Consider the following 226,070-nt stretch of genomic DNA (forward strand, 5'->3'; position numbering starts at 1 on the left):
GTTTCTGAATCTGGTGGCATGTGCTTTCAAGCTTTTGTACATTCTGACAAGGGGAGAAGGGAGAAGACGGAATGGCGGGGTGTGAGTGATCCTTAATTATGTGGGCTGATTTGCCAAGTCAGTGTGGGAGTATTGATGGAGTCAAATAGGGGTGGGGGGTGAGGGCAATATTGGACACAGTCTGTGGCTGTGTCCACTTTGTGCAATATTGCTGGATAATCATCAGTCCAGTGGTTCTGGCCACAGCCAGGGTCGATGGTGGATGCGACAGGGAGTGTAAGAGACTGTTCGGCTTGGGTCTAACTCCAGCATTCCCACACCACCCACACCGAGCCTGCCTGCCTGCCGCTCCACACTGGGTCTAGGCGTAATACACATTATCCTCTCCCAACAGGCCTGCTACGAAAGAGTCAAGATGTGGCTTCAGGACAACCTGCTGGCTGTGGGGATCTTCACACTGAGCACAGCCCTGGTGCAGGTAAAGTTAATCCCACCCACACATGCAGCTGGGAGCCGACTGGATCCCCCAGGATCCTACCTCAATGTTCCAATGAAGGCTAGCAACAAACCTGAGAACAGTGGCTGAGATTGATCAGGGGCATCCGTTACATCTCTACATGCAGCATCTTTTGGTACAATGCACTGCACTTTTAAATCGAGATTATTATTAAATGCTCAAATCCAATGAGGTACAGGTGCACTAAAAATTGGCACAACTTCATTGTGATGACATATATGTGCAAGCCCAGGACATCTGCAATCTGCAACGCCCAGGAATATGAAGCTACAACAAGTGTCTCTGTACACTGCACTGTACTCTCTATATCCAGTCTCAACGTTCTGCACTGTGCCCTCTGTATCTAATCCCTGTAACTGATATACTGTGTCCTCTATATAGTGCTGCACTATACCCTCTACATTCAGCCTCACTCAGTACCTTGCACTGTTGTATACGTATCCGCCTGTCTACACTGCTCTGCCCCCTGCGTTGCCCCTGTACATGGACATTTACGCTGCCTCTCTCTCTCTCTCTCTGCAGGTGGTGGGGTTGACATTGGCCATGGTGATGTACTGCCGGGCGGTGAGGATGAGCGAATGCTACACCTAGCGTCGCTCCCCGGCACGCTGCTGTACGCCCGCCCACCCGCCGGATCCCTGGGTCTGCCTCATCGTCGCCAGCTCTCCCCGGTACCCCACGCCCACCCTGGATGTCCTCCGGTTCTCTCCCTTCTCTGGGCCCCGACTGTGATTCCTTGTGCAGCCTTTCAAACTCCTTTGAAGTGGTTTCCGCCGTGAAGCTTTGAGCCGGGCACACAGGCAGGGGCCGTGTCCCCTGGTGCAGCAAAGGCTTGTGAGGAGGGTGACTGGGGGGACAAGGGGCTGGGCGTTTCATGTGTCTTCCTTGGGCACTGGGAGCCGTGCATGTGAAGAGGATGTAGTATTGACAGTGGCTCCTGGCAATGACACAGAGGCAAACAGCAGGACACCCACACACACGTCGTCCCATTACAGGGCAGGCGGCAACGTTGAAGTGTTGGCTGCAGTGTGTGTGTGTGTGACTGACTGGGTCACTGCGACTGGCCTGAGTGCCAGCAGCATCTGCTTCAAGCGATGCCCCCTGGAACTAGAAGCTCAGAGCTGCTGTGAGCTGCGACATGTCGATCGCCTGCAGTGGGTTATACATCTCACTCTAATTGTAAACGCACTTAAAATGTGAGCCACGCCCTCACTGCGACCAACCTGCTGCTGCTGCTGCTGGACACTATCACAAGGCCCAGGGCAAGGCGAGGACAGCAGAGACTGAATGGTAAACAGTGTCACTCCGGGAACATTGTGGGTGGCCAACGCCATCAAATACTCGGCACCAGACACACAACATGCGGCTGGCTCCAAACTAACGGCGGGTGAAAGCTCACCACAACCTTGAAGAACAAGCTGCGCTGAGCAGACAGACTCTGGGCTTTCAGGGAACCCAGAACACAGAGTCGAGGCCGTGTGGACATTGAGAGTGTGTCTGACATTGTGTGAATCCCCGGGCAGAGGCATCAGCTGTGGGAGCTCAGTGGCCACTACCCGACGGCTGGTCATAGTGGGACAGGGGCTTTGGCCGTGTGTGGGTCAGTAACACCAGAGCAGTGGCACAGGGCCCTCAGCTCACCAGTCTGTCATTGTATGGTGGGCTGCAGAACTACTTGCTGCAGTTGCTGCCCTACACCAGGATGTCTCCGTGTTTATACCACTTGTTACATTCTGTACAACAACACATTACAGAGCAGTACTTCAGGTTAAGGCGGTGACTTTATCACAGAATACAGTCCCGGGACATTGTACTAACTAACTGAACACAGCACAGTAGAACGAGAAAGCTCACAATCTTTCTGGTTATGTTTTTTTTCCATCTGTTACAGCATGTTAGGCGAACGAAGTACCAGCGTGTTACAATACAGAGGGACACTGATGTACCAATGAAATGTGGGATGTTATACCTCCATCTGTCACCCATCCATCACCGCCTGGTCACTTGTGGATTTTATAGAAGTATTTACAACACAGTTTGTCATCACCTTGCTCAGTATTGCAGTCTTTTTTTTAATCAAAAATATTTATTCAAATATTAAAATAATATATACACTACAGTAAAAACAAAAACATAAGACACGACAAACGATGAACTATTATACAACAATCTTACACTCCTTGTCAAGGATGCATTCAACCCCTCGCTGTGCCCAGCGGTCCCGGAAATCCCCCAGGGTGTCCATGGACAGGGCGTAATCCCTCTCTAACCCCACCCGGGCACGGTGTAACCCCGGAAAAGGGGCAGGCAGCTGGCTCGGGCAGAGCCCTCTTCCGCCTGGTGCCGTGACTTGCGGATGGCCAGCTTGGCCAGGCCCAGGAGCAACCCAACCAGGACTTCCTCGGCCCGACCCTCTCCCCTACGCACAGGGTGTTCGAAGATGATGATGGTGGGTAAGAAGTGCAGCCGGAAGGCAAGGAGCAGCCCCTTTAGATAGTGGAACAGGGGGCAGTATTACAGTCTGGGACTGGTCAGTGTCTGGTCTCAGTCTGTGTTCGGTCTCGGTCTGTTACTCTGCAATGGGGTCATGGTGTTAACAGCCTGTGTCAGCACAGTGGGAAATGCAAACTATTTTCATGTCATTTTATAAAGGCTGTCTTCATGTAGACATCACTATTACACATCAATTGTAACCCTGTTTTCTAACCGGTGCAACTATAAGCAAAACCCTCCTTCCCAAATCGAGTTCAACCTTTCCCCGTCTTAAATCACCAATTGTAGAAACACGGAACTGCAGATGCTGGTTTTACAAAAAAAACCAGCTTAACGCTAAGATTCCGTCTGAGGAAGGGCCCCTATCCATGTTCTCTGGAGATGCTGCCTGGCCTGCTCAGTTACTCCAGGACTTTGTTTATTTCTGCAAATCTTAGCTTCAAACTTGAAGATGACCTGGCATCGCGTTTGCTCGCTGAATTTCATTCATTATTGACTTACTTTTGATGAAATTCAGCGAGCAAACGCGATAATTCCCGATATTTTGGACCTTTAAATCTCCACGGCAAATGTCCGCTGTTCATTTCCGCTGGATTGGCACCTTCAGCTCCCTCTTTAATTTACCTTAGTTTCTATCTTTTTTAACTGTAAATCTAGGTAGCTGTGCCTCATGGTCACCCCGACTGGCACAATAAATTGCAGATCAAAAACTGGCCGTTTTCTATGTTTTTAACGGGTGGGAAAGTGCGTGTTTTCCCATCCACTAACATGTACCGGATGTCTAGCATGTCCTCCACTTGAGATTTTCGGTGACGTGGGTGCGGATCTACGCTCCAGTGACCTTTCGTGAAATCACCCTATACGTGTAAATTGTCCATAGTGGGTGTAGTAGGGTAGCGTTAATGTGTGGGGATTGCTAGTCGGCGCGGACTCGATGGGCTGAAGGGCCTGTTTCAGCGCTGTATCTCTAAACTAAAGTAAGGAACATGGGGTCATCTAGCGATACAGCACAGAAACAGGCTCTTGGCCCAGTGTCGGTGCAAATGAATCCCATTTTATTCTCCACACACTCCCTCAGATTATCCCACTTATCCACGCACCAGGGACAATTTATAATGGCCATTTAACCCACGTTTTAAAGCAGTTTGAGATGTGGGACCATGTGAGACTGGCCCTCCAACCGCATGTGGGATGAGCAACCAGTCGAAACTCAAGAGGGCACAGGGACAACCTGCAAACTCCACACAGACAGCACCGGACGTCAGGATCAAACCCAGCTCTCTGGCTCGGTGAGGCAAAATATTAAATATGATGAATACTCACACCAGCTCTAGGCTCCGTGAACAGCCCTGCCCCGTTCCTGTCTGCAGTAATTCCCTGGAATTGCTTCCACCTTACTTTGCAGCTCTCCAAACTGTGACGTTGTGAGGTGATCCAGACCCTCGGTGGTAGGAGGCGTCCGAGTCAGAGAGTGAGACCTCGGGAAGTTGGAGAGCTCACCCATAGAGTTCACTGTTGGCACCACTCACTGGCCATCAATGGTTAAAGTCCACATCCCTGTTACATCTATCCCAGGGACATGACCTCCCATTCCAGGCATCGTTTCAACTGACACCCTCTGTGTATCCACACTGATCTCCTCTCCAACACGTGGAAGTGAATCTAACATTCTCTCCACCCTTTGACTCATGATTTCACCAGAATTATTGCTGACTCTTATAATTGTTATCTGGTCTGGAGGGTTTGAGTTATAGAGGCTGGATCAGCTGCAACTGTCGTCCCTGGAATGAAGCAGGCAACCTTACCTGGTAAAGGTTTTATAGAATAATGAGAGACAGAGAGGTGAATGGTCACAGTCTCTCTCCCAGGGTAGTTTTAACCCTAGAGGGCATAAGTTTAAGATGAGGGGGGAGAGATGTGAAAGATTATCTGAGGGATACAGTAAGTGGTGGTTATGTGGAATGAGCTGCCAGACAAAGTGAAAGTGGCAAACACAATTACAATGTTTAAAAGACACTGGGACAAGTATGTGGATCGAGAAGGCTTAGAGAGATATGGGCCAAATGCAGGCAAATTAAATTAGCTCAGGTAGTCATTTTGGTCACCATGGAGAAGATGGGGTGCCTGTTTTTGTGTACTTTATCCCAACAGAAGCATTTGCTGCATCAGATCCCTGTCGAATGCTCCTTCACCCTGGTTCTCTCCAGGGCTCTGAGCCTGGCCTGGTGCCTCCTCACCACAGACAGTGTCTCCCAGCAGGACCAGGCCAAAAATCTCAGGGGGGGATGCGGACCCCCACTTGACGACCACAGGGGGGCTCCTGACCTCAGCTGAGTGACTTGTCGGACCGTGGCAGTGGTGGTGGGAGGCAGGGCCGGTGCTCCAGGACCAGTCCCCACCAGCAATGGCTGGAGCATGCGATGGTTAAACCCTCCCAAACAAAGGCTTCCCATATCGTTTATCAGGTAAACCACAAACTCACCAGGCTGCTGGGATCGTGGAAGGACAGACGTCACGGCCTTGCGTCCAACAGTCAGAGGTCGATGTGGTCCAAGGATGCGGCCATCTCACTGTACTGTTGCCCACTGTCCCAGTACTGGGAGAGCAATGTGTTGGGGTGGAGGAGAGAAGATATCTACTGACTGTCACAGTCTGCCCTCTCCTCATTCTCATCCACTTCACCTCCCAGTACTTTTCCACCGGTCCCTCCTTCTCCTCGCCTGCCACTCCCCTCTCATCAGCCCAACTCTCCTCACCTGTTGCACTCAGTTGCCTCTGATCACCTATTAACCCGGTATATAGACTCTCCTCACCGTTCACACAGTGCCAGATTGTTCTCAGCATTCATGCAAGACTCTCCAGCGATTTCCCGACTGCCTACACGGATTCGAACCTGCCTGCCCCTGACCATTCCGTCCTGTCGTCTTCCCGGATATCACCTCAGCCTTCTGTCCCCGACCACGGCCTTCGTCCCGTACCTCCTGGTTTCTGTCTGCCTCTCTCCTGGGCTGTTTGGTGTATCCCTGCAACGGCTCCTCGACTTCCTGCCTGGCTTCGACTCTCCTTTCGTCTGTCCCTCGCTGGTTTGTTTGCATCGTGTGTTGGATCTCCTGGTTACCGGACCTTCCGCTACCCCGACTACGTCTCCTGCCTGCCCCTCTTCGGAACCCTCGCTCAATCCTGAGCCTCTGTGTGAGTACGGTGTACCCATTCCTGTGTTTCTACTCTGTGTTACAGTATCGTAATAAAGTTCTTTACCAATTATACCTGCCTGATTCTGTGCTGCTATTGGGTCCAAGCTATACCCGTTACAGTACAATCTGGCCACAATGGACTCAGCGCACACAACGTCTCCGTCAAACCGCTTCGAGAGGATTGAGCACACGCTCCTGCAGCACGAAGCTATGCTCACTGCCTCCAACTCCGAGGTTCGACAGGCTGTGTCAAACCAAGAGCAAGCATTGGTTGCACTAGCCACCCAGGTCCAACAGCTGACGACCACCCTCGCCCAGGCTACACCCCATGCTTCGCCTCCGGCTCCGACAGCACCAGCTCCCGGTCCGCCAGGACCATCACCTGAGCCCCGGGTGGGAACCCCGGAGCGCTACGCTGGAGACCCGGAGGGCTGCAACCCATTCATCACGAACTGTTCCATTCTCTTTGCCCTACAGCCCTACACCTTCGCCCAGGAAGCGGCGAGAGTGGCGTTTACCATTAATCACCTGACTGGCAGAGCTCGGCTGTGGGGAACGGCTGAATGGGAGCGACGCACGCCGGCTTGCTCCTCTTTCCAGGCCTTCGCCGCGGAGCTTCGCAAGGTGTTCGGTGAGGTTTCGATGGGTCCGGACGCTGCGGGAGGTCTGCTGGGGTTGAGCCAGGGGAACCAGAGCGTCGCTGACTTCGCCATCGACTTTCGCACCAGGGCCCGTCAGAGTGATTGGAACGCCCCGGCCCAGTGTGACGCTTTCTTGCTGGGCTTGAATGACGATATCAAGGATGAGTTGGTGTCCCACGACCTTCCTTCTTCTCTGGATGGGCTTATCGAGCTAACGACCCGTCTGGACCGACGCATCCTGGCGAGACGTCGGGAGAGGCGACAGGGACAGGCGGTCCGCCAGCTATCCACCCAAGCTCGTTTTCCTCCGGAGACTGGACTACCCTCGTCGGGGCAACCGTCGAGGCAACCCGAACCCATGCAGGTGGGTCGCACCAGTCTCACCCCCGAGGAACGGGAACGTCGGCGTCGGGGGAACCTCTGTCTCTACTGTGGCCTGGCGGGTCATTACATCTCCAAGTGTCCAGTAAAAGGCCAGACTCGCCAGTAGCGGAGGAATTACTGGTGAGTCGAACCTCTGAACTTTCCTCTGCCCGACGCCCTCTTTGTCATGCCCGTCTGCTGTTGTCTGATGGTTCTCACACCCTCGCCACCTTCATAGACTCTGGTTGTGACATTAATCTTATGGACATGGAACTAGCCCGTCAGCTAGGCATCAGTTGTGTTCCCCTGCCTAAACCTGTTCCCGCCAACGCCCTCGACGGCCATCTCCTGGGGACTGTTTCTCACCAGACGGTCCCAGTGCGCATGCTCCTGTCTGGTAATCACCATGAGACCATCCAGTTCCACATCCTGCAGTCTCCCCGTCTTCCCCTCATCCTGGGTTACCCCTGGCTTCGGCGACACAACCCCAACATCGACTGGAGGACGGGGGTCATCTTGGGTTGGAGCCCTTCCTGCCACCAAGTGTGCCTGAAGCAAGCCTCAGCTCCTCAACCGGCCACCTGCTCCAGTTCTGCTCCAGATCTGACGGGGGTCCCAGCCGAGTACCATGACTTTGGGGAGGTTTTTAGCAAGTCTAGGGCCACCTCCCTTCCTCCTCATCGGCCCTATGACTGCGCCATAGACCTCCTGCCTGGTTCCGCTCCTCCTAGGGGTCGCCTTTACTCCCTGTCCGCCCCTGAGAGAGGCGCCATGGAGAAATACATAAACGACTCCTTGGCTGCTGGTCTCATCCGTCCCTCCTCGTCTCCTGCTGGGGCTGGGTTCTTCTTCGTGGAGAAGAAGGACAAATCTCTGCGTCCCTGCATAGATTACCGGGGGCTCAACGGCATCACGGTGAAGAATCGCTACCCTCTCCCACTCATCTCCTCTGCTTTCGAGCTCCTGGAGGGGGCCACCATCTTTTCGAAGTTGGATCTACGCAACGCCTACCACTTGGTCCGCATCAAAGAGGGAGATGAGTGGAAGACCGCCTTCAACACTCCCACGGGACATTATGAATACCTGGTGATGCCCTTTGGCCTCACCAACGCCCCGGCCGTCTTCCAGGCTTTGGTCAATGACGTTCTCAGAGACATGTTGAACAAGTACGTGTTCGTCTATCTTGATGACATCCTCATCTTTTCACGGACCAAGGAGGAACACGTACACCACGTCCAGGCAGTTCTACATCGGCTCCTGGAGAACTCGCTCTTCGTTAAAGCTGAGAAGTGCGAGTTTCACTCCCCGTCAGTCTCCTTCCTAGGATACATCGTTGGCCAAGGGAACATCAAGATGGACCCCGCCAAGGTCTCTGCTGTCACCACCTGGCCTGTTCCTGACTCCCGCAAGCAGCTCCAAAGGTTCCTGGGGTTCGCCAATTTTTACCGACGGTTCATCCGTGGCTACAGTACTGTGGCCGCACCCCTCACGGCACTCACCTCCTCCAAGGTTCCGTTCCGGTGGTCTGCCGCGGCCGACGAAGCTTTTCAGACACTCAAGACACGGTTTACATCGGCCCCCATCCTCCAAGTTCCGGACTCAGAGAGACAGTTCGTGGTGGAGGTGGACGCCTCCGACGTGGGGGTGGGAGCTGTTCTGTCCCAGCGGGCTGCCGGGGACCAGAAGCTCCATCCATGCGCCTTCTTCTCCCGACGCCTGACCCCTGCTGAGAGGAATTATGACATTGGCAACCGAGAACTGTTGGCGGTTAAGTTGGCGTTGGAGGAATGGCGTCACTGGTTGGAGGGAACCGAGCAGCCTTTCTTGGTTTGGACTGACCACAAGAACCTTGAATACCTCCAGTCAGCCAAGAGGCTCAACTCTCGTCAGGCCCGCTGGTCTCTCTTCCTCACCCGCTTCAACTTCTCCCTCTCCTACCGACCTGGGTCCCGCAACGTGAAGCCCGATGCCCTCTCTCGGCAGTTCTTGGCGAAGGAGGAGCCTGCCTCTGGCCCCAAGACCATCCTCCCGTCCTCGCACAGGGTTGCCTCCCTCACCTGGGAAGTGGAGGAGAAGGTCAAGGCGGCCTTGGAGAACCAGCCGGGACCCAGCGCATGCCCTCCTGATCGCCTGTTTGTGGTTTCTGCCCTGCGGTCCGACGTCCTTCAGTGGGCCCACAGCTCTCGACTCACCTGTCATCCCGGCATTCAGCGGACCAAGGAGATGGTGCTACGGAGGTTCTGGTGGGCATCGCTGGAGGAGGACACTCGGGAGTTTGTCAACGCCTGTCCCGTTTGCAACCAGCACAAGGTCTCACACCAAGCTCCTGCGGGTCATCTGCTTCCACTGCCTGTCCCCCATCGACCATGGTCCCACATCTCCCTGGACTTCGTTACCGGCCTGCCCCCATCCAGTGGTCACACCACCATCCTGACCGTGGTCGATAGATTTAGCAAGATGGCTCACTTCGTGCCCCTGCCCAAGCTTCCGTCAGCCAAGGAAACTGCCGAGCTCATGTTACTCCACGTCTTCAGGCTCCATGGTCTCCCCGTCGATGTGGTCTCCGACCGGGGACCCCAGTTTGCCTCTGTGTTCTGGAGGGAGTTCTGCACGCTTGTGGGGGCCACCGTGAGTCTGACGTCCGGATTTCATCCCCAGTCCAACGGCCAAACTGAAAGGAAGAATCAGGAGATGGAGACGGCGCTGCGGTGTATGGTGTCCAAGCATCCCTCCTCCTGGTCCCAGCAGTTGTTGTGGGTGGAGTACGCCCACAACACCCTGACAAGCTCGGCCACTGGGCTCTCCCCTTTCCAGTGTGCCTACGGGTTCCAGCCTCCACTGTTCCCGGCGCTGGAGAAAGAGGTTTCCTGCCCGTCCGTCCAGGCCTTCATTCGTCGCTGCCGCAGGACGTGGACCCAAGCCAGGGCGGCTCTTCTCCGCTCCGTGGACCGTTACGCCACGGCTGCCAACCGTCACCGCACCCAGGCCCCCACCTACCTCGCGGGCCAGAAGGTGTGGCTGTCGACCCGGGACCTTCCCTTGAGGGTGGAGTCCAAGAAGTTGGCACCCAAGTTCATCGGTCCCTTTGAGATCCAGAAGGTCATCAACCCAGCGGCTGTGAGGCTCAAGTTGCCTCGTTCCATGCGGGTCCATCCTACGTTCCACGTGTCCAGAGTAAAGCCAGTCCGGGAGAGCTCCCTGGTCCCCGCAGTCCCTCCTCCTCCACCTCCTCGTCTCATCGACGGAGGCCCCGCATTTACGGTGCACCGCCTCCTGCGCTCCCGCCGTCGCGGGAGGGGTCTCCAATACCTGGTCGATTGGGAGGGTTACGGTCCAGAGGAGAGGTCCTGGGTTCCTGCTCGACACATCCTGGACGCCTCCCTCATCAGGGAGTTTCACCGGCGTCATCCCGACCAGCCGTCCAAGTCCGCCACTCCTAGAGGGGTCGCCGCCCCTGAGACTCTGTCCCCTCTTCCGTCTGAGGCGCCCAGTGACGACGAGACGGAGCTTTCCTCTGATGCCATGGAGGAGGATGCGGACATGGATGTCTCGGACGAATATTAGCCCTCCTCCGGTCCCCCTCCTCCCACCCAACTCTGCGTGGGATTGGGTTTATTTTCTTTGTTGTTTTTTTTTGTTTTTCGTCAGGAGCCGCCCCTTGAGGGGGGGGGGGTTCTGTCACAGTCTGCCCTCTCCTCATTCTCATCCACTTCACCTCCCGGTACTTTTCCACCGGTCCCTCCTTCTCCTCACCTGCCTGCCTGCCACTCCCCTCTCATCAGCCCAACTCTCCTCACCTGTTGCACTCAGTTGCCTCTGATCACCTATTAACCCGGTATATAGACTCTCCTCACCGTTCACACAGTGCCAGATTGTTCTCAGCATTCATGCAAGACTCTCCAGCGATTTCCCGACTGCCTACACGGATTCGAACCTGCCTGCCCCTGACCATTCCGTCCTGTCGTCTTCCCGGATATCACCTCAGCCTTCTGTCCCCGACCACGGCCTTCGTCCCGTACCTCCTGGTTTCTGTCTGCCTCTCTCCTGGGCTGTTTGGTGAATCCCTGCAACGGCTCCTCGACTTCCTGCCTGGCTTCGACTCTCCTTTTGTCTGTCCCACGCTGGTTTGTTTGCATCGTGTGTTGGATCTCCTGGTTACCGGACCTTCCGCTACCCAGACTACGTCTCCTGCCTGCCCTTCTTCGGAACCCTCGCTCAATCCTGAGCATCTGCGTGAGTACGGTGTACCCATTCATGTGTTTCTACTCTGTGTTACAGTATCGTAATAAAGTTCATTACCAATTATACCTGCCTGATTCTGTGCTGCTATTGGGTCCAAGCTATACCCGTTACACTGACCTGCTTTGGAATTCATTCCTGATCATTTACCTTGAAGCAGGTACCTTGAATGCTCTCTGTCCCTTCAGTATTCGAACTACCTCACCCAATGAATGGGCCATTCATATACATGCCAGGACCTCATCCAGCCCCACTGCGGCAGTAATGTATTTGTCACCCTTCCTCATTCTCACCTGACTGGTGTGCAGAATGTCCCAGTCTATGCCGTGAGTAAAGATCTGGTGAATCAATGCTGTTTCACACTGCACACATGGGTGATAGACACAAAATACTGGAGTAACTCAGCGGGACAGGCAGCATCCCTGGAGAGAAGGAATGGGGGTCTTTTCGGGTCGAGGCCCGTCACCCATTCCGAGAAACGTCACCCATTTCTTATATCCAGAGATGCCGCTGAGTTACTTCAGCATTTTGTGTCTATCTTTGGTGTTGACCAGCATCTGCAGTTCCTTCCTACACACCGCGTACATAGGAACTATTTACCCATACACACTTCCCATTGGGATGAGCCCAGCATTTTTTTAGTGTAGTAATGGAATTCTGCCACTGTGCAATCAAGGGCCAAGAGTGATTAACTGTTTAATGCACTGGGGCCAGAATAATGACATTTTTACTCGCTGCAGCTTTACAGGCACAGGAATACAACAATGCATTAAATAAATATACAATAATCAACAATGCAATAAATGATCAGTTATACTAGGTACCCAGACCCATAATAGTGCAAGCTGAAGCACAGAGTGCAACAGGTCCAGTGGTTTGCTGCTGAGGTAGGGATTCCGTTAGGGTTGTACAGGGTGGTCCAAGGTTGGAACGGGGTTCTAAGCTGTGGACAGCATCCAAGGCTGGTCTCGGTGATAACTCCTCCCTTGTTCAATAGTAGGCTGGGGTGTGAGCATATACAGGGCTCGGGTCACAAGCTGTCCACTGTGACTGCTACAAGACTTCCCCTGGACAGATGTGAGCTGGGTGAGAAGCACGTGGCTACTGCTTTTGCTGTCACCCAGTCTTAAACCTTCCCTCCCCTTACAACCCGTTACCCTGTTCACTGCCCCTGGTTATCACTTGCCCAAGAACCAGCTGTTCCAGCAACGGCAGCCTCCAAGCCACGTTGGCTGATGTCCCTCACATACTACAATCACTGCAATCACTCCCTGGGGTTTCCACCCTGCAGACACAATGTTCCTGCTGATACCTGCGTGTGTCTGCTGGTTGGGGAGGCAACCACAGTTGGGTTTTTTTACGGCGTGCCATTGCAAAGGTTTCTCATTTGGGGCTGATGAGACTGGCAGGACCCACCAGCACGATGTGCGATAGTACGCTCTCCCCAGCTGGCGCGAATGAGGGGTGGGCATGTGTGAGGGTACATGGTCTTTCTGGGGAAAGTGACATGAGCTAAGCCTGAAGCAAGGGGTGGATGTCTGGAGAACAATGGGAGCACACGATCATACAGCATGGAAATCAGCCCTTTCAGCCAAACTCACCCATGCTAACCAAATTGCCTAGTCCAGCTAGTTCCCTCTTGCCAGTAACTGCCTGATAAACCTCCAAACCTTTCCTATTCATGTACTATCCACGGGTCTTTTAAATGTTGTATTTTCACCTGCCTCAAGCTGCTGGTGGAAATGGTAGTTTCACTTTCTGTTAAAAAGTTGCCCCTATGGTTCCTATTAAATCTCACCTCTCTCACTTTGAACGTGCCCCCTAGTTTTAGATCCCCAACACTGGGGAAAAGTGCAGCTATTCGCCTTATCTCTGCCCCTACTGATTATATTTACCTCCATAAGGTCACCCATCAGCCTCCCATGCACCGGAAAAAAAGACCCAGCCTATCCAGCCTCTCCTTACAACTCAAACCCTCCAGATCTAGTAACATCCTGGTGAATCTTTTTTGGCACCCTCTCCAGTTCAATGACACCCTTCCGAAAGCAGGGCACCCAGAATTGTACAGTTTTCCAAATGCGGCCTTCCCAAAGACTTGTACAGATGTAACGTAATATCCCAACTACCTTACTCAATACACTGATGGATGAAGGCAAGTGTGCCAAATGTCTTTGTCACCTACATGGAACAATGTACCTGCCCCCTCGGACTCTCTGTCCTACAACACGGCCAGGGCCCTACCATCTATTGTGTATGTCCCACACTGGTTTGTCCCACCGAACTCCATCAGCCATTCCTCAGCCCCTTGGTCGAATTGGTTCCCTCATAATTGTGAACAACTTTCTTCACAGTTCGCCATAGCATCAAAACATACAAACCATGGCATCTACAGTGACAGCCAGATCATTAAATAACAAACAGCAGTGGACCCAGCATCAATCCTTATGGTACACCACTTGTCACACATGGCCAGCATGAAAAACAACCCACTACACCCACCCTGTCTCCTACTTTCAAGCTAAGTTAGTGGCTACCCCAACCAACATTGATATACAGTATGGAAGATGAAGGGTAAGTTTCATATTTAGGCAGGGCATTGATCAAACATAGAGGATTTGATTGAGGAAGCTCAATGTGTCGGGATGGCAGGTTGAAGCAACCCCAAACCCCCATAGAGCAGTGGTTCTTAACCTTTTTGGCACCAATACGTGCATATGCGAACAAAATACTGTATGTGGTATGTACCTTTGTTAGGTTCCTAAACATGGGCTCAACAAATTGATAATTGTGTCCCCTTCATGACCCCCGGCAAAGCCCCAAACCACCCCCATAGGGGGTCACGACCCCCAGGTTAAGAACCACTGCCATAGAGAATAAGAGTGACTGCCCTCAATGTCAATGACTGGATGTGGCTTCAAGGGGCCCTGGTGAAACTGAAATCCATGGGCATTAAGGAGAAAACGCTCCAAGTCGATTGTGGTCGAATGTGTTCGTCAAAGTCCAAACATCCTAGTGCCAGAATATCATTACAGGAGTTCCTCAGGGCTGTGCGTGACCTAGAGCAAACTGTGTTCAGCTGTTTCAGCAAGGTCAGAGATGCCAAGTTCACTGATGATTGCACAATGTTCAATTCTCGACTCCTCAGCAAATGAAGCAGCCCATGCCTGCATGCAGGAGCGAGACAACATCCTGTGCTCCCTGTCACACATGAGCCGTGCTTCCTGAGCTGTCTTTAACAGATACAAGGCCCTGGTTCCTCTGTTCCTTTTCAACACGTTGGGACCGTGGTTTGTGTACTCACTCACACACCGGGGCTCCGATTCCCACACTCCTTAACTTACCTGGTTCTGTTTCTCTTGTTCTCTTGAAACTCACCGGGCTCACTAGAAAATGTATTATTCCACAGTGTAACATCTAACACAAAAATAAATTAGCGGTGAAGAGTGTTTATCTGATTGGAAAGATGTAGCTAGTGGTCCAACGCTGGGATTAGTGCTGGGCCTTTTGTCGTTTGTAATATATATATAAATTACTTAGATGAGAATGTAGGGAACATCATTAGTAAGTCTGTAGATGGCTGTGCAGACAGAGTACAGCCCAAGTAACCTGTCATTGTAAACTAGTGGTACTAAGACAAAAAAAAAAAAAAATCTCCAGAAAACTTTTCCACGCAAAGAGTGGTGGGTGTACAGAACGAGCTGGTGGAGGAGGTAGTTGAGGCAGCGACTATCCCAACGTTTAAGAAGCATGTAGACAGGTACATGTATAGGACAGGTTTAGAAGGATATGGGCCAAATGCAGGCAGGTGGGCCCAGTGTAGATGGGACATGTTGGCTGGTGTGGACAAGTTGGGCTGAAGGGCCTGCTTCCAGGCTGTAAGACCCTGTGACTAAAACCTCCCGTTTCATTCAAAAAGGAAACCAAGAATACTCTCAAAAATTTTATTTCAAACCAAGTTTTGTGAACCAGACATTTAGCTCTGAGGGCTTCAAATATTGACTTCAGCTTGTGATTGTGCACTGGATCAGGCTCTGAGACCCATCATGGCCACATTCTGGGCTGCCCAGACACAGGCTGCAAAGGCAAGTCTTTGTGCGAATGATAATTTCACAGTAGATCATAGAAATAGTCCAGGCCCTGGCCCAGTTCCCAGATAGAGATCCCAGTGCCCAACTCTTTAGCCAGTTCTAACCGTAAGTGTATGGACTGCAAGGAAAAAGACAACAAAATCGGTGAGTAGTCCCGTACAGGCTAACAAACACAGCCCTGTCAAATGCTTAGAGTGGAAGACCTTTGAATTATTTGTATGACGCCATTCTTGGCCACTTACAGCACTGAGGTTACCAAGTTTAATTGAGAGGGGAATGTTTCAATCATTTACACTCTGGCTGTGAGTGGATAGGTCTCTGTAAACAGCTGCATGTAAAGGGTAAACACAAAGTGCTAGCGGGCGGCACTGTGGCGCAGCAGTAGAATTGCTGCCTTACAGCGAATGGAGCGCTGGAGACCCGGGTTCGATCCCAACTTCGTCTGCTGTCTGTACAGAGTTTGTACATTCTCCCCGTGACCTGCATGGGTTTTCTCCAAGATCTTCGGTTTCCTCCCACATTCCAAAGACGTACAGGTTTGTAGGTTAATTGGCTTGGTAAATACAAAAATTGTCCCTAGTGGGTATAGGATAGTGTTAATGTGCGGGAATCGCTGGTCATATTTCGCTTGGGTCGCTTACACCCCAGCTTGATGTACCCAGGGGATCGTGACACAACTGCCAGGGAGGTTCCATACCAGCCAGCAATGCTGGGAGTGCATGCCCCTCCACAGGACTCTCTGTGGACCTCTTTACACACACAGCCAGGTACAGTAAAACTCAGAGGGTATGAAGAAGGATCCCAGCCCAAAATATCCCCTATTCATGCCCTCAAGATATTGCCTGACCCGCTGAGTTATTCCAGCACTTTGCATTCTACAGTAAAACTCATCGTTTCAGGAGGTATTGCAGAAACGCTCAGACAATGGACTCGCTCACCTTTAATGTTGGGTAAAACACAACATGTTTCCCACCCTGGAACCTGCAGAGAGAAGAGGCATCATACAGTGAGTGGTGTGATTCATAATCGTATCTCTCATCATCATGGACATTTCCCACCAACGCTGTAATAACGTGCCTTCCCCATGAGCAACCCAAACCACCTCCCTTTAACAGCCTGAAGAAGGGTCTTGACCTGAAACGTCACCCATTCCTTCTATCCAGAGATGCTGCCTGTTTCGCTGAGTTACTCCAGTATTTTGTGTCTATCCGGTGTAAACCAGCATCTGCAGTTCCTTCCTACACATCTCCCTTTAACGCCTCTACTTGGTTCATGTGGCTCACCCTAAAAAAGACCAAACACCATTATACTTGGGTCATCCTTGGCAACATCTCTTCATCTGATTCACCTCCCTCTGTAGCAGCTTCATTAGCACCACTATCCCATGATAAGTGAGCCATTTAACGTTATGGCACTGAAGGAGACCATTCGACCCATTGAAGCAATGCTAGCCATAAACAGACCTTTGGGTTTTTCCTACTTCCTAGTTCACAGTCTGAAGCCGGGTAGATTATAATTTTCGAGAGCTCGTGTTGAGGATTTCAAGGAGTGAGTACCAATGGTCCAACATTCACTGCATGAAAAATGACTCCGTCCAAGGACCCCGACAGTCTTTTCAGGTGAGGCAGATGTTCACTTGCACCTCCTCCAACCTCATCCAATGTATCCGCTGTTCCAGATGTGGACTGCTATATATCGGCGAGACCAAGCGTAGGCTCGGCGATTGTTTCTCTGATCACCACCGCTCAGTCCGCATAAACCTACCTGATCTCCCGGTTGCTAAACACTTGAACTCCCCCGCCCATTCCCACACTGACCTTTCTGGTCTGGGCCTCTTCCACTCTCAGAGTGAGGCCCAGTTCAAATTGGAGAAACAGCACCTCAGATTTGCTTGTGTCGCTTACACCCCAGCGGTATGAATATTGACCTCTCTAACTTCAAGTAACCCTTGCATACCCTCTCTCTCTCTCTCCATCCATCCCTCTTCCTAGTTCTCCGACCAGTCTGACTGTCCCCTTCATCCCCTGAGATCTCGTTCTCACACCTTACACTTCCTTATCTCTGTATCTCCCTCTCCCATGGCTCCCAGTCTGAAGAAGGGTCTCAACCCGAAACATCACCCATTCCTTCTATCCAGAGATGCAGCCTGTTCCGCTATGGGGCTGTTCGACTGTACGAACTAATTCAAGAGCTCTCTCGAATTAAAAAAAAACTCGTGGTAAGCACGTAGAATGTACGTAGCGGGTACGTCGGAGCTCGGGACGTCTCTTAGTTGCTCGTAACGCTAACGGCAGGTACTCGGGAAACGCGGTAAGCTCGGGAAGACTCGTGAAGATTTTTCAACATGTTGAAAAATGTCCACGCGGGCCCCGAGTACCCACGAGCGGCCATTACCGTAATTCTCCGAGTTCGAATCAGGGGAAACTCGGGAGAACTCTTGAATTAGCTCGTCAGTGGGACAGCCCCATTACTCCACCATTTTGTGTCTACCTTCGCATGGAAAATAAATGTCTTTTCTCCCTTTTAACTGAATTCTTACAATTCAATAGGGTATGAAAGGAATTCCATGTGACATAGCATAAGCCGCAACACTATATTCATCATTCTGTTTATTTTCTCTTTTCCACTACCTGATGTGCTCACATACGGTATGATCTGCCTGGTTAGCACGCGGAACAAAGTATCTCACTGTATCTCGGTACACGAGATCATTATAAACCAATACACAATTAGATGTGCAATTGAGATTAAAGGTCATTCAACAAAAGGAGCTGCAGCGGCATGGGTTGAACAGTGGTTAAATAATGAGAATCGTACAGCCTGAGGGACAGCTTGCTTTTTAGTCTGAAGGAGTGTATGCAGCAGAGCTCGTACACCGCTGATTTTCTGTCACATTGATGGCTTGGATTTGAGAGTATAACGGCACAATTTCCAAATTTGTCGATGATACAAAACTTGGCGACACCGTTGACTGTGTGGAGAATAGACAATGACCAAGGAAATGGGAATGTCGTGCTGGGAAAAGTCAGTGTTATATTTAGATAGGAAGATTGTATGAGAAAAGGCCATATAACCCAGTGGGTGTAACTTAAAACAAGAAGAGGAGGGTCTGGGAGCATATGTGCTTGATTCATTCAAAGTATATGGGCAGGGTTGAGAGTCATACAGGACCCTGGCTTTATAATAGTCAGCGATGATGAGAGCAAGGAACCACTGGCAAATCTTTATCATACACTGGTTTCTGACACGACTGGAGTAGTGTGTCCAATACTGGGTGGTACACTTCACACTAGATGTAAAGGTTTTGTAGACAATCGGAAGGAGTTTACAAAAATGATTCCTTGGGTAATGGATCTGGCTTAAGTGCTCAGACTGGGGAAGCTTCTTCAAACAGAAGTACATTGCAAGAGGATCTGATAGACACAATTAAATCATCAAGGGTCGAGACAGAGTGGATGGAGAAACAATTTACATTGGCGGAGAGGCCAGTAATAAAAGAATATAAAATGAACATGAAGACATTTTTGTTTAAGAAGGAACTGCAGACGCTGGAAAATCGAAGGCAGACGAAAATGCTGGAGAAACTCAGCGGGTGAGGCAGCATCTATGGAGCGAAGGAAATAGGCAAAGTTTCGACCCGAAACGTTGCCTATTTCCTTGGCTCCATAGATGCTGCCTCACCCGCTGAGTTTCTGAAGACATTTTTTGCATGCACTGTGTTTAGGGTCTGGACACACGGCCTGGGGAATAGCGGAGGCAGATTCAATTCTGCTGAATAAATGCCTGAAATTCCTGCTGTAGGCATTCTATGGCTCTGTAACAAACCCCTCAGTAATCCATCACGTAAATAGGTTTCCCTCTCTATTCTCTCCAGGGCCATCATCATTTTGAAGTTATGGAATCTTTTTTCTTCCACCCTCCTTGTGTTTTACTTTATAATTAAGAATTTATACTTGTGGCAACATCCTTGTATCTCTCTCTGGTGTCAACCATTGTCAGTGGGAGACCAGAACGACACACAGTAATTTAGTTGTGGCCGTTAGTGTTTTAAATGGCCTTCCCTCGCAAACATTCTGTACTGCAGCCACTAAAGGCAAGTAGCCCCACAACCTTCCTATCCACTTATCTTACTACCATCAGGAATCAACAGAGATTCATTCCAACATCTCCCTGGGTTCTATAAATGGTATCTCACTATTTATTGTGTATTTCCTCTTCAGAGATGAACCTCATTTTCCATTTGTGCATCCACCTAGCCAGCCTATTGATATCCTCTTGTAACCTGGTACATTCTTCCTCTTGGGTAACCACACAGCCCATTTCAGCTCCACTGGGAAATCAAATGTGCCTCACTGAAGTTGGCGTGTTTTCTTAATGTTTTCATTAAAAGCTAAGGACCAAGTAGAGAGCCCTACAGAACCTCCATGAAGGTGCCTCCTGTCACTAAAACCCACAATGGTCACTACTATGTCAGTTCCCCGCGGCCCTCAATTCATCGATCCTTCAAGAATGTATCCACCTCCTTCTTAGTACTCCCAATGATCCAGTCCGCACAACACTTCAGGCTAGGGGATTCCAGATATTCCCCACCCTCTGGTGCGAGAGACACTCCCTATATCCATATCTCATTGTTTAAACAACGTAATTGTGAGCAGCCTTCCTGTCCTCTGCCCACAAGCATGTTGTCAAAGCACTGGAAATGGATTGTCAGAATCTGGGCAATTTCCTCCCTCAGTTTGTTTTATCTGGTGATATGAGACTCTTTAAAACATCACATTCATCTTATTCCTCTTTTGTGAAGAAAAACAAAATGTATTCATTTAGGACTATGTAGATACTTTTCATCTCCTATTATTTTAATCTCCAATAGAACCATTTTCATTAATACCTCTATACTTTTTTCCTCCTGGACTTACATCTATCCTCTGCACTTACATCTTTTTGAGATGTGATTCATCCCCTATTAACGACAATACATCTTTCACTTTTTATACCCAGCTCATTGCCAGGATGTTAGTTAAATCTCGCGCTGCATTGAATGCTGTACTTCAGCAGTCCAGTGGACCAATGCCGTGGAAAAGATTTGTGGCAGCCATTTGAGGGTAGGGAAACACACAGAGCAGAATGCAGCAGGGGAGCGATGGGAAGTGTACAGGACTTGGCTCTTTAGAATGAGCATATTTTTACATGAAATCTCACCTTTTATATTCAAAGTAGTGCTCACCCATCTGGTCAATCCAAAGCAGTTTTGTCTGATGCTCTTTCAGAATCTCTATGTATCTGTAAAAATAAATTGGTCAGCTAATAGAAAGGCTGGTAGTGTGAAGATGTTACTTGAGAGGTAATGACCAAGATATACAGTCCTCAATATGCAGCACTGCTCTTCTCCAGCCCAGAGTGGCCAGTACTGTAATGGGAGTCGCAGCATGAAAGCCCACCGTCAGACACCCATTTACACTAATCCTACACTTTGTCCCATTTTGTCCTTCCCACATTCCCATCAACTCCCACCAGATTCTACCATTCTCACACACACACACTGGGAGCAACTCACTGCGGTTAATTAACCCAACAACCCAACAATGTGGGAGGAAACTGGAGCACCATGCGGTCAAGGAGGATTGTGCGAACTCCACACGGATAGGGCCAGAGTTCAGGATCGAACCAGGGTCTCTGGAGCTGTGAGGCAGCAGCTCTACCAGCTGTAACAATCTGATGCTCAAAATATTACAGTTCACTTTAATTCGTAACTCTAAGAAGACTAAATGTCCATGCCTCACTCTGTGCTATGTGTGACGGCCTGGGTCATTGTTATAGAATCAGCATGGAAGGAAGCCATGCATATTGTCTGCATTGGCCCATATAAAAAGTCCTCAATTCTGGCATGGCATCATATTCATACCAAAAGTGGTTGAAATGAGCATTTGATGAATGACTAAACTGATTGAAATCAGAGCAGACCACCCTTCCCCGTCACAAATCAACACACAACCAGGTTCAAATTTACAAATCTCTCCTTACCACGCTGTGGTCCTGCCTAGAGCTGACCAGTAACAGCTTATTTTCTTCACTTGTTAGGTACGGGATCAAGTTGGTACAGCATCTATCAGCAGCACTAAGAACTATGACAAGGTGGCTCGAGCTACCATATCTAAAAGACAAGTCACAAGGTGGCAGCTCCCTACAAGAGTAGCTTGCGGGCTTAGAGCTAGTGTCCTCTGTGGAGAATGGGGTGTGTCCAGCACTTGAACTTTCCCTTTTATCAATACAAGTAGAATGCCGTACTTATCACACACACATGCACGCACGCACACAATTGACACGACCTTTAAAGAGTCAGAACCTTTTTCCCCCATGATGGAAAAATTAAATATTACAGGGCAAATTTTGAGGTGAGAAGGGTAAAGTTTGAAGGATGTGTAAGAAAGAACTGCAGATGCTGGTTTAAATCAAAGGTAGACACAAGATGCTGGAGCAACTAGCAGGACAGGCAGCATCTCTGTAGAGAAGGAATGGGTGACATTTCGGGTCAAGAACCTTCTGTGCGGGCAAGTATTTTTTTACAGATGTTGGCGACTGCCAGGGTGGTGGTTGAGGCAGATAATGAGTGTGGTGGCATTTAAGAGACGCTTGGATCAACATATGCACATGCAGAAAATGGGGGATTAGGAATTAAGTGCAGGCATATAAGGGTTGGTCTTGGCATCATATTCAGCAGAGACATTGTGGGTCAAAGCGACAACACAGCAAGTTCTTCGTAACTGTGCGGATTCTTACACTCTGTCACACACATCACCCCATCACTCTGACTGACACAATGGACCATTTGAATTGTGCAGGTACAATAGCACGTTATTATGCACAGCTATACATGGAGACGCTGAATATAACACAAAAAGCACACATCTGCTCCTGCAGAACTTGAATTTATTCCATCTTAATCACTAGATGCATTGAAGTGGTACCTGTACTAATGATGGGAAACGGAGAGGGAATGTCTTCACCAGGTTTAGTTGAAGGCAAGTATTGCGATAATATTCTCTTCAACAAAATAGCACATCTTGCACAATAACATGCTCCATGAATAATGCACGCAATATTGCAACACAGGATCTGTAAACATCACATCTCTAACATACTAAACAGGAAAAAATATCCACTGTAAATTGAAGAAAAAGACATTTCCTGCTTAATAAGTATTCTGTGAGTACAGTGACCACAGAGTGGTGAGTAAGGGCTTCTGTGAGACAAGGGCAAAGGTACAGCTTCATATCAGAATCAGTGTAGGATTAAAAATAACTTGATCCAGGGAGCTCAGCTGATCGTGGGTCAGACAGAATCGGATGTAATTTGATTGCAGTTTTCTCCATTTTAAAGGGATTCATCATAATCTACTGCATCCAATTAACTATAACTGGTCTCTTGAAACGAGATTGTGGATGAGATAAAATCATTACTAACATTAATAAATATCCAGTTGATAATTTCATTTTCGCTAATCAGTTCATTGGCTATATTTAAGAGGGAGTTAGATGTGGCCCTTGTGGCTAAGGGGATCAGGGGGTATGGAGAGAAGGCAGGTACGGGATACTGAGTTGGATGATCAGCCATGATCATATTGAATGGCGGTGCAGGCTCGAAGGGCCGAATGGCCTCCTCCTGCACCTAATTTCTATGTTTCTAATGAGTAATTAAAGCAAGATAGATGTGGGAGGACAAGGATGTGTGTAACAGTGTGTGGAAGTTGATGATACAAATCGCTCAGGATTGTGGATGTCAAGATTTGCAGAGTTCATGAACCAGAGCCCGAGACTCTGACACTGCGATGCATCGGGAAGGAACGTTTCCTGGACATTTTCTTCCTGACAAAGTCACATCTCTTAGATTAAGGACAATAGACCTGGTCAGTCAAGAGAGAAAGGAGTGGGTGTGTAGGCAGGAACTGCAGATGCTGGTTTACGCTGAAGATAGACACAAGATGCTGGAGTAACTCAGCGGGACCGGCAGCATCTCTGGATAGAAGGAATGGGTGATGTTTCTGGTCAAGACTCTCTTCTTCAAACTGAGAGTCAAGGGAGAGGAAGACACAAAGATATGGAAGGGTAAGGTGTGAAAACAAGACATCAAAGTGGATTCAGGTCAAGGAAAATTAATTAATATGTAAATACAAGGAAGAGGTATATAAATTGGATAATATTAGATGAAGCAGCAAACCAGAGGACTGGGAGAAATTTAGAACTCAACAGAGGAGGACAAAGGGGTTAATTAACAAGGGGAAAAGAGCATGAAGGAAAGTTTGCGGGGAATATAAAAACTGACTGTGAAAACTTCTTTAGATATGTAAAAGGGAAAAGATTAGTGAGGACAAATGTAGGTTCCTTACAGTCAGAGACAGGTGAATTTATAATGGGAAACTAGGAAATGGCAGAACAGTTGGACGAGTATTTTGGTTCTGTCTTCGCTAAGAAAAACACAAACAATCTCCCAGAAATACTAGGGGACTGAGGATCTAGTAGGAGGGAGGAACTGAAGGGAATCCACATTAGTCAGGAAATGGTGTTGGGACTGAAGGCAGATAAATCCCCAGGGCCTGATGGTCTGCATCCCACAGTGTTCAAGGAGGTGGCCCTAAAAATCGTGGATGCATTGGTGATCATTTTTCAATGTTCTCTCGACTCGGGATCAGTTCCTGTGGACTGGAGGGTAGCCAATGTAACCCCACTTTTTAAGAAAGGAGGGAGAGAGGAAATGGGAAATTGTAGACCAGTTAGCCTTACATTGGTAGTGGGAAAGATACTTTGTTAAAGATGTTATAGCAGTGCATTTGGAAAACAGTGACAGGATCGGTCAAAGTCAGCATGGATTTATGAAGGGGAAATCATGCTTGACTAATCTTCTGGAATTTTTTGAGGATGTAACAAGTAGAATGGACAAGAGAGAGCCAGTGGATGTGGTGTATCTGGACTTTCAAAAAGACTTTGACAAGGTCCCACACAAGTGCGCAAAATTAGAGCACATGGTATTGGGGGTCGGGTATTGATATGGATAGAGAACTGGTTGGCAGACAGGAAGCAAAGAGTTGGAATTAACGGGTCCTTTCCAGAATGGTAGGCAGTGATTAGTGGGGTGCCGCAAGGCTCGGTGCTGGGACCCCTGTTATTTACAATATATATTAACGATTTAGACGAGGGAATTAAATGTAACCTCCAAGTTTGCGGATGACACAAAGCTGGGTGGCTGTGTGAGCTGCAATAAGTTAGTTATGAGGCTGCAGGGTGACTTGGATAGGCTGGGTGAGTGGGAAGATGCATGCCAGATGCAGTATAATGTGGATAAATGTGAGGTTATCCACTTTGGTGGCAAGAACAGGAAGGCAGATTATTATCTGAATGGTGTCAGATTATGAAAAGGGGAGGTGTAACGAGACGTTGGTGTCCTTGCACATCAGTCACTGAAAGTAAGCATGCGGGTACAGCAGGCAGTGAAGAAAGCCGATGGCATGTTGGCCTTCATTGCGAGAGGATTTGAGTATAGGAGCAAGGAGGTCCTACTGCAGTTGTACAGGGCCCTGGTGAGACCACACCTGGAGTATTATGTGCAATTTTGGTCTCCTAATTTGAAGGACTTTATTGCTATTGAGGGAGTGCAGTGTAGGTTCACCAGGTTAATTACCGGGATGGCAGGACTGACATGTGATGAAATAATGGGTCGACTGGGCTTGTAGTCACTGGAATTTAGAAGAAGAGGATCTTATAGAAACATATAAAATTTTTAAGCGATTGGACAGTCTAGATGCAGGAAAAACGTTCCCAAGATTGGGAGCATTCAGAACAAAGTGTCACAGTTTAAGAATAAGGGGTAGGCCATTTAGGGCTGAGATGAGGAAAAACGTCTTCACGCAGAGTTGTGAATCTGTGGAATTCTCTGTCACGGAAGACAATGGAGGCCAATTCACTGGATGTTTTCAAGAGAGAGTTAGATTTAGCTCTTAGGGCTAAAGGAATCAAGGGATAGGGGGAAAAAGCAGGAACGTGGTACTGATTTTAGATGATCAGCCATGATCATATTGAATGGCTCGAAGGACCGAATGGGTTACTCCTGCACCTGTTTTTTTTTCTAGATCATAGTTAGCTAGGGGAAGGTGACAAGAAAGCATACAATGATAATAATTTAATCAGGAAGACAGTCAGACTGGTCATAGAACTAGGATGGGGGAGGGATGTGGAGAGAGGCAAACAAAGGGTTACTTGAAGTTTGGGGTCAACATTCATACCGCTGGGTTGTAAGTTGCCCAAGCAAAATATGAGGAACGGCACACTGTTTGTCTGAGAGTGTGGATCAGAAGAAGGCACTGGAAGAGCACAATCTTTTGCACAAGGTTCTTGCAGAGAGGACAAGGAGGATGAGTACACTGACTACTAAACTGGGGGAATGAACATGACGGGAGTGGTGACAAATTGTTCTTTTCTCCAACCACATGTGTGAGTCCCCAAGGCTGCGTTTTCTGCCAAGTGTTCAGGTTAAGGACATTACTTCAGGGTTGGGTAGGACCACAGTGGGAGATGAAGGATCCAACTTCATAGTCCATGTGTGAATTAATGACAAAGACAGGACAAGGAAGGAAGTTCTGTTGACAGAATATAAGTAGCTAGGATCCAAATTAATCCGCAGAATCACAAAAGATAATAATTTTTCTGGATTACCATTTCAGCCAGGTGACGTTAATTAGACCAGAGTTAAATGTGTGGATCAAAGATTGATGTGGGAGAAATTAGTCTCATTTCCTGGGGAATTGGAGGAAGGAGGCGACTATTCTACTGAAGTAGCTTCACTTTAATCGGGATAGAAACAGTGCCCCAGCAAATCCAGGCATCTGCAGATGAGGCTTGAAATCACATATCTGAGAGAAGAGTTCAGATGAGGGGAAAAATAGAACATTGAAGAGCTAGAAAATGGTGGTAATACCAGATAGTAAAAGAGGTAATGATAGCCAGGGTCTGTCATGAAGAGACAGAGCAAACAAACATAAGAGGGTACTTCCAATTAGACAACGCAGAGGAAAATAGTCAAAAAAGTGAAGAGTGGAAATGCTGGAATGTTGTGTAAAACACAAAGTGCTGGAGCAACCCAGCCAGCAAGTCATGCAGCATCTCTGGAGGATACGGATAGGCAAAGATTTGGATTTGGGCCTTTCAGTCTGACTGGAATAGGGGGAGAAAGCTGGAAAATAAGTGGGGACAGGGCAATGCCTGATGGGGTGATAGGTGGATAAGGGTGAGGGGGAGGTGGTTTGATTGGCAGATGGGTGGACAAAGGCTAGATGAAAAGAAAACAAATGGGTGATAAAAGTGAGGCAAGGCGACAAAAGGGTGTCAGATAAGGGTGGAGTGAAATGTAAAGCTAGAGGGAGGGATGGAGACGGAAGGGGTAAAATGAAAACTTTTTGCGGAATGCAATCAGCAGTCAGAATAAGATGCACAACTTGATGGCACAAATAGAAATACATGGGTTTGATCGAATAGTCATTACTGAGACATGGGTCTCAAGATCAAGGTCGGGAATTGAATATTTCAGAATATTGAACTTTTAAAAGTGATGGGCAAAATAGAAAAGTGCAGCAAGCCTAAGAAAGTAGTATTAATTCACTTACAGTGTTATGAAAAAGAGCAGTAAGCTGAGGGTCGGGTAAATGTCAGTACTCAGCAAAGGGGAATCAAAGTATTGATAACAAAAGGGACAGTGGAACAATTAAAAAATACAGTCAACGTTTCCAAAGGAAGGAAATAAATCAACAAAATTTAATGCCGATCCCCCTAAAGACTGAAACAGGGGAAATTATACTGAGGAAAAAGGAAACAATGGGGAAATGGAACAAATATTCCCCAAAGAAGGATTCACGGAAAAAGTGTGAAGAAGAATCTCGACCCGAAATGTCAACCATTCCTTCTATTCAGAGCTGTTCCGTCAGCATCCATAAAGACTCCTCACACCCTTGTAATGGACTGTTCGAACTACTTCCCTCTGGCAGACGTTACAAGGTCTTCTACGCCCAAACCACCAGACTCAGGAACAGCTTCATTCCCAGAGCTATAGCGGCTCTGAACCGGCCCTGCTGAGTGCCCCCCATGGACTGTCTCCCTCGGATGGTCACGTCACACAGACACATCTGCACTTTAGTCTGTTTGAACTGTTTTGACTATTTTACTGTTGTAATGTTCTTCTTACAAACCATGTTCTCGGGGTATCTAAACCTAAATTGTATTAGTTATTTAAGTTATGACATCGGATGGAAGCTGCATACCGAATCTCGTTGTGCATATTTGCAATGACAATAAAATATATTATTATTATTATTATTATGTTGCCTGTCCTGCTGAGTTAGTCCAGCATTTTGTGTCTATCTTCAGTGTAAACCAGCATCTGCAGTTCCTTCCTGCACGGATAAACCTCCTGGAAATAGTGGGGTACAACAGATTTGAGGGAAATCAGAAATTTTAAACATGGCATTGGAAAGATTAATGGATTTAAAAGCTAATAAATCCCTAGGAGCTGGTCACCTGCATCCCAAACCTTAAAAGGGATGATGATTGAAGCTGGATGTGCTTGTATCATCTTCCAAAATCCAGATGGTTCCCACAGATTGGAGCAAGAGGGACAAAGAAGATGGAATACTGAAAACTAGCCTGACATCAGAGAAAGGAACATGTTAAAACTCATTGTCAAGGAATTGGCATGATGGCTCTTAGAACATAGGGCAAAGTCAACATGGATTTATGAGCCAAGAGTGTTTTATGGTCATTTGTCCTGAAAGGGAACAATGAAATTCTTACTTGCACAACAGACATGTAAACATAGTATTTTATAAAACACAAAACAAACAACAGAAAAGTTCACACATATATATGTATATAAAGTGTTTAAAATCAAGTTGGACAAACTTATTAGAATCTTCTGAGGTTGCAACTGACAGATTAGACCAGTGAATATTGTGTATTAGATTTTCAGAGGGCTTTCAATTGAATGTCACATTGGGAGCTCAGGAAGATGGAAGGGAAGGCAACCTAAACCAGCTCATGTAGTACAGCTAAACCATTCCTTCACAGGCTGAGAAAGAGAAAGAAAAGAGAGAGAGAGAAAAGAGTGAGAGAGGGAGAGAGAAAAGGAGAGAGCGGGGAGAGGGAATAGAGAAGGGAGATAGAGGAGAGATAGATCTCTGTCTCAGGACTCTGCGGAGGTATATGTATGCAGAGAACCCCCCCAGATGGCACGCTCTGGCCACGTATTTTTTCCGTCGGGGTCGTTGCCTAAGGGGGGGCCTTGCGGCACCCGGTGGCGGGCATCTGTCGACCCGCCCTAAGGGGCTTGCCTGCTTTCTACCGGGATGTGCTAAGAGTGAGGAATCTGGTTGTTTTCAGCCAGCGTGTTGCTCCACGAGGGGAGGGGAATGTTGCGGCTGCGGGAGTGGCCGGTCCTCACTCTGTCATGGTGGGTGTCGAGGAGAGGATATCTGCTCATCGGGCCTCGGCTCCGAGATATTTCTCGAGCACCGGCTCCACACAACCTGAGCCGCCTTTCTGAGATGACCAGCGTGCCATTTCGTGATGCGACGAGACGCTCACTGTACAGAATGCTCCTGCACATTCTGCACCTCCTTGCCTTCGTTTCCCGTCCCGACACACCATGGCGGACGGTGTTACCACCTGAAGGCGGGGGAGGTCCTCAGTGGGGGTCCCTCTACAAGAAAGTTGTCCCCCTTTACATTGGGGACCTGGGGTGGAGAGTGTTGCACAGAGCGGTGGCATGTAATAAACTCTTGAGTCGGTTCACGGGTTCAGATTCAGATTCAGATTCAATTTTAATTGTCATTGTCAGTGTACAGTACAGAGACAACGAAATGCATTTAGCATCTCCCTTGAAGAGCGACATAGCAAACGATTTGAATTAAAAAAAAAAATAATAATAATAATAATAATAAGTGTCCGGGGGGGGGGTGGTGATTGGCAGTCACCGAGGTACGTTGTTGAGTAGAGTGACAGCCGCCGGAAAGAAGCTGTTCCTTGACCTGCTGGTTCGGCAACGGAGAGACCTGTAGCGCCTCCCGGATGGTAGGAGGGTAAACAGTCCATGGTTGGGGTGAGAGCAGTCCTTGGCGATGCTGAGCGCCCTCCGCAGACAGCGCTTGCTCAGAGCGTTCGTCCGCCGCCTGTATTTTCTGCGGTGAGGAAGAGACCGTGTTCCACGCTTATATGGAGTGTGAGAGGCTACTGCCCCAGTACCAATATCTGAAGGGGTTGTTCCTCAAGTTTTGGTTGCATTTTAGTCCTACGATTCTAGTGTTTGGACACAAGGCAGGGTGTGGGGAAAGCCGAGTGGGGAGGGGGCTGGCCAAGACGGCCATTCGCAGGTCCAGGCAGGTTAGATGGTCAGGTTAGAGTCGGCTGCCTGCCCCTCTTTTGGGCCTATGTCCGTGCACGTGTGTCCATGGAGAGGGAACATGCGGTGTCCACGGGGACTCTGGAGGCCTTCCGTGGGCGCTGGTCACCGCGTGGGGTCGAGAGTATTGTAAACAATGAATGCACTGTTGTATTATAATGATTACTTGATATAGTGTAATGTTTGATTATGATTTGATGTGTTGTATCATATGTTTGTGTCGAATAAAGTTTTTGAAAAGAGAAAAAAAAAGAGGGGAGATAGAGGGGAGTGAGAGAAGTGAGAGAGATGAGAGGAGGGAGGAGAGAGAAGGGGTGGAGAGAGGAGAGAGGATTGAATAAAACAAGGGCATTGCATCATGAAGATTGAGATTTTTAATTGAATGACATTTCAATTATTCTTTGGCAGATGCAATTTTCCTCACTTTTGGAATGCTCAATACCCATTAGGATTGAAAGTGGTGATTAGGAGACTGGTTCTGTCAGATAATGGGCTTGTTGTGACTCAGTTATCAGCAGCTGATGAATGCTCCCTTAATTTATCAATGAGACAGTGACATGCCCATACCATTCATAACTAGATTCTCAGTCAAAAATATGAATTGTTATATGAAAATGAGTCAAAACCTTTACTTACAACCGCATATAGAAAGCAGGGATTTTCAGCCTAATAATGAATGCAAATGTTTTGCATTAGTCAGACTCACAGTGCAGACTACTGCACGAGACACATGGGATGGAGTTACTACCGCACACTGTACACTGGGCGATAATTATTGCAGAGTGGCGTATAAAAGGCAGGGGAAATGAAAAGGCACTGAAAACCACTCAGTTCAATCGAAGTCATTGAAAAAATCAATGTGCAACAGACAACCCAGCATTAAATGAGCACCAGATAAATCAAAGGCACACCAAGTTTAAGTTTAACCTTCTCACCAACAGCTGGGGGCACAATAATAGTGAGAGAGCAGTTCTACAGTAGTCAAGCAATGGTGGCGCAGCGGTAGAGTTGCTGCCTTACAGTGCCAGAGACCCGGGTTCGATCCTGACTACGGGTGCAGTCTACACAAAGTTTGTACGTACTCCCTGTGACTGCGTGGGTTTTCTTCGGATGCTCTGGTTTCCTCTCACATTCCAAGATCGTACAGGTTTGTAGCTGAACTGGCTTCGATAAAAATTGTAAATTGTCCCTAGTGTGTAGGATAGTGCTAGTGTACAGGGATCGCTGTTCGGCAAGGACTTTATGAGCCAAAGGGCCTGTTTCCGTGCTACATCTCTAAACAAAATCAGGGGCGGAAATCGTTTTTAAAACATGGGGGCGGGTCACAATGAGACCTGACATCTAGGACAGGGGTCGGCAACCTACAGTCCACGGGCCGGATCCGGTCAGTCCCGGGTCAAGCGAGCCGACCTGGGCGCTACAACCAGTCCCGGAGCAGGTGAACCGACCTGGGAACTGCAGCTAGTACCAGGCTGCTGGGTTCTAGGAGCTGGCAGGCCTCCAACTGGAATCGACCTTGAGGTCTCCGGTCGCAGAGCCTGTGGACTTACCATCACGGAGCTGGCTGACTTCGGAGGCTGTGGTGGCATTGTGGCTGCGGTGGCGGCTACAGTCTGGAATGTCAATGGATGACTACTGTAAACTAGAAGCTGCTGTTTCGTGCAGCGATTAGACAGCTACAGAGGTCAGCATCCAGCGGAACTTTTGTCTGATCAAACCCTCCCAATAATATCACCCAGATACACATCACTCCAGTAGACACAAAATGCTGAAGTAACTCAGCGGGACAGATTGCATCTCTGGAGAGAAGCCAGCTGGTGACGTATCAGGTGGAGACTCTTCCTGTAGGGTGAGTTATTCCAGCATTTTGTGTCTACCTTCGATTTAAACCAGCCTTTGTAGTTCTTTCCTACACATTTCAGTCCGGCCCGCTTTGGTCTTTAGACTACAGCCTTTTAGACTTTAGAGAAGCAGCGCGGCAACAGGCCCTTCGGCCCACCGAGTCTGCGCTGACCAGCGATCACCCACTACAGTAGCCAAAAAAGTGGGGAGGCTGCAGCTCCCCCCGCCCCCCCCGATTCCGCGGCCCATGGTGACGGGTGGTTCATCAGCCTAATAATGGATGACGGGAAGAAGCTGCTCTTGATCCTGGAGGTAAGGATTCTCAGGATACTGCATCCCTCGCCTCCACAGGTGCTGTTCCACCCACCGAGTTCTTCTAGCAGTTTGGTTTTGTTGTTCCTGATTTCAGCATCTCGTGTCTCTGTCCCGGAATCCAACACTGGCACCTGATGCTCTGGTTCACATCGCCTCACATTCACATCTACTTCCTCTCCTGATGGTAGCAGTGAGAAGAGAGTGCTTTCACGATCTACCGACCGGATCTCCGCTATCCTCCCACATTCCAAAGATGTGCAGGTTTGCAGGTTAATTGGCTTCTGTAAATAGCCTCTAGTGTGTAGGATGCATAAATTAGCGTAACATAGAACTAGTGTACAGGTGATTGGTGGTCGTTGTGCTTGGTGGGTCAAAGGGTCGGTTTCCACACTGTATCTCTAAACTAAACAAAAACTCACACTCACATCTACTTCCTGTCCAGTAAGGCAGATATCTCCGTGCGGTTTCACAGTACCTTCAAGTATACATGTAGCCTGATGCCTGCTGAATACTAGCGAGCACGGCCATGAATAAGAGGAGCCCCTGTCAAAACTACATGGTCCCCATCACTCTGGAACTACTACAGCTGCTAATACATAGGAAGGAACTGCAGATGGAAGGGTCTCAGCCCGAAATGTCACCCATTCCTTCTCTCCAGAGATGCTGCCTGTCCCGCTGAGTTACTCCAGCATTTTGTGTCTATCTCCAGCTGCTAAAACACTCCACTCTCCTGTTTACTCAAAAAGACAAACTTTGTTTCTCCCAAGAAATTCTCACCAGATGATGCCGGGAGTGGGAGGAGTTTCACTCCCTGAGGAATTGACCTGACTTAAGGTTAAAGATCCAAAACCGGCTTTGGAGAAAGACAGGAGTGAGGCCCACCCCCAATCAAAGCCAGGGCCACGTATCAGCCTCTGCAGCAAATTACTGGGCCGACTCAAGCAGAACTGCTGATGATGCCTGGGTATCAAAGTTAAAGCTGCATTAAGTAAACTCAAAGAGAAGTAGTCAACAAAATGAGCATCAGGCCTCAGAATGATTTCAAAGTCCACGGAGCATGAAATGAATTATTTTAAATTGGCGATCGGGAACACCAGCTTGCTCAACTGCATCTGTGCCTCACTCTGAGGGTCGATGAATGAATGCAGGTAGGATTGTCTCCACCTCCTGTGGTCTGAAGGCTGGGTGCTGAATGCAAGTTTAATCCCTCGACACAGCCAAGTCTCTCTTCCTGCAACATCACACCACCCACTATATGTGAATTTTGTCAGTTTCCCTGGCTGTCACACAGTCATGGATACAGAATGATTGTCTTCAGTGGACACTGGTAAAGCTAAAGTCATGGTGTTTGACATCCACCACTCCGACCATTGACACCGTCCTCCTTTTCTGCTGAGCTTGACTACTTGCTACAGTAATCGAGTCAACCCTGAGTCAGAGTGACTTTTGCAGACCACAATCTTATCTCACACCGGGTGTCCTTGTTCTCATTGATCCAGTGACGCCCAGTGCCAATACCTCACGCTGAAAATAGTTTCCAGTTAAGTTAACATCCACCTATTTCTCTGATATCTTCTTAAGCCCCACAATAATCCCTCTCCTACGCAACTCTCCAATTCTCCCCCTCCATTCTCTACCACACCATCAGTTGAGGCTGCAACATTCTGGGATCATTGTGTGCACATTACTCTATACATTTGGACAGGTACATGGATAGGACAGGTTTGGAGGGATATGGACCAAGTGGGACTAGGTCAGCTGGGACATTGTTGTCCGGTGTGGGCGAGTTGGGCCCGCTTCCACACTGTGACTCGCTATTACATCTCACCCCTTCAGTCAATGCTTTGGCTCCATGCTCACTTTCATTTCATCCCTGTGAATAAACGCCACTGCTGCAAACTGCACTCCTCCTGAACCTACCGCCCCAGCCGCTCCCAGACTTATTTGTGGTGTTTTGTGAAAATAGTCTATTATCCCTCCCTAGTCTTACACACACACACGCCAGCTTGGTTCCTACTGCTCTGTGAAGTTTAGCAAGTTTAATATGCGACTAAAGAAACACTACACAAATTTAATAATAAGTGGAAAAACAGATCGGCCTACATGATGACTGGGCAATGATCCAGGCTTTGTGAAAGGACAAGATTAAATTAATCTGCAAGTCTTCCTCTGCTAACATCTGGGCACTAGTTCCCACAAAGCTGTGTCAGCTGGCCATCAGAATGATGAGATGAAAGCCAAAACCAGATAATCATGGGCACAGCCCTCCCCTCCATCAAAAGCATCTACATGAGGCACTGCCATCAACATGTGGCATCTTTCATCAAGGATCCCCACCATTCCTGCTACCATCAGGCAGGAGGCTACAGAAGCCTGAAGTCCCACACCAGCAGTTACAGGAACAGCTGCTTTCCTTCAGTTATCAAGTACTTGAATGAATTTGCCGAGCCCTAATCCTACCTCAGCAATAGAACATTGCAGACCTCCGCTTGTGCTACCATGCACTTATTTTCTAATTGTATTTTGTGCTAGTGCCTTTTTTTTTTACAGTCTTATTTTGCTGTCTTGCAAAATGTATGTGGAAATGATTAAGAAGGAACTGCAGATGCTGGAAAATCGAAGGTAGACAAAAGTGCTGGAGAAACTCAGCGTGTGCAGCAGCATCTATGGAGCTAAGGAAATAGGCAACGTTTCGGGCCGAAACCCTGAGGGTTTCGGCCCGAAACGTTGCCTATTACCTTCGCTGCATAGATGCTGCTGCACCCGCTGAGTTTCTCCAGTAATTTTGTCTACCTAGGTGCAAATGATGTTTGCTTTACGTTTCTGTCTGTTGTCTGCCTATGTGCCTGTGATGCTGCTGCGAGCAAGTTTTTCAATGTACCTGTACCTCGATATACTTGTGCATATGGCAATAAACTCGACTTGACTTGACTTGACTTGACTACGACCATTAGACTGAGCACCAAAATTGTCCTATTACGTTCCTGGCTGTTAGAGGCCCAATGGCCAGACTGAATCAGTAGATGTGGGCCATGGTGTGACACACTGGACAGCTTTAGACTGGAGCAGGCACCACGATTGAACCTGGGTTACTTGAAATCTTATGATTTAAGCCTGATCAGCAAACAAACCAGTGCTCCCTGCTGCCAGACGTCACAAGGAGAAAGCTTTTGGGGAAGGAAGTCTGTGATATAGAACTAGTTGGAACACTTCAATGCTCGTCGGCTATAATGAATAAGTGGCACCATCGGTAAAGGAAGCCCAAAATACATTAACCCAAAAGCACCGTGGACACTGTCTGCAAGAGTGGTCAAATGCAGCGAAAAGAGCTGCAGAAGGGGTATTGGATAAGGAGCTGAGATGAAGTTAGTTGGAGAGCTGTGGGAAAGAGCAGGTTAATGGAGGTAAATGGCTTGTTCCACAGACAGAACATGGACTCAAGCAGCCAGATGGCCATCTCCTATGCTGCAGCAATTATATTGTTCTACAAAAGGTTGGAAATTTCAGGTGACAAAGGAATAAAGATCAAGAGGCACGCTCAGCTCAGATCTCGCATTTTTACTGCTAGATGAACGTGACAGACTCAATGGGATTAACAGTAATGGTCTATGGGAAGGTAAACCGCTTTCATCATGTTTTCCATTGTAAAATGTGGCAGTGCCACTGTGTTATGAGAAGAAGGCATCAGCACGTTGAAACAACTGCACCTGCATGTTAAATGTCAAAAAAAAGCGCCTGACACAGCAGATCAGAGAAAGTGCTGTAGCCCTTCCATATGATGGACAAAAAGGCAACTAACAGACCCACAAGGATTCATGAAATTGGTGGGACCCAGTACATTGATCCAAAATTACACCTAAAATGTTTGTGGATGGATTCAGCCACGAGTGGTGATACTATTGGGCTTTTGCCCAAAGATCTGAATATCAGGAGTGTTCACTAATTTGGTTCACTCTATATACATGTTATATTATTCTTGGTGCACTCAACAAAAAAAAGGTGATGAAATTTCACCCTAACTCGGTGGAGTGCCAAAGCTGTTGTGTACAGTAATATCCGTGGCCTCTAGCCAGCACTGCAGCACATTACCTGGGTATAATGCAGCCCATCAAATAAAGACCCTACTCCAATAGCCTCCAACCCATGACCAGTGGTAATGCATAGGGCAGTCCAGTGCATCTGTTCACAATACATAGTTTAGCTTCACCAATGCTAGACCATGGTATGGACTCGGGTTCAAAGAGCAAAAAGCAGTTCAGAGTGTTTGCTTTTAACATAAATGCAGCATTTTCCCCAAAGATAAAACCTTGGTGCCCCTTCAACTGTGTTCAGTGATGGTCACAAGTGTTGTTCCTGTGTGTTTGTTCTGGAGTAAAAGCCAACGCGCATTAGTGTGGTCATGATGGGGCCTCAGTTGGTCAGAAGGTCCTGGCTCCAAACCTGTTCCACAGACCCAGGAACATAGCTAAGATTAGCACTTTAGCGCAGCACCAATTGTTTTCTACAAAGCCAGAGATGCTTTCTTTCAAATGAAACACTAAACCACAACTCCAATTATGTCTCTCAGGATGGGTTTTAAGGCCACACGGCACTATTTAGAAAGACACCCAAAAATAATCTAGGCATTTATTTCTTTGCTCGTTTGGGGAGCTTATATTAGCCAAACAGCTGTCATGTTATTTGCACAGTAACACTGACTATATTTTTAAAATGCTTGACGGAATCTGTGCATGGCAGCATCTTTTAATGCAGGAGGTTTTTTTTTGTCCTTGGCCCAGAAAACTTCAGCAGTACAGGACTGTAAACAGTACGCCAAGGCTTAATGGATCTCCCGGTTGCCAGCCATTTTAATGCCCCTTCCTAGACCTTTCTATTTTGGGCCTTCTCCATTGCCAGAGTGAGGCCACACACAAACTGGAAGAACAACACATCATATTCTGATTGGGTAGTTTACAATGTTGAATTCTCACATTTTATCCTTGTCTCTTTGCCTCGCACTTTTAGACTTTTCATCTCTGACCATTGTCCAACCACCTGCCCATGATAACCCCCTCTCATCTCCATCCACTTATCACACGCCAAACTCTATCCCGCCCCTACACCTCTATCAGCTTTCACCTTCCTACGATATTCAGTCTGAAGTAGGGTCCTGACCCAGATTGTAGACAAAAGTGCTGGATGCAGCAGCATCTATGGAGCGAAGGAAATAGGCAACGTTTCGGGCCGAAACCCTTCTTCAGACGTTGCCTACTTCCTTCGCTCCATAGATGCTGCTGCACCCACTGAGTTTCTCCAGCACTTTTGTCTACCTTCAATTTTCAAGCATCTGCAGTTCCTTCTTAAATTCCTGACCCAGGTAGTCAACAATCTATGTTCTCGGGAGATGCTACCCGACCCGTTGAGTTGATCCTGCATATTGTGTCTTTTTTTGTAAACCAGCATCCTCGTGTCAACAATTCAAGGCATATATGATGCATGGTGACCCATGGTGACCTGGTAGTTTAGATTCAGAAATGGCTTATTCACAGAAGACAGAGGGTAGTGGTGAAAGGGTGATACTCTGGTTGGATGTCTGTGACTAGGGATCTGTGTTGGGACCGCTATTGTTTTCAAAATATATAAACAATTTGAACATACATGTAGAGGGGTTGGTTAATAAGTTTGCAGACAACACCAGAATAGGTAAAGTTGCAGACATTGAAGAAGGCTGTCAAAGAATACATCAGATTACTGATCAGTGGCAGACAGGCGGAGAAATGGCAGATGGAATTTAATGGTGAGGTTGCACTTTGGAACGTCAAATGTAAGGGGGAAGTATAAAGTTAATGGCAGGGCCATTAACAGCATTGATGTACAGAGGGTTTTGGGCTCCAAGTCCATAGCTCCTTGAAAATAGCTCCACAGATAGATGTAGTGGTAAAGAAGGCATATAGTACGTTTGCCTTCATCGGTAAATGCATTGAGTATAGGAGTATAGAAAACATGATGCAGCTTTACAAAACTTTGGTTTTGCTTCATTTAGAGTATTGTGTGCAGTTCTGAACATCACATTACAGAAAATGGGGAGGCTTTGGAGAGGGTGCAGAGGAGATTACCAGGATGCTGCCAAATCAGAAAGTATTAACTATAAGGAGAGATTTTTACAAACTTAAGATTGTTTTCTCTGGGGCGTTGGGGGTTGAAGGGAAACTTGATAGGTTTATAACACTATAGGGTACGCAGTCAGAACCTCTTTCATGGAATTATAAAATACTAGAGGCTATAGCTTTTAGGTAAGAGGGAGGAGAGTTTAAAGGAGAGGTGTGGGGCAAGTTTTGTTTATACACAGAGAATGGTGGTGCCTGGAATAAGCTGCCAAAGGAGATGGTGAAAGCAGGTATAATAGTAGATTTTAAGAGACATTAGGCACATGGATATGCAGGGAATGAAAAGATACGGATCAAATGCAGGCAGAAGGCATTAGTTTTATTTGGCATCGCATTCGGCACAGACATCATGGGCTCGAGGGTCTGTTCCTGTGTTGTACTTCATTGAATGATCATCCCAGCCACTGACATATGACCAGTGTCAATAAACCTTCCATTGTACAGTAGCAACACCAGCATGCCAACACCAGGATGATAGCAATAGGGAAGCTGAGATGCAGTTGCCCTCATTGCAGACCACGTAAAATGAGCAACCCATCTTCTCTGGATGTGTATACCCACACATCATAAGAAATTTGGCACTATCCATTTCAAATGAATATGTGTGACGAAGCTGAATGTCCACTACTCCAATCCTACGCCACACTGCTGTACCCAGCCACTCACTTGACTAGCGCAAAAAAAGTAGCCCCAGACTTGAAATATATGTTGGCGTTCCTTCATTATGATGAATTTGAGACCTTACAATCTAATAACACTGTGAAGGGGCCTTCAGCACAGAGCACCCATGCAATAGAATCAAAGATGCTGGAGAACGGCAACAGCATCTTCAGCCCATCAAGTCCATGTAGACCATCTAATGTAATACATGTCTATACAGACCCCATTTACCAGCAAGTCAAGTGCTCATTTAGACACTAGTTACAGTAAGTGTTGTGGGAGTCTCTGCTTCCACCACCACCTCCATTCCAAATTCCAACCATCCTCTGGATCTTCCACAGATCCACTCCCCGTAATTCATAGTGTGTCCCCTACTCTTAATAGACCCCATGCCTTCCAGTGTTAGACAATTAGTCTATGGAGAAAAAAACCCTACCTACCCCCCCTACCCCCTGATTTTGTATTCTCTATCAGAGTCCCCCCTGAACCCACCCCCCCCCCCCCCCCCCCGCCCCTCTGCCTAAAGGAAAACAAACTCATCCCATCCCCTCTGTAACTAGAACATCCCATCCCAGACAACATCCTTGTAAATCTTCACTGCGCCCTCTCTAGATCAATCACATTCTTCACAGAGTTTGGTGACCAGAGCTACTCATCGTACTCCAACATTTTATAAAGTTGCACCATAACCTCACTGCTTTTATATTATTTGCCTTTGTTCTTGAAGGCATGTATGCTTTCATTACCACCTTATCTGCTGTACTGTTGCCACCAGGGATCTTTGGATTTGTTCACTAAGATCCCTCAGTTCGTTATTACTACCCAAGGCCCCACCATTCATAGTGTGTCCTCTACTCGTTATAGAAATAGACAATAGACAATAGACCTCCCCAAGGGCATCACATCACACTTAAGTTCTGCCATTGTTCGAATTAGTGCTTCATAAGGTTATTTTCCTGGAGACCTTTCGCTAGGTAATCAATGTGGTCTAGCCAGCAATACCCGTATCGGCCAGCAGTTTATTTTTATAAAGCACCAGGAACTGCTTCTCCTGGTTAAGGGTGCTATACACAAGCACAGTGTTGGTGAGCTGTGAATGATATCTAAATGAAGGCAGGACTCTCACTGCAGGAAGAACATTGACAATCACTTTCTGTGCAAAACAAGCCAAGAAACCAATTAAATTAAAGTGCGGAGGGAAGTGAGCAACATACAACAGATGTTCAGGGATGTTTTCAAGGGCTCAAGTAATCTCTTTAGTTCCACCATTACACAGGGAAAGCTTCCCATTACTTGTTTGCTCTGTTAAATGTATAATTTCCGGTCCAAAGAAAATAATTTATTTTCCCTTTCTTTTCACTGTGAGCAGAGAACATGTCCAGCCTGACCTACCAGGCATGTTTTCCTGCTCCCCATTTCACAACTCCTACGTTCTGGCTCTCTTAAGGGCCTGTCCCACGAGCATGCGACTGCATGCGGCAAGCGCGACCAAACCAGAAGCGGGGGCCACGCGGAGGTCGAGTGAGTGACATGATGTTCGAGCGAAGTCCACGTGAAGTTCGCGGGTGACGTACGCCATCGAGGCGGCTGCGGGCCGGCAGGTCGTTAACGCGCGGAATTTTCGAAAGCGGTCAGCTTTTCGGAGCCCCGCGCGATGTTGAGTTCTGCGAGTTTGGTAACCAGTTTGGAGGGGATGATTGTGTTAAATGCCGAGCTGTAATCAATGAATAACAGCCTGACATATGAGTTTTTGTTGTCCAAGTGGTCCAGTGCGGAGTGGAGGGCTATCAAGATGGCGCCTGCCTGCGGCAACTTTTGCGGAGCTCCGGAAAAGAAAAGGCTCAACTACAACTTCCAACAACTTACCTGGGTCAGAAAAACGGCAGAAATCGGTGCCGTTTCGGACAAGCTGCTGGAGCACCTCAAGGCTCTCGCAATTTTGCGATCTCCCGCAGCTGCGGGAACCCCGGACTTTAAATTTTCCCACGCTGGCTGTGGAACTCCCGAACGACTGTGGATCACAGGTACTGTACCTTGAAACCCCGAGATGACCCCCAGAGCCGACGGGCTGGATCTTCCAGGAACAATGGAGCTGGAGCTGCCGACTTTGAGGGAATCCCCGTTCCAGCGCAGGTCCGTAGAAACAGCAGGTACAGCAAGTACATTGGTCACTCTCGGCCTCCCCACTCTCACATGTGCCTGGATAAAAGATTTCCTCACCAACCGGCCTCAGACTGTGAGACTCGACCCCCACCTCTCCTCCACTCGCAGGTTGAGTACCGGCTCCCACAGAGCTGTGTGCTAAGCCCCCTCTTATACTGTCTCTACACCTACGACTGTAGTCCGGCCCACAACAACAACCGCATCGTCAAATTTGCTGACGACACTACTGTAGTTGGACTTATTTCAAGGGGAGACGAGGCAGCCTACAGAGAGGAAGTCCTGAAGTTGACAACCTGGTGCTCAGAAAACAATCTGGCTCTGAACACCAGGAAAACAAAAGAGCTCATTGTCGACTTCAGGAGGCACAGCACCGACTTAGTCCCCCTACATATCAACGGCGAGTGTGTGGAGAGGGTCAACACCTTCCGGTTTCTCTGCGTCCTTATCTCTGCTGATATCTCCTGGACAGACAACACGACAGCGGTCATCAAGAAGGCTCAGCAGCGGCTGCACTTCCTGAGGGTCCTCAGGAAGCACAACCTGGACTCTAACCTGCTGCTGACCTTCTACTGCTCGTCCATCGAGAGCCTGCTGACATACTGCATTACAGCATGGTATGGCAGCTGCACCATGGCAGACAGGGAGAGGCTTCAGAGGGTAACTAGGACAGCACAGAAGATCATTGGTTGCCCTCTCCCCTCCCTGATGGATATTTACACCTCCCGCTGCCTTAGCAGGGCAAAGAATATCATCAAGGACAGCTCCCATCCTGTGTTTGGACTGTTCGACCTGCTGCCCTCTGGAAGGCGCTATAGGTGCATCAAATCTAGGACAAATAGACTCAGGAATAGTTGTTTTCCGAAAGTCATAACTACTCTTAATTCACACATGCACTGACTTCACAGCCCAACACCCGGACTTCCATCTATTCTATCCACGTACTGAAATTTGGAACTGTAATGTGTATTGTAACTGTAATTTTTAATATTTTTAATTTTTTTAAAAAAAATATTTAATATAATCTTTAAACATTTGCCTAAGAATACTATCTATTCATCCTTCACCATTTTGCCTTTATAGATATGTATATAGCACCGCAGAATTGTGCACCTATCCCCCCTCCCCCTTTTGTTTTGTTTTCTGTTTCTTGTTTTTTGTACTAAATTATATGTATGCACTGAGTACGAGCTGCTTTTAATCTCATTGTACATGTATAGTGACAATAAATGGCATATCTATCTATATCTACAGTACCTGGAAACAAAGGGGAAGCCTCCATTGTGTCGGGAAAATGGCCGTCGGGCAGGACTTCAGGTCAGAATGAAGCGCAGGGGCCTTTGGCCCCCTCTCCCTACTATCCTACTGGCTAATGTACAGTTCCTTGAAATCAAAGTGGAAGACTTAAGGGCAAGACTGCTTTATCAAAGGGAGCTGAGGGAATGCTCTGTGTTCTGTTTCACAGAGACATGGCTCACCCCCAGCTCCCCAGACTCAGCGGTCCAGCCTGAAGGGTTCTCCATTCACCGCATGGACCTTACCCTGGCATCTGGGAAATGTATATCTCACTACATCGCCGTCTATATCTCTCGTTTCCCTTTCCCTTGACTCTCAGTCTGAAAGAGGGTCACCTATTCCTTTTCTCCAGAGATGCGGTCTGACCCACTGAGTTACTCCAGCTTTTCGTATCTATCTTTGGTTTAAACCAGCATCTGCAGTTCCTTCCTACACATTACCTCTTCCATTCCGTCTATTCTCTCCGCAAGTGCTGCTTGACCTGCTGTGTTCCCCCAGCACCTTATTATCAGTGAAAGATTCCAGCATCTGCACTTGCTTGTGTCTCTATAAAACATTCCACTCCCCCCCCCCAATCCACCCAGTGGTAAGACAAATAGACTTGTGACTTTCCCAATGGTTTAATACAGACCGTCTCTGCTGAGCTGTTAATATATTCCATACTACCAATGGCAAATAAGATATACTGCTCCTGTGCTATAATTTCTTAACACTGCAGAGGACACATACCATTCTGACACTTCTGAAATCCAATATTGCACAATTGACAATTGAAGATGCACTTAGGAAATCAATAATGGACGTCACACGAGGAGAGATCTCTGGAGAGGAAAGGCCTGATTTATTTATGGGTTCATTTCTGCTCATCAAGGAGAGTGCAGACGGTAACTCTTTATTGTCAATAGTCTGCACTCCCCTAAGTGAGAAGAAGAGCAAAGCCTCTTTACGATATCCCGGCAAACTCCCCCAGATCAGAGACATTGCACATTATCTGTAAATATAAAGATCCCTCTCGGTTCGTTTAGCAATCACTTCCAGGCCAGTTACTAAATAAAGCTCCAATAAAAACAGAAAATACTGAAAACACCCAGTGGGTCAGACTGCATCCGAGGAAAGAGCGGCAGAGGAAATATTTCAGGACCAAAAACCTTTATCAGAACTGGAGAAGAGAAAGAATACATTTCCAGCTGTTTTGATTTACACTAAATTAATCTGGAAAACTTTATAAATAACCTGTATTGATAAATGAGCTGAAAAATTGTGTAGAGTCCTCCATGTTTTCAACCTCCAAGTTCTTCATGGATATATTTCCCTTGTTGACATAAACCATCTCATTTCTTTTGGAGGGAACCATTTTGATCAGTATCGTTGAATCTAGTCAAAGCCTCATCATATAGGATCATCACAGTATTAGAAATGGGAAGGAAAATAGTTAAAGAAAGAGAAATGCGGCACAGTGGTAGAGATGCTGCCTTACAGCGCCAGAGACACAAGTTCAATTCTGACTACAGGTAATGTCTGTATGGAGTTTGTACATTCTCCCTGTGACTGCATGGGATTCCTCCACTTTCCTCCCACATTCTAAAGGTGTGCAGTTTAGTTGGCATCTGTAAACTCTCCCTAGTGTGCAGGATAGAACTAGTGTATGGGTGACTGCTGGTCGGTGTGGACTCGGTGGGCCGAAGGGCCTGTCTCCATGCTGTATCACTAAACTAAAAAGAATGAGAAAAGGAAAATGGCTTGCAGAGGGTATAAAAAATAATGAACAGTCCTGCAAAATTAGCAGCAGTATACGCATAAACCTTACTCCATCAACCTGGCACAACAACAATGCATCCGAGTGAAATGAAAGGCTGCAGAGCACACCTCTTACACTTGGTGTAAGGATCTGCAATGTGTCCCCGAATGCCCTCTGAAATACTCTGTTGGAGGAACACAACGCCTCGTCAGCATATAACTGACTACAAGTCACTATTCTCACCGCACCCAGAAACACTATTGGGTGTGGAGAGAAGAGTGCGCAGGTTTTTTAACAAGAGGACATTTTTACTTTAGGCAAAGACTTGCCCTTTGACATGAAGGTTCAGCCAGAAGCTCAAGTGCATTGGGCACAGGGTCCAGTGGATAAGCATTAGTACCAGGCTCTTTCCAATACCAAGCCTCAATGCCTTCCCTATATTACTGGAACTATAACACCCCAACTAATCCTAGTATGTGTTTGACTGTAAATGACACAAACAGTGGTTTAGGATGCAAGGGTTGTGAGGAATGTTAGGCCTGTACCACCTGTGGTTTGAGACCAGCAGAATTCATGCAGCAGGAAGTAAATGAGCCCACTTTGGATTCTGAGCGCAGCTCACCAAAGCTTCTTCTTGTGTATGCTGTGCACAGCCTAAAGTTGTAGGACAACTTGTTCTATTTGATCTTACTTGATTGTGCATGCCAGGTTGATTGCATTCGTCGAAACAAAAGCGATCAAACTGATGTCGCTCGATAGGACGTCTTCTCAAGGAGAGGAGGTCAAGGAAGATCAGCTCGTGATTTAGACTATATTTATTCCTGGTCCTTAGAGAGATTGGCAAATAGGGGATTGGATTTCCCTAGGCACAAATGGAAAAGAGTAAAAGCGCAAGGCTTGCCCTCTTTCACACCATTAGTACCGATCAATAAGATTGTGCTCCAAACTGGATCCGTCGACAGAAATACTGTGTAATCTGCTCATCAGAAGCAACTTTGGCCCAGATGCACAAACTACCATGTCTGAACATATACATCAAAGTAAAGTATGCTGAAACGACTATGAATGGAAATGCAAGACACTTATGACATACATTAGCCTGGCCAATAATCAATAGTCTACAGATAGTAAAGGCATTCTGTGCAGCCAATCTACAGTGGATCATATTACTGCCACACTTTAATTAACACTGAACTAGTCGCCGTGATACCTAGTCTCCTGGGTACATGAATTTCATCACAAGAGATGGGCAGGGAAGAGGACTGCAGTTTCATTCAGAGCTCAATGAGATTTCAGGCCAGCAGTGGTGATAATTGAGTTGGAGGCACACAATAGGCAGTGGAATGGAAAGAAAGGGGGAGCAGTGAGTTTGTAGGTGAAGTGGGGGAGGTGTGAAGAACCCCAAAACACGGCACGGTGGCACAGCTGCAGAGTTGCTGCCTAACCATAACAACATCAGAGACACGGGATCGATCCTGACTACGGGTGCTGTCTGTACGGAGTTTGTACGTTCTCCCCGTGACCGCATGGGTTTTCTCCGAGATCTTCGGTTTCCTCCCACACTCCAAAGACGTACAAGCCTGTAGGTTAATTGGCTTGGTTTAAGTGTCAATTGGCCCTAGTGTGGGTGGGAAAATGTTAATGTGCGGGGATCAGTGGTCAGTGAGGACTCAGTGGGTTTCAGCGCTGTATCTCTAAACTAAACTAAATACAAGGTCTTTAAAACTGAGGCATGGATGAGAACGAGTAGGGTACCAGGTAGAACCACTGCCTCAAATTCAGAGACCCTGGGTCAATACTGTCCTTCCCGTGCTGTCTGTGCACAATTTATACATGTCATCCCTGACCACGTGGATCTCCCACAGGTCCTCTGGTTTTCTCCCACATCCTGTACAGTGGCAACAGTAAATTATTCCTAATGTAGGTGGGAGGCAGGAGAATTAGAGATAGGAGCGTGGGGTGGAATTCAATGCTTGTGAGAGTGAGTAGATTGCCAGGATATAAGTGGGGGAAAGGGATATATGTGATTGTGTTGAACACTCTATCAGACTTCCACAAGTTTACGGTGGAGAGCATATTGAGTTCTGTCACAACCGGGTTTGGTAACTCGAATGTCCAAGAATGACGGAGGCTGTAGAAAGTAGTAGACATTGACCAGTCCATCATGGGTATTGACGCCAACACTGAAGGAATCCACAGCGAGCGTTGCCTCAAGAGTATTGTGTGAAGTTCTATCTGCCCCATTAAAGAAAGGATGTGGAAGTGTGCAGAAGAGGTTTACTTGAACGTTGCCTGCATCTGAGAGAATTAGCTACAAGAAGACAATTGCCTTTTCACCAGCATTAGAGGTTGAGGGGAGAGAATTTCATTCTTTTTTTTCGGTACATACGATATTGAAATAATCTTGACCTGACAGAAGTTGAAAGAAATTGTGAGGTGCATGAAGAAGATAGCCGGGACGTTTATCGAAGAGTGAAAATGTCAAAGACTAGAGGGCATAATTTTGACGTCAAAGTGGAAATTTTAGAGGAAATATGCGGGGCAGGTTTTTTTTTTAATTATACAAAGTGGAGGGAGCCTGAAGCGGTGGTGGAAGTAGATGTGATAGTGGCAATAGACAATAGGTGCAGGAGTAGGCTCTTCGAGCCAGCACCGGCATTCAATGTGATAGTGGCATTTAAGAAGCTTTTAGATAAGCTCATGGAGATGCAGGGAATGGAGGGAGATGGAACAAGTGCAGGCAGAGGAGATTAATAGCCCTGTCCCACGGTACGAGTTCATTCCAAGAGCTCTCCCGCGTTTGCCCTGATTCGAACTAGGAGATTTACGGTAATGGACACTCGTCGGTACTCGGGGCTCTCGTGGACATTTTTCAACGTGTTGAAAAATGTTCACGAGTCTTCCCGTGCTTATCTGCCGTTGGCGAGTCTTCCCGAGAACCTGACGTTAACGTTACGAGCCGCTAAGAGACGTCCCCGAGCTCCGACGTATCCGCTACGTTCATTCTCCGTGCTTATCACGAGTTTGATTTTTTTTTAAACTCGGGAGAGTTCTTGAATGCACTCGCACCGTAGAACAGGGCTATAACTTGACATCATGTTTGGCACAAACATTGTGGGCCAAAAGGCCTGTTGCTGTACTGTACTCTTTATGGATTTTGCACAACGGTTGCACCACGTACTTCTGCTTTCTGATAATTTGGTTGTATTATTGGTGCTATATTAATATGCCTGTGAAGCTGCAGCAAGAAAGAATTGTATAGTTCCATTCTTAGTACGCATGATCATTAAACAGACTCTTGAGAGCCAGTATAGACTCGATGGGTTGAATGTCCTCCTATGTCATCAGAAAATCTGAGAAGAAGCCATGCAGGTTAAATATTAATTGGGACACGCATGGAGTGGCAGTGGGCATACAGGTGGCAAGTTAATCACGACAGTGCAGTATACATCGATCTACAAATGAAGAGCACTCCCTGTGGGACTGACAGGTGCGTGGGTGTACATGAGCGGATGTGTGTGTGTGCGCGTGGGTGGGCCTGTGAATCCCTGCTTTTGAAAACTGCGCGCTAACAGTTGGAAAGGTGCAGCAATTCCCCTGATGCTGCGACTAATGAAGCTGAATCGCAGTAACAATCTGCAAACCCATTCGTTATACGTGCATGGAATTCCTCCTGACACGCTCTGCCTCATTACCTCGCCAACAGAGAATCTCATTACAAGCCAACATCACATTTACATGATTAGTGTGGAATTACAAATCAGTTTGAATACACATCCTCTTTACTGCAGTTAATTAAACATTTAAATGTGAGGCTGTTATGACATTTTAATTCTGAGAATAAAACGCAGTGATGAATAAATAGATGGTGATACTTTCACCAGATGGTTTCACAGGCTACAAGGTAGCAACGAGTGGATATTTTTCACTCACTGATGGCCTCACAGCCAGGCCAAGAGCAATTATCAGGAGTAATGGACCACTGACAGCATCAGGAGCACACAGCCAAAACAATTTTACAGAAGGTGGATGAAGATGTGCCCAAGAACCAGCCACTGCTTGAACACGGTCATTTCTGCACTTCACAGTCATTTCTGCTTTTTGATATTTGTCAGTCTTTCTCCACCTTCTCACACCAACCATTTACACCTTCCCACACCACTCAATTACTCCTCAGATGAACAACCCCAAGATCCCTTCCCCACCTAGGGTCACAATCCCCCCCCCCGCATTCTTCCCAGGACCGCAAACCCCTTCTGCTCTTTTACTCCCACCTGCCCAATACCTTCCTGTGGCAATAATCCCCTCCCCAGCTTCCTGTCCCCGACCCTCGAGAATTACGGATCCTTCTCCTTACAGCAGATCCTCCCGCTGGGCTGTGTGTCCTCAGTAAGCTGGATGTTGCTCCTCTGATAGAATTTGGGAAGATGTCAAAACCCACTAGAGAACCCACTAACTATCTGCCCACCTAAAAATCACCATGTTTCTACCTTCTATCCTTTAACCAATATTCTCCCCATTCTAACACAGTGGAGTGGAAAATCTCCAGTCCAGTTTCTGTAACATGTGATTTAAAAATACAAGCAATAGCATCATGTGCTGGAAGTAACTCAGCAGGTGAGGTGGCAGCCTCCTGAGATGCTGCCTGACCTGATGAGCTACTCCAGCACTTTGGGTATTAACCAGTATATGCAGTTCCTAGTTTCTACATGCAATGAATGATATTAACTGGTCCACTCTGCAATAATAATAAAATTCCACTCCAAAAAGTTCCCCTTGTACCACCATTTTGCCTAATACGTGATGTTCCATGTGTCGTTAGCAAGGAGAGACTAAGATTTTACTAACAACTTTTCTTCAAAACACAAAATAGTGGAGTGACTCAGCGGGTCAGGCAATATCTGTGGAGGAAATGGACAAACAACATTTTGGATTGGGACATCTTCAGATTGATTGTATTATGAGGGAGAAAGCTGGAAAAGAGAGGTGTGGATGGGACAAAACATAACAAGTATTAGGTGGTTACAGGCAAGGTAGGTTTTGATTCACAGGGGGGTGGAGTAAGTGACAAAGGCTAAAGGTGAAAAGGAAACAAAGGGTGCTGGATGAGGAGAGAAGAAGTGGAGTGAAATCTAAAGCCAGAGGGAGGAATAAGAATGAAAGAGAGTGAAGATAAAGGGAAATGTGCCATTTGAATGGGAGGCAAGTGTACAACAGGGGAGGGAACAGGGTGTGGCTGGGAGAAATGGGTCCCCTTTTACCTGTATCTCCTCTGGATCGACATTTCACCACTTTATTCCTCATCTACCACCCTTGGTTTCCCTTCATCCCTTGTCTTTTTCAGTGCCAATCAACCCCCCACCTCACCAGTTTTCACCTATCATTTGCCAGGTTTTGCCCCATCCCCACCTCTCTCCCCCCTGCTCCTATCAGTCTGAAGGGCCTAACCCGATACGTCATCGGTCCACTTCTTCTGCGGAGGCTGCCTGACCCGCTGGGTTCCTCCAGTACTTTGTGCTTTGATCAAGATTCGAACATCTACTGCTCCCTGTGTCTCTGGTCTTTTAATTCCCTAATTTTACTCTCCTTGAATAACAATGTAACATTTCAGAGTACATTTTTATTATAAACACTCTCTCCACAGCACGTGCCCAGGGGATAGGTCTGGTTTAAGTCTCTTTTACTCTTTAATACTTTATTTTCAGCAAGTTGCCATCAGACCTTAGATCCCACACCATCAGTGCCACATTGAGAGGGTCTCAGTAAATACAAGAAGCAAATACTCATGTAGTGCTCTACATATTCCATTATCCTCTATTTCTCCTAGGAGTCGCATTGCTTTTTATTAATCTCCATTTTAAATAGTTGTTAAAGCTCTTACAATCATTCAAAAAAATATTTCTTGCTAATCTGCCTTCAAAATCTACTTTCACCCTCTCTTCCATTTTTTGACCATTGGATGATGCTTCCGAAAACACTCTCAATCCTCGGACATACTATTCTTGGCTATATTTTAAGCCTCTTATTTTAATCTTCTTTCAATGATTACAGCAACTGTAGAACATTCATTCAGCAGGATAAGAAATACTTATAACTGTAGAAATGGTAACGCAAGGATTAAATTATGGACCCTGCCATCCAGATGCCCGACTAAATATCCAGTGACTCATCCGAATCCGCCCACGGCAGAGTGGAAATTAAATTCAGTTAATTAAATTGTATATCTGTTTTGCTTTTAATTTAAAAGCACACATCGGTATAAACCACAAAAATCACCTCTGTAACACAAAGTGCATGGGCCTGTACAATAGAAAGTATAGATTGGAAAAATGTGTAGAGTAGCTGGATGTGTAATATATGCACAATACTCAACTCCACTCACTACTCCTTATAAAACATAGCAGTCGATGCCTACATGCTGCAAGACCTAGTCGATATTCAGGCATAGACTGATAGGAGATTGGCAACAAAACTGTGGTTTACCTTAAAATAAAATATCTTGCCCACTCTCGTCCTTAAACACAATTTCCTATCATTGTTTGCACTTGACTATATTTGATGAGAAACACATTACATTAGACAATGGACATTATGTACCACCGTTGGTGTGGATTAGAGAAGCAGTTTGTGTGACCGTCTGAAGTTTATTCACAACACCAAGGATGATCTATTATGGCTACAATATTTGGCGGGGCATTGTTTGTCCGATATAAAAATAGAAGATGCTACAAACACTCAGCAGACCAGGGTACATCTTGCGAAGGAAAACAGAGCCAACGTTTCAGGCCAAAGGCCCTTTGTTAGAACTGGAAAATGGGTTTGGCGGGCACCTGAGCAAAGACAAAGAGGGGAAGAGACACTACTGAGTGTGAACAAAGCAAAAGAGATAGATAGAAATCCCATCACAGAGCAGCAAGCCTCTTCATGTTGGGCATTCCAGGAAGGGAAGTGGCAGTGAATGAGAAAAAAAACACATGAAATTCAAAGAATAACTACAGATGCTGCGAATGTAAAATAAAAACAGAAAAAATGTTGAAAATATTCAGGAGAAGCTGCATCTGTGGGAAGGAAATTATCAATGTTTTGGGCTTAAAAACCTTCAGCTGAAATCATTTGGGGTGTTTGGGTATGGCGTTTACTTGGTGCCAAAATCACCTCTGTAACACAAGGTGCATGGGCCTGTATAATAGAAAGTATATATTGGAAAAATATGGAGAATAGCAGGATGCTTAATATGCACAATGCTCGACTCCACTCACAACTCCTTATAAAACCTACATGCTGCAAGACCTAGTCGATATTCTGGCATGGACTGATAGGAGATAGGCAACAATCACACCGCACAAGTCATGAGCCATGATCATCTCAAACCAGAGATGGACCAACCCACCTATCCTCAACAGCATTGCCATCGCTATTGTCTGGTCAACATCTTGGGGCAGCTATGGAGCAGTCACCTGAATAGTATCTCTGGCAGCAGGTCAGAAGCTGGCCATCCAGTGGTGTTCCCATGTCCTGATGATGGAGGTTGACCTGCAGGCTGAGCTCAGGGTCAGAAAGAATTGCAGTGGGTTTTGTAGATGCTGGATGCTAGGCTTTGCAGCTATGGCACACTTGTGGTAGAGGGGCAGAACATTTAGCTTCTTGACATTTTACTTTGTATACCAAGGCATCATTGATATGGAAAAGGGTTTGAAAACCTAAACTAGTTAAAGATTATACTTAACAATTAAAGCTAACAGCTGCCGATTAAATAGAGTGGTTAGCACCTGCATTAGCCTTCAGACGGTACGCTGCATTCAAACCTTTATATTTAATTCTCCTGACCTATCCAAACTCATTCAGTGTTCAGTAAGTCTGCCCCATCAACACTTCCAGCAAGTAATGGTGGAAGTGTTGGGGATGCTGGGGAATTACATGTCCTGGTTTGAAAGAAAATGAATCCTAAATCCAAGACTGATGTAATTATAAAGAAGGCACATCAGCACCTCCACATCCTGAGAAGATTACGGAGAGTTGGTATGTCAAGGAGGACTCTCCCGAACTTCTACAGGTACAAAGTAGCGAGCATGCTGGCCGGCTGCATCGTGGCTTGGTTCAGCAACTTGAGCGTCCAGGAGCGGAAAAGACTGCAGAAAGTTGTGACCACTGCACAGTCCATCATCGGCTCTGACCTCCCCACCATCGAAGGAATCTATCACAGTCGCTGCTTCAAAAAGGCTGCCAACATCATCAAATCTACACCATCCTGGTCACACACTCATTTCACCGTTGCCATCGGGAAGAAGGTACAGGAGCCTGAAATCTGTAACATCCAGGTTCAGGAACAGCTTCTTCCCCACAGCCATCAGGCTATTAAACACGATATCAAATAAGCTCTGAACAATAACAGTTTATTATTATTATTGCACTATATCTGTTTATTTATTGTGTATTTATGGTGTATGGTCTATAGATACACTGAACTTTTATCTCCTGTTCTGTATTATGTTTACAAATTCTGTTGTGCTGCAGCAAGTAAGAATGTCATTGTCCTATCTTGGACACATGACAATAAAACTCTCTTGACACTCTTGACCCTTGACAGTATATCTTACCTCTGTCCTAATATTGGCTCTGCAGTTCCACCAAATGTACCGTAATCCATCCCATAGAAGTTCAGCCCCAGCAGAATCTTATGCCTCCAGTTTGCATCAGGGTCCAATGCCTGAACACAGGCTTGTATCCAAGGGATGGGAGAATTGGGGCCGGGTCTGGAAAACACAGGTCAGCTCTCAACATCACAACATATCAAACTCGAACAAAGCCAGGATCACATCAGCAGACATTCATACAGACTGTGCTCGGATCGAAGTAAAGGAGGGAAAACAACACCTGAAGCTTTTATGTACAATGCAAATGAATTAAAAGTTTTAGAGATTCACAGGTAATTTGCACGAATCTCATAACTTTGCAATGTTCGACCTGGGACTTTCTGACTGCTGTCAGACATTTAGCATGCAGCAAGTGATGCCTTCCATAATGCAAAACTGAGCTGAAGTGTTGGCAGCTGAAGATCACTGGTGTGATTTAAAGAAGATAATTGACGATAAGCGGAGAACCAGGCTACTCTATTCATTGAGTGACCAAACGTAATGCATGAAAACCTGGGATGTTTGGTCCTACCATGTAGGCGAGGTGGTGGTGGCTGAGGATGGTGCAGAGAAGCATCTATCATTTAAAGCTAACAGAATGTGGACACAGGCCGGTCATCCTAGCCTAATGGACACGTGGAGAAGTCCTTTGGAAACAGTTGTGGAGAGGAGTGAAGAATTGTGGCCAACTTTACTCTTACTAAAAATAACATGTCAGTATTCAATATTTATTTAGTATGGGTACAAAATGAATAAGGGGCAGCTGTGTAGAATGCCATGTAGAGCCATAATATGGAAACAGGCCCTTCAGCCCAACTTTCCCACACTGTCTAAGCTGTAGAATTAGTCGAGGCCAACTTTTATTTTACTAAGCATATTTTCAAATGTAGCAAGAATTGAAGATATCTATAGCATGGCCTTGCAAAAGTCAAATCCTTCTGCGCTGGAACCTGGAATTCAGTGCCTAGTCTTGAACTAGCTTCCCAATTCCATTGCAAGTGCCTCTAGAGAAACCGGCAACACCCCTTGTTCCATCACACAAGCCCAATGTCTGGTCCTTGCTTTGCTCACGTTTGATTGCGTTTTTCTTCCCAGCAGGCAGCTGATTCCTGCACCAGCAGCCTGCTGGGATCTGCTGGCCGTTGCAATTCCCTGGAATTGCCATTGTCTCATCCAGCCCATGCTCCGAAGTGGGCACTAAAGGAAAAGCAGTGGTGATGGACGGTGAGAGGATTCACGTGTTCTACAAATCTCCCAACATGAACTGTTCGCATCAAGAAGTGGCAGTAAAAAAAAACAACTGTTTCCTCAATCAATGTTGTTACAGGCAGATAGCGTGAAGTCTCCAAAGCCCATGTGAACACATAGACTCTGCCAGGGCCCCTAGGTTTAGAACCATCAGCTGATCACTTCCCTTCATCCTCCTCCTTCACAGAGAGCACGGAAAGTACAGGAGTTTGAAAGGGGATGCCACCAGACTTCTTCCCCTCTGTTACCAGGCTTACGAACGGTCCTCAGAATGAGGTACGAGGCACAACTTGATAGAATGGGGAACGACAATCAAAGGATTTACAGTGCGAGGATGACAGCATGCTATTAAAAGGTGCATGGATTAATTACCGCAATTGTTCATTCATGCTTGGTACTAAAGGAACACAGAAAATGTGGCTCGACAATGGATTTCAGAAGAAATTAGGGACAATATTAGATCCAAGATAGAGAAATATAAAATGGCCAATAAAAGCAGCATTCCCAGTAGCAGGAACAGTCTAGAACAGCAATGGGGGACAGGAGGATAGATTAGCAAGGGGAAAATGAGTATGAGAGCAAACATGCAGGGAACATGAAAACTGCATGCAAAAGCTTCTACAGATATGCAAAATAATGAGAAGCACAGATAAGGTAGACAGTCAGAACATTTTTTCCCCAGTTGGAAACGTCAGACTTCAAGTGCATAGCTTCAAGGTGAGGGGGGCAAATATTAAAAGGAGATGTGTAGGTCAAGTTTTTCCTCTTTTTTCCCCCACATGGGCCTGGAACACACTGCCAAGGCTGGCGGTGGTGGAGGCCGACACAATAGTGGCATTTAAAAGGCTTTTAGATAGGTACATGCAGGTAATGGAGGGATGTGGATCACATTCAGATAGAAGAGATTAGTTTAACCTGACACCATGTTCGGCACAGACTTTTTTGGCCGAAAGCCTAATCCTGTGCTGTACTGTTTTATATTCTACATATGCAAAGAGAAAGCGATAGGATGCCTTCCAGAGAAAACAGGGATTTTTATAATAGGGAGCACAGAAATTGCAATTAAATAATACTTTGTTTACGAAGGGTGGTACACGAAATATGCCAGATATATTTGGGGATAAAGGGCTGAGTTTAAACTGCAAATTCTAACTCCCACTATTTAGTTTAAAGTCTACAGTTAATCTACAGTCTTGACTATTCAAATCACTCGGACAATGGTCCACCCATATGAACTGAATTACATCCTGATAGAATAGCTCTCTCCTTCCCCACCACTGATATTGGTGTCCTAAGAAGTGAAATCCATTGAACCGCGTCCAATATTTCCATGATATGAGGAGCTGCAAATTATCAACCTGCATGCCTAGGACAATCATCCGTCAATATAACACTTCTGACCGCAGTGTGATGGTCTTTGATACGTGATTAGGCCGAAATATGGCACAACCGAAGAGCAGGAGACCTTCACGTGCATTTCCCAGTTGCCAGCCATTGACGGTGAGGATTTTCAGCTAGTGCCACATTGCAAGTGCATGTTGAGAGGTGACGGTCTTTGCAGTTCATGAGGAGCCTCAGTTTCCACGGGGAGTCCACAATGCCATGTGAGTGCAATCTACTAATTCCTGAAGTTGCTGGGAACTCACAATCTTGTCAAACCCACAGGCCAGGTTTCTATATCACGTGCATGGAGGTGTCTCGGGATTCCAGTAAGAAGGATGTGGACCATTAGCTTGTGAACTTCAAAGATTTTGTGCTACAAAGCAAGGGAAAGAAAGCACGCATCACAGAATGGATTTTTCAGGCTAACATCCTTACTCGAAATGGCCTTAGGTGGGATATCTGTACCGGAATAGGAGTAAAATATAATAAAACCACAATATGATAGTCTCAGAAACCATCCATAGTCTTCATCTTAATGAAAGATGCTAAGGTTCAGAACCGAAATGATGTATGATTGTATAATGTGCAACTTGACAGATGGAGAATGACACAGTATTTACAGTGCATAGGTAACAGCAAGCATTTAAGACGTGTATGGATGTATTTCAACAATTGTTCATTAACGTTTGTCACAAAGATGAAAGCAGCAAAAGATGGCTCAACCATGGATTTCAAAAGGTATTAGGAACACAACTAGAAGCAAGGAGATACATATGTTGTTCCAGTCTGTATAGGCTGTGGATGGGAGCAGTGCTGGGGGAAGGTAGATAGGTCAAGTACAGTGCAGGGCCAGCCATGGAGGCCAAGAGGGCTGTACATTCAGCTTTCACACGTCGGCCAGACTGTCACAATTACAGACGGTGGAACTGCCAAACCCAAGGGCACACAGCCTTGTGACAAATCTTACCGAACTGCATTCGAGTAGTCATATGTCATGAGACTGAATCCATCCACGACTTGAACCAACTCGTCAAAGTCCTCTTTCTCAAACATTCCAGCCTGGTTGGTCCTAAAAAGAGGAATGGAAAAGGTCAGTGGTAAATAGTAATGGTGATGCATCTAGCTCGATAGACTGGACAGCACCCAACAAAAGCTTATACACACGTGGCAATAAACTAAACTGAACTGAAACTAAACTGGAAGGTGGCAAACGGCAGTGTTTAGCATTCCCACCATCGCTGACCAAGGGCTTCATTGACACATAACCAATCCCACTCACCCATTCCCTCTGTAACCTCACATTGTCTCACACCCCACGACTACTTTTCCTCTGAATTTCCTGAGGGACAGCCATGATTTGAATGAAGTATTTGGCTTTGTATTTGACATAATCCCATCTCTCCGTGGCATGTCTACCCCTTCTCATTCACCCAGAGTGCTCTGAGGGTAGTACTTTCCCACAAGACTGAATAGAACTGAAGTAATCCAGGCACAACCAACCCCGCAGCCTTGCCTCTTTGTCTGCTCCGTACTGGAGTTCCTGCACTCAGCAAAGTCTCCTTCTTTCAAATCAATGGTTTCCTCTATCAATTCCTATTCCCCTCTCCCATTTACTTCAGCTCACATCTCCATCCTTCACAATGCCTTACATTCATTTGTCTTGCCTTCTCATTTACTGATGCCACCGCTTGTCCAGTCCCATGCTTTGTTGTCAGTAAAAAAAGTGGATGGAGCAGAAATGATTAGGACCAAATAAAACAAGTGGGAGCAACATAGCGTGTGCTCCGATTTCAGCCAAATGGAATCTTGATGAACCAGAAGGAACTGGTACAAATGGGAATGTATTGGCAGGAACGGTGGCGATGGAAGAAGATAAAAGGAACTTTCAAAAGGCAAATGAGAAAAAAACTTGAAAGGAAAATAAAATAGAGGATTTAACTGCATAGCTGTCAGAGAACTACTGGCAGAACACGCCATTCAGCGATAGCATTCCACAGCATGTGCAGAGTTAAAGGTTAGAACACGAAGAAAGCTGCAGATACTGGCTGCGTACTGACCAATAGCTCACAACCAACGTCACACACGTGCCAGCGCACACACATGCACACCTGTCACGGCAGCATGGCAATTTGTAGATGATACACACAGCTGATGGAAGGAGGGCAAGTTTAGGATGGTGGATGGGATGTCAAGTAAGCACTTCATATTGTGCCTGGATAGGATTAGCACCAACAACCGGAGGGGAGCTTATCAGAGTCCTCCCACGTGTGCCAATGCAGCCAATGCAAAGTCAATGGGGGTTAGGAAAGGAGTCACCCAGTACTGGATGTACAGCCTCCATCAGACTCTTGTAGCTGGTCCAGTTATGTTTCAGCTCATGGTGATCCCAGGATGTTGATGGAAGGGAACTCAGCAATGGCAATGCCATTAAATGTCAAGGGCTTATGGCTGGTGTCTGCCATTTACTTGTGTGGCACCGATAATACTGGCCACTTACCAGTCCATTCCTGAATGTTATCTCTGTTTGTGGCGTTAAGGGCTGCCTTAGACGGAGCCATGTCACCGTACAGCTCCTTCAATGGATTAAGCAGCTGAGTGATATACATGGGGACTACTAATTAACACATAACAAGGAATAAGATTTAATGTTGGTCTGAAATGAAAGGGCCTTTTCTCTTAAGGGAGTAGTTGGGCTAGTTTGTCCTTCAACATGAGACCTTTTCTGAGAGTGCTCTTTAATAAACCACTCCAAAATCACAAACAGAGACATCTCCCTGCATCGTACGTCCAAATGCCTTATTCTCAGGCCTCAACCATATTCCTGAACAGATATCCATGGTGCAAACAGGTGTTCATAGCGCACTCCCATCTTACCCCGGAGTAATTGCTGGCGGGATCACCATCACAGCTTTCAGGTTGGCTTTGTGCAGGGCTTCTGCCAAGTGTTGGATCATGTGAATGAGTTCCCTGCAAAACAAACACATCCCATCAGAGGCTGCCCCTGTAGCCGTGACAGCCCCCAAGCTGTGGCATGGAGTTTAGAAATCTCAGCACAGCAGCCAAATCCTCAGGTTTTTTTTTTTTTACAATCACAGAATTAACAAAACAATCTTGCAACTCAACACCAAGTGAAGCTATTTCTGAAATGCACACATGTTTAGCTCCTTTTAAAAATCAATATCTACACTGACAATATTTCTCCATCATCAACCTGCCTTCTGCAACCAAGGAAGGGGAGCAGGAGTAGCTTTTCTTCACACACGCACAGTTCATGATTAGATTGGATTAGATTATTGTCAGAGTCAGAATCAGAGAGCAACATAATTCCTTGTTCACATGAAGCACATAAAGTAAATAGTGTAACAATATAATAACAATAAATACAATGACAAATTCCAAACAGCATAATCAGGTGATCAATGCAAAGATTATAGTGCAATCTGAAGTAGTGCAAAAACTATGTGCAAATGAGGAGGTGAGTAAAATCTATTGCAGCACCTCCGGGTAGAGGCCGTGAAAGAGGCGATTAGTTCAGGTGTCTGATAGCTATGGGGAAGAAGCTGTTCTTAAGTCCGGATGTCAAAGCTTCTGTAGAAGGTAGAAACGAGAAAAGGAAATGGCCAAGGCGGCAGGCATCCTTGACAATGTTCCAGCTTTCCTGATGCAACACACTATGAAGATGGAGTGGGTGGAAGGAAGTGACGAGAACGTGTTGGACTAGGCGGTGTTCGCCACCCTCTGCAGGGTCAAGGGGTTAAGAGCAGAGCAGTTGCCACACCAGGTTGAGATGTATCCCTTTGGAATATTTTCATAGCGCATCAGTAGAACTTTAAGAGAATCCATGTGGACAAGCCAAATGTTCTTGGATGCCCAAAGTAAATAGGTCAACAGAGGTTCATCTGCATCTCCTCCAACCTCATCTATTGCACCTGCTGCTCTAGATGTCAGCTGATCTACATCAGTGAGACCAAGCGGAAGCTGGGTGATCGTTTCGCCGAACACCTCCGCTCGGTCCGCAATAACCTACCTGACCTCCCGATGGCTCAGCACTTCAACTCCCCCTCCCATTCCCCATCTGACCTCTCTGTCCTGGGTCTCCTCCATGGCCAGAGCGAGCAACACCGGAAATTGGAGGAACAGCACCTCATATTCCGTTTGGGGAGTCTGCATCTTGCGGGCATGAACATTGAATTCTCCCAATTTTGTTAGCCTTTGCTGGCTCCTCCCATCCCTCAGCCCTCAGGCTCCTCCTCCTCCTTTTTCCTTTCTTCTCCCCGCCACCCCCCATCAGTCTGAAGAAGGGTTTCGGCCCAAAACGTTGCCTATTTCCTTCGCTCTATAGATGCTGCTGCACCCTCTGAGTTTCTCCAGCATTTTTGTGTACCTTTGATTTTCCAGCATCTGCAGTTCCTTTTTAAATAAATAGGTTGATGTACTTTCTTGATCATCACGTCAGTGTAAAGGGACTAGGTTAGGTTGCTGGTGATATCGATGCTTTGGAACTTGAAGCTGCGACCATCTCTACTGAAAGTCTGTTGATGCGGAGTGTCCTGTGCACCACCTCCCACCCTGTCACTTATGTTGGTCAAAAAACAGTGCCTTTGCTTTGCTGACATTAATGGCAAGGTTATCTTGATTGATTGAATGATACAGCATGGAAACAGGCCCTTTGGCCCATGCCAACCATAGACCAGCTATTCGCACTAGTTCTATATTATCGACTTTCACATCCACTCCTTACGGACTAGGGGCAAAAGAGGCCTATTAACCAAATGGCAGCGCCTATTTACAAGTTGCCACTGTGGTGCATTATAGATCCAGCAATACCAGCCCTTAATAAGAATCAGCTTGTAAACACACAGGAGGCAAATTGATAAAATACAGCACTTTGTACATAGGCTTTTGTAATTGTTACAAAATTGAATGAAAGACCACACACCGCTACTGGCAATACAAATCAAAGTGACAATGTTGATTTGACAGTCTGAAGTTTCTCCAGTAACTCTTGGTAAGTTCCTGCAGAGAAATGTTCTCATGGCATTCATGCAAGTCACTTATAAAACAATAGAAATTCCATATAAATCTGGTTCAGATCTGAAGTAATCCAAAATCACCTGGAACATTTTAGATGGTAAATGTCACAAGTTGGTAAGAGAGCAGTCCAGTAATAATTGTCCGTATTCCTGGGTCGGGTGGCAGGAATACACTTGTAAGAGTCAGATTTTCAATTATCATAAATAGAAATAGGATTTAATCTGTAACATTTAGTCTTAAACTGCTGCTCCGTCAAAGTGAATGTATTATCTGCCAATTGTTGAGCACAGCCCTGTCAATATCACCCAGGTAGTTTAAGAAATGGCAGTCCATTTTGAACCAGTTATTTAAATTAATCCAAAAAGGTGACAATTTTCATTTCTCCCTCAGTTTCACCTTGAGTTGCAACATATCCTGTAAACTGACATCTGGTGAAGTCAATTTACATTCTCCTCACACTCGGATATGTTAAATATTACAGGATATGATTAGCTTAGCGCACGGCAACATATCTTAGCTGTTGAAGTAGTAAATTGCAAAGATACCAATGGAATTTTGAGCCTTTGACACTTTAAATGGAAAGTGTTAAAGTCCAGGTACACCCCAGAGGGGTCCTCCACACTACCTGCCCCTCCTTCCATCTTCCTAACATTTGCAAACTTGGCTACAAAGCCATCAATTCCATCAACCAAATAATTAATACATAATGTTAAAATATATTGTGATAAGTAGTGGACCCAACACTGACTGCTGCAGAATAGCACTAGTCACTGGCAGCCAACCAGAAAAGGCCTCTCTTGCAACACCTTATCAAAGGCCTTTTGAAAATTCAGGTAAATATCTACTGACTAGTGCTATCTAGTATATCTACTGAAGATTGAGGGGGGATCTTATAGAAACTTACAAAATTCTTAAGTGGTTGGACAGGCTAGATGCAGGAAGATTATTCCCGATGTTGGGGAAGTCCAGAACTAGGGGTCACAGTTTAAGGATAAGAGGGAAGTCGTTTAGGACCGAGATGAGAAAATCATTTTTTACACAGAGAGTGTTGAATCTGTGGAACTCTCTGCCACAGAAGGTATTTGAGGCCAGTTCATTCGCTATGTTTAAGAGGGAGTTAGATGTGGCCCTTGTGGCTAAAGGGATCAGGGGGTATGGAGAGAAGGCAGGGATGGGATACTGAGTTGGATGATCAGCCATGATCATGATCAGCCGATGGGCCATCCTGCATTTTCTATGTGGCGGACTTCAGGCTCGAAGGGCAACAGATTTGTCAGACAAGATACTCCCCTTCACAAAACCATTTGACTTTGGCTATGTTTCTATGACTCTATTTTGGCGGACTGCGGGGGTGATGCGCCGTCTGATATCCTACTTCCTCCCTTTTTTATTTTTATTTTTAGTTGTCCAACAATTGATTTGTCAGACAAGATCTAATCCCCTTCACAAAACCATGCGGTTTTCTTCCGACTTTTCGGTATACTTTATCAGGAGCAGCGCTCTAAGTATTCGAAAACCCGGTGCAGATGCCACCCAATAATGGACTCTAAAATGAGCTGCGGCTGCAGAGCGTCCAACCGACTGAAATGAGGCCAGTGTCAAACCAGCGCGGCCTGAGAACTTTGGACATTGCAGTCTTCAGGGAGGAAGCGGCCCTCAGTTTGAAGAATGTTCACCTGACATGATCCAACTTCGCGGCAGAGGGCCTGAGAACTGCCCCTTCATGGGCCTGGAACATGAACCCCGACCTCGGGTGGACTATGAGTAACATTTTTTTGCAACCCTCACAGGGGACGTTTCACTCCTGACTCTAGTGCCTCTTGATGGAGTTATGATCACTTACATCTCTGTAAAGCCAATCTGGTTTTGTTGAAAAGTGCTATATAAAGATTATTATTATTATTATTATTAATAATGGACTCTAAAATCTTACCAACCACTGAAATGAGGCTAACCAAAACCTATAGTTCCCCCTCTTTTACCTCATCTTTCCTTCATGAACAGCAGAGTAACATTTGCAACAAGGGACCACTCCTGACTCTAGTGCCTCTTGAATGATCACTACATCCCTTCAATCTCGAAAGCGACCATTTTCAGAATCTTGTGGTGCAGTCCCTCTGGTCCAGATGACATCCACAATCAGACCTTTCAGCTTCATCAGCACCTTATCCTCAGTAATAGCCACTCCACTAACACCTGCCACCGAACTCGTTTGAATTTCCGGCAAGTTGCTGGTGTCTTCCACTGTGAAGACTGACGCAAACATGTATTCCATTCATGTGCCATTGGGGGGAAGTTAAGAGATTTAAGAGAGAGTTAGATAGAGCTCTAAGGGCTAGTGGAATCAAGGGATATGGGGAGAAGGCAGGCACGGGTTATTGATTGAGGACGATCAGCCATGATCACAATGAATGGCGGTGCTGGCTCGAAGGGCCGAATGGCCTCCTCCTGCACCTATCTTCTATGTTTGCATCAGTTTTCATTTTCTCCCTCTCAAACTGCAGGTTGAATTTTATCACATTATGGTCACTACCTCATTGAGGTTCAAACGAAATTTGGTTTCTGCAGTCATATAAACAAGTAAAAGAATCAAGACACAACACAATTTACACAAACATCCATCACAGCGAATCTCCTCCTCACTGTGATGGAAGGCAAAGTCTTATCTCTCCCCTGCACTCCTCATTCTCCTCCCGATGTCAGAGTCAAAGCCCCCAGGGGGCGATGGTAAATAAGTCCCGCGGCCATTAAAGCCATGCCGGGCGATGCAAGGCCACGCTCCGGGTCTTGATGTTAGAGACCCCGGCGGGCGCTAGCAAGTCCCGCGGCCATTTAAAGCCGCGCCAGGCGATGTAAGGCCCCGCTCCAGGTCATCCTCAACCTCGCAACTCGGGCGGGAGAAGTTGCCGTTGCGGAAGCCCAGAAAAGTGGTCTCCCACCAGGGACCTGCGGGCTCCCGGTGTTACCGTCCACCAGACCTGCGGCTGGAGCCTCCGAATCTCCGGGGTCGGGCCGCTGCAGCGCGCCACCACAGCTTCTCCTGCTCCGGACTCGGCCAGTAGTCGGCCGATGGTAAGTAGTCCGCAGGCTCCGTGACTGGAGCCCCAGGTTGTTCCGGTTGGAGGCCGCTCCACGGTGCTAAGCCCAACAACAACGGAGATCCGACAGAGAAAAGGTCGGGTCATCCATACAGGGAAAAGATTTTAAAAGTTCCTCTCCCCCCCACACATACCCAGTTAAAAAAAAACCCACTATGAACTACACTCAAACGAGACCAAAATTAAAAAATGACAGACAGACTGCAGAGGCCGCTGCGACGTGAGGCTCGATCAGAAGCTGTTCTAAGAAGCCATCTTGCACGCACTCTTGGGATCCCGTATCTTCCAGATTTTCCCAGACTTCTTGCATATTAAAATTCCCCATGACCACTGTAACATTGCCTTTCTTACATGCCGATTCGATCTCCTGAGGTAATTTGTACTCTACATCCTGGCTGTTGTTCGGAGGCCTGTACAACTCCCATCAAGGTCTTGTTACCCTTGCAGTCTCGTTACTCTACCCACAAGGAATCTACACTTTCTGATCCCAAAGATCCCCTGCTAAAGATTGAATTTCATTCCTTACCAGCAGAGCCACCCACCCTCTGTGGGCACCTGCCTGACCTTTCAATAGGATATGTATCCTTGGATGTTCAGCTCACAGTTCTGATCCTATTTCAGCCACGTCCTTCCCATCCCATCCTCGAGTCCCCCATTTTCCTATTAGTCCACCTTTCCCCTCTCCGACCATCCATATCCGTCCCTCAAGCTTTACATTTCACTCCCCATCTTTTCTTACCTGACACCTTTTTGCCTCCTTTCGCCTCCAGCCTTTGTTATGAATTCCATCGATCTGCCATTACCCTCTTCTACCAGTATCCACCTATCACTTGCCAGGCTTTACCCCTTCCCTGCCTTTTTTTTTTCCAGCTTTCACCCCATCAGTCTGAAGAAGGGTCCCAACCCAAAACGTTGTCTGTCCATTCACCCCTTAGATGCTGCCTGACCCGCTGAGTTCCTCCCACACTTAGTTTTGTGTTTATGGTTTTTTTTAAATCTCCCCCCTCAACCGAGCCTCTAAATCTACCTTATACACGAGGCGCCTAGCTTTTGATTCCTACCCACAGAAACATTCTCTCCACAATTCTAACCCATTCATAATTCTGAAGACCCTTAAGGCTCAACTTTCCAAAGGAAAAAGAAAATGTTAATCTGTGCAATCTTGTACAATTGCAACAAGTTGTCATTGTTGGTGCCAGGTTTTGAATCTTCTTACATTCTTTTGGTGTTTCCATTAGTGTCCAATTCTGGTCCCATCATTTTTGAAATGCTACAATGCAAGAATGCAGATGAAATGAATTGGCATATTTCTAGGCAAGGGATTTCAGATACTACGTCAGCAGTGAGGAGAACAAAGAACAAAGGAGTTTTTTCCTTGAGGGAGGTTTTGATAAAGGTGACCAAGATCACGATTGGTTTAGATCACACAAACAGAGGACATTTTTTTCCAATAGCAAATGTTCAAGGACTTACAGACAAAGACTTAAAGGCTTGGGCAAAAGATACAAGGTTCTATTGCAAGGGATGTGCTATGAGGAGGAATTGAATTTTAAATGCAGAGCAGTTATGATACTTACTACTTTTAGAAGTGGTTGAAGCAGTGTCAATCATGGCTTTCAAAGAGGTAATTGGATAGGTAATTGAGACAAATTTGCAATCAAAATGTTGTCTGGCTTCTAAGTAACTAGATACTGATTAGGTTTTATATTTTTATTTTTATTCATTTTAGTCATTTTTATATCTGCAGGTTTATTGATTTTTTTCTTTACAGTTTAGTTTATTGTCACATGTACCAAGGTAGTAAAAAGCTTTCATTGCATGCTATCCAGTCAGCGAAAAGCCAACACATAATTACAATCGAGGTATTTACAGTGTGTTGATACATAAGGGAATAACGTTTAGTACAAGGTAAAGCCAGCAAAGTCCAATCAAGGATAGTCCAAGGGTCACCAATGAGGTGGGTAGTAGGTCAGGACTGCTGTCTGGTTGTGGTTGGGTGGTTCAGTTGCCTGATAATAGCTGGGAAGAAACTGTTCCTGAACCTGGAGGTGTGCGTTTTCACACTTCTATAACTTTTGCCTGATGGGAGAGGGGAGAAGAGGGAGTGGCCAGGGTGCGACCCGTCCTTGATTATGCTGCTGGCCTTGCCGAGGCTGCATGTGGTGTAATTGGAGTCAATGAAAGGGAAGGTTGGTTTGTGTGATGGTCTGGGCTACGTCTACAATTCACAATTTTTATACCAAGAATCCTATACTCCTTCCTCTACCTCATTCATAGTCTTATTTTTTTTCCCCCAATTGCAAGGTTTGATTCTAACCATAGCACAATCTCTGTTAAAGTTTATTTGCCGCTTCAGCCCTCAATTAGGGGTTTTCTAATACGTCTACAAAATAATTTAATTTTAAATACACCCATGGTTTGCATATTTTAAATACTGAAAAAAATTAATTTCTGAAATTATGATCGACATGTTATTCTTGTAAATGCTGCTTTCTAATCTCCATCTAACAACATCATCCTAAACCTAGTTGCCATCAAAGATACTGTGCCATGTTCTCCTATTCTGGTGAGGCTTCTTAAAGCATATGCAGAACGACACTGACCTTGTTTTACGAGCTGAATAATGTCACTCAATCACACTCAATGGCCTCCATTTACATTATAGCTATGGAAGGCTGCATGGGCTACTGATAATGCTCATCAATCAATGCTTGGATAAAAATTTCCAGAGTACAAAATGTTATATTGCACAACATACTTCATAACTTGTGAGGCGTTTTCTCACTGAAAGCCGACTGAAGAGATCCTTAGCTTTTTTAACACATTTAGTAATTAAGTTCTTCATTGGGGATATGAAAGGTCGGCGATTTAAATGCCAATTGGAAACATGCACATTTCTGGGGGAAAGTGAACCCCTATTTAAAACCCAAGGATGTGCATCAAAAATCAACTGAATGAGTTTAGATTATTTGATAACAAATTGATCAATTAAAACAATCATCCTATTCCACGGTGATTTAATTGATTTGGCTGCTTTATTTTCAGTATATACGGGAGTTGGTGATCACATTTCGCTGGGATATGGAAGAAACCCCCCAAGACAGACTAAATCACTGGATACAGCACAATTTATGTCCATGAAAGCAGCTGACCTATCTTGACGGATTTTCTGCTTTCAAAGTACAAGAAAGGCTGTGCAGTTTAACAATGTTCAAGATGTACTAGCAACTCAAAGAACAGTGCCGACAGGGAAAGAAAGAATATCAAAAGTTGCTGGTAAATGAAACAACAAGACCTTGAGCAGATTCAAGGACACATAGCACACCTGATTATCCTCAACTATACGATTTATTATAATAGCTCAAGTCATAAATGCAGAGCACGTACTGTACATGTCTACCACTCTTAATAATTACAGCAATCTTGAATGTTGCGCCAGCAGATATATGGAGGAAGATCTTCATGGATAGATGAGGTGCCACGTACAATACATCATACTGTAATATTCACACACTACTGCCCAGAAATTGGATCAGGTAGCATTGCAATTTTACACGTTTTGTGACAGGATTTCAGGTTGTAACTATAAATCGTGAGAAAGTGGTGACTGCAAGAATCAAAACTTCTCAAATTTTCTACTCAAGGCAGATCAACTGGGCCGAGTTATTTGGCACTTACTATGTGGCGAATTACATTACCTGTCATGTGGCACGCATCTGGAATATTAAACGATAAAACTGGATCACTTTTACCCAAAGATACACACAAAATGCTGAAGAAACTCATCATCTCTGGAAAGAAGGGGCGACGTTTTGGGTCGAGGCCCTTCTTCAGACTGAGAGTCAGGGGAGAGAGAGATACAGAGATATGGAAGGGTATGGTGTGAAAAAGAGAGAACAAAGGGGACGAAGGTCAAGGACAATAAAAAATAGATCATTATTAGCTTGGGGAAGATGACAATGAGGCATACAAAGGTGAAATTTAACCAGGAGGACAGTCAGATTGGTCAGAGAACTAGGATGGGGACGGATGGAGAGAGAGGGAAAGAAAGAGTCACTGCTGCTGTGCTAGTTAAAGGGACAGTCAGCCCCTCAACTCTCAACTCCTGCAGTCAGCTGCAAGGAACTCTGGAAGTTGGATGAACCCTCGGCAGGCTCCTGCAAGCTGGCAGGGCACCTATAACTGAGGGGCAACACTCTCTTCATTGGGGATGTTGTGCAATATAACATTTTTGTACCTTATGGTAACACCCTCAGTCAGCAGTCAGTTCAGAGCTAGAGGGGGAACAAGGGCTCATGTTTGCAGACACCTTTGCTTCTTCAAATAAAAACCAAACGAGGCACTCAGGCTCCAACTCTTACAAAAGCAAAGTACCCAGAGTTTGTGTTTTCATGGAGAGCAGGCTAAGCTCCATCATTGCACTGCGTCTCATGCAAGCCAAGGTAAAGTCAAAGTGCTGCGTCCTTCCAGCTGATGGCTTCCAGCCTACACCATATCACACTGGCCACAGTGTCAGCAAACCTCACCGATGTTTGCTTCTCGAGGAATTTGATCATTCCAGGAGCGCAGGTGCCTGCCGACAGCAACATGTACCCCTGATCCAAGTATCATCTTAATCTGCAACGGTATTCCTGTTTCTTCCTGGCTGCAGAGCTGACATACAAATTAATAAAACGCTCTCCCCAACTTTATCCACCTCGACAAACGTGCAAGTCTCGGGTTTTCATTGTCATGAAGATCAATTCATCCGTGCAGAAAGAAGACCCTTCCTTCTCCGACACAACCAGGGATTCGCATTTCTCGTCTTTCTCACATCACCCCCATCGGTCCGAGAGCACAGTTTTAATACCAACCTCCTACCCTCAGTCCAGATGAAGGAGGTCTTGTCCTGATACATCAACTATCCATTTTCCTCCACACATGATGCCTGACTGCCGAGTTCCTCCAGTTGTTTTTTCCTTTGCTCCAGATTCCAGCACCTGAAATTATTTTTTATACATTGCTATCCTTTCTTGCTTCTACCATTAATAATATTTTCCCTCTTCAGGTGAACCTCCTTCAAAATCCAACACCAGCAACTCTCAAAACCCTCTTGGATCCACATTTTGGACCTTCCTGCTTTCCTCTTGCACCCTGCTCACCTTCACACATCTCTACGTACAAACTCCTCTCACCAGATTAAGCCATGGCTGCAAATTGAATTTATTTTACAAGGGGCTAGCTACTTGCAAGCACAGTGATGTACGGTTGTAGTTACATCCTCTAGGAAGGCCGTATTTACATTAGAGAGGGTGCAGAGGTGATTCACCAAGACGGAGTGTTTCAGTTATGAGGAGAGACTGAAGCGGCTGAAGCAAAGGAATCTAAAGGAAGGACCTGATGGAGACGCACAAAAGTGTGAGCAGCACACGCTTTTCCCCCACAGAGGGCAAAGGGCATAGTTGGACTGGGCAAGGGGTTTAGATGGGATCTGTTTGTTTTCCTTTACGCAGAAGGTGGAATGTATTGCCCGAGGACAATGTGGGTGGTGGGGGGAGCGGGGTTGGCGTGCAGGAGTTAAAACCAACACTCTCACAACATTTAGGGGCTATAATGACCATGGCATGGAAAGTTACTAGCCAGGTGCCGGACAAATGGATCAGCATAGTTGATGGTCAGCGTGGACATGGTGGTGGACTGGTATGCCCTGCAAATGTGGAAAACTATGAAGTGCCCCTTCTGGCAGACAAAACAGAAAAGCAGTGCCATTTTTTAAATTGTCAGATTAGTTCACGATGATGTTCAAAACAACTTGGGTACCTCGTACACATGTCATGGTGCAGGCAGCTGGGAAGGCAAATGATATTCTGCCTTTTATTACATACGAACTTGAGCAGAGAGGGCTTGCTGCAGTTATATAAGGCACCTAATGAGACTGCACATGTAGTTACAGCTTTGGTCTTTTTACCCAGAAGACAAAACAAGGATAAACGTGCCACAGAGGGAGGGTAGAGAACACAGTTGGTTTGGTATTAGTGAAGGGATTGAGTAGACTGGAGGTGAAGTCTCCAGAGTTCAGGCAGATGAGAGGGGTTCCCTTTGAAAATATTACTTTTTTAAAGCAGAGCATGGCAGCTAGGTGACATCTACAGTCATGGAACACAAATCATCACTTGGAATAAGGCAATTGACCTTTTTAGGACAGAGGGGAGAAATGTCATCACACTGGGGCCAGAGAATGTCTGGAAATCCCCCTGGAGGGCTGGTGAAGCTCAGTCAGTTATATGTAGAGATCCATGGATCTCTGGATGTGAAGATTGTGGGATATGGGGATGGTGCAGGATAACGGTGCAGTGGAGAATCAGCAATGATTTTGATAAACAGCAGAACCTGCCAGATACTCCTGCTCCCAAATTTTATGCTCTTACAACAGTTACAAAAACACATCACTGACAGCATTGCTTGGGGATGGCCAGAGGCTAAACAGGGTGCTTCAAACACAAATCTACCCCCCCCCCCCCCCCCCCCCCCCCCCCCCCCCCCCCCACCACCTTAATCAGTTTGGTTGCTTGCTCAGCTATAGTGCACTTTGGGACTTCATTTCCTGCACTGCACTAATGAAAGCTCTATTCCAGTGGATGAGATGCTTCATACAATACGGCTTCAGATAATAAACTATACATCAACGCTGTCACAATGCACACGACACACAAAAAAAAACAGCTGCTTGCAAGATAGCAGAGCAAGTCTTAATGCTTGCAATGTAGCAGCCAGACAATTAAAAAACACAAAGTCAGAAAAAGAATGATTGGAAAATAATTCAGTCAGATAGTACAGCATAGGACAGCAGTAGTAATTCACCAGGAATTATTGTGCTAAGGGAGCACCAAAAGGGGTCATAACAGCATCATAAATCTAGAAGGGTCTGAAGAAGGGTCTCGATCAGAAACATCGCCTATTTCTTCGCTGCATATATGCTGCCTCAGCTGCTGAGTTTCTCCAGCATTTTTGTCTACCTTTGATTTTTCTAGCATCTGCAGTTCTTTCTTAAACATAAGTGGAAAGGTGCATTATAAACAGCACGGCCCTATGATGGAAACCCAGTGCGAATCGTGCCACAAATTACCCCAGCCAGAGCTGTCGCAGCATCATCATGAAGATATCTCTGCTAGGGAGAGCAGCATGGGCAAACGGTCAGACCCCAAGCCATGCTTCACTCACCCCGTCAGCCACAAGCCCAACATCATGGCGATGAGCAGCCTCACCTCCTGCCTCCAGCCACCCAACTGGCCGTCTCTCCACACCGAGTGATGGGTTGAAGCAACGCTGCAGGAGGGAGCTCAGCTGGAGGGCAGAGGTTTGTGCCAAGTTCCCAAAACAGCAGCACACAACCCCAGGGAGGAGATCTTATTTTCAGACGGAGGTAAGTACTTGTGTGCACTCAGATCAGAGTACTACAACGGATCAGTGCTCAGCAAGGTAGCACCAAGCAGGGCATCAATATACACCAAACTATTTGCAAAAACGGTCATTTTGGAACTTACATATAGTTAATTAAATCAATCGCAAATAAAAATCAGTGAAGACAAGTCCGAAACAATTGGAATAGCAAAGCTGACTACTGATGTCCTTCAGGAAAGTAACTGGATAAATGGACACTGGACGACCATCTCTCTGCTTCCATCTCAGGAGAAAGTCACATCGACTCCTGCAATACCCCTTCTGTATTGCACCCATTGTCAAGATGGCATCCTAACCTTTCACCTTTCCTTCCAACACATCACCCTCCACCATTTCCACCAGCTCTGACCAAATCCCACTGTCAGTCACATCTTCCCCTCCTGTCCTTTTCTGCAGGGACGCCTCCATTCCCTAGTTCATCCCTGGCAATCTTTCCTGTTCCCTCTCAGTCCTGATGCAGGGTCTGGTCCCAAAACGTCGGCCTAATACTTTAAGACCTCCACAGATGCCGCTTGACCCATTGAGTTCTCCCATCTTCCGGTTTTAGTTTTACATTCCAGGGTCTTCAACCGTAGCAAACCTGGCTGATACATAGCTCTAAAACATCAAGCAAAATGGTCTAGGAATATCCATTGTGTCAAAAATGTGATAAAAAAGCAAATGAGGTCAGGTGAAAGCCAGACGTAGCAATGTAAGCTTTTGTCTTTGATATAGTCATGAACAAAACAAATGGAAAATGGAGTAGAATTGGGGAAATATGAAGTAATTCACTTTGGGTGGAAGATAGATCAGCAGGTCAGTTAAATACGAGAGGTATCCAGGTGCTTCAATAAAACAAACTGGTAGTTAGTATGAAGGTACAGCAAGCCAATGGAAGCAAATTGATTGTTTACCTTTATGGCAAGTGGAGTGGAATACAACAATGGGCAAGTTCTCCAACAATCGGTGGGATTAATGAGACTGCACCTTTACTGCATCCATTCTTGGCCTCCTTCCTTAAGGCACAATGTAATCAGGGAAGATTTCATTGTTGATTCCTGGGTTGTGGATGTGGTCGCGTGAGGAAAGATCGAGCCGAAATCCACTGCCATTTAAAACAATGAACCTTTCTGAATCTTACTGAAACACAGATTTCTGAGGGGGCTTGACAAGAGTGGATGCGGAGAGGAAGCTCCCCCTTGTGGGTGGGAATAATAAAGCTAGAGGACATAAATCTAAAACAAGGTGGACACAAAATGTTGGAGTAACTCAGCGGGACTGGCGGCATCTCTGGAGAGAAGGAATGGGTGACATTTCAGGTCGAGAATTTTCTTCAGACTGATGTTAGGGGAATGGACAGTCACTCCCCTGACATCAGTCTGAAGACGGGTCTCGACCCGAAACGTCACCCATTCCTTCTCTCCAGATATGCTCCCTGTCCCGCTGAGTTACTCCAACATTTTGTGTCTACCTTCGATTTAAACCAGCATCTGTAGTTCTTTCCTACACATCATGTAGATTAAGGTGGACTGTGTGGAGGTGTTCAGTGAAATGATCGCCGAGCCTGCGCTTGGTCTCACCGTTGTACAGAGTTCATACCTGGAACAGGGGATACAGTAGATGAGGTTGGAGGAGGTGCAAGTGAGCCTCTGTCTCACCTAAAAAGACTGTCGGGGTCTTTGGATGGAGTTGATGGGGGAGGTAAAGGGGCAGGTGTTGCATCTCCTGTGGTTGCAGAGGAAAATACATGGAAAAGGGGTGGTTTGGGTGGGAAGGAACCAGTTGACCAGGGAGTTGCGGAGGAAATGGTCTCTGCGGAAAGCAGAAAGGGGTGGAGATGGGAAGCTGTGGCCAGTAGTGGGATTCTGTTGGAGGAGGTGAAAATGGTGTGGGATTATATGCTGTATGCGACAGCTGATGGGGTGGAAGGTGAGGACAAGGGGGACTCTGTCCTTGTTACGAATGGGGAGAGGGGGAGCAAGAGCAGAGCCTCAACTATAATGGAAGAGGGGAACCTCCATTTCCTAAAGAATGAGGACATCTCCGATGATCTAGAACGGAAAACCTCATCCTGGGTGCAGATGCGGCGTGGACGGAGGAATTGGGAGTAGGTGATAGAGTCTTTACAGGAAGCAGGGTGGGAAGAATTCTAGATTGCTGTGGGAGTCAGTAGGTTCGTAGTAGATGTCAGTCAATAGACTGTCTCCTGTGACGGAGACGGTGAGATCGAGAAATGGTGGGGAGATGTCGGAGATGGTGCAAGTGAATTTGAGTGCAGGTTGGAAATTAGTCATGAACTTGATGAAGTCAGTGAGTTCTGCATGGGTGCAGGAGGTGGCACCGATGCAGTTGTCAATGTAGGGGAAGTAGAGTTCGGGTATAGGGCCAGTGTACGCCTGGAACAGTGATTGTTCGACGTACCCTACAAAGAGGCAGGCATAGCTGGAGCCCATGTGAGTGCCCATAGCTCTGCCTTGGATGTGGAGGAAGTGGGAGGAGTCGAAGGAATCAAAGGTCCTAAGTTCAGTGTATTGTCATGTGTACAATTAAGGTGCAGTGAAACACGAATTACTCATCTAACATGGAAGTGAAGAAGAATTAATTCATTCAATGTCTCTAGAATTTACTATCTCAAAGAGATGGGAGGCAGTCATTGAACACAGAGATTGATCCTTGGAAGGTAGACAAAATTGCTAGAGAAACTCAGCAGGTGCGGTAGCGAAGGAAATGGGCAACGTTTCGAGACCAAACCCTTCTTCAAAACTGAGTACCCACTGAGTTTCTCCTGCAATTTTGTCTACCTTCGATTTAACAGCATCTGCAGTTCCTTCTTGAACGAATGATCCTTGGAACACAGTTCACGGTTTCAGGAGTGGCCACTGAACTGACTCTTCCCATTTCCCATGTTCTTATAATATTAGACAAGGTGAGCCTCAGATCGGATAACCCCTTGCCTCTCTTCACTCAGTACTTCTACCTCACGTTAAATTTGATTTCACTTACTTCCTCTTCTGACCACCAAGCTGGCTCCACACCTCCAAGACAAAGCCATCAAACCCGTCACCCTGGGGACAGAGATCAAACAGCAGTTCAGAATGGGAAATCATTGGGGCCGGGTAAACTTGGTAATGGCTCCCAATGTAACTGGAGCCTACATCCTAACGTGAGGGACAAGCACTGTGGAGGCAGAGTTAAATAATTTGGCAGTGGTTGGCCCAGGATGGAATATTGTAGTGGGGAAAAAAAAAACGGAGGAAAGAAGTTCGAGTAAAAATTAAATTCATCCAAATAGAGGATGCTCAGAGGAAAACCAAATATAAAAGTATTTTAGTTCAGTTTAGTGTACATGAATATAAGCACATTGAAGTGTGGTAAATAAGGCTGGTAGACTAAATATGATTTTAATATAGACAATAATAGAGAACCGGTTTAAAAGGAGAGTAGTGGGAACAATATTCCAAACTATAAAGGTAATTAGGAAAGACAGCAAGGAATAAAGAAAGACGGGTAGCAGATCGGATTAAATGCACCATTATACACACAGGAGAGGAATAATGTTGTGAAGAAGCCAAGTGAAGTCTACTTGGTTATGATTGAGGAACAACAAAGGAGTAAATACTTTGTATTAGATGCAAGTCTAAACTTGAAGGCAAAGTCTTGAACCTGGTATCAGGAAAAAGATTGAGGACATTTACAATCAATCACACTAAGGTGCAGTAACAATAGGGAATATTTTAATATATACAGGGATAGTATTAATGCAAGGCAAGCCAGAGGAGGAACTCCTGAATGTGACCTTGATTCGTGCAACTATTTGTCAAATTTCATTCCAGGGATTAAGTGTGCCAAATGAGTCCTGTTTCTGTCAGGTTACATTTGGGGAATATTAATCATAAGAACAACAGGAAACAACAAAGTTTAAAAAAAATAACCATAAAATGCAACAGTAGGAGAGCTGTTAATGACTGGGAAAGGAGTCTTGTCCAAGTGGCCAAGAATGAATAACTGGAAGGAAACTGCAGAAGAGGAGATGATACCCGTGCAAAGAGAAATTATAATAAGGGCCCGTAGCCAGAGTTTCCAAGATGATGAAAGGTTGAAATAAGACAAAAAGGAACCCATAACATTTGCTTTGTTCACAACACCGTAGTGTGCAAAAGTGGAACATAGGAAATTGTGAAAATCTAAAACAGGAGCAGCAAGCAGCAAAAATAGGAACCCCAAAATATTTTCTGAAATCAAGTATTAGAAAGCATTAGACATATTATGGACCATAATGGAGATCACTTTGCAGATGCAGAGGGCATGGCTGAGGGAATAAATGAATGAAGGTTTTGCATCCACCCTCAGTATATACCCTGATGCTGCTAGTGGTCGGAATAACAGCACCGGTTAGAATTAAAGTAGGAGGGATCAGGAAAGGTTGGCAGTCCTGAAAGCAAAAGTAAATTCTTCCATCAGGATAGGACACCTTTCAAGTCAGGTGGAAATTGCAGAGTCTGGCCATGATATACCAATGCTTCTTGAACATGGGTAGCATACCAGATGAAGAATTAAAGAAAAGCGAAGAGAGATAAACACAGAACTATGTCATGGGAAGAAATATTTAGCAACCACAATAAAGAACACAATTAATTGACATTTGGACAATTATGAGTAGCAAAGAAAGTCAGAGTGGGTTTGTTGAGGAAAATTGTGTTTGACCAAGTTCATGCGAGCACTTTATTGAAGGATTATGGCAGTGGTACTGTATGTACATATATGGATCTAAGGTTTTAATAAACTTAACAAAGTCTCATCCCTTGTTAGCAAAATTAAAGTTGCGAGTTGACAGGAACAGCAAATAAAGTTGCAAAAACGTGCTAAAATCTGGGATCAATAAGGAATCCTCTCCTTCTGACAGTTGTTAATGAACATACAGGATGCAACTTCATCATGGGTGAATGATACCTGTGGTAACCTGGAAATATTATTAAAATGCAACAGACAGACATGCATCAGATGGTCATAGGCCTCCAAACAATATATACACAATAAACAAAGTGATAAATAGGGAAGGAATGCAAACTAAATGGAACAATTTTCACAGAGAGTGCAGAAACAGTGCAGCGACCAGGCTGACCCTTAAAACTCCGACCCAGTGCTGCCACCAGGACAACAGGCCTTTATAGCCAAGTTAAGAGTGCATTTTTAACAACTTTGGACTTGAATCATTCAAAATGGTGCCAGAACACGACGCCACTTGTGTATTGTCTCAGTGCAATCTACCCTCTACACTCTGTTGGTAAGTATGATTGTGCTATGCATGGCAAGATTTTTACTGAATTGTATGCAAAAAATTAAAATTCACTGTACCTAGATGCATGGGACACTAAAGGACCATTGAAACAGACAATCTAGGAGAGGGGCATAACTGAGAATATTGTTATAAATCACAAGGGTGTATGGTTTTCTAAATGGGGCAAGCAAGTAAAAAGTTATCCCAAATCTTTGTTAAACGCTGCTTGGGTCTCCGCTGGAATACCGTGTCCAATTTGTAGGACAGATTACAAGATTCTAGAGAGGGTGGCTAGATTAACAAGAAGCAGAGATGGGATAAAGTAGGAATTTGGGGTGGTTTGGCAATGAGCAGGGAAAGTCAAGAGGAGAAGGTTTGATGGAGATAGGTAAAACGCGAAGGAACACAGGGATAAAAAAAAAAGGCAATTGTTTCTTCCAAAAACAAATCATTCAACTTTCCCAGTCAGAATTGCTCCCTACCAACACACAGAAAGTAGTTCTACATGTGTCTCACTTTTATTAAAAGTCTTTCATCTGTCACGCCACCCATGCCCAAGGAGAATTGGAAAATTGTAGGCAGAACCCTCAGTTTCCACCGGGCTTCAGAGGCACCCCTTTGGATAGAAGGGCATTTATTCTGCTTTCAGTACTGCCAACTGTTGCTCGTCTCTCTCCCCGTCTATTCCAAAGTTACGACTGCCTTACAAAGTGGTGGGTGGCACTTTAATACACTTTTCAAAGGCAAATGGAAACAATCTGAAAGGAAAAGATTTGAAGGCGTGGAGAAAAGACTGAAAGTAAGCATGACTTTTGAAGAAGATACAATGTGCTGGAGTACAGTGGATCAGGCTGCATCTCTGGAGAGCGTAGATAGGTGGCGTTTCAGATAGCTTCAGGACCTGTTGGGATACGTTACCTATCCGTGTTCTTTAAGAGATTCTGCCTGACCTTACTCCAGCATTTTCTGTCTTTTTTTTAATAAACCAGCATATGCAATTCCTCGTTTCTACAAAACATTTATAAGCTGGACGCCCTCAAACAACAATAACACATAAAATTATACATAAACTCATGGTCTTCTCAAACCCACTCAAATTAATGCTGATGAAGGGTCCTCTGACAACCTGAAATGTTATCTGTTTCCCTTCCCACAGATGCTGCCTGACCTGTTGAGTGTTTCCAGTACTTCCTGTTATATTTCAAACCACTGTGAGCTGCAGTTTTTTAGATTCTCATTACATAAATCTAAAGATTACCCAAGACATTAGTCTTTTTCCTCCTTCCATATCCGGATTTCTCCTTGACTCGCCCCTCATTTGGGTGTTCCCTTTTATGTTTTCCCATTAAATTCTGCACCTCGGGACTCTTTTAAGTCTTTCCCACTCACCTTAAACCTATTCTTTCTGTTCTGGATTCCTCTACCCAGGGGAAAACATTGACCATTCACCTTATCTACCCTCTCTTGACCGTATAAACCTCCAAAGTCACCCCTCAGCCTCCTGTACGCCAGTGAAAACAGTCCCAGCCTATCCAGTCTTTCCTTATAACTCAACCCCTCGAGTTCCGGTAACATCCTGGTGAATTTGTACTGCACCTTTTCCAGTGTAATGACATCCTTCCTTTAGCTGAGCAACCAGAACCAACATGGGCTGTAGTTTATTGGTCTTTCGCTTGGCCGTGTTTAAGTGAGTAATCAATTATCAGGCATCATCAGCCACTTCAAGATGTCTCGGCTTTGCAGGCATTCATCATGCGGCTAATGAGGGCAGGGGATTATTGGCTTTCCTCAGATAACTAGTAAGGGAGGGAAGATCCTGCTGGGTTTCCCCCTTGGTAGCCAACAAACCGAAACATAGAAAATAGGTGCAGGAGGAGGCCATTCGGCCCTTCGAGCCAGCACCGCCATTCATAGTGATCATGGCTGATCATCCCCTATCAATAACCCGTGCCTGCCTTCTTCCCATATCCCTTGATTCCCCTAGCCCCTAGAGCTCTATCTAACTCTCTCTTAAATCCATCCAGTGACTTGGCCTCCACTGCCTTCTGTGGCAGGGAATTCCATAAATTCACAACTCTCTGGGTGAAAAAGTTTTTTCTCACCTCAGTCTTAAATGACCTCCCTGTGGTGCGTGGGTCTCAAAAGGAAGCACAAAGTCCAGTGTTTTGAGAGGCACCTTTACTTATGTTCCTCCCGGTTGTAGGGAGGTCCAGACGAGAGAAAGATGGCACCCAAACAAACCCCTGCCCAAAGATCGTAGAGGGACAAGATAGACCACTCCTTCGAAATTCAATGGGCTGACGTGTAGTACGCAACGGAACGTCACGGCCGCCATTTGTTACAGCGACACTCGACTTCCGGTATTCCGGTATGAGGTCCACCCGCTGTGATTCAAAGCAAAGATTATAGAGCTCCGCTATAATCTTTGATCCAAAGCAAAGATCCTCAAGTATCTTGTAGCGGGAACAGACCCCTCCTTTGTGTAGTTTCCCTTGCATTGTATTGCTTTAACACACACTGCACAAAATTAAATTTAACGTATATATATTTAATATATTTATATGAATGTGTGTCTGTGTGTGAGAGGCAAGTTAGAGATAATAGTTTATTCTCATGTCTCAGATCCTACTTTGATTTAATAAACACAATTAATTTATTTGTCTTGTAAGATGATATATATGTAAAGGCAATTATATATATAATTATATAGTAATAATATATATATGCATATATATATTTACACACACACTATATATACCATACATATATACACACACATATATACACACATATATATATACACATATATATATATATATATATATATATACACACACATATAAACATACATATATACACACATATACATATACATGCATATATATACACATACATATATATTTATACATATGATTACACATGTAGAGGAACCAACGAGAGAGCAGGCTATTTTAGACTGGGTATTGAATAATGAGGTAGGTTTAGTTAGCAATCTTGTTGTACTGCCCCCTTGGGCAAGAGTGACCATAATATGGTTGAGTTCTTCATTAGGCAGGCAGTGACTAGTGGGGTACCGCAAGGCTCAGTGCTGGGACCCCACCTATTTACAATATATATTAATGATCTGGATGAGGGAATTGAAGGCAATATCTCCAAGTTTGCGGATGACACTAAGCTGGGGGACAGTGTTAGCTGTGAGGAGGATGCTAGGAGACTGCAAGGTGACTTGGATAGGCTGGGTGAGTGGGCAAATGTTTGGCAGATGCAGTATAATGTGGATAAATGTGAGGTTATCCATTTTGGTGGCAAAAACAGGAAAGCAGACTATTATCTAAATGGCGGCCGACTAGGAAAAGGGGAGATGCAGCGAGACCTGGGTGTCATGGTACACCAGTCATTGAAAGTAGGCATGCAGGTGCAGCAGGCAGTGAAGAAAGCGAATGGTATGTTAGCTTTCATAGCGAAAGGATTTGAGTATAGGAGCAGGGAGTTTCTACTGCAGTTGTACAGGGTCTTGGTGAGACCACACCTGGAGTATTGCGTACAGTTTTGGTCTCCAAATCTGAGGAAGGACATTATTGCCATAGAGGGAGTGCAGAGAAGGTTCACCAGACTGATTCCTGGGATGTCAGGACTGTCTTATGAAGAAAGACTGGATACACTTGGTTTATACTCTCTAGAATTTAGGAGATTGAGAGGGGATCTTATAGAAACTTACAAAATTCTTAAGGGGTTGGACAGACTAGATGCAGGAAGATTGCTCCCGATGTTGGGGAAGTCCAGGACAAGGGGTCACAGCTTAAGGATAAGGGGGAAATCCTTTAAAACCGAGATGAGAAGAACCTTTTTCACACAGAGAGTGGTGAATCTCTGGAACTCTCTGCTGCAGAGGGTAGTCTAGGCCAGTTCATTGGCTATATTTAAGAGGGAGTTAGATGTGGCCCTTGTGGCTAAGGGGATCAGAGGGTATGGAGAGAAGGCAGGTACGGGATACTGAGTGCCATGATCATATTGAATGGCGGTGCAGGCTCGAAGGGCCGAATGGCCTACTCCTGCACCTAATTTCTATGTTTCTATTATTTTCCAACGATCAATAGATTTACGATCAGTTCCTGTGGATTGGAGGATAGCTAATGCTATCCCACTTTTCAAGAAAGGAGCGAGAGAGAAAATGGGGAATTACAGACCAGTTAGCCTGACTTTGGTGGTGTGAAAGATGCTGGAGTCAATTATTAAAGATGTAATAATGGGGCATTTGGATAGCAGTAAAAGCATTAGTCCAAGTCAACATGGATTTATGATTTTACAATGCATTTAAGCCTCTCCCATTTTTATGAGATGAATTCCTGGAATATGCAGGAAGTTTATTGTAACCTAGTGCTACTTGCCTGAACAATAGATGATATATCACTTAAATGCAATTGTTTTCAGTTGTGTGGAGAGACCTGTATATTGAAAATGTGTTTTGCCTCTAATATGTCAATTTACCTTAAATGTAGAAGAGCTTATTAAAATCTTCTTACAAAGACAATTAAGTATTTTCTATCTATCCTCTTTTGGACCCAAGGCATAGCAGAGCTGCCAACTCTCACGAAGAGGTAAGGGAGGAAGAGATGGAAGGGTGGGAGAGAGGGAAGGGAAGGAGATCGCGAAGAGAGGGGGAGAGAGAGAGAGAGAGAGAGAAGAGGGGAGCGAGAGATCGAGGAGGAGGGAGAGAGAGATCGAAAGAGAGGGAGAAGGGGGGGAGAGGAGAAGGGGAGAGGGGAGAAGGGAGAAGGGGAAAGGGGGGACAAGGGGAGGGGGAGAGAGGAAAGGGGGGGGAGAGGGGAAGAGGGGAAAGGGGGGGGCCAGGGAGAGGGGGGGAGGGAGAAAGGGACAGGGACAGGGACAAGGGGGAGAGGGAGAAGGGGGAGAGGGAGAGTGGAACGATAGCACATTATAACGCGCAGCCGTCCCATTCCGACCAAAGATTATAGAGCAGAGCTCCACTAGTATCTTTGATTGCGGCCGCCGCCACCGAACCCCCCGACCCACCATTGCACCCAAAGATGATAGAGCAGAGTTATATAATATTTGATTGCACCCTTCTTCACGGCGGGCTTGTGATGTCTTGTATGTATGTGAGTGTTGTTTGCTATGTCCCTATGTTCGAGGAATATAATGGGTAACAGCCGCCCATTATCGGACTCGAAAAATCTCCTGGTCACTGGACCTGATGTGTCCGCGGGCCATATTGTGCAGACTAATCCCTTACAAAACAAAACCAAAAACGTACAGAAGTGTTAAAATTGTCTTTATTATTGTGGTGAGTAAAGAACTATTAAAAATAAGTCTAAGAACTTTCTAATGTACCGACTAATGTTTCCCAATGGCCGTTGATGGGAGAACAGAAAATACCATTTTCACGACAGAATATCGACTGAAAATAATAAAAATATTTTCTCACCTTTCTTTTTTATTGGGGAACCTAAAGAATGACAGGTTGGGTCGTTTAGATTTACGATTAGAATACTTGATAGCGGAGCAGTGAGATGAAGATTTAGCTGAGGACGCCATTACAGCCCAATAAATGCTTAACAATATGGCGTCGACGGTCACACACGTCATACTACGCGTTTTTCGAGGAGTGGTCTATCTTGTCCCTCTACGATCTTTGCCCCTGCCTTTAAACCCTCTGGTTGAGGACCGCCTCCGGACTGAACCACTCCCGGGCCAAGGGGTTCAACAGTATGATGGTGCGACCCTTGGGAGCCACCACATCCCCATTATTCTAAGACTATGGCCCCTGGTTCTGGACTCACCCAACATTGGGAACATTTTTCCTGCATCTACCTTGTCCAGTCCTTTTATAATTTTATATGTTTCTATAAGATCTCCCCTCATCCTTCTAAACTCCAGTGAATACAAGCCTAGTCTTTTCAATCCTTCCTCATATGACAGTCCCGCCATCCCAGGGATCAATCTCGTGTGATGTGAAGTATCATGACTGACCTCTGCCGTCTGCACCAATGCATCCGCTAAATCCTCTATCTCATCTTCGCTGCTGAAAACCTTTTCATAGTCATGGTAGGTCCAGCCATCAAACAGCACTCGTGGAACTGAGGGAAAATGGTTAAAAAAAAATCAATGCAAAGTTAGTACTGTAGTAAAACAGTACACAGGAGTGGTCCAGGGGATGAGGTGGGAGAGCATGGGAGACTCAAGAAGCATTCCTTTCATCACAGATCAAATCCATTCAATCATTGGCACAAATCCTCTCTCTTGGCTCACACTGATTTTAAGGAATTGGGCACAAGGGATATTTGTACAAGATCGCTCCGGTTCAGCTTATCCGTTCTCTTAATAGTGGGTCAGATTCCCACACTCATCTTGGTGAAGTGGGCTGAAAAAGAGAACAAACTACACTTTGCAGAGAGAAAGCATCGAATGAGCAGATAGGACTGCACAAGGACTTTAACAAATGGAGAGATTCATTTTTAGGAGTAGCCATTTGAAGCATTTACACAAAGCTTGAATCTTCCCATGCTCCAACATTAAACAGCAGATTACATTAGTCCTGGTCAACTTGGTGAGAAGTGATGTGGGAAACTGGAAGGATGAGAGAGGGTGCACATGATACTTTGCAACAGAAATACATTAGTCCAAATCCTAACCAAAAGAGGTTCCTAGGAACAACACATCAGATAAGCACATGTTAGATCTGCTGAGACAACAGGGACATAACACCCATTAAGGCAACAAATTCAGGGACTACACATTCAACAGCTCATATGACCCCAATAACAACTAGATGGTCTACATTAATCCAAGTAGGACATTACATCAACCAAAGAAGACAAAGAGGGAAGAGACAGAGACTTTAAGATTTTGCCTTCCACCACAGTGAGGAGGTGTTTGGTGAACTCACTGTGGTGGATGTTAAATTTGTGTGTTTTTGTCATTTTTTATTATATGTATGACTGCAGGGAAAACAAAATTTTGTTCAGACCGAAAGGTCTGAATGACAATAAACAAATCTAATCTAATCTAATGATATCAGACCATTTTGAGTCGTGGTCTAGACATTTCATTTTCACTTGTTAAAACAGTATTGTGTGAAAGTTGCATAAAATGACTGATGTACAGCAGAGAGGCTCACAGAGCCGCTCTGTCAGGTGTACTCTAGCGATGTACTGCAACTTCTCACAGCTGTGGACAGTTAGCTCAGCATGTGTGATCTCTGCAGCAACTACAAAGCAGGGTCCACCGCACTCCTCACTGCTTCAAGACCATATTTGTGATGCGACAATGAATGAGTGGTGCAAGAAAGCTGGAGCTCACAATGTTGATCCTGGAAATAAAATAGTTTCAGGATAAAAGAAGTTAGTTACGTTTTTAGATTTTTGATTTTCATTGAAAATCTCTCAGCTTAGGGCACTGCACTGTTGATGCGATCATTTGGAAGAGTTTAATACTCCAAGAAAGTCACCGAGGCAAACAAAACTCCTGGCACAAAATCAAGGAGCCGAATTTCAAGCCAAGTTTCAAGATTCAAGAGAGTTTATTGTCCTGTGTCCCAGATAGGACAATGAAATTCTTGCTTTACTTCTCAGCTACTCAGACACCAAGAAATACGAATAACATTGTTCTATTTCAATGTTAGCAATTATTTTTGCATTTATACTATTAGATTTCTAGGCCAAGGAATCACCACCTTCTCAAAATTCCCTCCCACAGGACCTCTAACCAAACTCTTGCAGCAGCATGGCTTCTAATGCAAGAGGCCATGCTGCCTTGACTGCTCCACGAGGCACAGTCATCTGCAAAAGGCTGTGTTTGAGGGTGATCTGGAAGGTAGCTAATTACTTAACGGAATGCCCCTGGTGTCAGCGGTGAGACTCGGGCTGCAGCAGGAGATACATCACATGGTGTACCCTAATGCCAATATGTTACATGTACTGAGGCATTGGTTAGACCACATTTAGAGTGTCATGTACAGTTCTTGTTGTATTGCTAGAGGAACGATGTGATTAAACAGAAAAGGATGCTGAAATAATACACAAGGATGTTGCCCGGCTGGAGGGTTTGAGTTATAAGGAGATACTGGATGGGCTGGGACATCTTTTCCTGGAGGGAAGGAGGCTGAGGGGTGATGAGTACATGGAACAAGCTGCCCTAGGAAGTGGTTGAGGTGTGCACAGTTATAATGGTTAAAAGATGGATAGGAAAGGATTAGAGAGATATGGTAAAGTCCTGGCAAACGGGACAAGCTTAGATTGACATCTTTGTCAACATGGACAAGTTGGGCCGAAGGGTCTGTTTCTGTGCTGTGTGAGTCTATAACTACAATGGGAAGGAAAGTACATTCTGGTAATTGCTGGAGCCAGCCAGATCTCTACCAGTTATCAACAAACTGGCCAGCCATCAACACACCTCAGGCCAACAGTATAAGGAGGAGGAAGGAAGTCTGAGGAAAGGTCACGCATTTCTCTCCGAAGATGCTGCCTATCCCGCTGAGTTACTCCAGCATTTTGTGCCCATCAACAATATAAGGAGCTGAGCATTACACCCTGTATTACCAACTGAGTAGAACAACAATGGAGACTGGAAGTGATCACAGTGTCACTTCAAGTGCAGCAACATCAAAACTGACAAATAATTACCACTCACCAATCTTGACTGTTTTGCACTGCTCCCTCACCTTCTTCATCCACCCTATTAATGGATAACAAAAGCAGAGTTAGTTCTGTGTTTAAGACGGAACTGCAGATGCTGGAAAATCGAAGGTACACAAAAATGCTGGAGAAACTCAGCGGGCGCAGCAGCATCTATGGAGTGAAGGAAATAGGCAAGGTTTCGGGCCGAAACCAAAGGGTTTCGGCCCGAAACGTTGCCTATTTCCTCCGCTCCATAGATGCTGCTGCACCCGCTGAGTTTCTCCAGCATTTTTGTGTACCTTCAGAGTTAGTTCTGTGCAGGATACAACCAAATGGTCTCTTGCAAACAAAACTCTTCCGACAGGGAGAAAATTAATAAACATATTCAGCAGAGGAATGATTTATTTCATTTCAGTTTGAATTTTGAAGAAAAATAATGGATGAGTCGACATGCAAAGAGGAGGGGGATGTACCAACAAATGGGGCAAACAGTGGTGTGGTTGCTTTGGTGGAATCACTCACTCCCCAGGGAGGAGGTTCTGCTCTGGATTGAAGTACTTCCATTTGCAGGTTTGGTTATATGGTTTGGATGAAGGAGACGTGTCATGAAATAGGAAGGCGAAGCATTCATCAAGAAATGATAATGCAAGGAACCACACACATTATTTAAAACTGGTTCATGTTTATAACATCAGGGAGAATCCCGATGTATCTTTTTCTGTCATATCATTTCTAGTGACGCCGCAGAAAATGCATAGGATCCCAAAACCTGGCCACCAGGGTTAATTGTAGCTTTACACTTCTCTTCCACAGCTAGTCCACATACAGTAAAAGTTTGAAGAAGGGTCACATCCTGAGATGTCACCCATTCCTTCTCTCCAGAGATGCTGCCTGTCCCGCTGAGTGACTCCAGCTTTTTGTGTCTACCTTCGATTTAAACCACCATCTGCAGTTCTTTCCTACACACACACACATACAGTAAAACTCTGACAGACCACTATCCTACTATTTGGATATCCCAATGGCTTGGCATCTGGCTCACAGGCATTACGTGCTACACGCCTCTCCACATACTGGCCTCCGATTCCCTTCCTCCCCGTTTAAATGCACACGCTTCTATTCATGGTACTCCCTTGAATTTCACCTGGCTCCGTATCCCACACTTCCTGGGAAATTAGTGGGTTCACAGAAAAAATTATGATTTGATTGTGCAACATCTTAAAATAAAATGCATATACAAAGGGTGAAGGTGTATTACTACAATAACATTTGGTGGTGTGGAAAGTTTGTTCATCCGGCATCAAAGTCCTGAGCGTGTCGGATGAGCAGAGTGTCGCTGTAGCGATGACACAAACACTGACACTTGTGCTTTGACTGGTGAAAAGTTAATGCTCAGAAATCCAGTAAAGACAAAAATCGTCCATTTTTATGCTTACATTTTGTTTCCAATCATCTTATTCACAATGCCCATGTGGAAGAGGTATTTCACACTAGCAGTAAACTGTGCTAATCCTAAAGGAATTTTAAAACTGTAATGCTGCACTCCCATCTAGTGGCTTAAATGCAACACAACTAAAGGCAAACTATCATTGCCGCATACCGAGGCAGCATTGGTTTTGTGCGCTATCAAATCACATACACACAAAACAGACAGTGCAAAAGGAGAAAGGAAATGAAGTGCACAGAGTCTGAAGTGTCCCAATCCGAAACATCGCCTACCATTCCATTCCCAGACACTGCCAGACCCTCGGAAAACTCCAGCACTTTGCGTTTCACTCAAGATTCCAGCATCACAGTTTCTTGTGCCTGCAGAATATAGCATCACAGCTGCAGCGATAGCGTAGATTAAAAAAAATGCAACGTTCCAAACCAGGATGAATAGTGGGCATGACTCGGATTTTACACAGTAACCCGATGAACTGCTGGCAGACACAAGGATGATGATGTTTCCCTTCCACGTTCAGTCTCTGCACCGGCCAAATTCTCGTCCCAGCCCTTCTCAATTCACAAGGCGCCTAGTGTGGACTACTATACCGTGCCCATCCAATTCTAATTGTGACACTTACTTACCTTGTTCCAAATGTGGAATGCATTCATGTGGAGACTTCAGTTCTGTCCTGGTACCATTCCTCCCTGCTCTGACCCGCAGGGAGCTTTTACTTTTGTACACAGTGCCCTGTCAAAACTCATGGTTATCACTGCCCATTTTGCTAGATTACACTCTTTGTTTTGCCCCTCTTTCATAATTTCCCAAATATCCTTTCAACAGATCCTACCGACCCCTACCCCACCTGTTTAGTTTACTTTATTTATTACAAATTTCATCAGTCTTCCTGGAGACACAGTTCGAGGTATGGGAAGTGACCCACTTTTCCCCCTGAATGTCATGATGGGCCTTTATATACGAGAGCGGAGTTGTACATCAGAGATAAGTAGGTAAATAGTCTTTGCTTTCCAGACTCAATCTGTCATATACATTAGTGAGTGCGCTGACAATGACGTTATGGGTCTCCTCATGTGCACACATGCCAAATTCTTTGGATTAAATTGGAATAACACTGATTTTTGAGTTGCGGTGGCACATTGAAATGTTTCCCCATTTAGCGTTACATTTATTCTCATCACTGTTGCCAATTATGTGGACTTCAAGACACTCCAAACACTGTGGATGCTCTGTGGCTTGCATTTGTTGCTGCAAGCAGTTGTTTTTGAAGACTATAGACAATAGATGCAGGAGTAGGCCATTCGGCCCTTCGAGCCAGCACCACTATCAATGCGAGCATGGCTGATCATCCCCAATTAGTACTCCATTCCTGCTATCTTTAAGAGCCCTTTCTAGCCCTCTCTTGAAAGTATCCAGAGAACTGGCCTCCACCACCCTCTGGGGCAGAGAATTCCACACTCACAACTCTCTGTGAGATGATTTTGTGGGAGCAATGTTGAATTTCTTGTAGCAATGTTTCTATAGCTGCCCTAGTTTTGGGACCAGGTTGATAGAGGCAACAATGGATAAAGTGGTTGTCAGTGCAACTGTCACCAGTACCTGTCATGGTGTGGGTCATGTGGACATACTGCAGTCTCCCATTCAGGTGATGATCTAATCCAAGAGGCCAGTGCAGGAATTGCTACAAGGCCTCTCTGACAAAACAGGATATTGGTTATGCTTCCAATTCCGGTTGGGGTCAGCTCTCCTCACTCCCTTCTTGCCTATCGAACGTCTCCAATGCACTATATATTTACTAACTCTGGCACTGAAGTCAAGGTCAAGGAAGAAACCTTCATTGGCCACATGTATAACTTCTAGGCTTAGGGTGTACAGGCCAATCAGTACTGTGCCAGTGTAGGCGATCCAGATAACAAGACATTAACTCAGCTGACCGGGGAAATCACAAGACAAGGCAGCTCATTCTTGATGGCACCTCAAAGATTACTCTGCTCCGCTGGTTTAGCTCTGCTGAAGGTGGAGTATGACTCAATGCCTTGTTCTTTCAGCTGGCCACCTTCTATCCCACTCAAGACAGCAACGTCAATGCCATCTCAGTCCTAAATAGCCAAGTATGACTGTGCCTTCAGTCCTAGACTAGTCAGCAAAGGGGATACATCCCCTCTGAATCAAGCCTGTGAAGGTACTTGTGAATATTGTACATTTTGGCGACATCATCTCTCATTCTTCTGACCTCTAACAAATACAGTTCCAATCGAATCTACAATTCAAGTGCTTCCAATCCACAGTTCAAATCCTCTCGTAAATGCTAACACTGTCTGCCCTCTCAAATCGCTTGCTGTACCTGCACTGTTGACCTTCAATGTGCAAGCTCATCCAGACCTCTCGACCATCAGTCCGACAGGAAAGCAGACTATTGTTCCGATTGGGAAAGGGGGAGCTGGCCAGACCTGGGTCATGGTCCCAGTCATTGAAGGTAGGCATGCAGGTGGAGCAGGCAGTACAGAAAAGCGAATGGTATGTTAGCTTTCATTGCAAAAGGATTTGAGGATAGGAGCAGGCAGGTTCTACTCGAGTTGTACAGGGTCTTGGTGACCACACCTGGAGTATTGCGTACAGTTTTGGTCTCCAAATCTGAGGAAGGACATTATTGCCATAGAGGGAGTGCAGAGACAGTCCACCAGACTGATTCCTGGGATGTCAGGACTGTCTTATGAAGAAAGACTGGATAGACTTGGTTTATACTCTCTAGAATTTAGGAGATTGAGAGGGGATCTTATGGAAACTTACAAAATTCTTAAGGGGTTGGACAGGCTAGATGCAGGAAGATTGCTCCCGATGTTGGGGAAGTCCAGGACAAGGGGTCACAGCTTAAAGATAAAGGGGAAATCCTTTAAAACCTAGATGAGAAGAACTTTTTTCACACAGAGAGTGGTGAATCTCTGGAACTCTCTGCCACAGAGGGTAGTTGAGGCCAGTTCATTGGCTATATTTAAGAGGGAGTTAGATGTGGCCCTTGTGGCTAAGGGGATCGGGGGTATGGCGAGAAGGCAGGTCCGGGATACTGCGTTGGATGCTCAGCCATGATCATATTGAATGGCGGTGCCGGCTCAAAGGGCCGAATGGCCTACTCCTGCACCTAATCTATGATGTTTCCATCAACACCACTCAATCTCTCAACATTTAGCAAATACTCCACTCTTCTGCTTTGTGTGCCAAAGTGGACGATGGTCAATGTTTTCAAACTTTCCACCGCTCACATAACTTGCTCACATCCTCGTGAAACCTCTTTACCTCCTGCTCGGTGCCTATGAATCTCACCTAGTTCTGTCTTGTCAGCAAATGCAAAACGATGCCCTTGACGAGGACTGTGGGAAGCAGAATCCCTGGCTCCAACCCCTGTTCGCACCCCAGCTGCTAAGCCACATTTTATCTGATAAGCAATTTTCAACCCATGTCCATATACAGTCCACCACTGATTTTCTGACAACTCGTGGGCCAGCACCTCATTTAATGGGGACAAAATTATGAGAGCAACCTTGAAATCCCCCCAGAAGCCCCCTCCCCCCGGAGTTGTAGCTTAAGCCGGGTGAGGTGGCCAATCTCAACCTCATCAGGACTTATGTGCTGATCCGTGGTTGGACTTTACTACCTGCAGCCAGGGCTCTGGAACTATGGGCCAGCCAGAGCCGGCAGAACCACTCTCATAGCCGACCCCTGGGGTTGACTTTGCAGGTAGATATCTCGGCTCCTCAGGTACCTAGGTGGACCGTTCCGATACTGTCGGTGTCCTCTTGGAGGCCATGACCTCCATTGGTCCGGCAAATGGGATAATGCAGAAAGGCTCTAGAACCAAGTATGCTGGAAAATCAGTGGCGGATCTGTATCACCCCAATCACCTGCTTGACCAAGTACATGCATGGAACCTTAAACGGATACCTTCTAAACAAATACAAAATTCCCCTTATCCTATTAGTCACATCCTCAAAGACCATCAGTACATTCGGCCAACATGATTTTCCTTTCAAAAGCACGCTGGTTCTTCTCAGTTGTGAAGAAGTCACGTTTCTAAGCTATGGTAGTGACCAACATTCAGGATGGGGCTATCCATGGGGATAGTGACATTCTAGGTCCCAAGGAGCATGCTGGTGAGCAGCAGGTGTCTGTGCATAGTTGTTGTCAACACAAGAGAGCTGTATTACAGCAGCCATGGGCAACACAGCAAGGTCTCGGTACACTGACAAGGGGCCTAGGCTCTGGTGGTCCTTTACTCCCTTGCCACAAAAACAGTGTGGGAAGCCAGAGTGTGGTCAGAGTAGGGGCAGAATGCCATATTGAAGTTCCAGGCACTTGGTGGAAAGATGATTAACGAGACTGAAAGTTCAGATCTCAGCATAAACCTCCAGCCCCCATTGTTGAAATCAAATGGGATATTCAGACAAAAACACCCTCATGGCACTGAAGTTTAGCAATGGCCACTTCTCACAGGTCCAAATACGTGAAATGAACTTGAATTGAAGAAAAGGTGCAGTACCTTGCATTTCACACACAGGTTCATATAGCAGCCACGATAATTGAATTACACTTGTAAAGTCTGAAATAAAAGGACTGGTCTAAAGTCCAGTGAAAGATATCAGAAACATTGTACATTCTGGAGCAGAGACATCACCTTGTTTTATGTCGTGGTGGCCTTTCACATGGTACAGCCGAGCTCCCTTCCTCTGTATCTGAAGCCAAACTGGAGAAAGTAAGGTGAATTTTGCACCAAAAATCTTTGTAATTTCATAACCATGGCCATTCCACTGTAAACGCAAGAAGAAAAGAAAATTAGGGGAAGGCCAGGGAACGACCAAGAACGACCACGGCCAAACTGCAAGTCAGCAACCCACTTCTCTCCCACCTTATTCAAACACTGTCCAACATTTACTACAATCTATACTATTACTAAAACTCTCATCTTAACCACTTCCAGTTTGTGTTTTTTTTTAATTTGTGCAAAACAGTAACCTATATCGCTAGGATTTTTCGCCATCACCCCACCTCTCCGTCACCCCCCCTCCCCTCCCCCACACCCTCCCTTCTCTCCCCCACACCCTCCCTCCTCTCCCCCACATCCAGCTCCCCGGCATGCGATATTGCACATGCTTCCCAACCAGCATCTTACAGAGCTGCATCATGACTTCCTGACTCTTATATGCCTTCTTTACCACTCTATCTACTTGTGTTGCCACTTTCAGGCAGCTATGGCCTTTAACCCCAAGATCTCCCTGCACATCAATACTGTTAAGAGTCACACCATCAATCATATATCTTACTATTGTCAGTGTGGGAATGGGAGGAGGAGTTAAAGAATTTAGCAATTGGGAGATCAGGTAGGTTTAGGCTAACTGAGCGGAGGTGTTCAGCGAACAATCGCCGAGCCTGCGCTTGGTCTGGCCGATATATAGGAGTCCACACCTGGACCAGCGGATACAGTAGATGAGGTTGAAGGAGGTGCAATTGAACCTGTGCCTCACCTGAAAAGACTGTCGCTATCCCTCGACTCCGTCCAAGGAACCTAACAGTCTTCCCGCTGAGTTACTACAGTGTTTTGTGTCTATCTTCCACTGTATACTTTGACAGCCTTCCACACTGTCCACAACTCCAGCAATCTTGGTGTCGTTTGCAAATTTTCTAATTAACCCGGCTGCATATATATCCAAGTCATTTATATACATTACAAACAACAGAGGTTGCAGCACAAATTCACACAGAACTCCTGGTCACAGACCGCCAGCCAAAATAATGTCCTTCCACCACAATCCTTTCTTCTTAAAAGCAGGGCAGATCTGAATCCATATGACCAAGTGAATTCAGTGTATTTTGTTCTTCTGGATCAGTATATCGTAGGGGTTTTATCAAATGCCTTCTTAAAATCCATGTAGACAACATCCACTGCCCTACCCTCATCAATCATCTTTGTTACCTTCTCGAAAAACTCAATCAGGTCAGTAAGACATGATCTGCTGTGCACAAATTCATGGTGGATGTCCCTAATCCGCCCATCCCACTACAAACAGGGGTAAATCTTATCCTCAAAAATCCCTTGCTATAGCTTCCCTGCCTTTGACGCGAGGCTCACTGGCCTATAATACCCTGGATTCAACTTCCATTCTTAAAGGAACAATAGCACACACTCCAGTCCCTTGGAATCCCACCCAGAGCTAAAGTTGCAAGATTTTTAACCTGAGAGATCCCATCAGGTCCTGGGGACTAGGCCACCAAGAAACCCAACTTCACCACCTTCTTGATCTCAAATTCTGCTTATGTACTTGTATTGATCTCACTGCCCTCCATGTCCTACTCCTTTGTGAATACCTCCTCTGACTCCAAGCACAAATTCTTCCTTTATCTTTGTGCAATCCTACCTGGTACTCTCATTTTCTATGCATGCATAAAAAGCCTTGGGATTTTCTATAATCCTACTTGCCCCAGCTACTGAAAAAGAAAAGGTGACGTTTCGTGTCAGGACCCTTCTTCAGACTCTAGTCTCAACCCGAAATGTCACCTATTCCTTTTCGCCAGAGATGCTGTCTGACCCACTGAGTTACTCCAGCTTTTTGTGTCTATCTTTGGTTTAAACCAGCATCTGTAGTTCCTTCCCACTAATTGTCCACAACTTTTTCCAACTTACCATACATTCCTCAAGGCCCCATCTAACTTCATTGTCTTAACCTTATATACTACCTTTCTTCAAGTTTACTACCTCATTCGTCTTGCAAGGCTGCCTTAACTTACCATCCTTATCGCTCTCCTTACTGGAACATGTCTGTCCTGAATTTTAATCAACTGGCTTTTAAACAACACAATGACTTCTCATATTCCAAGTCACTGAAGGTGTGACTTTGTGCTATCACGTGCTTGATGTGGCAGTACAAACGTATAAGACCCAATGCCTCACAAACCACTTGATTACAATTAGCACTCTGGGAAGATGCCCAATTCAAGCAATTGTCACCAGTAGAGAAATCGAGGTGCTGAAAAGGATTAAAGTGCAGACTGAGCAAGCTTCAGTTCTTTTGCTTGTGTGAGACAACCCGATGGTTCATAATGTGTAGGAAGGAACTGCAGATGCTTGTTTAATCCAAAGACAGACACAAAAAGCTGGAGTAACTCAACGGATGAGACAGCATCTCTGGCCGAAAAAGTGTCTCGACCTGAAACGTCAATCATTCCTTTTCTCCAGAGCTGCTGTCTGATCCGCTGAGTTACTCCAGCTTTTTGTGTCTATCTGATGGTTCATAACAAAATGTTTAACTTGTCATTGGACTTTGATTCAGGTGCAGAACATGTTCACTTTCATGCACAGCTGCCAAGTACCCTGCTTGTGTAAGCTCTGCGACCATTTTGCTGAACACCTCCTCTCAGTCCGTCTTAACCTACTTGATCTCCCAGTGGCTCAACAGTTCAACTGCCCCTCCCATTCCCAATCTGACCTTTCTGTCCTGGGCCTCCTCCATGGTCAGTGAGGCCCAGCGCAAATTGGAGGAACAGCACCTCATGTATCGCTTGGGTAGTTTACACCCCAGTGGTATGAACATTGACTTTCGAACTTCAGATAGCCCTTGCTTTCCCTCTCTATCCCCTCCCCCTTCTCCCACTAGTCTTACTGTCTCCGACTACATTCTATCTTTGTCCCGCCCCTTCCCCTGACATCAGTCTGAAGAAGGGTCTCGACCCGATATGTCACCCATTCCTTCTCTCCGGAGATGCTGCTTGACTCGCTGAGTTACTCCAGCATTTTGAGTCCACCTTCTGTGTAAGCAACTATATACAGTGAGAGGTGAAGATTGAGGCTTCCACTGGGCAATAAGAGCACCACTGCAGCAATTCAATATAAACTCTTCCCATCTCAGGTACTTACGGGTGTGATGTATCCCAGAACTTCATTCTTGAAATGACGCTCGCTCACTTTTGTAGCACAGTAGATCTTCTGCTCCCTCACAATATCCTTGGCCTTTGGATCAGTGACAATGAGGCCACGTTCTTGAACTAAATGTTTTGAAGATCTTGCCTAACAAAAACAAATGCTAAGGTTTACAACAGGTTCCGTATATCCACGTTCCACACGCCCATGTACATTTGCTGTGATGGAGTCTAGTGATTTCACGCTGTAAATGAAACAAATATCAAGCAAACACCTGCTTGTGTCTGTTGAGAGAGTATCATGGCACCGGGCAAACTCAAATTAGGTCTTTAAAAGCTGTCTATAGACCCCAACTGAACAAACAGTCTCTCATTTTAATGTCTCGTACATAATATGACATCTTTACTTCTGCAATCTTAAAACCAATTCTGGAAATCTGGAAAACAGAAAATGCTGTTAATATCCATCATGTCAGGCAGCACCCGAAGATGGTACCCGGACGGGACACCGAAGGATGAGAAGCCAAAGCCAGAAAGTCGAAGCCAAGATGCCGAATGGACATCACGTCGAAAAGCCGAGATGCCGAACGGACACGACGCCAAGAGGTCACAAAGCCGAACGGACACGAAGTCAAAAATTTATGACATCGAATGGACATGAACCCAAAATGATAACTATGTATGAAACACTTTTAAAAAATCTATATTTTCTGCAAGAATTGTGGTACTCTGTTATATTTTAAAATAGTTAAATTGTTGTATCTTGTATGTCTCCGGGGACGGGATTGGTCCGTCACCTTGTCAGTCATTGACAAAAGTCAGCGATTGGTCCAGACCCCCGCATCCATCACATCACTGCCTCTGTGGCAATCACAGCAGCTTGGAGTCACTGCATCCATTTCAAAAACGCAAGCTCAATCTCCCCCCCCCCCCTCCCGTCTCCCCCCGGCCAGTGATATGATGGCCACAGGGGCCTGGACCAATCGCTGACCTTTGTTGATGACTGACAGGGTGTTGGACCAATCCCGTCACCGGAGACGTCATGTCCATTCGGCGTCTTGTCCGTTTGGCGTCATGTCCGTGCGGCTTCGTATCCTTTCGCCGTTGTGTCCATTCAGTATCTTGGTTTTCGGCGTGATGCATCTTGACTTCGGCTTCTCGTCCTTCGACGTCCGGCCCGCACACGCCCGAAGATAGAGAAATAGGGTTAACATTTCAAATTTGGTTTTCTCATGGGCAAAGTTAGAGATACTGATTTTCCCAGTTCTGATGAAAGGTTTCAATCTGAAACATTACTTTTTTTCTCTCTTCCCAGATGTTGCCTGGCCTGCTGAGCACTCACATCATCTTTTTTTGTTTTAATTTCTCCTCTACTTCAGTAGTGGAGCTAGGGCTAGATCTTCCGTGGAACTTAAAACCATAATCCCTTCCTCAATGCATATCTATATTACTAAATGTCTGATCTTGCCCACTTCCTGTTGTTCTGTATATTGATTTTAGAAACAAACGCTGCCACTTACGGCTGTGATTTAGGCCATCTTACTCAGAGTCCCCCTCCGCTGCGCAGGACAAGAGGATTTTTCCCATCGATGAAAAATAAAAGTTATTATTGTTTAATAAATGTTGAGATTCTCTCTCCTGAAAGCCATGCCTCATCAGGAGGGACTATAAAACCCGGAAGTGGTGAGTGCCTCAGTCAGTCTCTGCAAGATGGGGGAAGCGAGAGGGTCATGACTCTCAGTTTGAGCTGTGAATAACACTGAACACATGTCAACTAAACTGCGAGTGATTTTACTGACCTGTCAGTGCCCTTAATGTGGTTTGATAATATAGTTTGGAAATGCTAAAGCTGTGTTGCCTTTGGTTTGGAAATGCTAAAGCTGTGTTGCCTTTGGTTTGGAAATGCTAACGCTGTGTTGCCCAATTAAAGTTGCCTTGCCTAATTAAAGTTGCCTTGCCTCCTATATAATTCAAAGTCTAATCTTGACCACTTCCTGTATGCGCTTTATATTGATTTTAGAAAAAACGCTACCACGTACGGCTGTGATTTTTGGCTATCTTACTCAGAGTCCCCCTCCGCTCATCAGCTGCCGAGGATTTTTCCCATCGAACAAAAATAAAAAAGTTATTAGTGTTTAAAAAACGTTGAGATTCTCTCTCCTGTCAATCATGTCATGAAGGCCACGCCCCCTGGTGGGAGGGGGGGGGGGACTATAAAACCCAGAAGTGTGGGCGTGGCTCAGTCTCTGCAAGATGGAGGAGGGAGAGGTCACGACTCGCTGCCTTTAGTAGCCTTGCACCCTGCTTGAAATGGTATGAAACTGCACTTGAATTTGGTGGGCCCTGCACCCTGCTTGAAATGGAATTTCAAGGAATAGCCGCGAGTCAACTGCCAGCCCACCAGACGTGAGTGAGTGAGCTGCCAGCACAACAGGCTTGAGTGACTGAGCCGCCAGCCCAAGAATCCATTCGGCCCACAATGTCCATACTAGCCCTCTGGAAACCAGTCCCTTCAGCCCACAAGACCATAACTAGCGCTCCAAAAAGCCCCCCCCCCCCCACCCCACTGGCCACCAATATTGGAATTGGTGGAGAGGTGGAATATTGCGTTGGGGACCAGCCCTCCTGTGTGATGCTGGGAGCCAACGGGTCCCACTCAGTCTAGTATATATATATTGGCACATTGAAGTGAGAGCCAAGAAGGCAACACCTTCCTAGTCTACTTCCTCAGGGACTGAGAAATTCAACATCACCCTTATAGACCTCTACCGATGCACTGTAGTAAGCATACTGTCAGGTTGCATCACAACTTGGTTTGGGAACAGCTCTGCCCAAGACCACAAGAAATCATAGAGTTGTGGGTGTAACCCAGTCCATCACACAGACCAGACTCCCCACCAATGACGCCATCTACACTTTTCGCTGCCTTGGAAAAGCAGCCAACATGATCAAATACTTGTCGCACCCTGGTCATTCATCCTTCTCCCTCCACCTGCCAGGCAGATATTAGAGAAGTTTGAGAGCACACACCACCAAACTCAGGGACAACTTCTTCCCCTCCATTATCAAGCTTCTGAACGATCTTCCACAGCTAGGGTTCTGTCTATTCATCTCAATCCAATTACCAGCATTGGTCTTCGTCAATGGAATTGGTGTGCTGCAATGCTGAGAAAGAGATTCTGCAGTCTGTATCTTCCCTTTGCTCTGCCAACTGTACTTAGGTTGTGCTTGATTGTATTTATCCTTCACATTATCTGATTTGATAGCATGCAAAACAAATCTATTCACTGTATCTCGGTACACATGATAATAATAAATCTTTCTGTGTTGTGACAGCGAAAGGGACTGCACCTACACAGAGTGTCGAAGACTGAACTGCCAGAATAAACCTGAGACCACCAGCGCCTCTCTCTCTCTCTGGGCATGAGTGAACTGCGGGAAGAAGCCTGATATCACCACACTTTCTCGTTCAAAGGACTGAGCTGCCAGGACAAGCCTAAGATTGCCAGAGCCACCACACATGTGCCCAGAAGGCGAGGGACGGCACCCCCATGCGGTCCTGGACTTCCTTACCACTGTAAATAAAATATGTCACACGTGTTCACCCTACTCCAAGTATAGGTGTAGTCACTGCCGAATCTGGCATCATCATGGTGATGCAAAAACGGGAAAGCAGACTATTATTTAAATGGTGGCCGATTAGGAAAAGGGGAGATGCAGCGAGACCTGGGTGTCATGGTACACCAGTCATTGAAAGTAGGCATGCAGGTGCAGCAGGCAGTGAAGAAAGCGAATAGTATGTTGGCTTTCATAGCAAGAGGATTTGAGTATAGGAGCAGGAGGTTCTAAAGTTGTACAGGGTCTTGGTGAGACCACACCTGGAGTATCTCGAGCAAAAGTTTTGGTCTCCAAATCTGAGGAAGGACATTATATCCATAGAAGGAGTGCAGAGAAGGTTCACCAGACTGATTCCTGGGATGTCAGGACTGTCTTATGAAGAAAGACTGGATAGACTTGGTTTATACTCTCTAGAATTTAGGAGATTGAGAGGGGATCTTATAGAAACTTACAAAATTCTTAAGGGGTTGGACAGGCTAGACGCAGGAAAGTTGTTCCCGATGTTGGGGAAGTCCAGGACAAGGGGTCACGGCTTAAGGATAAGGGGGAAATCCTTTAAAACCGAGATGAGAAGAACTTTTTCACACAGAGAATGGTGAATCTCTGGAACTCTCTGCCACAGAGGGTAGTTGAGGCCAGTTCATTGGCTATATTTAAGAGGGAGTTAGATGTGGCCCTTGTGGCCAAGGGGATCAGAGGGTATGGAGAGAAGGCAGGTACGGGATACTGAGTTGGATGATCAGCCATGATCATATTGAATGGCGGTGCAGGCTCGAGGGGCCGAATGGCCTACTCCTGCACCTAATTTCTATGTTTTTATCCCCACAGCATCTAATGTCACAAACCAAACCACAAGTTGAATATACACAAGAACCTTCCCTAGTAGTATTTACACACATTGTACAATGCCACACACGGAAGTATTAGGGCAAATTGCCAGAAGGTTGGTCAAACATTGGTTTTCAAAGGTGGATAAAGGTAAGGATGTTTACAGGAGACACCTCTCGAGCAAAAGACCCAAGAAGCCAAAGGCAAGGTTATCAATGGGAATGGAGTTGTTCATGAGACCAATCTCCAAAACTCAAATTGTACTCAATTTTCTACTTCCTCTGAGTTGGCAAAGTGTTCACTCAATGCCAACAACTGTCATCCAACGATCCAGTATCGTTGAGTAGCCACTCATTCTATCTACCCCAGATCCATAACAAAGTCTGCAGTGATCCTGGTAATTCTTCAAGAATATTGGGTTCTTCCTCTCTAATAAATCCCAGCTCCTGTAACTTTACCCCAGATCCTCTCCTTGAATCCAGCTCCTATAAATCTGCCCCCAGTCCCTGCACCTTGATCCCAGACCACGCTCCCTTGACCACAGCTCCTATCGCTTTGCCCCAGACGCCCTCGTTGACCCCACTGCCAATATATCTGCCCCCAGACCCTGCACTTTGCCCTCACCCCACCTCCTTGCCCAGATCTGTGCCCTGGGGTCGACGCCGCTCCAGGCCCTGCCCTGCCCTCCAGCCCCCATCTGTGCCCCAGGCTACCGACCCGCCGCTCTCACCTCCCCCCCGGTACTGCGACCCCCCGCTTTCTTCACGTCTGTCTTGGAGAGGGTGGCCTCGGTCAGCAGGAAGGGCAGCGCCGCCAGCCAGCAGCACCACCTCATTCTGTCGCTGCTCGCCGGCCCGGCGCTAGGACCCGCCGGCTCCAGCAGCTCATTAAAGGGGAGGGCGCGCAGGGAGCGGGTTGGCAGCTCATTAAAGGGGAGGGCGCGCAGGGAGCGGGTTGGCCGCCGCCGCTCAGTGGGCGGGAGATGTTGTGAGTGGCTGGCGGAGCTGTCGATCAACAGGCGGAGGCGGTGCCGAGCAAAGATCTTATAGCGGAGCAAGCTAGGCTAATCCAAAACTCCTCTAGGATCTTTGGGCTACTCCTGCTAAATGCAATGGGCTGACGTGTAGTACGCTATGGAGGGGATCCTGGGCATTTTTCCACGGCCATTTTAGTAACCTGAGCCTACCTGACCCGACCCGACCTGACCCGACTCGCAGTGTAATCAATGTTGCGGGGCAACAGTTTGTGTGGGTTAGATTCATAAATCTGTCAGTTCAATCTTCTTGTCAAGAATAAAATTTGACTCTGGTACTTGTCTTTTTTAATGTTTTTTTAAATCATTTCTTTTTAAATGGCTCACAAGCAGTGCTTGAGTTGATTTTGTAGTAACCGGAACCGACCCGACTCGCAGGGTAATTGACATTGCGAGGGAACTTTTTGTGTGTGATATAGGGTTAGATTCATAATTCTGTTAGTTCATAATTCTGTTAATTCTTGTTAAAGAATAAAATGTTTATAAACACACATACATGAAAATTATATAAATGTATATAATCATATAACACACACAATTATATTTCTTCTGATCCAATAATGAACTTTATTTCAGACTAGACAAGGGACATTAAATAAGAAACATTGTAAATAAGAAACATTGTAAACCTCCCCGCAACTTCACACACACTAGGCCTTATCCCCCCCCGGCACTTCGCTATAAGATCTTTGGTGCCGAGGACCCTGTGCGAGCACGTGACGTAGCCAGGGCTGCTGGCGGGACATTTAAAGGCAGCAGAAGATGCGCAGGCCAAGGAAGCGCTGTGGGCAGAGCTTTGAGTGGATGAGAAGCTTCATTGCAGTAGACCTGAGTACCTTCAAACCCCCAGTCAGATGGCAGAAACTGTTCTAGGAACTCTGCTGTTGTTGCTGAAGGTCCAGTCACTCTAAACTCTTCCCATCCAGAAGGAATGAGTGATTATGGTGCACATGTGTAGATGGACGCAAAGAGACTAGTGAGGTGCCCCAAGGCTCGGTGCTGGGACCCCAGTCATTTACAATATATATTAACGATTTAGACAAGGAGGGAATTAAATGTAACATCTCCAAGTTTGCGGATGCCACAATGCTGGATGGCAGTGTGAGCTGCGTTAAGGATGTTATGAGGTTGCAGGGTGACGGATAGGATGGCAGATGCAGTATAATGTGGATAAATGTGAGGTTATCTACTTTGGTGGCAAGAACAGGAAGGCAGATTATTATTTGAATGGCGTCAGATTAGGAAAAGGGTAGTGCAACGAGACCTGGGTGTGCTTGTACACCAGTCACTGAAAATAAGCATGCAGACAGTGAAGAAAGCTAATGGCATGTTGACCTTCATTGTGAGTGGATTGGAGTTTAGGAGCAAGGAGGTTGTACTGCATTTGTACAGGGCCCTGGTGGGACCACACATGAGGCAGAGGTTCAATTGCTCCTCCTCCAACCTCATCTACTGTATCCTAGTGCAATTTTGGTCTAATTTGATGAAAGACATTCTTGCTATTGAGGAATGCAGTGTAGGTTCACCAGGTTAATTCCTGGGATGGCGGGACTGACATATGATGAAAGAATAGGTCAACTAGGCTTGTATTCACTGGTATTAGAATGGAGATGAGGAAACACGGAGAGTTGTGAGCTTGTGGAATTCTCTGCCTCCAAGGGCGGTTTAGGCTGGTTCTCTGGATACTTTTAAGAGAGAGCTAGATAGGGCTCTTAAAGATAGTGGAGTCAGGGGATATGGCGAGAAGGCAGGAACGGGGTACTGATTGGGGATGATCAGCCATGATCACATTGAATGGCGGTGCTAACTCGAAGAGCCGAATGGCCTATTCCTGCACCTATTGTCTATTGTATTTAGAAGGATGAGAGCGGATAGAAACATAGAAAATAGGTGCAGGAGGAGGCCATTCGGCCTTTTTGAGCCAGCCATTCATTGTGATCATGGCTGATCATCCCCAATCAATAACCCGTGCCTGCTTTATCCCCATATCCCTTGACTCCACTAGCCCCTAGAGCTTTATCGAACTCTCTCTTAAATCCATCCAGTACTTGGCCTCCACTGCCCTCTTTGGCAGGGAATTCCTCAAATTCACAACTCTGGATGAAAAAGTTTTTTCCTCACCTCAGTCTTAAATGGCTTTTCCTTTATTCAAAGACTGTGGCCTCTGGTTTTGGACTCGCCTAACATTGAGAACATTTTTCCTGCATCTAGCTTGTAGAAACAAACTTCTTAAAGGATTGGACAGGCTAGATGCAGGAAAAATGTTCCCGATGTTGGGGAGTCCAGAACCAGGGGTCACAGGTTAAGAATAAGGGGTAGGCCATTTTGGACTGAGATGAGGAAAAACGTTTTCACCCAGAGAGTTGTGAATCTGTGGCAATCTCTGCCACAGAAGGCAGTGGAGGCCAATTCACTGAATGTTTTCAAGAGAGAGTTAGATTTAGCTCTTAGGACCAAGGGAATCAAGGGATAGGGTGAAAACGCCGGAAAGGGGTACTGATTTTAGATGATTAGCCATGATCACATTGAATGGCGGTGCTGGCTCTAAGGGCCGAATGGCCTACTCCCTGCACCTATTTTTCTATGTTTTCCAAGAAGCTGGAATAACTCAGTGGGTCAGGCAGCATCCGTAAAGAAAAAGAATGGGTGATGTTTCGGGTTGATACCATTCTTCAAACTAAGAATCGGGAGTCCTTAGAGGAATAGATCAGGTAGAATCCCAGAATAGGGTAATCGAGAACCGGAGCACATGGGTTTAAGGTGAGGGAAGGAAGACTTAATGGAAACCTGAGGGTTAACTTTTTCATGCAAAGGGTGGTGGGTGGATGGAACAAGCTGCAGAGGAAGTAATTGAGGTAGGTACTATCAATCAATATCAATATCAGTTTTATTCGTCACTTGCACATAAAGTGCAAGTGAAATGAATTTGCCAGCAGCAGTAAATGAAAAAGAACACACAATTAAAATTTAACACAGCATTCATCACTGTGGTGGAAGGCACAAAATTTGGCCAGTCCTCCTCCATTTTCCCCCATGGTCGGGACCTCAACCCTCCGCAGCCGCCGCTGCAGACGTCCAGATGTTCAGACAAGGCAAAGTCCAGGTAAATCCTGAAATGGTGCTTCCCCACCGGAGACCGCGGCTTCAGATTGGTGTAGGCCGCTAGCCGGTAGTCGAAGATTTAAAGTTCCCGCCGCACTGCAGTCAGAAGCACCGCAGACCGCAGGGCCGGCGGTCAGAGCTCCCCTCCAGGGGTCCCCAGCGAGGGACCCCGCTCCAGGTGGTAAGTCCCCGCTGTGTCCGCAGTAGAAGTAGGCCGGTGGTGGAGCTTCTTCTCCCGGGTCCCCAACGATTGCAATGTTTAAGAAGCATTTAGAGAAATGCATGGATATGACGGGTTTAGAGGTACATGGGCCAAATGCAGGCAGGTGGGACTAGTGTAGATGAGACATGTTGGCCGGTGTGGTCAAGTTGCGGCAAAGGGCCTGTTTTCACGCTGTAAGACTATGACTATGATAGAGAAATTATAGATATGAAAAGGTACAGAACAAATTGGAGCCCGCACTGATGACCCAGGAAAGGTGAAACACACAATGGTTAATTGTTGACTGAAATAATTGCCAATGAAGGTATACGAACAGTGAAACAAGCAGGATGTCTAGGGTGGGAGAGGGACAGAGAGAGAGGGAATGGAATGGTTACTTGAAATGATAGAAATCAAGTTCATAGTGCTGGGTTGTAAGCTGTCCAAGCGAAATATGAGGTGCTGTTCCTCCAATTTGCGTGTGGCTTCACTCTGATGATGGAGGAGGCCCAGGACAGAAGGGTCAGTGTGGGAATGGGAATGAAAATGTTTGGCAACCGGGAGCTTGCACAGGCACAGGCGGTCAGAGGGTAGGTGTTCAGCGAAAAGATTGCTCAGTCTACACTTGGTCTAGGGGGCGCTGCACTGGCAGCAGCCTCTACCTACAGCCTGTATGTCATTTCTATCTTTTTTATTATTTTTAGTTAGTCTAAAGTCTGTTTTAGGGGGAAACTTTTACTTTTCTATGTGGGGGAGGGGGGCAGGGTAAGGGGGAAACCGTCTCCCAGTCTCTTCCTGGCGGGGACGCGACTATTTCTCCGAGTCGCGTCCTCGCCCCCCACCTCACGGCCTACCAGCTGGATCGGAGCGGCCTTTCCTGCCGGGGACCGGGATCCGGACCAGGGCTGCTACAGTGGCGGCGCAGCGCTGGAGTCAACGCGGAGCGGGCGATGCCTACCTGGGTCGCCGTTTGGACCTCCGGAGCGTTGGGCCGTTGCTCCAACATCGTGGAGCTCTGGTGCGGAGAGCTTCCAACGCGGGCGGCGCTGAACAACACCGAGGAGTCCTGGGGCGCATTGCAGAGGGCCTACAGCAGCAGTCTCCACCCGGCGCGACCTGCGGACTTTGGAAGCCGCCGAGGGGGCCTACTCTGGTGTCCACGCCGCTGAGGACGTCCCGCAGCCCCGACGTCGGACTGGTATCATCCCGGCGAGCGGTCCTGGACATCGGGCCGCCCGTAGCTGCAACTGCGGAGGGCTTGGGGAGACCCTGACCACGGGGAACAGTGGAGGAAGAAGACTGACTTTGGTGCCTTCCCACACAGTGGGAAACTTTGGTTCTGCTGTGTGGGGATGTTTTGTGTTGAATTCTATAGTGTGTTGAGTCCTGTTTATTTTTATTGTATGGCTGTATGGGAATTCATTTCACTGTGCCATCTGGCACACGTGACAATTAAATTTATCTTGTATCTTGTATCACAGTGGATATAGTAGATGAGGTTGAAGGAGGAGCAGGTGGACCTCTGCCTCACCTGAAAGGAGAGTCAGGGTCCCTGGTTCAGGTGTGCTATTGGAGGGAACTGAGGATTTATGGTGTATGCCGGACATCCCAGGGTGTGTTGTAACTGAAACAAACCTGGATATGTAGCAGCCCAATGCAGGGCTGTCACCGGCAAGAACTGCAAGCAGGAAGTCCATCGCACAAAGGAAATCAAGTGCTGTAACCTGTGCACAGAAGCAGGTCACCTCTACAGGGCCTGCCATAAATGATGTGATAAGATGGACAGTTGCCAACAATAGCCCCAGAAATGTCAACACAGCCCTTGCCAGCAACCTCTCCTTGTCAGATGATGAATTGAATGTGAAAAGCTGACAAAATCGAAGCTGGCACTGGGAGTAATACAGAGGCCAGCGTTCCCAGCTCCAGAAGGCAGGAGCAGTGTAGTGCCCAGTGCTCCCCAGCTGTGGGAGATGGAGGAGAGATAATCAGGGAGAGGTCTACCCCCTAGTGACAGCACCAGCATTGCCAGAAGAGGCCTCACATTGAGGGAGACAACACCCAGGACCTGAGCCTGGAAACAGTGCAACAGTGCACGAGGGCTCAGGACCATGTGCTGTGTTTGGTTGGTGAGCCATGAACGCAGAGACAACAATGGAAATAAAACTGGCATCACTAAATGTCCAGTGCAATAAAAGCACAGTGTAATATATTAGGACTTAGCAGTACCATGCCAAGATCAAAGCAGATATGACTTTTATACTACAGTGTGGGCTGTTGTATCAGCAGATGGGGCTCGTCAGCCTGAAGGCAATCCATCCAGGAGAGGGAAACCTCTGATTTAAAACCTCCACTGCCTTGTGGCCATATCCAGTCATGGAAAAGGCTCCAGGAGTAAACCTCAAGAAAATCCGGAGTCGGAGCCCCTAAGGCAGTTCGTCGTTGTCTACAACCTCACTCTGGCAGCTCCTGCGACGGCACAGGTGTCAAACTGTAACGGCCCTGCTGTTCCTTTTGATCGATCAGCGACGTGGAGGGGGAAGATGTGCTGCATGGGCAACAGCCAGTCTTCCATATGACATCGCCCAGGCTTGAATACGACCACGATGCATCACCCATGCTCAGTCATGACCGAGGGGGGCCTACTACTGTATCTGCAATGATCGGTGGTAGTTGCATGTAATGTCTGTATGGTCAGGGGGCTAAGACTTTTGTGCTTCCAGCTTGAGGATCCAGCTGCAGAGAGGTAACTTCACAACTCTGAGATGGGAGGCATCTCCTCATGGTGGATGTAACGTGGCGGATCTCCACTCCGGCTGATCAATGTGTACACTTTTCCCATGTGGAGCGAGTGGCTGGCCATCTTCCAGCAGCTCCCACCGCTTCTGCCGACTTCCCGGCTGGTCATTCTGGCCAGTGACATCAACTGCATCATCAATACGCTTGGATGATTCGGCCATGTCGACAGCAGACTGGACAGCACCTCCAGACTCCTGATGGAGACACTCAAAGATGCAAAGCCTTCAGCAACCGTGCAGGTGTAACAGAGCTCAAATTCACCAGGTCAAGACCAGGTGGCTCAGGATAGACCTCTTAATGTCAAAAGGTCATCACAATCAAACACTCCAACGTAATTCCGGTGTTTTACTTTGACCACTGCCTCTTTGGGCTTCCTGCCACTTGCACTAGGACCAGAAGGCAGGCAAAGGGATATAGTACTTAAACGATAAATTGCTGACCGCGGTCAATATCAAAGAGGGATTATGGAAGTTGGACAACCATGGAGCCACTCTTTGATTCCCTGACATACTAGTGGGAAGCAACCAAGAACATTATGAGGTTCTTCATCCTCAAAGGTTTTCAGAGAAAACTAAATAAAATTGTGCCAACTTTACACAGACCTGCAGCACCACCTCCTTCTGAAGTCAAAGGGGGTGGATGTGAGGTAGGAACTCGATGAAATGTGCTCACGCTTCTAACAACAGGTCAACAGGGAGAGCTCTGTGATCCTCAGCGTTAAGGAAAAAGATGACTCCGTTACATTCTTGTGGACGGACATATTGAAGATCTGCAGATCCTTCCATGCTGGTGTGTATGATGAAACATGAACATGTTCCTTCTGTATGTATTTATCTCCATTGCCAGTTTACAAAGTGATCAAGAATTTACTGTTAATGTTTTTTTTGAATTCTCATTACAGGAACATTTGTAAATCATCTTAAACTAGGGAAGTGTCTTTAAAACCTTGTCCAGGTGTAGAGTAGGGGACTGAGCGCACATCCCTGAGGAGATCTTGTGCTCAGGCTCAGGCAGAGCATATCTTATAACCAATTCTAACCAACTGAGGTCTGCCGGTCAGGAAGTCCAGAAGTCAGTTGCAGATGGAGGCCCCGGGTCCAGCAGTTTAGAAATGAGCTTATTTGATATAATGTAGTTGTAGATTTAGCTATAGTCATTGAATAGCATCTGGACATAGGAGCTGAATATAGCGTAAGTGAATGGAGTTAGTTATCAGGAAATGCCATGTGATGACATGGATCAGCCAACATCAGACTGTATACAAACTCCTTTTATTCAAAAGGATTAACTGGGACCTAGGATCGACTCAAATTAAGCCTTTGATCAATTCAGTCAACATCAGGGCTGCCAACTCTCACGCTTTGAGCGTGACACTCACGCATTTCAGCCAATTCTCACGCTGAAGACATAATTCTCACGCTGTCTTCAGTCCCTGCGCTGCAAAGATCCTGATCTTTGCTGCACAGTTTGTCTCTTTGCGCCACATGACAGCGATCTGCACGGATTGGGGAAGCGCGTCGGTCCCGGGCTGCGGGTGCCAGCGCTTTTGTGCGCCGTCTGCAAGCGCTGCGCTTCCGGCTGCCGCGGCAACCTCGCTCCCTCCCTCCGTTCTGCCCTTCCAATCACACGGCAGCGCCAACGCCGCCAATCCACGCTGCACCGTGCCCGCTAGACTCCCCATTGGGCGGCTGGGGAAAGAGAGGGAGGGGAGAAAGAGAGAGAAAGAAAAAAAGGGAGAGATGGAGGCAAAGAGAGACAGGGGGAGGGAATGTAGAAAGGGATTGAAGGAGGGGAAGGAGAAAGGGGAGAAAGAGGAAGCGTGAGGAAAAAGACGGAAGGGAGGAAAGGGGGAGGGAGGAGGAAGGACAGGGAGGAAAGAGGGAGGGAGGGGGAGGATGGAGGGGGGGAAGGAAAGGTGTGTGTGTGTGTGTCTGTTTCTCTTTGTGTCTCCTTATGTGTTTGTGTGTGTGTCTCCTTGTGTGTGTATCCCTGTGTGTGTGTGTGTGTCTCTGTGTGTCTCCCTGTGTGTGTGTGTGTCTCCCCATGTGTGTGTGTGTCTCCCTGTGTATGGGTGTGTCCCTATATGTGTGTGTCCCTGTGTCTCACTGTGTGTGTGTGTGTGTGTGAGTGTGGGTATCCCTGTGTGTGTGTGTGTGTCTGTCTCCCTGTGTGTGTGCCTGTCTCCCCATGTGTGCGCCTGTCTGTCTCCGTGTGTGTGTGTGTGTCTGTCTCCCTGCATGTGTGTGTCTGTCTCCCTGTGTGTGTGTGTGTGTGTCTGTCTCCCTGTGTGTGTGTGTGTGTCTTCCTTTGTGTATGTGTCTCCCTGTGCGTCTGTTGTCACATCCTGGCCTTAGACGGGGCTGCCAACTCTCACGCTTTCTTCAGTCCCTGCACAGTTTGTCTTTTTGCGCCACATCACAACGATCTGTGCAGTCTGGGGAAGCGCGTCAGTTGGCGGCTGTGAGTGACGTCGCATCTCTTCTCTTCTCCTTTTCTGATTCCAATATTTGCTTCTATCCATACTGTGAAAGTGCAGGGATCCATAACCAACCTTAAGCCTGCTGGAGGAAGATTATTGATCTGAGAATTGAGGTTGGAATATGACAAAGAACAAAGAACAAAACGCTTAATCCAAGTCTTTAATATAGAAGATTTTTTTTTGTACCTGCACCTCACCACATCTGTCCATGTGACAATAAAGTTGCATTGACTTGGAAAATAATTAACTCTAGTGTGCCAGGCATAAGGAAAACCTCAGATGGGAACCATTGAGAGGCAGATATAGAGGGACAAAGGGACTGGAATTCGTACTCCACTTACAAAGCCGTTCCAACTGAGTCACTATGGTCGGTTGTCTGATTACTTAAGAGAAGGTTAAGAGTTAAAACGGTTAACATTGTCCTGGGCCAGAATGGGAGACAGGACCCTGAATCTAGCAGCTGTGGGACTGGCACCCATTTTACCTGCACCAGTCCTACTTGTCTTTGTTCTGCTTCCTGCAGAGTCACGATCTGCAAAGAGGCAGAGTATGGTGACACTGTCTCAGCTTACCAGGCTGACACTCCTGCCAGCCAATAATCACCCCGGGATCATGAGAGGGATTGTCACTTTCTGACTGAGAAGAATTTTTGCAAATGATCTTTTGCCAGCCACACTGTAGATTTGAAATACGATGCGGAGTATGCTTCAATGACGTGTGTTATAAGCCAAGTGTTCAGACTAAGCATGTTTTATGCATTTACAACCAGCCAACCCACACCATTCCTCACCTTCAACATGGCAAGGATCCCATTAGGGAGTGTGTTTTGCACTGACAGTTCACTGATTACATAATAATTGCAGTCTCCAGACTGCCTCCTCAACTCCATCCAGCCAGGGAATCTCAAAGGGAAAATAGTCCCTGCAATGCTTTCTCCCTCCTTCCCCTCCCCTTCCCAGCTCTCCCACGACCTACTGTCTCACCCTCTTCCTTTCTTCTTCATCCCCCACCTCCACATCAGTCTGAAGAAGGGTCTCAACCCGAAACGTCACCTACTCCTTCGCTCCATAGATGCTGCCTCACCCGCTGAGTTTCCCCAGCATTTTTGTCTACCTGCAAACTGACAATCACTCACAACTGAAAACATGGGAATCACCTTACCTCATACCATTGAATTGACTTGTCCAACAGGGAGCCAACCCCAGGACTGACGGCTTCTTTCCTAGATTTGGGAAGCTCACCCAATGCACAACTGCCAGACACTTAAGTGTCTTTTCAAATGACTTATTTGACAATTTGCTTTTGGGCATTGAGCATAACTCCAAATAATAATGCGGCTCCACATAATAGTAAGAAAAGTACAGTGTGACCACAAATAAGGGTGAGAGGTTATGACTGAGGGTGACCTGTTTACCACAGGATGACCCCAATAGCAGTGTGAAACCATGAATACTTCACAATCCTGATGTGATCTTGAATTGCGTAAAATCCCAAATTCAGTGCTCCTGAATGATATAACCCCACCCCGAATAATAGTGATCTCAAATTGTGTGACCACAATGCGACTTGATAATAATGAACCTATGAATACAGTATATCTCAAAATAAAATCGATATTAGTGAAACCATGTATATGATGTGCCTCATGAGTCTAGTTGGGGAGAAAACCCTCAAGTCCAAATGTAGGGAACAGAGACCCAACGAGGATGTGCAGGTCTTAGAACAACTCGTACTTAGAACAACGCAGCACTCGTGAGTAAGGCAAGGCAGCGCCTTTACCACCTCAGGCAATTGAGGATATTCAGAGTGTCTCCGAGGATCCTCCAGTGCTTCTACTCAGCGACTGTGGAAAGCATCTTATCCGAAAATATTACAATCTGGTTTGGGAATTGCTCTGCCCAGGACAAGAAGGCTCTGCAGAGAGTAGTGTGTTTGGCCGAACGCACTATGGGAACTTCACTCGCCCCTCTGCAGGAACTATACATCAGGAGGTGCACCCCAGAGCCAATAAAATCAAGTGAGACCCATTCCACCCCTGCAACGGACTGTTCCAGCTGCTACGGTCAGGCAAACGCCTCCGTTGCCATGTTGTGAGAATGGAGAGGTTGAGAAGAAGCTTCTTCCCAGAGGCCAGTAGGACTGTAAACTCCTAACTCACCAGGGACTAACTTTACTGTACCACTACTGCTTTTTTTTTTAAATTGCTGTTTTTTTCCCTTTTTCCTTCCGCCCACAATATTTAATTTGAAAAAGAATATGTGATTCTGTTACATTCTGTTTGTAGTTTGTTTGGTTGTTTGTTTGTTTTTTTTGCACAAAGTCCGCCAGCATTGCCACTTTTCATTTCAATGCACATCTCATATGTGTATGTGACGAATAAACTTGACTTGAACGTACAGGGTTGGAGAGTGGATTGTTTTTTGAATGTGGGTAGGAATCAGTTAGATACTATAAATTGGAAGGATTGAATCGAGTCAATGAGTTGGTGTCAAGTTCTGGGGGCAGAACATTGAGGGGCAGTCCGGGAACACGAGCCAAATACTGTGTGGAACTTCTATAGGTGTACAGTGGAGAGCATTACAGCCTGGTTCACTAATTGGAACATTCATGGCTCCAATTACCTCCTATCCCTCCACAACCCCGCTCTCCCCTCTTTCCATCCCTCCCTTCCCATCATTTGTTTCACCAACCCCGCTCCTTTCATCCCATCCTCCCACCCTATCCACCCTCTCTAACCCATCCCTTTCACTCCCTATCTCCCATCTTTATCAGCCTCCTCATTCCTTTCTTCCAACACTGCCCAACATTCCTATCACCCCTCCTTCCACATATCAGATTCACATTCAATCTTTATTGTCATTGTGCCGTGTACAGTACAGAGACAACGAAATGCAGTTAGCATCTCACCCAGAAGAGCGAACATAGAATAATGAACAGCAGAATATACAGAGGCTTGCAAAAGTTTTCATACCCTTTGAACCTTTCCACATTTTGTCACGTTACAACCACAAACGAAAATGTATTTTATTGGGATTTTATGTGATAGACCAACACAAAATGGTGCATAATTGTGAAGTGGAAGGAAAATGATACATGGTTTTCAAATGTTTTTACAAATAAAAAACTGAAAAGTGTGGCGTGCAAAAGTATTCAGCCCCCGAGTCAATACTCTGTAGAACCACCTTTCGCTGCAATTACAGCTGCAAGTCTTTTGAGGTATGTCTCTACCAGCTTTGCACATCTAGAGACTGAAATTTTTGCCCATTCTTCTATGCAAAATAGCTCAAGCTCAGTCAGATTGGATGGAGAGCGTCTGTGAACAGCAATTTTCAAGTCTTGCCAGAGATTCTCAATTGGATTTAGGTCTGGACTTTGACTGGGCCATTCTAACACATGAATATGCTTTGATCTAAACCATTCCATTGTAGCTCTGGCTGTATGTTTAGGGCCGTTGTCCTGCTGGAAGGCGAACCTCCGCCCCAGTCTAACGTCTTTTGCAGACTCTAACAGGTTTTCTTCCAAGATTGCCCTGTATTTGGCTCCATCCATCTTCCCATCAACTCTAACCAGCTTCCCTGTCCCTGCTGATGAAAAGCATCCCCACAGCATGATGCTGCCACCACCATGTTTCACAGTGGGGATGGTGTGTTCAGGGTGATGTGCAGTGTTAGTTTTCCGCCACACATAGCATTTTGCATTTATCTCATCTGACCAGAGCACCTTCCTCCACATGTTTGCTGTGACCCCCACATGGCTTGTGGCAAACTGCAAACGGGACTTCTTATGGCTTTTTTTCATCAATGGCTTTCTGCTTGCCACTCTTCCATAAAGGCCCGATTTGTGGAGTGCACGACTAATAGTTGTCCTGTGGACAGATTCTCCCACCTGAGCTGTGGATCTCTGCAGCTCCTCCAGAGTTACCATGGGCCTCTTGGCTACTTCTCTGATCAATGCTCTCCTTGCCCGGCCTGTCAATTTAGGTGGATGGCCATGTCTTGGTAGGTTTGCAGTTGTGCCATACTCTTTCCATTTTCGGATGATGGATTGAACAGTGCTCCGTGAGATGTTCAAAGCTTGGGATATTTTTTTATAACCTAACCCTGTTTTAAACTTCTCCACAACTTTATCCCTGACCTGTCTGATGTGTTCCTTGGGCTTCATGATGCTGTTTGTTCACTAATGTTCTCTAACAAACCTCTGAGGCCTTCACAGAACAGCTGTATTTATACTGAGATTAGATTACAAACAAGTGGACTCTATTTACTAATTAGGTGACTTCTGAAGGCAATTGGTTGCACTGGATTTTATTTAGGGGTATCAAAGGGGGCTGAATAATTTTGCACGCCACACTTTTCAGTTTTTTTATTTGTAAAAAAAATTGAAAACCATGTATCATTTTCCTTTCACTTCACCATTATGCGCCACTTTGTGTTGGTCTATCACATAAAATCCAATAAAATACATTTACGTTTGTGGTTGTAATGTGACAAAATGTGGAAAAGTTCAAGGGGTATGAATACTTTTGCAAGCCACTGTATATATGTACATACATTAGTGCAATTTTTCTGGGGGAGTGTCCGGGGGTGGGGGTGACTGGCAATCACCAAGGTGTAGAGCAAAGATCTTATAGCGAAGCTATACGATCTTTGGTGTAGACAGCCGCAGGGAAGTAGCTGTTCCTGAACCTGATCCGGTAGGCGGCGCGACTCTGGTCAGCAGCAGCCTCTGCAGCCTGTCCGCGTTTTTATTATTTTTTGTCTATGTTTATATGTAGTTTTTGTTATTTTATGTTGGGGTGTGTGTGTGGGGGTGGAGTGGGAGGGAGGGGGAAACTTTTAAATCTCTCCCTGCACTGGAGACCCGACCTTTTCTTCGGTCTCAGTTGTCGTTGGGGCTTTTCAGGGCTCCTGCAACGGCGACTTCTCCCGCCCGAGTTGTGGGGTCGAAGAGCTCCTGGATCACTGCATCACTACATCACTGCCCCGCGCGGCTTGGAATGGCCGCGGGACTCTGCGAGCGCACGCCGGGGTCTCTAACACCAAGACCCGGTGTGCGACCTCGCACCACCCGGCGTGGCTTTAATGGCCGCGGGACAATCGCCATCGCCAGCCGGGGGCTTTGACTTTGACTCTGACATGGGTGGGGGGGGGGGGGGGGGGGGGGGTGAGAGTGCAGTGGAGAGATAAGTTTTTTTTGGCCTTCCATCACAGCTATGTGATGGATGTTTATGTAAAATGTAAATTATGTTGTGTCTGGGGTCTATTTGTGTGTAATGTATGGCTGCAGAAACGGCATTTCATTTGGACCTCCAGGGGTCCAAATGACAATTAAATAGACTTTTGACTATTGACTATTGACGGTCCGGTAACGGAGAGACGTGTAGCGCTTCCCGGATGGGAGGAGGGTAAACAGTCTACGGCTGGGGTCTACCTCATCCTCCCTCCTGCATCCCATTCCCCTCACCCGCTAGACCCCTCTCCCCACGTTCTTCGCTCCTCATCCTCTCACTATCTCACCACCTCCCTCTCAGAGGGTCGCCCTCAACCCCTGCTGTTTTCCCCAAGCCCCGCAGCTGACGAACAGAATAACTTCCGTCAACATTGCCCACCCCGCCCCGGAACCGCGGGTAACTGGAACACTCAACATGGCGACCCCACAAACAGCAGATGCTGGGATCTTGAGTAAAAATCAAAGCGTTGGAAGAAATCAGCTGGTCAGGCAAAGGTCCCGTCACGACACGTTGACTCTATAGAAGGCTTTCGAGCCGAAACATCCTTCATCCACACCCTGCAGGGACGTTGCTGAGCCTGAAGACGAGCCCAGACCTGAAACATCACTCGACATGTGAACTTTCCCCTCACTGGACACACAACATGGCGGCGTTTCCCCTTCCTCTGGAACACTCAATATGGCGAACATTTTCTCCTCTGGGACACTCAACATGGCGATGTTGTCCCAGGGCGATATTTCCTCCCCTTTTTGACTCGGGGTGTGATATCTCCACACTAACTTGGACAGCACGCGTGGCGATGTTTCCTCATTAACTGGATATTCAATTTGTGTTGCTGTGTCGAACATAGCGAGAGTTGAGTGTCCGGTAATGGCCATGTTGCCAGTCCGTCAGTGGAGACACGCCGCCATGATGAGTGTCCCCGGGAGCAGTTCCGCCCTGAACTGCCGGCAGATTGGTACAACCGGAAGGTCCGCCATTTTGATCGGATCTCTTACTTGGGAGCGGAGCGAGGAATCGGGTACGGCGCCAAGACTGGAATGGGGGCGACACATGGAGGGGGGTGGAGAGAAGGGACAGGCGGGAGGCTTATAGAGGCGAGGGCGGAGGTGATGGAGGCACGGTGCGAACACGGCAGAAGGCTGCCAGGGAAGGGAAGGGGGGTAATAGGATAGGATAGGGGGGAGGGGGGTATAGTGGGGGAGATTGCGGGTGAGGGCAGGATGGGGGGGGGGGTAAAGTGAGGCAGAAGGTGGTGCTCAGGGGTGGGGTTGGGTTGGGGGGGGGGGGGGGGGGGGGGGGGTGCGATACTGGGGTAGGGGTGGTGGGCCCAGGTGAGTCAGTCAAAGACAGGATGAGGTGGGATTATGGTGGTGCTGGGGGGCACGGTAGAGTCTAGGTGTGTGGGCATGATAGTGGGTGCTGGGCAGAGGGTGAAGGCTGTGGTATTGGATTAAGGATGAGATGGAGTGGGCTGACAGGGAATGGTCATTGGATAATGATACGAGGTTGGAGCGAAGGATGGGGTGACGGTATGGAGTGGGTGAAAAAGAATGTGAGGAAGGGTGATTTGGATGCATGGGGGGGAGGGGTGGGATTAGTGAGGAGGATGGGGAAGGGAGTAATTGGATGGGGAGAGAGTGTAAATCGGGATTGAAGGAAAGAGGGTGGGGTAATAGGAAAGTTCATGGTACAGTAAAGCAATTGATATTGGGGAGGGAAAAATATACTGGGTTATGGGAGGGCATTGGAAAAAGGTATGGGTAATAGAGGGCATGGAGTAGGAGAGAGTGGGCAGAAATGCTGTTATTTGGAGCAAAAAAAACAAATTGCTGGAGAAATTCAGTGGTGTTGGTTGATATTTTGGGTTGAACCTGTATCTGCCCATTGCCTTCTGGGAAATGACAGGTGATGGGCTTGTGAATTGATGTTGGAGAATTCTGATTGGGAACGTGCAGGGATGTATCGGTTTGGCAGGTGTGGTGTTAGGAAGTGGAGTTAGAGTTTAGGATGTTGGAAAATCAGTGATGCAATGGATACAGTATGTTGGATAGAGGGAGTTGGAGAGCCAGCAGGCTGTGGGAAGTGGTGGGGAATAGGGGAAATGAACCTGGGGCTGAGAGAGCAGCTAGACCAGATATAGGAGGGTGAGGTTGCGGTTGTGATAAGCAGAGTGAAGGATAGATGGGGATAGGTGATGTGGGCAGGAAATGGCAGAGGAAGGAGAACCAACTTGATGGAGGGAAGGAATGGGGACATCTGAAGGAGATGTCAGGTGGAATACACTGTGGAAAGCTGTGAGATCACTCACTTTGGTGGATTAAAACAATTTTAAAAATGGAATACTTTTGAAGCAGTGAGAGATTGAAAGGCATTAGTTTCCTTGGACACAAATCCTTGAAAGGTAACATGCAGATATAGCAAAAAATGAGCAGGGCAAACAATCGTACAAGAGTAGAATTATCTTACTGGAATCTATAGGGTAGGCTGGTAAGACTGCACCTGGATGTTACAGGTTTATAGAGCTGAGATTACAGATCATCATATAAATTGGTAGAGCAGGCTCAAGGGGCCAAATGGTGACTATTTATGTTGTCAAGAGATGTACATGAGGGAAGTGGATGAGAGAACTGAGGGAGGTTGGGCAACGGGATAATTGAAGAAGGAAGGGAAAGGGGAGGGCATGAGAAATAGATGATGGAGTTGAGTAAGAGATATAGGTGGTAGATGGGGAGGGTAGAAAACACTGAAGGTAGGGAAGTACTGAAGGTGGTAGACTCTTAATGCTGGAGTTTTACTTAATGTGATTTTAGTACAGATAAATAGCATGCAGCCTCTTAACCTCATTTGGACCATTTTGATTTTGGCTGAACTTGATCATGTGTTTTCTTTAAGATTCTGAAGGTAGGGAGTGAGTGGTGGAAGACAACACAAGTGTGACTCAAGGAGGCTTGAAGGTAAGGCCTGAAGGTCTGACATTATCTTTTTCTGTCTGGTATCTGGTTATCGTTTGACAGTCCCTTGCAGCTTTCTGGATTTATTGGATGTTTGCGAGTTTGGTTTTTCTCAGAACACTATTTTTTTAGACGTTTCAACTGCAGCTTTTTAATAACAGCAGAAGTGAACTTGTGCTGTTGCTTCCTGCAACCGTGGTGATAAGGAACGGTAACCGTGTATGAAGTGATATGGTCACTAAAACAGTCTGTGAAGCCAAACAATGTTTTGTGTCTGAGGAGGCGGGGTTCAGATTACTGGAATCGGTGGCGAAAGGACTGGACATGTGATTGGTTATGTTCTTTCATGCTATCCTCTGGTTTATCATCTTGGAAAATGTATGAGGTTGGCATTGGTACAGTTACTGTCAGAAAGTTTTTTTAAAGGAATTCCATGTTGGATTATTGTTGCTTTATTACTGTGGAAGTTCCTGAAGTATCACTTCCACTCTTTTCAGACTATGTTAAGAATGAAGTAACATACATTTAAATACTATTATGGTAGTTCATGAAATTATTGGAGGAAAAACTCCTGATGAATACCAATAATGGTAAAGCTATTGAATTAGCATACAAAAAAGAACTGCATCATAAGTATTTGGTTAGGTAAATCAGTCATACTGTGTAAGCAATATGTGGCTCCAGACCATGAACATACGGCTGACTCTCAAAGATCCACTGATTTCAACCAGCCATTCCGCAGAGTCAGAGTGTGGAGATAGTGGATGCACTGGTTGTCAATTAGCAGGATTTAGAGAATTTTTAGTCCCAAGGATGAAATGGTAGCAAATGTAAGGGAGGGGAAATATAGAGAGTTACCAACCAGTTAGCCCTGCAAATTATTTCCTTCCAGACCCACTTATCCAGTTTCCTTTGAGCACTACAATTAAATCTGCCTCCACTCTTCCCCTGCGTAGTACATTCCGGACCTTAGCCCCTCGCTGCATAAAAATATTCTTCATATTCTGTTGCCAATCAACTTTATTCTTTGTCTTCCACTTCTTGAGTCATGTGCTTATGAGAACACGTTTTCTCTGCCTGGACCCTTCATGGGTTTATCAGAACCCCTTGTAAACTCCTTCCAAGGAGAACGGTCAGTGCATACGTTCCTGAGGCCTGGAATCAAATTAGTAAATTACATTACACAAATGAGTGAATCTCCTTTGCACCCAACCTAAATATTTTTCCTGAAGTAGGCATGTGGAAGTAGCATGTGGAACTCCTGTTGTGGCATAAATTGGTACAATGGAACCAGAGAAACAGTTTGATGGAAGCAAGGTGGAAGGTCACAAAGTGCTGTAATAACTCGGCAGGTCAGGCAGCATCGTTGGAGAACATGGATAGCTGACGTTTTGGGTGTTCAGACTTTCAGGCCTGAAACGTCATCTCTCCATGTTCTCCAGAGATGCTGTCTGACCTGCTGCGTTACTACAACACTTTGTGTCCTTTAGTGTATAAACTAGCATCTGCAGTTCTTTCTGCAGGGTGGAAGGTGCTGTCCAGATAACTATGGGAGTGTGTGGGATTGTAATAGATACAGGATACACTCACATTATGGGGGAGGTTGCATTTTTAGTAAACAATCTGTATTGCAATTTTCTGTAACACAAAGCTGTGTAATCTGCACATGCATTGAGAAAAAAATGTTTATTTAAAAAAAAAAATCTGCATATATTCTGTAATGGCAAATTTTATTCCATATCTCAACTTTTTGGATGATTATTTGTGCATTCTGTAAGGGCGAGTTTCTGTTACCCGACCAGTCATAACAAAGGGGTTGTCTGTATTGATTGTTAACTTATTGCCTGAAATGAAGATTGCAGGGACTTGTCAGCTGAGCAATGGGAAAAGTGGGGGTATGGTTGAAGTTGGCTGCACTCTGAATTCTGTCTGAGGCCAGAAAACAGTCATCAAAATAGCGCGGAAAGAAGCAAGGAGAGGACCATCTGATTGGGTTGTACACATATAAAGTAGACGTATAGCTTGGGTCCAAACCGATTCCCATGGCTGCACCTTGGATCGGTGCAGTTGGGAAGGTTTTCCAATGTGAGACCGTGTTCAGCTGGGCCACAACAGGTGGAGCTAGAGCAGGGCCCTGGTTAGGCCTCTGCACAATGAGAACGTGAAGGGCATCCTGGGGTGGGATGGAGGTCGGTGACAATTGGATGCCCTGGGTAAAAATGAGCTAGTGGGGACTAGGATATGGAACATTGTCGAGATGAAAGTGTGTCAGAAGTATGGCAGACTTTAGTGGGACAAGAAGCCGGAAGAGGCATTCAACCCTGTTGTGCCTGCTGAGCTGTTAAATAAGAACATGACAATTGTTTCATTGTAGCTTCACAAACCTGATATCTTAAGCTCCTTAACCATGCAAGATTAGAAACTATACAAAGGGAAAACCAAAGAGTCGCTGTAGGAAGAAGTTTTTGGCACAAGAACGGGCCTAAACATTGGGTTCAATGCCTTAGTAAGGACCTGGGTCCACTACAATTCGATTACCACTGCAATAGATCAACAGGGTATGTGATCTCGCTGGCTCTCCACTCTGCACTGACCAGTTGACAATAAGAACATGTACATTGTTCATTGAAGACAACTCAGTGTTCACCACTGTAACCTCCTCCAAACTTCTCATGAACCTCGGAGAACTGGATCCCTGCTCATCACTATGTAATTGGATCCTCGACTTCCTCATTGGCAGATCACAATCAGTCTGAATTGGGAACAACAGCTCCTTGGTTACATCAGGAGCATGTCAAGGCTGTGTGCTCAGTCATCTGCTCCACTCTTCACATACCCATTACTGTAGCCAGTCACAGCTCTGGCACCAACTTTGAATTAGCCAATGATACCACATTGGATGAATGACAGGTAACAATGAATCGGAGAACAGGGGAGATTGCAAATTTGATTGAATGGTCCCAGAACGACAATATTGTTCTCAATGTTAGCAAAGCCAAGGAGCTGATTGTTGACTTCAGGAGAGGAAAGCTAGGGAACCATGAACCTATCTTCATCGACGGGATGGTGATGGAGGGAGTCGACAGCTTCAAGTTCCTAGGTAGATCTGACCTGGGTCCAGAATCTCAGTGCAATCACAAAGAAAGCCCATCAATGCCTCTACTTCCTGAGAAGATTGAAGAGATTTGGGATGTTAGCTAATATTCAATTGAACTTCTACAGGTGTACGGTTCGGCAACTCAATTGCCCAGGAACGAAGAAAACCACAGAGTGGTAGACACTGTCTAGTCCCAAGTTCTGACCTCCCCACCATTGAAAGGATCAATGGGAAGCGCTGTCTCAAAACAACAGCCAATATCATCAAAAACTCACACCACCCTGGGCATGCTCTCATTCCATTACTACCATCAGAGCAAGGTACAGGACCCCGAAAACCGTGACCACTAAGTTCAAGATCTTTTCCCAGCAACTATCAGGCTCTTGAACTCTACACATCACTAACCTCAGCAGCTATGAGCTTTTATGGACTGTGTCTTTGGTTGCAGGACAGACGTCATTTCTACACTATCATGGTTACCTAGTATTGTTTATTAATTTATAGCATTTTTGATTATTAAAAATGTATGTGTTATTGCGTTTGTGGACCTGCTAAGCTGCCGCAAGTAAAAATGTCATTGTTCCATTGTTGGCACATATGATAATTAAACACTCTTGATTCCAAAGCTGGGATATGGGAGCAGGGAATCTTTCCGTACTGAGATAGGGAAGCACAGCAACCGTGTGTGCATGTGCGCAGCAGGTGACCTTGCTGTACGAGTTGAACAGAACAGTGTTGAGCAATCCAAGAGCAAAATCTCAGGCTTCCATTGTGATTAGGGATGGAATCATACAATTGACACCCTGCCAGCAATCCATTCCATCCACAGTGTCCCTCATAAAGAGCAGTTCAACCCAATGCCTCTCACTCCTGAGGCCACAGTTTGGAGCTCCTGCATGTCACAGCTGTTCACGTGCCCTTCCGGCCACCTCTCCTTCCAGGCAGTGAGTTCCAGATCTCTGTATCTGACAATTCAGCATGTAATATTTCTACACGGGGCTATTAGAAAATTGAATATTTTCACTCTGATCATTGGACTGGGAAATATATCTTTGCTGGGATAAAGGAGAAGTATGGGGAAGGAGGGGGGGTGGGAGACAGTTTTAATTTATGTAAATGTGAATCCATGGGTGGGTTTGGGGAGGGAGGGAGTGTAAAAAGTATGAGTATGTGAATGTTTGAAGTTCTTTTAAATAGAGAGACACAGTAATCTCGTATGTGACACATGCAATGACAATAAAGCATTCTGATTCTGATTCTGTTGTTTCAGATCGTAACATCAGGGCACAAAACCATATTGCACTTGGATACTATAGCCTAGAGTGTGAGAGGGCAAGGTGGCAGCAGCTAGTGCGTCGCTTTGGAATTGATAGAGGTTACAGTGTCCGTGCAATGTGCTGGGCCAGAGGATGAGATTAAAACATTGTAAACTCTGCTTTACTGTCCGCGTGTATTTTGGAGTCTGTTTCCTCCTTTTAGTTCATTTTCACCGATAGCACTGTCATTTGCGAACTCATAAACTGTAACATTGAGGTAAAGTAAAAAAAGTCGATGAAGACACAATTTGTATTCCTGAAGTACTCCCCAGGTAACAGTTTGCCAACCTGATGATAACATGTTTCCTGTGTTTGTAACAATCATCTTTCCATTTTAATGTTGCCCTTATCCCCATGGAGTCCTCCCTGTACTTAACAATCTTCTGTGGGATCTTCTCAATGGCTTCTGAAAAGTCAGGTTTTCTATAGGTATTGAACTTGTCAAACCTTATTGTCCTGTTATTGAATATGATGCCTTTGCCTCACCATATAATTTTCAAAGTGCCCTGTTATCAAATTCTTAATCATGCTAGCGATATTTTGAGGAGTTTGTAAGTATCCCATCTTGTCTATATTGTGGTGTTATTTTCTAGCTTCAAATCTGCTGGGGACTTCAGCATATCAACATTGATACACCCAGGGCTTCTGCAACCACCTCTTTTAGTGCTTGTCGATCTGGTCTAGAAAATGCGTCTGTTCCTTTCTCTGATATTAATTTGTTGGAGGTGAGATGCAGCATTGCAGCAAGAAAGTCTAAGAAAAGTATTTTGGATAATGCCACAGCCTTGAATTTGCTTTGGTCTCCACTGAAGTTGGTTGTGTTATAGACTTGTTTCTTCATATCATAGATTATATGCCATTGCAGAGCAAACGTACAATGAAGATGGGTTTCTTTGAGCAGCTAAATTTAAAGAGGGTGTTCCACAGCTCCTTGGTTGAGGATATTAAATAGTTTTAGTGAGGTAAAAGCCCAAGTATAGTGCTGCTGCTGACCCCCCCCCCCCCCTCCCCCCTTCACTTAGAGTTGTTGAATAGTGAAACACAGGAACATTGTCTCGAGAGATGGAATTCATGCAATGAGTTGGGGAGCAGGTCTTCAGTCAATGGGAAAAGGTGGTTGAGGAACATTCTCACAATAACTTTCCCTGTGGCGGGCAGCAGAGCAACCCTGTCCTTAGTTACCAAACGTAAGCTGGACCTGTGACAGTATAGAAGGTTAAAGCCAAGAAATGTAAATTATACAGAGGATTCCAGATTGTTGGCAATATTGGCAAAATTATTTTGCATTTGGCAGTTTTTAATTCTGTGATTTCAGAGCCAGTGGTTCTTGTAACTCTCTCCTTCCCTCCTTGGATGTTTGTTCATCCAAATATTAATCCAGCCATTCCAAATATTTTTCTGATATTACTTGAGATGAATCTTTCAATGATTGTCATTGTGAATCTCCACTCCATGTATGTGGTATACAAATGAAATCTGCTGTTGTCGAGCTTGCCCTGTGCTCTCTTGGTTTTGATATGAAGTTTTGAGTTTTGCTGACATGGTCAACTATTTGTTGGACATGTGAATGTATGAGTGTAGCTCAGGGTCTGTCTGGTGCTGTAAGGCAGCAACTCTAATGTTACTCCACTGTGCTGCCCATAGTTACCTTCTCACTGATAGACTGTAGAGGATCGTGGCTGGTCCTTTACAGTGGCCCCACTTTCCTGCACTAGTCCCACATCCTCCAGTTCCCAAAAAACCAGAAAATCTTACTAATCTGCCTTGAGTGTACTCCACCTCCGAGCCTTCCCAGCACTCTTGGGCACTCTGGAAATGTCACCTTATCTTAGTTTACCCTTCATTCTGATGCTGTGATCCAGGGGAATCCACCTCAGTATTTATCCTGTTAACCACTGGAAGCATGGTGTATGTTTCACGAGATCACCTCTAATTTTTTTTTAAACTCTGAGTACATCAGCTTAACCTACATCACAGGATCGATCCACTATCTCTTGTGTAATATCAGTTTTTGTAGGTGAAAATATCCCTGTGATTGCTGCATGAGTAGATCTAACATGTTGTCTTCACTGGTTTAAAGGCTCATCATTAAGAGGCAGGGCCCTTTTGTCAGGGATGGCTAAAAATACCCTTGCCTGTTCGGTTCAAGGGCCATGTGACCTATTCTGAGGGCCAAATATAGAAAGGCGAGTGGTAGATTCTGAACCACGCTGTCATGAGCTGGGGTTTGACTCGGTGTTCAATGAGCGCTGAATCAAATGTTTGTACTTTGCGGTAGTGCTGGATCCTCTGTGTCTGGGTGCTCTTTAATGGTCAGGATTTATACGTGGAGTTCAGCAGGTCTGAGTCTGAAGTGCTGTGCTGCCAACTAATAGCAGGCTGAACAAGCAAGCTCCATCAGGGGCCAAGGATTAGCTGTTGAGCAATTCCTGTGCAGTACAACAATGCCCAGTGGAGATTATTGATGAACCGTGATATGGGGTGGATGTGACCAAAATGCGTTATCGTGATGATTGTTAGCTTGCAGGGTGATATCAAATCCACTTGGTGAGTTAGTTCTGTGACACCAGTATTTCTGCATTGTTTGGGCCTCGGAGTATGAAATACACTGTGAAACAGACAAAAAATAAAGTTGTCTCTTTCACTTCTGGGTCATTGAATGTTTTGAATTTGTCTGCCAGCAGGGGAGGGGGGTTGTTCGGGAGCCGTCACATGTTACTGCACAGTCTGAAATGCGGACTAAAGGAGAAATATTGATCGTCTATAACAAAAGCAGGAAATGCAGCAAATGCTCAGTGGCTTGGCCCTAATCTGTGGAGTGAAGCAGTGTCTAATATTTCCTGCAAGAAATAAAACAGATTTTACATGCAAGTAGAAGGAGATGTGTGTCAGAGGGGAGAACAAAAAGGAAAATATTTATTGGGATGTGTCGGAAGGAACTGCAAATGCTGGTTTAAACCAGAGATAAACACAAAATGCTGGAGCAACTCAGTGGGACAAGCAGCATCTATGGGAAGAAGGAATGGATGACGTTTCGGTCGAGACCCTTCTTCAGAATAGTCAGGGGAAGGGAAACAAGAGATATAGAGAGTGATGTAGAGAGATATAGAACAATGAATGAAAGATATGCAATAAAGTAACGATGATGAAGGAAATGGGCCATTGTTAGCTGTTTGCTGGTGAGAACGGGAACCTAGTGTGACGGGTGATGGAGCGATGGGGAGAGAGAGAGGGAATGCTGGGGTTACTTGAAGTTAGAGAAATCAAGATTCATACCACTGTGATGTAAGCTGTCCAAACGAAGTATGAGATGCTGTTCCTCCAATTTGTCATTAGCCTCTTTGACAACGGAGGCATAGGACAGAAAGGTCACTGTGGGAATGGGAAGGGAAATTAAAGTGTTTGGAAGATCAGTTAGGTCCAGGCGGACTGAGCGAAGGTGTTCAGCGAAACGATCGCCCAGTCTACGCTTGAACTCGTCTGTATAAGAGTCCACATCTTGAACACCGGATACAGTAGATGAAGTTGGAGGGGGTGCAAGTGAGCCTCTGCCTCACCAGGAAGGACTGTCGGGGTCTCTGGGCAGAGTTGTGGGAGGATGTATAGGGCCAGGTGTTGCATCTCCTGCACTTGCAGGGGAAGGTACCTGGGGAGTGGGTGGTTTGGGTGGGAAGGGATGAGTTAACTAGGGAGTTGCGGAAGGAATGGTCTCTGTGGAAAGGGGTGGAGATGGGAAGATGTGACTCGTGGTGGGATTCCGTTGGAGGTGGTAAACGTAGACTGGGCAATCATTTCACTGAACATCTTTGCTCAGTCTGCCTGGACCCACTTGATCTTCTGGTTGCCAAACATTTTAATTCCCCTTCCCATTCCCACACTGACCTTTCTGTCCTAGGCCTCCTCCATTGTCAGAGTGAGACTAATGGCAAATTGGAAGAACAGCATCTCATATTTTGCTTGGGCAGCCTACAAGCCAGAGGATAGACACAATATGTTGGACTAACTCAGCGAGACAGGCAACATCTCTGGAGAGAAAGATTGGGTGACGATTTGGGTTGAGATCTTTTTTTAGATTGTGAATATTGATTTTTCCAACTTCAAGTAACCCCTGCACTCCCACTCTCTTCATCCCTCCCCCACCACAAGTCGTACTAGGTTCCCGTTCTCACCTAGCAAACGGATAACAATGCCCAGTTTCCTTTATCATCGTTACTTTTTTGCATATCTTTTGTTCATGTGTTCTGCATCTCTCTACATCATTGTCTATACTTCCTGTTTCACTTTCTCTTGACTAGTCTGAAGAAGGGTCTTGACCCGAAACATCACCCATTCCTTCTCCAGAGATGCTGCCTGACTTACTCGAGCATTTAGTGCCTATCTTTATTAGGATTGCAGACAAGAGATATGAAATGACCAGAGTGATGAAAGTGAACAGTGCAGACCTCACTGACAAGTGACCTATGGCTTCCAAACACTTGTTGGTTCCATTTGCCATTCCCTTCTCATTCTGGCCTCCCTATCCTCAACATTATATATCATATATTTTCAAGAGAGAGTTCGATTTAGCTCTTAGGGCTAAAGGAATCAAGGGATATGGGGGGGAAAGTAGGAACGAGGTACTGATTTTAGCTGATCAGCCACGACCGTGTTGAATGGCAGTGCTGGCTCGAAGGGCCGAATGGCCGACTCCTGCACCTATTTTTCCATGTTTCTATCATGGAACAGGTTCTTGTTAACTACCTGTTTACATTAATCCTGCACTAATGCTGTTTTATTCAGACCTTTTCATCAACTCTTCCTAGCCTTTACTACTTGCGTGCATCTATAACAGTTTTAGCGGCAAATTAACCAACCAGCCCTCACCAGGAGGTAACCCACATGATCACGGGGAGAATATGCAAACTCCTCACCAACAGCAGGGTGGGTCAGGATTGAACCCGTGACACTGGAGCTATGAGACAACAGTTCTATTAGCCTGAGTGCGGTGCCGCCCGCAATGATCGCATTTCAGATGAGTCTACTGAGCATCTCACTGACGGACAAGCAGGATACATCACCATGTTATTAACTGTTTCTATTTGTTCATGGGATGTGGAGTTGCAGGTTTGGTCAGCAGGTGTTGTCCATCCATCCCGTCCCCTGATTTATGTGTCTTGCGAGATCATTAAACATGACAGTTTAAAATCAACAAATTGTGGGTCTGAGGTCACGGAAAGACCAGACAGGATAGGGAATGACAGATTTCCTGTCCTGGCGGACTTTGATAACCGGCCCGGGTTTACATCAATGTAGTTATTTCTTGTTGACCTTAGTGAAAGGAGAATTTCATTACAGATTTATTTTGAGATGGTGCACAACACAAGGCCTGCAGGTCACATCCAGCCCATGGTTGGATAGTTTACACCAGGCGTCGGCAACCTACGGCCCCCGGGCCGAATGCGGCCCGTAACCCAAAATCATCCGGCCCGCAGGCGGATTTTTTTTTTCCCCCCATAATTATCCAGCCGGCCGAGCGCCCCGAGCAGCGGCCGAGCTCTGGCTGTACCGCATCCTGCGCAAAGCCGCCAGCACGGCAGCGTACCTGCTGTAAACAAGTTTAAGAAAGAACTGCAGATGCTGGAAAAATCAAAGGTAGACAAAAATGCTTGAGAAACTCAGCGGGTGAGACATGCAAGGATTGCATGAGGCTGCCTCACCCGCTGAGTTTCTCCAGCATTTTTGTCTACCTTCTGTGAACACGTGATTTGATGCCTGCCATCCGGGGCGGGATCCATGTGTACACGTGATATATGTGGCCCGCTATCCGTTCACAAACATGCGTCCCGGCCCCTATGCCGAACAAGATGCCCCCTGGTTTACACAAAAGATTGCAGATGCTGGAATCTTGAGTCGAAAAAGTAAACTACCTTAGGAACTCAGCAGATCAGGCAGCATCTATGGGAAGGAAACATATATTCCTACAGGCAACATTTTGGGTTGGGATCCTTCCTCACACCTGCACATGCTGGGATCTTGAGAATAAAATCAAATTAGTGAGGGGGAACCTAGCAGGTCAAGTCGCATCTGTGGAGAGAAATAAACAGGCACCATTTTGGGTGGGACCCTAGCAGGTAGAAAGATGAAGGGAAGAGGTGGAGAATGAGCTGGCAAATGATGGATGGAGACAAAGAGACTGCAGATGCTGGAATCTTGCTCAAAAAACAAAAGGCTGGAGGAAGTCAGTGGGTCAGGCAGCATGAATGGAGGGAATGGACAAACAATGTTTTTTTAAGTCCAGACCCTCCTTCAGTCTGAACCTGCAATAAACACACTCTGAAGGATCTTGACCCAAAACATTGTTTCCCTCTCTTGATGCTGCCTGACCTGCTGAATTCCTTGGGTTGTTCTTTGCACGTGATGGGTGGATCCAAGGCAGGAGGGGTTGATTGGCAGAAGCATTAAGGGCCTGTCACCCCACGACATGTCGTCTGTATGGTCTTGAGCAGTCGCCCAGAGTCGTATCTTTTTAGGTCGCCGCCGCATTTTCAACAGGCTGATAATTTTCGACGACCTGCTGCGACTAAGACGGGTGCCGGCAGGTCGCTGAAAAAATTGTGCAAGTGGGACAGGCCCTTTAGGTGGGGTAGAGAAGGGTGGTGATAGTGACCAAGGCTGGAGATAAATGGAGAAGATAAATGGGTGCAAAGGGTGGAATCTGATATGCCAGAAAGCTGAGGAATGAAATGTGGAAATGGAGAGAGAGGTAGTAGAAAGACGGGAATAAGAACATGGTTCTTTGCACGTGAGGTGGGGGGGGGGTTGGGCAGAAGGGGCCTGGGGTATGGGGGGGAGGGGGCGCCCAGAGTCGTATCTTTTTAGGTGGCCGCATTAGGGATAATTTTCGACGGGGGGGATGATGTGGAAAAAATGGCAAGTGGGAGGGCCCTTTAGGTGGGGTAGGAATAGTGACCAAGGCTGGACGGGAAGATAAATGGGGGGTGGATGGAAAGGAGGGTGTGTTGGGGTGGGGTGGGACGGGAATAAGAACATGTAGGTGGGGGGGGACATCATGTGGATTAGGGAGGGGTGGATGATGTGGTGGAGGAGGGTGATAGGAATCGGCTGACGGGCTCGGGGGAATGGAAATGAGGGTGTGTTGGGGTGGGGTGGGGACGACGGACGCGATAGATGAGAAGTAGATGTGTTTATCCAAATTGCAGAATTAAGTGTTTATGCTATTGAATTGTAGGCTACCAAAGTGGAATGAGTGGTCCTGCTATCCCAGTTTGCATGTGGCCTCACCCTGGCCCTGGAGGAGGCTGAGGACAGACAGTGCCCTCCAGCTCTTTGTTTTTTTTGTGATTGATTTAATTTGTTGATTTTAGATACTGTGTAGAATAAGGAGAAATGGATTGAAATTGTTTGACACACGAGTTTTGAAAAAATCTGAAAAATGAAATAAATGTGTTGATTTGTTCCAGGCTCCCAATAAATTTTTGATGTTACCTGTTCTCAGGACGTTCTAAAGGGTCTGTTGTATTTATCAGAGAAAGCGAATCGGGCTGAGCAGTTTTATCAGTCGGCCCCTGGGCTTTACATAAAGGGTGTGTTCTCAGCAAAGTCAAATAGGAATGTTGCCACCAGAGAGTTGCAAGTATTTGCACATCAGTTGGAACAGACTACTTAATTCTATTAGTAAGAAAATGCTCAGGGCCTTTTTTTTCGCAGTGACTGTTTCTGTCATATTTACTACCGCAGTATCATTACATTTCCTCCCAAGCATGGCCTGCTTCCTATATCCTCTCTCTCAACTCTCCCAGTGAGCTACCCATCTGTCACTAACACATGCTTGCTCATATCCCTGAACCACCCTCGCTCTCTTCCTCACCCCGTCAAACCCACTCCACTCAGCACCCACCGTAATCCAAGCCCCGCTCTCATCCCCATTGCGACACCCCCCCCCACTCCTTCCGCACTAGCACTCCCCCGTTGCGACCCCCCCCCCCGCTCAATCTCATCCTCACCCATGACCTCTGACTAAATGCCACTACCTCCCCCTTCAGACATCCCCTCCCCCCCCACACACATAATCTTTTTTATGGTACCTGGAGTTTCCATGACTTGAGGAGGACCCAGAGAATCTTTTGCAGTACAGAATGATTTGTAGTTGAGGAATTGCAGCTGTTGTTTTCATTTTAGCCAGGTCCCAAAACATTGCTCTGTTTACGCAAGGATCTGTGTTTTTCGTGTTAATGAGTGAGAGTTAAATATTATCTGGTAGTTTTGTGTTAACTCTCTACCTCATTAAAACGTTGCTGTAGGACTCTTTGTACGAGGGGCAAGGCACTATCTTCAGGGTGAGTATCTCTCTCCTTCAGCTCTGCACTGGTCTGGTGGCTGAGATATTTGTACTCTAATCTCTGGTGTGGAACTTGAACCCACAACCTGGAACCGCCACTGAGAGCTACCAGCTGAACCGTGGTTTAGTCATCCTCGTGGGGAATTAAGTCCGTGTCCAGTTCAAGGCTAATATACCCTGAAGCCGAAAAAAGATTCCGTACGCCTTGGCTGCCGAGCTCCTCCAGCAGTTTGTGTTTTTTTTGCTCGGGATTTGTATGGCATCTGACCAGCACTTTATTTTATTTAGCCACAGAACTTGCTTTCTGCCTCAGATTGTGTGACTATGGCACTCCCCCTTCCCCTGCCCCTGTTTGTGGCCAGCCTCAGCTTGTTCGCTCCCTTACCTTTGTGCCTTGCCTGTCTGCACCCCCCTCCCCCTCCCCTCCCATTCCATACCTTGCCTGTCCCCACCCCCAACCTCATGGAAATCAACAGAGCACTGCTGATGTCAGACTGACTGACATTAATGGTGGATTAGAGCAACCAGCGGGCTTTCATTCCCAATCATCAAGCGACTGTATCATGATCAATCTGACAGTGGATCTGTCTAACGTTGCATTTTGCTACTGCTTCGGTTGTACATTTTACAAAGACCCTGCTGATTCAGCACTTTCCATTGTGTGTCAGGGTGAGATAGTATTTGCCAGTTTGCCTCCCATTTAATCCAGCTGCTGTCCCAATCTGACTCACTCTGTTCGTTCAGTCTAAACTGTTCCCAGCGTGACTCCCAGATTCTACAAGTCTCCGTTTTACCCCCATCCCCCTGTTCTCCGACACCTGTTGAAGGCAGCAGCTGCTGTTTGGGGGGGTTGAGGTTGCGAGTGTAACACGACTTGAGTGTGAACTGTTTCTGTCGATCCCCCGCAGCACCTGTCCCCATCAGTCTGCAGAGATTTTTTTTTTTGTAACCCTTCTTTTAAAAAAAAAAAACTTTTTTTGTTTTTATTTTGAGAAGTTGTGGAGCCTTGTAAAGAGAGGCCTTTCTGTGCCCTCAGCCTCACCCAGGAGAATGTCTTCCTTCAAGTTGGACTTCCTGCCGGAGATGATGGTGGATCACTGCACCCTGAGCTCTAACCCTGTGTGAGTAGGGACCACACTGTGCGTGTGGTGGGCAAACTGTGCTGCAGACCTCTCAGCCACATGCTTTGCGAGCTTTCAACCTGTCTTTCTGCCTATCTCTTCACTCGTTGCTCGCCATCTAATGCGCGTGCTTGGAAAGGGTAGCTGCGTTTCAGAGCAAGTGTTGAAGATTAAGTACAAAGGAGTCTGTGCAATTTTAATTTGAGTTTAACTGGTGTGCACATTGCCAGTGCTGATCCATGTGACTGGAATACCCTGCTATGTCTGCTAAAATTGTTGAGAACTGCATCTAATCTCTGCTCTTATCCGTTTGGAAAATATTAGATGGTTTAGTATCGAGACTTTTACTTTGCATCTAACCCGTCCAATATAAGAGTGCGTGAGGGAAAATGACAGTTGTCTTGTGTTGCTGCAAACCTGTCGATGAGGGAATATTAAAGTATGCATGCTTTCTTTTCTAGAATATATAACATGATTTGCCTTGCAACCTCAGACCTGAAAGTTGCAATTCTCCTTCAGCATTCAACCCTTTTGGGTGGAGTGTTTCAAATTTCCACTACTTTGTGTTGTAATATGCTTGATCACTTCACCGTTGTTCTAATCTTCTAGCTCCTGGTTTCCTGATTTCCCTAGCCGTATAGTTTATTTGTACCTATCCTGTCGAATTACTCCGTCATTTTAAACCTGCATTTTACAGTTCGTGCAATGATTCTTCCAATTGACATTCTCCCTCGCCATCTCTTTCTCCTCACCCTGGCTTACTCGTTTCTGACCTACCAACTGCTTTTTAATTCTGTAGATTAAAATTGCAGTTATACAGAGTTTAGTTTCACAGTAATGTTTAAAGGGAAGAATACAAATGTGATAACATGTTGAGTTTAGCAAGGTAGACTGAGATGTGGGACTGATTGCTGGCATGGTTCTGATGGGCTGAAATAGTTACTTTTCAATTACAGTCATTTTTAGAAATAACAGGCAGCAGCTAAATGCAGCAAGTTGTCAAGACCAAATCTTGGTGGCACATGTTGCCTGGGAACTCCCATCTAATCTTCCAGGGGATTTCTTCTATCCAATTGAGTGGTAGATGGAGCCTCGGTTAAATGTGTAACTAAATGATGGGACAATTAATAGAGCAGCATTCTCCTGCTGCTGCTGCCTTCCCAGTGGTGAAGGAACCAGTTGAGGAGTGATCAGATGCAAGGGCAAAGGGACATAGTGTTTGGAGTGGGCACCAAGCCCAGTTTCTGTGAGGAACTGAAGTAAATAGGATTAGACCCTGGGATTGCCTGGGATTAACTGCTGCTACGATTTTATGGGTAAGGCTTGAGCAAAATTCCAAGAATGAAGAATTTAGTGGATTTTGTCAATGAAGTGAAAATGGCCTGCTTGTTAGACTGCAAGCATTCAGTGCCTGGTGTTCCATTTTTAATTGTGTGTACATGTTTTTTGGTGCATTCAAAGGGGGGCGGGGGGGACACCTGGCCAAGATGTTGCAGATAAAAACTGGATTTGAAGCTGTCCATTTATTTGAAAGCATTGCCCAGAGTGTTGGGACATGCAGTCTGGGATATGTGCTTGCTGTTATGTGGGAGAGAAGAGAATGAGGACAGAATTCAAGAGAACTGATTTATTCTGATATAGGTGCATGGGACTTCAGGAAGGAACCCAGGTCTTAAAACCTGGATCAACTTGACACAAGTAGAGGTGGGGAGCAGGGCAAGAATGGTATTTGAACGATAATCTTGAAGGGGTGAATATGGAGGATCATTTTGAATTGAGCCCTGTTATGAACGTATAAGCAGGCATTCCATAAATTAGTCCCTGTATAGGGAGGAAGGCTTAAAATTGGACTGAAAATAAGGAGAAATGATTTGTAGGAAAGTGCGGAGAATACATATATGCGAGGGCAGTTTGAGATTGAGTAGAAGATGGTGCTGAGGCCCATGAAGAGCATTAAGGTGGATGTCCCAAGGGCCTGATGGGATCTGTCCCAGGTTATTGAGGGAGGCAAGATAGGAGTTTGCTGGGGTCTTGACAAGGATCTTTGCTGTTTCTCTAGCCACAGGCGAGGTCACGAAGGACTGGAGAGTGTCCAATGTTGTCCCATTGTTTAAGAAGGGAAGTAGAAACAATCCAGGGAACGATAGACCTGTGAGCCTCACGTCAGTGGTAGGGAAACTATCACAGATAATTCTTTGAGGTAGGATTTACTCCCCTTTGGAGTATTTAAACTTTGTCTTTTACTAACTTGTTTAGGTCTTCTGAGGAGGTGATGAATGAGATTGATTAAGGCATGAAGGTGGATGTGGTATACATGGAATTTCGTAAGGCTTTAGTAAGGCAAGGGCTATCAAAAGTTAGAGAAGTCTATGTTCATACTGCTGGGGTGTAAACTACCCAAGCAAAATATGAAGGATATAGATCAGCTACAGAAATGGGTGGAGAAATGGCAAGTGTGAGGTGTTGCACTTTGGAAGGGTGAATGTAAGGGGAGTGTATACAGTTAATGGCAAGACCCTTAACAGCATTGATGTGTAGAGGGATCTTGGGGTCCAAGTTCATAGTTCACTGAAGGCGGCAGCACAGTAAATAGGGTGGTGAAGAAGGTGTATGTTATGCTTTCCTTCATTGCTTGGGGCATTGAGTATAAGAGTCAGGCTGTCGTGATGCAGCATCTATAAGACTTTGGTTGGACGTCATTTGGAATATTGTATGCAGTTCTGGTCGCAATGCCCCCATTACAGGAGGGATGAGGAGGCTTTGGAGAGGGTGAAGAGGAGGCTTACCAGAATGCTACCTAGATTAGAGGGTTTCAGCTATAAGAATTGGTTGGATAAACTTGGATTGTTTTCGCTTAATGTGGGAGGTTGTGGAGAGACTTGCTAGAAGTATATAAAATTATGAGAGGCATAAATAGTGTAGACAGTCCAAATCATCTCCCCCAGGGTGGAAATGTCCAACACCATAGGGTGCACCTATAAGGTGAGAGGGGGGAAGTTTATTGGAGGTGTGCAGGGCACATTTTTTTACATATTGAGTAGAAGAGTCATGATGCAGCCCTACAAAACTTTGGTTAAGCTGCATTTGGAGCATGGAACGCATTGTCGGGTGTGGAGGTGGAGGCAGCAGATATGATAGTGGTATTTAAGAGGCTTTTAGATAGGCACGTGGAACTGCAAGGAATAAAGGGCTATGGATCGTGTACAAGCAGATGACATCAGTTCGGCACTGTGGCATCATGTTCGGCGCAAATATTGTGGGCCAAAGGGCCTGTTCCTGTGATATTATGTTCTAAGGTGGAGGTCACATTTTAACAATGAGTTTGAGCAGAAATCCAGGAAAATGGAAGTGCAAAAATTATTAATGGGAACCTGACAGTGGATTGTGTTTTTGCAACGTGTGAACTGCAGGAAATTAGAATCGTGGATAATGAATGCTTTTGCTTTCTAGAAGAATACCATTCTCTCTGAAGAAGGTTCTTGACCCAAAACGTCACTTGTCCATGTTCTCCAGAGATGCTGCTTGACCTGCTGAGTAACTACAGCATTTTGTGTTCTTTTATGTATTAACCAGTACCTTCCAGTTCTTTGTTCACCATTCCCTCTAATGGGTGGTTGTTGTAGGATAGCATATAAACAGTGAGAAGCAAGAACATTGTTATAGTCTGATCATCCCAAAGTATCTGGGAGATGGAAAACAAATGGACTGGAATTTCTGCCATTGAACACGTATTTTTTCCCTGGTGTTGCTGGAAATCAAATTAGAATTATTGATAACAGCAAGTGGCATTCCAGATTAGCATCTGGATATGTAGCACATTCAACATGAGAGAGAGAGTGGCTTACAGCTTCTAAAGGAAAAAGCGCCATTGAGTTAGAGAGGATGGTAGTTTTGAAAAGAATGGAAGCATTGTATAATGAGAGTAGAGCGATTTTGGAAGCAAAGTCCACAATCTTCCCAACTACAATACAAAGTTATGGTAATAAAACAGGAGTTTGTCTTTTGCTTGCATTGAGGTATCTCCTGAGCAGATTGGATTTGACATCAGAAGACTTGCAACGAGTCTCTTGCCCAGAGTAGGGGAATCGAGGACCAGAGGACATGGGTTTAAGGTGAAGGGGAAAAGATTTAATAGGAATCCGAGCGGTAACTATTTCACACAAATGGTGGTGGGTGAATGTAACAATCTCCCAGAGTCTGACCCCCCCCCCCCCCCCCCCCCCCCACCCTTCATCAGTCTAAAGAGGGGTTTCGGCCAGAAACGTTCCCTATTTCCTTCGCTCCATAGATGCTGCTGCACCCGCTGAGTTTCTCCAGCATTTTTGTCTACCTTCGATTTTCCAGCATCTGCAGTTCCTTCTTAAACAATCTGCCAGAGGAGGTAGTTGAGGTTGGGACTATCCCATTGTTTAAGAAACAGATAGACAGGTACATGGATAGGACAGGTTTGGAGGCATATGGACCAAGTGCAGGCAAATGGGACATTGTTGGCCAGTGTGGGCAAGTTGGGCCGAAGGGCATTCCTACACTGTATGACTCTATGACTCCAGTTGGAAGTCATCTGGCCAGTGGCTCATAGAAATGATTTTAAAAGGTGGGTGTGAAAGATTTGGAGTTTGGAAGAACGAGGAGAGGTTTGAATGTCAGGCCAGAAGAGTGCCAGTGGAGAATTGGTCGGAAGGAGACATATTTGAGTTGTAGGGTGAGGTGGGGCACAGGTTGATTTGATCGGGGACTCTTAGTGGCCTTGACAAATAGGCGGGGACCATTCAGGTTGAGTGTGAGATTGAGGAAAGCAGCAGAACAACGTGCAGAAGTAGCGCAAGTTGATGTCCCCTAAAATGGGGACATGCAGGGTTGTGAAGTGAATGGCCAAAAATTTAGTACGAATATCCGAAGACAATAACCAGCGGTTGATAGCTTAAGATTGAAGTGTCTGCATGGTAAACTTTCATTGAATATAGAGATAGTGGTGCAAGAGGGCATTACACAGTAAGGATCTGCGGCCTTGGGGCAAGATATGACTGAGTCGCAAGCGTTCCAGGTATGTAGTAGAATGTTGTGCCATGTTCCACTGTTAAAAGATTTTTCGTGGATTTCAAGCAGACTTGAGTCCATTTTGTCAGTGGAAGGTTTGGGACGGGTTACTGATCACTGTGGCTGCTTTTAGTGGCGCTTGATGCCCAGCGCACCCACACCCTGTTTTCCAGATGTAGTTACCTCCAGGAGGTATCCTGTCAGCTGGAGATACGTGTCTGTGCAGAATAGGTCTGTGGCCCTGCCTGTAAAATGCCCTGCAGCTCAATGCTATTGAAGGGCTTTGAACTGCTATGAAAGTCCAATATTGTAAAGTACAGGTACTATCAATAATTAGAGATTATATTAAAGTAAAAATATCACAAGTTTACCGATGCTTCATGTTTCTTTTGGATCACAACTCCATTCAAAACGTGGGGCTGATGTTTCTATGCTCGTCAGCTCCTCTCTCCAGAACATCAGCCTGTACCACTGGGCTCAGAGGTCTGACCACCCGCACAGCTCGGACCTGTGCACCTGTTGGGCAGCCAAGGCGGGCTGAGTTGTGAATGTCTGGCATTGTAAAGCAGGAATCTGCTCTGCTCCTCTCCATAATCCTATCCATGGTATTGAACCATAACCACGGCAGCTTTGCCTCTGGGAGATGGAGGAGAAGTTGCTGAGTGATAGGTAGGATCCAATCAAAGATCTGGGGCATATTCTGTGGATTATCCTAGGAATGAGTGCACTGGGTGGAATGAACCAGGGATTTCCACTAATGGATTGTGATACTCATGGATAGAAATGTAGTGAGTGAGTGACTTATCCCAGGATTGATGTGGATGAATGAATCTAGTATCAGTGAATTTGTGCAGAGCAATGTACGGCAGTTCTCAAGGATGCCCATATGGACAGGCAGCACTTTGAATATATTGCTCCTGAAGCATGGGTCCCTGGTTGCTGGGATAGAAACAACACAAGTAGCCTGCGTTTTTATGGGCTGGGTCATCTAAACCCCAGTGCCTGTGAAGGAGACTGAGAGTCTCACTTCACTGGCACTGTGACGATCCTGACTTGCTGGTGTAGCAAGGCTCCAACCTCTCCTGACCCTCACATGAACAAACAACTTTCTCTTCCAGCAACCCAGGCTTGGCCAAAACCTTTCAAGGCATCTAGACTGCTGACTGGTAGGAGATCTCTTGCTGAAAGAGACTCTGGTCCAGGTAGCCTCCTGATCAAGTGTGGGCAGTTGTGGGGGTTAAAGCATTAAATTGTGCTACTTCTGTCGAAATTAAGTAGTTCTGGGCTGTTTTTTAATTGTTATAAACTATAAGGTAAGGTGAATAATCCTTTAACAAGGAAGGTTGTGTCTTTGGGCTCTGTCACTGGCCTTTGTCTTATTCGCCTCTGAAATATTGTAGGGGGATATATTGAGTATATATCCAATACTACAATACCATATGCAAGTCAGACATTATGATATGACTAGACAGTAATGCTTAAGATAATATTTTCTTCACTATTCCCCACTGCTCTCTAATCTATTCATTACAGTGCCCTCCACAGTGTTTGGGACAAAGACCCATCATTTATTTATTTGCCTCTGTACTCCACAATTTGAGATTTGTAATAGAAAAAAATCGCATGTGGTTAAAGTACACATTGTCAGATTTTAATAAAGGCCATATTAATGCATTTTGGTTTCACCATGTAGAAATTACAGCAGTGTTTATACATAGTCCCCCCCCCCCCCCCCCCCCCCCCCCCCCCCCCCCCCCCCCCCCCCCCATTTCAGGACACCATAATGTTTGGGACGCAGCAATGTCATGTAAATGAAAGTAGTCGTGTTTAGTATTTTGTTGCATATCCTTTGCATGCAATGACTGCTTGAAGTCTGTAATTCATGGACATCACCAGTTGCTGGGTGTCTTCTCTGGTGATGCTCTGCCAGGCCTGTGTAGCAGCCGTCTTTAGCTTATGCTTGTTTTGGGGGCTAGTCCCCTCCAGTTTTCTCTTCAGCATATAAAAGGCATGCTCAATTGGGTTTAGATCGGGTGATTGACTTGGCCACTCAAGAATTGACCATTTTTTAGCCTTGAAAAACTCCTTTGTTGCTTTAGCAGTATGTTTGGGATCATTGTCTTGCTGTAGAATGAACCACCGGCCAATGGGTTTTGAGGCATTTGTTTGAACTTGAGCATGTGGTGTCTATACACTGATGAGCCTAGGATGTGTCTATACACTTCAGAATTCATTATGCTACTACCATCAGCAGCTGTATCATCAATGAAGATAAATGAGCCAGTACCTTCAGCAGTCATACATGCCCAGGACATAACACCCCCACCACCGTGTTTCACAGATTAGGTGGTATGCTTTGAATCTTGGGCAGTTCCTTCTCCCCTCCATACTTTGCTCTTGCCATCACTCTGATATAAGTTAATCTTCGTTTCATCTGTCCACAAGACTTTTTTCCAGAACTGTGGTTGCTCTTTTAAGTACTCCTTGGCAAACTGTAACCTGGCCATCCTATTTTAGCAGCTAACCAGTGGTTTGTATCTTGCAGTGTAGCCTCTGTATTTCTGTTCATGAGGTTTTCTGTGGACAGGGGTCTTTGACAAATCCACACCTGACTCCTGAAGAGTGTTTCTGATCTGTGGGACAGGTCTTTATTAGAGGGTCTTCTGTCATCAGCTGTGGAGGTCTTCGTTGGCCTGCCAGCCCCTTTGCAATTGATAAGCTCCCCAGTGCTCTCTTTGGTGGGGTGGTGGGGGCTCTGCGAGATGGCTGCCCTGCCAGCAGCATGTTCGTCATTTATACTTTTTTTAAAAAACTATGTCCAAATGTTTGTTTTAGTGTCTCTCGGTGTGTCTTGTGTGGGGGGGAGGGGTGTAAGGGGGAAACTGTTTTTGGTCGCCCTCCTCCACGGACTTTTTCCACGTCACCTCCCTCGCAGCCTAACACCACGGATTGGTGCAGCATTTTCCCCGAGTCGGGCCCAGAGCTTCAGCAGTGGGTGCAGCGTGGACTTTTTCCGATCGCTGGCCTGCGGACTGTTCAGCCTGAAGCCGTGGTCTGCGGAACTTCTATCCACAGGCTCGGCGTCCGGAGCCTGGGATCCCTCGTTGGGGTTCCCCAGAGGAGAAGAGCTCCAATCCGCGGCCTTCAACATCTTGAAGCCGCGGTCGGCGGAGCTTCAGATTCAGATTCAGATTCAATTTTAATTGTCATTGTCAGTGTACAGTACAGAGACAACGAAATGCATTTAGCATCTCCCTTGAAGAGCGACATAGCAAACGATTTGAATAAAAAATAAATAATAAGTGTCCGGGGGGGGGTGATTGGCAGTCACCGAGGTACGTTGTTTAGTAGAGTGACAGCCGCCGGAAAGAAGCTGTTCCTCGACCTGCTGGTTCGGCAACGGAGAGACCTGTAGCGCCTCCCGGATGGTAGGAGGGTAAACAGTCCATGGTTGGGGTGAGAGCAGTCCTTGGCGATGCTGAGCGCCCTCCGCAGACAGCCGCGGGCACAGTGTGGACTTACCATCCGGAGCGGGCACAGTGTGGACTTACCATCCGCCGGGGATCCCTGGATCCCTGGAGAAGAGCTCCGCTGCCGGCCTGCGGCCTACATCATCTTGAATCCGCGGTCTCCGGTAGGGAAGCACCGATTCCTGACTTACCTTCCAGAAGGGATGGCCTGTACATCTGGCCGCCCGCAGCAGCAACGGCAGAGGTTTATGGCCACGACCATGGGGGAACAATGGAGGAGGACTGACTGTACTTTGTGCCTTCCACCACAGTGAAGAATGCTGTGGTGGATGTTTGTGTTAAACTTTATTTTGTACTGTGTGTTCTTTTTGATTGTACCGCTGCTGGCAAGTTCATTTCACAGCACTTTATTGTGTATGTGATGAATAAATCTGATTGATTTATTGATTGCAGCATCATTAAGAAGAAATCAATCAGTTGATTTTGGCAAATCTATGGTTTGACTGATGCCTCTAACAGTTTTATTCTTGTTTCTCAGTCTCATAATGGCTTCTTTGACTTTCATTGGCACAACTTTGGTCCTCATGTTGATAAACAGCAATAAAAGTTTCCAAAGCTGATGGAAAGACTGGAGGAAAGACGGTGCTGAGATTTCTCTTGTACCTGCATGAAGGAGGCATTTAAACACAGCTGAACAATTACAAAGGCTTGTGATGCCATGTGCCCCAAACATTACGGTGCCCTGAAATGGGGGGACTATGTATAAACACAACTATAATTTCTACATGGTGAAACAAAAAATTATTAAAAATACCCTTTATTAAATCTGACAATGTGTACTATAACCACATGTAATTTTTTTTCTCTTACAATTCTCCAACTGTGGAATACAGAAGCAAATAAATAAATGATGGATCTTTGTCCCAAACATTATGGAGGGCACTGTATGTCTTGGCTGAGACTTTCTGTTGAATTCATACTGCTGCAAATTAAAGGGATTGTCAGACAACGTACCAAGTCAAGTGCTTAGAATAACAGATTTTGCCTAAACAGCTTCCATTGGTGCCTTTGCACCTTCCAGTATCACACCACTTCATCATTAGTCTTGCTGTGCGTCATGGGAGCATCTTTAATCCTACTGCGTATTATGGGAGTTTGGCAATTGAGAATCACAAGCATTATCACAGGCAAAATGTCTATGCAGTTAGTGAAGTACTTAATTTTGCTGGGTTTTAATTTCATGTCAATGGTCAAAATGTACATATATGAATGTAAGTGTATTGTAGTACCTGGTTAAGATTAAAGTGTTGGTGCAAGAGTCCATCCTGAGCCCAATGCATTATAAATCATTCTGTACATCGCCAGCCAAGCATCCTTGAGATTGTGGCCACAGGAGATGGCAGATGTTAGAATCTGGAGCAACAAACAATCTGCTGGAGGGACACTGGTTGAGGAAGCCCTCCCAGACGGAACAGTGAGAGAATTCCTTCGTCCTTATCTTTCATCTCGCTAGCCCCCACATCCAGAACTTCATCCTTTGAAATTTCCGCCAGTTGTGACGTGCTCCCACCGCCAGCCACATCACCCTCACCCCAGCACTTTCCGCTTCCCGCAATGCCATTTTCCGTGACTCTCTCCTCCTCGCCCATCCCTTCCCCTCCCAGGCACTTTCCCCTACAATTGTACAAGGTATCATTCCTGTCTCTACACCACCTCCCTCACCATCATCCAGGCACCTAAACAGCCCTTCCAGTGGAGGCAGATTCACCTGCACCACATTCAACCTCATCTATTACTTTTGATGCTCATAGATGTGGCCTCTTCTATATCGGTGATACAAAACTGAGACTAGACAATCGTGTTTGCTGAACACCAGCGCTCAGCCTGGAGATCCTAGTTGTCAGTTTAATTCCTCTATCCATTCGTATTCCTCGGTCTACCCCACCGACGGGGTGTAGCAAAAGGCAAACTAGAATAGCACCTCGTGTTCTCCCTGGGTAGTTGACAACTTGGCGGTATGAGTATTGAATTCTTCAATTTCAGGTAACCCGCTTGCCCTCTGTCCCTATCTCCTTCTGGTCTGTCCAGGTCCTTTCACGTACACACTTCTTTTGATCCCCACCATCCTATGCCTAGGTTATTTCCTCTTTCTCACCTATCCCATCTGTTTATCATCCACACACTCTTCCCACTGGTTCCCCCCCATGTTCGCATCTGCCAACCTACCTCCATTTGCTGCTTCATCTATCAAATTCCATCATTACACTCCTTTGTTGCCTCCACCCATCACCTCCATCCTAACTCTAGCCTCGTCCTTTCCTCCCCTACCTGACTTCACCCTGACAATCGACCTCTTCTCACCCGAATCCACCAATTAGGTCCAACACTCTCCCTCCTCGCCTCTCTCTACTGGCTACTCTTTCAGTCCAGATGAAGGGTCCCAACCCGAAACGTCAACTGTCTATTTCCCTTCACAGATGCTGCTTGACCCGCTGAGTTTCTTCAGAAGATTGTTTGTTGATCCTTGAGAATGTGTTAGAATATTGCACAATAATTAGTGGTTGGAAGAACACCAAACAAATAAGGTGAAATGGGAATTTAAGATTTGTTCAATTTTAACACATTGCACAAATTGTAATTTCACTGTTAACTCTGATAGTACATGTTATCACTTGTCAGTTGTTTTGGCTTTTTCCATATTATTTTGGTCTACATTTGAAGACCCCAGTGAAAACACTTATCTTGAATATTTTTTTGAAACAGTGGTATATTTGTTCTCCCACATACCTACATTGGGGACTGGTGTCAGGCCTGGCTGGTAGTTAAAATACAAAAGGGCTGAGGGGTAGGAGGGCATTCATGTGAACAACACCTGTAAGTACCTGAGCGGGCAGGTTATCAGTGATTGAGTGCTGGGGGATTTCTCTCGTTACCCTGCTTAATCCATTCAACTCAGCAGGTTTGCCCATCGTTACTGAGCAGGCAGGTGAATGTTGCTTCAGATAATCTGGTCAATTAATGTAGCATCAAAAGATGATAAAACGCTGTCCTTGTTTGCCCTGGCCCCATCTCTGGTATTCTTTCCCCTATCTGCTCCGCCGCACTTTCCTGCCTTTACTCCCCTACCTTCTAGCATGCTTGCAGCCACCAGTCTCTGCCCCCTGCACCAGTCTCTTTCCCCCCCCCCAGCCTGCTTGCACACCCAATATGACCATTGAACCAATATATGCTACTGTTTCTCCTTTGTGCAGATCAAAGAAAATGAACGGGTCCCTGGATCACCCCGACCAGCCCGACATTGACTCCATCAAGATGTTTGTGGGTCAGATTCCAAGGTCCTGGTCAGAAAAGGAGCTGAAGGAACTTTTTGAACAGTATGGTGTTGTGTATGAAATCAATGTACTCCGCGACAGAAGTCAAAACCCCCCTCAGAGTAAAGGTGAGTTGACTGGATTCTCTCCACTTCACTTCCATGTTAACTCCACCAAACCTTCTGTGGCCCAATACAGTTCAGGCCTAGTCTGCGGGTTGCAGGGAAATTCAGTCTTTAGCTCAAGTTGTAGAACTGGTTATAGTACAAGCTCCCTTGAAGCAGTGCCATGCCACAGGGCCCCTTGATTTCTGGAAGCCATGGGGATTTGTGCGTTGCAGGCAGATTCTGACCTCTAGCCTTTCTCTGGCACTGGATGGATTGAAAAGAGGCAGTGGGCAGCATGGTTCGAGAGCACAGAGACAGACCTCATGGACCACTCTGTCCATGCCCACCAGTGCCCATCTCTACTCATCCCATTTACAAGCCTTGGCCATTTGTGTGCTCATTTGGAAAAAAATAAGTATGGGAATCTCTACTTAAACCACCCTCCCAGGAGGATTTCTAGATTCCAACCATTTCCTGGGTGATAAAAGCTCCTCCCTAGTTTCCCTCTCGACCTCTTCCCCCTTCCCTAAACCAATCCCTCCATTTGGAGATCACATCTATATTAAGGGTTAATTTTCTTACCAGCTGTGCCCCTCATAATTCTGCATACCTCTTGCAAGGAGAGGTGATAGGGATTGATTGATGGATTGACATTTTATTGTCACATGTACTTGGTAAAATGCTTTGTTTTGCATACAATACACAAGTATGCAAAGAGTTGCCACGCATAGGGCGTTCACTTCTGGCGCCGGGCCCGTCCTTGTTTGCGGCAGCCATTGGCCGAGTCTGGTTTTGATCCTCTCTGCACTCACGGCCAGGTCCGCTCTAGCTCGGCTGCGCAGCGCACACCAGGAGCTCCATTCTGCCGGAGATGGGCGGACATTTCCTGTGTTACATGATGACAGGATGTGCAAGGAAGCAGCTGAGGTGATTGTTACCTGCAGTTGTATATGTGGTGCACAAGGGCTGGTACAGGCTAAGTGCCATCTCAAGTTAAAGTGGAGCAAGGCTGAGTGTTAATAGAAGCGTGCTGCTTTGCTGTGGGTTGAATTGTATGTCAGTACCTGAGGGGGATAGGAAAGTGGAGCAACTCGGAATAGATGAATTCCTTGGCCAAAGTAGATGTGGAGGCATGGGATTTGCTGGCATTTGCCATTCTTTCCATCCTGAGGCAATTCTTGCTGTTTAATTTATGCTTTTCTTTCTAGGTTGTTGCTTTGTAACGTTTTATACCCGTAAAGCAGCGCTAGAAGCACAAAATGCCCTTCACAATATGAAGATCTTGCCTGGGGTGAGTACATCGATATTGACTGTCACATTTCAAACGGTCAGGACTAAAAGTATGCCTGCGGGAGGGGTGCAGGTTTTAAAATAAAATAGAACTGGCCTGTAGTTAAGTGTTGTCCCAGTGACTTTAGCACTGCTGTTGCTGACGTCACTGTGAAGCATGAAGGATCTGCATTGACATGCGGTTGGAAGCCATTGGGAGAGGCCCAGGGATCAGATCTGCCTGTTGCAGCAGCATGAGTAGCTTGTGCCTTGTGTTCCAGCAACCTTCTTTGTCAGTTATTCACACTGCCAGCTGAGGTTTATGCAATGAATTTCTGGACGGTTTTTGTCAAGGTCCTACTTGGCAGAAAAAGTGAAACCCCAAGGGGGGGGGGGGGGGGGGGGGGGTAGCGCATTGAATCCACAGCTGGCTCATTTACAAGGAAGTATGGGTGATGGTGATAGAGTTGTTTTTGTGTCTGGAAGGCTGTTATCAGTGAGGCTTCATGGATCTCAGTGCTCAGTCCCTTGCATTTTACAATTAACAATTTAGACAAGTGCAGATGATGAAAAATGTAGCCATGTGTTGCAGCGTTGAGGTGGAAAGCTTCAAAATGCAAAAAATATTTAGACTGTCGAGCGGCACTGAAATTTAATCTAGAGAATTGGGAGGTTATGAAGCAGCTTTAAAGTTAAAGCCAGTGAATAAACAGTCAGCTTGGGGAAATTTAGTGGCTCAGACAACATCTCAGGAGGGAAATGGACAGAGGATATTTTCGGGTCAAGAATGCATCCGGGTCCCCTTCATTAGGATTGAAAGAGTAGAGAGGTCAGTATAAAGAGGTAGGGGAGAAAGTGGGGAAATGAGTTAGCAAGGAATAGGTGGATCCAGGGGAGGTGTGGTTGAATGGCAAGTGGGGTCAGGTTGGGAGGTGGTACCTGTGGGCAACAAAGAGCCGTAGATTATTTAATTTGATGGGAATGGAAGTTGAAGGAACTAAGGGAGGGTCGATGGGAACAGAGTGGATCATGGTCAGATGAGTGGGTGGGGGGGGGGGGGGGGGGAAAGGAGCAGGGTGAAGGGGCTTGAAAGGAGGGGGGGGGGGGGTGAAAGGAGCAGGTGGAGGGGTGGGGGGGGGGGGGGAGTTAAAGGAGCAGGGTGAAAGGGGTTTTGGGGGGAGGGGGGTGGGGAGTGAAAGGAGCACATGTGTGGGAGGACCCGAGTAGATCGGAAGGAGAGGAAAGGATTTGAGAGTGAGCAGGTTACCTGTAATTGGAGAATGAGGTGCCATCAATTTTCTAGACTACCCAGGAGAATGAGGTGTAGTTGATGTGGTTTGTGTTTGATTTGCTCTGCAGTAGAGGAGGCTGAGGACTGACAGATTGCTATGGGAACACTAGAGAAGAGAGAATTTGTAATGTGGAATAAGGAATGGCAAAGAATTTAAAGATTTTTTTTTGTCTGCCTTCACAAAAGAAGGTGGAGCAAACCTTGCTAGAGAACCCAGAGTCTGGTGAAAAGATTAACAGAAGGAAATTAGTGGGAAGGAACTGCAAATGCTGGTTTACACCGAAGATAGACCCAAAATGCTGGGATAACTCAGCGGGACAGGCAGCATCTCTGGGAAGAAGGAATGGGTGACGAATGGTCTCGTCCCGAAACGTCACCCATTCCTTATCTCCGGAGATGCTGCCTGTCCCGCTGAGTTACTCCAGCATTTTGGGTCTTATCTTTGAAGGAATGTAGCATTAGTTGAACAAAGTTGGTGATTCTTCAAGCCATTGCATGTAAAGAACAACCCCACAATCCACTTCCAAGAGTTCTGAGGCACCAACTGGCAGTGGCAGTTCACTGGCAGGGAAAATGATACAATCTATACAAGGATGTAAAAACAAAACATCTGGAAAAGAAGAATAGCATTGAACAGAGTCATCAAGACTCATAAGAGGAAAATAACAATCAATATTTTAATTCTTATTTCCATGTGCCATGGATGGAAACATTCAGCCTTCACCGATGCTGGATCTCAAGAGAATCCTAATCCATTAAACATGATACACTTTTGTACACAAAACAGGAAAGCAGGAAAACATTTAGTAAAGGTGACAGATTGCAAAAGTTGATGTTGAAAGAGACCTCTGTGTGCTGGCACACGTCACTGAAGGCTCGTGTAGGTGCACAAGCAACTAGGAAGGCCCGTGGTATATTGACCCTTATCATGAGAAAGAGTACATAATAAAGATGTCTTACTGAAATTATACATGGCTTTGAAGAAATGACACCTGGAGTACGATGTACAGCTTGGATGACTTCAAGAATGTACTTCCTATAGAGAGAGTGCAGAGAAGTTCCATCACATAGTCCTGAGATAGTGGATTTGCTAATTATGAAGAGATCAAATAGATTGGGACTGTGCTCTCCAGAGAAGAATTTGAGATCTTGTTGATATTTACAAGATTTCCCCTCCTTGGCCAGCTGTCTACTACTGTTTTTTTATTGTCTTCTACCATTCTATTCTTAGATAATGTGCCCATTGGATAAGATCAGTTTATGTGCATTGGTTATGTTGAGCTCCCTTGTATGTTATTCATCACACTAGTCTAATTGACCAGCCCTGGAATACACTGAATGCTCAAGCCCTCCCCTTGCCATTGCGTTTCCAGCATGCAAGTTAACATGGTTCTGAGCTGGGAGATTCACGGCAGACGTTTCTAAGTCAAGTGCGACTTCTAAGGGCAGATCTACTACCTGGAAACCCACCACATATTGACTTACAACCTGCCATATCTACCCTCGTGGATACTGAAAGATAATTAGGCTTAGGCTTTACTTACACACAAGCTCTAAGTGCTGAAATAAGGAACAGCATTTAAAATAGAATTCAAGCATACACAATTACAACTATTAAAGACAGAGGAGATCCTCTTGCTTCCTTTGCACTGATATTGTTCTCTCATCAAGTTCACAACTTCCTTTTCCATTGACGTGGTATTCAGTTCACTTTATTACCTCTGGTTCCTCTTCGCTCTAGAAATAGAATTGAGAAGGTCAGTAGTAGATGGTGAAAAGTGCAAATGTTGCAGATGAAATACAAAGCAAAAGAGTGAAACAATACATTTTGATTGATTTGACCACAGTAACATAATCCATGAATGATGCAATTCTCAGAGATACCTCTGGGCAGTAACTGAACAAATCTCAAATGTGAGCAGTGCTTCAGGTGGTGTATCAAGGCTGTTTTGGTCTAGACTGCTTGATAAGGCTAGGGAGTTGATGCGGGGAGGAAAGCGGTGGAATTGTGCAGGGAGAGGCCAGGCATGAGGTAACGGCATAAATAATAGTATGAGACTAGACCAAGTGGGACCCCCTGTCACAGGGAGGCCTGGTCCCCCAATGCAACCCGTTCCCCCAACGCAATATTCCACCACTCACCCATAGCCCCCAACTGCGCAGGTGCGGCTGAGGGATTCCCGTTGTGACGCCATAGATTCCCTCGCCATCACGCAACCCTTCCCCAACTGCACCCCGCCATCACTCTTCCTACCCCTATCCTCCTCCATTCCCCTGCATCCCCAGCACTCCCACCCCCTCCTCTTCACCCTCCCTCTTCTTTCCCCTGTCCTCCTCCTCCCCCACTCCCTCCCTCACCTCTCCCTTCCTCTCCTGTCCCCTACACTGAGTCACTTCCCCTTTCCTCCATAACCCCTCTCTCCTTCCTCCATAACTCACACCCCCTCCTCTTCACCCTCCCTCTTCTTTCCCCTGTCCTCCTCCATCCCCCACTCCCTCCCTCACCTCTCCCTTCCTCTCCTGTCCCCTACACTGAGTCATTCCCCCTTTCCTCCATAATCCCTCTCTCTCCTTCCTCCATAACCCACACCCCCTCCTCTCCCTCAGTCCCCCCAGCCTCCCTCCTCACCTCCCCAGGCAACATTTAGTTGGAATTAGTGGCGAGTAGCAGAGATATTTTGTACATGAACAATTGAACGTGAAGGCAATAAAGAAGAACCCCCATCACCCTGGTCGTGTATTCACTTTGGAACCCTGCTTCCCTTTAACCTTCTTCTCCCGATTTGTCTTTACCTTGTTGTGCGAGTGCCCTGGAAAGACCATCTGGGTTTCATGGTCGTGCAGTGACATTATTAAATGAAATAGAATCTAGTCAAATTATCATTCTGGAAGGTTGTTTAAGAAGGAACTGCAGATGCTGGAAAATCGAAGGTAGACAAAAATGCCGGCGAACCTCAGCGGGTGAGGTTGCATCTATGGAGCGAAGGAAATAGGCAACGTTTCAGGTCGAGACCTTTCATCAGACTGAAAGGTTGGTTGGGTGTACCTGCTGGCCCTGACAGCACTAACCCTTCAAGTGATCAGGAAATGTTGCTAAACTGCGAGGATCCAGCAAATCTGAAAGGAAAGCAAGAAATTCTGTAAATATTCAGCTTTGTTGAGTGAAATATAGTCAAAGAGATACAGAGTGATACAGGCCCTTCGTCCATAGTCCCCACTGATCATCAATCACCAGATACACTCGTCATTCTTTAATCTATTTTATTCTCTCCACATTCCCACGACTCTCCCTAGATTCTACCACTCACCTATACACCAGGGGCAATTTACAGAGCCCAATAAATTACCAACTAGCCCCATGTCTTTGGGATGTGGGAAGAAACTGGAGCTCCAGGAGAACAAGTGGTTACTAGAGAATGTGTAAACTCCACACAAACAGCACCCAGGTCACAACTGACCCTAGGTCTCTTGAACTGTAAGCAGTGGCTTCTCTGTCAGCCAACCAAATGGTTGTACCTAACAGGTCAGTGTGTGTATCTGGGATGGCCAGTGGGTGTGCTGTACTCGAGCGGCAGTGAGCAATCAGCCAAGCAATGTGTGCCAACTCAGTACTGATCTCTTGCCTCCTCCTCCTCCTCAGATGCACCATCCTATACAGATGAAACCAGCAGACAGTGAGAAGAATAACGGTGAGTCAGCCCGTGCACATCCGTTGCATCACAGGTGCGCGCCACGCATTCCCAGTCTCGCGTCTAAGAGTGGATCTAGACGCCAGTCCGTGCTTGTGGTGCATTTGGTGCTTGTTCTCTCTGCTCTTTGCCAAAGTTCCTGTAATAATCATAATGTTTGATTGCAGCCGTAGAAGATAGGAAGCTCTTTGTGGGCATGATTTCCAAGAAATGCAACGAGAACGATGTGCGTGTCATGTTCTCCCCTTTCGGACAGATAGAAGAATGTAGAATATTACGGGGCCCAGATGGTCTGAGTCGAGGTGAGTAAGGGTCAATGTCATGTGGGGGCGGTGTCTCTGTGTGGGATCACACCCACTGGCACGCACCGTATTGCTGACTCGGGGCAATGCTATACTCCCATCCAACCTCATTCCCTCAGCTCACCTCGGCTCCTGCTTCACTGCATCCCAAAGTCTTCTCCATACTTCCCTGCCCCCCCCCCCCCCCATCGCCTCCATGCCTCCCCTGTTCACCCTGCTTTTCTCTCCCACACCTGGCCCCAGCCTCCACCCTTCCTCCCTCTCTCCCCTTCACCTGACCCTCTGCCCTGGTCACCCACCATCTCTCTGGAGCATTTCACCTACGCCTGGCCTCCCTCCCTCCCTCCCCCTGGTTTGTCCCTAACAATCCATCCACTCCTTCACCTGCCCCTAGCCATTCATCTCGTTCCATCCTCGATCTCACCCTGACCCCGGCCTCTTTAGGATGTCCCCACTCCCTTATTTGCTGCCCTCACTACCCCTCTTCACTGTGCCCTTCCCCTCCAACTGCCTTGCTGCTCCCTGCTCCAATTGTTTATCTTCTTTTTACTGGCGTTCTCTTTGGGAAATAATTGGAGATTGTGCAAGACGGGGGGTAAATGCAGACGTTGATGTCGGATTAGAAATAGTGATCCCAGAACCAATGATAAAAGGCACCAATGTACGACAAGATCCCATGAGAAACACACAGGCTATTTAAAGAGAGGATTTTAATTTAATTTTCTTTTTGTTTTGTGTTCAAGATTCTCTTCAGTGAAGAATCACAGCAAATTCTTGCTCATATGGAGTCATAGTTATAGTGTCATACAGCATGGAAACAGGGTCAACTTGCCCACTTTGGCTCAAATCGCTCACACCGACCAACATGCCCCATCTGACAGCTTTTGACCCATTTCTCTCTGAACCTACCCTATCCATGTATCTGTCTAAATGTTTCTTAAACGTTGCGATAGTACCTGCCTCAACTACCGCCTCCAACAGAGTTGTTCCATACATCCATCACACTTGATGTAAAAAAAGTTAACCCACATGTCCACCCATCCCCTCCACCCCACCTTGAGCCTCTGGTTCTCAATTCCCGTACTCTGGGTAAAAGAGTATGTGTCTGCCCAATGTAGTCCTCTGATGATCTTATGCACCTCTATAAGATCACCCCTCATCCTCCTGTGCTCCCTAGCCTGTTCAACCTCTCCCTATAGCTGAGTCCTGGTAAATCTTCTCTGCACCCTTTCCTTGAGGCTTGCTGCAACCTGTATCTGGTGCTGCGATTTCCATTGTTGGTTGTTTCCCCGCTGTTCGCGGTGCTCGACTGTGAAAGAGCAGCCTGCCTCATTTGTTATATTGCTGTGCAAATTACAATCACTTAGCTTTGAAATGTTTTGGGACATCCAATGGTCAATGGTAGCGACTACGGTAGAAGAAACTCTGTCCCAGGGGATTAGTAAGGTAGTGTAGATACCTGGACCTGTGGCGTCTCCTCTCTGGGTCAACCCTGGGACTTGACGTTAAGTCGGCTCCTTGTACTCCCCTGGCGGACTGCTTCCTCTGTTTGTGTTCTGAAAGCACCATTCTGTTGTCAAGGTCCCTGAAGATCTGTTGTCTCTTCACAGGTTGTGCATTTATAACATTTACAACAAGATCAATGGCTCAGAATGCAATCAAAACAATGCACCAGTCACAGACGATGGAGGTGAGCGCTGTGCTGCGTGCTGGGAGGCCAGTCGGCTGCCTCTTGTGTGCTGATCCAGCTTCACTCTCAGTATTGCCATGCCAACCTTGTGCTCTTTCTCCTTGAGGTCCATGTACTTTTCAACGGCTTTGCAAATGTCCTGTCATTTCTTTGCGTCCGCCCTTGAATCTCGCTGCCTTAAACTTGCTTAAAACAGTTAATGCAGCTAGCACTTCCACCTCGCAAAATGTTGCACTTCACCATTCTGTGCATTAAATTCCACCATTTTTGTGTGTAACCTTTCACTGTTTAATCTACACATTGCTGAAATTTACATAAGCTGCATCACTGAGAAATATTGTATCCCCATCTTTCCCCGAACTATAGGTCACCCCCAGGACTGATCGTGCACGTCTGCCGTGAGCTGGGTCCCACTGCCGCCCCTCCCATAAACGCACTGCTCCCACCCAGCCTCCTGCAGTGCACTCCCTACCCTCGCTCTTCAGTCTGTGTGGTCCGCTGTGTGTCTCACCCCTTGCTCCTTCTCTCTGGCAGGGCTGCTCTTCTCCGATCGTCGTGAAATTCGCTGACACGCAGAAAGACAAAGAGCAGAAGCGAATCGCTCAGCAACTCCAGCAACAGATGCAGCAGCTCAGTGCAGCCACCATGTGGGGCAGCTTAGCTGGGCTCAATACGCTTGGACCCCAGTACCTGGCAGTGAGTATCGTTAGGCCCAGGCTTGGCCTGGAAAAAACTGTGTTGATGACACTCTATGTTTATCGTGTTGATAATAAAGTGTGGTCATTAGTATTGATTCTAAGTTGGTTGAGATATAGAAAAATATCCTGGATCTTGGTGTGTGTTGTTCTCTCACTCATCCCCCCCCCCCCCCCCCCCCCCCCCGCTCTCTTTCATAGCCATAGGGTCACAGACTCTACAGTGTGGAAACAGGCCCTTCAGCCCATCTCGCCCACAACGGCCAAAAATGTCCCAGCTACACTAGTCCCACTTGCCTGCGGTTGGTCCATATCCCTCTAAACCTGTCCTATCCATGTACCTGTCTAACTGTTTCTTAAACAATGGGATAGTCCCAGCCTCAACTACCTCTGGCAGCTTTTTCAATACACCCACCACCCTTTGTGTGAGAATGTTACCCCTCGGATTCCTATTAAATTATTTCGACTTCATCTTGAACCTTTGTCCTCTGGTCCTCGATTCCCTTACTCTGGGCAAGAGACTGTGCATCTTCCCGATCTATTCCTCTCATAATTTTGTATACTTCTATAAGATCACCCCTCATCCTCCTCCGCTCCATGGAATAAAAACCCAGCCTACTCAACCTCTCCCTATAGCTCACACCCTCTAGTCCTGGCAACATCCTCTTTCTCCCCCCCAACCCCCTCGCTCTCTTTCATCCCCCTCGCTCTCTTTCTCGCCCCTCGCTCACTTTTTCCCATGTCTCCCTCATGTCTCTCTCACTCGCTGATGCTTGCTTCCCCCTTGCCTATTTCCTTCACTGCTGTTTTCTCTTTCCTCACCGCCCTTGTTTACACACATTCAGCACACTTCGCCTGTTTGCACAGTCCTCCTTCCCTGCCTCTTCCCCATGCGCCCCATTCTCTGTACTATTGTTATTCTGCTGCTTCCTCCATCGGCCCAACCGCACCCTGTGTCATCTCCCTTCTGCCATCTTTCTGCACCTCATCCCTCCACCCCATCCAATTCACCCATTTCCTCTATTTCTTCTTCCCCATTTTGCTCTGTTACTTTCTGTGCTGTCGTTTGCCAGGGTCCCAATCTGCCTTGTATGGCCCTTTCAGTATGTACGTAGTTTCCAGGCTTGTACCACCTCTCTTGTGTTATGTCAGCTCAATAAGAATATTTGTTTAAAGTATGGCCTTTGCATTAGACAATGCATGCACAATTGTTATGGGTTTTGTCATTTGTGTCCAATATAAAGATTAAGATTGAGGCACAAAAAACTGGAGATGTTGAAATCTTCAGCAGAAAAGTGCTGGAGGAACTCAGCGGGTCAGGCAGCATCTGTGGAGGAAATGGACAGATGGTGTTTTGGGGTGGGACCCTTCTTCAGACTCAGTCTGAAGTAGGGTCTAACCTAAAATGTCATCTGCCCTCCCTCAGATGCTGCCTGACCTGTTGTGTTTCTCTAAGATGAAGTTGGAGTCATGAACTTGACCGATGGTGTGTTAGTTACGTGTGCCACCTTTAACATCTCTTTGCCAGAGGCCATGATGTTTCTATGTTTGTCGCAGTACTTGCTGCCTTTGCAGCTAATTCATGAATTGCCTTGGAGATCAGACTGCAAACTCAGCAATGAAGTGTTTGCGTCAGTGGATGAACGGAAGTCTGTGGCTGTCCTGTGACTGTCCTGTCCCTGCCTGTCCTCTCACTCTCACACACCTCCCTTGCAATGTTTCTCAGACTCTACTCCAGGCACAGCTGACACATTCTGTTTTTGTTTTGGTGTAATGTCTAGCTTTATTTACAGCTCCTACAGCAGACTGCCTCTTCCGGGAACCTCAACACACTGAGTAATCTGCACCCGATGGCCGGTGAGTATCCTTTATCTATGCTCATGCTCCCACTGTAGGGAACACCCAAGGGCAATGTCAACACCCTGGGTCTTGGGCCATCACATGCAAACCATCAGGCACCACCAGTCAAAAACCGTCACACACTCCCCACCAATGGTTCAATGGTTATTTTATTGTCACGGGACAGTGAAATACATAGTTTGCATGTAGATCAGCGCAATTACGGTCAAACACAAAGACAACACCCGATTAAGTGACCTATGCATGGAAATAGCCCACTGAGTCCATATGCAATAGTCGCCAGATTTTGGCGCCATTTTACACAATCCAAGCTGCAGCTGGACATAACTGTCCATTGCAGCCAGGCAAGAGCGGAACTGGTTATCAAAACATGGAGGGGGCGGGGGACACAATTTTTTGGCGGCTACACGCGCATGCGCGCACTCATATACACGCGCGCGGCTTCAGAGGCTCAATCGAGTGCTAAATGCAACTCATCTCTGCCTGTCTCACCGGGTTAACCAACAGCCCTGTCTGGACTGACGGGACACCAGTGCTGCTTCTCCACGCTGGAAATATTTCCCGCAAGCCCACCCAGGGTTGTACTTTCACTTGGCGGGACAGGCAGAGTTGGGTTTAGCGCTGTTTCTCTGCACTGGCTGTGGGCCTGGGGGTACAGCTCGCGTCTGACTCCCGACCAAAGATTATAATCTTTGCTCCCGACCTCTCTGGCCACCCGTGGGGGGGGCACTCGGGAAAGCGCCGGAGAGCCGGCCGGGATCGATCCACCTCTCAAAACATTGGGGGGGTCGTCCCCCGCCCCCCCCGGGTTTTCAGCCCCTGCAGCCAGGCAAAGGCCATGAGACACTCCCCATCAGCTGAAGCCCAATGGGCACTCCCATTAAACTCCCTACAACCCTGTATCCTGTCTTGTGGTGAAAACTTGTTGGAAGTCACTGAGTACGTATGCTTGGGAGAACCTGCAGTCCATCATGGATCGAGCGGGTGCTTCACACAGGTCATGCTCTACGTATTATGGATTGGCAATGTCTCCCTTCCCCCACCCCCAGGTCTCAATGCTATGCAGTTACAGAACCTCGCTGCTCTGGCCGCAGCCGCAAGCGCAGCACAGAGCTCTACGGCGGGGGGCAACACGTTGAACACGGGCAGCAGCCCTCTGAGTGCACTAACCAGTTCAGGTAAGGGCACTAATACATCAACACCCATGGACCCGTACACTCTGGAGTTTAGAAGCATGAGAGGGCATCTCATTGAAACATGTAAGATTGTTAAGGGCTTGGGCACGCTGGAGGCAGGAAACATGTTCCCGATGTTGGGGGAGTCCAGAACCAGGGGCCACAGTTTTAGAATAAGGAGTAAGCCATTTAGAACGGAGACGAGGAAACGGGCCTCAGGTGGAGGCAGGTTCTCTGGATGCTTTGGTGGGCGGCGCGACTCACGTCGCAGCGGCCTCTGCAGTCCGTCTGTCTTTATTATTTTTTTGTCTCGTTTGAATGTAGTTTTTATTTTTTGTGACTGGGTATGTGTGTGGGGGGCGGTGGGGGGGTGGGGAAACTTTTAAAATCTATCCCCTGCACGGAGAACCCGACCTTTTCTCAGTCGGGTCTCCGTTGTCATTGGGGCCTAACACCATGGAGCGGCCTCCAGCAGGAACGACCTGGGGCTCCAGTCGCGGAGCTGCGGACCTATTCACCATCATGGAGCTGGCCGAGTTCGGAGCGGGTGGAGCTGTGGTGGCGCTCGGCTGCGACCTGACCCCGGAGATTCGGAGGCTTACCGCAGGTCTGGTGGACAGTGACACCGGGTGCCTGCGGGTCCCTGCTGGGAGACCGCTTTTCGAGGCTTCCGCAACGGCGACTTCACCCGTCCGAGTTGCGGGGTTGAAGAGTACCTGGAGCGGATGCTTGTATCATCGCCCGGCGCGGCTTGGAATGGCTGTGGGACTTTGCTAGCGCCCACCGGGGGCTCCAACAACAAGACCCGGAGCACGGCCTTGCATCACCCGGCGCGGCGTTAATGGCCGCGGGACAATTGCCATCGCCCGCCGGGGGCTTTGACTCTGACATCAGGAGGGGAATGGGGAGTGCAGGGGAGAGATGAGTCTTTGCCTTTCATCACAGCGAGGAGATGCGCTGTGATGGATGTTTGTGTAAATTGTGTTGTGTCTTGGTTCTTTTTCTTGTGTGTATGACTGCAGAAACCAAATTTTGTTTGAACCTCAATGAGGTTCAAATGACAAATAAATTGAATTGAATTTAAAGAGAGAGCTAGATAGGGCTCTTAAAAATAGTGGAGTCCGGGGATATGGGGAGAAGGCAGGAACGGGGTCCTGATTGTGGATGATCAGCCATGATCACATCGAATGGCAGTGCTGGCTCGAAGGGCCAAATGGCCTACTCCTGCACCTATTGTCTATTGACTTTAGTCCCTTTGCATTAACTGGTTCATTCCTGCATTAACCACAGTTTGCAGAGTGACTAAAGTTTGCAGAGGGAGCTTGCTATGGACCACATGATGCTCTGCCCTTCATGCGGATTTGATAATAATATCACAGGGAGATACTGCCTCCTGAGCACCAGTAGAATAATCATAAACTGTACTTATAGTTGTCACTCCAACGTGGCACAAGGAAGAAAACTTATTTTGGCTCCCCTGTTCCTCAGCATAAATACTGCGGTCACAGGGACAACAGCAAAGACAAGTCAGTCGGTTCAGGACTTGTGCATTCACACGAGTGGCCGGAGAGAGCAGAACAGATCACAGCACCATGGCAGTTTCAGTCATGATAAGCTTCCATCCATCCCACCTCACTGCTTAACAGTTATATTCTGAATATATGGTCAATTCTAGGGAAAATGGCAGAAAGTTCAAATTAAATATGTGGCTGGAATGCACTGAATAGTTGTAATTGATATGAAATGTATGCAGTGAACACGAGGACTTCTAGCTTTCTCCCTGCAGTAGGCAGATTGGATAATGTGCCAAAACAGGCAGTAAAACTCTCATTGCCGTGATGGAACGAGACATGGTAAAGGTGCACCAAGTACGTGTAAATCTGATACCACAATCGCATCCTCAATTGGGCCGTGGGCCGAACAAGCTCAATTCCATACGGAGCGAGTCCTCCTGCAGTCTGGAGAGCCTTTGTAAGCTGAGAACTTCCCCTCCTGTCTGCTGCGGGCAACCTTTGTCTGGATGACAAAAGGAAACATTATTTTCAAAAGTACTGAGCTGGAAGGATCATTATGGGGTGGAGCAGTGGCGTGCATGTGTGAGGGAGACTAAATGAATTAGTAGTGACTACCATGGTGGAGGTGGTTGTATATTTGTACAGCCATGTTGAAGGCAACGTTGAACATATTCCATTTCAGCCTCAGTTCTTTTTACAGGCTGTGTTTGTCCACATATTTAGTGGGGCAAACCGGTGCAGTGTATTCATGGCCTTCTGGAGTACATCAGTTTCCTATTTAAATCTCCTCAACCCATACTAAAATCAAACTCCTTCCCTTCTCCCCACTGAAAATTTGCACTGAAAATTAAACTGTTCAGTCCAGTCCAAAATCAAAGACTGGGCAGATATTGATTCTATTTCCCAATCCAGTTTCTTTCCCTGACCACATCCATTTAAAATATACGCTAGTGCTGACTATCTTTGAGTGTTGCCATGGAAATTGATGCTTTTCAGATATTTGTGGATCCTTCTGTTAATACATTCGGTTTGATGAATGCCTCCTTCCTTTGATTGCAGGTTCATCGAGCAGTAACAGCACAAACTCTTCAATAAACCCAATGGCAACCCTGGGTGCACTACAGACGTTGGCAGGGGCAACGGGAGGCCTCAACGTCAACTCTTTAGCAGGTGAAGGAAATTATGTAAAATGAAAAGTAGCCCTCCCTGAAATGCTTGCGTGTTGCTGTGCAAGGAAGTGCCAGTACCGACATGTGGATAGTGCCTTGTGGTGTCTCTCAGCGTTCCACATGTGGTACAACCTGTCATGTTTCCTCACAAGGAGTGAAGGAGCAAGTAATGGGTGAATGAGGGTCAACTCCCCCTTCCCCACCCCCACACCTCTGATAGTCAAACCCAGAGATTGGGTGGACTGGCAACGTTAGACCCCTGATCAGCCATGATCACATTGAATGGCATTGCTGGCTCGGAGGGCCGAATGGCCTACTCCTGCACCTATTGTCTATTGACTGTTTTGCTCCATTTTGTAACCGCTTCTGTGTGCCAATTGCTCGCGGTTCGTAGCAATTCTAACAACACGTGTTTCCCCAGGAATGGCGGCTTTGAACGGAGGATTGGGCACGGGCGGTCTGTCGAATGGCACGGGGAGTACAATGGATGCACTGACCCAGGCGTACTCGGGGATTCAGCAGTACGCAGCCGCAGCCCTCCCTTCTCTTTATAACCAGAGTCTCCTCACTCAGCAGAGCTTAAATGCAGCAGGAAGCCAGAAAGAAGGCAAGTATGTGCAAGGCAGCGGCACGTGGCTCTCAATCTACCTGGCAAGCGGAGAGACGGGAGGTGGTTTGGAGGAAGAATACGTCAGTCGAAGGGGAGGGCTGTCCTTGTTTTGCTTTATGGGAATACTGTTGACCTCAATAAATAATGGCGAGTAGATCATTTTGGGAAACTTCAGTTTTAAAAGATTCTCCAATTTTAGGTATTTACCAACCCCCATCTCACTTCTTTTCATCTTCTCTGGCCTGGTTCTTCGATGCCATCTAGTGCTGGTGAATACAATTACAAATTGTGTTCACAGGGGCACACAGGTTGCTCTTTAACCAATTTCCACACACTCAAGCTGACTTTCCTGTTGGCACAGGGAGCCCGAGGAGTTTACAGCTGATGCATTTACTCTCCAGTGGTACGCTGTTTGTTTTGGGAAGTACTTTAAAGAAAGGGCCCTTTAAAGCACATCCTACCACTATGTACAAAGTATTTTGAAACCCCCTCTCTCATCTCGATGACACCGTCAACTCCTTCACAGAAACAAAATATTTTCCTGGTCACTTCTTTCACACAGAAGGTCATGGTGTTTACGGACCAAGCTGCCAGAGGAAGCAGCAGATGCAAGTTCAATTATCACATTGGGTGGGACAGGATATGAAAGGTTTGGAGTGATATGGGCCAAATTGAAACGGATGGGACTAACTGGGGAAGACATCTTGGTCAACATGTGTAAGTTGTGTCGAAGGGGCGTGTTTTCCTTTCTGTTTAACTCTATGACACTATTCTGGAGCATATTGTCCACTCTGTTTGCCTTATTGAAAAATCTAGACCCAGCATTACCCAGCTCCAAGTTTGCTCGGCACAGCACTTCACCATCATCATAACATGCCAAATTCACAGTGACCTTTCCACAAGGTTCCCTTGTACTCAGCTGAACTGAAAGAGTAGAGGAAAAATGGTCAGTAGAAAAAGATGAGGGGTGGGGCAAGGCAAGAGCTGGCAAGCGATAGATGGATTCAGGTGAGGAGGGGTTGATAGTCAGGTGGGAGAAGAACGGATGCAAATGGCGACAGAGGTTGGAGATGATACCATTTGTACCATTTTTGTTTATTTTACCCTGGATAACTTTAACACTGTTATACGCGCTACCCTTCATTTCACACTTTATCACTATTACATTGCAATACTGCACCATCACTTTGTTTTTCCTTGTTAACTTTCTACATTTCCCCCTACCCCCACTCCATCTTCCACATTTTGTTTAAAGTTTCTCTCCTCAGCCTAGTTTATCAATTCATCAGGACATTGTTCCCTGCTCGCTTCAGCAAAGTCTGTAAAGTGTGATTTGCCTGCATAACAAAGATGATCACACATGACAATAGTAAACCAAACCTCAATTGGCTTTTGTCATTACACTTATGCCCTCCGTGAATTTATTTCCATAGCTTTGTCTGCTGAGGAAGGACTGGCACCTATAGGTGCTCACGTTACTGCTGTCTCAGGACAACAGGGTGACCCACGTCTCTGTACTCTTGTTCTGTACGCTGCAGTGTGTTCAGCTTTAGTTAATAGTTGTTTTCTCTTGATTTTTTTTAGGACCAGAGGGAGGCAATCTGTTTATTTACCACCTGCCTCAGGAGTTCGGAGATCAGGATCTGCTCCAGATGTTTATGCCTTTTGGGAATGTCATTTCTGCCAAGGTTTTCATTGACAAACAGACGAACTTGAGCAAATGTTTTGGTGGGTATGTTACTGGAATGTGCATCATCCTGTGCGTGAAGCTTCCGTACTGAGCATAGTGGCATGGAGGCAGTTGTTGTAGTTGGCTGTCATCATGCATTTGGCCTTCTGTGCATCAATTCTTTGCTCCGTCCTCCTTTCCCTTCTCACCTCGTAATTATTAATCTCTCCCCCAATGGTCCCTACTCCACAAAAAAAAACCCATTCATTCAATAGACAATAGGTGCAGGAGTAGGCCATGCGGCCCTTCCAGCCCGCACCGCCATTCAATGTGATCATGGCTGATCATCCCCAATCAGTACCCCGTTCCTGCCTTCTCCCCATATTCCCTGACTCCGCTATTTTTAAGAGCCCTATCTAGCTCTCTCTTGAAAGCATCCAGAGAACCTGCCTCCACCGCCCTCTGAGGCAGAGAATTCCTCAGACTCACCACTCTGTGAGAAAAAGTGTTTCATCGTCTCCGTTCTAAATGGCTTACTCCTTATTCTTAAACTGTGGCCCCTGGTTCTGGACTCCCCCAACATCGGGAACATGTTTCCTGCCTCTAGCGTGTCCAAACTCTTAACAATTCAGTCCCTTTCTAGAGCTATGGCAATAGGGTGTTGATGGTGGTCCCACAATGTTATGGTCCTGGAGTTAGACCCTCAGCAAGCACATCTTTGAAGATGTATTGCCAATCAGGGCTTGAGTGGGAATGTGGGTGGTAGGGTTCTTGTGTGCCTATTGCCTTCCCCATCTGAGGGCTGGAGGTTGCAGCTGTGGAAGGCACGGACAAAGAGGTTTTCGCACATTCTATCTTTGCTTCTTGGAGATGATACACATGTTATGGTGACAGTGGAGGGGGGAGGTTGTTAGACGCCAGTTAAACAGTTTGCATTGTCCTGGATGATGTCAAGCTTCTTGAGTGTTGTTTGAGTTGCATTCATCTGTGCGGAGAGCACATTCCTTTACATTAACATACCTGATAAAGTGTGGAAAGGCTTGGGGAGTTGTGAGATGAGTCATTTGCTGAGGAATACCAACCGTGTGACCACAATATTTAAGTTGTTGATTTACAGTTGTGTCTAGATTATTTAGTGGTGAGAGATTCAACGAGAATGCCATTGAATGTCAGGGAAATATGGCTAAAATCTTGCCGGTTGGAGGTGACCACGTACTTGGCAATAGTTGTCCATGCCTGGAGATAGACACAAAAAGCTGGAGTAACAGCGGGTCAGACAGCATCTCTGGAGAAAAGGAATAGGTGACATTTCGGGTCGAGGCCCATCTTCAGACTGAATCCATGCCTGAATCTTATCTAAGTCTTGGTGCAGTTAGCTCCAATACAGGCATTGCAAAAGGAGGTTTTCATTCTGAAGTCATTGGTGAGCAGCCCCACTTCTGTGGTAGAAGGGAGGCCGTTCATGAAGGCGCTCACGATAGCTGGTCACAAGGCCCCCTTAACTGGGAATCTTTTGGAAATGATAGACCTCCCAAACTCTTGGCTCCAATAAAAGGGCATCAAACTGAAATATTAGTCCTCACACACTGAATTACCCACCAATGCTCCAGCAGTGACTGTTTTGATATCTATTTCCAGCACATGCAGGCTTTTTTCTGATTCTTATTGACCACCTTTATGGGTTGATCTGTTGTTTTCACACATTACCCATCCACATATCTCGAGACTCCCTCTCCCCTGACTCTCAGTCTGAAGAAGCATCTCGACCCCAAACGTCACCCATTCCTTTTCGCCAGAGATGCTGCCTGTCCTGCTGAATTACTCCAGCGTTTTGTGTCTGTCTTCGGTTTAAACCAGCATCTGCAGTTCCTTCCGACACCTTTATGGGTTTTCTTGATCACTGAAATGCGGTTTATTGGTCCGTATTTGGAGCAGGACCGTGATGAGGCTGAGAGCCAAGGGATGTTCCAAACTGAGTGTCAGTGAACAGGTTATTCCCACTTGATATCGTCCATCAATGTTTTGATGGTGTGGGGTAGACTGTGCACAGATGATCATCAGGATGAGATGAACACTGCACTTTAGGGAAAGCCCATGCTCTGCCTGCACAATACCAGTGGTGTAGCAAAACTGAAATAGCAGCATCAGAGTTGACAAATAGTTCTGGAGTAAAGGCTTCAGCAATGTTGGTGAGTCCCAGAGACTTTACTATGTCCAACGTGCTTGGGCAATTCTTGATTTCAAGCAGCTGGAGAGGATTAGACCCATCCACTTTGTACCTGGCTGAAGATGGTTGTAAGCATTTTGGCATTGCGTCTTCCACACATGCAGGATGAGGCCATTGACATAGCTGGGTTACATGCTTAGAGCATCACTTCAGTAGTTTCATTCCCCGCCACCTTCCCACAATGGGATATTGCTGTTCTGTCGAGCTTAGCTTTCAGACAATTGAATCTCTTAGCTCCAGCTATAATGTGTTGCATGTGCTGTTGAGTATGTGTGCATCGTAGCATGCTATTGCATTTTAAGATACATCTGATATAATTTCTTATATGATGATTGAAACGGGAATGGTAATCTGTCTCAATAGTAATAAAGTGAGCTATGAGGTTGCAATATGTGGTGAGAAACAATTTTTTCTGCCGGTGAGGTGTTGTAAGTGCATCCCAAATCCCGCTTATAAACTGACAGATCTGCTGTGACTTTGTGTCGTGCCATGTAGCCATTATGTGATGGGCATGCCAATTAATATACCAAAGCAGGTAGATTTGTACAAATGAGATTAACTTGGTTTCTCCCAAAACATGGTTCTTGCTCCACCTTTCACTGGCCCATTCTTCAGGAAACATCCAGCTTACTCAGTACTAGTGCCACAAGTCAATTTAATTGATGGGCATTGAAATCTCACTCTCAATTTGCATTCTGTAACCTTTCCATCCCCAACATTTGAAGGCAATCTTCTGGTCTGTGTCCAGTCAAGCCACACTCTTTTTAAAAACAACTTGGAAGGGTATCTCGATCCTGCCAATAGCTGCTCACTGAAAGTGAAGGGACGAGTTGTAAAAGGCATTTTCCTATAGATCTTTATAGAAGCATTTACTCTTACAAAACTGCCTTGTAGCTTTTGGATTTTCTCAGTAATTAAACCATTTTGAGAAGATCCGCCTTGGATAATTGTAAATAAAAACACAAAATACGGAGGGAAAACTCTCATCCAGTCAGGCAGCATCTGTGGAAAGAGAAATGGTCAGTGTTTAAAATCTGAGACCCTTCATCATAATGGGGAAAGGGAGAAAATAACTTTTCAGCCACAATGAAAATGGGGGGAATATCTCTGATAGGGTGAGGCCAAATGAGTTAATGTATCAATTAGAGCTGCTGGAGGGCCAGTGCCAAGGCATTGTCTTGTTTGAGGGGGAAGTGCTACTGATAATGGTATGTTGGCATTCATAGCAAAATGATTTGAGTATAGGAGCAGGGAGATTCTACTGCAGTTGTACAGGGTCTTGGTGAGACCACACCTGGAGTATTGCGTGTTTTGGTCTCCAAATCTGAGGAAAGACATTCTTGCCATAGAGGGAGTACAGAGAAGTTTCACCAGACTGATTCCTGGGATGTCAGGACTTTCATATGAAGAAAGACTGGATAAACTCAGCTTGTACTCGCTAAAATTTAGAAGATTGAGGGGGGATCTTATAGAAACTTACAAAATTCTTAAGGGGTTGGACAGGCTAGATGCAGGAAGATTGTTCTCGATGTTGGGGAAGTCCAGGTCAAGGGGTCACAGTTTAAGGATAAAGGGGAAATCCTTTAGGACCGAGATGAGAAAATCATTTTTCACACAGAGAGTGGTGAATCTCTGGAATTCTCTGCCACAGAAGGAAGTTGAGGCCAGTTCATTGGCTATATTTAAGAGGGAGTTAGATGTGGCCCTTGTGGCTAAATGGATCTATGGAGAGAGGGCACGTACAGGATATTGAGTTGGATGATCAGCCATGATCATATTGAATGGCGGTGCAGGCTCGAAGGGCCGAATGGCCTACTCCTGCACCTATTTTCTATGTTTCTATGATAACTAAAACAATAATGTGATTCTCAATGAAGATGTAGAAATCACGCAAGTGGTCAAATCATTAATTTTGCCGCAATGTTAGTCATTGATGGAGAAGATAGCAAATTAGATACCCCAAGCAAACTAATATTGAGTTATGGAAGAAGACTCGCCAAGATTAACATTAATGAATGACTGTGATGATGAAAATAGTAACATGAAAAGTTCCTCGATCAAATAGATTTTATTGCAGAGAATTAAGAAAATAAATGTTTAACATTGTAACTGCCCTTGTCTTGATTTTGGGATGATTCTATTACATTGGAAAATTGCACATACCTTTCTTCTATTAATAAAGTTAAATAATGAAACTAAAGAATTATAGACTACTTAGCTTAACATCTATTCGGAGATTCTAATGATACCCTTCCAAATCGGAGAGCACAAGACTTGGAGGAGAACTTACATGTTCTCACGTGCCTGCTGCCCAGGCGCGTGGTAGAGGTTGCAGGTTAGAGGGGTATTTTAGATGAGTAACTGTTTAAATATTGTTTTGCAACTGATCTTGCTCAACCCTTGCCTCTCATAAATCGAGGTACATCCCCTGGTATTTGAATGTTATGCAGCTACTGTTTGGAACTCTCCACTTGACTCTTCTGCTCTGTTTATGGTTGCAGGTTTTGTAAGCTATGACAATCCAGTTTCCTCGCAGGCTGCTATTCAAGCAATGAATGGCTTTCAGATTGGCATGAAACGCCTGAAGGTCCAACTTAAGCGATCAAAGAATGACAGCAAGCCATACTGAGCTTTGATCAAAATGAACTTGAGTTTAAACATGTTCACTGGTAAGTGGTGCAGCTGTGAAAACCATTGGGAGAGAAAGTATCATCGGACTCCTTGAGTAACCCCAGCCTGACTGGGCAATTCACTGCACTCTGTTTGTGTGTGTGTGTGTGTGTGTGTGTATGTGTGTGTGTGCACTTTGTGTGTGTGTGTGTGTGTGTGTGTGTGTGTGTGACTTTAATAGTACAATTTTCTGTTATGAATTTTAAGTTATATTCAGAGATGTGCTGACTCTCAGTACAAACGGAGACGAAAAGCATCTTACTTTGCTGAAATTTTAGTTGCCATATCATTTAAACTTTGGAGCTTGCTGTGTGCTGACGGTCACCCGTGTTACTGGAGAGAATAACCACAGTTTTTGTGGTATATGCCAAACAATTTTACTGCAAACGCCCTTTTGAGGATTGAGGGATGTTCTACCAAAGTGCCTCTTGTCACATCTTTTTGAATAAAAGTAACTACACCTTTGGAGATGAGAAAGGAGTACGCCAAAAGGAACGGACTATCGGTGACAGGGTTGGTTACAGACACAGTCTGTCCATTACTGATCCTCCTCTTCCTTCATATCCTCCTTTGCTTCCCAGTACCCCATCCCTGTGCTCCCCTGTTCTCCTTTCTCTGTCCCCCCCCCCCCCCCCCCCCCCATTGTCCCCCTCTGCCGCCCCATTCACTTCCCCTGCTCCCCCCCCCCCCCCCCCCCCCCCCCTCTCTGGCCTCCCTTCCATTGGCTTTTGTGCCCCCCGGCCCCTGTGTGCCCCCACTTCAGCCACAACCTCTGCACCCTACTCCCCAATCTGTCCCGCTTGCACCCCAATCATCCGACTTCTTTCCATCGGCTTCACCTTTCCTTAGCAGCCATCCTCCCCTGGGCCCCAGCAATCAGTCTTGCCGCATCTCACAGGAATGTATCCTTCCTAACCCGCAGTGTTCCTCACGCACCCCCAGCCTTTTCCCGGCCAAGCTGCCTTCCAAACACTAATTTTTGCCTCCACATTTGCACCAACTCCCTCCCTTTCTCTGTACTGGCCTCTCTCGTGCACACGTGCCTCCTTTCACTGATAACCCCCTCCCTGTGTGAGACACTCCGTCACTCCTCAAAAGGTGCGGCACGGCCATTACGTTCGCACTTCCTCTCTCTGACTCCAAAGAAAACTGGTGCTTGCACATATCGTGACTGACTTGACTGATCCAATATCTGATGTTCGGAGGATAACATCCACCGGCTCCCAGGATTTTGTTCTCTCCAGCGTTTTTCTTGACAATTGATGGCTTCACAACAAAATGTTTTTTGTTTTTACACGTTCAACTTGAAAACAAAATCTTCCAGGGGAATAATGTGAATTTGTTTTAAAAATGCACAAACAAGATTGGGGTGAATGTATAATTACAGTTCTACCTTTTCTATTTTTATAGAGGTTTTTTACGGCTCCCGAGCGTTGGAGATTATTTATTATCTGAAGTATTTTATTGGAGAATCAGTATTTTGTAGGTGACTGGTTTACATGGTTGTTATATGCAATGTTTGAGGTGGTGGTACTGGCACAATGTCCTTCTGGTGCTCTTTAATCAAATACTTGAAAGCTATTGATTTTTAAATTATTGTGGAAGTGGAAGGCCTGACTTTTAAATTTAAAACCTGGGGAGAGATGATCAAATCCTGTTGTCACATTGACATGTGCCCTCCCTGTGTACAGTCGGACTCTGACGTGAGGAGATGCAGGATGTGAGAGGGGCCACAGCAATATCGTGGAACCCTTGGGGTGTCGGGAGAGGAGGCTGGCTCCAGGAGGACATTTCTTACCTCCTCCCCTGCAGAACCTCTCCCCCCCTCCCGCCCAATCGTACTGCACTCTAGGTGCCCGTGAACAGCTCCTCTCCCCACTCAGTTTTAGATGAGACAAATTGCAGCAGTGGGCTCCATTTGTGACCAAAGACTTCCCTCATCCCCTGATACGAATCCCAGCTCACAACGGAACAATTTGAGGGGAATGGCTGCTATTAGACAACCCCCTTAATCCAGTTTAGACCCAAGCCGATTCTCTTCAATGCTGAAGGAGTCCTGCACCAGGATGTATTGAGCCAGCAATACGAGGGAGGGCTGAGCTATCTTGGTGGGTTGCGCAATGTTCATGGAGCACTGCTGTATCAGGGTGGAGTGGAGGAACACTAAGTCATCCCTGCTGACTTGGATGGAGCCGTGCATCTCATAGGGGCAGTACCCATGGAACGGAGAGAGAGAGAGAGAGAGGAGAGGGGCTGTACAGAATGAGCACATCAATGTCAGAAAAGCAGTACTAAGGGAGAGCCGCACCCCAGGAGGGAGAGCACTGAGAGAGTTTTGCATTGTGGGAGGGACAGTACAGAGGAAACACGTCACTATGGGAGGACAGGATGTGGTGAGCACTGCTCCTCGGGAGCTATTGTGTTTCAAATAGGATTTCAAATTGAGGCCCAGTTTGGTCTCTCAGAAAAATTCCAAGACACTATTCTGAAGAGGATTAGAGGGATTTTTCCCAGTGCCATGGGCAATATTTTCCCTCAACTAAAGTCGTTAAAACTAATGATTTGGTCATCGTCATTTGCCATATGTGGGAGCTTGTTATACTCAAGTTGGCTACCACGTTTCCATTATTACAACAGAGTCTGCACTTTAAACAGTATTGTAGAAGTTCAGAGAGATCAGAGGTGATGGAAGATGCTATAGAAATGCTAATCTTTCCCCAAGATGAGTCTTATCTGATGATTTATCTGTCAGACATTTAAGTTATTGAAGTGGTTAGTGGTGTTCTAGTTGAGTGGCTGCTCAGCTTTTTGTGTGAACCAGGTCGGTCTTAATTCTGCAATTGTGGCGTGGCAATTTTTTACCAAGTAAAACATGATCTAACCTATAAATCTCGGTGGATATCCCTCCTGTATATCTGTGCCCATATTGCCCAGTTGTGTCTCCCTTTTAAAGGATTTTTTGTCTTGCAGCCAGTTGGCGATAAGGTAGATGCAAGTTGCAGATGAAAAGACCCAGGATGAGGGCCCCTGTTCCTCCCTCTTCTCCCTTCCCACTCCCTGGCCCCTACGGGTGGCTAAGGATTGTCTGGTGTCTCTCTTGTACCTGTGTGAATTACATCTGTTGCAGTGTTTAGCATGTGCTGTTCCCTGTCCCATTGTTCAAATTATGCATTGATCTCATGCACTGTATCATTGTTTCGTTTTTTAGTTTTTGTTTCAATTTATTTCTTCCTTTTTTTTATAGCTTTGTGTAACTTGGTCCTTCTCCCTTTCTGGTTTTGTTTTCTCCTAGATATCTTCGTGCCCGTTTGTTCATCGTCTGCCTAGCATGTTGCTGTGACGTCAAAGTTCATCGTCCCTCGTTGTCTCTGAGCTTCTCTGATGCTTGACCTCTACTGACTTTGACCTTGTTTTGACATTAAATTTGATGTATTTCAGAAATCTTTTGTTTCTCCTCTCTTTGCCAACCCCCTCCTTGCTCTGCCCAAACCCTACACCCCTGCCCTCCACCCCTCAACACACACACCCTTCAGAGCTGCTGGGGCAGACCACTTTAAGCAAGCTTACACAAGCTGCGTTTAACATTTTGAGAGTCTATTTTTCTAGAATTTCTTAACTAAATTGCAGCATTTTGACACTTTCTACTCCTTTTCACAAAGCAGCTTTTCTGGCACTAGCAGAGGGCTTTGTATCTCGATCATCCAATCAGCAAACAAACAGAAAATTACCTGTGTGTGCTCCTGTTTCATTTTTTTTCTTTAAAAGTGTGTCGTGTGTTAGGGAAGTATGAAGTGTTTATCACATTTCATTCTTAAAGATGATGAGGCTGGAATGCTTTCTACTCCAGAAGAAGGAAGGGTGACAGCTTCTCCCTTTTTGTTGCAACCCTCACCCAATCCTGCTTTTTCCACCTCCCCTTCCTTCCCAGCCACACCGTGCCATTCCCCACTCCCTTATCTTTCTAGTCTGCCCCTGTCTCACCCCTTACATCCATCCCTCCCATCCTCTTTACCCCCCACCCCTTCATCTTCTACCCACTATTCTCTTCCCAGTCACTCCATTCTCCCACCCATCCCTTTTCCACTGCCCCCTCCATATCTGTACCCTCCTTCCCCGCCCCCTCCTACCTTCTCCCTTTCCTCCATGTCCTGTCCCCCTCCCTCTCCCTCAGTATACTGGAGTGTCATCAGTAAAGAAGTACTTGAATAGCTTTTACAAAGTGTCGCCCACTTCCCTTGGGGTTTACTTTTTGGCACTTTGGTTTTCTAACATTAGCAGTAAGTGTCTGAAGCAAAGGTTTGAAGAAATGAAAAGGAAGTCTTTAGTTTAATGTTGTCAAGTTTGGTCCTATTATACCTTGCATGTATTGTATCTATGCTCAACCCTCAGCAAGATGTGATGTGACTTGTTAAATTGATTTAGTGCCAAGTGTTATTTGCATGTTACAGCCTTTTACACTTTGTACAGCTTTTCTGTCTTCCTGACCTCGAATTTGCTGTTTGATAAAGGAAAAAAATACAATTGAGTTGGAGGTTTAAATAAAGTATATTTTTGAACTGTCTCGTGGCAAATATCGTGCGCAAACCAGGTGACATCCTGTTGAACTCCACCTCCACCTGCTTTGACCCTGGTGTTGATATGGCTCCCAGCAGCCCTGCTGGGACGTGTGCAGTGTTTTTGTTTACAGATTGTTTGGTTTTGAGGGTTCTGGGGAGTTAGGACTTTCCACAAAGTGTTTAATGTAATCCAAGTGTCATTTTTGGAAGTGGTTTTGAGGGACATTTTCTGCAAGGGCTGAGTTGATCATTGGACACATGACAACTGGGGGGTTTCCACTATGGCTACCGTTAATTTTTACTAAATTATATGAGGCAGTGAAATTGTTAACCCCTGCTTCTGCCTCCCAACTCGATCCTCATGCGCAGCCTCCACCTCCGTGAAACACAATACAGCACATATCCCCAATCCCAATCCTCAGGGCCACTCACTCCTCTCCCCCACAACCCAGATTTGCCTCTATTGTTTCCCCTACACCTTCAATCCCAGTCCAAACCCAATCCAGCCCTGCACCTCATCCTACAGTCCTATCTATTGAATCTTCACCCTGTACATCACCCCCTTACCCAATTCTCAAATACAATCTAATTCCCATCCCCCCCCCCCCTCCCCCCAGTCCAAACCCCTCAAATTGTATCCTCTCCCTACATCCACCCTTCTCCTGTCTGGGTTTGGCAGAAGATTTAGTTTTCTGCTGACATTAGTCATTTTGCTTCATCCTTTGACCTACTCTGTGTAGTAGAATTGCACACTGCAGCAGTGCAGCCTTTGTAACACACGCTTGCTCCCACACTCACAAAAAGGCTCTCAACCATGCCCACACCAACAGCACGAGCAGCGACTGAAGCTGGTTATCAGTGCTCGCCCATCTGAGAATCCCGTACACAGTGAGAATGGCTAAGCCTAGCAAATTATGAAATCAACATTTTTGGCAACTTCTTTCCTCACCCCCACCACTTCCTTTCTTGAGTTACAAGCTGATTTATTGTTCAGAGTGGAGTGCGCAGATCAACCAGTCTGCCATTTCTTACTAGTTGAGAGATTGGGATTGGCCGGATCTAGATGGCTTGGTGGGCAATCTATTGGGATACTGCCCGTGAACCAGTTTCCGAAAGCACCTCAGCTTTGCACCTCCGTTCCAGCCGAGCCCTACCCCAGACAAACCCAGACAGCATGCACCTCATCCCAAGGTCGTCTATGACTGCCACTGACTGAGGATGCAGTTGGGAGGACACTCTGGGTGATGTACCCTGGCAGGGGTTGACGTGTTGATGCTGCCTCGCCCTCAAGCACAGTGTGATTGTGTTCCTTCTGTAGCGCGATTGCCAACCCTCCAGCTTCTTCACGAGCACTCGGTGGTCCTTAGCACACCACCCGTGCCAGAATCCTGTGGAAAATGCTTAACGAATATTTAATTGCCATCTTGTTATCTTTTTGATAATGTAAACATTGAAAACAGATATTTGAGTGACTGTTTTTCCAAACCCTTGCTGCTTTGTAAGTTAACAAACATCTAAGAATCCTGTGGGCTTTTTTTGGTACAAACTGATTGTATTTAACTCTGTAGGTTTTGTACAACTTTGCCTTTTATACGAGGATTATAAAATGATTAACAAATGTGAATGATATTGATTTCTAAAAGTTTGCCACAATGACCAAACCTCTCTACTAAAGTAAAATGCAATTTTGCTCTCATTACAAAGAAAAAGCTTTTTTTTTCCAAAAGTGTCATTATCTTGTGTGAATTTTTTTTCTGTGTGATGTAACCTTGAGACAAATTATGAGTTAATTATAAAACATGGAAGAGAACCACTTGTAAGTTGTTTTGGAGCAAACTGTGTAGAGGTATGGCAAAGTGTTGCGAGTTTGAATAAAGCTGGTATTTGCTTCAGATTTTTCTTACTATTTTTGTCTTGACTAGGTACTAAACTGTTTTAACTGCACACACAGATTTGCAGACATTTTATATGAAACTGTGGTACCTTGTTTAGCATTTACTATTAAACAGTTTGAGATGAATCTGTCACTTGCCTCCTTTCTTGCCTGCGGGAGATGCCAGTAAACATGCATCAGTCAGTGTGTGTTTTCATTCAATCCCAGGGGTGGGGATTGCTCGTATAGTATTTATCAACTCAAGAGTCATCAATGAACTCTTGAGGAGGCACTGCCGCAAAGAAGTTTGAAAGAGAGCTCAAAGATTTAAACACAGTAATGATGCACGATCAGAGTTACACTGAAAGATATGAAGGCTTTGGAGGGTACAAAGGAGGATTACCAGAATGCTTTCTGGATTAGAGGGTTTCAGCTACAGGGAGAGGTGGGATAGACTTGGATTGTTTTCGCTGGATGGTCTGAGGCTGACGGAAGACTTGACAGCAGTATATAAAATTATGAGGCATAGGGTAGACAGTCAGAACCTTTTTCCCAGGATGGAAATATCCACGGGCATAGTTGTAAGGTGAGGAGGGGAAAGTTTAATAGAGATGAGACCAAGTGCAGTGCTCCCCCAACGGTGTGGTTCCCTCAACGCAAGATTCCACCACTCGCCCGTTTCCCCCAACTGAAGCCATTCCCGAATGTACGATTTCAGCATTTCCCTGTGTCCCTCAGCGGTGGACTTTAAAGAAAAATTCTAATTGCACCTCCCTCGCCTGCTGCAGCAGTTCCAATTGCAATACCAATTGGCGCTCCCCCTCCTGTTGAAATATCCCATTGAGGTTAAATTCAGTGTTCCTGTCTTGCAACTTTGTATCGATGTGTGTTGGAAGCTGGGGGGAAGGATTTTAACAGTAAAAATCTAGTTAAAGTTGGCATTTTTAAAGCTTTACTCGCGAATAACTTTGGAAATGCGACGGGAAGATGTTTATTGCCACCATGGAGAAAATGTGAGCAGGATGTGTGAAAATGGGAAGGCTGTGGCCTAGTGTCTGGAAGTAGATAGAAATTAACCAGTGACACAGAGAACCATCGTGGGCACAAACATGAAACTTTTAGATAGATAGATGTGCAAGGAACGTTTTTTACACCGTGGTAGGGTCTTGGAATACATTGCCAGTGGTGGTGGTGGAGGCAGATACGAAAGTGGCATTTAAGAGGCTTTTAGATAGGCACATGGAAGTGCAAGGAATTGAGGGATATAGATCATGTACAATAATTATCTTTTATTACATGTACCTAGGTACAGTAAAATTCTTTGTTTTTGCATACAATACAGTAAAATCATACAGCAGACTTCACCTAGTTAGTACACAAAGAGTTGCCACATTTCTGGCACAGATAAAGTTTCAAAAGTTCATAGTACAGTCTATCTCCTCACAGCAGCGATCCAGGCCTGGCTGTTGGGTCCCTTTTCTTCTCGGCGATCCCTCGCCAGGTCCCTCTTTTCTCTTAGTGGCGATTCACCGCCAGGTACTTTTCTCTTAGGGCCCCCTACTGGGTCCCTCTTTGCTCTTGGCGGCCTCCTACTGAGCCCCTCTTTGCTCTCAGCGCCACCCCTCCTCCCCAGGTTGCCTCTCCCTAGGTTGCTCTTGTCGACTCCCCACTCTGCCAGGTGTTGCTGCGTTGGACTGTGCGTAGTTTGTCATTATCTGTGGAGGTTCCACCTAATCCCAGCGTTGCAAAGGGTCTGCCAATGATGCCTCACCATGTGCCAGTCAGATGGACATTGTTGTACCATCTGTTCTTTGTGGAAAGGTTATTCCAAACCAACACCTTTGACCACAAGTCCATTGGGCAGTGGTCAGCACGGAACATCCTGGAGAATCAGGACTTGATAAACTGTGGGGTAGTTCCTTCACCAGATTATATGACAAAAGGTCTCATTACTGGAACTAACCAACAGGCACCAAAACTTTACCTGGTAGGATCCAGTAAAAATCTTACTATACGTAGGCACTATCCTAGTTGAGTATAAGAATAGGAGATTACACTGGGGCAGTACACAAGAGTCGTTATGTTTCTGGCAAACTCATGTCCAAAGTTGCTAAAAATGTAGTCTTGACTTGGCCATAAAGGCCAGTTGTCTTTAACTGTGGCATCGCTGAGTCACAGTTGCAAGGGTCAACCTAGCCAGGCAATGTTATGGTGACCTCCACAGCTGCTCCATTCTGTGTGCTGCTCCAGGTCCCGTCCGAACTGCGCACTGGGAACGATGCCTGATCTAATCGAGCCCCAGACTGCTGCGAGGCCTTCTGCAACCCACTCCACGGATACATCGACCCACCAACACAATCGCCCCTCACCTCTCGCGACCACCACTCCACTTTCGTGCCCTGCGGCTCCCGAACGCAAGCTCCGAACACCAGTGATGAAGTGTCAGAATCTTACTCACACTGCACTTGAGCCAGCCGCTGTGGGGAGAAGATAGTTGCCCCCCTTACAGAGCGTATATGTGCGAAGAGGGTGTGGAGAAGGATGCAAGGTTTCTTGTCACGGTTCTTTCCAAGCAGTTGGGTAACAGAGGACTGATTTGCCAGGGACATCCTTGGAGATGGACATCAAATGCAGTTGGAAAACTGCCAACTCGGTGAAAGCCACTCCTTGGTCTGTCTGAAACTTGTTGGTCTCCCAGCACAGCGAGATGTCCTTCGGGTACTGTTGCCAACTGGCCCATTCCAGAGTGGATCATCCTATCATCTATCAGCCTAGGGAGCTTCATGGTTAGCAAGGATGTTTTGTATAAAGACAGGTGCGAATACTGAGTCTATCAACATTGAACGTACAGCCACAAATGTATGAACAGTTTTTGCACGATTTTTGTTTTGTATATCTTTTATTACCAATAAAGTTTATTTTTGGAGGGAAAAAAATATGCTGCGAGGCCTCGGGTCTATTTTTGGGGGGAATTAGTTGTTTGAGCTGCTCTGGGGCTGGATTTGCCGGCTGCTGTGGGGTTGCAGATTGTGTTTTATGGGATGGTGTGGGTATATTTGCCTGGGTGAACGCCAGTTGCTGCGGGCATGAACCAGGTGAGGAGAGGTCATCTCCATGTCCCTTCTTTCCCCAGCCACCGAGTCACAACAACTGGCTCAAGCAGAGCTGGGCATCTTTGGAGCTGGGAGCCGTCAGGTACTGCTGTTGCAATCTTGAGCAAATCACGAAGGCGTGGAGAATACAGAGTGTCAGGTAGCATCCGTGGAGGGAATAGACAGGCGATTTTTCAGGACGCGACCCTTCAGAGCCGCAAGTCGGCGAGGCCGGTCGGCAGCCGCTTGTCTTCCTTTCACAGCCGTTCATGTCAACCGATGATATCCAACTTGCGAAACAAAAATTAAGTTACCAAGAGTTGTCAGGAGCGGAGCACGTTTGTAACTCTGCGACAGCGTGGACAGGGATAAAAGCCTCTTAAACGGCACCGTCTTGTCTGTCTTCACCACCACCTCCCTCTGCTGCAGCTCTGACCTCCACCTCCCGCGGCTACTGCAGACTGACAGCCGTGGCTGCAGCCCTCAGCTCGCCGACGGACACCGACAGCTGCGGCCGCCCCCCAGCCTCCGCCCCCCGGGGTTAACGAGTTCCAGCCGCGCCGACCCTGCTGTTCAGACGCCGGCTGCCGCTGCAACGAGCCGTGCTTCGCTCCACAGCAGAGTGTAGCCTCTCCGCGGCCCGGTCCCCACTCCCCTCCCTCCACGGCCCGGTCCCTCCACGGCCCGGTCCCCACCCACCCATTCCCACCGAACCCTCTCCACCGCGAGGTATCTCCCCACCGCGGCCCCTCTGTCTCCACATCGCCACCGCCCAACCCACTTATTCCAACCGACCCCGAGACTCCTCAACCCCCCCTCGGCCCATTCCCTCACCGCGGCCCGGTCCCCCCGGCCTGACGATGGGCCAGGACCAGACCAAGCAACAGATCGAGAAGGGCCTTCGCCTCTACCGCTCCAACGAGACGACCAAGGCGCTGCTGACATGGAACCAGGTGCTGCTGAAGAGCAGGGAGGCTCCAGGCCGGTTCCGGGCGCTGGGCTGCCTGATCACAGCGCACTCGGAGATGGGCCAGTACCAGGACATGATGCGACTGGCCCTGGGACAGACCGAAGTGGCGCGGCAGATGGGCGACCCCGACGCCCTGACCGAGTCCTACCTCAACCTGGCCCGCAGCAACGAGAAGCTGTGCCAGTTCGCCAAGACCATCGCCTACTGCAAGACGTGCCTGGGCACCCAGGGCGGCTCGGTGGGGCTGCGGCTCAACGGGCAGGTATGCCTCAGCATGGGCAACGCCTACCTGGGCCTCAGCGCCTTCCAGAAGGCCCTGGAGTGCTTCGAGAAGGCGCTGCGCTACGCCCACAGCAACGACGACAAGATGCTCGAGTGCCGAGTGTGCTGCAGCCTGGGCGGCTTCTACATACAGCTGAAGGACTACGAGAAGGCGCTCTTCTTCCCCTGCAAGGCGGCCGAGCTGGTCACCGACTACGGCAAGGGCTGGAGCCTCAAGTACAAGGCCATGAGCCAGTATCACATGGCGACGGCCTACCGCAAACTCTGCCGCTTGAACGATGCCATGGACTGTTGCGAGGTCAGTGGACGGCCCTGGACGGGGATAGTGGAGGGAGAGAGGGGGCCGGGGTGGTGCGGGGAAAGTGGAGGGGGATGGAGGGTAGAGAGTGGAGGGGGGAAAGTTGAGGTGAGAGATGGGGGATGGATGGAGGGGGGAAAGTTGAGGGGTGGGATGGAGGGAGAGAGGGGCCAGGATGGGGGTACAGCAGGTGTTTGGTCGGGCGGTGTCCCCATGGCGGGCGGATCATTAACCTAGCGAAAGGCCTGTAGATAACATTGTCTACATGGACCAGGGGGCTATTGACAAAATTTCACTTGGGACACTGGTTCAAAAGCTTAAAGCCCAGAGAATCTGAGGCAAGTTGGCAAATTGGATCCAGAACACTCCAAAGACGTACAGGTTTGTAAATTGTAACAATTGGTAAATGTAAAATTTGTCCCTAGTGGGTGTAGGATAGTGTTAATATGCGGGGATCGCTGGTCGCTGCAGACCCGGTGGGCCGAAGGGCCTGTTTCCGCGCTGTATCTCTAAACTAAACCGGTTTGGTAATAAGAAGCAGAATTTGAAGGGTAGGTTTTGCGATTGGAAGCCTGTGACCAGTGATGTACCACCGAGAGCATCAATAGGAACATTGATGTTTGTTATATTCATTAACAAATCAGGCTGTGAATGTAGGAGGAAAGATGAGTAATTTTGAAGATGATACACTAATTGGTTGTGTTGGCGGTGGTGAGGAGGAGAGACTTGGGTTGACAGGATGATGATGATCAGTTGATAAGATGGCCAGAGCAATGGCAGATGAAATGTAATCCTGATACTCTGACTGGTGGGATCTAAAGTATTGAGGAAGATAGGGAGCTTGGTGTACAAGTGAGAAAGTTCTGAGAATTCTGAGTGCAAGTAGATGGGGTGGTGAAGAAAACATAGAGAATACTTCCCTTCAAAGGAGCATGGGGGATTTGGTACAACTTTAAAACTGTAGAAACAAAGAACTGCAGATGCTGGTTTACACAGAAGGACACAAAGTGCTCTATTAATTGAATGAGTCAGCAATATCTATGCAGAATATGGATAGGTGACGTTTTGGGTCGGGGCACTTCTGCCTGATTGTAGGGGGGAGGCAAAGCTTGGAGAGAGAGGCGGGACAAAGCATGGTAGATAATAGGTGGGCACAGGCGGGCGGGGGTTGAGAGACAGATAGTTTGAACAAAGACCAGAGATTACAGAAGGTGTGAGACAGACGAATTGAAGACTTACAAATTGAGAAGCCAGAGGAAGGAATGTAGGAGGCAGAGTGGGGGAGGGAAGAAATAGGTGTGTCCAGGGGAGAGGGAGACATCGGGGATCTGGGGGAGGGGAGAAGGGGAGGGGGCTGTTAGAGGTTACCTAAAATTGGAGAATTCAATGTTCAAACCTTTTGCTACCCAAGCAGAATATGAGGTGCTGTTTCTCCAGTTTGCGTGTGACTTCACTCTGGCAATGATGAAGACCTGGGACAGAAATGTCACTACGGGAATGGGAAGCGGAGTTAAAATAGTTAGCAACCCGGGAGATCCAGTAGGTCTTGACGGAGTATGCTGTACCCCCATCCTGGCCCCATATAAGTGTTCCAGGGAATGGTCGCTGAGTCTATGTTTGGTCTTGTCAATATATGGGAGGCCACATTGGGAACACCGGCTGCAGTAGATGAGGTTAGAGGAGGTGCATGTGAATCTCTGTCTCAGCTGGAAGGACTGCTGGTGACCCTGGATGGAGGCAGACAGGTGGACAGAGGGGGTGGGGTAGCTCTGTTGGTGAGGAATGAAATTCAGTCCCTTGCAAGGGGTGACATAGAAACAGGAGATGTGGAGTCAGTATGGATAGAAAAAAGTAATTGTAAGGGTAAAAAGACCCTAATGGGACATCTACAGCCCCCCAAACAGTGGCCTGGATATGGGGTGCAAGTTGAATCAGGAGTTAAAATTGGCATGTAGTAAAGGTAATGCTACGGTTGTTATGGGAGATTTCAACATGCAGGTAGACTGGGAAAATCAGATTGGTACTGGGCCCCAAGAAAGGGAGTTTGTGGAGTGCTTCCATGATGGATTCTTAGAGCAGCATGTATTGGAGCCTACCACGGAGAAGGTAATTCTGGATTTAGTGTTATGTAATGAACCGGATTTGATAAAGGAACTTGAGGTTAAGGAGCCATTAGGAGGTAGTGACCATAATATGGTCAAGTTTAATCTAGTAGTTTAATCTAATATGGTCAAGTTTAATGAGGGAGAAGGGTAAATCGTAGGTGTTGGTGATACAGTTGAATAAACAGACTATGGAGCCATGAGGGAGGAGCTGGCCAATGTTGACTGGAAAGATACCCTAGCAGGGATGACAGTGGAACAACAATGGCAGGTATTTCTGGGAATAATACAGAAGGTGCAGGATCAGTTCATTCAAATGAAGAAGAAAGATTCCAAGGGGAGTAAGGGGCGACCGTGACTGGCCAGGGACGTCAGGGACATTATAAAAATAAAAGAGAAGAAGTACACCGTAGCAAAGTTAAGCGGGAAGCAAGAGTATTGGGTAATGTTTAAAGAGCAACAGAAGATAACTAAAAAGGCAATACGGGGAGAAAAAATGAGATACGAAGGTAAGCTAGCCAAGAATATAAAGGAGGATAGTAAAAGCTTCTGTACGTATGTGAAGAGGAAAAAAATAGTTAAGACCAAAGTTGGACCCTTGGAAGACCGAAAAAGGTGAATTTATTATGGGGAACAAGGAAATGGTAGATGAGTTGAACATGTACTTTGGATCCGTCTTCACTGAGGAGGACACAAACAATCTTCCTGCTATACTAGTGACCAGAGGATCTGGGGTGACGGAGGAACTGAAGGAAATCCACATTAGGCAGGAAATGGTGCTGGGTAGACTGATGGGACTGAATGCTGATAAATCCCTAGGGCCTAATGGTCTGCATCCCAGGGTACTTAAGGAAGTGGCTCTAGAAATCGCAGATGCATTGGTGATAATTTTCCAATGTTCTATAGTTTCAGGATCAGTTCCTGTGCTTTGGAGGGTAGCTAATGTTATCCCACTTTTTAAGAAAGGCGGGAGAAAATGGAATTATAGACCAGTTAGCCTGACATTGGTGGTGGGGAAGATGCTGGAGTCAACTATAAAAGATGAAATAGCGGCACATTTGGAAAGCAGTAACAGGATCGGTCCGAGTCAGCATGGATTTACGAAGGGGAAATCGTGTTTGACTAATCTTCTGGAATTTTTTGAGGATGTAACTAGGAAAATCGGCAAGGGAGAGCCAGTGGATGTAGTGTACCTGGACTTTCAGAAAGCATTTGATACATAGAAGATTAGTGGGCAAAATTAGGACACATAGTATTTGGGGTAGATTGCTGGCATGGATAGAAAATTGGTTGGCAGACAGGAAACAAAGAGCAGGGATTAATGGGTCCCTTTCAGAATGGCAGGCAGTGACTAGTGGGGTACCGCAAGGCTCGGTGCTGGGACCACAGCTATTTACAACATACAATGATTTAGATGAAGGGATTCAAAGGAGCATTAGCAAATTTGCAGATGACACAAAGCTGGGTGGCAGTGTGAACTGTGAGGAGGATTCTATGAGAATGCAGGGTGATTTGGACAGGTTGGGTGAGTGTGCAGATGCATGGCAGATGCAGTTTAATGTGGATAGATGTGAGGTTATCCACTTTGGTAGCAAAAACAGGAAGGCAGATTACTATCTAAATGGCGTCAAGTTGGGAAAAGAGGAAGTACAACGGGATCTGGGGGTCCTTGTTCATCAGTCAATGAAAGTAAGCATGCAGGTACAGCAGGCAGTGAAGAAAGTGAATGGCATGTTGGCCTTATAACAAGAGGATTTGAGTATAGGAGCAAAGAGGTCCTTCTGCAGTTGTATAGGGGCCTAGTGAGACCATACCTGGAGTATTGTGTGCAGTTTTGGTCCCCTAATTTGAAGAAGGACATTCTTGCTATTGAGGGAGTGCAGCGTAGTTTTACAAGGTTAATTACCGGGATAGCGGGACTGTCATATGCTGAGAGAATGGAGGAGCTGGGCTTGTATACTCTGGAGATTAGAAGGATGAGAGGAGATCTTATTGAAACATGTAGGATTATTAAGAGTTTGGACATGCTAGAGGCAGGAAACATGTTCCCGATGTTGGGGGAGTCCAGAACCAGGGGCTACAGTTTAAGAATAAGTGGTAGGCCATTTAGAAAGGAGACGAGGAAACACCTTTTTTCACAGAGAGTCGTGAGTCTGTGGAATTCTCTGTCTCAGAGGGCGGTGGAGGCCGGTTCTCTGGATACTTTCAAGAGAGAGCTCGATGGGTCTCTTAAAGATAGCGGAGTCAGGGGATATGGGAAGGCAGGAACGGTGTACTGATTGGGGATGACCAGCCATGACCACATTGAATGGTGGTGCTGGCTCGAATGGCCTACTCCTTCACCTATTGTCTATTGCCCATTGTGGCAAGGGAGGAGATATTGGGCCAGGTGTTGCATCTCCTGTGGTGGCAAGGGAAAAAAGTACCTGGGGAGGGGATGGTGTGGGTGAGGAACAAGGGTTTATTAGGGATAGTCAGCACAGCTTTGTACGTGGAAGATCTAGTGGAAAAGCTGATTGAGTTTTTTGAAAATATGAGCAAAAGGTTTAATAAGGGCAGTGCTGTAGATGTATATTTGGATTTCAGTGAGACAATTGATAAGGTTCCACATGGTAGGCTGCTTTAGAAGGTTAGATCCCACTGGATCCAAGGAGAGATTGCTGACTGGATAGAAAATTGGCTTTATGAAAGGAGGCAGAGGGTGATGGTGGATGGTTGCTTTTCGGACTGGAGGCCTGTGACTAATGGTGTGTCTCAGGATTTGGTGCTGGGCTCATTGCTGTTTGGGTCAGGGATATTTCTCTTCCTCAGGAGTCGATGAAGATCGCCCTGCAGCACCGAGACCGCCCCCTGCAGGCCCTCTGCCTGATGTGCTTTGCGGACATCCATCGTCAGAGCTCCAAAGTCGAGGTAAGGACGCACCTGTCCCCTCCCTGCTCCCCTGGGGTGCTGGTCAACCCGGGGCTCTGAATGAACCATTGGTGTCCCACCATCAAGTTTACACCTCACAGATCTGAGAGTTCTGGACGGCATGAACCCGAGGCACTGCATTGGGTGAGGCTCACAGACTGGTGAACAGGGTGTGTCATTTAGTTAGTTACAGGTCTGTAACAGAACTAACAGCAAACCTTCCTCTGCCCATATTGCAGTGTAGCATCAAACTGACCACAAACACTCGATGGTGTAACTCACACCAGGCTTCTCCTGTTAGCATTGTAGCCTATACTTAATTGTATCTTTTCCTGCCTGTAACTGGCAGCCCACTACGTTCTCCCATGTGGGATTCCTCTGTGTGCTTGGTTTCCCACCACATTCCAATGACGGGCAGTTTTGTAGTTAGCTGGCTTCTGTAAGTTGTCCCAAGTGCATAGAATATAACTTGTGTACTGGTGATTATTGGTTGACACGGACATGGTGGGCCGAAGGGCCTGTTTCCATGCTGTATATCTAAACTAAACTAAAATCTTAGCGCCCCCTCTTCCACACCCTTTCGTTGACGCTCATTCCCCTTCAAACCAGGACAGGACCATCCCAGAAAATGGTAGAGTCTTGGGGAGTGTTGTAGAGCAGATGGGTCTCGGAGTGCAGGTACGTAATTCCGGGAAAATGCAGTTCCAGGCATATAGGGTGGTCAAGAAGGCCTTCAGTACATTGGCCATTAGTCAGGGTATTGAGTAAAGAAACAAAGAACTGCAGATGCTGATTTATATCAAAGATAGACACAAAGTGCTAAAGTAACTCAAGGGGTCAGGCAGCATCTCTGGAGAAAATGGATAGACATTAGATGCAGGAGTTGGCCATTCGGCCCTTCGAGCCAGCACTGCCATTCACTGTGATCATGGCTGATCATCCACATTCAGTAACCCGTTCCTGCTTTCTCGCCGTATCCCCTGACTTCGAATAGACAATAGATATGTGACATTTTGGGTTGGGACCTACTTTAGACAGTCTGCCTATTGAGCATGGAAGCTGGCACGCTACGGGGACTGTCATTACAGAGTTTGTACGGTTTCCCCTTGACCTGCGTGGGTTTTTCCTGGGATCTCTAGTTTCCTCCCACATTTCAAAGACGCACAGGTTTGTAGGTTAATTGGCTTGGTAAAATTGTAAATTGCCCATAGAGTGTACAGAACAGTGTAAATGTGCGAGGATCACTGGTTATTGTGTACTCGGTATGCTGAACAGCCTGTTTCCGCCCGTATCTCGAAACTGAAACTAGTAGAGTTATAAAATCACACAGATTTTTCTCGCCCGGACATTATAAACCCCTGCCAGTGTCACGCATGTGCAGTGTCCAGTGGGTCTTTAGCGAGGTGTGGACACCGGTCAGTGTGACTGAGCCTCGTGGTGTTGGTGACCCCTGCCTTCTTTTGCAGAGAGCAATTCCGCGATACGACTCTTCACTGAACATCATGACGGATATCGGCAACCGTCTGGGTCAGGCCCAGGTGTTGCTGGGCATTGCCAAATGTTGGCTGCTAGAGAAGGAGGCAGACAAGGTAGGAGAGAGTAAAGGAGCAGTACACCCTAGTTTCCCTCGTTGAGGGTGAGGGAGGAGTAGCTGGGGCAGTGTGCAGAGCAACTGCAGTTATAATGATATGTCCGTCACCAACCGAGGCACCTGGAAGGCAGGTCATAGACACAGCTGGCTGAGGGTGAGGGGGGGGGTGAAAGTGTGAGAGAGAGAGAGGGGGGGAGGGTGGGTGGGGTGGTAAGGTGTGGGGAGGGTGGGTGAGGGAGTGGGGAATTGGAAGGGGGTGGGGGCAGGAGAGGGAGAGGCTGGAGAAGGGGTGGGGCATGGGCAACAGTTGGTGGGGTTATAGTCACCCAGGTGGTGGATGTGCTGAGAGTGGGTGCAGCGAGTCAGTGTTTCGATGGGTCCAGAGAGGAGGGTATGTGTTTTACCCCAACCTGTTGCCATCAGAGAGAGTGTGTGTGTGTGTGTGTGTGTGTGTGTGTGTGTGTGTGTGTGTGTGTGTGTGTGTGTGTGTGTGTGTGTGTGTGTGTGTGTGTGTGTGTGTGTGTGTGTGTGTGTGTGTGTGTGTGTGTGTGTGTGTGTGTGTGTGTGTGTGTGTGTGTGTGTGTGTGTGTGTGTGTGTGTGTGTGTGTTTCAAATGGCCTTGCGGTGCCAAACGCATTGTGTGGAGGTCTTGGTGTGCACGTAAAACTGGCTGCCTCGCCTCCCTTCCCGGCGCTCTGTTTCCCCCACAACTGTTTCGCCCGGTTTCCCTCACCACCATCACTCGCCGACGCTCTGCTTTACCCCCACCCTCTGCCGCTAGTGCTCTCTCTCCCTCCCCTGCCCGCCACCCTCCATTTTGTAACTCAACCCATAATGCCTCAGTAGACGTTCCCACCAGTGTGACCTCTCCGAGTACTGCCGTGACATTCTCCCCGATTAGTAAAGCAACTCCTCCTACTCTTTAACCCCTCTCTATAATCTCGTGTGAAACGTCCAAACCCAGGCACGTTGAGCTGCCAGTTCCTCGTGTAATCAAGTTTCTGTAATGATCACATTACAATTCTAAGCACTGATCCAGGCTCTAAGTTCATCATCTTTACCCACTGTACTCTGAGTATTGAAGTAAACGCTTCAACCCTTCATTCTCCTCATATTCACAAGCCTTTCCCTGCATGTCTTTCCTTTGATACTTACATAGAAACATAGAAATTAGGTGCAGGAGTAGGCCATTCGGCCCTTCGAGCCTGCACCGCCATTCAATATGATCATGGCTGATCATCCAACTCAGTATCCCGTACCTGCCTTCTCTCCATACCCCCTGATCCCCTTAGCCACAAGGGCCACATCTAACTCCCTCTTAAATATAGCCAATGAACTGGCCTCAACTACCTTCTGTGGCAGAGAGTTCCAGAGATTCACCACTCTCTGTGTGAAAAACGTTCTTCTCATCTCGGTTTTAAAGGATTCCCCCCTTATCCTTAAGATTTCCCCCTTATCCTTACTTACCATGTCTTCCACTTTCTCATCAGCCATTCCATTTGCTAACCTGCAGCTCTGGTTCCCACTCCCGTCATTCTAGTTTAAACCCTCACGAGTATCACAAGCAAACCTCCCTGCAAGTTTGTTGGTTCCCCCACCAGTTCAGGTGCAACACGTCTCTTTGCAGGTCACCTCTGCCCCAGAAATGATCCCAATGGTCCAAAAATCTGGTTCCCTGTCCCATGCAGCAACTCCTGAGCCACGCATTCATCTGCCCCATCCTGCTATTGCTCCCCTCACAAGCATGTGGCACCGGCAATAATCCAGAGATTACTGCCCTCAAGGTCCTGCATTTTAACTTTTTGTGTAACTACCTATATTCACTCTGCAGGTCCTCATTCTTTTATCTACCCATGTCATTTATACTACATGTCACAGTTCACACACTGCATCTCTCCAGGGTTTACTCCACACAACACCAATGTCTTTGACTTACACTCACTCCTGAAGCTAAACTACACGTCATATCTGAAATAGCACTGCTTCTCACTCGCGGCCCTCTGCATCTCACCCGGGGACTTATCCTGCCATCCCCACCCCCATCTCCCAGGGTCCAGTCTGCTTTCCTCATTTGACACTGCCTGGCATGTCACAATCACTCCTGGGTTGACATTGTCTGCCATTCACAAATGTGTTCTTTTTGTTTTGTAGAGTTTACAGGCCGTGCGTAAAGCAGAGGAAGTGGCAGAAGAAGTGGGAAATAAGGTAACAGTTGATTTTGAATCAGCCACTGTGTTGGAAGGCCAACAAGTTTTGGGCTGATCAAAAAGCATCTTTCACTAGGTTAATGTTCTGCCAGTAGCACTTGATGTCCGTGTCTGAATGCGTTTCTGGGAACAGCCTGTAAAGCAGAGAGTCCTCTGGTACGCAGCTGTTAGGGATGAGCCGTGACAATGTCCCATGCATCATCCTCCAGACCCTCTTTGCAAATTCACACCCGGCGAAGAGGTGGACAACCGTCTCCTCTCCTTAGCGACCGTCCTGAGGGAAGCTTGCATCGTAGTAAGATTCCAGCAGTACAGGAAGGCTCTGACTGGAAGGGCCCTTCTCACTGCCAGCCAAGCAAGGTCTTGTTGCTTGTTGGTGAGTTCTGGCGATGACGTATTTTGCCAAGCAGTCTGCTCGGGGAAGCGTGCTGCCGAATCCATTGAGTGCCTGCAGTATGTTCCGTGCTGACCACTGCCCCATGCATTTTTGGTCAAAGGTGTTGGTTTGGAAGAGCTTTTCCACCAAGAACAGGTGGTGCAGCAATGTGCAGCTGGCTGACACATTGCGCAGCATTGGTGCCAGGCCTACTAGGGACTGTGACGCACCACTAGGGGTGCCGCATAATGGCAGCCTCTGCCGACAGTCTGTCTGTTTTTTCCATCTTTTTTATTTTTAGTGTGTTTAGAAAGTATGTGTTGGAGTATTTCTTAGTATTTTTATGTGGGGGAGGTTGGTAGGGTAAAGGTGAAACTGTTTCCCAGTCACTTTCTGGCGAAGAAGCGACTATTCTCCGAGTGGTTTGCTCCCAGCCGCGGGCGGCACTGACTTCAACATCACGGTGTCCTGGGATCCCTTTGCCAAGGGCCGCCAGTGTGGAATCTCCACCCAGCCCAGCCTGTGGACTTCGGGAGTCACGGTCTCTGGAAGGAGGTGGCCGATTTGGAGGTCCAAGCCGCTGAGGGTGTTCTTCCGTTCCGACGTTGGAGTTCCATCATCCCGTCGAGAGGGCCTGAGCATCAGGCCGCCCGTAGCAGCAAATGCGGAGGGCTCGGGAAGCCCCGACCACGGGTGAACAACAGCGGGGAGGATGGCTGAACTTTGGTGCCTTCCCTCACAGTGGGGAACTTTGATTCCGCTGTGTGGGGATGTTTGTGTTAAAGTCTATCATGTGTTGTGTTCTTTATTATTCGCATGGCTGTACGGTGACCCCAAATTTCACTGTACCAATTGGTGCATGTGACAATAAATGGCTCTTGAATCTCGAATCCTTTGCAATAACAGGGATTGTAGAACCTCAACAGGCAATAACCCTGGTTCTACGCACAGCTTAATGCAGCCACACACGAAGGTGGCCATCAGTGTGAGGGCAATGTTGAGCATGTTTTTGCCTTCATCATCTGCTGACGTGCATCATGACCAGTCAGATCTGCTCCATCTTTGATCCTCGGGTGAACTGGAAGATCACTGGATGATCGTCGAAGCAGGGGACAGCGCATATCTGTGCCAAGTATAGCACCCCAAGAGCTAACCACACCTGATGACCAAATTGTTCCCAGTTATTGAGAGTGAGCACTGCTTCCACAGTCCCCATTTGTGCTTGACCTTGGCTATCCACTCCAGCCAATTTTTGTGGTGCTCCTCAGCTGCTCCGAACCAGATCGCCAGCACCTTCAGGTAGTCAGACCTGATGGTGAAGGGAAGGAAGATCGGTTGGGCCAGTTGTCGAACAGCAGGGCCTCGCTCTTCCTGCAATTGACTGGCTCCCATTGCCAACTCAAAATAGGTCCCATATGCTCAATTTGCGGACCGACCATGGATCGGAGTAAAAGACAATAACATGTCCATGTGCAGGGAGGTTTTGATCTAAGTGCCCCTACTGCCTGGCAATGTCAATCGAACTCTCCTAAGCACTGACTTATCGTCATCTGTAATTCGCCCAACAACAGTGGTGTCGTTGGTGAATTTTAAGATGGAGTTGGAACTGATCCAGGGCCAGATAGGCTGCATCCCAGAGTACTTAAGGAAGTAGCTCCAGAAATAGTGGATGCATTAGTAATAATCTTTCAAAACTCTTTAGATTCTGGAGTAGTTCCTGAAGATTGGCGGGTAGCAAACGTAACCCCACTTTTTAAGAAGGGAGGGAGAGAGAAAATGGGGAATTACAGACCAGTTAGTCTAACATCGGTAGTGGGGAAACTGCTAGAGTCAGTTATTAAAGATGGGATAGCAGCACATTTGGAAAGTGGTGAAATCATTGGACAAAGTCAGCATGGATTTACGAAAGGTAAATCATGTCTGACGAATCTTATAGAATTTTTCGAGGATGTAACTAGTAGCGTGGATAGGGGAGAACCAGTGGATGTGGTGTATCTGGACTTCCAGAAGGCTTTCGACAAGGTCCCACATAAGAAATTAGTATACAAACTTAAAGCACAAGGCATTGGGGGTTCAGTAGTGATGTGGATAGAGAACTGGCTGGCAAACAGGAAGCAAAGAGTAGGAGTAAACGGGTCCTTTTCACAATGGCAGGCAGTGACTAGTGGGGTACCCCAAGGCTCAGTACTGGGACCCCAGCTATTTACAATATATATTAATGATCTGGATGAGGGAATTGAAGGCAATATCTCCAAGTTTGCGGATGACACTAAGCTGGGGGGCAGTGTTAGCTGTGAGGAGGATGCTAGGAGACTGCAGGGTGACTTGGATAGGCTGGGTGAGTGGGCAAATGTTTGGCAGATGCAGTATAATGTGGATAAATGTGAGGTTATCCATTTTGGTGGCAAAAACAGGAAAGCAGACTATTATCTAAATGGTGGCCGATTGGGAAGGGGGGAGATGCAGCGAGACCTGGGTGTCATGGTACACCAGTCATTGAAGGTAGGCATGCAGGTGCAGCAGGCAGTAAAGAAAGCGAATGGTATGTTAGCTTTCATTGCAAAAGGATTTGAGTATAGGAGCAGAGAGGTTCTACTGCAGTTGTACAGGGTCTTGGTGAGACCACACCTGGAGTATTGCGTACAGTTTTGGTCTCCAAATCTGAGGAAGGACATTATTGCCATAGAGGGAGTGCAGAGACGTGGTTCACCAGACTGATTCCTGGGATGTCAGGACTGTCTTATGAAGAAAGACTGGATAGACTTGGTTTATACTCTCTAGAATTTAGAAGATTGAGAGGGGATCTTATAGAAACTTACAAAATTCTTAAGGGGTTGGACAGGCTAGATGCAGGAAGATTGTTCCCGATGATGTAGGGAAGTCCAGGACAAGGGGTCACAGCTTAAGGATAAAGGGGAAATCCTTTAAAACTGAGATGAGAAGAACTTTTTTCACGCAGAGAGTGGTGAATCTTTGGAACTCTCTGCCACAGAGGGTAGTTGAGGCCAGTTCATTGGCTATATTTAAGAGGGAGTTAGATGTGGCCCTTGTGGCTAAGGGATCAGGGGGTATGGAGAGAAGGCAGGTACGGGATACTGAGTTGGATGATCAGCCATGATCATATTGAATGGCGGTGCAGGCTCGAAGGGCCGAATGGCCTACTCCTGCACCTAATTTCTATGTTTCTATGATCCAACTACACAGCCATGAGTATAGAGTGAGTAGAGCAGGAAACAGTGCGCAGCCTTGAGGTGCTCCTGCGCTGATGGTTATTGAGGAGGAAGTATTGCTGTCAATTTGTATAGATTGTGGTCTGTTGATGAGGAAGTCAAGGATCCAGTTGCAGAGGGATGCCCAGGGACACAGTTGTGAGAGCTTGGAGGGGATGATTGTGTTGAATGCCGAGCTGTAGTCTCTGAGACGCAGAGTTGCTGCCTTACAGCAAAATGCAGCGCCGGAGACCCGGGTTCAATCCAGACTACAGGCGCTGTCTGTACGGAGTTTGTACGTTGTCCCCGTGACCTGCGTGGGTTTTCTCCGAGATCTTCGGTTTCCTCCCACATTCCAAAGTTGTACAGGTTTGTGGGTTAATTTGCTTGATAACTGTAAAAATTGTCCAACTTCCTGTCCAATAGTTCCTGGTGGACACGTTGGAAGGTACAAGGGAGCACTGTGGCCCAGGCTGAGAGATCACTGTGGCCCAGGCTGAGAGATCACTGTGACCCAGGGTGACGGGAGTGTGAAAGGTCCACTTGATCCACTTTTAGTGATGCAGTGGGACCTTGTAGAAACATAGAAAATAGGTGCAGGAGTAGGCCATTCGGCCCTTTGAGCCTGCGCCACCATTCAATATGATCATGGCTGATCATCCAACTCAGTATCCTGTACCTGCCTTCTCTCCATACCCCCTGATCCCTTTAGCCACAAGGGCCACATCTAACTGCCTCTTAAATATAGCCAATTAACTGGCCTTAACTACCTTCTGTGGCAGAGAATTCCACAGATTCACCACTCTCTATGTAAATGGTGGGGTTGTGTCACGTCAGGCCTCTCGACGCAGGCCACATGAGAGCCCTGTGTGCAACAGTGGCTTGCTCCCCAGACTGTGACCTAGGATATGGCCAACTGCGTCTGAGACGACGGCATGTCTGTGCGTCCCTGTCCACGTGAACCTTGTTGTGACACAGAGTTCACTTGTGGTTTGACTGATTGTATTGAACCAGGGAAACGGGCCTGGACCTGGGATGTGAGTGAGACCGGGCAATGTGACCAAGGCTGGGTGTTCCACATGATGACATAGGTTGTGGGACGGAGGTTTGTGTGAAAGGAAGGCCAAATTGTGTAAGGGGAGGTGGGTCCAGTGGCTTCACCACCTGTCTTTTTGACTTTGTCTCACACTTTATATCTTTGTTTGCAAGTTTGTCTTTACGTCTGTCTCTCTGTCTGCAATATGTGAATTGATACCTGTGTGTGCTTTCAATTCCCTAATTGTGTGGGTGTGTGTGTGTAAATATGCTTTTGCGTAGCTATTTTTTGGCGTGTGTGTGTACTGCGTGTATGTTTTAGTGTGTGTGTGTCTCCATATGTGAATCCATGGGTAGCTGCATGCATTTGTACGTGTCTGTGTGTATCTCTAGGTGCTGTGAGTGCCTGCGTGAGCATCTTTATGTCCAGCTGCATATCTGTCTGCACGCGTAGTGCTGCTGATGTCCACGTTCTGTGTCCCCTCCAGCTGCTCCTGCTAAAGGCACACTGCTTGTGCGAGGCCATTTATCGAGCCAAGGGTTCCCTTCAACTTCTCCGAGACCATGTTGTCAAGTTCCACGAGTGTATGGAGGATATGGAGTTGTATTGTGGGTTGTGCGGCGAGTCGATCGGCGACAAGAACTCCCAGCTCCAGGCGCTGCCGTGTTCCCACCTCTTTCATCTAAAGTGAGTAAATGTTGTCCAGTTAAACACTGGAACCAGGAGACTGTTGCTGCTACAAGTCTTGTTCCACCACTAACTTCATCCTCGGCCCCGTAACTAAAACTGAAATAGACTTTTTGCAATCATGATGTCACTCATGGCTTCCGGGCTGACCGACTCTCGTCCGGCCTCCGGGGCTTTATTCTCCTCGCCCCCAGAAAGGGCGTTACCTTCATGGTGACTGACAGGCGAGAAGACCAATCTGCTGATCTCACGATTTTTTAAACCTTCATAACTTTTCTATTATTTCACCGATCGGAACAAAAACTTGGCGGCTTGGAGCAGAGGAGAACGGTGAGTAAAGTGGCGAAAAAATCCTAGCGATATAGGGTAGCGCTTTTGTGCAAATTTCATTACAACGCAGCGGAAGTGGTCAAGATGAGAGTTTTTGTAATAGTATAGATAGATATAAAGCTAGCGCAGGTACAGAATGGAGAGAACTGTGAGTCCACCAGCCATGAGCGAGTGAACTGTGAGTTCACCAGCCGTGAGTGACTGAACTGTGAGTCCAAGAAACCATTCGGCCCACAATGTCCATACTAGCTCTCTGGAAACTAGTCCCTTCGGCCCACAATACCCATACTAGCGCTCCAGAAAGCCCCCCCCCCCACTGGTCACCAATATTGGAATTGGTGGAGAGGTGGAATATTACATTGGGGGACCAGCCCTCCCGTGTGAGAATGGTCCCACTTAGTCTAGTCCATTCTAAATATCTTGGCTCCTCATTGGTCACGTTGGGGAGGTTGAGGAAACTTAACTGAGACCTTCTGCCAGTCATTAATGGATCATACACAACAAACCACTTCTAATCATCCACCCTCTTGTTCCAGATGTTTGCAATCCAATGGAACCAGGGGTTGCCCAAACTGCAGGCGGTCATCTGTGAAGCCAGGTTACGTGTGACAAGAGAGTCCCACTCGCGCCAGAACACGTGAAGACGAACCTTTGTTTTGGCATCAGCCACGAGTCGTGGTTTCAGAGTGTAGAAGGCAGCAAAACGTCCGGGGAAGATATCTCCTGATCTTATCTCACCGGAGTCAGAAGTTACCTCACCCCCGGTGAGACCTCGGCCACAGACGGCATTAGGGTTGGACCAGACGTTGGAAATCAAAAAAATGGCCTTAGTTTGTGGGTCTTTTGGAGAATGATGAAAACTCCTTGGGGCATCTGGTGCCAGGCGGTGGTGCGTGTGAGACTGATGCCTTGGTGTGGTTTATTGGGTCACTGTCTGAGCATCTCCCTGGTTTCTGCTCTCTCTGCTGCTGGAGATGCCAGTACTGCAATCTGAAGGACGTGTGTTTTTTTTAATTATTGTCAAGTGTACCGACGTACAGTGAAAAGTTGTAATTTGCATGCTATACAAACAGATCAGATAAATGATACATACATGCAAATCAATTCACACACGAGTACAATAGACCAAAGGGAAGGTACAGAATGCAAAATATGTCTCCTTTTTAGATTAACATTTCATAGCATTCAGCATGAACAGGGAGCACCCCTTGTCTGATATTTGTTGAAACATTTCCTTTCTTGTGCCCAAAATGAAATGCTGGAGGAACTGGAGCAGTATCAGAGAAAAGGCACTGAGGCAGGTCCCGACTGTCGTTTCCCCCCCACGCGGTTCCTCTAGAAGGTTGTTTTAGGCTCCAGATTCCAGCATCTGCAGTGTCTGGAGTCACCTCCTCAGTGAGGGTGGGTTGTGTGTGAAGGGGGCAAGGGACATGGGATTTTGGATGGGATGGAGAGGCAGAGTGCCTGCAATCTCCACTTTATCCCCAACTGCACCCCAGCCACAACCTCGCCATGTCCTGTCCCTGTGAATCCTGGCACTGTCTTCATCAGCAACCATGTCTTAGTCCAACATCTCATCCTGAAGGCTGCCCCAACAGACCTGACACCAGCTCATCCTCCCAACCCCACCCCACCCTGGCAACGTTTCATCCATTGTACGTCGACCATCAACAGCATTCCACACCTGACCGCATCATTCTTCCGCCCCAAACTTTGACGTGGACCTCCCTTAAAGGCTGTGACCCCACTTCATCCCTGACCTCTGCTGTTCCCCGACAGTCCCAGCCCTGACCGCCAGAGTTGCAGCCACAATTGGCTGATTCAAACCTTCCTTGCTCCCTCCCCCATAGCCCAACCACAGACGAAACCCACCCTCACGGCCCAACTCCAGAACCAAGCCCCCCCCCCCCCCCCCCATCACTCATGGCCCAATCCCAAAATAACATTCTTCACTCGCAGCCCAATCCCAACCGTAAACTAACCATACTTCCTCTCTCAAACAGATCTACTGATCCTTCACGTCATCCTGAGCTCCCATTGCATTGCAATTCAACTGATTACACTGCCTGTGATTCCACTGATGCTGGATAATGTTACTGTATGCACTCCACCTGATCACACTGTTACCTGTTTATGCTTCCCCCCTGATTAGACTAGCTGCTGATTACACAAACCCCCTGATTATCATGAGGCTTGTTTAAACTGCCCCTGATTGTACGAACCCTCACTTGACTGCACTCTCACTTGATTCCATTGCTGCCTGATTACACTCCATCTGCTTACATTGCTGCCTCATTACATTGACAGCTTATGTTATTGTTGTTTGATTACATTATGGTTTGATTACACTATGGTTTGATTATACTGTTGCTTGAGTACATTCTGGCCTGATTAAATTGACAGCTGATGATGCTGTTGTTTGATTGCACGGTGGTCTGATTACACATTCTGATTACATTACTGAAGATGGACACAAAATGCTCGAGTAACTCAGCAGGACAGGCAGCATCTCTGGATACAAGGAATGGGTGACGTTTAAAGTAGGTGGGGTCCAAGTGAGAGGTTGAAGATGGATGCAAGATCTCCAGCCAGTTGGTGTTATTCATCTTTACTTTTTTAGAAATGCAGCGAGGAAACAGGCCCTTCAGCCCACCGAGTCCACGCCAACCAACGATCCCCACACCCTAACACTATCTGACACACTTGGGACAATTAACAATTTTACCAATGTCAATTAACGTCCAAATCTGTACATCTTTGGAGTGTGGGAGGAAAAAGGAAGACCTAGAAAAAACCCACGCGGTCACAGGGAGAACGTACAAACTGTACAGACAGCACCCGTAGTCAGGATCAAACCCGGGTCTCCGGCGCTGTAAGACAGCAACTCTATTCTGCGCCGCCCTTGAAGTGACCGAGTAATAATGCAGCATTACATTACTCTGGGTCAATGCATTATTCAGATCGGGCATTTGAGCCCACACTATTATTCAGGGTCCAAACTGTGTTATTGAGAGTAACGTGGAATTACTCCCGAGTGTCACAGCACATAAACAGGCCCTTAGGCTCACCTCGTTGTCCAAGACTGAGCGCCCACACGCGGGCAAGCCCGGCCTCTGAATGTCACAGGCCACGTAACAGTAGTTAAGGGAGAAGGAATAGGCAATGTTTCGTGTTGAGACCCTTCATCAGACTAGAGAGTCAGGGAAGAAGGGAGTGCAGATATATGGAAGGCTGGGGGGGGGGGGAGCAAGCAGCAAGAGAGGATGTTGCAGAACTCTCATTGGAGAGAGGAGGAGGACATCTTTGTAGTTGGCACACATTGAGATTTCACAGTGAAGCAGACTAAATGTGTAGGAAGGAACTGCTTTACACTGAAGATAGACACAAGATGCTGGTGTAACTCAGCGGGACAGGCAGCATCTCTGGAGACAAGGATTCCTTCTCATTCCCATCCCTTCCCTACACAGATCTGCCTGTCCCGCTGAGTGACGTCAGCACTTTGTGTCACGTGACAGGGAGATCGTTATAACACGTGATCGCATTGCAGTCTGCGCTTCACGCACTTCCGGCCAGTGGGGGGCGGGGCGGGGGGGGCGGGGCTCCGTGAGCCGGAAGCACTACAGACAGGGCGGCCATGGCGTTGCAGCGGCTGCTGCTCCGGTACCGGGACTTCGTGCTGGGCAGCCCGGCGGGGGCGGCGCAGCTGGAGGGCGGCGTCCGCACCGCCTCCTACCTCATCGCCGGTGGGTCCCGGAGCTCCAGGCCCCCCCGTCCCCTCAGCCCTGCATCCCCCGGGTCTCTGCCCCGTTACCCGGGCTGCCGGTGTCACCTGCTGCCTGTGTGTGTGTGTGTCTGTCCCGCTGAGTTAGCCCAGTATTCTGTGTGGCCACAAATAGTGATACCCCATTCTTGCCTCGCACCATGCGATGGATTCACTGACGAGGGGATGGATGCGGAGCATTACATCGTAGAAACAAGGAACTGCCGATGCTGGGTTACAAAATAAAGACACAAAGTGCTGGAGTAACTCAGCGGGTCAGGGGAGCATCTCTGGAGGACATGGATAGGTGACGTTTCTTGTCGGGGGACTGGACAAGGTCACTGACCCAAAATGTCACCTCCCCATGTTCTCCGCAGATGCCCCCCTGACCCGCTGAGTTACTCCAGCAATTTGTGTCCTTTTTGGAACATGAGGTATTTGGGTTCCTGCTGTATCGTTGCTGACTCCCCGTGTCATTAATGGCATGGTGAGTGTGAGCCTCGGAAAAAGCCTAGCCTGTCTTGACCTCCATTGTATCCCGTGTACTAACACCCCTGATGTTTTCAGGTATCCCCTCAGGAATTCAAACTGCCCTGTTATCATTCACCAAGTACTAAGTTCCCAGTTCGGCATTTGGGTTCTCCTGATGGGAGGCAGTGAGACTTCGCTTAGTTTAATAATTGGCTGAGTTTACATGACAGTGTTTTCTTTTTGCAGGCCGATTTGCTGATTCGCATGAACTCTCCGAGCTGGGTAGGTGTGAAAGTCGAGAAGTGGCAGTGTTGGAGGTCTGTGGGAGAGCTAACTCCAGTAATTGTTACATGCTCTGCTGTGGGGGTGGCGTTTAGCTGTCATTTTGAACAATTTGGCTCCTGCAATAATGCTGCACATTTCTGCACTTTGCCTCTGGAGTGAGGCAGGCCAGTGGGGTTGCACCCCTCAAGGCTGGGATCAGTATCAATGGTTTTTTTCTGGGGGAAAGCATTGGCTGGAGAAATGGGAAGCTGAACATTGAGGCAGATGCATGCAGAACACAATCAGAAGGTTACATAGTTCGGAGGGCATACAAGGCTGGTAAAGGGAATCTGACTATCCTCAATGGAACATAGCAAGATGGGAAGACACTTGTGATCAGGGTAGGTGAATGAGTTGAAAGCATTGCTAAAGTTGTATGACGATATTACTGAAATGTTTTAAGAGGGGCAGGAAAAACAATTTACAGACTTTAGAGATACTGCACGGAAATAGGCCCTTTGGCCCAACAGGTCCACGCCAACCAGCGATCACCTCGTACATTAGCACTGTCCTACACACTAGGGACAAGTTACAATGTTACCAAAGCCAATTAACCTACAAACCTGTACGTCTGGATTGTGGGAGGAAACCGGAGCTCCCGGAGAAAACCCAAGCAGTCACAGGGAGAATGTACAAACTCCGTACTGCCAGCACCCTTGGTCAGGATCGCACCCGGGTCTCTGGCTCTGTAAGGCAGTAATTCTACCGCCTCACCTCTGTTGCCTCGTTTTATAGTGAGAGGAAGGGGAGCATTCTTGGAGCTTAGAAGACTGAGGGGGTAACTTGTTGAAATGTAAGATCCTTAGTGGCATTGACAGGGTAGATGTTCAGGTGGGAGAATATTGAATTACAGAACGTAGTTTAAAAATGGATGTTGGAAAAATGTAATCAATTGCTGTCATTCAATACACCTGAGGGTTGTGAGGAAAGATCAAAGGAATTGAAGGTTAAGAGGCACTGACAGGAAACGCAGGCCAGTTTAAATCAGCCATGATCGCATGGAATGGTGGGATATGTTTGAGGGGCCGAGTGGCCTAGCCTTGTCTTAAGAGAGTGAAGTGGCAGTATTGGTTAAAGCAGTGAGGTTTCCATTACCTTAGTATTAACAGGGAAAGTGTCAGAGGTATAAACACAACAGCATTCTTCAATACCTTTCTGTGCATTTATTTATGTATAACAAGCTAAAAAGAGAAGCACTTCTGGCTGGAGGTCAGGGGGGTGCTGGTGAAGCAGGGAAGTTGGAAACAGCAAGGGTGGGAATGGGTTTTTGTGGCAGTGTTCACATACATTTGTTAAATTCAGCACAGTTATGGAAAAGATAAGGGAGCAAACTTTCCAACAGAGATTGCGGGAGATATTCAGCACGTCAAGCAGCATCTATGAGAGGTGAAGTTTGAGGCACTTCATCAGGACCGGGAAAGCGATTTAAGGTGGCATGCAGGATGGCTAAGGTGAAGGCTGATGGAGTGAGACCAGGTGAGAGAGTTAAATGGGTAGTTAGAGGGTGACCATTGTGTGTTGCTATAGCAGGTCTGTGGGACATGCCCAGCAGGTCAGTAACAGAAAACAACTTGATCGCATGACAGGCAGAAATGCCAATCAAGCCAGTTGCCTGATGTTGGAGAAACCAATACTGTTTTGAAGTGTGCAAGGTGCACATGTGGGGGATGAACCTCATAACAGTGCAGGAGGCCACAAACGTATGGGTCAGCAGCAACGAGTTTTATCCTGCCTGTTAGTTGCAATCTCTAGAAGATTCTTCAATCATGATTTTCCTTTCATAAGTGCAGGTTGTCTCCACCAAGTGACATTGCACCACTTCATCAAGACGAGCCAGCATGTTCCTTACTACTGATGTTGGACCAACTTGTCTATGGTGTTGAAGTTACACTTGCTACCTGCCAATCTGCAGGGCCCGTCCTTAGAATCTTGGCCAGCGTCAACCCATCGCTACCTGCACACATTATGGTGCGAGTGCGGCCCCCAATTATCAGTGCTCTGCCCTGTTAATTTCTCCAGACCTGTTTAATGCTAATTTCTTTCTGCTCATCCACTCTTGCCCTGTTTCACACAACTTCAGTCCTGGCCTTTGGAATCTAAAGTAAGAGGTAGGGGCCTGGGGTGTGTTGTAGATCAGAGGGACTGAGGAATATGTATGTAGTTCCCCAAGAGTGATGTCACTGGCGGACTGGGTGGTGGAAGACTTTTGCTACGATGGCTTTTATCAGAAAGGGCACTGAGGATAAAAGTTGGGATATTATCTTACAAGATGTTGGCAAGGTCACACTCAGAGTATTGTGTTCAGTTTCGGTCACCCTGCTATAGGAAGAATGGCGTTAAACCAGAAAGATTACCAAGAAGATTTAAGGATGTTGCCAGGATTCGAGGGACTGAGTTATAGGGAGCGGTTAGGCAGGGTAGGACTTTAGTCCTTGAAGTGGAGGAGACTGAGGGTGATCTTATAGAGGTACAGGGTATATGGAATCATGAGCCATAGGTAGGGTGAATGCAGAATCTTTTTCCCATGGCTGGGGAATTAAAAGCAAAAGAGCATGGGTTTAAAGATTTAATAGGGCAGCTTTTTTCACCCAGAGGGTGATGCGTATGGAAAGAGCTACTGGAGGAAGTGGCTGATGGAGGTACAATAACATTTATAAAACATTTGGATGGGTACATGGACAGGAATAGTTTAGAGCAATATGGGTCAAAGATTGACAAATAGGATTAGCTTAGATGGGGCATCTTGGACAGCATGGACAAGTTGGGTGGAAATGCCTGTTTCTATGCTGTGTGACTGACTCCATGTAAGAGCCAGTCTCTAACCATTCTGGCCTTATGAAGGAGGGATGGTCATTGAAGAAGCAGTAGAGGTGATTGAGCTGGAGGTGTTGTGTAGCCTTGATCTGTCAGTATTTCTAATATTACTTTCAACATCCCCATCAGAAGCATGATGTAGAAGTGAGTAATAGACACGAGGGGTGGTGAGCACTGTAACAAGTTTGCTTCAGTACCTGCCCATCTGTAATGGAAGTATCGGGTGAACAGCCCTTGATTTTATGCAGCCTGACGGGGGGTGGGACAGGGCCCCTGAAGCTTGCCGTGAACACGCTCTCCCTGGCGGCAAGAGACGGGCCATGGATCTGTGGCTACTTGATTGTGACTTCCTGCCGTCAGTGTGGCAGTGGGTGTGAGTGGTTATTATTGCTGTGTTTGCTGGAGGGGCTGAGGGAGCTGAGTGTCTCCATCGGTAGCCGCTATTGAAACTGAGTTTGTTTGTTCGACAGTGTATTCTGTCTCGAATCTGCTTGTGCTGTTGAACGATGGGATATTGAGGAAGGGGATCCCTCAGTCGCTGCTAATGGTGAGTAGTTCACAGTCGCACTGTAAGAAAGGGCAGGACACAGCCGGTTGATTTAATCTGGGTCTCCACTAAAACGTATGTTGCCTCTATAATCTCATGGTTTGTAATGCCTCTTCTTAAAGAGTAAACTTGAATTCTTCCAAATCCAGCTTGTGCCTTGCTCGTGCTACAAAATGGCAGATGCACTGGTGTGATGGCAGCAGCAGGTTTAAGATCTGGGCCACGGCAACATTTATCGCCCACCTCTGCCTGTGCCTGAGCCCCAGTTGCAGATGCCGCGTGCTCCTGGTGTGGTGCTAGTTGGGGAGACCAGCAACGATGAAAGTCCAATGACTTCCGTCCAAGTCAAGGTGACGAGGGGAAACGGCTGGAGGTGGCCTGCCCTGCACCCAGCCACCCCTGTGCTGTTCAGAGAAGCTGTAATAGATGTGAGGGTTACAGCCCCGGGTCCTGGAGCTGCCAACAGGGTCAGTGCTGAGTTATATGCATTTGCCAGTTTGCATTCGCTGGTATTGATGGCCCTGGCTGTGGTGCAATCAACATTCACTAACACTAGTGGTGCGGGTGTGTTGACTGAAGCTGGGACCTTGTCCCTGCTGTCCGCCTCTCCACTGCCACTCTGGTCCCATGTAGGTGTGGCGGATCACTGACCCATGTTCCAGGCAGTGTTTACTGAGCCAAGGTTGGTGTTTAGGCTAGGTGGGTGGGGATTCCGATGCTCCAGTGCCTGCCCTGGAGTGGGAGAGCGTGGTGGTGTGGGAGGACCATTCCCAGGTCCGAGCACCGGCTGGGCTCTGGTGAGGGGCGAGTGTGCTGCTCGGGCTGGCAAGGACAGTACATGGGGCAGGCGTGTGGGCACATGTGCCGCTGCGTGTGGCCTGTCTGGCAACTACTGCAGGCAGAGATGCCAACTTTGGGGCAGGCATGTGGGCACATGTGCTGCTGGGGCGTGTGGGCGAGTGTGCCACTACTGTGGGCACAGGTGCTGGTTTTGGGGCGTGCGGGCTGCCGTGGCTGCTCTCCATGCCCAGTGTTGAGCCTGTCGTGACCCGGAGTGCCTGCCTTCCTCCCCCTGCAGCCTGTGCCCCAGCAGCGGTTGATGACATGGCTGACAGTGCTGGAGCACGTGGAGGTTTTCATGGAGATGTGCTCGGCCAAGCTGAGGGGCGAGGGCTGCCGCTGGCTCGTGATCGTCCTCATCCAGCTCTGCAAGTGAGTGACCTAGGGGACCATCCCCCCCCCCCCCCCCCCCCTACTCCAAACTACAGCCCCTGCCCCCACCCACCACACTACCGTCCCTCCCTCCTCCGTGCCTCACCCATTGCATTGACCTCGGGTATCGACCGTCGCACTGCCCCTCCACCCGCAAGTTCGCTAACAGGTTGGAGCCGGCTCTATGTTGCTGCCAACTAATTGTACCCTCGCCCATTTCCCCTCCTGGTTACAGAGCGGTGCTGAGGGTTATGCTGCTGCTCTGGTACAAGGCTGGGATCCAGACATCGCCGCCCATCGCACCGCTCAACAGGGAGAAACACGTGTGCAGCGAGGCCCGTGATGGTGAGGAGCTTGTTATTGCGGGCAAGGACCGGGGGGGGGGGGGGGGGGGAAACCAGCCAGGCCGAGGGGGAGGGAAGGGGGACGGGATCTGGTATGGGGAGGGGGGGGGAGGTCAGCATCTATCACCCTGCCATCCTACCCCTCCCATTTGTTTGCTCTTCCGTTTTCCCCTGTCTCTTTGACCACAGCCTACTCTGCACAACCTTAATCCCTCTGCCCTCGCTCTACTTTGTAGCTACGGCATCTCCCGGTTGCTAAACACTGTAACTCCCCCTCCCATTCCCACACTCACCTTTCTGTCCTGGGCCTCGTTCATTGTCAGAGTGAGACCCAGCGCAAATTAGAGGAACAGCACCTCATATTTCCCTAGTCCTCACCTTCCACCCCATCAGCCGTCGCATACAGCACATACTCCTCCAACCTTTTCGCCACCTCCAATGGGATCCCAACACGAGCCACATCTTCCCATCTCCATCTATTCCACAGAGACCGTACCCTCTGCAACTCCCTGGTCAACTCGTCCCAAACCACCCCTCCACGGATACTTTCCCCTGCAACCGCAGAAGATGTAACACCTGTCCCTATACCTCCCCTCCTTGACTCCGTCCAAGGACCCCGACAGTCTTTCCAGGTGAAGCAGAGGTTCACCCGCACCTCCTCCAACCTCATTTACTGTATCCGCTGTTCCAGATGTGGACTCCTGTATATCGGCAAAACCAAGCGCAGGCTCGGCGATCATTTCGCTGAACACCTCCGCCCAGTCCGCCCAAACTTACCTGCTCTCCCGGTTGCTCAACACTTTGACTCCCCCTCCCATTCCCAATCTGACCATTCTGTCCTGGGCCTCCTCCATTGCCAGAGTGAGGCCCAGCGCAAATTGGAGGAACAGCACCTCATATTTAACTCGGGTAGTTTACACCTCAGCGGTATGAACATTGACTTCTCTAAGTTCAAGTAGCCCTTGCTTTACCTTTCTCTCCATCCCCTCCCCCTTCCCAGTTCTCTGACCAGTCTTACTGTCTCCGACACTCCCCTGACAGCAGTCTGATGAAGGGTCTCGACCCGAAACGTCACCCATTCCTTCTCTCTAGAGATGCTGCTGGTCCCGCTGAGTTACTCCAGCATTTTGTGTTTATCTTCGATTTAAACCAGCATCTGCAGTTCTTTCCTTCACTTACAACCTAAAGGTATAAATATTGACTTCTCTAACTTCAAGTAACTCTTGCTTTACCTCTTTTCGTCCCTCCTCCACCCTAGTTCTCTGACATTTCACTGCCCCCTGATTAGTTTTATACGGTCATGTGATTGGAGCAGAATTAGGCCATTCGACCCATCATGTCTACTCTGCCATTTAATCTCTCCCTCCTAACCCCATTCTCTTGCCTTCTCCCCCTTACCACTGACACCCAAACTAATCAAGAATATATTTATCTCTGCCTTAAATATATCCACTAACGACCTCCACAGCCTTCTGTGGCAAAGAATTCCACAGATTCACCACCCTCTGATTAAATAAATTCCTCCTCATCTTCTTCCTCAAAAACGTCTATTAATTAAGAGGCTATGACCTCTAGTCCCAGACTCTCCCACTAGTGGAAACATCCTTTCCGCATTCACTCTATCCAAGCCTTTCACTATTCTGTTCGTTTCAATGAGGTCCCCCCTCATTCTTCTAAACTCCAGCGAGTCCAGGCCCAGTGCCGTCCAATGCTCATCATGCTAACCTACTCATCCTGGGATTTGACTGTTTGTATGCCTCGTTGTTACTTTCCCCTCATCCATCAATGAACTGTTGTACATTTCCTTGATCATCGTCTACTGTGATCTGTTCTTTTCATACCTTACATGTTCTTTGTGCCCCTCCATATCTCATTTCCCTTGCCCCAGACTCTCAGTCTGGACTCGACCTGAAACATCACCCATTCCTTCCCTCCAGAGATGCTGCCTGTCCCGCTGAGTGACTAACAGTTTGTGCCAGTCTTTGTTGTAACTGTTGCCGTCCGCTCTGGTTACAGGACATCCCAGTGGTGAATCTGAAGACTCCCAGTGTTGCTGTGCTACCTTCGTTGGCCATCGATCACGGAGGGTGGTGCGGACCCTTGAACGCAGTGAGTGCCCGATCCTTGCTCCTGCCCGCCATGCTTTAGGAGCGCGACTCCACCCGACCGACCGCTGTGTGTGACGGGCTGTGAAGGCAGCCGTGACTCGGTGGGCGAGTTTGTGTTCCAATCCCACTCCAGACACAGATGTGGAATTGTGCTGAGCACTCCTGACAAGGGCTGACAAGGGACAGTCGGGCTTTACTCTGAGCCCCCTCTGTACCCCAAGGGAACATTAGACATCCTGAGGTACTCTTACAAACAGAGCTGTGTGCCTTCATAACCCTACCAACACTTCTCCTTCAAGCAGCATCAGAGGTTAGCTGCTCGTTATCGCATTGCCGTTTGACCATACCCGCTGGTGTATTTCCTCCATTTTATGCCTCTACTGTTCAAGTGTTTTGGCACGGCAACTTTCCTTTTGATGTGATGTCGTGGTCTCTTGCACAGATCAAATGTGTTGCTTTGCTGATGCAGCATTCCCGCAGTTGTCACTGAATCGTGGTGGTTTGTGGAACAGAGGAGATAAGTTTAGTCTAGAGATACGGTGTGTAAAAAGGCCCTTTGGCCCACGCCAACCATACACTAGTTCTATGTTATCCTGCTTTCCCATCCCACGTACTAGGGCAATTTACCACAAGCTAAAAGCTTTTCACTGTACCTCTGTACCTGTGACAACAAACTAAACTGAAACTGAATTAACCTACAAATCGGAACATCTTTGGGATGCGGGAGGAAACTGGAGCACCCGGAGAAAACACAGGGAGAGCAAACTGCACAGACAGCACCTGTAGTCAGGGTCAGGCCCTGGTCTCTGGCGTTGATAGGCAGCAGCTCCACCACTGGTGCTGCCCCTAAATATGGGGGGGTTTTACCTAACTGGACAAGGTCAGATAACAGGCGGAGGTTTCTGTGGACAGTTGTTAACCCCCATCCCATGTTGGCCATCACGTGGTGTTTGGACAAATTCCACATGCAATCCTCTCGCAGGGGAAGTGAGTTTATTCCACCTGAAGCCACTCACACCCTCTGCCCACTCCAAAATCTCATTTACACACGCACGCACACACACACACGCACGCACTGTCTCAAATCCTTTAGGGAAAATCACATTGATTATAGCTGATCTTATTTTTCACTGTTTTCATTTTCTCTATATATAGTTTATATCCAAAAATCACTGGAAGCTAATCGTGAATAATACTCAACAACTAAGCCACATGGAGATATAATTCCAAAAATGTACCACCTCTGCTTCAGTTTTGACTCTGGCTCTAGTCATTCCAGTCAAGGGAACCATCATCCCTGCATCTGCTTTGTCGGGTCTTGTTTCAATATGAGCTCCGTTCATTCTTGTAAAGAGCGCAGGCCCTTTCTGAGTAACCTCTCACCGAGCAACTGCCTGCCATCCCAGGAAGCAGCTTGGTGAACTTCTCCCTCTGCCACTTGTATTTTCTCCCTTGGATAGTGAGATCATACCTGTGGACAATATTCCAAGTGTGGTCTTACCAGGGTCCTATATACTCTCAGCGAGACCTCTTTATACTTGTGTTCATGTCCCGGTTGTTTTGATTTCTAATTGTCAGCTGTCTCTGCGTGTTCGCTTTGATTTGTGTACAAGGGCACCTGTCATTCTCTCACCACTAACAAAATCCATTATTTTCCGATTTTCTATCAAAGTGGATGACTTCACGCTGATTTTCCACCAGTTATGTGCTTGTCCCTTCACTGAAACTGTCAACATCCCTCTTGAGCTGCTGTGTCACAACTCACACTATTGTTTTGTTTCATCAAAACATTGGATATATGAAACAGTTGCCTCCTTGTTATAGATTGTGAATAACTGGGCCCTGCCATCCATCTCTTCGGCAGACCATACTAGCTCCCAACCCAGGAATAGTCCATTCATTCCCACTCTGTCAGATAACCTATCCTCGGGCCAGTATATAACCCTGAGGATAACTATTGGTATAATCCCATCCACTCCCTGGTAAAGTCTAGGCTGAAGCTTTTTTTTAGAATATAACCTCTGGCCTTCTTGCAATACCCCTTGTAGCTCCAACATTGCATTTCCGTCGTTGGGGAGTTCCGGAAGAGGAGAAGCACCGACATTCGCATGGAGACCGGCATCTCCCGACAGTCCTCGGAAGGCAGGAGATGATGGCTGAGGCTCTGTACATAGCCCGACCTCTGGTGCACTGTATCCTACAGCATGGCGTGGCCTTGTGTGGGGCGGTGGGGACTTTTAGCCCTGTTGGTCTGAACATCGCAGGTCACTGAGGAGCCTGAGCCTGCAGATGTGGAACAGGAGGGGGGGTTTGGGTAATAGACCCGGACACGAGTTCCAGGCGCAGGCTGTTCGGCCCCTCCACCTGTACTCTGAAGCAGTGGAGACCAATCAGCGCTTTGCAGGATGGAACACAGTTGCCAATCCCTGTAGCTGTCTCCCCTGAATCTCCATGGATTGTGTTTGTTTGTTAAATCCCTTAACTGTCTCTGTCAGTGGTGACGATGTGTATTTGTGGACGGGGATCGTGGAAGCCGTGGCTAGTGTCTGGAATCCTCGATGTAACAAGGTGAGTGTGGCAGATTATTCTCAACGCAAGGTATTGGTACACGGCCCGGTTACAGGGACTGGGGCTACACTGACAGGGGTGGGGGTGGTACAGCTGTCCATGGACCAGAGTGATACTGATTCCAGCACACTGTCCAGTTAAAGGAGCAGCGTTATATACAGGAGTGCACTGACCGGTTACAGAGGCTACAGTTATACTGACACCAGTGTGCTGTCTGATTGCAGGGATCATAGTTATACTGAACGCTTACAGGGACTGGGTGTGCTACTGCTAATTGGCAGAGTGTGTAGCTAGACTGATGAATGCCCTGCTGTGATCGGCCTGGGAAGTCATGCTGTGCCTGGTGTGACGACCTGTGGTATCACTGCTGCTCGCCCACATTCCTCCCTGCTTTCCCCACAGCTTGAGTTTGCTGAAAGAAGCCAAGGCGATGGCGACTGGAGAGCGGGCTGAGCTTCGCCGCAGGACCTTCATGCTGCTGTACTACCTGCTGCGGTCGCCTTTCTACGACCGCTATTCTGAGTGAGTCGGCTCGCAGCGGGGTTTTGATTTCTTGCTCGGGTTGCCCTGGTGTGGGGGTGAAGGGGGGGGGGGGGGGGGTGGAGAGGGGGGTGGGGGGGGGGGGGGGGGGGGGGGGGGGGAAAGGGGGGGGGGGGGGGGGGGGTGAAGGAGGGGGTGGAGGTGGGGGGGGGTGGGGGGGGGGGAAGGAGGGGGGTGGGGGGTGGGAGGGGGTGGGGGGTGGGGGTGAAGGAGGGGGGGGGGTGGGGGGGGGGTGGGGGTGGGGGGAGGGGGGGGGGGGGGGTGGGGGGGGGGGGGGGGGGGGGGGGGGGGGGTTGGTTTGGTTTTTTTTCATTGTCTTGTGAAACGGGGGACAGGGGAAAGGAGAGGGGGAGGGGGGGAGGAAAAGGGATTTGGGGGGGAGTCCGGGGGGGGGGGGGGGTGGGGGGGAAGGAAGGGGGGGGGGGGTGGGGTGAAGGTGGGGGGGTGGGGGGTGGGGGTGAAGGAAGGAGGGGGTGGGGGTGAAGGAGGGGGTGAAGGAGGGGGGGGGGGTGAAGGAGGGGGTGGGGGTGGGGGGTGAAGGAGGGGGGTGTGAAGGAGGGGGTGGGGGTGAAGGAGGGGGTGGGGGGGGGGGGTGAAGGAGGGGGTGGGGGGGGGGGTGAAGGAGGGGGTGGGGGGGGGGGGTGAAGGGGGGGGGGGTGGGGGTGGGGGTGGGGGGGGGTGAAGGGGGGGGTGGGGGTGGGGGGGGAAGGAGGGGGGGGTGGGGGTGGGGGGGGGGGGGGGTGAGGTGGAGGGTGAGGGTGAGCGGTAGGGGTAGGGTGAGGGGCGGGGTTGGGGGTAGGGGGGGGGTGGGGGGGGGGTGGGGGGGGGTTGGGTGGGGGGGGTGGGGTGAAGGAGGGGGGGGGGGTGAAGGAGGGGGGGGAGAGGGGGTGGGGGTGTGAAGGGGGGGGGGGGTGGGGGTGAAGGGGGGGGTGGGGGGGGGGTGAAGGGGGGGGGGGGTGAAGGAGGGGGGTGGGGGTGGAGGACGGGGGGGGGGTGAAGGAGGGGGTGGGGGTGGGGGGTGAAGGAGGGGGGGGGGGGGGGGGGGTGAAGGAGGGGGGGGGGGGGGGGGGTGGGTGGGGGATGGGGGGTGGGGTGAAGGAGGGGGGTGGGGTGAAGGAGGGGGGGGGGGGTGGAGGAGGACGGGGTGGGGGGGGAAGGAGGGGGTGGGGGGGGGGGGAAGGGAAGGGGGGGTGTGGGGGTGGGGGTGAAGGAGGGGTGGGGGGTGAAGGGGGGGGGGTGAAGGAGGGGGTGGGGGTGAAGGCGGGTGTGGGGGGGGGGGGGGAGTGGGGGGTGAAGGGGGGGGGTGGGGGTGGGGCGGGGTGGGGGTGAAGGGGGGGGGGGGGGTGAAGGGGGGGGGGTGTGAAGGAGGGGGTGGGAGGGGTGGGGGGGTGAAGGGGGGGGGGGGGGTGAAGGCGGGGGTGGGGGTGAAGGAGGGGGGGGGGGGGTGAAGGAGGGGGTGAAGGAGGGGGTGGGGGTGAAAGGGGGGTGGGGGTGAAGGGGTGGGGGTTGGGGGGTGAAGGGGGGGGTGAAGGAGGGGGTGGGGGTGAAGGGGGGGTGAAGGGAGGGGGTGAAGGGGTGGGTGGGGGTGAAGGGGGGGTGAAGGAGGGGGTGGGGGTGAAGGGGGGGGTGGGGGTGAAGGGGTGGGGGGTGGGGGGGGGGGGGGGGGGGGTGGGGGTGAAGGGGGTGGGGTGAAGGGGGGGGTGTGGAATGTACTGGGGTTGTTTGGCCATGGGCCTCTAGTCCTGGTTGGCCCATATCCATGGCGGGTGAGTGTTGGTGGGACATTGGGTTTCCAATGCCTCTGATCCTGGGCACTGGGTGGGCAGGAGGATTTCCTGTGTGGTCTGTACTGACAGTCTCAGCATTCTGGCCCCGGGGCTGTCGATGGGCACCGTTCAATTTCCTGCCCCCCTGTCCCCAGCCCTGTGTGAAGATCTCCAGGATGGAGTCTCATCTGCTGCTCTCCTCCTCTCTCCCCAGGGCCGTGATCCTGTTTCTGCTCCGGCTGCTTGCTGACCACATCCCTGGAATAGGACTGGTGGCTCGTAAGTATGGTCAGCGCAGTGTCCCTCTGTTGGTGTAACCCCTCCTTCAGTTTAACAGAGATGGGAGGGAGGCATGGAGAGAGGGAGCACATACCATTTGTGGGGTTAAGTAGTTATGGGGTTAGTGCTGTCTGGTACAGAAACCGGTCTACTTTGTTGTGCCATTTGCTTGGCACGGTCAAGTCCCACTCACCTGGCCCGTAATAATAATAATAATAATAATAATACATTTTATTTATGGGCGCCTTTCAAGAGTCTCAAGGACACCTTACAAAAATTTAGCAGGTAGAGGAAAAACATGTAAGGGGAATGAAATAAATAGTAGAGACATGACTAGTACACAAAATAAAGACAGAATTCAATACAAAACACAATATGAGGCAATTAATGCACAGATGAAAAGGGAGGGGGACGTGGGGCTAAGGATAGGCAGAGGTGAAGAGATGGGTCTTGAGGCGGGACTGGAAGATGGTGAGGGACACGGAATTGCGGATCAGTTGGGGGAGGGAGTTCCAGAGCCTGGGAGCTGCCCTGGAGAAGGCTCTGTCCCCAAAACTGTGGAGGTTGGACTTGTGGATGGAGAGGAGACCGGCTGATGTGGATCTGAGGGACCATGAGGGTTGGTAGGGGGAGAGGAGGTCAGTGAGATATGGGGGGGGCAGATGGTGGAGGGCTTTGTAGGTGAGGATCAGGATTTTGTTGTTCATCCGGTGGGAAGCCAGTGAAGTTGTTTGAGGACTGAGTGATGTGATGCCAGGATTTGGTGTGGGTGATGAGTCGGGCGGCTGCGTTCTGGACCAGTTGGAGTCGGTTGATGTAGGTGGAGCTGATGCCAAGGAGAAGTGAGTTGCAGTAGTCCAGTCGAAAGGAGATGAACGCATGGATGAGTCTTTAAGCAGCGGGCGGTGTGAGAGAGGGTCTGAGTTTGGCGATGTTGCGGAGATGAAAGAAGGAGGTTTTAATGACATGGCGGATGTGAGGCTCAAGGGAGAGGGTGGAATCAAAGATCACGCCAAGGTTGCGGGCCTGGGGAGATGGGGAGACAGTGGTGCCGTCGATGGTGAGAGTGGGGTTATTGATTTTGCTGAGAGTGGCTTTGGAGCCTGTGAGGAGGAATTCTGTCTTATTGCTGTTGAGTTTGAGGAAGTTATGTTGCATCCAGGTTTTTATAGCTGACAAACAGGAGTTGATATGGGAGAGGGGAGGGGTTGTGGGGGGATTTGGTGCCGAGGTAGATCTGGGTGTCATCGGCGTAACATTGGAAGTCCAGGTTGAAGTGGCGGAGTATCTGACCAAGGGGGAGGATGTAGATGATGAAGAGGAGGGGGCCGAGTACGGAGCCTTGGGGAACGCCTTGAGTGACTGTGGCTGTAGCAGAGGTGTGGTTGTGGAGAGAGATGATGTGGGATCTGTTGGAAAGGTAGGAACGGAGCCAGCTGAGTGCAGAGCCTTCAATGCCAAGGTCTTTGAGTCTGGTGAGCAGGATGTTATGGTTCACTGTATCGAAGGCTGCGCTCAGGTCGAGGAGGATGAGGATGTTGAGGGAACCAGTGTCAGCAGAGGTGAGGAGGTCATTGAGGACTTTGAGGAGAGCAGTTTCTGTGCTATGGAGGGGGCGAAAGCCAGATTGGAAGGGTTCAAGTAGGTTATACGCAAGGAGGTGGGTATGAAGTTGTGACGCAACGATACGCTCCAGGGTTTTTGAAAGAAAGGGGAGGTTTGAGATTGGGCGGTAGTTAATGAGAGAGGAGGGATCAAGACCAGGTTTCTTTAAGATTGGTGTGACAGCAGCAGTTTTGAAAGCGGAGGGGACAATTCCTTGGGACAATGAGGAGTTGAAGAGATTAGTGAGGTAGGGGCAGAGAACGGGGAGGCAGGACTTCAGCAGGGGAGTGGGGAGAGGGTCGAGGGAGCAGGTAGTGGGTTTGGAAGAGCTGATGAGTTTGGAGATTTCAATAGGGGTGACCAGGTCAAACTGGGAGAGGAAGCAGTGTGGAGGAGGGGTAAGGAGGTCAGTGGAGATGTTGAAAGGAGGGGCCTTGGTAGGTGGTGGAGTAGATGCTGGGGAGTCGGGTACAGGGGATAAAGATTGATAGATGGTGCTGATTTTATCAGCGAGAAAGTGGAGGAATGAGTTGCAGAGATCCGGAGTAGAGGTAGGGAGAGTGTTGGCTCGAGGCTTGAGGAGGTTGCCCACTGTGGAGAAGAGGGTTCTGTGGTTTAGGCAGGGTTCAGTGAATATGGAGGAGAGGTAGGCAGATTTTGCAGCAATGAGGGCATCTTTGTAATCAGTGAGGTGGAGTTTGTAAGCTTCAAGGTGGACTGTGAGAGATGATTTATTTGTGAGTCGTTCAAGTCGGTGACCAGGCTGTTTCAGTTTGCGAAGTGCAGGTGTGTACCAGGGTGAAGATGTGTTGAAAGTTACGGTTCTTGTTTTGAGGGGGGCCATAGTGTTAAGGGAGGTAGACAAGGTGGAGTTGAGATGGTTTGTGAGATCATCAGGTGAGATGGGGGCTGAGTCCAGGGGGAGAGTGGTGGAGAGGAGGTCAGAGAGATGGTGGGGATCAATGGATTTTAGATTACGGAAGGTGATTTCTCGGAGGAAGCGGGGGCGAGGTGTCGGAGAAGGGATGGTGAACCGTATAAGCTTATGATCAGAGAGGGGGAAGAGGCATGGATGGAGGTCGAGTACCGGTTGATTTGTGGAGCAGACCAGGTCAAGGATGTGACCTATGTCATGGGTGGGAAAGGTGACGTGCTGAGTGAGAGAGAAGTTGTCAAGTAAAAAGGCGAACTCAGATGCGAGCTTGCAGGTGGGGGAGTCCATGTGAATATTTAAGTCACCAAGTAGCAGCAGACGTGGGGAGAGGGATGAGGCAAGTGTGAGGAGTTCAGTGAAGTCAGATAGGAAGGAGGGGTTTGGTTTAGGTGGCCGGTAAATGAGGAGACTGTCATGGAGGAAAGGGCTTTGAAGGCAAGGAATTCAAATGATGCTACTGGGGGGAAGGTGAGTTCAGTGATCCGAAAATTCTGGTTGAAAATAACAGCGAGGCCACCTCCATGGCGGGAGGGGCGGGGTTTGGAAATGTAATTAAATCCAGGTGGGGATGTTTGATTGAGGGAGAAGAAGACATTGGGTTGTTGCCAGGTCTCAGTGAGCAGAAGGAAGTCCAGAGTGTTGTCAAGGATTAGTTCATGGAGGGCAAGGGCTTTGTTGTTGAGCGACCTGGTGTTGAGGAGGGCAAAGTTGGCATTATGAGAGGGTGGAGGGATGGGGGCAGGCTGGAGAGATCTGAGGTTGTCCCGGTTGACAGTGCGTGCGGTCAGCTGGGATGGGGGGTGACGCGGGTGAGGGGGGGCAGAGCGTGGTAGTGAGCAGATGGATGGAATGGAATGTCCGTGGTTGAAGCAAACAAGCCTGCGCCGAGAGCCTCTGTGGATGAAACGGGGTCGACGCAGAAGTCCAAGCTGTTTAACGACCTGGTTGCAGGATGGGATGTGGTTGTTGAAGAAACCAGTCATCTGCAGAGTTGAGTATTTGAGCATGATGGTGAGGGTGCAGAGAGGTGTCCAGCGGTGCAGGTGCAGGTGGAGAGAGTATCCAGCGGTGAGGGAGCAGAGAGGTTGTCCAGCAGAGCGGGTGCAGCGAGGTGTCGAGCATTGAGGGAGCAGTGAGGGAGCAAAGAGGTTGTCCAGCGATGAGGGTGCAGAGAGGATCCAGCCCCCTCACTGGTGCAGGGAGGTGTCCAGCATCAATGGGGCACCGGCACAGGAGGTTTCCAGCATCCAGCACCGTACTCCTACAAACCTTTCCTATTCATGTACCTTTCCTTAACTGTTGTTATTGTACCGGCCTCAACCACTGCCATTGGGCAGCTAATTCCATATACCCACCCTCTCTGTGTAAATCTTGCCCCTCTCATTCTTTTAAAATATTTCCCCTGACCTCTTAAACCTATGCTCTCTGGCTGGGCACAGTTGCCAGTGTACTGAGGTCTGCTCTAAGCCACCCTCGCTTTTTGTTTCCAGGTCCACTGATGGATTATTTACCAGCCTGGCAGAAGGTTTACTTTTACAATTGGGGCTAGGCTGGAAGTTAAACGATACTGTACTCTTCATGAACATCTTGTGCTTGGAAAGCATCCTGCCAAGCCTGCCTTCAGAAGCTCCTGGTTAATGGTGTGTTGTCCCGTAGCCGTGGGACACGAGCTCGCCCTGTCCGTCAGTCGCTGGTGCCCCCTGTGGCTGCGGCTGTGTCCGACTACTCACAACCTGACCACGACTGTGTTGGAGACCAGGCCGATGGAACCGGAAGCTCACAGGCGAACAGTCACCGCGTCTTCGTGATGGAGGGTGCGCTAGCCGACTGTGACTGTCCACTGGAACCTCGCTGGCAACAACAGTGACTCCAGGACCAGCCCAGGTTCCAGCAATAACCACCAGGGAGGTCCAGCGGCTGCTCACAACAGTCAGATACCCTCATTGTGCCAGTGCCCAGCTGACAGTTGCAGAATGACAGAATGGTCACCACTTAGCAGGAGACCATTTGGCCTATTGTGTCTGTACTGGCCCCACGTAAGCAGTCGGGGCAGTCGCTCTCCCGCCCGGCTGCCTTGTCGCAGTCCCTGCCCCAACCACACGGTGGAAGACCCATAGTATTCCTCCATTCACTTTGGTTCATTTTACCAGGGACTCAACCAGTATTCTTCTAATCTTCACCATGATTTGCAAAACGAGCTTCGAACCATTTTCTCAACAGCGAGACGGAGCCTGGCTTGCAGTCTGTATAGAGTGGACCAGTACAGTGACTGTGCAACCCACAGTCACACTGGCTAAGCAGCCGCACAAAATGATTGAAGATAAGTTATCTACTGTATCCAAGACCAGCTCTCTCTCTACCTCTCTCCTCTGAGTTGCACATTAAACCCCAAGGTTGTTCAACAGGGTTGTGGTCGTCTACATTAATATTTCCTTCGGTAGCTCAAGGTCAATTTGTTTGTTAATCTCCTATGAGTTGCTTTGGATCAGTAACTTTAAAAAGCACCCTATAAAAAGCTACTGCATTATTTTTAATCTGTCACAAGCTTGGACCCTGACGACATATGCATATAACGGGGATCGCCATAATTGATTAGTCAGCACATGACCCCGCCTTCCGATTTGACTTGGTCAAGTCCCCTTGTTTGTCCCGTCACCAGAGCGGGGGTGGGGTGGGGGGGGGGGACGACCCTGTGGGGTGGGAACATCGCCCGGGGTTGAGGTTACTGTGTTGACTTGCTTGGATGATTCAACACACAGCCCCACTTGGGAATGATATCTGCCACCCTCACAACTTAATCAGATGTATACGTATGGTCAGCTCACAGGCCGGCACTAGCGATCTGACTACTGTAACTAAAGCAACGGGGTTCACAATGTAACCGCGACTGTCTAAAGGGACCAACTCACAATCAGTGGACCAGCACAGAGTCTGGCCGGCTACGCTGGGAATAACTCACTGGCTGGCCATCGCTGACTAAGTAGAAGCATGGAACATCACAAGGAGCCGGAGCAAGGGTGGGCTAACTGGGTCGTCACTCCAACTCCACCATTAATCAAGATCTCGGCTGATCTTCTCCCTCAGTGCCATTCTCTTGCATTATCCCTCCATGCCCTCACTGTCCAAGCATCCATTGATTTCCGCTTTGAACAAACTAGGTGCCTGATCCTCTGGGGCAGAGAATTCCAAAGGGCCAGTGCCCACTGAGTGATCACCTCCTCCGTTCCTCAATAGACAATAGGTGCAGGAGTAGGCACTTCGGCCCTTTAATGTGATCGCCATATTTGATTAGTCCGCCATTTAATGTGATCATGGCTGATCATCCCCAATCAGTACCCCGTTTCTGCCTTCTCCCCATATCCCCTGTCTCCGCTATTTTTAAGAGCCCTATCTAGCTCTCTCTTGAAAGCATCCAGAGAACCTGCCTCCACTGCCCTCTGAGGCAGAGAATTCCACACCTTGAATGCCCCACACCTTGCCCGGTGTCTGACCCTTGCTTTGGGATTCCTCAGCTCTGCCAAAAACCTTCCCTGCAGCTGTCTGCGGAGCCCTGCAATCTAAAATTCCAATGAGATCACTTATTCTTCTGGATTTGAGAATACGGCCCCATCCCCTCGATCCCTTGCGCTGCAAACCTGCTGTCCCTCAAGCCTGTCTTGTGAATCTTCACTGCACTCCTGCCATGGCCATTGGTAAATAGATCAAAGCTGCAGGCACCACTTCAGGTGTAGTCTCAGTAAGATCCTGTACAATGGTAGTAAGAACTATTTACTTCTGGACTCATGCCACAAACCATTTGTTCCCTAACTGCTTGCTGCATGCCGGCTTTCAGTCACACCTTGTATGTCAACCAATCTCTCACTGTTTGAAAAAATGCTCTACATTTCTGCTCTGTCGGCTGAAGTGAATGACCTTGGATTTTTCCAGATTAAGCCCTGTTATTCTTACCCCTCCACGCCCATGTCCCCTTGAAACCTCTGTCCACCCTGCTGCCTTCTCACAACCCCACTAGTGTAGTTTCCTCAGCACTCTTGGCAATGTGACCTTTGATCCTGAAGATAGACACAAAATGCTGGAGTAACTCAGCGGGACAGGCAGTGTGTCTGGAGAGAAGGAATGGGTGACGTTTAGGGGCGAGACTCTCCTGACTTTTGATCCTATCAGCCAAATCTCTGGATTGTGACCAGCTGGCCCCAAGCACCGATCCATGAAGTTGTCCACCAGCTGTAACCCGCCATCACGTGCAAGACCCATTAATTCACCCATTGTGCTCTCTGCGTGTTCACCAATCCTCAACCTAATGCATCGACCTCAATGCACCCCATGTTGACCAGCCTGTGTGAGAGCTTGTGGAAAGCTCTTTAAGAATCCAAATGCTCCAAATTGCATCATCAGGCCGTCTTCTTGCCACATGGGTCCCAGTGCTTGTCCGTGTCTCCGAGATAGGGCTGCAGGTATTGGCCTGGTGTGCAAATCTATTCGCCCCTCCCCCCAACTCCTCAGGCCCTCTCCGCACTCCTCAGTGGGTGAGTTGGCACGTGTGTGTGTGTGTGAGTGAATGAGTTCTCACCCATGGTGTACGCATTTTGCCCTCATAAATCTGCTCAAACCATGCATTGCCTGCACCATTCTTCACACTTTACTGTTTGCCTCCACCATCTCTCGAAGGAGGCTGTTGTCAGGCATACACCACAAAAGCAGGTCCTTCAACCCAACTCATCCACACTGAACAAGGAGCCAATCTGAACTATTTCCATTTACCTGCGTTTGATCCATAGCCCCCTGGATCAATCCTGTCCATCTCCCTGTGTTTTAAGCATTGTAATTGTGCCCATATGTGCAGGTTCTTTTGGCAGCTCAATCAATGTTGCCTTTAGCTCTCCTCTCACCTTAAACCCATGTGCTTTAATTTTTGACTCCCCTAGCATGGGGAAGAAAGCTGTGACCATCCATGACCTGTGTATCTCATGGTCCTCACCGCCACTGGGGTTGTAATAGTGAGAAACCTGGATAACGTATGTCAATCATCAATATAGACTGTGAGCAGCTTGGACCAGCATTGATCCCTTGGACATAATGCCAAGAGGTGACAACTAACTCAGTGTATTCAGGAACCTTCCATGCGTGGGTGTGTGCACGCTCCAACACACACACACACACACCACCCCCCACCCCCAAAACGTTGCCTGTTCCTTCTCTTCATAGATGCTGCTTCAGAGTTTCTCCAGCATTTTTGTCAAACTTTTGTAAGGCGTGTGATAAGATCCCTCATCTAGAAGATTAAGATGTATGGGATTCACAATGACTTGGTCGTATGGGTTCAGGACTGGCTTATTCATGGAAGGCAGGGTTGTGGTTGAAGGTAGATATTCTGGCTGGAGGTCTGTGACCAGTGGAGTTCCATGTGAATCTGTGCTGGGACCTCTACTGTTTGTGATATATATAAATGACCTCCAAGTAAATGTAATAAAAGGGAACTGCAATGGCCGGTTCATACAAAGATAGACACAAAATGCTGATGTAACACAGCGGGTCAGGCAGCATCTCTGGAGAACATGGATAAGTGACATCTCGGGTCAGGGCCCTTCTTCAGACTGATTGGTGGTGGGTGGGGGGGGGGGGGGACTGGAAGCGACAAAAAATAACAGGACAAATTGGTGACCGCAACAGATGACCTCAGGCAAGGAGGTTCCCTGATAAGCCGATTGCCGGCCAGAAATGGTGTGAGCCCAAGAGGATTACATCGTTGCTGTGGAACTGGTTCATGAACCGTTAGTGGGAAAAGGGGGAAGAGAAGAGGTAGGGGAGGGGTTCCCCTCCCCCCCCCCCCTCCCCACTACAATCAGTCTGAGGAAGGGTCGTAACCTGAAATGTCACCTATCCATTTTCTCCAGAGATGATGCCTGACCAATGGAGTTACTCCAGCCTTTGTATCTATTATAGAAGTAAATGTAGATGAGCTGGTGAGTAAGTTTGCTGCCAACACTAAACTAGGAGGTTGCAGTGAGGAAGGCTGCAGTGAGGAAGGTTGCAGTGGGGAAGGCTGTCACAAGACACAGCGGATTATACATCATCTGCAGAAACGTGCAGAGAAATGGAAGATGGAGTTTCACCTGGGCAAGTGTGAGGTGTTGCACTTTGGAAGGTTGAATGTAAGGAGAGATTATACAGTATGGTAAGACCATTAACACCATTGATATATAGAGGGATATTGGAGTCATAGCTCACTAAAGGTGGCAGCACAAGCAGCACACAGGGTGGTAATGAAGGCGAATGGTACACTTGCCTTCATTGCTCGGGGCATTGAGTATAAGAGTCAGGAAGCCATGATGCAGATCTATAGGACTTTAGTTAGGCTGTATCTGGTCTTGCGTTTGAGGCAGCAGAGGTTCAATGTGCTGTTGTCGAGGGCTGTGAGGTCTACCCCTCCACCAGGAATGCAATGCTGCGCTGTTTGCTGGTCCGGTCTGCTCCACACACGCAGGCTGCTGATGGACGCAGCCCCCATGCATGTTGGGGTTGAACCGGTCGACCCCTGTCTGGAGCCGGTTCAGGGCGACCCATTCTTTGCGGGTCAGGTCCGTGCCGGGTGGGGCTGTGGTGTTCAGTGCAACAGTGAATTGAGGAGGTCGCGAAGTCTGTTCCCAGCTGGTTCTCCAAGCTCCTCGTGTGTTGAAACCGGAGTCACAGAGGGTGGCTGCGTGACGGGGGAAGGGGCGACCAGATGACAGGCGTTGAGGTCCCGAGACCACTGGCTCTGGTGTATTGAGTGCAGTTCCAGTCACCTCATTATATGAAAGATATGGAAGCTTTGGAGGGGGCACAGAGGAGCTTTACCGGGATGTTGCCTGGATTAGGTTTGAGCTCTAGGAGAGTTTCAATAGACTTGATTTTTTTCTGGAATGTTGGAGGTTGAGGGGAGGTGTGATAGAAGTATATAAAATTATGAGTGATGGATGGATGGACGGGCGGGCAGGCGGGCGAAATGTCCAACACTAGAGGGCATAGCTTGACTGTGAGAGAGAGAAAGTTTAATGGAGATGTACGAGGCAGGTTTTTTATACAGAGAATGGTGCGGGCCTTGAGCACATTGCTGGGGGTGATGGTGGATGCAGATACGTTAGTGCTGTTTAAGGGGCTTTTAGATATGCACGTGGAAGTGCAGGGAATATGAAGCATGAAGCATGTACGTGCAGATGAGAGCAGTTTAACGAGGCATGTTCGGCACTAACACTGGGGGCCAAGGGGCTTTTTCCTATGTTCAATGACAGGAAGCGTCTGAACATAGTTTGTTCCTGGGTTGTTGCAATTCTTGTCCTGAAGGCAGGCCTGCAGCCAATGTTGAAGGTGCAGACACTGCTTCCTCCACCGCTTCCCACAGGCTCTAGCTAGTTGAGGCATCTTGGCATTTGATATTAAGCCTGAATAGTTAACCTATAAAGTGTTTATTAGATCATATTACAGTGAAACCAGATAAATCAGCATGCTGCAGACAGTGGCGTTGGACAGGAAGATGTCACGTTATGTGAGCTTTATTATACTTGTAATCTAATGTAAATTCCTTTCCAGAAAACACATCTGCCCTAGATACTTTAAAGCTTTTACATAAGTCCCTGAAACTTGTACAAAGCACAATAGATATTGAAGATCTGCTGTAATCTTTTCCCAAGCTCCACCAAGCCGCCACGTTTCATTTGTTTCCTTTATTGTCACGTGTGCCGAGGTGCAGCGGAAAGTTTTTGCTGCGTGCTAACCAGTCAGCAGACAGACAATACATGATTACAATCGGTACCAATCACAATTTACAGATACATGATAAAGGAATAAGGTTTAGTGCAAGATAAAGCCAGCAAAGTGTGAAACGTTGCTGCAGGAGGACAGATTAAAGTGTGTGATTGCATATCCACTTCTGTGACAAGCATGCAAATAATCACTTGCGTTGTTCAAATTCGTGCCCAGGCAGTCGCAACCAGTCCACTCACACAGAGGGAATGTTGCTGTCCAAGCACCAGGCTTATATATCAGGGGTTCATACAGTGCCCTCCATAATGTTTGGGACAAAGACCCATCATTTATTTATTTGCCTCTGTACTCCACAATTTGAGATTTGTAATAGAAAACATTACATGCGGTTAAAGTGCACATTGTCAGATTTTATTAAAGGGTATTTTTAAACATTTTGGTTTCACCATGTAGAAATTACAGCAGTGTTTATACATAGCCCCACCCCCATTTCAGGGCACTATAATGTTTGGGACACAGCAATGTCATGTAAATGAAAGTAGTCATGTTTAGTATTTTGTTGCATATCCTTTGCATGCAATGACTGCTTGAAGTCTGCGATTCATGGACATCACCAGTTGCTGGGTGTCTTCTCTGGTGATGCTCTGCCAGGCCTGTGTAGCAGCCGTCTTTAGCTTTTGTTTGTTTTGGGGGCTAGTCCCCTTCAGTTTTCTCTTCAACATATAAAAGGCATGCTCAATTGGGTTCAGATCGGGTGATTGACTTGGCCACTCAAGAATTGACCATTTTTAGCTGTGAAAAACTCCTTTGTTGCTTTAGCACAATGCTCTTCAACCTTCAGCGCCCACTTTTGTAACTTTCGTGAGGGTAAAATCTCTGTACCGCCCACTAATATTTAAATTGACAAAAAAGTTACATACCCAGCATAAAACTATAAAATTAATCTTTCATTTAATGGGATCCTTGAGCCTGATGCTGAGAAACTAAATGTTAGATGTCTGGTTCGATTTTTGTAATAAACGAAGGTCTCATCTTTCAGTGATTTTCAGACAGTTTCTCTGTTTGGTGACGATGCTCACTTTCTCCAGCACTTTGTGTCTTTTTTTGTAAACCAGAATCTGCAGTTCCTTGTATCTCCTTTTTACCAAAATGCCTCCTAGATCAGAGGGCATTGGCCACAAGGAGAGATTGGAGCAACTTGGATTGTATTCTCTGGATCGCGGGAGGTTGAGGGGATTCTTGATAGAAGTATATAAAGTTATGAAAGGCACAATTCTAGGTAGACAGTCAGAATCTTTCTCCTGGGGTAGAAACGTCAAAGAGTAGAGGGCATAGCTTTAAGATAAGAGGGGCAAATTTTCAAAGCCCTGTCCCACGGTACGAGTTCATTCCAAGAGTTCTCCCGAGTTTAAAAAAAATCAAACTCGTGGTAAGCACGGAGAATGAACGTAGCAGGTACGTCGGAGCTCGGGGACGTCTCTTAGCGCTAACGGCAGGAACTCGGGAAGACTCGCTAACGGCAGGTAAACACGGGAAGACTCGCGAAGACTTTTCAACATGATGTAAAATGTCCACGAGAGCCCCGAGTACCGACGAGTGGCCATTACCGTAAATCTCCGAGTTCGAATCAGGGCAAACTCGGGAGAACTCTTGGAATGAACTCGCACCATAGGACAGGGGTTTAAAGGAGATGTGCGGGACAAGTTTTTGCCAGAGTGGAGGGTATACAGGAACTCGCTGCCAGGGGTGCAGGCAGATATATACGATCGTGGTATTAAAGAGTCTTTTAGATGTGTGCACAGTTATGCTGAGAATGGAGGGATATGGATCATGTGCAGAAAGATGAGCTGAGTTTATTTTGGCATCATGTTCACATGATGGACAAGAGGATGGTAGTTCCTGTGCTGTATGTTCTGTTCTATGACGGCTTCAAGCAGTGTGGTATTTAAAATATGGATGACCTTATAATGTTCTCTTGGTGCCTGACAGGGTAGACGTTGTCACTGGAGGGATCTTCGCACCCAGCGGAATAGTTGTTACCAGATCATGCAGGTGGGGTGATGACTGCTTAACATGGAGATGTGTGTACATTTCTTTCTGTGAGAGACACTATTTCCCGGGCCCTGAAGATGGAGGAGGGGAAATCATTAGATATATTTTAGAGATGGATTTTATAGATCGAGGAATTGTGGGGGACACCGAACAGGCACAGGGGGAGGGGCTGAGGCCAGTATAGATCAGCCATGAATGGCAGGACAGTCTCAAGGGGTTTGCCCCTATTTGCTTGTGTTCTCGGGATGTTGTGTTCGGAAGAGTGTCACGTTCCCTCTGCCACAGCAAGCACACAGGTGAAGTATTGAAGCAGCTGAGAAGTGGATTGGAGCATCTCCTGGGTGTGATTGAATACACAGAGTACTCGCTAGTGCTTTGCTCTTCACCTGCAGAGGGAACAGGAAAGACAGGCCACACCTACAACCTTGGGTAGCCAAAAATGCTGGAGGAACTCAGCGGGTGCAGCAGCATCCATGGAGCGAAGGAAATAGGCAACGTTTCGTCCCGAAACGTTGCCTATTTCCTTCGCTCCATAGATGCTGCTGCACCCAAAGATCCTACAGCGAGCAAGATAGATCACTCGACGAAAAAGACGTAGTACGGTCATGGGCAGATTCGTGGGTAATTTTCGGCCCCATTTCCGTAACCGGCTTCCGTCTCCGCACCACAGATCCCGTAGGATACTAGAGCGGAGACGGAAGCCGGTTACGGAAACATCCTCGTAAAAATCAAAGCTATTTGGTAAAAATCTTCTCCTCATTTTCAGGATTTAAATTTATTAACACAAACTGATCCCCCGTAACGTTGATTACACTGCGAGTCGGGTCGGGTCGGGTCCGGTTACGGAAAAAAAAGGCCCACGTTCCGTTCCGTTGCGTACTACACGTCAGCCCATTGCATTTAGCAGGAGTGGTCTATCTTGCTCCGCTATAGGATCTTTGGCTGCACCCGCTGAGTTTCTCCAGCACTTTTGTCTACCTTCGATTTTCCAACATCTGCAGTTCCTTCTTAAACACTTACAACCTTGGTCTGTGTTGCTTTTGTTGGATCCTGCTGATAGTTTTACTAATTTATTCCAGAAACTTTTGCTTTGGTCCAGAAAGAAGCCAGAGAATTGCAAACTATTCCCTTGCTGGTGATTTATTTTGCACATCTCATCCCTGCAGTCGAAGCACAAAAGTCAATTCCATGAGGCGTCCCAAGAAGGTATTGGGCCTCCAGGATCACATATTACCCACTACACGTGGACCCCACACTTCCCCCCTTCAGAGAGGATTCTATCCTTGTGCACTCCCTCAATTTTGCTATTTTTGCTAGGTTTACAAGGTTAATTCCCGGGATGACGGGACTGTCATATGCTGAGAGAATGGAGCAGCTGGGCTTGTACACTCTGGAGTTTAGAAGGACGAGAGGATATCTCATTGAAACATATAAGATTGTTAAGGGTTTGGACACGCTAGAGGCAGGAAACATGTTCCCGATGTTGGGGGAGTCCAGAACCAGGGGCCACAGTTTAAGAATAAGGAGTAAGCCATTTAGAACGTAGACGAGGAAACACTTTTTCTCACAGAGTGGTGAGTTTGTGGAATTCTCCCCCTCAGAGGGCGGTGGAGGCCGGTTCTCTGGATGTTTTCAAGAAAGAGCTAGATAGGGCTCTTAAAAATAGCAGAGTCAGGGGATATGGGGAGAAGAATGGAACGGGGTACTGATTGGGGATGATCAGGCATGATCACATTGAATGGCGGTGCTGGCTCGAAGGGCCGAATGGCCTACTCCTGCACCTATTGTCTATTGTCATCATCTTACCAGATGTTCATTATCGATGGCACCATTCTGTTGCTGTCATTAATATACTCCCAACTTTAATAAACTCCCTCCTGTCTTCATCAATCACCTGTCTCCCTGCTGTCTCATGTTTAGCTATACATTAACAGCAAAAAATCTGTCTCTGTGCAAGTGCTTTCACCCTGAGATGGGGCAAAGGTCCATTTCATTCCAAAGATTGGTGGCTTGCATATTGACGCTTGCTGTTGTCTGTGTGGAGTTCTGCAGTGCTATCCTGTGAATGTGTGGCCTTCCCCAGGGACGGTGCTCGTTACCTCCCACATCCACTCCCACCTAGTTACCAATCTGAGTTAGTACCATATCCGTATGTATGGCCCATATCCTTCTAAACCTTTCCTATCCGTGCACCACAATGTTTCAATCACACTTTATTGGCACATGTATCTAGGTGCAATCATTTATTTCTTTACACACAGTTCAGTAAAGATCTCACTACACATAAAGCACAATCGTACTCGTACAAGAGGGTAAGAATGGATTACACTGAGTCACTGCACAGTTGTCATCATATTTCCTGCACCACCCTGTGCCCTTCAAGTTCAGAGCTGTTAAAAATGTTAAGTCTTAACTTGGCCATAAAGGCCCATTGCTCTAGCGGCACAGTGTAGGATTTGCAGGGCTCGGCCTGGCCAGAGAAGGTTGTCCATCATGTCCTCCATCGCTGCTCCTGATCCACGGTGCTCCGCCCACCGCCAGCTGCAGGCCTTCAAGCGCCCACTCCACCGACACCTCAATCCAGACACATTGATCCGCAAACACGCTAGCCCTCGCCTCACACTCCACCCCCCAGGCTGCCTCCCATTGCCAACCTCACAACACCCAGAGCACTTCCCAGGGTGCAGGAAGTGAGCTCTCAGCACCAGTCCTCTCCTCTGTCTGACACCATCTTGTCAAAGAGTCTTTCAAACTTGTAGTTGTACCTGCGCCCATCACTTCCTCCACTTCCTACTCCATATAACCAACAGCCTCTGAAAATACTTGTCCTTCAGGTCCCCTTTCAATGTTTTCCCTCTCACCTTCAACTTACACCCTCCAGTTTTAGATTCTCCTACACTGGGGAACAAACTGTGACCATTGTGATTTAATATACCTCGACAAGGTCACCCTCAGTCTCCTATATTTCTACAATAAATGCCCCAGCCTATCCTGTCTCTGCCCATCTCAAACCCAGTCCTGGCAACCTCCGGCTAAATCTATAATGCACTATTTCCAGTTGAATAGCATCCTTGCTAAAGCAGGGCTAACAGAACTGCACACAGTGTAGTGTCACCAACAGCTGTAACATATGTCCCTGTATTCTCCTATGTGTAATAACCTGACCAATGAAGGGAAGTGTGCCAGATACCCTCTTCATCACTGCCTCTCTGTTGTAAGTTATTGGGGCAAATCCTCCAAAATTATAGAAGAACTCGGGGATGATGACCATGGACATTTTTAAAACAGACTTGCTGGCTGCAAAGGAAACCCCCCCCAATCCACAAAGGAAGAACCAGTTTCAGACCTGTCTGTGGGCCTGGGCGTTACACAACTGTGGGAATGGTGTGAACAGGAAAGGCTGGGACGGAGATAACCAGATTATTGGAAAGACAAAGGGAGGAACCGAGCCTCAGCAGACGGCGGTAAACAGCCCAGCAGCAACACAATCACCATCGTGGATGACCCATCCATCAGGACAATGGGAGCCCATCCAGGTGATGGGATAACTAACCAGGCTGATCATGACATCAGCAAAACCCTTATCATCGGAAGCCTATTGTTAATGCCAGATCGAAACTGGGAATCATCGAAAGACCCTTTTGTCCAGGAGACCACCTGGGGGGTTTCAAGGGAGAAACTCGGGTATAAAAAGCAGGAGTCAAGCCAGAACTCGCTCTCTTTTCTGCTCTGCTGGACGGCTCCGGACCCTGCATCAATCTAGCTGTAAGTATCCCAGTGACCAGGTGAAATTGCCAAAATAGGATAGAGGTTGAGAGAAGAAGGGGAAAGGGGGTGTACTTGTAAGTAAAATTGTGTAAAGTGAGTTTTACGAAGTATGTATGAAGTGTATGAAGCCAGGCCGGCGAGCAAGAACATTGCAGACACAATGTAATGCGGAGAAACGTGAAACTATTTGCTCTGTTGCAAAAAGCAGAATTGTGTTTAAACTGTCAGAGGTTGGCTAATGTTGATGTTGATGTTCAAAGGTTGAAGTCCTTGTTCATAAATCGCTGAAGGCCAACATGCAGGTGAAACAACTAGTTAGGATGGTATGTTGTTCTTTACTACCAGATGATTGAAGATATCTTTCCAGTGTTACTTGGGGCTTGTTGAAACCACACCTGGAGCACTGTGTATAATTTTGCTCTTCTTACCCAACATATCAGAAACCTAAGATCTTCTAGCATCAGGTAGTTATGGAGAGAGATATAGGGGAGTACCAGCAAACATAGATTGCAAGGGACATTGCACTTACCACATGGAGAGATATTTAATATAATCTACTCATGAAGATCTCATTGAAACTTGCAAGATTCACCAATGGCTCAATACAGGGCAGATGATCCCTAGGGCTGAGAACCAGGAGGCACAGATTATAATTAACCATTATAGACTGAGATGAGAAAACGACTCTTCACTTGGTGAATCTTTGGAATTTTTAACCTTGGAGGGTTGTGGAAGTTCAGTCAATGAGACACAGGGTCGTACAGTGTGGAAATGCCCACATCGACCAACATGTCCCATCTACACTACTTCCATCTGCCTGCATTTGGCCCATATCCCTCTAAACACATCCTATCCGTATACTTGTCCAAATTAGTTCACTTCAAACAGAATAATTAATTTCTACATAGGGAATTGAAAAATATGGGAATAACTCAACAAAATGGCTCTGTGGTAGAAGGCCAATTGTGATCGTGATGAAGGGGGCGGACAGTTTCAGATGGCCAACTCCTGCTCTTAATTCTACTCCTCCATTAGAAACACAAGGCATTTCCATTAGAAAAAACAATGCAAACAATTTACTGCCCTTATTTCATACGATGTTTGATTCAGCTGTTTCACACAGGTCTACAGGTCATGGGATTCTGAGGAATGGTCTTCACTGAAGCAAGAACAATACTTGAAGAGACCACAACAGCATCACAGATGAATAGTTTTGGTCCAGAGAGCTACTCTGACAGCAGCGTATGAGACCCCATTGGAAACCAATGGTCATTTTATTTTCTCGGTTTTAAAGAGTTTCTAGGGTTAAATTAAAAAACAAAACCAAACACTGCATAGATTTATAACAAAAACCTGAATGTAGACCAGTGATAACATTATTATTAAGAATAAATAGCCACCTTCTTGCAAACTACAGTTAAGGCTGACATGATAGGTCCAGTGCAACCAGTGATTGTTGATGACAGCCATTCATGGCAGTCGTACCTGCCACCCAAGTGACTTTGGTTCAGAGTTGATGATCCAATCAGAGATTCAGACTCTGATAAACGAGGGAGGAGAGGAGGTACAAGGAGGCATTACTCCAGGAGGAGGTTGGGCCCCTTAGATGGAGGATGTCAGTCAAGAGGGGCAGGAGGGCAGGGCTACGAGTGTGGAAGGTTTGGGAATGCAGGAGGTGCCACATTACCCTCAGGCCTTGCATGTCCAACATGTACAGGGCTCTTACTGCCTTCGCAGCCGCGAGCAGGGACTAGAGAGTGGATACACAAATTAAACACAGCACTGTGTTACAGGCCAGAGGACTGATGTGGTGGTCATTGGTGCCAGTACAGTTAGGAGGTTTTAGTTTTTAGCTTCAGGGATACAGCGTGGAAACAGGCCCTTCGGCCCATCGAGTCTGCGCCGACCTGCGATCCCCGCACATTGACACTATCCTACACACACCAGGGAAAATGTACAATTCTACCAAGCCAATGAACCTACAAATCTGTACGTCTTTGGAATGTGGGAGGAAACCGAAGATCTTGGAGAAAACCCACGCAGGTCACGGGGAGAACGTATAAACTCAGTACAGACAGCGCCCGTAGTCGGGATCGAACCTGGATTTCCGGAGCTGCAAGCGTTGTAAGGCAGTAACTTTACCGCTGCACCACCGTGCCACCCACACAGTAGACAACATTTTCTGCAGCCAATATGACTGCAACTGTGATGCCTGCCCAGACCAGGCCATAGGTAGTCAGGGATGGAGCATTGAAAGTGTGAGGGGACTCTATATCATTGGAACAGGATCCAATGCTCCCTTCCCACTAACCAGCTCCACAGTTCCCAGGTTTCCTTTCAACTTACCTGGAACAGCAGCAAATTAACCAAACTGTGTAACATCGAAAAAGTTGATTTAAAGGAGTGTTGAGAGGTTAATAGTAATAAGATAGGTGTGCCTCAGGGTTCGGTGCTGGATCTGTTACTGTTTGTCATCTACACAAATGATTTGGATGACAACATACAGGGCAAGATTAACAAGTTTGCTGATGATACAAAAGTTAGAGGTTTTGCAGATAGTGAAGATGGTTGTGAAAGATTGCAGCAGGAACTGGATCGATTGGCCAGATGGGCGGAGGAATGGTTGATGGAATTTAATACAGAGAACTGCGAGATGTTGCATTTTGGGATGTTAAACAAGGGCAGGGCCTACACAGTGAATGGTAGCCTCTGGGTAGTGTTGTAGAGCGGAGGGATCTAGGAGTACAGGTGAATGGTTCCTTGAAGGTCAAGTCGCAGTTAGGTAAGGTGGCCAAAGAGGCTTTTGGCACTTTGGCCTTCTATTGAGTATAGAAGTTGGGAGGTCATGTTGCAGTTGTATAAGACAATGGTGGGACAGCATCTAGAAAATTGTGTTCAGTTCTGGGCACCATGTTATAGGAAACATATTGTCAAGCTTGAAAGGGTTCAGAAAAGATTGACGAGGATGTTGCCAGGACTAGAGGGAGTGAGCTATAGGGGGATGTTCAGTAGACTGGGTCTCTATTCCATGGAGCGCAGGAGGATGAGGGAGATCTTATAGAGGTGAATAAAATCATGAGAGGAATAGATTGGGTAGATGCACAGAGTCTCTTGCCCAGAGTAGGGGAATCGAGGACCAAGGGTTCGGAAACGTTGGCAGTCTGGCATCTCCGTAGGCCCAAGCTCGTGGATTAACCAAGGTTTACATGAGGCTGTGAACAAGCTGCTTTTATTATTGGTGCTGGACAGGAACCTGGAGCACAGGGCTATGATCTCATTGATGCAGAGCTAAACCAGTCATGTAGGTCATGAAGGGTTGTGAACAATTAGGATCCAAATCACTAATCTCTGGATTACTAGTCAAGGTAAATACAAATTGGAACCAGGACCAAGGAGATGATTATAGAATTAAGAGTGTGGCACAAACTTTGGCCTTGGGGCGATGGTTTGTTAATGGGACACTGGTACCAGGACTGAGGAAGCAGGGAGCCAAACCGGCAGATGGGTTTCACTTCCATTACACTGCGACCATTATCCTCCGCAAACTTGGGCTGTGGGAAAGACTTTGAATTAAGTGGTCGACGGGTGGGAAGTGAAGGCTTCAGATGAAGAGAAATGTAACAAGTGAAAGGCAAAGTGATTGT

General features: G+C 47.2%; 5 protein-coding genes across 11 annotated transcripts in view; 4 read left to right on the plus strand and 1 right to left on the minus strand.

Annotated features, from left to right (window-relative positions):
- tspan4a (tetraspanin 4a) overlaps positions 1-2,465 on the plus strand; it is a 55,872-nt gene extending 53,407 nt beyond the window's left edge. For both annotated transcript variants that reach the window (XM_055649805.1, XM_055649804.1), the window contains 2 exons: positions 395-478; positions 1,040-2,465. In XM_055649805.1, the coding sequence (XP_055505780.1) occupies positions 395-478; positions 1,040-1,108 (153 nt within the window). In that variant the 3' untranslated portion in view covers positions 1,109-2,465. The remainder of the gene's footprint in view (positions 1-394; positions 479-1,039) is intronic.
- A 12,909-nt stretch (positions 2,466-15,374) lies between these two features.
- Positions 15,375-105,943, minus strand: chid1 (chitinase domain containing 1). The gene is made up of 14 exons (XM_055649981.1): positions 105,815-105,943; positions 104,622-104,710; positions 99,380-99,653; positions 94,202-94,351; positions 90,968-91,100; positions 84,868-84,912; positions 82,210-82,316; positions 73,944-74,005; positions 58,264-58,356; positions 56,357-56,458; positions 52,723-52,878; positions 20,735-20,815; positions 16,474-16,516; positions 15,375-15,653 (listed from the first exon to the last, which is right to left on the minus strand). The coding sequence occupies exons 1-14, from the start codon at positions 105,941-105,943 to the stop codon at positions 15,555-15,557; spliced, it is 1,563 nt and encodes a 520-aa protein (XP_055505956.1). The 3' UTR covers positions 15,375-15,554.
- Positions 105,944-114,395: 8,452 nt separating this feature from the next.
- On the plus strand, positions 114,396-170,648 carry celf1 (cugbp, Elav-like family member 1). 5 transcript variants are annotated; one of them, XM_055649808.1, is made up of 15 exons: positions 114,396-114,512; positions 116,387-116,448; positions 142,076-142,263; positions 143,451-143,533; positions 148,443-148,491; positions 148,659-148,793; positions 150,404-150,483; positions 151,018-151,179; positions 152,960-153,035; positions 154,088-154,216; positions 156,787-156,897; positions 157,318-157,503; positions 159,091-159,234; positions 163,904-164,071; positions 167,365-170,648. In XM_055649808.1, the coding sequence occupies exons 3-14, from the start codon at positions 142,086-142,088 to the stop codon at positions 164,029-164,031; spliced, it is 1,461 nt and encodes a 486-aa protein (XP_055505783.1). In that variant the 5' UTR covers positions 114,396-114,512; positions 116,387-116,448; positions 142,076-142,085; the 3' UTR covers positions 164,032-164,071; positions 167,365-170,648. The 5 variants fall into 5 exon arrangements, with proteins under 5 accessions (XP_055505783.1, XP_055505785.1, XP_055505781.1 ...); XM_055649806.1 differs by lacking the exons at positions 114,396-114,512; positions 116,387-116,448 and adding an exon at positions 130,193-130,317; XM_055649807.1 differs by lacking the exons at positions 114,396-114,512; positions 116,387-116,448 and adding an exon at positions 130,198-130,317 and having other exon boundaries at positions 152,972-153,035.
- Positions 170,649-174,258: 3,610 nt separating this feature from the next.
- On the plus strand, positions 174,259-191,503 carry rapsn (receptor-associated protein of the synapse, 43kD). The gene is made up of 6 exons (XM_055649812.1): positions 174,259-175,143; positions 180,057-180,155; positions 181,622-181,744; positions 183,898-183,951; positions 189,062-189,261; positions 190,128-191,503. The coding sequence occupies exons 1-6, from the start codon at positions 174,454-174,456 to the stop codon at positions 190,198-190,200; spliced, it is 1,239 nt and encodes a 412-aa protein (XP_055505787.1). The 5' UTR covers positions 174,259-174,453; the 3' UTR covers positions 190,201-191,503.
- A 1,680-nt stretch (positions 191,504-193,183) lies between these two features.
- On the plus strand, positions 193,184-211,265 carry pex16 (peroxisomal biogenesis factor 16). 2 transcript variants are annotated; one of them, XM_055649813.1, is made up of 11 exons: positions 193,184-193,334; positions 194,069-194,104; positions 197,431-197,507; positions 198,586-198,719; positions 198,955-199,064; positions 201,080-201,172; positions 203,220-203,363; positions 203,667-203,739; positions 204,142-204,261; positions 206,260-206,324; positions 210,354-211,265. In XM_055649813.1, exons 1-11 carry the CDS (start codon positions 193,226-193,228, stop codon positions 210,410-210,412), a joined length of 1,020 nt encoding a protein of 339 aa, XP_055505788.1. In that variant the 5' UTR covers positions 193,184-193,225; the 3' UTR covers positions 210,413-211,265. The 2 variants fall into 2 exon arrangements, with proteins under 2 accessions (XP_055505788.1, XP_055505789.1); XM_055649814.1 differs by lacking the exons at positions 193,184-193,334; positions 194,069-194,104 and adding an exon at positions 195,574-195,622.
- Positions 211,266-226,070: the final 14,805 nt, after the last annotated feature.

This window comes from Leucoraja erinacea, chromosome 18 (genome assembly GCF_028641065.1).
Source record: "Leucoraja erinacea ecotype New England chromosome 18, Leri_hhj_1, whole genome shotgun sequence".
NCBI classification, from domain to species: domain Eukaryota; kingdom Metazoa; phylum Chordata; class Chondrichthyes; order Rajiformes; family Rajidae; genus Leucoraja; species Leucoraja erinaceus.

What these genes read in the sequence shown, in the direction of transcription:
- chid1 (XM_055649981.1), bottom strand. Translation starts at nt 105,943, where the DNA reads ATGGCCGAATCATCCAAGCGTATTGATGATGCAGTTGATGTCACTGGC. An exon ending in CATTGGTGCAGACGGCAGAG is followed by an intron (nt 74,006 to 82,209) that starts GTCAGTCATGAT and finishes CTCTGTCCCCAG; the next exon opens with GGTGACGGGTTTGATGGCTT. An exon ending in CACTACTTTGAATATAAAAG is followed by an intron (nt 16,517 to 20,734) that starts GTGAGATTTCAT and finishes TTCTCTCTGCAG; the next exon opens with GTTCCAGGGTGGGAAACATG.
- celf1 (XM_055649806.1), top strand. Translation starts at nt 130,247, where the DNA reads ATGTCTTCCTTCAAGTTGGACTTCCTGCCGGAGATGATGGTGGATCAC. An exon ending in ATATGAAGATCTTGCCTGGG is followed by an intron (nt 143,534 to 148,442) that starts GTGAGTACATCG and finishes CCTCCTCCTCAG; the next exon opens with ATGCACCATCCTATACAGAT. An exon ending in AGACAGTGAGAAGAATAACG is followed by an intron (nt 148,492 to 148,658) that starts GTGAGTCAGCCC and finishes GTTTGATTGCAG; the next exon opens with CCGTAGAAGATAGGAAGCTC.
- rapsn (XM_055649812.1), top strand. Translation starts at nt 174,454, where the DNA reads ATGGGCCAGGACCAGACCAAGCAACAGATCGAGAAGGGCCTTCGCCTC. An exon ending in TAGAGAAGGAGGCAGACAAG is followed by an intron (nt 181,745 to 183,897) that starts GTAGGAGAGAGT and finishes TTTGTTTTGTAG; the next exon opens with AGTTTACAGGCCGTGCGTAA. An exon ending in CAGAAGAAGTGGGAAATAAG is followed by an intron (nt 183,952 to 189,061) that starts GTAACAGTTGAT and finishes TGTCCCCTCCAG; the next exon opens with CTGCTCCTGCTAAAGGCACA.
- pex16 (XM_055649813.1), top strand. Translation starts at nt 193,226, where the DNA reads ATGGCGTTGCAGCGGCTGCTGCTCCGGTACCGGGACTTCGTGCTGGGC. An exon ending in AGCCCGACCTCTGGTGCACT is followed by an intron (nt 203,364 to 203,666) that starts GTATCCTACAGC and finishes TGTCTCTGTCAG; the next exon opens with TGGTGACGATGTGTATTTGT. An exon ending in TGGAATAGGACTGGTGGCTC is followed by an intron (nt 206,325 to 210,353) that starts GTAAGTATGGTC and finishes TTTTGTTTCCAG; the next exon opens with GTCCACTGATGGATTATTTA.